General features: G+C 45.7%; 1 protein-coding gene and 1 long non-coding RNA gene across 2 annotated transcripts; both read right to left on the minus strand.

Annotated features, from left to right (window-relative positions):
* Positions 1–66923: 66923 nt before the first annotated feature.
* On the minus strand, positions 66924–204064 carry LOC138520950 (AMP deaminase 1-like). The gene is made up of 15 exons (XM_069633402.1): positions 203943–204064; positions 181094–181268; positions 177783–177945; positions 163000–163165; positions 159917–160124; positions 158936–159065; positions 135967–136161; positions 123679–123810; positions 121989–122152; positions 101174–101300; positions 99643–99806; positions 91918–92038; positions 75707–75880; positions 72134–72244; positions 66924–67812 (listed from the first exon to the last, which is right to left on the minus strand). Exons 1-15 carry the CDS (start codon positions 203962–203964, stop codon positions 67654–67656), a joined length of 2211 nt encoding a protein of 736 aa, XP_069489503.1. The 5' UTR covers positions 203965–204064; the 3' UTR covers positions 66924–67653.
* Positions 204065–236858: 32794 nt separating this feature from the next.
* Positions 236859–237543, minus strand: LOC138520951 (uncharacterized). Its single transcript, XR_011282894.1, has 2 exons — positions 237256–237543; positions 236859–237168 (listed from the first exon to the last, which is right to left on the minus strand). It is a non-coding gene; the product is annotated as an uncharacterized lncRNA (long non-coding RNA).
* Between the last annotated feature and the right edge of the window lie 50815 nt (positions 237544–288358).

Raw genomic sequence — 288358 nt, forward strand, 5'->3', positions numbered from 1 at the left:
CTAAACCACAGAGGGACACCACACCTTCTGCCCCTCCTGAGGAAGAACAGGAAGAGGGGTCTATGGGGACACTTTCCCCATACCAACCGACATATGCTGATTTGAGGAAGGTGGTGAGCGTGATGCTAGAGGCAGAGTCAGGTTACACTCATTCAAAATTTGACTAGGGTTATGGCCAAGCTCCGGCAGCGTCTACTCGCATAAAAGTGGATAGGCGGACCCATGTTAATGTTAAGATTTTTTGGGGACCAGGAAATACGCAAGGGGTGCGAGCATCGATAGACACCGGGGCGGAGGCCTCTCTGATTCACAGAAATCCGACACGATTCAAAGGCAGACACTTAACTATTACAGGTCTAGGGGCGAAGGAGACCCGCGCAGTACAAACTGAAGTGGAAATGAAAATAGGCAGTTTGGCTAGGCAGAAATACCAAGTGTTGATTGTCCCGATACCCGAGAACATAATTGGCTTTGACATTCTGGAAGGGTTGACTTTGGGACTTGGAGGTAAAACATACCAGTTTGGGGTGAGTGCATTGACCTGTACACCCATTACAGTAGGCAAATTGAAGATGCCCCCAGTACATGTGCCTGTGGCGACCAAGTGGGTAGCAATGAAGCAATACCGCATTCCTGGGGGGCACAAGGAAATTTCAGACACCATCAAAGAGTATGTAGAGGCGGGTGTGTTACGACCTATCACTACCGCATGGAACAACCCCCTCTGGCCTGTCAAAAAAGGGGATGGGTCTTGGAGGATGACGGTGGATTACCACGAGTTGAATAAACACACTCTTCCCTTGGTGCCCGCAGTCCCAGATGCCATTACCTTGATTGAAAATGTCCAAAAGTTTGAGGGGACTTGGTATGCAGTGGTAGATTTAGCCAATGCATTTTTCTCTGTGCCAATTGCTGAAGAGTGTCAGGAGCAGTTTGCATTTTCTTGGAGCGGGCGTCAGTACACCTTCACAAGATTACCTATGGGGTACATACATAGCCCGACTATCTGTCACCGGCTGGTGGCAGAGCACTTAGACAAGATACCGTGTAAACCTGACATACAAATCTCTCACTACATTGATGATATTTTGATTCAGGGCAAGGATGAGCGCAGTGTGCAAAACCAGTTAGAAGTCATTATGGAGGGATTGAAGAAGGAAGGGTGGGAGATTAACCCGAACAAGATTCAAGGCCCAGCTGAGACAGTGATATTCCTAGGGATTCAGTGGCATAATGGGCATCGAGAAATGGTGCCGAAGGCCTGACAGAAAATACTTGAGTTTACCACTCCAATGAACAAAAAGCAAGCTCAGCAGTTCATAGGGCTGTTTGGGATCTGGAGACAGCACATTCCCCATTTAGGGCAGATACTGGCCCCCCTTTACAAAGTGACAGGAAAGAAATATGAGTTTCAGTGGGGGGAAGAGCAACAGAAAGCATTTGAGTTGGCGAAAGACACCGTGCAGCAGGTGCTCGATCTATGGCCATTAAAGGAAGGTGAAGTGGAATTGAATGTGTCTGTACAAGACAATTATGCTAACTGGAGTGTGTGGCAGAAACAGGACAGGAAACGTGTGCCATTGGGGTTTTGGAGTCGTAAGTTGCCCGATGCTGGTAACTCATACACTCCATTTGAAAAGCAGTTGCTGGCATGTTACTGGGCCCTGGTTGATACTGAGCAAATGACGGTGGGCCATGATGTATTGATGAGGCCAGAAATACCGATTATGCAATGGGTGTTGAGTTCTACAAACACACAGAATAGGACATGCCCAGGAAGCCAGCATAATGAAATGGAAATGGTACATTCAAGACAGAGCCAAATCAGGAAAGGGTGGGGTTGCAAAATTACATGAGCAAGTAGCCAACATACCGCCCTCAGATTACATACCACCGGAAGTGTCTGAGAAACGCAAGTCTCCCGTGAAATGGGGAGCACCATATGGCGATTTGACCGTAGAGCAGACAGAGCATGCCTGGTTTACCGATGCCTCAGCCCGATATGTGGGAACATAGCGATACTGGAAAGCGGTGTCATATAATCCCAAGACAAAAAAGATTTTGACAACGTCAGGGAAAGGGAAGAGCAGTCAGTTTGCAGAGCTTTACGCAGTTTACCAAGCATTGAAACAAGAGACCCCTGGTCGATGTCATTTGTACACAGATTCATGGTCAGTGGCGAATGGGTTGGCGGTGTGGCTGCCAACCTGGCAAGAGAATGGGTGGAAGATTCATTCGAAAGAGTTGTGGGGAAAAGAATTGTGGCAAGATATTGCGGAAATGTTATCACAAAGTGAAGTCACGGTGTATCATATGGATGCGCATTGTGCTACAGATTCATTGGAAGTTTGGTTTAATTCTGTTGCAGATGAACACACCAAGATTTCATCTGTGGATGCAGAGGCACAGGAAGACGATTTGGAGGGTTTGGCCAAGTGGGCTCACCAGAAATGTGGGCACCTTGGAGAAAAGGCTACTATCAGGTGGGCACAAGCTCGAGGAATTAGTATTCCTTTAGAGGTAGTGAAAACAGTCATCTTGCAATGTCCGGTGTGCCAACACCAACAGCATAGGCCTATCCCTCAGATTGTTCATGGCACGTTGCGAAGAGGAAAGTTACCAGGTCAAATTTGGCAGATCGATTATATCGGTCCTCTGCCAATCAGCAAAGGTTGTCAGTATGCATGCATCATTGTAGATACCTACTCTGGATACATGATGGTTTTGCCATGCAAGCGTGCCACACAACTGAATACCATTAAGTTGCTAGATCAGATCACGTTGCATTACGGAGTGCCTTTGCAAATTCAAAGTGACAACGGGTCACACTTCAAAGGCAAATTAATTCAGGACTATTGCCAGGAGAAGAGTATAGAGTGGCTTTACCACGTGCCTTATCACCCGGAAGCGTCAGGGTTAATTGAAAGAATGAATGAGTTGTTGAAGGAACAGCTACGCAAATCTGGAGATGGCAGTTTGGCAGGTTGGCGTGATCGTGTGTTTGATGCGGTGCAAGTGTTGAATAATAGACCGGTGAACAATCATGAGACTCCATTGTTGCGACTAATGACTCCTGCTTTACAGATTCAACCTAACCTAGTTAGAGAGACTCTATTGTACTGGGAAATTACCCCGGGCTCTTTAGCTCCCTATCGGGCGACTCCCGAATCAGCAGGGGTAGACTTGTATTCTCATGAAGAAATCAGATTAGACCCGAAAGGGATTGTTGTGATTGAAACAGGGATTGGGGTACACATTCCTCCAGAGCATATGGGATGGATTGCCCCTAGATCTGGACTAGCATTGAAGGGAGTTCAAGTGCTGGGAGGGGTCATTGATGCTGATTACCAAGGCGAGATCAAAGTCATTTTGATGAATAGTGGGGACCAAGTGTTACCGATTCATAAGGGTGATAGAGTGGCTCAGCTAATTATCATCCCTGTTAAGCTGTCCATGATTAAAAAGGGGGAGCCTCCCACAGTGTTAACTACCCGTGGGGGTCGTGGTTTTGGCTCTTCAGACAGCATGATACCGGGTGCAAAGGTGTGGGTCGAAAGGCCAAGTGGTCCACCAGTGCCCGCAGATGTTATTGCATCAGGCAAAGACCAGATAGTCTTAGCAATGGAACCTGGTAAAGACAGATGGCAGTATGTGCCCGCAGACAAATGTTACCTAAGGGAGTGATTTTCAACACTGATATCTCTTTTCTGGGTTTGCCTTGTAGATCCTGTGTCTGGCTGGTGTGATTGTGGAACTAAATGGACTCCATTTGGGAGAGTGAAACGGCATGATGCCCCGGATAAAAAATGTCATATCTGTGCCAACGATCCATGGGAGACCGATGATGAGGAGCAATGATGTCCGAAAGCAGCTCGATACCGATGCCGAAAAGCCAGCCAGACCAACGACATGGATTCATGGAAGGCGACGAACACGTCAGGTGCAAGTGCAAACAACATCGATGCCAGCTATGGAAGAGGCGTCTTTAGGACGGCGAAAATATTCCCTGATGATTACCCAAACGGAGAATATGTGGACATACCTGGCACAACAAGTACTCAACATTACGCACTTTTGCTTAACCGATGTGCCCAATGCTGAAGCTTTACTGACTATGTGTTTAGTTGCAGTGCCGACGCCAGTTCTGGTTCTAAACCATATTTTTGGCGTCACACACAATGATTCGTTAGTTCAAGATTCCGATATCAGACAATCCTTTTCCGTCTATGAGTACTGCAGGTTTTGCCAGGAAACGGATCGCAAATGGAGAAATTTGACACGTATTATAACCTACAATATAACTCAAGGCGATGTGTGCTACTTTATGACCTGCAAGGCTAAAGAAATTGGCAAATGCCAACAGCTAAATTTAACCAAACAGAAAAATCAAACTGTGTTCGAGAAACGATTGTGTTCACGAGTTCCAAGCACATGTACCAGTGTGAATAATACTATGTCTTGCAATCATACCATGATAGCTGCCAGTCATCTGAATCATGTGAAACTCCCAACAGGATGGCTCTTTTCATGTGGTAACATCACGTACACTTACATTCCAGCTAACATTTCTGGAGGTCCATGTGCCTTAACTCGATTAGGACTAATGATGTTTCCTTTACACCCAGCAATATCTCGAAGCAAAAGATCAACTTTCGAATCTGTGGGTCTATCCCCCGATTGTGATTCACATGTGCATTTGCTATCAGAAGCTGAAGTTCTAGCATTAACCCTTTCATTAGTGGGAGTTTGGGGTTTAGCTGCTGGGGGGTACAAGTCTTTGATCAAATTAGCATGTTTAGTAGTAAAAGGACTCAATCATACTTCTCAAGCTTTAGAAGAGTTACTCCTTGACAGCAAAGTTATTAGAAAAGCTACTTTGCAAAACAGAGCTGCTGTTGATTACTTATTGCTGAAGCATAATTTAGGTTGTAACGCAGTTGAAGGTATGTGTTGTTTCAATCTAAGTGACCATTCATGATCCATTGAAAGTCATATTCGAGGTTTGAGGGATCTCATTTCTCAAGTGTCCCAAGAGCATACTGGGAATTGGTGGGATTGGTTATTTTCATGGGTTCCTGATATTGGAGGTATACTGCGTTATGCTTTTGCTTGCATTTGTATTATATTAGCTATCATAATAGCTTGTTGTTGTTGTATTCAATGTATTCCCAACTTGGTTCTAATATTTCGGCGGTTTCAAAGACCGCCTCCTTTGCCACTGGGCTATGGAAGGTAAATATCCAAGGGTGGATTGTGGTGTTCGAGCTAAAAAACATGGCACTGGTGCGCAGTGTATTCTGGGGGAACTCAGAGCCATAATGGATATTTATCCATGCCTCAGTGGAAAGCTGCACTTGCTTTGTGAAACAACATGTTTTCAGCGTTATTCGCTGATGGGTTTGGAATGCAGGCCTTCTCAGCCAAGGACACGGCGCTGGGAAAGCTAAGATCCGCAGGTGCCGGCTGGTACCTGATAACTAGGTTTGTTTTGGTTTGCTATGCTTGCGCCAAGGTTTTGAGATGAGTTATGGAATTGTTTTCCGGGGCGTTTAGGAGAGGGAAGTGCTTTGCTCCTTGAGGTTACTGTCGGTTGACCCAGCTGGTAACCAACGGTCACCCATCAATGCGCAAGCGCATTGCCAGAAGGTTCGAGAAGTTGCCACCCCTTGTTGAGGAGGGCATATATGCGGAAACCCTCAACGGTCAGACGGGATAAGCACAAAGACCTCAGTCGGAGGGGGGACGCCCTGGTCCGATATACCTGTGGGCTGTTGTGCTCTTGGCCTGGCTGTTATCTGGGTCTTTCAGCCGCTTCTGGCGAGATGAGGTTTCGTCAAGTTACGCCCATGGTGATGTATTCTTGCTAATTTACTGTCTTTCCTATGATTTATCTGATCTATGCTTGTGTTGTATATATGCCTAACTATGAATAAATAGCCGTATAAGTGCTACTTACTCTCTAAGCGTGCGTGTGGTTGTAAGTCATTGCGATGTCTACCTGCGTTCAAAGTATTGGCTCTGCGGCTGTACTGGTGATAAATTACTGTCCGTGCACTATTGGCGAGCAATACATTTATTGGCTCTGCGGCTGTACTGGTGATAAATTACTGTCCGTGCACTATTGGTGAGCAATACACCTGCCTCTGGGTGGACTATTTCCTGGGGGCCTGCACCTCTGTTAAGACCTTGAGTAAGGGCTATGATTGGATCTTGTTTTTGGTCACACGGGGGTTACACACCTCCAATGTTTACTAAGTGTTTTTGGTCACACAGGGGTTACACACCTCCAATGTTTACTAAGTTGTAGAGGGTCTAGTCAGGTCTGAAGGTGCGAGGTTGGATGAGAGTTTTCATGAACAGGCTTCCTGTCTGGCTTCATTCGTGTGAGCTGTTATTTACAGCTCTATTGTCAGAGATTGTGGGTTCCTGCCACTTTCAAGGTCAATAGTGGTACTGTCTTCACCCTCCAGCCGGGGGGGCGCCTTCCTTCCTTCTTGACAAGGTTTGTGTACTGGTCTTGTCACAGCCATCCAGTCGAAATTTAGTGCTTTCTTTCTATTTTAAGCAATCCAAAATATTAGGGTGAGAGATCACACACAAATTATCTGATGTACTCTGACACAGAGACAACCTGCAAATTTGAATTTCTTCAAGGTCAACAAAGTCTTTGACCCTGAGTTATTTATTAAACACAAAAAAAAATTCGAATGAGACAAAAAAACACCCAAGGACACTTGGCTATTTACAATGTTACATATAGTACAGGTGAGTACAATCCAGTCAAATAAAATGGATTTTGCTAAGCAAAAAACATGTTTATCTTTTGTTGATCAACATGGTTTTACAAATGACATGTGAGACACAGAACAATGCATATTCTGGTGAACGGAAAACAGTGTGACAGGTGGACACTGAGTTTTATGGAAAAGTCGTTGCAACTATTGTGTTACGGCCAAGTAAGGCTACTTATTGGAGCTTGTATGTGGTTGGCCTTCATCAGGATGTGGAATAGATGGTGAAACCGTGCCCAAAGGGTCTTGTAAGCAATTCTCTGCTCACTCAGCGTCCTTCCTGCTCTGAAGCAACCCTCATTGATCCGGGCTCTGCAGACGACATCTGATCACGTGTAGAAGCTATCAATTTGAATACATTTCTGCCTGGCATAAAACCGCTGCTTAGGACGCCGCCTACCTGCCAGCACCATGATTAAGCACATGGGACTAGGGTCCGAAGCCCCTTAAAACAGTCAGGATTCTTTGTGATCATCAAGTCTCCGGTGATTATAGATTACAGATGTCTTCCTACGACTCGAGAGAGGCCCCAACATGAGAATTAACTGTGGCAGAGAATTGCTTACGAGACCCTTTTGACATGGTTTCACCATCTATTCCACGTCCTGATGAAGGCCAATCGCATACAAGCACCAATATATAGCCTTACATGGCCGAAACACAAGTGTCGACAATTTTTTCCATAAAACTCAGTGTCCACCTGTCACACTGTTTTCCGTTCACCGGAATATGGATTGTTCTGTGTCTCACATGTCATTTGTAAAACCAATTATGTTGATCAACAAAAGATAAACATGTTTTTTTGCTTATCAAAATCCATTTTGACTGGATTGTACTTACCTGTATTATATGTAACATTGTAAATAGCCAAGTGTCCTTGGGTGTTTTTTGTCTCATTTGAAAAATAATGTGTGTTTAATAAATAACTCAGGGTCAAAGACTTTGTTGACCTTGAAGAAATTCAAATTTGCATGTGGTCTCTGTGTAGGAGTACATCAGAGAATGTGTGTGTGATCTCTCACCCTGATTATTTTGGATTACTTACAAGCATATGCCTACCTGGGTTTATCAGGGCCTAGCCAGGTGCCCTTTCTTTTGAATCTAGTGCTTTCTTTCTATTCTGGGACCTATAGTTGTGGCCTTATAGGGAACAAACATAATTTATGGATACAATAATGCAAAGAAACAAACAAGTAATGGACACAGTGCAGGGGATTATACATCTCTGATTCAAAACCACCATATAGCTTAAGTAAAGCGAGGTTGGAAATTAACTACAAATCCAAGAATGCAAACTGCTTGTGTCTGAACAACCAGTCTGGGTGGAGGTGTCAGACATGTCATGGGGCCACTTAGCAATACTTAAAGCTTTGTTGCAATGCAGCCCCCCTCTGTAGATCTCATATCTCTCAACTTATTGAGATTCCACATTTGGTAAACAAAAAACACTGTGACAGCTCATTTACATATATGGAAGAGTACAGGGCTTGCTGTGAGTGTGAACTGAGTCCGAAGTGGGTGATTACCCACAAAATGCAGGTAAGAGGTATGATATATACAAGACTGTCTAATGTCAAGCATTAAGTTACTCCGCCAATCATGGCCTCCAGTCCTGCTTCACCCTATATTTTTGCTACTTCTTTGATCAGGGTTTATATTGGGAAAATTAAACTTCACTAATGCGTATGAGAGCAAAATGGCATGCACTAAGAAAACATAAAATAGAAGCGGAAAATCGTGTATCTTCCATTGGAAAACAGAGTAGCTCTGGTTGTGCATGTTTTTTTAGACATTTGAGTGAATGAAGTTAGATACCAAAAGTGTCCATTAGTTTGTCAATATTACTGGCCTTCCAAATTTTCTTAATTAGATTTTACTTTTCTTGTAGACTATTATTATGCATCTGAACACTGCAGGTTATACCACTTTCCACAATGCTAATGAGAAATCTCACAATTACACCCCTAAAGTGTCTTCCTTAAAGTAAATCACTGGCTGTATAATCCAGTAGATGGGGATCAGTCCTTGTTTCCCCATGAACAAATGGGAATGGATCCTTTAGATGGCAGTTTGTGCTAAGTAAATCTTTCACAGGCGTATAGCGGCAGAATGTATGCCCATTCCAACCAGACCACAGATTTTATTCTCTCTGCATGTCACTAATATATATGTTCCTTGTTTTACTGACCTGAGAAGCAATATGCATCACGTCCTTTCTACCAAGATATGTATCTGTGATTTAAACATTACAAACACACACATCTCTGCAAAAGGGCCTCAACCCACTGATCTAGGCATGTTAAGGTTTATGCTGTTTCGTGTAGCTGTATGTGCCACACTAATATTAGCTAAATATGTAGACGTGCATGTTTTTCCAAGTCTGTCAACTTATCAACACATTACTCATGTTAAATGAGTGGAGGTATCTTATTTGAGTACATATGCACTTGTTTCCCTTCCTTGAACTGTAGTGTTGCGACCGACAGATACATTTTTAATCCAGCATCCTTGCTGGATTACTGTGTAATCATGTTGAACATAAGCATTTTCAGTTGTGCTCTTTTTAACTTTCTGAGGGAATCATACTTTATTATTGCCAAGTTGATTTACAATGTGGTTTGGAGCATTACAAGTCAGCTTTATTGAACTTAGAGTACTACAACTATATAGAAAGCATTGAACATTTGTGTAAAACTAAAGATAGGTTGGGGAGATATACACAATCATTACGAGTATGGCAATATTTTATTTCACAGAAATACTTCCACTGCCACTCATATCAGCAGTACATTTGCCTAATTATGAGTGGTAGTAAAGTGGAACTAGACTACAATGATGTAGCCCACAAGATCCAATTGGCACCTGCAGCAGTGTGGTAAAAATGGCACCAAATCTGTTCCCACCACATTTTAATTGCAACACCATATCCATAATTGCCCCATTGTCTACTTCCTGAATTACAAATTATAAAACCAGAATAGCTGTCTTAAAATCTCAGCTTCTCCAATCGATCAAAATGGAGTCCTGGCTAAATCACATTACATCACTGTGCTTTACTTTCCTTATCATGCTTAATTGTAGCACACCAAGATGTACAACAGGGGCAGGGATATGGGTCACAATCGATCAAAACAGAGGGTGAAAGATAGGGTACTGCCACTAAACAACCCTACAAAAAAAACTCATCCTTCTGCATACACCTCAACTCTGGACCAAACAACAACCATACCTCTACACCACAACAAACCGCACGCACTTCACTATACCAGAACTAAACAAACCACACATAGATTCACCAAACAGCACATGGCAGCTACCAACCGAAAAACCTATGCTCCGTGAGCAGTGTAAACCGAACTGAAGCTGCCAACAGCACATCACAGCTCTCTTGCTATTTCTCCCGCTCAGTCCTACTAACTTACCCTCCCTACACACTATTGCTTTACAGATCCGCTAGAGAGCCAAGAAACCATGCAGGTGGCAACAGTGCGCAGTATAAGAACTTTTAACAAAACATAGTCCATGAGGACAGAACCATGGCTCAAAATTGATATCACTATGAGCGACACTTCACCCTGTGGAATGTACTATATAAATGGTTAATATTATTCTATATATAGTAACAATGCAATTTGTTAAGCCGTGTAAAAAAAATGGTACTCTGTCTAGTGCATGCCCAAAAGGATCATGTCAAGAAAATAACAATGACCACTCCTATTTTGTGTGTAGAAGTGTGGGTCAAAAAACGAATACTTCAACTTACATGCCAACCCTCCCGATTAAGGCAAAAAACACTGGACTTTTTAACACTAAAATATTGCTATTTGTTAGTTTTTCCTTCATAAATAATTCCAACCCCAATGCAAACAAATTGGAAAAATGTATGTTCCCACTTTTCGTGAGAAAATCTCCCTCCCAGGTGCTGCAAAAAGTTGGCATGTATGTTCCAATGTTAATGTAGGATTGCTAGGATGGTCATTTGAGAAGGCAAATTAAAAAGTGTGTGTAGGAGACATGATAGGATGTGGTTAAGACTTTGATACTGAAAATCTAGGGCAATACAACAAAAGATCCGGAAAAAAACACAGCAGTCACAGTTATATATATTGCTATTGTGTCTATAAAAACGCTATAATGAAGTGGCGGTTACCAACACTCCTGACTCCCCTTTTTATATTGGTGCATAGCTTGCTGGGAAGAGCCTAGACCCACCCACCCCCTACTTTTAATTACTAAACTATGCCCCTGCCCCAAGTTCTATTTGTTGCTCCGCTATAATATTAATTTTTAGAGATGCAATTTACTCTACAACTCATCTGAAATAATTCGGCGAGGGCTCGCCACATTGTTCAATACCAGGTCGAGCAGGCCAGTACTGCATGCTTGTCGTACTCCTAGCTCTCGATGACATTGCCCCGGTTAACAAATGCCACTGTTCGGGGTCGGTGTCCCAATCCGGACGTTCTTTCGTCGGTGGCTTCCCCCCTTCTCCTGCACATTGGCCCTGTTCGGGAAAGGTGTCCCAGTCCGGCTCTTCTTCGGCCTTTGGCTGCTCCTCTTCAGCAGCACATTGGGACGGGGATGGGGATGGGCACGTGGATGGGGAGGGGCACGGGGACGGGCACGGGGACGCAGCCATGGCTGCAGATTTAAACTTTCTGACACGAGAGGCCTAAGCAGCCCCGAGGTTTCCTGAGGAGGACAGGACAGGCGCTGATGGCGTGAAACCGTCAACTATTAACTGCGCATGCGCCAGGGCTCACGTGGTCTTTCAGCACTGACAAGTGAGCGCCCCAACCACGTGCTCCAAGAGAGAGAGAAAGAGAGAGAGAAAGAGCGAGAAAGAGGAAAAGAGAGAAAGAGAAAGAGAAAGCAGGAGAGAGAAAGAGAGGAAGAAAAGAGAGAAAGAGAAGAGAGAGATAGAAAAGAGAAAAAGAAAGTAAGAGAAACACAGCGAAAGAGAAGAGAGAGAAAGAAAGAGAGATAAAGATAGAGAGAGAAAGAGAAGAAGAGAGAGAGAAAGACAGAGAGAGAGGAACATTGTCTTGTTGCAGTCCAACCGGTACTGGTGAAATGTTGCATGTATTCATTCTTAGGCTGAATACTCATTGGTTTTACATAGTTGCCCGTTGTAGCTCTGTAAGAATATTCCACATTAAATTAATTTTCTATACAGGAACATCAACAAAACGTTAACTTTTCTTAACCTTGGTTTATAATCCCCTGCTCATACCTTCTTCAATTGCATATCTCCCTGCCTGTGGGGTTTGTGAGCTGATGCTGTGGGCACATTTTATGCGTCTGTGTACTGGCTGCCAGGGTTGGACTGGTTCATAAAATTATCTCTGCTCCAATGCAAAAGTGGCCCACAGTTGCACACGGCCATTCATTCCTTTTATGCCAGAATGTTTGATATTGCCGTTTTAAGCTATTATTTTGGACATTTCCTCGGACACCGCCCCCAAATCCCCACCCCCCACCCCGGCCCTTGTGGGATCCCCCACCAACTTTTTTCCATTTCCACCACTGTTCCTACCATCGAAAGTTCAGTGTTGTTTATAATATACGATATTTAAATTGTCCCAACTGGGCCTTGGTATAAAAATAAGATATCAAAATATTAACTTTTCCTATGGCGTTCAATGACAGCTTCCTCCTTCTAAGTACTGCAAATAATAGCAATTATCACTAAGTTTAATGTTACTTAACCTCGGTGTAGCATCGCACAACGTCACCATGTTGGGACGCGCCGATGCGTGAGCCAGGTAAAGTAGAATATGTTTAACCTACATGGTGTCCGGTCATCTCTAAGCCACGTGGCTGATGTTCCTTCCCAGCGCTCTCCTCCCAGCTTCCCTGAAGCCTCATTCTGGCAACGAGATTACAGACTCTACTCGCTCTGAAGAGGCGGAGCATCCGCTGCACCCGCTGCATGCTAATTATCGCGGGGAAAGAGCGATAAGCAAAGGGAAGGAGGAAACGACCGGCAAGGCCTGTGGGCCCACGGGTGAGTGCACAGTTCACCCAAATCATCCCAACCATGGCCCAAAGCCCCATAAGACACCTCCATAGTGCCTGGGGGGGAGCACTGGAAAGAGGGGCACCACTGGGGGCAACAAAATAAAAATACAAAGAAATAGTACAGGAGCGCTGCAAGAACCCACCAAAACAGCAAAGGGTGGCCACAGCAATTCACAGCGCCAAAGGATCATGTCAGAACAGGGAGAGGATCCAGCTGCGCCAGCCCACGCACAGTGTCAGAAAGCGAGAGATCTGTTCCCTGTACCCTCGATAATAACGTTTGATACAACTGACACCACCAGCCTGGGTCCATGGTGGACCAGGTGGATGAAGGAGTTTGATGCCTACCTCGATGCGGTGGGCCTAGAAAGAGGGCAAGCGTATCATTGGCCTACTCACAGTCACTGCCGGCCCAGCGGTACAAGATATCATTTTTGAATTGCCCGAGGATGTGGAGTATAAATATGATATGTTAAAAAAGATACTGAAGGAACATTTCGCCACACACACCGAAACATTGACTATGAAAGGCATATATTTCATACCACTACACAGCTAAAAGGGGAGAGCATGGACACATTTATCACATGCCTAAGAGCAAGGGTAAAGCACTGCGAATTCCACCTGTATAACAACAGAGGCCATAAAATCACAAGTGATTGCAGGGTGCAAGTCGCTGATACTAAAAAAGAAACTGCTGCAGGTGCCACACTCACTAGCAAAGATAATCGTGTTGGCAAGAACATCTTCAGCTCTGGACCTACAGATATCGACATTGAGCAAGACACCCATAACGGCTCCAGTCATCAAAGAGGAGTGTATAAACAAGATGACGTCACAATCGCTTACGCCACACGACACCAAGCAGGAAAAACTTCAGTGTTTCCGATGCAGATACGACCTTCCCGATGATGGACCATGCCCCGCCATCGGTCCGATATGCTCAGCATGCAGGGGCGAGGATCACTATCAAGTGCTGTGCCGAAATCCAAAATCAACGAGGGTCACCTCAACGGATCAAGGACTACACTGTCAAAGGACCCCACCAAGGTCCAAAAGGAAGATAGGGCGAAAGGAACAGAGAGTAGGTACTAAAAGAAGAGACGCTACACCAGAGGGAAGCACTCGCAGTCCCCAGAAGGACGGTGGAAGGGGCAAAGAAGGATACACAGACTGTACACATCAACGCCATCCACCAGCGAATCAGAATCACACTCCAGCACGGACAGATGGAAAAAGGGTTACCTATACACTCTGGGTAACCCAACCGCCTCACAGCACAGTCCCACACTAATCTTGACCATGTAAAATCAGGAATTTGAAGTTCTAGTAGACTCTGGAGCAGCAATCAACGCTATGCCCGAGTCGGAATTCCTGAAGCTCAAGTGCAAGCCAAGACTGTGCAAGGCACAAGTGGACATCTACGCATATGGATCCCTTAACAGTGCACATCCTGGCAACAGAGGACGCAAGCGGCTGTATCCTAAGGTTCAAATCGGTGGTCCAAATGGGACTAATCCACATTTTATACCAAATAATGGCAGGAAAATACATGTCCCCGGTGGCCAAAGTGACAGCAAACCTTCCACGCCTTTTCAAGGTTATAGGGAAACTTAAGGTATCCAAGATAAAACTACATATTGACCCAACGGTGAAACCCATTGCACAACATTTTAGAGGGACCCCGTTTAACATTCAGCAACAGGTTTAAAAGGAACTACTATCACTGATGGAAGGAGACATCACAGAGCATGCCTCAGGGCCCACATCATGGGTCTCACCCGTCGTCCTGGTGCCAAAGAAGACTGCAAATGGCCAAATCAGGTTATGCGTTGACATGACGGCCCCAAATCAAGCAATGCTGCGGGACCACCATCAATCATGCTGGATCACAGGTATGATGCACGTTCTCAACAGAGCGACAGTGTTTTCCCACCTTGATCTAAACAAGGGATACCACCAAATGGAGCCCAGGGAGGAGCCGCGCTACATAACACCTTCACTACGCACCTAGGGCTGTTTAGATATAAACGCCTACGTTTTGGGATCTCATCAGCGGCCAAAATCTTTCAAGAGAAGATACGGAAGATCATTCGTCACATACCGCATTGCATCAACTATAGTGATGGCATTCTAATATTTTGACACTCTCAGGAAAATCACGATGCCACGTTGATGAAAGTATGTGCAGAACTAAATGATGCAAATCTCACACTAAACAGAGACAAGTGTGACTTCAACAAAAGTACCCTTACATTTTTTGGCCACGTTTTCTCTCAGAAGGGAAGTCAACCCGACCCCGGCAAGATAAAAGTGCTGACAGAAACGCCCCGACCTGTAAACGTGGCCCAAGTATGGTCATTCCTGGGTCTGGTGAGGTATTGCACCAGATACCTCCCAAATTTCGCCACCACAAGCGCAACCTTACATGCACTCACGAAGCAAGATGCCAAATTCCAATGGGGACCATTGCAACAAGAGAGTTTTGACGCGATCAGGAGAGACATGGCTGCGGCAGTGTGCATGCCCTATTTTGACCACAACCTACAAACAGAACTCACAGTGGACGCCAGTCTCGTAGGACAGGGGGCAATCCTTGCACAACATTTGGGAAGTGAACACACCCAATGCTTCGTATACCAGCAGAAGTCTCAGAGACAGAGCCGAGATACTTGCAGGCCGCAAAGGAGGCCCTGGTAGTCGTTAGGGCCTGTCAGCATTTCCATCTGTTCTTGTTTGGTAATCCCTTCACAATAATTACAGACCACCAAGCCCTCATCACAATCTATGGAAAACTGACGGCACAAATGCCGCTGAGAATCGGAGGGTGGGGACTACGTCTCCAGGAATACAAATTCACCATACTTCACTAAGCAGGATAAGATGAAAACCCAGCAGACTTCTTCTCATGACATCTGCTCGCGGAGGGACGACCTCAAGAGACAGAGCGGATGGATACATAAACTACATAATTCACCAGGCAATTCCACCTGGCGTTCCCATGACAGACATCGCAAAACACACATGTGAAGATGCCACACTCGCCCTTGTAGCATCCTGCATTAGAAATGGAAGATGGAGGTCGGCGGGAGAGGCGATTCAGGGAAATCAAGCAATGGATGAACATCTATTCAAAATGCTTGCAAAGTCAAAGGATGAACTATCAATTTCACTGTCATCCCTGTTAGTAAAAGGGGACAGAATAATCATGCCAGCAGCACTCCATCAACAAATCAATCGACATAGCACATGAAAGTCATCGCGAAATTGTGTCAACAAAAAGCATGCTGCGAAGCAAGTTATGGTCCCCAGGTATGGACAAGCTAATAGAAAAAATGCTGAAATCCTGCCACATCTGCCTGAGCCTACAAAGTACAGTGTTCCCGGAACCTTTACAAATGTGAGGGCTCCCAAAAGGAATATGGGAGGAAGTGGCAATAGACTTTTCTAGGCCTCTCAGTTCAGGGGAATACGTGCAGGTAGCACTAGACGAACATTCCCGCTGCCGGGAAGTAGAAATTGTAGCCTTCACAGCTGCCACTGCACTGATACCAGCATTAGTTAGGAGTACCGAAGGTGGTCAAATCAGACAACAGCCTACCGTTCACCAGCAAAGACTTTTGAGATTTTGCAAACTACTTTGGCTTCCAACAGCGAAAAGTCACACTTCTCTGGCCACAGGCGAACAGAGTCGTGGAACGCTTCATGGCCAACATCAAGAGGGCCGTCCGCTACGCGACAACCACACACATGCCCATTGAACAGGCTCTTTGCCAACTCCTAAGGGACTAACGCAACACACTGCATGACTCCACAGGCACATTTCCACCACAACTCATGAGAGTTCCCCAGGAGGGCCAGGAAGTGGAAGAGAGCGAAGCAATGGCAGAAGCAAGGGAAAAGGAGAAGCAAGCAAAAAGAAAAAATGAAAGAATATGCATAGAAAAGAAGAAGAACACAAGCAGCAGAGCTAGCAGTAGGGGAACAAGTACTGGTACTGCAAATGCAAGTCCACAAGGACATGTCACCTTTTCGAGCCCACAGCCCATGAAGCTCTCCCATGTCAAGGGATCCATGGTCACGGCAGAAAGAGATGGATAGGTCATAACAAGAAACAGGTCTTTCTTCAGAAAAGCAGGAGAGGACACAATTCGAATAAATGAACAATGGAGCGAAGATGAAGAAGATGAGATACGAGGAGGATCAGGATACTCGGCGGATGAAGATGAACCAGAAAGAGACGAGCACAGCAGCGTGGGGGAATGTCCGGACGAAAATGTCGTTGTCCCGACAAGGAAGACCATAATGCATGGTCAGGAGACCTCAACGATGGATTGAGGAAATGGGATAGGACTGCATTGATTTTGGGGGGAGAGGTAGCATTGCGCGATGTCACCATGTTGGGATGCGCCGATGCGTGAGCCAGGTCAGGTGACCGTGGCAGGGTGCTGTCAGGAAGTGCCATAACACCCTGACTCATGATACAGCCCATCCACCTCGTTGGTGGGAGGCCCGCCGTTGCGGCCCTAGGAGCAAGGAAGTGACGTTGGGTTAGGGAGGGGTTTGGGGGAGTTCAGTTCATTTGGTAATCGTATTAAAGCAAGACGTGCATATTGGCTCCCGTGTCCGCCTGTTCATTTAATTACGCGGCTGGTGTAGTGGAAGGCCTGCATGAGCCTTCACAATGGCGACGAGCACGAACCCAGCACTCTAGGGGGGCTGTCATCGGACAGCGTGAGCGCATCGGCACCCCTCTGGTAAGCGGCCGCCCCAAAAATTCAAGGCCCGCTGTGCACATGTGACGTGACACAGCATCACAGAGGCCCTGACGCCCGGTGGCCCGCCTCACGGAGCCGGAGCAAGAACGCTCCATAACACGCAGAGACACACGTGCGCTCAAGGAGGACGTGCCCAATGGCCCATCACCGGCAATTCCAATGCACGGATGCCCACACGGAGAGAGCCGTGAAGCAGGAACGAGCAGCCTGCCGCCGCCCACGTGGAGCCCACGTCCAGTATCCTCAACTGAAGGAGCAGACTGACGGCGCCGGAGAGTGTGAGACAACCCACAGAACAGGTGCAGCCTGCAACTCGCAAAGATGTATTTATTTATTTATTTATTCTGATTTATTTAAAGCGCACGTCAGCCCGGGGGCATCGTGGCGCTGTTACATGAATACATACATAGTCTGGTTACAATGGAAGGAAGATGGTTACAAAGCAATTTTCATTACAGGAAGCATTTTGTGTCGAACACTTTTCGTATCAGATGTGTGCGAGCTGAAGTGGGTGAAGGGAAGGTGGAGTTAGTTGAATAGCGTGGTTTTGAGGGATTTGCGAAAGAGATACGGAGATGGTTCTGCTCTGAGCGAGTTGGGGAGGGCATTCCAGAGCTTAGGCGCTATGTGAGGGAAGCCAATGCCGCCGGCTTTGGCTCTTTTTACAGACAACCCCAGCCCCCAAATGTATGACAAAAAAAAGGGGTAGCCCACTCAGAGAAAGCCCACAGAAACTGGTACAAAAAATCAAAAAGTGCAATTCAAGCCCACTCCGGCCCAGCCAACCTCGCTTGTGTGCAACCCACCACTACCACATTTCGCACTACTGTTTGAGGCATCACCATGTCTAGTCCAGTGGCATCCTCTGCGTCTACAGCCACCACAGCGTCATCATCTCGCTCAGATGGAGACACAAATGCAAATGCCAACATAAATCAGGCTGCGGCGGCGGGAGGGACTACCCAAACACTGAACATACCCCCGCCGTTCGACCTCAGTGACACCACCAACCTAGGACCCCGCTGGGCCATATGGCTGAGGGATTTCAAGTTCCACGCAGGGGCCATAGGTCTCACGGATGATGACAGATTAAAGAACACTCTGTCTGTAGCAGTAGGGCCGGCAGTCAGGGACATAGCAGGCGGGCTACTAATCCTGGACAATGCCACTTATGGAGAGCTACATGGCAAGTCTGCATACTAACATCGATTATGAGCGACACATATTCCACACCACCAGACAAGAAAAGGGCGAGTCCCTCGACAACTTCATGATGCGCCTCCACATCAAACTCAAATACTGCGAGTTTTATCGATACTCCAATGAAGAGGCGTTACGCTCGCAAGTTATCGCAGGATGCCTGTCCCAACCGTTTCGGAAACAACTACTACAGAAACAGAGAACCCTCGCGGAAATTCTGGCCCTAGCCAGGATGGAAGCTGCAGTAGAGACCCAATTAGACAGCCTTGGTAAGATAGCACTTCAACAACACCCACCGGACCAAGTCAACAAACTGGCCGCGTATACAAAGGCCAACAACAAACGACCAGAAGCCACGTGCTACAGGTGCGGATATGAATACCCGCATACAGGAGAGTGCCCAGCGGTAGGACAACAATGCGCCGCCTGTGGCGAGATGGACCACTTCAGAGCAGTATGCAAAAACGTACCCGCCCCCACATCAAGTAGGCAAAGACTGTCTGAACGCAGAAGAAACACCCGCCACAGCCCGACGGACACGAGACAGGAGGACGAGTACAGGGCACAACGCAGAGAAGGTAGAGAATGCCGAAACGCCCCCGCCAGAGAAGACAGACGGTCGATGGAAGCTCCAAGACGCACTCAAAGGAGAAGATATGTCAGGTACATAGAAATGAGGTCCTCTACGTCCAGCAACACTCCTTCCTCAGAGGATGACCAAAAGAAAAAGGGGTACATCCGGGCTTTGAATGACAACAAAACGGCCACCCAGTACAGCCCCATACTCACCTTACAAGTCAACAACACGCCTCTCGAATTTCTTATAGACACGCTCTCCAATCCCCCAAAAATACGTAAGGCCACCGTGGACATATACCCATACGTAGCAACCACGCCCCTGCCGTGCAAGGGCACCATCACGGCATGGTGCGCACATAAATCTCATGGTGCAAAAATACCGCTACACATACTTAAGACGGAGACCAACAGCGGGTGCATCTTGAGTTTCAAGACAGTGGTCGACATGGGACTGGTGCACATTCTATACCAGCTCATGGCGCATAAATATTTTGCGAAGTCTGAAACCATTGAACACACATTCCCAAAGCTGTTCAAAGGTTTGGGAAAACTCAGAAACAGGAAAGTCCACCTTCACATCAACCCAAACATACCACCAGTAGCACAACACTACAGGGGAATACTAGTGAACATTCAGAAACAGGTAGAGGACGAACTGGAAAAACTCATCAAGGCTCAAGTCATCGAGTCCGTCACCGGACCGACCCCATGGGTATCATCCATAGTCCCTGTCCCAAAAAAATCCCCTGACTCCTCAATCCGTCTGTGTGTAGATATGCAAGGGCAAATGTAGCCATCAAAAGAGAAAGGCCCCAGGCGCCAAGGATCACGGACATGATTCACCTACTCCACAGGGCCACTACCTACTCCAAATTAGACTTGACAAAGGGGTATCATCAAATTGAAATAAGTCCTGAATCTCGCTACATAACTACCTTTGTGACCCACATGGGTTTGTTCCAATACAAGCGGCTTAGTTTTGGCATCTCGTCGGCTGCGGATATCTTTCAAGAAGAAATTCACTGAGTCATACGCCACGTGCCCAACTGTCTCAATTACTGAGACGATGTGTTTGTATTTGGGAAAACCAAAGATGAACATGACGTGGCCCTACATCGAGTGTGCGCAGCACTAGAATCGGCAGGTCTCACACTCAACAAAGAAAAATGTGAATTCAACAAAAAGTCCCTGCGATTCTTTGGACACATTTTCTCAGAGAAAGGTATGCGCCCAGATCCAGACAAAGTGGTCACCCTCAACACAGCCACACCCCCACAAACACAATGGAACTACGCTCTTTTCTCGGACTCGCCAGCTATTGCGCAAGATACTTAAAGGACTACGCCACAATAAGCAACCCCCTACGGCTACTCACCCGCAAGGACCAACCATTCGAGTGGTCCAAAGACTGCCAGCATGCATTTGAAGACATCCGCAATGCCATCGCCAGTGCAGAGGATATGGCATACTTCGATGCCCACCGCCATACAGAACTTATCGTCGACGCCAGCCCAGTCGGGCTGGGAGCCATCGTCACACAAAAGGACCCCTCCAAACCAACCAAGGTGTTTGTAGTGGCATATGCCAGCAGGAGCCTGACCACCACCGAGCAAGCGTACTCCCAGGCGGAGAAGGAGAGCCTGGCTGTAGTATGGGCGTGCAAATACTTCCATCTATTTGTATACGGAAAACAATTCAACATCGTAACCGACCACCAAGCTCCTCTTCACAATCTACGGGGACCCCAAGGCAAGAATGCCCCCCAGAATAGCGAGGTGGGGATTGCGTTTACAAGACTACAAGTTTAACATCATACATCGGCCTGGCAAGGATGACAACCCCGCAGATTACTTGTCCCGCCACCCTACAGGACCAGCCTCCGCCCGCCCGTCCATAGCGGATGCATATATCAATTATGTCGTACATCATCTGCAACCATTCCCAGTTGAATGGCCCGAACTGGTCGCTCAATCGGAACAGGACCCGGCCTTGAGAATAGTCAAACGCTGTATACAACTCGATAAAAGGGCACACATGAGACAACAGGCCAGAGGTGAACCAGAACCAATCAAGGATGATGTCAAGTGGCTGGACCTAGTTAGAGACAAGCTTTCCATTGTAGAGGACCACATCATTTTAAAAGGGTGCAAAGTCGACATACCGGAATCACTCCGGGAAAAGATAGTTCAGGTGGCTCATGAAGGACACAGGGGGGTCACAGCAACCAAGAAGTTACTCAGTCAGAAAGTGTGGTTTCCCAAATTGGATGCACTGGTTGAATGACTGGTGGGGGGCTGCACGATATGTGCACAAGTAGCCCCACCGCCGCACCCCAACCCATTACAATCTTCCCCGCTCCCAGAATGGGTCTGGGTCGAGCTGGCGGTGGACATGTTCGGACCACTCCGAGACGGCACGTATGTGCTAGTACTGATTGATGAACATTCAGGGTTCCCTGAAGCACAACTCACTGAGAGCACATCAGCCACCTGCGTCATCCCGGCGCTGGATCGGATGCTATCAGCATAAGGGGTCCCGAGGATAATTAAATCAGACAATGGCCCACCGTTTATCAGAGCGGACTTCCAAAACTTTGCCAAATACATGGGTTTCCGGCACAGAAGGATCACTCCCCGATGGCTAATGGCCAGCATCAAGAGGACACTGCAAATAGACAACATACTGAATAAACCGTTCGAACAAGCCCTATACCAATTCCTGAGGGAATACAGACACACGCCTCAAAGCACCACGGGGGTGTGTCCCGCGGACCGAATGTTCAGGAGGCCCGTCAAAACAAGGCTTCCAGAGGATCCTCGGCCAGACCTTGGAACGCCACTGGAACAGCAGGCCAGGGAAAATGATTCAGAAGGAAAGAAAAAAATGAAGGAGACGGCAGACGTGAGAAGAAGAGCACAAGAGTCAACCATAGCGCCGGGGGACATCATAATCATGAAACAACAAAAAGGGTGAAAGGAGGATGCCACCTTCGCGCCTGAACTACTCACGGTGACTCAAAAGAAAGGCAGCATGATCACGGCAGAAGGAGACAGCAACCACTCCATGACACGTAATGTGTCCCACTTCAGGAGAGTGGTGACTCCTCTAGAAATAGGCTCGGAGAAGAACAGAAGATGAAAGGGAAGAACGATGGCGAGATGAGCCATATCTGGGAGACAGTGAGACATCTGAAGCCGAACAAGAAGAGACGCCACCAAGGTCAACACCTGCCACTCCCCGCGGACAAAGAAGATCTCAGAGGAGTAGAATAAAGCCTCAAAGACTCATTGAAGAAATGGGGTAAAGGACAAAGCCTGAGTTGCAACCTAAAAAGGGGGAAGATGTCAGGAAGTGCCGTAACACCCTGACTCATGATACAGCCCATCCACCTCCTTGGTGGGAGGTCCGCCGTTGCGGCCCTAGGAGCAAGGAAGTGACGTTGGCTTAGGGAGGGGAGTTCAGTTCCTTTGATAATCGTAATAAAGCGGAACTAATTCAGAATCCCATGAGAATAAAATCTAAAATGGAATGGCTGGATTGGATAAAAACAAACGACAACTCAACTACGAACAAGTTACTAACCCACCTGCCACCAATTTACAACAAATTAAAGCAACCAATGGAGTATTGTCTGAAATATCCGACTAAGCGCCTCATGAGAACTCTACTCAAAGCCCGTTTAAATCTTCTACCGACTCAAGAAGTCCTGGCAATTCGGGCCACATCAAAAGAAAAATCCTGCAGACTCTGTGGAGATCCTCAATCCACAGAAACAATCAAACATCTTTTGATGGCTTGCCCTTCAATTGATCACGAAAGAGAGGCCTTTCTCGGCCCTATGTTCAAATCATCATATGTCATCGACAACAGTGTCTGGTGGAATCGTATGATCACGGGAGCCAAAACTAGATGGCTAATAGCGGCTTCCAAGCTAATAGACATTGCTTTGGAGAAAATTCTGCAAAAAAATTCAGCATTCGAAACCCTCAATCAACCAGTGGTATGAGCGCACCAGTGTACACAGGAAACGGTAGACTTTTTTTTTCTTTCTCTTCAGTTGATAACAAAGAAAGTGTTCTTCTCTTGTAAAAATCTAATTTTTGATTAAATACAAAAAAAAATAAAAAAAATAATCGTAATAAAGCAAGACGTGCATATTGGCTCCCGTGTCCGCCTGTTCATTTAATTACGCGGCTGCTGTAGTGGAAGGCCTGCATGAGCCTTCACAGGTGCGTGCGCATTGCGCGCCAATAAAGTAGATTATGTTTAACCTACATGGTGTCCAGTCGTCTCTATGCCTCGCTGCTGATGTGCCTTCCCAGCGCACTTCTGATGGCTTCCCTGAAACCTCACACTCGGAAGGATGAAAGGCAGATTAGACCCTTTTTGGATTGAAATTAAAATGTGAAGGCTGGTCAGAGGCCAGTGCTTAATTTAGCACACAGATTCAATATTTGTTGGGCACTTTGAGGATTTCACAGTCCACTTTCTACCTTGCCAGCTGCTCATCTTGCTGACCTATCCACAGAGATTCCCCCACCCATGCAGGGTTTCATCATCAATCTGAAAGAGGTTATGCAGGTGCCCAGCGCTCGAGTCCTAAAAAAACAAAGTGGGGGGACTCTGACGTATGCAGTGGGGCGTGATATCACAGGAAGTGAAAGAAATGTGCATATTTAATTTTAGGGTGTCTTTCCAAACTCCAAGACATATAACCATTTTGTCAAGATAACATGTTTTCATAAAACATTGTTTGCTAAATAGAAATCTGTCTTAAAATGTGTTCGAAAACGTATCCTGTACAGCAAAGAGTCAACAGGAGTGTTGTACACCCTTCTCCTTAGAGATTGATGTGGTCTCACTGCTAAGTTTCTTGTCTCTGAACTGTGTGATCCGGGTTCAAATTCTAATGCAGATGTATGTTGGTCAACATTTCTGGATACATATTGGCTTGGAATACTTGAAACTATTGATTCGGTTAGGGATTAAAACAAAAATGTACATGGAAAAATGGCAAACATAAGTCCAGAATTGACTAGATTTTTATAACTGTTGGTCTAAGGAACTTTTTATCTAACTATACTCCAGAGATTACTAAAGTCAGTGATCATGTGGTCTTAAAATGTCAGATAAACATTTATAACGAGGTAATCAAGCAAAAAGCTTTGGGATTGTAACCTTTCAGGCAATCGGCTACATTAGACAGTAAGATATGTGGAAGTCTTTAAAAGGTTACAGCAAGACACTTTTCCATTGGGGAGGAATCTTGGTAAGTCAATGAAGTGATTGGTGAGAAAGAATTTGAGGAGTTTCTTGGAGTTACCAATCAATTGATACCGCATATTGGAAATACTAAGACTAGATCAGCGTATAGTGAGATTCAGCTGGGCTTGGTGCATGATGCTGCTCTTTCAGAAAGGAAAAGGGTTTTTGGAGCAGAAGTGAGGCATATTAAAAGGTGGATGTTTGATCCTGTTTTGAGAAAACAATTTATGAACCATGCATGCACAAAATATAAAAACTGGGTCAGTTCACACAAAATGTCAATGCATAATGCTAATTGGAAATAGATTTTTGCTGCCCTCTGACATCGAGATACCCGTAAATTCTGGCACTTCGTTGATAAATACATCAAGGGTGGTAAGAACCAAGAATTTAACATTGTATCCAAGAAGGTCTAGATGGCACATGTTCTATCCGGTTCACTGTGATTTTACAGAAAACTTTTTTTCCGATGGATTTTTTACAGAAAAGAAATCACTGCATTTAAAAAAAAGTATTTGGGGGAATTACCCCCCCAAAACCTCTGTTTCCCTATGTTGTCAACCCTGCCCCAATCCACTTCCCACCCGTTTTAAACCCTTACTCCCATATATATTTTTTAAATACTCAGGGTCTCATCACGAGTTGGGTGGCATCCCGGCAGTATTATAACTGGGATACCGTCCACGCTAATAGCGTTACTGCCACCCGGTCCGGCCCTATTAGCGCCGAATCAAGGGTTGGGCGATAATGGGTATACCCCATTCCCCATTGCACCTGAAAATTGACATTTATCGGACGCATGTTTTGGCGGACCCTTAAATGCGGCGGTAATAGCGTTACCGCTGCATTTAAGGGCTACCGCCCAACTCGTGGTGAGGCACTCAGTGTTTTTTCGATGGATTTGTTTTGGCAAAAAAAATCCATCAAAAAACATTTTCACTAAAATCACGGGACCGTTAAATCCATTTATTATAAGGAGCAGCCTTTTGCTGCACCAGATAACCCTGCAGACTTTGCTGTAATTCAGTTAACGAGTCGCATTCATTTGCTGTTGAAGATTTATTGGACATTTCTCTTTATCTTAAAACATCTAGAGCACCGGGGCCCGATGGCCTACCTAATATAATGTTTTAAACTTCTGCACTTTTCTGGGCTCATTTTCTACAGGATGTTTTTATTAATGGGGCTGATACAGGTACTGCCCGGGAGAGTTGGAAGAGAGGGTTTGTTGTTCCAGTGTTTAAAAAAGGGGACAGAGGGAACCGGAGATATTGTTGGCAGCTGGCCTTAGCCGACTCAATGTCCAAGATATTTGCTACCTGTGTTCTTCACAAATTAAATGAGTGGGTCGCTGATTGGGGTTTATGATCCTACCAACAAACAGGGTTTTGAAAAGGATATGGAGCAGTTTATAATCTTTGGTGTCTACTGTATTTGATTACAACTACCCTGGCTATGAAAACTAGTCTAAACTATGCATATATTTTGTAGATTATACCGCTGCCTTTGAAGGACTCATTTATGGAATAAATTAGAACGTGGGGCTGCGCAATATCTATACTTAATATTATCAAGCAGTTGTATGAAGGGACTTCTGTAAAAGTTAGGCTTGACCTAGATGGCTGTCTGTCGGCAAATATAAAAAACAATCAAGGGGTTAAGCAGGGATACATGCTTGCACCATTAGTCTATAATTTTTACGTGGCTGACATGTGTGATTGTTTAATTGCATGTAGGAATTTTCTTCCTCGAATCGGTTCCCGCACAGTGTCCTGGTTTTCTCAGCTGATGACACCATGTTTCTTGACAAAACGCCCATTGGGTTTCAACGTGGTCTTGATGCACTCGTTCGTTACTCTCAGGAAAATGGTTTGGCACTTAATTCTTTAAAAAGAAAAGTTATGGTGACCGGGGAAAGTAGGCATAAACCCAATAAATTTGTGTGGAAAATTGGGGATGTCCCAGTGAAAATTGTTGATCAATATATTTGCCTGGGTGTGCTCATTAATCTTTGATTGACACATCTGGATTTATCTAGATCAATTATTCCTGAAATTGTTTAAAAAAGGTAAATTTAATTAAGTCCTTTATTTCTACTAGAGGAGGGTATTTGTTAGAAGGTCTTTTAAACTTGTATAAAACTAATATTGTACTGTCTATACTGTATGGACTAGACATTTATTCGCAATGGGGGGTGTTATGGCTCCAGAAATTGTAGTGAAACACTTGGAAATGCTCTTTAGGTTTGCCTCAAAGCATTCCTAATGAAGCTGTTTGCTGTGAATTAGGGATCACTTCCACCTTGACCCAATGGAGAATAATGCGTAGTTCTTTATATATATTTTTTTAAAATTTGTTTTTATTAGAGTTTGTTTCAAACAAGGTCACAGCAGTTCACAGGAAATTAACCAATAATTAAACTTATATTATTGTCGAGCATATTCAAAGCAATTGTAATTCAGATTTGCATCTCAACATTAATCTTATGAGCTTTCCATTCTTAGTTTATACCCATTTAGAGTGGCAATATACATTTGCAATTCTTCTACCCCTCCCTCCCTCCCTCCTCCCCCCCTCCCTCCTCCCCCCAAGACTCTATTTACATCTGCTGAGGGTTGTGTTGTCTAGTGTTTGGTGGATTGCTTGATAGGTTTTGGAAACCACCTTGTTGGGGGGCTTATCGTGGTACATCTTTTTATTGAGTTGCGTGTTCTGTTAGTACGTGTTCTTTTACAGCATAGGGTTGTGAGGTTGGTTAGTCGCCTTATGTTAGTGTGCTGTTCCTGGCATGTACTTATTAAGGAACTCCAGCCACAGGGTGTCACATTGTGTGGATTTCCCATGTAGGGATGATGTAATCTTTTCCATGGTGCATATATTGGATACTACGTTGACCCATTCTTTCTCGGTTGGGACTGTGGTGGATTTCCATTTCATGGCTAACAGAGCCCTTGCAGCTAATAGCAGCTGCACAGCTAGGTCTTTGACCCTCCTCCAGTCATCCTCAATTTTTTCGAATCCAGACAAAACAAGATAGGGGTCTGCTGTACTCTGAATCCCATCTAGGTCCCTAATCCACCCCAGTACTTCGTCCCAATATACTTTCATTCGGGGGCAACTCCGCCACATGTGCCAATAGTCTGCCGTGGATCCACATCCTCGCCAACACATTGGACTGGATGATTGATACATTTTAGAGAGCCTGTGCGGATCATATTGCCACCTGTTTAATAGTTTGATCGCGTGTAATTTGTATTGGGATGAGATCGAGGCTCTGGGTGCTGCTCGACATATCTTTTCCCATGTCTCTGGGTCAATATTTTCCCCCTATTTCTCTCTCCCATTTTAGTCTGAGGGGTTCTGTTGTACCTTTTCCTGCCCCTATTAGTGTTTTATACAGGACCGAGATCAGTCCCTTCGTTTCTGTCCTAGAGTTTAATAGGGTTTCGAACAGAGTGAGTTCTCTGCCCAGCTTGTCTTTCCATTCAGGTTTCGTCAGGACACCTTTGATCTGCAGGAAGTGGAATGCGGACAGTACGCCTATTCCCAGTGCTTCCTCCAGTTCAGGGAGCATGATAAATGAGTCCTTTTTCAGGAGCTGTCCTACCCTTTCCAAGCCCGCTTCATACCAGGATTGGAATCTTTCTACATTGGGAATCTGGTCATTGATGCCGGGGGACCATAGATGACTCAGTGGTGATGGCCATGTAGTGATATTCTTCATTTCTGTGCCTTCTCGCCATATCTCCCATATGGTTTCGAACATCGGGTGTGCTTTTGATCTCCCCAATACCCTCCTCCTAGGGGACCAAAGCCACTCAGAGACCGTCGTTGGGGATAGATAGTGGTTGTCCATGGAAATCCACTGGGGCGTTTTTTGATTGCGGAGATGAGGAATGAGGACTCGTAATTGGACAGCTTCATAGTATTTTTGGATGTCTGGGAGGTCCACCCCGCCTTTGTCTTTGGGTAGCGTCAAGTTGCTATATGCAATTCTAGTTCTGCCATAAGAACTTAAGAATCGCCTTCTTGACTTCCACAAAGAATTGTTGTGGCATCTTAATGGGGAGCATTTGAAAGGGGTATAGAAATCTCGGGAGACAGGTCATTTTTATTGCATTGAGGCATCCCAGCCAGGATATGGTCAATTTGTCCCACCGGGCAAGGTCCGTGTGGAAGTTTTGGAGGAGCGTTGGGAAATTGGCTTTATATAGATCTCCTAATGTTCTTGTGACTTGTATACCTAGATACTTCAATTTATTGTGTTCTATCGTAAGGCTTAGGGGGGAGTATCTGTCGTTGTTCATTTCCACCGATCCCTGTAGGGGGAAGAGCATTGACTTGGATTTATTAACTTTGAACCCCGATATGTGGCCATATTCCTCCAGGAGGTGCAGTGCCCTGGGGATGGATGTGTTTGGGTTTGTCACATGGAGGAGCAAGTCATCGGCGTACAGTGCTACCTTGTACTCCGTCTGCCCTAATGGCATTCCCTCTACTTGGGTGTCTTCTCTCATTTTTTGGGCCAGGGGCTCTACCGAAAGAGCGAAGAGGATGGCTGAAAGGGGGCATCCCTGGCGGGTGCCGCGTTTTAATTCAAACCACCTCGAATATTCCCCGTTAACAGATACTGAGGCCTTGGGTGCTGTATAGACTGCTCTTATTCCGCTTCTGAATTTCGGTCCTATTCCTACTGTACGGAGGACTGCCGCTAGGAAGCCCCATTCCACTCTGTCAAAAGCTTTTTCAGCGTCAATAGAGAGTAGAGCGGGCTCATCGTTCATAGTTTGGGAGGCTGCAACCAAATGGAGGGTCTTCCTCATCGTGTCTGTCCCTTGTCTCCCAATTATGAATCTGACTTGGTCGGAGTGGATGAGGTGGGGCATGTGGGATTCTAATCTGGCTGCTAGTACCCTTGTATAGATTTTGGCGTCCACATTGAGTAGGGATATGGGGCGATACGACCCGCATTGTTTGGGGTCTCTTCCCTCCTTGGGAATGACCCTTATGAGTGCTCGGACAAAGGAGTCGGGAGCTAATCCTGATTCAAGGATTTCGTTGAATAGTTCAACCAGGAATGGGGTGAGGTGGGCACTGAAGGTTTTATAGAAGCCGGCTGTGTATCCGTCTTCTCCTGGGGATTTGCCCAGTGACAGTCTTTTAATTGCCTCCTGTATTTCTTCTTCTATTATGGGGGACTCGAGGTTGGCTGAGTCCATAGCCACTTTAAGGAGGTTGATGCCAGCAAAGTAATTATCTATCTCCTTTGCGTCTGGGTCTATCTCTGCGGTGTATAAAGATTCATAAAAATTAGCAAACGCTTCGGGGATAGAGGGTTTACTTGGCTCCTGGTCGGGCTTGTCATTTGTTATCACTATTACCCTGTGCTCCGCTCGTTGCATTCTAAGTCTAGCTGCCAGTAGTGAGTCTGCTTTATCACCTTTTTCATAACATTTTTGTTTTAGTAGATGCAGCCTACGCACTATCTGGTCATGCTCTAAGTTCTTCCCATTTTTTTTTCCGCCTCTTGGATCTTATTGGGATCTGTGGTGTCTCCCTCCCTGGCTTCTTTATCTAGTTGACATATTTCGCCCCTAAGCCTGTTTTCAATTAGCGTTCTTTCCCTTTTCTTCCGGGCCCCCTCCCGTATGAGCATTCCCCTCTAGGTTGCCTTGGCCGCTTCCCACACCCCCTGTTTGGAGACCTCCCCGGTGTTGTTGGCTTTAAAGTATTCTTTGATTCTATTGCGTTTTTAAAGACCGAGTCTTTCCACAGGGCCTCATTACATCTCCATTTCCCACCTCGGGTCAGTAAATGTTCCCACTGTATGTCGGCTATGACCATGTCATGATCAGACCATGTTATTGGGGCAATCTCTGAGTGTGATGTGACATTGTGTAACTCTTGTGAAAGGTAAATATAGTCAATTCGGGTGAAAGTGCTGTGTGGGGCTGAATGAAACCTGTGTCCTCTCACATCCGAGTGCATTTCCCTCCATACATCAACCAACGCATATACTTGCATCATTTTTACATAATCATTACGGTCCCCTCTCATTTCATTATCAGATGTTGGGTTGCCCGCCTTCCGATCTAAGTCGTGGTCTGCCCACAGGTTAAAGTCCCCACCCAGAACAATATGGCCAGCCTCCTCCAACATTATTTTGGGGATGGTTCTAGAGAGGAATCTGAGTTGTCCCACGTTAGGGGAGTAGATTGTGGCTATTGTTACCTCAACGTTTCCAATGGTTCCTACTACTAGTAGGGCTCGCCCCTCTGCGTCTGAACAGGTTTTAGTGGCATGGAACTCGATTCCCTTTCTTTTTTTTAAAAACATCTTTTTATTGATTTCAGCATGTAGAACCAAACAAATTCGAAAAACAACATCAACCCCCCGTTTCTCACTCCCTCCTCCTCCTCTAACTCCGGTTGTAGCGCAAATAACACCTTTAGTCCTGAAAACTCCCTGCCAACTCCTCAACAATGGATATCCAGCAGCTTTAGTCTTTGGGGGCACCATTGCTCCCTAAACTCCCCCTTTAGGCAATCCAGTGTCTCACCCCAACCCACAGCAACACTTTACAATTTCCCCTCCGCCGCGTATGTGGCCCATTCCAATGAGACAATGGACCATACATTCCTAAGCCAGTCCTACTCCGTGGGAATCATTGGGCTCTTCCATTTTTGAGCAATTAGCCCCATCGCTGCCAAGGTACAGACCACTTTCACCTTGGAACTCCCCCGTCTCCCCTCTTCCCCTCCCGTTACTCTCTTCCCCAAAAGAATCTCACGAGGGTCCTGGCTACCCCTCAGCCCCAGAGCTGAAGATTGGGCACATGCAATGTTGTGCCAAAAAGATCTAATACGCTGGCAGTCCCACCATATATGAGTAGCTGTGCCCACCTCCCCGCAGCCCCTCCAGCAGAGACCTAAAATCGTTGGGTAGATTGCATGCAGCCGAGCCGGGGTGTAGTGCCCTCCATAGATATACTTCCACCATGCTTCCTGTAGTTGGGACACCTTAGCCACTTTTGGGATTAACCTCCATAGCCCCTCCCAGTCCTCCCTTTCCATTTCCACCCTCACGTGCTGCTCCCATCCCCTCATGTACGGCCAGGTGACCTTCGGGCCCATGCTCTCTAAGAGTTTATATAGATCCGAAATCAGACCTCTAGAACCATCATGGGTAAGGAGGAACTGTTTGAATTGTGTTAGGTTGCGCATAGCAGCCCTCTTGACCTCCGCTGACATAACCCAGTGTCTAATTTGAAAGTATCTGTGCCTTTCCCCCTCACCAACTCCAAATTGCAGCTTACATTCCTCGAAGGTCTTCACTGTTTGGTTGTGAAACATATCCCTCAGTGTCCTGCATCCTCCTCCCTCCCATATTCGAAACGCTCCCCTCTCCAGCCCCGGCGAGAAGTCCTCATTATTGAAGATATGCGTGAACGGGGATGGAAAGGATGAGATCCCTCGTCTCTCCACTGCCCTGTCCCAGGTGGCTACCATCCCCTTGGTAATATCACTCAAGTAGATATGAGGCGGTCTCAGCCTCCGGGGAAGCTATAATACTTCACCCAGGTGATGTCGTGTGACTGCTCTGTCCATTTTTACCCAATGCTTCTCATAGCCCGCTGCAAACCATTCCCTAATCACCCGGAGAAGTGCAGCCTCATGATATCGCCTAAAGTCCGGTAGACCCATACCCCCACGCCCTTTGGACGCCATGAGAAGATTCCAGGACACAAATGGCCTCTTGCCCTCCCAGACAAACTCTTTGACCACACGGTCCAGTTCCTTAAAGAAGCCCGCGGGAATGGACAACAGGATCGCCTGAAACAGATATAGTATGTGGGGAAGGATCACCATTTTAAGTACTGCCCCCCTCCTTAGCCACGTAATCCTAAGAGCGCTCCACTTCCTCAAGTCCTTTTTAATTGTCTTTAGCATGAGGGGGTAATTCGCACCATACCAGCCGCCCAGGGAAGGGGTTATCCGGACCCCCAAGTATCATACCCTGCCCGGGCTCCATTTGAACGGGGAGAGTGCCTTCAATTCTTTGGCCTCGTTCTCCCCAAGGGATAGAGTCATCAGTTTGGACTTCTGCCGATTGACCCGCAAACCCGATACCTCCCCAAATTTAGTCAGCACTTCTATGCTTGCCCTGATGGACTCCTTCGGTTGCGTCAACATGAGCAACATATCATCCGCGAATGCCGCAACCGTGTGCTGGTATCCCCCAAATGATATGCCCTGAATCCTGTCCGTCTCCCTTATGGCTAATAACAGGGGTTATAAATATATAGCATAGAGCAGGGGGGACAAGGGGCACCCCTGTTTCGTTCCCCACCAAAGCCTAAATGGGTGTGATACTTCCCCATTAACTAGGATCCGTGAGCTGGGGTTTTTATAGTTTGGCACGACCATTTTGATGCATTCCGACCCGAGACTCATTGTTTCCATGACCTGGAACAGGAATGACCACTCCACCCGATCAAACTCTTTTTCAGCGTTGAGCGCTAAGAGGATCGCCGGAGTGGTCGTCTTCTGTTTTTTCTCGACAATGTGGGCCACCCGTCTGATATTGTCAGCTGTCTGTCTCCCAGCCACAAACCCTGTCTGGTCCAGGTGGATCAGCGAAGGTAAGTACTTTTCCAACCGCTTAGCCAACATATTAGTGTATATTTCCGCCTCTGTGTTTATGAGGGCAATGGGCCAGTACGATGTACACTCTTCTGGGCCCTTGCCTGCCTTGTGTATGAGTGTTATTTTTGCCTCCTCCTTAGAGGGGGTTATAATACCTCTGGACCCAAATGAATTAAATAGTTGTGTTAGATGTGGAACTAACAGATGGGAGTCGAGTTTATAAAACTACGCTGGGTAGCCATCTGGGCCCGGGGCTTTACCTCGGGGGAGAGCCACTATAACTGCTCTCACATCATCTTACGTGATATCTCGGCTTAACTCTCTCCTCTCGTCCCTGGACAGCCGCAGAAGGGGAAGGGCCCCAAGGAAATCCCTCTGTGGTCCCAGTAACGGATTCTGCGAAGAGTATAGTTCTTCATAAATCTCTGCTAACCTCCCCTTGATCTCTTCTGTCCGAGTGAGTCTTTCACCCCTCTTATCCCTCATGGCCACAATAACATTCCGTTCCCTGTTCCCCCTCAGTAGACGCGCCAGGAGTGAGTCCGCCTTATTGGCCTTCTCATAGAATCTTTGTCTAACCCTGAGCATAGCCGCTTTGGCCTTTTTGGTCCTTAGGATTCTTAACTGGCCCTCTGCTGCCCTATATTCCTTGTACACTTTTCTAGTGGGGTTCTCCTCCATTCGTACTCTGGCAGCCACGACTTCGCCTTCCAACTGTGCCTCTAGCCCCCTGAGTAGTCTGTTTCTCTCCGCTTGCAGAGCGATTAGTTCCCCCCTCAGGGTAGCTTTGAAAGCATCCCACCTGATCTCTAAACTCGTATCAACGCTGTTGTTCCGCTCAAAGAAATCTTGAATCTTACTTTCTATCTCCTCTCGCATCACCTGGTCTCTCAAGAGCATCTTTGGGAATTTCCAGCACCACACCCCCGGCCTACGCCCCCCCAGTCGGAGTTTCATCTGGACAACTTTATGGTCTGCTATCCCCATGGGGCCTACCTCTACTGAATCCACCACTCCAATCAGGCTTGCCGATGCCCAGATATAGTCTCCCGGCACTCCGTTCGACGGCCTCCGCTCTCCGTTATGGCACGGCCCCCGAGCCCGGTCACCCGCAGCCAGACGGCACCAGCAAGGCAATGCCTGCCGCCCGGGGCCCGACAGGCACCTCCCCACGAGCTCCGCGCGCCGAGAGTCGGACTCCTTGCCAACTGCGCAAGCCGTTCCGGCCCGAGGCAAACACACCGCCGGGAGGCGACCTTCTTCTGTGCTACACCCAGTTGTCTCCTCCTGCAGGTGCCGGGAGTTCTTCTCAGCTTTGCGGGTGTTTCCCACAAATAGCGGGGCGGTGGACCGCTTTATTTTCGCCCGGGGAACAGGAGCGCACGGCTGGTACGTCTACTCCCTACCAGCCACCACTCCCCCTCTACGCAATGCTCAGAGCCCCAGAATTCTATGCCGAAACATTTTCCCAGGATAGGTCTCTCCTCCCCTTTCATGTATTTAGTTTCTTGTAGGAGGAGGATGTCAATTTTGGAACTCCTGCAATACTAACGACATCTTGGTTGGTGAGTTAAGCCCTTTAACATTAAGCGTCCCCACCTTCAAGGGGCCCCGTGTGCTAACTTCAACGGTGGCCATCTAAATGTTGCATTGAGATATTTAAGACAATAAACTGCACCCCCTGTGTTCGGTGTCTTCAGCAAGCCTTAATATTTTACCCTCCTCAGCAGTGATAGATAATTCTGTTTTCGTCTTTACCCCTACCTTGTCCTGTGACCATTCCCCCCCCTCCCTCCGCCCCCTCCCTCCACCCATGTGGCAGCATCCAAGCAGATCCAGTTAAATACACTGAACCAGCAGCGAACCACCAGCGGGAACCGTTACCTCACGGTCCTGTTGCTAAAATAACTACCACATAACTTTGAGCCCCCACTTCGCCCCCCCCGTTCAAACCTCATCTTACAACAATCAAACGTGGTTATTTTGTATAGGGCCAAAAACATCCCACATTTTGGTCACTAATAGAACATGAAGCCGTTGTTGCTAATTCGGTTCACTTGCCGCCCTCCGGGGAAATGTTGCCTCTTCAATATTCTCTCGATCCCTTAACTCTCTGTCTCTTGGGGCCTTGAAGTCGCAATTCTCTCCCTTCGCCCTTTGATGCATCTCCATCGTTCCTTCGCTCACGTGTCTCCACAAGCTCAGATATGCATGCCTTTATTTCTCTCCCTGATTGCAGTCTGATCTTCGTGCCGTTATGTTCAAAAGAAAGGGAGAAGGGGTATCCCCACCTGTATCGGGTGTCTCGTTCCTTCAACCATTTCATCAGGGGGCCACACATCCTCCTTAGAGCTAGTGTCATGGCAGATAGATCCTGGTATATGGTTTATTTGTGCTCCATTAGAGTGATCACACCCCTGTGCCTTGCTTTTTCCAAGAATCTTAGCCTTGTCCTGATATCTATGGAAGCGGGCGAGGACCGATCTTGGGCCTCCTGCTCTGTGTATTTGTTCGGTCCTTGGTTCGTCAATTGCGTCATCCGCCGCCAGGAGCTTAATAATTTCATGAAGTGTTGTTTTTAAGCCCTCTTGTGTTTCCCCCTCTTGTTCCGGAATTCCAAAGAAACGCAGGTTGTTGCGTCTCTCTCGATTTTCCAAATCGTCCATTTTTAATCTGTACTCTCTGCTCGAGGTCTGTTATTCTGTGTTCTAGCTGCGTTTCCAAAGTGTCTATCGAGGCTTGGTTGTTTTCCACCCCATCTAGCCTATCCTCAATCTTGTCCATGCGTTGGGTAATCTTATCGATTTTGCCCCCTATATTGGCCCCCATATTTTTTAGCTCCACCAACAGAGCCGCTATGTCGCCTTTGGGGGCCGCTGTCTCGCCATGCGCTGCTGTTTCGGCTGCCATCATGGGGGTAGCGACGTTGTGAGAAGGGGGAGCGTAAGTGGCTAGCTTTTCTTTTGCCTGCATATATTCTAGAGACTTCTCCGCTGTCTCAGTTGTAGGTTCTGCGCAGGTGGGGCGCAGGGGCTTTTACACCCGGGCTGCGCCGTGTGCTCTCAGCTTTCTGTCCGTTCTAGTCCCAGGCTTCCCCTTCAGCTTCCGTGCAGTGGGCTTATTGCGTTTTTCCAGTTGTGGATGGCCTTTGCAGTCTGCAATATCCTCAGAACAGAGGGGAGATTGTGAAATGTCCCTGTGGTGTCGGCTCTAATATATGTGGTGGGTCAACTGAGGAGGCACATGGCCCTGTTACGGGGGCCCAACCCTCAGTCTTGGTGGCCTTTTGTTGACTTGATGGGTTTGGTGTGGGGTTCTCTCACTTTCGCTGGGTGGTTGTGCCCTATGTGGGGCGTTCTCTGGTGGGAATTATATCAACTCCTTAAGGTGACTGTGCACTTTCTCAGCACCTGACCAGTGGAAGGGAAGGCAGTGGTCCGAAATGTGGAGGGTGTGTCCAGTACACTATGGTGCTGACTGGGGGAAGGAATGCTTCACCAAGAAAGCCGGTTCCTGGTGACATCCCTGGGCACCCTGTGGTGTGCCTGGAGTTGTGGCCGGGCGATTCAGAGGCTCATGCTCTCACAGTTGTTGGCCTTGATGCACAGTAGTAAGTAGGTATAGCCTTTATTCAATTGTGAGCATTGAGGGCCTCTTACGTTAGGGCATATGTCTTCAGGTGTCTTTATTCCTTCTCCCTCCTTCCCTCTCCTCATTCCTCTTTGTTCCCTTGTTTTATTAGGCAATTCTTTGTGTTGGGCTGTATTAATGCCTTTGGAGGCACTTGGAGGGGGGCAACAACTCCCTTGAGCGTGTGCGCTCCTCCTCTGTCCCTGCGCGTTCTATGACAGGCGCGGGCCGCCGGCTCCGTGCCGGCAGGGTCTGCCCGCGTATCACACGGCCCCCGACAGAGGTGGGGGGACGAGGGGGGAAGGCGTGCTGGTGTGGGATCCGCAGGTCCCCGGGGGTCAAGCGACAGCGCGGGGTGGTTGCGTCCCGAGAGTGACCCTGTGGGCGGTGGGAGGGGGGCAGCCGCCTACTTTTTCTCCGTTGGGAAGCTTGTTCTGTGGCCCCGCCGGCGCTTCCCTCAGTGCGGAGACAGCGTGGATTCCGGCTGGGCGGGCCAGGCGTGCCTGGGCGGACGAGGTCTCCGGCCACCTCCTACTGCTTCGATGATCAGGGGACAGAGTCAGGTGTCTCTCCCCAATACAGGGCCGTTCTGCGCGGAGGCCCACTGAGTCAAACCGGCACTTCTCAGGCTTGGTCACGTGCCGCAAGTGGTTTCACTTTCGTTGCTTCGTCGGTTTCAATGGAGCTGAGTTCACACAACGTTTTCTTCGATTTCTTCACGAAAACGGGTCCGATTTTCTTCGGATTGTTTCCTGGCTGGGGGGGCCACGTTCACGGTTCCCACGTTTTTCTTTCAGCCCTGTGGGGGGTCATGAAGTGGGGGCTCAAGACCACTAGACGGACCTCGGCTTCAGAGAGAGCTCATCCGTGCGCCCCCTGGTGGCCCCGTACTTCTTTTTATATGACAATATTGGACCAAGAAGAATCAAACTCATTGCTTAGTTTGTTTTCTCCAATGTTGAAAGGAACTCTAAAGGCTAATAGAATAACTCTTGATTTATTGAGGAGGTACATGCATTCCACAATGAGATTGATTTTAAAATTAAGTTGCCTTTCAATTGGGGGTTTCTTTAAAGCAAATGAATAGAAAAGCACTGTTTCCGGATAGAGGGTGATTGGTGGAGAAATTATCTACCAAACCAAAGTTTTGTATTTATCCCAAACAAAGTTTCCCTTTTCTGCACCCCTTTTTTTATATTTGAAAAGCTCAGTATGTTGCCCCCAGGAGATTCCTTATGGGTTTGAGATGTAATATGCTCCATACTCTTGAAAATGTAGGAGTATGATCCAAAATTCCTTACGATCTTCGGAAGTGTAGATTGTGTAATGCAGAAGTAGAAACTGTAAGGCATGTCTTGACGGGCTGTCCGCTGGTTAATAAGTAATTATGGGGCCATCAGTACAGACCAGTTTTGGAGTAATATTTACTAAGGAGAGTCTTTAGTTAGGACATCTGCTGCTTTTTCATCTGGAAAGAATTTGAACTAATAGGAGGATTTATTATTTGTTTTTTAATGGGGTTTGTTGGTATGTTGTTAATGTTATTTTATGACTTGTATGAAATATGTATTTATTGTATTATGGTATGTTTGTTTTTATGCCTGTGTAAAAGGTTTGTGACATAACACTAATAATATATTTTTTTAAAGTAGTCCCTACTTACTCTGTTTGGGAACTATTGTCACACACTGTCTACCATGTACCCACTATTGCATGCTCCCAATTCCTTCCACTCCTCCCTGTGTTCACCCCCTCTCACCCAGTACCAGTCACTGTGCACTGTCTAATGCCAGAGATACCAGCCCACTCCAGAATTTCTCAGGTCATCACCTCACAACTAACTCACCAAAGAGCACCACTACTGAACCAAGAGACACCCCTACCAAGATGTGGCCATGGCCACACTGGATGGAAACTCCAAGTTGCCCACTGGGCCCTCCACTAGCCTCACGACATTAGCATTCTCTACCTCATCACTTAAACACACTGTACGCCTACCAAGTAAACCCCTCACACGCAGCAATTGTATAACTCATCAAAACGACAGAATGCTACACACCCCTATAATGAACTTACATATAACAGATCGGGCCAATGGACTAGCACCACAGCACACAAGGCTCCCTTTGACGACAAATGCCAATGCTGCCAATACAGGAGACCAAGAAACAGAGCCTCACGCAGAGCTCAAGGAGCTTCCTTCTGTATACATCAACCTAACAGCAAAGCCATCTTGCAATTTCCCTCTGTCCCTTCTAACCTAACCCAGGCCCAGTCTTTCAAATCCCCCAGAGCAGCTGAAGACCATGCAAATAACATGAATATGCAGTATACATCCTAGTAACAGAATTTAACTATAATAGGGGAAACAAGCATTGGCATAGCCAATATGTATTGGCTGTCGTATGTCAAGTGTAACCTCAAAATGCTCCATTAATGTCTTCATACTCCTAGTAACATGTGTAATGTATCTCTTTGTAGGTCTACATGCCAAGTGCACCCTTAAATGCCATTACATTTAAGGGTTAGCTTGACATGACCATGCACTACCAACCTATGCCACATGCACCCTCAAATACCTTCGTAACCCTGGTATAGGGACTTCATTTAAGCAGAGTTTTTAATTACATTTTTTGTTTATATTGAGTGATTTCTGTTCCATAATACAAGGTACACTAATAACATCCTTCCAACAACCACAAGCATTAGACTTTGCACCACGGTAACTGGTAAAATTAGAAGAACCTACCCTGCTTTACTTTCAATGCTGCATCACAAGGGCCTCATCCTCAGATAATCAGTTAAACAAAAAAAAAATTCATGCTATGGATAATGGACATCAATAAAGTTCAACCATGTGAAGAGATAACAATCATTAGTGTACTTAACAAAAAGACAAGCACATAAATAATGTTCGGTCAAACCTGGCCCATCTGGGACTCTTCCCATTAAAGTGACAGCAGAGAAAACCAGTTGAATATAAGGGACCCATGGAATGCTTAACTTCCAGCACATCACAATGGCAGTCTCAGACAAAAGGTGTAAATGATTAAAGGTAATTTAAAGTTGTGTACATGGAATTTTCTGCAAATTTGGTCACCTGTCGGCGCTTCGTCCTGTAAAATAAGGTGATGGGGAGCTATTTGGGAGGGTGGAGAGGCACCTTTTCTTTTAAACCTGAAGAGTGCAGACCTGAAGGGCCTGTTTTCTGTGTGCTGATAGAGTTGTGTTGAGTGCTTCTGGCAACTGTGTTTCCAGAATGCAACCCTAGGTGAAGGTATCCTGCTTGGTTTTCTACTAAGAAGGTTATCCATGAGGAGGGGGCTTCGGGTTCCTGGGGATCTGTGTGTGACAAGCAGATGGAGCGGTGTAGAGTTCAAATTTTGCTTGTTTTTACATCGGAGGGTGGTACTAGAGCAGGTATTCACATGCATTGTGTGAATGGTTGGTATATATGTGTAATATAAAGTGGAAAGTTAAATGGTAAGCAGGTTAATGACGCCGTAAACAATTAAGAAGCCAACTAAAGCATTTATAAGATGGCATAAAAAAGGAATGACAAGGAATTAAATGACATAAGATACAATATTATCTCCTCCCCATACTCCCACCACTGGTCTCTGCAAACCAGTCCCATAATTACTTTCCTGCAGTCGTCCTTCATCATAGTCTTCTTTGTCACAGTACATATTTGTTGCAGTCGTCCTTCCTCACAGTCCTTTGGTGACAATCCTACTTCATCAGAATCTTCACCACATTCCGTCATCACAGTCCTTCTCTGCCATCATAGTCCTTGACCAGAGTACCTTGTCATAGTCCTCTACCTTTATCACAACCTTTTTTTTTGCCATGTTGTTCTTCGTCAGAGCCCTTAATGAGAGTCCTTCTTCATCACCGTCCTTTGCTGTCATACTCCTGCTTTGACACAGTACTTCATAACAGTGCTTTCTCCTTTGTCATAGTCCTTCGTCATAGTTATTTTCATTTCAACACAGTCCTTCAACACTCTGCTTCTTGTTTGTCACAGACCGTCTACTTTGTCAAGCCATTCAACTTCATCACAGTCTTTCATCGTTGTCCTTTTCTTTCATCACAGTTCTTCTCCCTCACTGCCCTCCACAGTTCTTTCCCACATTCCTTTGGCACAGTCCTTCATCACAGAACTTCTCCTTCCTCACAGTCCTTCTCCTTTGTCATTCGTTCTCCTTCACACAGTGCTATTTTGCTACAGTACTTCACCATGATCTTTCTCCTTCACCACAGCTCTTCTTCAGCGGTCTGTTCAGGCTTGACTATGGGAATGCAATCCTCGCTGGATCCCCCAACAACACCTTCACCCCCAAGCCCACAAGGCATACAGAACAAAGCCGCAAGACCCATCCTGGACTTACCCAAAAACTTGTACATTCTCCTCTCACAGCCCCAATGGATCCTGTACCAACAGAGAAATGCTTTCAAAGGGCTCTGCATCATATATAAAGCCAATAACCTCCAAACCCTATCTTAACTTCACAACAAAGTGAAACCCATCACCCCAACCCGGAGTAAAAATGTCAAGTTGCAAGCTACAAGCCAGCCATAAACAGTCACTCAGCACGTGAATTATATACATACAGAGAACCATTTCTTACGTCAATTATCACTAGCCAATGGCCAGTGGGTAGTGTGAATTCTGCACCTCAACCCACACAAATAGCAGCAACACAAAAGCTCTTGCACATTCCACTCTGCAAACTTACCTGCACACCTTTGCACACAACTATTGATCCAATGGGCACCAGGAGCCTGGAACGCCTTGCCACTCCAAATCCATGATGCACCTTCCATCATCACTTTCCGAAAAACATACCTCTTACCTGGCACCTAACCCAGTCAGAACACATCCCTTCCCATCCTCTGTCTATTCTGATATTCCTATCCTGTTCTGAAAATATTATAACTTCTCTTTCAACCCCTACTTTTTGAACTTTGTAAGGCGCTAAAATACCATCTCGGTAGTGTCTGCACTGGATAAAATGTAAATAAAATGAATCAAATCACAGCTCTTCTCCTACAGTTGTTCTCCTTCGCCACAGCCCTTTTTATTTGTCACAGTCCTTCTTTGTCACTGTCCTTTGTCACAGTTTTTATTCTTCATTTTTCTTCACCACGTTCCTTTGTCACAGTCCTCCATCATCACATCCTTCTCCTTTGTCACAGCTCTTCATTACAAGTCCTTCTTCGTCACAGTTTTTCAGCATAATTCTTCTTCATCACAGTCAAGCTCCTTTGTCACAGTATATCTTCAATACATTCCTTCATCACAGTTTTTCTCTTACATCACAGTGCTTTAACACAGTCCTGCACCTTCAACAATGTCTCCTCCCTTTGTCAGAGACCTTCTCGTTCGTAACAGTCCTTTTCCTTCGTCATTCGTTCTCCATCATAACCACAAAATGGAAAGATTATGGCAGACACTTTGTGATATGGAGTGGTTTGTATGTCGGTGTGTTATGAATCGAGAAAACAACAATGAATAAAGTTATGGACATAGATTGACACTAGAATGAAGATCAGATATAAAGTTCAAAAATAGATATAGGGAACAAACATGCAGAAGAATGAAACATGGTTGGATGATTTTGGGATTTATTTATTTATTCCTGTGCAATGCAAATGCATGTGTATTTATTGCTTAAAAATTGGCAAAATTAAAATCTTTTGATCTTTTTATTCATACAAATCATTAATATTCATGAAGACTCAGACATGCAAAGAGGAAGCCGTAGAACAATGTAATCCTGTAATAAATCTAGGGGTGCTTAAAGATGAAAAGTGGACCAATTGTATATAGGCTGTCTAGTCTACTTTTGAAGAATATGTTGTTGGTAGAGTGTTTCAAAATAAAAGCTATCATAATATAAGCATTTCTCTATACTTCATACAGAAAGACAATTTAAGAAATATTTTGTACAATTTAAGTATTCATGAAATAGGCAGATCTGTTTTTGTGAAAAGAACGGGTACATTTCTCTTTTTCTGTGATGAAAAATTATATGGTATGTAAGGCCTCCATTTAGGAGTTGAATGAGTTACCACCACCAGCCCGGGCAGAATCTAAAATACCTCCACTAAACCAGCAGGGCAGCAGGCCTGGGGCATATATTCAGCAGGTCAACCGGACACGTTTCTGATAAGGTGAATAGCCATGATGGCTGCTGAGGTTTATTGGCTTTTTGGCCTATCACTGTATTTCTCGGTCTTTCCGATGACCTTTGCACCAGACATACATATTAAAGCCTTCTGTTACTAATTTGTCTTTAGCCACTAGAAATGAGTAACTGTCATCCTTTTATGAAACACTCCACATTCCTGAGACATGCCGCGCCACATCAAATTCCCTGTGGCTTGATTCAGAGGTTATCAATCTTTTAACTTTGGAGCTGGCACCTCTAAAATCGGAGAACTCAATTCAAGAGGTTACAATCACAATGTACAACACCTTCACTTATAGGAGTTACATAAATCCCTTTCAGGCACATAAGAAATGTTTCAAAACCTATAGGATGTAATCATCCACAGGAGCGTTGTTAAGGGTTTCTGGAGGCATCGGGGCTGTCACTTGTCATGGGGAGAGCCTCTTCTAAAGTTCTGAGGTAAAGGCTAAGGAACAGGGAAGAGTAATAGTGTCCTACGTGTGGCCTTTATCGTCAAATTGAAGAGACGCATTCTTCAAGAGGAATATATCCTTTCTGCACATGCACAGCTAACCCCTTCATATGCAGACAGTCATTCTGACCCTTGACTGTAAGAAGCCATTCCATAGGCTAATGACAGTAATTAGATTTTAGCATTTGGTGAAGGAGGGATGTCTGCCTAATGTGCTGAAGCTAGATATCATTTCTGGACCTGCTGTTCTCAACATCTATGTAAGTGTTTAAAGATTGGGTTCTGCTAAAGATGACTGACATCTTGGAATGTACTAGTTACTTCTTTAATTAAAGGGATGGTCTAGTAAAAATTTTTATTTAAAAAATAGATAGGCCACATAAAAAAAAATACTAGCATCCTCCGTTTTAAAACTTCCTATGTAAAATTTTGAGCTATTCACGCTCAAAATTCGAAAAAGCAAGCACAGGGGCGCCGCCATTTTGTGAAATGGAGGCCCTCCTGTGCTGGCTTTTGCTTTTGCGGCACTAATGAAGGAAAAGCCAGCCAGCTGTAGTAAACAAAGTCTACCGCTGGGTGGCTTTCCCTTCATTAGTGCCGGGACTCGGAGGACGCGGACCGGAGACCAGAGCAGGAAAGCTGCAGCTGAATCTCGGTAAGTGCTATTTATTTTTTTCACAAAAAATAAGCACTAGCTGCGTTTTTTTTCTAAGTTTTTTTCTAAGGCCTCCTCTCTCTCAGGAGTCTACATCTCCAACTGACTCTCACAGAACACATTCATACATCCACAGTCTCTCAAGCTGCATTCTCTGTCACTCACTCCAACATTCCAAGCATTCAGCCCAGGATCCAGGGGAAGCTGAGTCACTACAAAGTGCTAATTGGTGATTTATCGCTAAGAAAAGATAGCGGTTGGGATGAACAGTAAGACATTGTCAGCCACAGACCTCAGGCTTGAACCAGAGTGGCTAGTTTGCTCACATAGTACGAAGAAAGGGCTTAGAAAAAGATAATAGCAAATGTTTTGTGTCCTCAGGAAAACCTGATGTGTCAGATTATACCTCAAATATATTTCTCTGTGCACCACCTTAAACTCAGCGGACAATAAACATCAGCAAAAAGATACCAATTTAGGTTGCTCAAAAAAGATTCCTTTTATACAGCCAGGATACACTTGAGATATTGTTTTCCAGATTCATGTCTGATCCCCAAGGCAAGAACATAGGAATTGCCAGTTAACAGAGGGGCTTCCTTAAGGAGGTCATCTGATGTGGCGACAGGAACTTCAGCATTAAGAATGTTTTTAGGTTTCTTATACCATCCATTGATGAGCAGGAGTGCTGGCAAATTGGGGAGTAGACCCTGAGATAGAGAGCCCAGCACACCAGTATCCTTGTGTTGAGCCTTTTGAATTGAAGTACATTGAGTGATAGCATGAAGGGTCAAGGGTCCCTATGTGTGCTGATGTGATTCTTGTACTTGTCTTAAAGTTGCAGTAGGGACATTGGTTGCATATGAACTTTAGAGGGTTAATAATCTAGCATAATGTTGTAGATTATAAGCATATCCCTTGTGGATAACATACGTTTGTAAGATACCTCAAAGTATCCAAGTGTGTGTGAAAGGACCCCCAGATGACGGTGAACGGGTCCTTCTTCACAAAGTTGCACAAGCCCATACAATATATTAGTAAGAGACTCTTGTCATAACACATACGTTACATAACCTTTTTTCGTAAAGGGAGAATTTTACAATTTTGCAGGATAAATCGTGCTCACATATCTGACAGTCACTTTTGAGGTGGTCAAGAAGAGAGAATGGGGAACTATGGTGGCAAAGGGAAGCTGTCTGCTACTAGACTCAGCCCAAGAAGATAGTATTTGGGGTATCTGCCCTTCCAGTCTCCCATTGCAACTGCAAGCCTCACTGCCCCCCGCCCCCCATCAAGCAGGATTGTCTGCTCTAGCCCAGCGGCAGCTATGTGTTGTAAGAACCAAGGAGGGATCCCCTTTAGTGGAACCTCCAGCATAAAGCGAGTTTAAGGACCAGAAATCGATGATGCCAGGACCGACAGCCGAGAGAGACTAGGAGAGACACTGTACATGAGGTGATTAGGTTGCTCATGCTGGGTGTTTACTATACACCATTTGTGGAGCTGTCAAGGAGTTCCCCCCCTTCTCACCTGAGTTCGATCTTTGCTGGATTTCTTGGTCGATGCCTTCTTGCGAACTGATGGAGTCTTGAATAAAGCTGCACGAGTCTCTTCCGACTCCAGCGTGCGTTCAAGGTTCCGGGATGCAGGGATCCAGGAGTCCGGGAAGAATACAAGCCCCGTCGCGATAAGGACCAGGAAGTCCAGAAGGGGCGCGTTCTGTGGGTCATGACAGCATGCCTCCTCCGAAAACCTGTTCCACCAGGTTTGCCCGGTTGTATAAGGTGAAATCTTCTGAGTAGTCGAGGGGCCTTGAGATTAGAAAGTGGCTCCCAGGTTCTTTCACTAGGAGGATATCCTTTCCATTCAACCAGGTATTGAAGCTGACCCCGTTTATACCTGGAATCACATATTCGGGATACTTCATACTCCAATTGGTTGTCGACCAGTAGAGGAGGAGGTCGGCAGGATTTTCGGGAGGATTGGTTGTAGGGTTTTAATAAGGATGTGTGGAATACTGGGTGAATTCTCTTCCAAGAGTCTAGTAGTCTAATCCGGTATGAAACTGGATTGATAATTTCCTTGATGGGAAATGGACCATAGTACCGAGGGGCCAACTTGTTTGGCCATAGATGCCGGGGTAGTAAGACAACCAGACTTGATCACCGATAGCATAAGAAGGACCTGGTCTCCTTTTCAAATCCGCATACCTCTTAGTCTGTGTTCTGGCCCTGTCTAAGTTTTCTTTGGCCTCCTGGTGAACGTTGATGAGGGTTTCTATCCAGGAGTTGACAGTAGGTACTGGTGTAGGATGAGGGAGAACAGAGGGTAGAACCGATGGATGGAAACCTTGGCTACAAAAAAAAGGACTGGTCTTAAGTGCTGAATGGTCAGAATTGTTGTAGGCGAATTCAGCCACGGGTATCAGGAGCGACCAGTCATCTTGAACCTTGGTGGCGAAACATCGAAGATACTGTTCCAGGGTCTGATTAGCACGTTCTGTGGCCCCATTGGTTTGGGGATGATAACCAGATGAAAGGGCGCGTTGGATTCCCAAAATGTACAGAGATGTTTCCAGAATTGGGAGACGTATTGAGGTCCTCGATCAGATATGATCTTGGATTGAAGTCCATGTAAACGAAATATGTGTTCCAGGAAGATTCCAGCAAGCTCGGACGAGCATGGCAGCTTACACAGGGGTGTAAAATGAGCCATATGAGTGAACAAGTCTATGGTTACCATGATGGTCATGTGTCCTCGGGAAGGTGGTAATTCCACAATGAAGTCTGTAGCAATGAATTCCCATGGTCTTGTTGGCAGCGATGGTTGCAGTAGAAGACCCGCCGGTCTCTTGTTATCATGTTTGTTTTGATTGCAGACAGCACACGCTTTGATGTACTGTTGTACGTTGGTCTTCATTCCAGGCCACCAAACCTTTCTTTGTATAAGATGGAGGGTGTTATTTATGCCACGATGTCTGGAGTGAAGGGTATCATGGCAGAGGTTTATCATTCTTTGTTGTAATTTCTGTGTAGGAATGGCCAGTGCATTGTCCTTGAATAAATATCCTTCCTTAACTCTTAGGTTCCATGGATTCTTCCTTGAAATATCCTTCCAGAGGTCAGAGGACTGGGTTTGCACTCGGATTTCTTCCAGGAGGTTGACTGCTTGAGCTACAAAGATTGTGTGGGGAAACATCTTAGGATAGGCCTTGTCTTCAGTGGTTACATAGTCAGGACGTCGAGATAAGGCGTCAGCAATCATGTTTTGTGATCCGGGAACATGAGTGATTTGGAATTGGTACTGGGCAAAGAAGTAGGCCCAACGCGCCTGACGACTGTTCCTGCACTCCAACGACTGTAGAATTTGAAGATTCCGATGGTCCGTGCGGACCTGAACTGGATATCTAGCACCCAGAAGTAGATGTCGCCATTCAGTGAAGGCTTGGCGGATGGCTAACAGTTCCTTTTCCAGGACTGAATAGTGTGTCTCACTGGGAGTCATGGTTCGTGAGAGGTAAGCAATGGGGTGTTCCAGTTTATCCTCAAGTTCCTGTTTCAAGACCGCTGCTATGGCGTAGTTAGAGGCATCCGTTTCCACTAGGAATGAGCGATTTATGTCGGGTTGGGCCAGGATGTGGGGCATGCGTGAACTCTTGTCTTCAATCGTTGGAATGCTTTATCTTGCGGTGTAGACCAGATAAAGGGGGTGTCTTTCTTCAAGAGAGCAACGATCGGCTGAACAATCTCGGAAAAGGTAGAAATGAACTTCCGGTAGAAGTTGGCAAGCCCCAGGAAGGATTGAACTTGTTTCACAGATGTGGGAGCGGGCCAAGCCAGTATGGCTTTTACCTTTGAAGGGTCCATACCAATTCCTTCTGGGTCAAGGATGAAACCTAGGTAGTGAACAGAAGTAACGTGAAACAAGCATTTTTCGGGTTTCGCTAAAAGTTTGTGTTCACAGAGTCATTGCAATACTGCCTTTACATGTTCTTCGTGCTTAAGAGGATCCTTGGAAAAGATCAATATGTCATCCAGATAGACAATGACGAAGAGGAAAAACATGTCAGAAAACACCCTATCCATAAAATGCTGAATAACTGCGGGGGCATTAGCTAGTCCAAAGGGCATGACTAGATATTCATAGTGACCAAAGGGTGTTCTAAAGGCTGTTTTCCATTTGTCTCCTTCCCGGACACGGAATAAATGGTAGGCACCCCGGAGATCCAACTTTGTGAATATTACAGCACCTCTCACAGCTTCCAGGATATCCGAGATCAGGGGCAGTGGGTACCGATCTTTGAGGGTGCATTGATTTAAGCCACGATAGTCGAGGCAAGGTCTGAGTTCTTTGGTGTCCTTCTTGGGAACGAAGAACAACGAAGCACCCGCTGGAGATTTTGAGGGTCTTAAGGTGCCGTTTTCAAGATTGGTGTCCAGGTATTCTCGGAGGGCCTTTTTCTCAGGTTCAGAAAGAATTAACATTCTGCCGAAGGGAATCACTGCTGAGGGATCTGTATCTATTGCACAGTCTTCAGGTCTGTGAGGGGGTAAGGCCTGGACTATGGCAGTTGAAAATACATCAGCATATCCCTCATAGGCCTCTGGGACTTGTATGATATTGGAAACCATGAGTGGTGTTTTCTGGTCTCTTAGTGGTTCTTTAGGAGGTGTCGAGGAGGGATCCAGGGATAGACAGTGGGGCATACAAAACTCTGAGCCCAGGAATAGTGATCCTGCTGTCCAATTGATATATGGATTGTGCTTTTGTAACCACGGCATACCCAATACCATGGGGTAATGGGCTGACTTAATGATGTTGAATGTAATCCACTCTTGGTGATGGTTTATGGACAGTTGGATCTTTTTGGTCTGCAGGCTTATGGGTCCTGAAGAGAGGGGTCTTCCATCGATTGCTTCCACCGGCTGCATGGTGCTTCGTGTCTCATACGGAATATGATGACTAACAACCCAGTCTTGATCAATGAAGATTCCCATAGCTCCGCAGTCCACCAAGGCCAGAATGGGATAGGTCTTATTCTTGGAGGGCGACAGGAAGGCCTGTAGTATCACCAAATTGTTTTGTCCAGGAGAGTTCAAGGATGGAATTGATGTGGAGCAAACATCTCTCTCCAGAAGCTCTGCTCCATCTAGGATCGGGAGCTGGTGTTTCCCGAACACCGAGGAGGGGCTTAAAGACACTCCCTAACCAAGTGCTTTTCTGAGGCACAATATATGCACAAGCCCGTATGAATCCTTCTCATTCTTTCTTGCGGGGATATAGGTCCACGGAAGGCTCCTATCTGCATGGGTTCAGGTTCAGAGACTGAGCCTGGGTTTGTGTCCGTCTTGGTGGTATTCTCGAAAGACAGCTTTGGAGGATTAGCTCTGGATTTCTTCTTCTCTGCCTTCCTTTCCTGGATACGGAAATCTACTTGCAAGGCAAGGTCCATTAGTGCCTGAAATGAGTTTGGGCGACCCACTCTGGCCAACTCATCCTTAATCTCCTCATTCAGTCCTCTCCTGAAAAGGGTAAAACTAGCCTCCGGGGACCAATCAGCTTCCTTGACTAATTGCTTGAATCGGGTAACATAGGTGAGCATATCCTGGGATCCTTGCTGGAAGTCTAACAGGCATTCCTGGGCACTATAGACCTGCTCTGGACGGTCAAACATGGTCTTAAGGGCTTGTATGAAGCCATCATAGTCATCCAGAAGAGTATCGCCGGAATTAACGAGGGGCGTAGCCCAGGTCAATGCATTTCCTGAAAGGTGGGAAATTATGAAACCCACCTTAGCCCTGGGAGTTGAAAAGTAATAGGGCTTAAAAGTAAAGTGGACCAAATATGAATCCAGGAATCCACAAAGGGTTTTTGCTGAGCCATCGTATTTGTCCACTATGCCGCCCAGCAATACACTTTCTTTTGTGGCAGAATCACGGGATGGAACGAATTGTTTGAGAGCGGCGTTTTCCGCCTTTAGATTCTGCACCTCGGTTGATAGCTCTTGTATGCCACGCATCAAATCCTGGACAGCCGCTTCCATGTCCATATCGAGTTCGGTCGGGTGGCGTCTCAAACTATCAAGGAGTTCCCCCTTTCTCACCTGAGTTCGATCTTTGCTGGATTTCTTGGTCGATGCCTTCTTGCAAACTGATCGAGTCTTGAATAAAGCTGCACGAGTCTCTTCTGACTCCAGCGTGCGTTCAAGGTTCCGGGATGCAGGGATCCAGGAGTCCCGGAAAGTAACAGGGTGCGCAACAAGCACACGAGTCCAGGAACCAAGAAAGGAAGGAAAGGGACTAGGATGGGGTAAGCTGGAAGAAGCAAAGGATACAATACCGCGAGCTACGGAGCACACTTCTGGTCGCTACTTCGCAATAGCATTGAGACACGTGGGGCTGCGGGGGTGTGGCACATTTATGGGACGTACAATGTCCGCCGTGAAGGCTGGTGCGAGGCGTGTCATGTGATACGGCCATGTTGGAAGAAACAATGAATACAAGCCCCGTCGCGATAAGGACCAGGAAGTTCAGAAGGGGCGCGTTCTGTGGGTCATGACAGGAGCAGGCACACCCTGCACTGTGTTGCTAGGGCTTTAGGAAACTCTGGAGGTGAAGCTGGCATTTGCAAGCAGTGAGAAGCAAACCATTCATACATGCCCAGCCGGATGCTGTTGCTGGAAAGAGAATGCGTGCACCAGCAGTGCTGGGAGTCGCAGATGGCGGTCCATTCTTTGAAGTCCTTGAACCGTGGAGCTTGTTTATCAAACATGGAACCCATTCTGACAATCAGGGAAAGAGGGGAAACACATGCAAGAGAGGTGGGACCAAGGAACGCTAACCAATACCCTGAACCCAAGTTAAGAATGGCTATCCCCAGCCAATCATTGTTATTAGTGAGACAATTAAACCTTATTCCACAGTATAAAAGAAGTCATAATGAGGCCAGTAACGAGGCAGTGGAAACAACATTCTATATATCGGATGTGTTGGTGGGGGAGAGGATAGAACATGAGGTGGCTAAACCGAATAGCCCAGGCTTTTATCTAGTTTAGAAAATTAGGTAAACAGAGCCAGCTAGACACTGCAACCCAGTGGCTGGCAGAAACCAGGCATTACTGATAAGGTACATGTGTATTAGTCTTCTGGGTGCTATGTTTCACATCCTAATAAACAGAAGACTATCAGTGTATACAAAAAAAAAAGAAGAATAAAAGAAAGGAGATTAACAGTTAGATACCGATATATATATATTTAAAAAAATGCAAAATGTGATAGCTCCCATTCAGTTTTTGGCGCAGCCAGGGAATCCGACATATACATGGAAGCAATGGCAGGACAGCTTCCAAGTTTATCTAAGAGCCATTGGAGGAGCCAAGTTTAATGATGATTTGAAGGAGGCCACTCTACTAAATTGTGTGGGTGCAGAAGCATTGCACATTTTTAGGACCTTGCCTGATATAATAGATGGCGTGGAAGGTTCTGGTGACTCAACTGCTGCAACGAGTGGGGGCAGAAAATATGAATCTGCACTGATAAAACTAACAAGACATTTTGGTAACAAGACTAACATTGTCCTGGAACGGTACCGATTTTTCACCAGAAGACAGAATAAGGGAGAAAGTGTAGACAATTTTATGGCAGCGTTAAGAGGTTTGATATCGACCTGTAATTTCACTGGTATAGCTGATGAGTACCTAAGAGACCAACGGGTCCTGCAAGTTGCAGATCCTCGTATATAACAGCGATTGTGGCAAGCAAAGGATCCAACTTTGGAACAAGCTATGGAAATAGCTAGATCAATAGTGTTAGGTGAAAAATGCATGAAAGAACTAAAGAGCAAGACAGAGAATCTTTAAGTGAGACGCATTCAAAATGTTCAAGATGGGAATCGTGATATAGATGAAGAGACATTGATTGCTTTGGTGAAAAGAATGACCGGAATAGAAGTTTGTTTGTTTGTTTATTTTATTTATATAGCGCTCCAGACCCAGAGGTAAGAGGGCGCTTTTTAACAGGTTACAGAAACAATATACATATATTATACAGTTGTACATTTGTGCAATTTTAGCCACGTTACAAAAACAATATATATAATTAGCAGTTATATATTTGTGCCATGTGTACAGTATATACAGTTTACATTGTTATAGTTAGAATGGGGCAGTGTCGTCAGGTGTAAGAGAAGGAAATGGTAGAGTTAATTTTTCTCGAGTAACCAGCCAATGACTTGTTTCCTGAAGGGTTCAAATGATTTGGTTGATTTAATGTTAAGTGGTAGGGTATTCCACAGTTGGGAGGCCAAGAAGCTAGAACCTCCCGCTCTTTTTAAAGTAAATCTGGGCACTGTGAGGCATAGCGTGTTGGCTGATCTGGTTACCCTAGTAGCTGATTTTAAGGTGAATTTGTTGGTGAGGTAAGGTGGGGCTAGGTGGTTTAAGGCTTTGTAGGTGAGGCATAAAGTTTTTAGGTCAATTTTTTGTTGTATAGAGAGCCATTTACAGGACATTCTAGAGGTGGAGATGTGGTCTCGCCTGGGGATGTTTGGTGCTGCTCGTAGCGCGTTATTTTGGAGTACCTGTAATTTGTTGATTACGGATTGGTTGGCACCTAGGTGGAGGCTGTTGCAGTAGTCCCGTTTGGACTGTATGGGAGCCCTAGCCAGCGTGAGACAGCTGTTGGTGGAAAGAAAAGGCCTGCAGGCCCTGATCAATTTCCCATTGTACGCAGTGGCTGAGGCAGTCATATTGACTTGTTTGGCCAGGTTAGTATTATCAGTGAGATAAAAGCTAAGGTTTTTCACATTTTTGACAATGGGAATTGTGTTTCCGTCAGTGATGATGTTGTTGTAGTTAGGGCTGAGTTTCTGCAGATTGTTGGGTGATCCGACAAGGAGAAGCTCGGTCTTCTCATCATTTAGGCAGAGGCCATGTGTGGCCGTCCATGCCTGAATGATTGAGATGATTTCATTTATCCTGAGGACATCAGCACTGTAGTTCCCTGAGATAGTGAGGAGTATCTGGGTGTCATCTGCGTAGTTGGTGTAGGTGACACCCAGATGGTCCAATATGTCAAAGAGGGGCTTTGTAAAGATGTTGTACAGCATGGGGGAAACACAAGAGCCTTGTGGGACCCCACAGGTAATAGGGATGGGGTCTGCTGCTGCCATTGCTGAAAAAACACGCATAGTTCTGTTCGCCAGGAATGATTGAATACACATGACAGCAGAGGAGGAGAAGTGCGATGCAGATGAGAGGTGGTTACAGAGTATTTTATGGTCGACCAGGTCGAAGGCTGCTGAGAGGTCTAGGAGGAGTAGGATGGCGGCCTTACCTTTATCTTTGATATCATCAATCTGACTTTTGAAGTCAACAAGGGCAGGTTTTGTTCCGTGTTGAGGTCGAAAGCCAGATTGACGTATTCCTAGTAGTTGGTTGGTCTCTAGATAATCCTGAATTTGCAGATAGGCAATTTGCTCAAGGATTTTTAGCAGAAAAGGAACCGTGGTGATGGGTCTGTAATTGGTGGGAATTGCCGGGTCGAGTGATTGTTTTTTTTAGCAGTGGGAGAACCCATGATTTTTTTAGGTTACTAGGTACTGAATTAGTGGAGAAGGATAGATTTATAAGTTTAGAGATGAAGGGGGAAAGATCTCTAGCTGCATCTTTAATGACCTGGGCAGGGCAGCTGCCCCCTTTGCAGTTTGATGGTTTTAAGGAAGTTATGATTTTCTGGACTTCTAGTGTGGTTACCTTTTCGAACATGAAGCCAGTGTTAGTGGGAGGTGGTGTATTTGGATTGGAGGGATTTCTACTAGAGAGTTGTTGTCGTTTGTCCTCAATTTTAGTTTGGAGCCCTGTGATTTTGTTGGCAAGGGCATTCTGGATACTGGTGCACCAGGGTTTGTCTTTTACGCAAGTATCCGTAGGTGGGTTGGGATTTTCTAATTCCTTTAGAATAGTGAAGAGTTCTTTAGCACAGGAACTTGCCTGGCTTATTCTAACATTATAGGCATCCTTCTTGGTCCGGATTATCTCCTTTTTGTAAAGGGAGGAGGCCGTCATGAGATTAGTTTTATTTTCAGTTGATGGGGACGTTTTCCAGAGGGTTTCCAACTTGAAATTTTCTTTTTTCTCAGTATTTTGAGTTCAGGTGTGTACCAAGAATTCAGGTGAGCTCTGGGTTTACTTTTTGCAAATTTACAGGGGCAATGGTGTCAATGGCCTTGGTCATGGTGTCATTATACGTGTTGACCAGTAAGTCAAGGTCGGCCGTGGCTGGGAGTGTATTTAGAGTAGGGAGGACTAGGGGTATTAGGGTTTCCGCAGTAATGTTTCGCTTATTTCTGGTCGGACAGGCTGGTGCGTGGGGGCATTGTTTAAGATTAGGGTTGTTAATGTTAATATCAAGTGATATGAGGTAGTGATCGGTCCAGGCGAGAGGTTGGGGGTATTGCAAGTGATATTGCAATTGAGGGCTGCAACCCAATCAATGATTCTACCTTTCTGATGAATAGGTAGAGAGCTGAGTTGGGTGAAGTCGTGCTCCGCTAGAGCATTGGGCGGATGCTGGGGTGTTGTTAGGGTCATTATATCCTAAGTTAAAGTCACCAATAATTATAATTTGTGCTGAAGGTTTAGAGCTTTCAGCTATTAAAGAGGTGATGTCGTCCTCAAAGGTACCAGGAGGACCTGGGGGTCTGTATATTAAATGAATGGTAATCGTACTCTTGGGAGTGGTTTGGAGTTTGACAGTGAGGTGCTCGCATGATTTAAGTCAGGGGCAGGTAACTGATCTGAGGTCTAATGAGGATTTAAATATGATTGCTACACCTCCTCCGCGAGCATTGGGTCTGTCAGCTCTGAGGATGGAGTAATTGTCGGGGACAGCTAGGGTTAGGTAGGGTTAACACCAATGTCACAAATGCAGGAGATATAAACACACACATGTAGAAAAGGAATGCCCAGCGTTTTCAGCAGAGTGTTATAAATGTGGATATGTTGGTCATTTTGGTAAGGTGGGTAGGAGTATTAGAGGCAGAAGAAGATCTGCATCACAGAGAGAAGTAAGTCGAAATTCCAGGAGCAATGTGGCGGGCATAAGAACATGGGAAGAGATCAATAATACGAGTGACATGCTGTCTGTCGCTGATGAGTTTGATGAAGAAATACACATTTCAGCGTTCACACCATCTGAAAAGTGTATGGGCCCATGGGTACCAATGACAATAAATGGAGTTTCTTTACAAGTTATGGTTCACACAGGTTCTTTATATACCATGGTTGACACAGGTTCTCCATATACCATGGTTGACACAGGCACATTTGCAAAAGACCTAGGAGGAAAAATGGAAGAGTTGCAACCGACAAGGGTAAGAGCGACAGGGTATGGTAAAACGCCCATCAATATAATTGGCTACACCTGGGTACATTTGGTTTTCAAACAAAGGAAAACTTACTGCAAGTTATACGTATCAGAAAATGGGTTCTCTATCGTCGGTTGGTGGGAGCAAGCATCGTTGCAGATCAGGATACATCCTATATTGAGTATCACTGAAAATAGTTGTGAAACAAATGAGAATTTAGCGAAAAGCTTTCCAAGAGTTTTCAACAAAACTATTGGCATGTTGAAAGGGTTTAAACATCAGATTATATTGAAGAGAGGTGCCAAGCCAATAGTTCACAGAGTGAGGAACATTCCAATAGGCACAAAGGAGGATTTGCACAAAGAACTAGTAAGACTGTATGAACAAGACATCATAGAGCCGATAGAGAGCTCGGAATGGCTCTCTCCAATAGTTATTGTACGAAAACCTGATGGCTCTATCCGGATGTGTGTGGACTTGAGAGATCTGAACACAAATAAATGGGTAGATCGCCATCCACTGCCCAACATAAGTGAAATGGTCACCACAATGAGACCAGCGAAGTTTTTCACTACATTAGATCTGTCTGCTGCCTATCATCAGGTTGTGTTGGATGAAGAATCGAGACACCTTACATCCTTCATCACTCCCTTGGGGGCATTTAGATATAAATGGATGCCTTTCGGTTTAGCGTCAGCAGCAGCTGTGTTCCAGAGTGTAATGCACCAATTATTCAGTGGCCTTTAAGGTGTTTATTTCTTTCAGGACGATATACTTGTCTCTGCAATGACAGAAGATGAACACAATGCAAAGTTACTAGGGGTACTACAGGTCATCCAGGAGAAAGGGCTCACACTTAAAATTGACAAGTGTAAAATCAGGAGGAGCGAGGTGACATACTTAGAACACTGCATAAATGCGGAAGGAATTAAACCAAAAAGGACCCTGGTGGATACCATCTTACATATTCCAGAGCCAGCGAACAAGGAGCAACTATGGAGTTTCCTAGGATTAGCAGACTATTATTCGAAGTTTATTGACCACTATGCGGATAGAACTAAGTACATGAGAGAAGTGATGGGCAAAGGTGAAACATTTTTGTGGTCGGATAACTGCAAGGAAGAATTTGATAAAATAAAATGTCTAATTAATAAGGCTCCAAAACTTAAAATGTTTAATTTTAAGTTTAAGACCATGATATCTGTTGATGCCAGCAACATTGGTCTGGGTGGCGTGCTTGAACAATTACAGGAAGGCACAATTGTCCCTATCGCTTTTGCTTCCAGGGTCCTTAAGGGTGCGCAGAGAAACTACTCCACTATTGAGAGAGAAGCCTTGGGAGTTAGATGGATTCTTGAACATTTTAAAAGCCTTATTTGGGGCATTCCAGTCGAATTGAGAACTGACCACAAGCCATTAATTCATGTGTTGAATTCTAAAAACTCACATTTAACGTCACCAAGAATAAGGAGATGGACCTTAGACATCATGCAATATAATATACAAGTCAAGAAAAATACCTGGGAAGTCCAATTCCATAGCAGATTGTTTTTCCAGACTTCAGTGGGATGACGAGAGTGGTGAAAATGGTGAGAATGAAACAACACTAGAACAAGACTCTGAATGCATAGTAGCACATGTGCATTCAAGTTTCTCGAAGGAAGAATGGATCCGGGCGACCAAAGATGATGTTGAACAAGAACAGTTAAGGACAGCTATCAGAAGTAATTTGAAAGAAGTTGATACGAGCATCAAGTTATGGGAAAAACTAAAAGATGAGATCTCCAGTGATGGTATGTGCGTTTATAGAGGTGACCGAATAATTCCGCCCACGTCGTTGAGAGAAAGAATAATGCTTATTGCCCATGAAGGTCATGTGGGACGATGTTTGACCAAGAGAAGCGTACTGGTGGCCGAACATTTGGAATCGAATGGAGAATCTAGTCAAGGATTGCACTGCTTGTGCAGTGAGTGATGAAGGAAAAATTACACAAACTATACCCCTTCAACCAGTGGAAATTCCTAAATCCGTGTGGACACAATTGGCCATTGACATAACAGGGCCGTTTGAGACATTAGGTCCTCAGAAAGTGTATTGTATCGTCTTAGTATTATACTTCCAAGTGGGTGGAATATGGAGTAGCAGAGGGTACTGTCACTTCCATGAAGGTAGTAAAGTTCCTGGAGGAAATATTCATCAGGGAAGGAGACCCTCGAGAAATGATTTCAGATAATGGCGCTCAATTTATGTCGGTAGAGGTTCAAAGTTTCATCAAGGGTAGGCCATTGAGCACAAAACCACTACACTGTACCGCCCAATTGCAAATGGATTAGTTGAAAGGATGAATGGTTTTATCAAGGGAACCATTCAATTAGCGATAGCTAATAATTTACTGTGGAAAGAAACTTAGAAAGAAGCACTTAACACGTATAGAGTCACTCCACATTCCGTCACTGCTGAAGAACCTTTTACCTTAATGAGAGGTAGGACTGCCACAAATAGACTGAGACCTGTCAGCCAGCCCACATCTTTGTGTGGGGTGAACCGCCGTTTGCAGTCTGCGCGTACAGGACGCTACGCTACGCTGGGGCGTGGGAAGGGGCGGGATCCAGGGTTTGGCAGTTGCCGCCTAATGTTGAATAAAGAAGGTTCTGTTGCACATCCCGGCTCCCGCGTATCATTGGGAGTGGGCCCTCCGGAAACGGCGCACAAGAGGTGCCGATCCAACAAGACCTGCTTGGCTTACTTCTGGAAAGAATAAGGTGGTCAACATGGATGAAATTGTCAGTAGCGTGAAGAAGAGACAAGATGAGTACAAGAAATACTATGATAGTAGAAAGCATGTGACAGAAAGTGAAATTGTGAGAGGCAACTGGGTTAGGGTAAAAGAACGTAGGAGAGTGTCAAAAGGCGAATTTAGATATAGGGCTACGCAAAGAGTGGTGGACTGTTCAAAGAAATCTGTGATTCTGGAAGATGGAAAGAAATGGTCATGTAATAATGTTATACTAGCAAAAGGTGGTGAATCAACGAAAGAGAGTGGCATATGAAGATCTCAAGAATGAGAGAGTACGAGAGTCTGAAGAGTGTTATAAGTGTTATATTGGTGAAAATGTAGTGTCATCCAGAAACAGGAAAATCACACAAAACTTCAAGAAGGACTATGTATATTATTGAAACTGGTGGTCGTTATTATAGGAGTTTTGGAGTGTTCTACGTTCAAGCTGTATCCTTTACTTGATGTGTTACTGCGACTTCTTTAGTGCACACTGTTGAATTTCATTATATTTAGCATTTCTGGTTACTAATGTTTTCTTTGTTTCATTTGTTTTTTCTTTGCATATTTATCCTTTGGTTTCTGTAAAAGGGGTACAGGGGGAGATGTTATATCGTGCTGATTTCCTTTTGTATCTAAGTTATTGGGATGATGCACTGTATGATTCTGGAATGCACCTGTGTTCCAGAATCATACAGAGGCGTCGTTCTGCTGTGGAGGATGTACCCACCCGGGGACCTCCAAGATTAATAAACACCTGTAAACACACAACATCTATGTGTGTTTATCACGGATGAAACTTATAACAACCGGCACCTTTTTCCGGACCGGCCTAGTCTGAGTAGCGATGCCGGTAACACTAGCACCACAAGTGACCCACCAGATCCGGCAAAACCTATCTGCGGAGTGATGCAGCCGTGCATGCCATTCCGCCATGGCGTTAGTAAGTGCACATTACGTGCAGCACGGATATGCTATGAACGTGAAATCGATGCTGGAAACACCGGCATCGCGGAGCAGGCGTTAAGTAGATTCATGTCTGTAGAAACATGCCACTGGTGCAACAAATCAGCACAGGTGCTACAAAGCAACATTGCTCCTGCACAAAAGGACCACTCCCACATCCCACACCCCACACCCCTTACAACACCACAATGCTATCAGTAGCAGTAGCAGTACTGGAGCTGGAGGCCCTGCCTGCAGGCCTACTACTTGAAGAGGCTGGGAGGCAGAGGATGCAGCGGATGCGCTTGAGGCAAAGGAGGGCCATCATGGCCCAGCAAAATCCCATTGTCCAGCCGGTTGCACCACACAGACAGCCACCAATCCCCTAGTTAAGGGTCACACCATTAAACCTGAGCGAAAGGCAGATCCACACCATGTACCGGCTAGACAGGGACACCATCATTTATATAGTGGACTTGGTCCATGATGACCTGGTCAGCCTCATAAATATACGCACAGCCACCCCCCCCCCCCTTGCTCAAGGTAGTGTCTGTTCTACACTTCCTTGCCACAGGCACATACCAGCACACAGTTGGAGAGCTGCATGGGATATCGCAACCCTGTTTTTCACATGTCCTGATCCAGGTCATTGATACACTCCTGCGCCACGTTCGAGACCACATCAGTTTACCTAGAACAGCAGACCAGGTAAATGTCACGAAAATAGACTTCCATGCCCTTGCAGGCATGCCGAACGTCATTGGTGCCTTGGACTGCACACATATGGAACTGGTGGCCAGGCTGTGGAGGCTGTCAACCACAACCGAAAACATTATAATTCACTGAACATGTAGATGGTGTGTGATGCCTGCGTCATCATCACCCATTGCTGTGCCAGATTTCCCGGTTCCACCAATGACTCCATGGTGCTGCGCAATTCCACGCTGCCTCAGTACATGGCCCGTCACAGTGGCCAGCATGCCTGGCTGCTGAGTGAGCCCAACTACAAGGCCATGAGCAAATTTGAATTAGGGGCGGGAGGGCGGGGATTAAACAGCATAGTGTACCTGGCTGCTGGGTTAGTCCAACTACAAGGCCATGAGCAAATTTGAATTGGGGCCATGTCTAACAACCATCACCAGTGGTTGTGCACATTGAATGCTTCATTACATCTTACATCCCACTTACCTTTGCTCCTTAAATAACATAAACACCATGAAATGGAACATGTGCAGGATAGGGAGCGTAAAGGGGAATACTTGCCATGAATAAGACTAATCGTCAGGATTCAAGCCCCGAGTACTACACATAGTCACTAAATGAAAGTTGATTTGTATCTACTTTGTGTTGTGCGTGCATCAAACATGAAAGTGTACAGGTGTGACTGAAGCTGTTACACAGTGATTGCATTCCTGACTAAAAGGCCTTGACAGGCGTGCCTCAATTTTAGAAATCGATCCAGTGCATGCATGCAGAGCAGCTATTCTGTACAATTATAAACAAGAAAACAACATGTACTACAATGCACCACAACAGATTGAAAACATGAAACAATAACACAGTCAAGCAAACTCACAACACCTGATGGACAGACAGAGAACAATACTGCACCCACACACATAAAAGTGTATGTCAACACCCCAATTGTCCATGTCCTCTACCTGTTGAAACCACACAATCACACATGCTTCTCATTTCTAATCTAAAAGTACACTAGTAGATGGACTTCTTGTTCACTTTTCCTTCATAACACAAGAATGATAGATGCAGCTTTTCAATTTCTGTCTTTGGTAATGCAAAGGTTGGAGATCATGTTGCCTGTAAATGGCTCAAGTGAATGCCACTGCAGACTACACACTCCACACGCATTTTGACATAGTGGATTTCAGGTACCTGATACAGGACATATGTTAGCTCAACTGAACATTGCATGTGCATGTCTGTCCACTCAAATGAACACTATAAAGCCTGTGCCAACATGACATGGACAGAGGAATGACATTGTGCACTTTCTGTTGCCCCGTGAAGGTGATGCTGGTTACCCCCTGTCGCCATGGTTGATGACACCCGTGAGGCAACCACACAGCATCCACGAGCAGGAATACAAACATGCCCATGTACGTACTCGGGGCACAACTGAACAGACATTTGGCCTGTTGAATGCAAGGTTCTGCTGCCTGAGCAAATCGGGGGGGGGACACTGATGTACAGTCTGGAAAAGGTTTGAAAGAAAGTGCTTGCCTGGGCCATGTTGCACAACATGTGCATCAGACGCAACGCCCCCCTGCCCCCCGACATGGACATGCACCCACTTGAGGCAGAGGATGACAGTGATGATGATCAGGAAATTGGCCAGCGCCGTGACGGAATGGACGGATGTGTTGCTCGGGATGAACGTATACAGCACTACTTCTAATCACCTGTCACAGGCCACTTTGCGCACTGGGCACTGGGCACTTCACGTAAATAAATACAGTCAAACGGAATGATGAATGTCCAATCATTATTTCAGTTTGCCACACCAACTATAATTTGTGATTAGAAACTATGTACAATGTTACCTTATGGCTTCCTCCAGCGAAAATGCGTCAAATTGGCAATTTGCGCCTTTTACTCTTAGGCGGGTTATGAATTCGTCAACTGTCTCCTGTGGCATTTGGGTGCACTTGTTGAAAAGGTAGCGTTCATAGTCGCGATTAACTTCTATGATGAGGAGTTTGTCTAGAGCATTTATAAGTCCTTGAAGGTGATCTGTTCAGCTGCAGGGATGGTCTTGACCGTAGTCTTTATTTCGCCTCCTACTAGATTGAGGAAGATGTCCCTGATATTGGGGGAGTTTCCATCACCAGACCCCCTGACGTAATGTTGGAAATCTTCCATCCAATCAGTCCATCTGGGCCCCTTCGTGGCTTGTGGGGTCATGGTGAAAGGTGGTGGTAGTCGCAGTTGAATCGGCTGTACGACATGAGCTGTGGTAGGCGACCCTGGGTTGGAACCTGAAGCGGAGGCCGGCGTGCTCATGATGCCGGAAAGCGTGTGTCCCTTGTGCCTGTTATGGGCAGGCTAGCGGATCTTGGCCTGCCTGGGAGGTCGAGTGTTATTGGGGGGGGGGGGGCCCACTCCAACCCTGTCACGTGTCTTTTTTTTGGCTTTTCCTTTGGAGACCTCGCCGGCACGCGACGTGGGAGGGGTCGCAGCAGATGGCCAATGTTGCACTGCGCGGTACCTGAGGCGCTTATCACAGCGTGGTGTCAGGCAGACTGCCAGCAATCAACGACGACACTCTTGAAGTGCTGCAGGACGAGTGAAGAAGGAGGGGGGGGCTGCCGCCCGTGTCGGAGGTGCAGAGGCCGGAGGAGGAGGCCTGGACGCTCCCAGAGCAAGGAATTGGCAGATTGCCAAGCAGGGATACTTTCGAACGCGCTTGTGGCGCAGAGGGTGGCGGAGAGCCACGGAGGAGCGGCGGACTGCCAAAAGGAAGGCTCCGTGAGCGCACGGGAACGACCTCGTCGCCAGTGTTGGCCCGTATGGGCCACGGAAAGGAGGACGCGCACACGGAGATTACTGGATGCTTCTTTATTCATTCACTGCTTAACACGAACTGGCGCTTCTCGCGCCTTACCCAGCAAGCCCCGCTCTCCCTGTCCTCCCGCCGTAGCATGGCTCCGCCCCCACAACGGTGGGGGCAGCACTCCTTAACCCCTGAGTGCTTGGCAACACATTGCTATACTAGTGATACTGGGCACCACAACTATCCCCCCCACACCTCCTCACCAACTATCCCTCCCCACACCCCCTCAACAACTATCCCTCCCCATAACCCCGCCGCAACTATCCCTCCCCACACCCCCTCACCAGCTAACCCTCCCTACACCCCCTCACCTACTATCCCCCCACACCCCGCCCAAACTATCCCTCCCCACACCGCCTCACCAAACTGTCTATGGCCAAATCCTGTCATGTATAACTATGTACGTTAGCAAAATTGAAGACAGGGAACCCATGGATCCATGGCCTATTTGCGGCATCTTTTATGCTCCGGGGTGCTGCTTAGTACAGGCCGAGACAGCCACGCCAAGCAATGCCTCGGGCTGCTCTGTACTGAACTCCCTGGTGTGGTGCTAAGGGAGGGTGCCGGTGGTGTTGACAGGGGCCTTCAGTCCAGGAAAGCCTAGTGCAAAATGGCCATTTTTTCTGCTATTGAGAACATGACACTGTTGCCCTCCCTCACCCTGTGTGACATTTGTACGATGGCATGTGTGCATCGCCCCAGTGCCCCTGCATTCCGTCTATAACTGGCCTGCACACTCTCCCGCATCAGTTGTGCCTCATTAAGGTGCTGTTGCAGAAGTGATGTCAGAGCATCCTGGCATTGCTCCATATGTGTTAGGCGCCCTTCTAAGTCCCGCACACTGCGGAAGGGTAGAGGTTTGGGGCTCATTGGGTCCATGGGACTGAAGGGCATGGGCTCTTCATAGTTGTGGTCTGTGTAAACGGTATCAGCTCCAGTGCCGTCACCAGTGTTTTCAGCAGGACACCCTTGTGCCCGTCCTTGCGGCTGGGGTGCAGGTGCCACTGTATTGGGGGCGGCTGGGTTGCAGGTGCCACCTGGATTGGGGGTGGCTGGGTTGCAGGTGCCACCAGGATTGGGGGCAGCTTTGTTGCAGGTGCCACTGGGATCGGGGGTGGCTGGGTTGCAGGTGCCATCGGGATTGGGGGTGGAAGGGTTGCAGGTGCCACCGGGATCGGAGGTGGCTGGAGGGAAGCGGATGGGGGCGCACCTTCACGTCGGCCTGTGGAGGCCGTGGAGTCCTGTGTCGGGCTGGTGACCCTCGATGTACTTGGCTGGTCAGCCTCATTGCCAGATGATGTGCCTGAGGAAGTCAGAAAGGCAGGCCATCAGTGATGGGTGTGGATTGATGAGACAGACATGAATGCTAGTACTTTTTGATGACAGTGCTGTGTCAGGGACATGGTGGGGGACATGGCATGGTGCACACATGCTTGTTACAGGGATAGTGTGCAGGTGGATGTGTGGTGTGCCTACATGGTGTGTGCAGTGGCACATACGTGGTGTACTTGTGTTTTCTGGGTAGGGTGTTATGGGTGTGGCTCACAAGCTGTATGATATTGTGTTGTGGCTGGTTGTGCCATGGATGTGTTACACATGTGCCTGCTGCCTGTGACACTTACTGCGTCAGTGATGATTTGGCGACATGGGCCGTGCCTGAGGGGACAAGAGGATCACATGTTTCCTTGGTGTGTGCGGCTGGTCATTTGCTGCTGGTGTAGGTTCTTGGCACTGACGTGAAGTTAGGCTGTGGCAGTGGGATGTGTGCCTGAGTGCCTGCAGGAGCATCTTGTGAGGGTGATACAGGGGGCCTGTGTTATGTTCACTGTGTGAGTGGAGTATGAATGAGGTTTGGGGGCAAGGTGTATGTGGATGTGTGTAACCAGGTTGCAGGGGGGGTGTCTGGCAGGGCTGCACTGGTGTTGTGCACAATGTACTTGACGTGTTTGGCAACTCTAGTGTATGCAGGGTGGACAAGGAGGTTGATGTGACATTGGCGTTACAGGTACTCACCAGCCTCCTCGGATGTCACGCCTCCGGCCTCCACTGCACCAACTCCCCCAATTGATTCGAGGTGTAGCACGCCACTGCAGGTCTCTTCTCAGGGCTGCAGGTGGATGGGGGTGCTGCGCCGCCTCCTGTGGCCATGCCCTCGGTGCGCTGGGCCAACAGGAGGTTTCGCACCATCAGATGCAGGTTGCCCCACCTTTTACGTCAGTCATGCACAGTGCGGTGTGTTGATCCAACTGTGGTGACCTTCTGGGTCACCTCCTCCCAGGTTGCCTTTTTCCGTAGCAAGGCCTGCCTTCTGAGGTTGGTGCTGAAGAGTTGGTAAGCATGCTCCACTATTGTGTCAGCAAGCATGTTCAAGTCGGCCTCGCTGAAACGCGGCTTGCATCTCCAGTTTGCAGGTACCCTTGATGTCATGTCTCTTGCTGTGCTTCTGTGCTCTTGATGTGGGTATCACTCCTGTGCTCAGAGGATTGCAATGGATTGTGTTTTAAAAATGGCCGCCGGTCATTTTCCTGTTCCGGCAAACACTGTATTTCCAGTGACGGTCATACCGGAACCATTTTTGCCGGTGGGACCGGGACCGTTTTGCCAGAATCTGCGTCACTGGCATCGAAGGTAGCAGAGTTTGGCTTTTGGGGGGGGGCTTGGTGGCATTACCGGCATGCCAGTGCTACCGTTTCTGGCATGCCGGAATGCACGTGCATGCCAACACGGAATCAACCGTTGATTCCGGCAGCAGTGCTTCACGGACACGGTATCACTGGCATGCCGGTAATTACGTTTTTTTTTCGCCAGACCCGTAATGACGCCCAATGTGTTAGCTCAAGAAACAATAGAAGCAATTTGGTGAATAATGAGAGTAGATATCATTGATCTACATATTTTTGGATTCTCCTATTTACAGCTGAAGCATTCATGATCTACCATCTGCATATTTAATGAAAGGGGACCTTTCCTTTAGAGTCTCAGACTTCTTTTTGAACCGAATCAATTATTTCTCCTGACCCGCTCAACAGATATTGCACCTCAAGATGGCGTCCGTACAGAGGGCACAATCTGCACAAGAAGTCCTATGTTGAGATGATATGAGGACTATGTATGGTCTGTTGTTGAGTAGGGGCGAGGCATGGGGCAGGAGGTGACAGGCGCGTGTTCAGGACAACAAGGAACACAGTGATACCAATAGAGTAGAAAAAAATAGGTACCTCCAAAACATGGCACTGAATCTTGTGATACTTACATCTTTTATATAAAGCAATTCTACACAGAATTAGTGATGGTGGTATATGCATTGTCCTACCTCGCCGAAGAGGTGGTAGGGAGAAATACGAATTGGAATAACAAAATAAGTCATAGAAACAAAGGGTAATGTTAATAAAATTAGAGAAATGGGCAGATTAAACCCTTGCTAGTGCATGCCAGCCTTCAGTTCCACGTAGCATTGCAGAATGGAAATTCTTTTTTAAATGTCCATTATCAATTGGCTGCTCATCACCACAATATGACCTTGATTCCCATCACACTTCATGAGGTAGATTAGAATGATCGCAAAATGCGTGCTCACAGAAGGATGGTAGTGTTATTGGCGTGTCTTGCTGCAATGCTTTGAATGGGTAAATCATATATTATATTTTATCTGAAGGATTTGCATGCAAACTTAGAACTTAATAGTCTCAAGACCTGCAGGCTCAGCAGCGGGGCAGGCCCTTGTCAGCATGTAGGTAGTCATTGGAGAGTAAAGCCATGAGGTTTGTTGAGCTGTTTATGGACAAAGGCATGAAAGACAGAAACTTCATTCATGTGTCCTAGAGTCCATTTTTAGGCTGCCAGTCTCCCGAAACGTGGAGGCAATAGGAAAGGGGTCAGAGTGTTCCTGTAGGTGATCACGGTATATAGAGCCTGGAGAACAAGGAGTGGGAAGTTTGTGGACAGTGATTCGTTTGTTTCCTCTACCTGTATGCTTAGAGGAGATGGTTGTTAAGTGTTGGTAGTTGGTGGACTAGACTTGGCTGAAGGTGGGATAAAGGCAGGAGTCACTTAAAAATTAGGTAGACATTTTTTAGATTTTATTTTATAATTCTTTAGCGTGACATTGAATTTTAAAGAACACCAACATAATCGTCCAGAAAAAGTCCAAGGTAATCTCTTCCCTTAAGAATGTGGTGCGTCTTGTAGCTGTGTACTGTGCGCTTTAAAGTCTTCTCACCTGATATAAGAGTAGGCTGGCTTTGGAACCTTTGCATAGTTGAGTTTGTCGTTGCTCACGATGCCCACTACCATCACAAGAAGCTTAGGGTCCTTGAAAGCGAGGGTTTAGTGTGTTTGCTACATTGATGGAAGGCCCTGTTAACTGTGTTGCCATATTGCGAGATAATGGTTTCATCTAGGCGGAATTCTAGGTTCGTGTGGGCGAAGGCTGTAGAGTCAATGAAGAAGGCAGCTGTGGGGGCTATGGGAAAAGGGCGAGCAGGAGAGTGGGCCCAGTAGGATTGCCTGCTCTTGGAGCCATTAGCTTCTAAGTCACTACCAATGAACATTTTAGTATGTGGTGCATGGAAAGATAAGGCAACATTCCAGTGATATGCAGGGAGTGGGCCTCACAACTTTTGGTACAATTCTTTGTGCTATCTATGTGACCAAGAGAGGCTGAACTGTACATAATAATTTAAAAAGTAACGTTTCTAATTTGGAACATTTTTACTAAGCTTTGCATTACATTTATTTTTTTAGCCCTTTTACTACTACTCCAGTAATGGATTATGAGTATATTGTCCTTATTCTGCTGATTTCAGAGCCTGAAGGATTAAGTTCAGTTCGTAACACCATGTCTCATAACGGTATGCCATTCTTATCTGGGCAACGTTTGTCTTCCGAATGTCGTTTCCAAGTGGTCCTTCCTTGTGATAATCGTTTCCAAGGAAACGTGCCTTTTCCTACAACAAAATATTAAATCGGTCATTCCAGCTCTCTTCTTCCAGCAAACAATTTGAAAATCAAAGAGTGGCAAGGAAAATATCTAATGCAGTGTCAATGGAAAAGGACATATTTAAAGCAACTATAGAAAAAATATTCTATAAGCATATTTGAGAAAGTGCTCATAGATATACGATGGATCCAATATATTAATTTTCAGAAATAATCCATGTTGCAATATTAAACACCATATACACTTTGATGAACACAAGGAGGGTAGGACTGATCTTGCTGATTCACCATTAGTTAAATTCATTTCTGTTTTCAGGATAATTACAATCAATATATCTATGAGAAAGATCTATACATAATGCATTTCAATCAATATTTTAACATTCTGAAAACCCGAGAAGACTGTTCTAAGTGGTGGATGGACAGGTCCAGCCTAGCAAGTTACTCAATCACACAAGCTCAAAGACAAATGTTATTGAGACCATAATAATGATCATTTATGCTTTTCAATAAAACATAATCCCTGGAATAACCCAGCTTCAGGATCTTAATAATGCCTACTCTGTTTTTCATCTATATCATATTCTTACATAATTTAGAGACACATTACAAAAGGATTGACTGCAAAATACTGTCATTCTTACATTACATCCCTAACCTGGTTATATTTATTTAAAAAAATATCATTTGAATATAATAAAAACTGAAAATATAAAATCAGTAAACTAGTTCAAAAGAGCTCTGCTACAGAAACAGGGGATTGATAGCATGCTGAAAGTTAGGTCTGTGCACCAAAAGCAAGGCAGAAAATTAGTGGATCAAGTAGGCCTGATGGCTTTACCGGTCATCAAGTTCTGTTTGCAAACTGTCATCACAAACATTGTTGCATCACAAAGTTGCATGAGGCCTGGTAAGAAACATTCCCAAGGGAACCACTCATCTAAAAGAGCTTGAACATCTAACAAGTCTCAAACTACATACAGCAGGCAATTCCAGATTTTAAAACAATTCACAATCAATGTGTATTAGCACCCCGGCTGGTGCGGCATCCAATCAGGAAACCCGGAACGCGGGCTGAACCTCATGGTATAAGCCTGCGTTTTGAGCAAGCTAATGGCTGCTCGCGCCCGCCCCACCATCTTCCCTCCCTATCGCTGGCGGCTCTGCTTCTTTCTTCAATACGCCTCCTGCCCATACCTGTAGGTTTTACGGCTCCACTGCGCCTACTCCTCTCAAGTCCGCTGAGTTGCCATGGAAATGGAAAAGGGGCTCTGCCGTGCCTTGCTTCTACTTCGATAGCAACCATGAGTGTTTCATTCAAACAATGGGTTGTGCGCTGGCTGCACACCATTTTTCCAAGAAATACTTTTCTATTAGCATGAAGAGATGTTAATCCAGGGTGCTAATGGCCATAGTCACATGTTCTGAGAGCTGTACCTGAAGGTAACATCCCAGGGCTTAACTTGGGCCTATTAATTCAGGCCCCAAGTCGTTACTACTTTTTACGGCCCTCAAAATGCTTGATTATGACTAAATTCCCACTGCAAAGTAAACATTCAAGCAAAGGAAAAAAATCAGTGCCTCGGAAGAAGTATTCTGCCAGCTAAAAATAACCAAAGAATGCATTTGTGGATCAGGGGACATGTTGCTGCCACTCAGCACGCTCCCCAACAGGTTCCAATGAGCAAATGTGCCCAATTCTCCCTGAAAGTCAATCTCTGGCTTATCCAGATCTGCAAGAGACACAGAAGAGAACATCATAACGTTTGTTAAAATAACTAAAAAAGTATATTTCACTAAATAAATTAAGGAGAGGTGTAAATCAATCTCTGGAAAGGTTCAATACCTTAAAAGCGATATCCAATGGAGACACCATCAAAAGCACATCTAAAGCAAGCAGTCGACTATATGAAGATCTGCTTTTATTTTCTATCCAAGCTTGTCACTTTCACAGAGAACATTTTATAGAAACAAGAAGAATTACCATTCTCTCCCAGCCCTCTGCCTCAGCTAAATTCTTCCTTCATCGCACTTAAACCGATGGATGTAGAAGAGGATACTAAACAGGCTCTATAAATGAAAGTGTCCAGCATGCCAATGGATCCATGACCATTATCAAACTTGAAGACATTTCTAATAATAATCATTTTTGACATCACTTGTGTAATTAACATGTCCTTTGCATTGTGCATCTTTCCCAATCCACTCAACCAGGCTACTATCACCCACCTGCAAAGGAACCGAAAACGGACCAGAAATGTTGGCAAATTACCAACTTCCACCAAACATTTTCTATCCCAGCAAAATCCATGAAATGGGAAGCTTCTAGACAACTGCAAAATTACTTGGAGCAAAAATTCCTTCTTGATGACAGGCAATCGGATTCCGAGAGGCTGTGAGTCCACCATATCCCTCATCAGAGAAAATACCTGATCCTCTTGATGAAGACTAGCAAGTCAAGTCACCCAAATAATCCTAGAGCTCTTTGTGGCCCACGACAGAGTAGACTACCCAATCCTCCTCAACAGGCTGAAAGAGTGGGCAGGGATATCCGGCATAGCCCTGCAATACACCAGATCCTTTCTCTCCAATCACAGCCCAGGTCAAAAGATTTACTCAGAAACATTTGCTGCTCAGGTTGAAGCGTTTCCGCTGGTGTTGCAGCCCTCGAGATATACATTTGTGCCAATTCAACCTTTATAATATCTTGTCTAATGCCCGGAAAATGCATTTCAGATTTATAGCTTCAAAATGAAAAACTGGTATCAATTAAAAAAACATATTGAATCTTCTCCATTAGCACTCAGAGAAGCACAACATTTGTGACGCTATCCTCTACCACAAGGCCTCTGCGGCAAAAGAATGGATCCATTCAGAAACTGGCACCCTATTGTATGTCCCTTAGGAAACACAAAGGAACAAATCTCTTTATTTTGGATCAATCTAGACCTCCCTAAAGAGAAAAAACCGAGACGTCCATAAAGAGAACTTAACTGAATTACCCCCACTTCAGGAAGTATCGGAAAACTGCCCTTTTCAAGCAAGTCTTCAGAATCTACTAAAATACACAGTGAAAACAGCCCTCCCCCCACGTCGGGACCTATGCCTGTTAACTTGCAGTAGCTCTCATTTAGAGCAAGTATTTAAATCCCACTGGTGGGATTATGGAAATCCCCTCCAGCAACTTAGTCTAGCGACTATGTTTGTTTAACATCTCTATAGAGCAACACGGCTTTAAAGTGCTTGTGGGGGGTGTCGACATAAACAAACTAATTATATGAATGCTGCTCTGCAGTGAACCCGAGTTCAGAATGTGCACCCCATGTAAGGGGCTAAATTGAACAGTGGCAAGACCAAACTCCTGATCTTCAATTACCATATTGACCTTTATAGCACCTCTTTCTGGCCACCCTCCTTAGGCTATGCTGCTCCATCTGAATCTTCCCCTTCATCCTGAAGACAAACCTCGGCAACAGCTTTAACCTTACATTCCCTATTTCCACATACACAAGCTTCCGAGAATCCCAAAAACTCTGCAGCCATGACCACATCGCCTGTGTGCTCTCTGAATGTATTCTTAACCAAGTTTGACTTCTCAAACAAGACTCTCCTGAACACCCCCATCAACGTCCACATCATGGCTTTTGAAGGTTTGCAGTGATATATCTGCCTATTAGTTATTAAAGATTGACACATGCCCAGGTCTGAACAAATCGGGGTGATCAGAGAGCCCTCCACTTATTTCCGTGGGCAGGAAGTCCTGAGTCAGCCCTATATCATCACAGTAGGCCAATTTTTAGCATGAAGATTTCAGCATATGACTCCAGCACCTTAAAGAATTCAGCACTAGGGCAAGGGAAATGACTCCATATTTATTGCCAAGAGACTGAAACCCTCATCTACCCAGGTATCTGATTATTTTCCCTGTTCAATAAAAGAGATTATATTTGTTGTCAAAGACGACTCTGAACTAGATGGACTCCTTTACAGTTTCCAACACTAGATTCTTTACATAAAGACAATAATAATCCTCACTGAAAGGAGTATTTGTTCTTGTTTCTAGCAAAGGCATGCTTTGTGGTGGAAAATAGACAGGTTTTCCAACCATTTACTAAAACAATATTTTCTCTATGATAGCAGCGGCCAGCCTGCACTAGAATAATGCTGCTGAAAGCATGGCATTGTCACCTATATGGGAATGCTGCAGAAGGAGGCAATATAAGAAGGGAGTTTGGGATAAAGGCGTACGTTTAATGCACTGAACACGCTTCACATTTTGTTCTTCTGTTCCCATAAACTCCCCTTACTGCCGTCTTAGCTTAAGCCTACCTCACGTGATAATCCACACTGAAGGACACTGTTTCTTGCTATTTCACACATGTCACAAGTGCTGAGTTTGAAAACCTGTGCAGCGATTGCATATTCTTCCATCAGAGGTTCCTGTGGAAGGGAAAACAGTATTAAATGGAGACCTGATGACATGGAAAAAGAACTAATAAGCACAAACAACTCATGACTTAACTTTTGTGTTTTTTCTAAAATGTGTGTATGTATTGTAAGGGATCAAGAGTAAGACTCGGACACAGATGATTTTCAAATGTGGATTACAGACTTTTATTTGGCATAAAAGAAAACTGTTTGGAGAAATCCTATCTGTCCCTAATTCTCGAGTGGTTTCCCTGCCTCAACAAAACTAAGTAACGTCTTTGTCAGGATGGTTAAATAGTGTCTTGTGTCGTGTGTCAAAAATCCTAAACTGACCCATACACGCTAAACTTAATATAATATGCATACAGGATGTCTGTGAGCTATTTACTTGTAGCTTTTCAAAGTTCAAAACATAAAGCTCTAAAGTGCAACAAAGAAAAGTGGTATGAAGTTTTGCTAGGAAAAGGGTCTTCTCTTCCACTATGTTTCCTCTGGTCTTCCAAAACTTCCAGAAGGTAAACGTCAATACTATTCCATTGTTGTCATAAGGAGACCACTCTCTCCCTAAGTCCTCCTTCTGGTCTACTGTTTTGTTTCACAGTTCCAAGAAAAAGGGGAAAGGAGACAACTCCACCTTTGGACAGGTTTCCCTTTTCTCACACTCCGAAGATAGAAGTTTAGACCTCCTTTGCCTTCTCTTCAATTTCTCAGTTCTTCGGGGTTTGCTCGTTCTCTGGATGTTGTCATTCTTTTAAAAGGATTATCACCTCCCTTTTTCTCGTTATCTAACTCGATTTCAAAGGGGAGTGCTCTTAGCCCTTTATTTGTTCACAATCCTTTTCCTACTTACGTCTATTGACTTAATTGTTATTTTATTAAAGTTCCAGTTTTGTTCAAGGCGGAAGTGCTCTGCCCTTGAATTTCCTCAAAGTGCACAATTCACTTGAAAGCACATAATTGTCTTGAATACACACAGTTCTTTTGAATGATTTTTTTCAAGGGGAATGCTATTCCTTTGAACCTCCTCGATGCACATACAACTTTCTTTTTACTGTTTTCACAACTTCAATGAGGGGTATTGACCCCTGGACTTTCTCGGTCTTATCCCTTTCCCTGGTGTATTCTCCTGCTAGCGTATTGCAACTTTATAACTTTGCTTTAGAAAGGGGCATGGGTCCTCCTTTTTCCAATGTTCGACAATTTCAGATTGGGATTTCAATACCTTGTTTCTCTTACTCTTCTTCTTACCTTGTTTACTCGCCTGCCAGTGTGTTACAACTTTCTTACTTGGGTGCAGGTCCCAGACTTGCACATTGCCTGGTTCACTATACTGCCAGAGCTCTTCCACATTGCCTGGTTCGCTATCCTGCCAGGGCTGTTCCACCTTCCATTCACTGTCTGTTGTGTACAGAAAAAAATCCTTTTCATATGCTGGGTCAGCGTTCCTTTCTTAACAATGTCTACTTCAGTTTTACTTCTCTTGCTTTGGCTCTTAATAATGTTCATATCAGTTTCACTGTCCTTGCTTGGACTCTTATAATTATAATTGGTTATTTATAACACGCTTAATACCCAGAGGTTTCTAAGCGCGGACCCAGGGATCGAACTTGTGTTGCTCCGCGTCATCTTGCTTCCAAGACGAGCATGTTGCCCCTGAGCTATCCTCCTGAGCCAATATTAACAATATTCGTATTGGTATCAGCTATACCGTCTTTACTTAGACCCGTAACAATGCTTGCAATGCTATTAACTGTTTCACTACCTTCTTTTGGGTTCTCACGCACTGTGTATCATACGTGGAATTCACCCTGAAGCACTGCGGTAACCCGTTCCCTATCCCCGGGTTTACCGGTTTTCTGTGGCTGCTTCGGTGTTCCTCGCATTTCACCCACAGCTTTGCTTTCGACCCACTAGTTAACGGTGAGTTCTGCCAGCTGTTCTGCTTCCGCCTTTCCTACGTCAGCTGCCGTTGACAGAGACAAACTTCTCCCAGTTTGGCTTCTTTGCACACTGTGTCTCTCCTCTGCACTGTGTTCTGCATTCTGCTCCTCCCCGGCCTTTCGAACAGTGTCAGAACAAGTTAGCTGCAGCTTCTGACAGTCTTGCTGCTTCTCTGCCTGCTTCTCTCTCTGGCTGTTCACCTGTGTCCATTTAAAATGTCCCAGTCTTATTTTGCATTCTCCAATGACTATAACCCGGCGCTGGTTTACTGCGTCTCTTCATCCACATCACTCCATCCCTATTCGTCGTCTCAGTACGTGAAAAGGGGGGGAAGAGGCAAATAGTGTTGTTGGTTAGTCAGGACGCTTCTGCCTTTCCCTGGACATGCAGGAGAAGCTCACCTCCTGGTAATCAGTGACAATGCTGTAAGGTAAGTCACAGTGTCTTTAGTTGTTTCAGGGAACTTTGTTTCAGCTTTAATTTAAAAAAGGTAATAATTAATAATTCCGACTTTGGATTCCCCTTACTATGATTTCTTGGTATTTCAAATTTAAAGAGTTATGTTTTTGATTAAAAATTAACCATTTCGTACTCTGATCTCCATCAAGCCACTGTTCTACCTCAGTGTGTTTCTCTTGTACTCCATCTAATTATTATTTTTCAATGTATGGAGTGACTTGACCTTTCTGTAGAGACTCCCCTAGTGGGTCCCTCATGATCAGACCTTTATCAACCACTTATGTATGACATTAGGGATTCTATCAATTTAAACAAACATGTGTTCATTCGTTTCAGTTTGCAGTGCACACAATGTACAATGAGCTGTGGGCATACCCTCATTATAACTGAAGGCTAACTTAATCTACTCCTTGCTGTTCCCAAATGCTCATGATCCAACAGAGCCTTGTGTAGTTATGTACAGTTCTCTACAGTCTGATGCAACTTCCTTATCAACACTTGGTTGACCCTACCACCATCTTAAGGCAGAGACTGCAATGGAAACACTGGAAGTGAGGGAGGAAATGGCTGGAAAATGCATATGATTCCTAGAGAAGCCCAGCACTGGCCTAGGATGGGTACAGGCGTTGTAGTATTTCTATCAAGCCATGTCATGATCCTTATTTCAAATTAGGAGGATCAGCAGATAGCCTCTCCTGATTTTAGAGCATCCTTAGTATCGTCCAACTGTTGCACCTGTGGTTACTTGGCATTCAGGAGCTTTGTGCGCCAGTGAAAGAGCAAAATGGATTCTACAGAGTAAGGTGCTTACACTGATGTAGGCAGTCAGTGTGGGGAGCTTTGGTACTATCAGCAGGCATTACACTCCACAACCCTACCGCTGAAACCTTTTACCAGCCCGTTACCTCAAGTGATCCAGGGCAAGTCAGCTCCCTATCAGTGTGTCATAGAAAAGGTACACTTTCAAGCTGATACCACTCATTTGTAATAGTGAGATGTGAGCTTTAGTGATCATCATTAATATAAAATCTGCATTTTGGGATAGATTGTACAGTTTATAACCTAGTACATCACCTTAGTGTAGTGGAATTGCATTGGGTCGTCTGTGGAAAGAGACACCATCAGGCCTTTTTCATGGAAATCCAGCAGCGGGTTCTTAGCATACTCAAGGAAGAGGCTGTTGTTACTCAGTGGTGACATAGCAATAGGTATTTTGCAGAGAACGTACAGGTACTGCAGGACAGGACTCTGTAAGAGAAAGACAAATTTAAATAGCACCAAAGGAAAAATACACCACCTCTCACGTGGCACGGCTTTTTCTTAATGCCTTTTGCCTTTTGCTTAAGAACGCATGCTACTATTTCAGGAAAACCTTTTGGACATATCCAATAACAAGCATCTGTTAAAACCCGTTGAACAGAGAGGGCACACCAATAGTTTGGAAAATGTCAATGAAAATATTTCTTAAATCGGAACATAATGTTCATCGACACAATGCTTCTGCTCATACAGCCCTTTTCAAAACTGACTTACCGTTGCATCTCGCATGGTTTAGCTGGTGTAAGTGTACTGAAGCGTATTCAACTCAATTACAGTCTTAAAGGCTCTTACCTAATGAATTATTAAATCTCGTGGATAGGGTCCGCTTCGGGTTCCTATAATTTGGAACTCTTCCTAGCTGAAGAGGACCCATCATTTTATGCTTCATACACGTATACATAATTTGTAGGCTCTCCTTCTCCAAATAAGTGCTGCTTATACTTCCCCCAACTTCCTCTTTTCCCTACAGATGTGCGGTGTGTCCTATCTTTTGGTTGATCTGGTTCATGCGCTTGCTTGCAGAAGAGTGTGATGCTCTAAGACAGGCACTTCCTTTTCCTAGAGGCAGAAAGGTAAACGCTTGACCAACCTGACAGTGGGCCTCATTACGACCCAGGCGGATTTCGCGGTGCTAAATGCACCGCGAAGCATGGCGGAAAGCCGCCGATAGCGCCATGGGGGTTGGCGGATTTACCGCCCCATTCCGACCTCGGCGGAGCGGTAAATCCCCAATCCCCATTCTGCCCTTCCCCATTCCCATTTTTGCCCCATAGGGTATAATGGGAGTGGGGAAGGAGTTAATTACGCCACCGTAAAATACGGTGGCGTAATTAACAACGAGGTCCCGTAGCGCCATGGTTTTCTCCGGCTGGTAAAACCAGGCGGAGAAAACCTCCATGGCGCTACGGGAACTCGTAGTATGGCGGAGAGGTACGCCATGCACTACGCTGGCGTAATACCCTCTCCGCCAGGGTCCTAATGAGGCCCAGTGTCTTTTTTGAGTCCTGATTTATTTGGCTATTCAATGATTTTAGTGATTTTCTTGCATTGCCTCAGCTCAGCAGAAAAAAGATTGCAAAACTCCAAAATGCAAAGTAAACAGATTAAAGAAAAGTCTCGGATAATTATGGAAACTGATGGGCAAGGCTCACTAGGTGTGGGAGTAGAGTACAAGATAGATTGCACTCCTATAGAGCGGTTGCCTGAACGCTATGTATTGTACACACCTTCCTAGACACCAATTCAAGACAAAACAGCATTAGCAGTAGGGATTTAGCCAGAGGAACTCAGGGGACTGACATTACCAATAAAAAAATGGGTCATTATGGGAAATTAAACCTTTGCTTGGAAATTGTTGAAATTGTCTAGAAAAGAAAGCAGACACAGAACAAGATTACAGAACCGGGGTGATTTTGCCTCAACAGACTGTTCCATGGATAATATTCATCCTTTTACTCAATTATTCCAGCCAAAATGTTTTTTTGAGGGAGGCAAATAATCATTGGGCAATGGTATAGCAGAGTCATACCATGGCATTGTATGACACCTTTTCCAGATCGGAAGGCGACAAAGGCATAGGAATAAACCTCTTATCACCTGTAACTTTAAAAATGTGTCCACAAATGGGAATAATAACAAAATATTCCCACCTCCTAGGCTATGACTGATCTACATAGCGTAAGTACTAAAAAGCAAGTACAGAACCTATGACCTTCAGCTGTGGAGAGAGGAGCATGTGCAGCACAAACCCCCCTACTAACTGTGACAAATCAGTGGATGTTGTCCCTTCTCCTAGGGGGAGGCCTTTCCTATGGGGCCAGAGCTGTGCGTCCACAGTACAATAGTCCCACCTGGGGGTGGTGCACCGGGGGAGAATCACATGGGGGAGGAACCTCCTTATGGGATTAAGGACAACCCTTCCCAGAGAACGCAGGATACCTCTGCTTCGTTTGACCCTCCCTCCCCCTTTCCCCAAGCCAAACTCTCCTTCCCTGTTCCCAACCAGTGCCAACATCCTTTGTTGTTAGGTCAACCAACCTAGTATGTTAGACCTGACTAGCGCCCTGAAAATACAAACTGCTTTACATTTAATTTCAATATGAGTACAGTGAAGAAGATGACCAGGAGTATGAAAATCACTTCAGAGAACCGGAGTGAACAGTCTAGTCTCTCACAGCATTTGATTGATCAAAGGAAATACAAAATATCAGATGGAAACCAACATGGACACAGCCATCCTCCGATGAGGAAACCCGGGAGACGCTGACTTGGCGAACAGGGTGCCGCAGCAGGAGACAGCCTGCATGGAGGCGATTGGGAGTATGAAGGTAGTCCAGGAAGAAGGAGCTACTTCTCAGGCTGCCCAAACAAACCTCTGTGCGTCCCAAACTCTGGCAAGCCGCTGGAAGGACAAAGCGTGGCCAGAGAAGGAAGAAGAGGAACCTGAAGGAGGCTGGAGACAGAAGGTCCAGCCCGAGGAAGAAGAATTGACAGGCGGAGACGCCGCCGACCGTAGAGAATTACCAAATTGTACCGGAGCCTCAGAGGGAAGCACCGGTGCTTGGAAGACGTGAACCACACAGGCAGGTACGCATGCAGTCCAAGAGGTGCTAGAGGTCCGGGAGGAATCGGGGAACAACTGCAGAACACGAGATAAGAGGGTCTTGGACCTGCACTCTTATGAAAGCCAGAGAACAAGAGGGTCTTGGACCCTGAGAGAAACAGAGACAGTCCAAAAAAGCACATGCTTGGCATGGGAGTAAAGAAGATAGTCTGGGACCCTGAAAGCAAAAACAGAGCAGAAAAAAATATACGCTTGGCAGGAGTGTACACCAAGCTGGTATAATACAGTATTGTGCATCTGGGACTCGCGCCCATATGAGCATCTAATAATAGTGAAGTTCATTCAAGAAGGTAAAGGGTCTGGGACCCAAGGAGATAAGAAAAGGAAAATAAACAACATAATAACCGGACAAGCACCTAAAGTGGAACCAGAAGGCATGCAGGGGAAAGGAGCTAACGCCTAATCCTTGGAGTAATACAGTTTTGATCATTCTTTTTGTCATTTTGACCACGCGAGACATTGGGAACTTTTCTGTTGGCAAGAACTGCGCCCTCGTTTGGAAAAGAACACCCTTGCACATTAGATTTATGTTATAAGTGTTATTAGTGTTAGGGTCAGAAGTAGGGTTTTCGGGACGCAATGGTGACTATTTGTTTGACATCCTGACGCTTTCCTTATATTTCTTTGAGGCTGGGAAACCCCTCTTAGCTTTAGGGAGAGAGAGGCCGTTTTCCCAACCCTTTTACTGGTTAATAAAAGTTTATAACCAAAACTACGTCACCTTTTTGTTCAAGCCTTACTTCTGCACCCTTACATAACATAAAGCAGAAAGGCACACAATGCATTAAGTTTACTGCAACTAGTGCCATGTTCATAAAATTAACATTGGAAGTTATGTGTGTTATGAGAAACCAGAAGTTGCCTCACCCACTAGTCCCCGGGAATCTGTCATTCAGGTGGCCAGGACACGGCCATCGCTTTTGGATCCAGTTAGTGGTGGTGGACCAGTGTAGGAGGATCACCTGAGTGAGGGGTCTTTGGGGAGTGGGACAATGAATGGTGAGACGTGGTACCCCCTTCACTGTAACATCTTTACCTCATCCTACCAGGTAGGACATTTAGGAACTCAACCCCCTTACCCTCCTTTGACAACACAAACACTTTCTCACAGGCAGCCCGCTATGAGAGAAAACGGACTAACACTCAAGTCACATACCTGACGTGTCCTAATACAATGGTCAGGCAAGGTCAGGCAATTACTGACATCACACACACCTGACTTTCATTAAGCTCCACCACACGGATAAAAGGTGGATCATGAGAGCACACACTGAACGTGGCAAATCACACAAGGAAATAGCAGTTCCAAGATGTCTGTTTAACAAGAGAAGAAAAAGGCAAGACAGAAGGGGGTCGACCTTTTTTCGACAAGGAACCGTTACTTTCATGAAACCTCGAGAACAGAAAGCCTAAGACCAGGAAACCGGCTGAAGAATCCTGCACTGTGTGTCAGAGGTACACAGGGCCCTCCTGCGTTGATAATCAAGGCGGGAGAATTGCCAGCTGCCGTGGTACTGTCCTTGGCTCCAAGAACAAAGGAACGCCACAGTGAAATCAACAAAGCCAGTGAGTTGGGGAGACCGATATAAGACCGGTCTGTGTTGAAGCCAAGGTTGCAGGTGCAACATTGTATGGCGAGTGCTGGAACAAACATTGTTTGAAACGCTTGTGATAACCAACGCGAGTAATGTTGAACTGCAGATGAGTGATTGAACTTTGAAACCAAGATACGATACCTTTGACAGAGTTGTCTGGCACCGCGTGTGTGCTCAATCGAAGGGCTCTGTAAGGTATCCAGCTGAGAGTTGACAAAAGTGAAAGAGTGGCAAAAGATTGTGAATCAAAGTGGTACTGCGACGGGTCAAGTAAAATAATGCGCTCAATCGAAAGTCTTTGATGTTGATACACTAAAGAAAGTTTATGGCAATGTGGGTAAGGTTGGTCCGAGCCTGGCAGAGGGAGATCAATTGAAAGAAGAGACTTTGAATGGCAAAGAGACTATGGCATAGAAGGCTATGATGTTGAAGTTTTGAACTGCACCCTCATGCTAGAGAAGCCTGAGACTGTGCTAAGCTCAAGTGTGCCGCCTTGTCCCGTGCTGAAAACGTGGGGAAGGGAAGCCTATGGCTTGAATATCCTGACATATGATTTCTTGAAAACGTTTCTTTTGCACAACATTGTTTCCCACACTATTTGTATTTAGAGGTAAGGATTGGCAATAGGTTTATTACTATAGGCCCTTTTATTTTGACAAGATACCACTAAGACTGCGTTATCATTATTTGATGGTTGTAGCTTGCTCCCATCTTTAGATTTCGGTTTACATAGGCGTTTTTCAAACCCAATTGAAGTTCAATAAACACCCTTGAACTGTGGTCACTTGTGTCTGTCTTATTTTTCTTCACAATAAAAATCACTTTCCTTCTTAGTTGCAAATTTCTGTTTGCTCATAGCTTTATAGACTTTGGAAGGGGTCCAATTATTGCTTGGAATAAGGGCCATTCCTCAATATGTAGCCCTCAACTTATCCTTTGGCAATAGCTTGATGTGGGTCATTATCCCCTGATAATGACCTCTCCCTCAGTCAGTAGGACTAAATTAGCAGTCTGGGTGATATTGCATACATGCTCCTTCAGGGTGGAAAGGCTCAATATGCCTTAATTTACTGGAGAAATAACAAGGGGGTCCCAGCACTTATTAAGCTAAACAATCGTTCAGTACTGTGATTGTCGGGCACTGGAATGGCAGCCTACAGCCCGTCGATAGACTTTTTTGATTGGGAGATCAAACGTTATACCCTACCTAATTTAGAATTACAAATGAGCAGAGTTCATGGATGCACATTGCTGTATGGATCACACTGTAATTGCTTGGTTTGTATGACGGTATGGCTATACATAAGATTTAAGAGCATGCTTTTGTGTAGGCAACCAATAAGGGTGGCGGTGTTGGCCTTTCCACCTGTCGGGCATATAATCTCTTGGTTTTCCCCATTAAAAGTGCAAGTTCCATGAGCTCTCTCACTGTTCGTTGATTTACCTCAAGGCCTTGTTGAAAACCTGTTTTAAGTACTTCTATTGGATAGCAAGAAATCAATCCTGTCACTAAAGGGATTGCACACACAAAGTAGCATTCATTTGATCTCCCAGATGTCAGAAAATAACTTGAGAGCCATCTTTTATAGCAAGTGAGCAGGAATATTTTTGAACAACATGAAGAGACTCATTGGATAAATAGTCAGCAAAATACATTAAAACACTATTGTTAAAATCTATATTGCGCTCACCCAAAAGCATATCAGCACTTTGCAGCCTGGGGAGTCTATGAATAAAAAGGACATGTTCTCTAAAAAATGACAGCTGCCTGGAGTAAACCTGTCAGGACATACGACACGAAACTCTCAAAAGACTTGTGGATTGCAGCATGCATAATGAGTGACTCGTATTTTATGGACCTATCCCCATGGGTGCAAAAATGTACTTCTTAGTTTGCCTTGAAATGTAGGACTTTCTAATCCTATACATTGCAATCACTAATTACATAGAGTTTCTAGCAAATAAAACAACATCAATCACCTCTTACTATCAACTCTCTGAAAGGAAAATGGGCAAATTCGGAGCATCGTCAAATATTACACTTGATAAACCAATCCAATGTGGATATACTTGATCAATGTCACATGGACTGGTGCACGTAATTGAACTCTGAGATCACAGAGAACCTACCAGCAGATAATTTGGCAATGGATATCAACCCGAATAAATGCTTCAAGCATCAAACAAGTAATGCATTTGCGGCAAAGGGATAGTTTTGCACTGTTGAAAATAACCAAGGAAACCATTGTGGAAAAGCAATCAAAATTGGCATATATGGAGCAGGTCACATTTCAATGTACAGATTACATTTGTTCCGAATTACTTGAAAGGGTTACAGTGAACTATGCATTTGAGCCCGCAAAAACAACTCTGAAAAGTTCAATTACAAAAAGAAATAATGAAAATAATGAAATAAAGCATTTTAATTTATGAAGGATAACAATGATGCAGGATGAGTGTTAAAAAAAGAATTTCTTTTTTATCAGGTCCAATGCACTTTCTAAGATTAACCAACTAGCTTTCTAGTGTCAAACTAGACATGTGACCACATAGCAGCATTCTGTACTTGCTATGTGAAGCAAAGTGCAAGGTGCAGTCATACACAGTGCGCTTAGAGCCAAAGGGTGTCATTGGACATGTTAAGAGTGTGTTACTGCAGGCATGATTTGCCAGGACGAATTAGCTCTATGACCCTGTTCGTCTAGATGCCATGTGTAAGTAGGGGTAAGAGTCGAGCAAGGAAGGTTCCTCTTTTTTATAACAGGGGGCTGTTGTGGATGAGGAGAATAATGCAGAAGACAACGAGTCCCACAACTAGCTACACTACTTCCACACACACAAGGTGGTCAGTGACTAAAAACCACATATTTTAATCAGTATACACTTTTAACAGAAAGTTTAAAATCAATAAAAAAAACAAGCCTGACATATATAAAGGATGGATTCTTCACAACGCGTCTTGGGTAAGGCATTTGGAATACAACTCAAGGACCAAACACAAGATGTTAAATGATATCCAGATGCTTTTGTGATGTTAGTAACAAAAGTGAAAATTAATATCAGTCTCCATGTATTGGTCTTCTCCTAGAGAAGACCAATACATGGAGACTGATATTAATTTTCATCACAAAAGCATCATCATCAATATATGTCAGGCTTGTTTTTTATTGATTTTAAACTTTCTGTTAAAAGTGTATATGGATTAAAATATGTTGTTTTTCTAACTTGACCTGGTTTGTGGCTGCATAAATAATTGTTGACAGCCTTTGTGTGCCTCATGGGCTCTAGTCACTGACCAGCTTGTGTGTGTGGAAGTAGGGCAGCTAGTTGCGGGACTCGTTGTCTTCCGCCATGTGTAAGTAGCCGGGAATGAGACGAAGACACAGTGGACGCATGTTTTGGGTTAAAGGTTTTCATTTAATCAAAAAGGGTTGGGAAAATGCCTCACTATCCCTAGTCTAAGAGCTGTTTCCCTACCACAACCAATTCTAATGTGTCTGTCCTTTGTCAAGATGACCAAAATTATATGCCCTGTGTCCGTAATGCTATTCTGTCCCTCACACTCTAAAAACAAATCTAAGGTGCAAAGGGTATTGTCTCTGGATCTTGAAGGATAAAGGAGAGAATGAGCGAGGTCATGGGGTACCTGGCTGATTAACGAAAAGTGCACACACTCCTACGGGGGTACAATTGACTCCTAACACAAATGTATCAGGACGCTTTAAAGTACCACAGTCAGATTTTAATGGAACTGTAGTTTTTGTGTTAGTAGATACACTTGACTGAGGTTTTACACAAGATACAGCAGTATTTACACATAAATGGTTTAGTAACCAAATAGTACATGGCAAATGCAGAATATTTGCAGCGTCTTTTCAATGCTTGCACATCCACTGAGGGGTCCTTGGGAAGGAGACCAGTGGATTTAGTGATGTGATAGCATGTAGCAATCAGCAAATATACATCTGAACAATGTAAAGTTGGACAAAGACAACATGGGACAATATAACAGTCAACAAGACAGTGTTTCAGCCAGAAAATGAGCTGAATTAAGCTCTGATGGTGTGGCCTTCATCAGGACGGGATATTCCAAAGCGTGGAGTATCTTGTGGGGTTTGTAGACGGGAAGTATTTAGGAGTGGGCACAAACGTAGGTATCTAGCACAGGTGTAGGTTTAAGTACAAGAAGGACCGGTGCTTACCGGAACTTAGGTGCGCTGTGACTTCAGCGGGTAGCAGTGTCAGAAGTACACTGGAGGATTTTTGAGGTCCTAGAAGTGGCCATTCCTGTAGCAGTAGGATTGACAGAAAGGTTGTGATTAGCCAAACGGAGTAGGAATGCACCTAGGTTTAAAACCGGTAAGTGCCAAGCTTACCTTAGGGAAGCCTGTTGACGCCTATGGTAGGGTGGAGCAGGCTGGCGTGATGGGTACGCGAGGAAACCGCAAGCTGGGAGGCTGCGGAGAAAGAGACACAACAAGGGGCTTAAGGAAGCGCACCTTGGGACGAGATACACTGTGCGGTTTACAAAAATCGGTGTGCGTGGGTGGTGGTCCATGATTAAAAATGGTGAAAATGCCGGGAGTGACCCGCATCTGGGAACACACAGACACCCGTGCGCAGTGTGTTCTGCACACTTATTAAAACAAAGGAAGGAGAGACATGCGGTGGAATGGCGAGGAGCCCAAGGTAGGGTGACGTGGTATGAGTCTAGTTGTGGGTGAAAGTGCCTCAAAAGGGAATATGGGGAGTGACCCCTGTTTAAAAAGCACACTAGCACCCGTATGTAGTGTAATCCGCACCCCTTTTATTTAGTTAAAAAAAGGGGCAAAAGAAGTAAAACACGCAGTAAAATGGCGTGTAGTCCACAGAGGGACGGCGTGGTATAAGTCGAGTAAACTCACCGGCAATGGCAGGAAGGAAGCGCTGCAGGGCAAAATGTCAGCGGTCGCGGTCACAGGATGTGTACGGCGTTCGCTCGGGAGCCGACTGGAGTGAAATAGGGATGGGCGGCCATGTTGGGGTGCGCGATGCAGAGGTGTCCAAAGGGGTGCCTGTACGTATGTGGCTCCGGGCTTCCGTTTGAAACACAGAGGTAAGGGTTGCTGGAAGCCGAATGAGCCCAGGGATTGGATGCGTTCATCCGAGGTGCTGTGTAGTAGTAATTAGGGTACTCATATGTCAGCGGGCGCGCAGAGGATGCCTCAGGATACAATGATGGTACTGATTGGATGATGCCACGGGTGGTAGTCTAATTGCAGGTATGAGGAGGCAAACTTCTAATGGTGTGTTGGCACATGGGAAACAGAGGTGCTGTAAGTGACAGCGAGAGTTTGATTCAGTTGGTGGTGATGTAATACAGGTCAGTAATTGCAAAGCAGGTCAAAGATTGTCAAAACATGGTTGCGAGCATCATGATGTGTGTTTACACAGAATAAACATCAGGTGCTGCAAAAAACCAACAACATATGTGCATTCAGGAGTAGTCACAGTTATAAGCACACTCCGTGGTTGAGCGTTGTGATATACAAATAAAGCAACCATGGATCAGTTAGCAGTGACACAAATAGAGTCCAAAATTGACATGACAAAATGGCAACACAGGCTATGAAGGAGAGCCGGGGTTATAGGAAGTGTTTCCATTCTACACAAATGTTTAGTCCTGATCGGCCAGAATTTAATCTGTGCACCCATTTTTGTTCCAGACGGGTTAGAATTCTGTCGACATCTCCTCCTCTGACAGTGGCTGTGACCTTCTGTATCACCAGCCATTTGAAGTCCATGTTTGTGTGGTTTTTCTTTACAAAGTGGTCAACAAGGGGTTTGTCAGGGACTTTGTTTTTAATGCATGAGCGATGCTTGCAGATCCTGGTCTTTACTGGTCTCATGGTTTTGCCTACGTAAATTAGTCCGCAGGGACAGGTAATGACATAGATGACCTGCTTAGTGTTACAGTTGGTATGGTATTGCAGGGTCCAATTGAGGTCATTGTGGTGAAATATTTTGGTGGTTTCCGTAAATTGGCAGACAGTATATTTGCCGCGCCTGTAGTGACCTTGGACAGGTGGTAGATTCCATAGAGTATTTGTGGGCTTGGTAGGTTCAATGAAGGTGTGTACCAGGGATTCCCTGATGTTCCGGTTTTTCTTAAAGGCAAACAAAGGTACTTTTTGTAGTGATCCCTCGTTTTTGATGATAGGCCAGTGTAGTTTGATGGTTTTCTTGATGAGGTCGCTGAGTGGGCTGAAGGTGGTAACACATACCAATCTATCAAGTACCTTTTTGGGTGTTTTGGTGAGACATATGGTGCGGTCGGTGACGGCTGCAGAAATTAATCTTTTGGAAAAAGGACTCATTTGTTCCGGCTGCGAAGGCCCAGGCTTTCGACACAGAGGTTGAACTCAAACGCTTTTTCCGCAACATTCGTCTCAAATATTTTTTTGAGGTATATTAACCGGAACACTCCACCAACCCGCAAAATGAAAAAGAAAACACCACAGGTTTAAAAATCAAATCCACCTTCATGCCACCGCCGCATACCATCCCCTGTGAATTTGACACCTACGAGAAGATGGTGACCAGTGCAATCCGGAAAGGACTATCACAAAGGAATTACTACCCGGATAATCTCTCACCAGACAAAAGGAAGGCACTTTCCTCACTCAAAGACAATCAAACCATTACGATCAAACCGGCGGACAAAGGCGGAGGGATTGTCATTTCCAACACCACCGACTATGACACGTAATGCCTACGTCTACTAAGTGACGCTAACGCATATTCACGCCTGCAAAGAGATCCGAGCAAGGAACTGCAGGAGGAAATTTTGAGCCTGACGAACCACGCACTTCAAGAGTCCTGGATTTGCGGAGAGGAACATCGATTTCTGAAAAAGAACCACCCCCGCATCCCAGCATTCTATATACTACCCAAGGTGCATAAAAACCTCACCAACCTTCCCGGAAGACCCATTGTCTCCGCTTGTGACTCAATACTTGAACCCCTATCGGTCTATACCGATTTGTTTCTCAAACCATTCGTCCTCAAAATGGAGTCATACCTCAAGGACAGTACTGACACCATCCTCATGCTAAATGAGATTTACATGCAACCTGATTACATCCTAGCGACCTTAGATGTGGAATCTTTATACACATCGATACCCCAGCAAGAAAGCCTGGAAGTACTGCGACTTTTCCTCGATACCAAAACCAACATCACGGCTGTACCCACTGAATTCATTCTCGAATGTGTCAGATTGGCCATGACCAAAAACTTCTTTCTGTTCAAGGACCAACTATATATACAGATTAAAGGTGTCAGTATCTGCGCCACATTCGCTCCTGACATAGCGAACCTATATATGGCCAACTATGAAACAGAACACATCCTGTCTGCCCACAACCCCTACCAACAGAATGTCATGTTATGGAAGAGATACATAGATGACGTCCTACTAATCTGGAAATGCGACTCTGAAGACCTCATCGCCTTCCATGGATGGCTTAACCAATGTAATCAGTACATTAGATTTACCATCCACTGGGATTTTCATGCCATTGATTTTTTAGATCTACACATCTATAGGTCAGGTAATCGTCTCCTCACGGAACTGTTCCGCAAAGTTACGGACAGGAACACCTTGCTCCATTTTGACAGCTACCACCCCGTAAGTATGAAATACATTTTACCTTACGGGCAATTCCTCCGAAGTCAGAAAAAAGTGCACCGAATGCACCACTTTTGATAAACACGCAACAGATCTCCAAACAAGGTTGGCAGACAGAGGATACCCAAAAAAAGCCAACAAAAACGCAAAAAAGAGGGCTACCAACAACGACCGCACCATATGTCTCACCAAAACACCCAAAAAGGTACTTGATAGATTGGTATGTGTTACCACCTTCAGCCCACTCAGCGACCTCATCAAGAAAACCATCAAACTACACTGGCCTATCATCAAAAACGAGGGATCACTACAAAAAGTACCTTTGTTTGCCTTTAAGAAAAACCGGAACATCAGGGAATCCCTGGTACACACCTTCATTGAACCTACCAAGCCACAAATACTCTATGGAATCTACCACCTGTCCAATGTCACTACAGGTGCGGCAAATATACTGTCTGCCAATTTACGGAAACCACCAAAATATTTCACCACAATGACCTCAATTGGACCCTGCAAGACCATACCAACTGTAACACTAAGTAAGGTCATCTGTGTCATTACCTGTCTCTGCGGACTAATTTACGTAGGCAAAACCATGAGACCATTAAAGACCAGGATCTGCGAGCATCGCTCATGCATTAAAAACAAAGTCCCTGACCAACCCCTTGTTGACCACTTTGTAAAGAAAAACCACACAAACATGGACCTCAAATGGCTGGTGATACAGAAGGTACAGCCACTGTCGGAGGAGGAGATGTCGACAGAATTCTAACCCGTCTGGAACAAAAATGGGTGCACAGATTAAATTCTGTCCGATCAGGACTAAACATTTGTGTAGAATGGAAACACTTCCTATAACGGCGGCTCTCCTTCATAGCCTGTGTTGCCATTTTGTCATGTCAATTTTGGACTCTATTTGTGTCACTGCTAACTGATCCATGGTTGCTATATTTGTATATCACAACGCTCAACCACGGAGTGTGCTTATAACTGTGACTACTCCTGAATGCACATATGTTGTTGGTTTTTTGCAGCACCTGATGTTTATTCTGTGTAAACACACATCATGATGCTCGCAACCATGTTTTGACAATCTTTGACCTGCTTTGCAATTACTGACCTGTATTACATCACCACCAACTGAATCAAACTCTCGCTGTCACTTACAGCACCTCTGTTTCCCATGTGCCAACACACCATTAGAAATTTGCCTCCTCATACCTGCAATTAGACTACCACACGTGGCATCATCCAATCAGTACCATCATTGTATCCTAAGGCGTCCTCCACGCCCCCGCTGACATATGAGTACCCTAATTACTACTACACAGCACCTCGGATGAACGCATCCACTCCCTGGGCTCATTCGGCTTCCAGCAACCCTTACCTCTGTGTTTCACACGGAAGCCCGGCGCCACATGCGTACAGGCACCCCTTTGGACACCTCTGCATCGCGCACCCCAACATGGCCGCCCATTCCTATTTCACTCCAGTCGGCTCCCGAGCGAACGCCGTACACATCCTGTGACCGCGACCGCTGACATTTTGCCCTGCAGCGCTTCCTTCCTGCCATTGGCGGCGAGTGTGTGCACTTTTCGTTAATCAGCCAGGTACCCCATGACCTCGCTCATTCTCTCCTTTATACGCAACTACCCACCTGGGCAGAGCGAGGCATCAACCAGGTGCCCTTTTTGATAAACATTCTGGATCTTGAAGGGGCACAAACGTTTAAATCCAAATGTAAGTTCATCCAAAGTGTTCCAAATGTAAAACTGTTCAAAGTTCCTGGGGATGACTTCGATCCCCAGGTTCAACTTCACCAATATGAAAGTTCACAAACAAAAGAATGACCAAGTTCCTGATAAGCCAAGATGGTAGTTCTTTCCTCTTGAAGGGTCCACAATTCTCTGGGAAATTATTCCCAAGCTCCTCTTCACACACAAGACAGTTCAGAATCCCAAGGGCATGGGTCTTCCTTGGAGGTCTCTTTCAAGTTACAACTTAAGTGCGAGACTCAGACTCATGGGTCACCTGGTATACTGCTCTGCCAGGTTCTTTTCCACTTTTTCAAATAACTCGCAACCTCCATAGTCTTCCTCAAGGTTATCTTCTTTTAATGATATAAGGTTCACACTTGGCTGTGCCGGGTGTACTCCCTTACCAGGACTTTTTATACACAATCTTAGTGTTTAACTTGCAGTCCTTCTCAAATACGTAGACCTGCCTTGTTATACTCTCCTGCCATGACTTTTATGTGTTCTTGAAACCACTTAGCTTGTAGTCTTTGTCATATACTTAGCTTTACCTGGTATTCTCTCCTGCCAGGACTTTTACTCGCTCTTGAAAATGCTTGGCTTGCAATCTTTCTCATACATTTGACTTTGCCTGGTATACTCTCCTGCCAGGACTTATATGTGATGGTTTTCCCTTTTGTCCATGAAACAATGTTGACCCAAAATTGGCTTGTTAGATTTTGTTCAAAAGAATTCTCTTTAATATTCACTGTTGCCTTCCCTTTGCTTTCCTCTTGTAAATATGGGTTCAGCAACCCGTTCCTGTTACAGTTCACAAGTACTTCAGGTTCCTCATACACTTCATTCTGAGACTCTTGTGCCCCTTGCTCAATGCGGCATACACATTTAAGCACCCTGGTAACCTGTTTGTCTTCCCCGGGCGCTGGAAATGCTCTCCACGTGTCTTTGTTCTAGTTTCCTTCACACCGCTGGCTCGGCGTGTGTCCCGTTAACCGATATGCTTTCTCTGTGCCTCTTCCACCTGTGCTCACTCCTGCTGCTTCACGCCCGCCAGTGGCGGTTTCTCTGCACTCCAGCTTCGTCCAGCGGTCTTGGGTCTCACCTGCTACCCGTGGCATGCTCCTTCCCGGTGTTCTGATCGGTGACGTGTTTTGCAGTCAGCGTCTGCTCCTCCTGCTCACACACCTCATTATCAGCTTTGTCGAATTTAAAGTTCCCGGTCTGTTGAAGCAATCTCCAAAGAATAGACTGAGGTGTAGGTTTGCCAGTCCTAGTCATCTTTATTGCTCTGGCGTTTGTCCTTGTCCCAGTTGTGGATATATTGTTTCCTATGACATGTGGGGAATATTGGAAGTGGAGTTGGCAAGGGGTTGATGGAGAGTATTACAATAGGCCATCAGAGCCTGGAGAAGGGAAGGGACAACCCTAGATGGGAGTGGGGGGTGTGTGGATTTCCCCAAAAATGCCATATTGTTCCCCTGGGAATAACCAAACAAACAAACAAACAAACAAACAAACAATCACCTCCCCCCCATGTGATCCTCCCACACATAGCCACCCCCAGGGTAAGGATCACGTAGTGGCTGCCATCCCCTGGTCACATGGGAAGAGGCTATCCTAGGAAAAGGAGTGATGACATTGTCAGATTCATCACACATGCCTTATTTAAACTATAGTTGTAATCCATATATTCTTGTATTCCACTGCGCCTTGTATGTTCCCCAGTCATAGACCTCTTCCTTCTTAATGTTGTTTCTTCTTTGTATGCTTAGTGATGTCTTCTACACAGAATGCAAATCTACAGTTTCATTTGCCAAAGAAACTGCATGGCCGCCTTCAAAATCGCAAACACTTCTGCATCTCCAGGCCTTATGACCATTCTCATTCTGTCGAGCGTCCTCTCACCTTTACCTTGCTGTTGACAATGTAAAGACAGAAATAGCGTCAATTGCACTAACTCAGGTCAGATGAGGGGCATAAATGATGCTCCATGATCAAAGGTACAGAAGTACCATGGGTCAACAGTGACACCTTGATCTCATCATCAAAAAGATGCTGGCACAGTGAACTGTCAACAAAACAGTGAGTGATGTCGGTGAGTAGTCTTGAATGATATCTTATTCCACTGTACATGATGTACAAAGCTTGAATTCCTTGCATTCCTGGATGATGTCTGGTTGTGCAGGTGGTAAAATCAGCTGCTCACACTGGGAGCCTCATTTGAGGTCTTCAGAACAGCATCATCCCTCTAAATATGCAATGGAATGCATGCACAACTTCATGGCTACCAGCTGGTCTACGAAAAGTGAACAATCCCGACTCACCTTTTTTAAGTTAAGACCATGAGATATGTTATCTGCAGTCATGAATGCTGTTAGCAGGTGAGTGATAGCACCAGCTTCACCACAATGCGGACGAAAGAGAAAGGTGTTCATCCCACGCTCCCTGAAAACAAAAGTATAAGTTTAGAGAAGCTCACACAGCACCATCACAGTGTACATAATCAGAATACAATATATCTGACGGGCACTCAATATGCTGTCCCTCTGGAAGAGCTCGGTAGCATTTCATTCAATAACACGCACTGGTTCTAACTTTTCGTTATCTGTTTCTTATTTCTAGCTAGCCACTTTGCTTATGTTCTTTCACTACTTATTATTGAATTTTCTTACTTGTCAGACTTGTAAAGCCCCTGTTTATGACGTCTGCACTGCACAAATACAAAATATATGTGAATATTTAAAACTCCAACAAATGGAGGTGTATAGAAATAAGGGACTGGTGGAAGGGCTCAAGAATGCCCCCAAAACATAAACCTGGAGCCAACTTAAAGTGATTGCAACTACTCGTTTAAGGATTATAACAAATTTCTGAAGTTTACTCTGACACATGTAGGAACTAGGTGTTTTTTCAGAGCTTCACACTTGGGCCAAATGGAAGGTCTTAATTTTCCACACAAAACTATCATGGATACTTGATGTTCAAAACAATGGTTTAAGCCTATGAATATCTCATGTTTGTGGGCTATATTCATAAGTAACAACATAAAGAACACAAAGTAATATTGAAGTCTCAGAAACATAACTCTATAGGCAAAGTGTAGGTTCTTTAGGTAGTCTTGTGCAGGTTTACAGGCTAGGCCACCAAGTCACAGTAGGATGCTGTTGAGCAAGCTAGGAGATGCCTGGAGCACTTCAGATTTACACTTCAACCCTTATGATATTCACAAAGCTCAGCACTAAACACGCTTTGAGGTGATGGTCAACACATAGAATTAAAGAAAGTGTCATTAAGAAGGTACCAGTGGGGGCATTGCCTGGACAGTGATGGAAATCCTTTTAAATCAGGTCTTTCATGTATCCCACTACTGGAGCTCTGGTGTTATGGTTCTATCTTTTCCTTCCATCCCTGCACCACACACAAATGTTCAGTTCTTGATGCTTCTCACGTCTTAGTCTGGGGTTTAATAAAAGTGTTGCATCTTTCTAGTTAAGAACTGGAAATTACCTGAAACTGATTTTTATAAATGAGAGTTTGCCTGAAAGATGTTGTACTGGATCAGAGGGGGAAAAATGGCGTCTTGCTTTTTGACCTAAAAACCTATGCTATCACAGGTATATAGTTTTTCATATAATTCAAAACTTATGCAGAGTGGAATCATTTCACTAGGAAAGCATATGAAGATATAGGAAATAAAATCAATACATCAACGTTCATTACAACATAGAGACAAGAAACAGGAAGTAGACTTGATTTAACAGCAAATAGAACATGTAAAATCAATAATATAATTTTGAAGTCTTCAGGATAGATATTCTACCTTATTTGAAAACTGCTCTGAAACGCTGTCGACCACCAGTATAATTATATAGATGTTATGTGATGTTTGTGTTACTTGTGATTGCAGACATTGGCCCTGTGGTACCACCTAGTTATAAAATATTTAGGGCTCTGTTGTAGAATTTGCAGTTACCACATTTGAAATGAATTATTCGATTCCATAATAAACAACACCAGTAAATACGATGGTACATGCTTCACTACCGATCAGGAGCTTCCTCTTGGCCTGATGCTATTTGACTTGAACCTGATTTGATTCCGGCAGACCTCTTCAAAGATGAGGCTTGTATTTGGGCGCCGATCCTATATAAACCTTTCAATGCTATTCTACTTCCGGAAAGGTTTCCAGAATCCTGGGAAGAAGAGATTATAGTTCCTATCTATAAGAAAGGAGGAAGAGACTGTCCCGCCAACTACAGACCGATTTCCCTCCTAGACAACTGCGGAAAACAGTTTACTAAAATTATGTTTAACCATTTACAATATGGGTGGATAATAATTGTTTGATTAGCGATTAACAGCCTGTCTATAGGAGGGGAAGAGGCACGGTGGACCTATGTTTTATGTTCTTCTTGTTAATTCAAAAGTACACTTTTTTAATGAAAATGAATGTGTATGTTTTATTTTTGGCCTTAAGAGCAGCATTCGACTCTGTCTCAAGGTCAACTCTGTGGCAGGAGTTAGTATCCCATAATGTCCCCCACTACTTGATTTCCATTGTCTCCAAATTATATTTTAATAACAGAGCCCGAGTTTGTTATGAGCTGGGTGGCGAACAGACAAGATCTTTAAAGGTAGAATCGGGAGTCAGACAGGGCTGTGCCCTGGCCCCCTTTCTAGTTAACATTTACATATAAGAAATAATTGATGCTTTAGTAAGTGGCTGTCAGGACTGTCCCAAGATGGCCTCAGCAAAATTTTCAGTACTGTGCTATGCAGACGACGTATGGTCTGCAGAACTCTTTAACTATTTTTCTGATTAAATGTTAGGGACTACGCCTCAAAGTGAACTCTGATAAGACAAAATCAATGGTGTTCAGACACCAATTTGCAAAACCTGTGATTATCCAACTGGAGATTGAGGGTGCTCCAATTGAACAGGTCGACCGCTTTAACTACCTGGGAGTAATGCTTCGGGAACGCCCTGGATGGACTCCCTGGATGGACTTCCCAGGTTGATAAAGATGCTCTTAATTTAGAAAAGTTTAGTGGAGCCACCCTACTCTTTTTTTACTCACCACGGGAGTGACGCTATGTCTCCCACTCTGGATCTGTACAAAAAGCAAGTTTTACCAGCAGCCCTGTACAGCTCGGAACAATGGGGATATATGAACATCGTGAGGATGACTGTAAGGGAAAATACGTTTTTGAAGAAATTATCACTACTCCCATTGAGCCCTCCAACAGCGCTGGTTCACATGGAATATGGTGTCATCCCTGTGAGCTTCATGGTCATGTCTAGAGGTGCCCTTTTTGGGCAAAATTGTGGGATCAACCAGGGTTGCTGCATTGCAGGGAGGCATTGTTTATGTGTATGTTTATGTTTGTGTTTATTATTTATATAGCGCACAAGACCCAGGAGTATTCGGGCGCAAAGGCAGCAAGGGGGTTGTTCAGCTTAGGTTACAGGTTGAAGATTGGTACAGCTTCATATTGGTCATATTGGTACAGCTATGGTTACAATGCTGTAGACATTTGATGTCAGGGAATCACAGAAATATTTACAGTACGTTTACAAGAATACAGGTGTAACATATAAATAAAGCAGGTCAAATATACAAAATATACATGAGATCCCAGATGACATTAGGGTGAAGTTAGGCATCATGTTCTTTTAGCCGTTGAATCAGCTTGGATCTGAATTGCCGGTAGGGGAGATCTTCCCTTAGAGCAGGGGGAAGGGAGTTCCAATATTGTGCTGCTTTAACAGCGAAGCTGCTCCCACCAGATTTAGTGAGTTTGAATCTGGGTACTAGTAAAAGGTTGGAGTTGGCTTTTCTTAAGGGGCGAGAGGCTGTTTGTCTGGTGAATCTGTCTATAGGGTATTGTGGGGCTGCTTGGTTAAGGCATTTGTGTGTGAGGGATGCTGTTTTAAGGAGGATTTTGTCTTTAGTGGAGAGCCAGTTGGTAGATCTCCTGAGGTCTGATATATGGGCATTTTTAGGGAAGTTTAGGCCGGCTCTAAGGGCATTACTTTGAAGAGTCTGTATTTTGGCGGTGATGTATTTATTGCTACCTACGTAGAGGGCGTTGCAGTAGTCGAGTTTCGACAGGATTAATGCTCTTGCTAGTGTGACACAGTTATTGGGAGAGAGGAAGGGCTTGGCTGCTCTGATTAACTTGCAGGTGTAGGAGGTGGCTGAGGCCATGGAACTCACTTGTTTACCAAAGGTGAGCGTGGAGTCTATGTAGAAGCCAAGGGTTTTAACTACTTTGGCCACCGTAATGATGTTGTTGTCAATTATGAAGGAGTCATAGTTGGGACCTAGTTTTTTGATGTTAGAGGAGGTGCCTAGAATTAGGAGTTCAGTTTTGTCATCATTCAGGCATAGACCGTGGGATGCCATCCATGCCTGGATGATGAGGTAGATTCTATTCACAAAGGCCAAATCCTTGTCATAATCTCCCGTCAACGGGACGAGGATCTGTGTATCATCTGCATAGTTAGTGTAGGTGATACCTAGATCGTCTAGATCATCGAAAAGGGGCTTTGTGAAGATATTGCAGAGGGTATGGGATACACATGATCCTTGGGGTACGCCGCATTAAATAGGTGCGGGGTCTGCAGCTGCTAGAGGAGAGAAGACTTGCATTGTCCTGTTGTCTAAGAAGGACTGGATCCATGCAACTGCTTCATGGGAGAAGCGGGCTGCCGTGACCAGGTGATTGCAGAGTATTGCATGGTCTACCAGGTCAAATGCGGCAGAAAGGTCGAGGAGTAGTAGGAGTGAGGTCGTACCTTTATATCTTAGTGTGTCTATTTGGGCCTTGAGGTCTAGGAGTGCAGTCTCAGTCCCATGCTGTGGTCTGAAGCCGGACTGTCGAACTCCTAGGAGATGGTTTAGTTCCAGATGGTGCTGAATTTGTAAGTAAGCTACTTCGTCTAGTATTTTCAGTAGGAACGGCACAGTGGTTATGGGGCGGAAGTTAGTAGGGATGGAGGGGTCCAAGGTTTGCTTTTTGAGGAGAGGGAGGACCCAGGATTGTTTCAGGTTGCTAGGTATGGTACCTGATGTGAAAGAAGCGTTTATAAGTTTGGTAATGAAAGGTGAGAGTTCACAGGCGGCGTCTTTTATGATTTGGGCTGGACATGGGTCGCCCTGGCAGTTGGAGGGTTTGAGAGTGAGGATGACTTTCTTGACTTCTGAAGTGGATACTTTGCGAAAGTAGAAGGGAGGGATGTCTAGTGTAGGTGGAGAAGTGGTGGATTTCAGAGTTGGTAATGGGTTCGTGGTAACCTTGGAGTGGGTGCCAGTGTTGACAATATTTGGGCCAATTATAGATGCTTTTTTGTTGTTGATCTTTGCCTGAAGCATTGTTATCTTATTGGCAAGGGCATTCTGTATGCCTGTGCACCAGTTCTTATCCTTGAGGCAGGAGTCGGGCGCTTGGATAGGGGATTCTACTTCCTTTAGAATGGCGAACAATTCTTTAGTGTTGGATTTGGCTTGGGTGATACGGGTGTTGTAGGAGGTTTGTTTCGCAAGGAGGATTTCTTTTTTGTAGAGGGTAGCTAGTTTCTTCAGGTTGTTTTTATTGATGTCTGAGGGGTCTGATCTCCAAGTTTTTTCACTAAGGCGTTTCTTTTGTCTGAGGTCTTTCAATAGGGGTGTGAACCAGGTATTTAGGTGTTGGCGAGGTTTGCTCTTCCTAATTTTCAGTGGTGCGATAGAGTCCAGAGAGGCAAGCATCACTTCATTGTGCTTTTCTACCATAGAGGCTGGGTCGGACTGATCTGAGATGGAGTTTAAGGTGGGGAGAATTAGGGGGATAAGATTTTCAGGGGTGATGTTTTTTTTATTTCTGGTCGGTGCGGTAGGAGCTAGGATACTATTGATCATGGGTGTGGTGGCTTCTAGGGTGAAGGATAACAAGTGGTGGTCGGTCCATAGCTGAGGCATTATAGAAGTGATAGTGATTGGGCAGTTATGTTCAGCAATCCAATCGAGGGTCCTGCCTTTGATGTGGGTAGGATCTGTGATCTTTTGGGTGAATCCTAATTCCACAAGAGTGCTGTTGATTTGTAGGGCGTTAGGGTCACGTGAGTCATTGAATCCAAGGTTGAAGTCGCCTAGGATGAGACATTGAGTACAGTTTTTTAGGTTGCTAGATAGTAGGTTCATGAGGCCTTCCTCGAAAGAGCCTATGGGGCCTGGTGGTCGGCATATCAGGTGGATAGTGATAGTTTGATTGTTGGCAATGGTAAGTTTAGCTGTGAGGGCTTCATAGGAGTTGGTATTATGGGGTGAGGAGAGTCTTAGGGCTAGATTGTTCTTGACAATTATAGCAAGGCCGCCACCTCTAGACGTGGTGCGATCCATGCATAAAAGGGTGTATTTGTCAGGGATGGCTAGCATAATGGCTGGTCCTGCTGCAGGGTGAAGCCAGGATTCTGTGATGGCCAGATCTAAGTTCTCATTTTGGATTATGTCAGCTATTTCAGTTGCATGGGCTACCATAGAGCGGGCGTTTATCAAGGCGCCTTTTATACCAGGTAGGGTGGGTGGGGCAGAGGGCGGCTGGACTTTGTGTTGGTTTTGGGGGCGAGGTGGATTCTCTAAAGGTTTGACTGTTGAGTTGTAGTCTGTGTTGCCCTGTGTTGTGTGTGAGTGGTGGAGTGTTGATGGTATGCGAAATGCGCCTATTGCATTGGTGAATTTGTTGTCCTTGGACGGGGGAGGAATTTGAAATGGTTTGGCCATGTTAAAGATTCACTATATATACGTGATGTAGCTGAGCTATGGGAAATTCTGCAGTCAATCTCCTCCTCAAGTATTGTTATTTAAAAGCAGCGATTAAGTCCTATGAGCAGAATCAACTCTTGTTGACTGCAATGAAAGTTAAGTTGGGCACTATGCATCTTATACAAGAGTCGGAGATAGGACTTAAGCCCTACTTAGACATCACCCCCCACAGGTTTGAAAAAACTCTGTATACGCAGCTTAGGCTGGGTATTTATACAGTTGCTGCTTTTACACATGCATGGAGAGGTTATGATTCTGAATGTTGTCCAATGTGAGGGGCTGCTAAAGAAACTGTTCTTCACTTTTTGCTATTCTGTGAAGCGACCCTATGGTTAAGAAAAATGTATTTTAGACCAATCTTGCGGGAAGTTGGCCTTCGCTCGTCAAATTCTGCAATGTTATTTTTGATCCAAAGCCTGCGACCTGCGGTTGTTTTTGCTACTACCTGCTTTACCCATAGAGGTTTGTTGCAGAGGACGAGGGTCTTGAAATAATGGTGCATGTGTTTTGTATAAAGTTAATAAAAGGCTGCGAGCATTGCTCTCCTTAGGTGTTACATTGTTTTTAGAATTTGTACCTGTGATTATGGTCTTATTTAAGCCTTATTATTATTTCTGTAGTTCTTATGTTCTAACCTAAATGTTTTATACTGTGTTATTTTAGTCTTCTTATTGTTTCTGAAGTTCTTATGTGTTAACTTAAAGGTTTTATACCGAATAAAAGTTGAACGAACAAGCTACTTGACTCAAGGAAAATCATGATTTATTTTTAAAACATGATTCAATTATTTTGCAGTCATAGAAGGCAAGTAGTCTAAAAGTATAACATGTCTTCACACAAATGATAGTTCTTCAATCTTGGCTGTGATCTGCAAGGCCTGAGCAAGCACCTATTTGGTGTCAAAGACCTGCAGCTTACTTCTATTTGAAAGAGTGAACTGAATACAGATTTGTAATGGAAGACAATATTATATCTGATTCTGGATAGATGGCACAGAATGAAGAGTAGGACATCACAGGCAAACTCTGCCATTATTGATATTTGTCCTCAAGAAAGGTCATGCATATAGATTTCAGGAATGCTAATTATAACTTTCTAGTATGATGCTGCTACTGGACCTTTCTTGTTTACCAAACCAAGATAAGTGTAAGAATGCAAGATAAGTGTTGGAATGCATCCAGACCAACCATTTACAATGTTCAGCAAGTAAAATCCATATAAAGCAGAATATAATTCATAACTTACTTCCGGAGGTTATTGAGAACCATAATGTTGGCGTACATGTAGTAAATATAATAACTATAGGATGGGTTTTTTTCAATGCTCCACTCCTGCGGTTTTGGACTCTTGTAGGAAAACATATGGCCACTATGCTTTGATTCATCGTCCACGCTGTCAAAAGCTGTGATCTGTAAAAATACAAAGGAATGTACTAGTAAGAAGCTGGAAACGTGCAGAGCGGACGCAAAAATAAAGCCTACATTAGGTTACCATTGTAAATACCCAGCATGAAAAACCTTCTAAAATAACTATCTGGAATTGATGACTGGTGTGAATTTCTGTTAGGGAAGCAACATTGAAAGTTTACTAAAGATACAAAAAAGTTAAAATTGCTTAAAAAAGAGAATGGTGCACATTTAAAAAAAAAAGAGCTCAGTAGGCACTGTTTACATCAATGGCATGCCTTGACGTGGTAAATTCACTGGTGTTTAGGCCAGCAAAATTAAGTTGGGGAGCAGGCGTGGAAGTGACCTGGATAATGTAAGAAGCAAGGAGTAGTCTGGCATGGTTCTAGGTCATTTGGTCGAATATAAATGGTCGACAGGACAAATGGTCGACACCAAAAGGTCGATAGGTCAAATGGTCGAATTTTTTTGTTTTTGTTTTTTCACATATTTTTTTGGGGGGGTCCCTCCAACCCCCTTTATTTTTGCTAAAAACCCCTTTTTTCCCTAAACGAAAACCTAAAAAATATATATATAAATAAATAAAAATTCGACCATTTTTTCTGTCGACCATTTGACTAGACACCGTCTGGCATCAGATAGGGAAGGAGAGGTAGCAGTGGGACTGAAGGGTGCCACGCAGGTTTCATCCTCCCACCTGCAGTTAAGGGGGAGCAAAGACTAATTATTTTCATGATTTAACAGTGTATTTGATGTGAAGTTATGATTTTTGTGGTAGTATTTTTCTGTTCCTGTTTTTGTGAATGTTGTCACTGAACATTCTTTATAATTGATTAAGGGTTCATTTCCTGCTTTACTTGTACATAGATCCAATACAATGATCCCAATTCAAAGTTAGGCTAAATCAATGAGGGCATCAATAATCCAAGCATGGCACAGATTTGAGCGCTAGGAGAGCTTACTCTCTGTTCGTTGTCATTGGCACACTTTTCATTAAAAATAGTAATTTCAACATAGGTAATACAGTAAGACAAACAGGGAAGAAATAATAACAGGGTTTGGCAATACTTCTCTTGTAGCAATCTTTTGATTGATTTGGTCTTGAAGATGTCTTCCCTACGGCAACTAACAGCAGGATTAACACTATTTTGTATTGAAAACATGCATTATTTAAATCGACCAATAATAAATAAGCAACATTTGTTAGAATTGTTAGACTTCTGCTCTGGCTTGTTTTCATCAATTGTCATAACCATTTCATAAGTCTACCCCCCAATACCTGTATGTTGATGTACCATGCTCGTAAACTAGCAATACCATTATCACAACTATTGTGCATTTATTGTAACTTTCGTTCAGGGAGCACTCACATGTCGCAGAAACACACTGAGCTCCTTGTTTGCCTGAGGGTTGATGGTTGCTTCAAACACAGGCTGGAAAATGTTTTCTAGCATTTTTCCAAAATGCGGCACAAAATTCTTTGCCCTGAAAATATCACTATAAGCAGAAAAAGTGGAGAGGTTAATTGTTTTGTTTTCAAGTCATTCCTCTCCACAGTATCACCCTCATGAAATACAAAGAAAATCCAACAAGGCGCAAAAGGCATAATTTGCCAGAAATATTTTCTGGTGGACTTTAACAAGAGGGACATGTTTAGTGTGCTAATGTTACTTCCAACAGCTGAATACTTGGTCAGACATCACTATAACTGTTGGTGAAGTTTCGCAGCTCAGCAAAGGACAATTGCACAGACAGAATGAAAAGCCCTGAACCCAATGAGATGTATTCATGCCCTTGAATCAAGCAGGGTCAATGTATGATTCAAATCTAAACAAAGTAGACTAAGTGCTAATTGATTCCATTGATGATATTGTCAAAGTCTGCATGAATTTAATGGTGTTGTTCAGAAGACACATTTTTTAGGTTTGGCGAGAGAGAGAGATGGTATGGTAAGCAATGTTCACAATTACAATTAAACCCTGTCCAACATGGGAGCATGTCGGCAGCACTTCATTGCGAGCATGGCAGGCAGCATTTACAATGGATCCCTATGGCGTCTGCCTGCTTTGTGCTGGTACATAATGCGGGTGGACCCCATAGCGATTGCCAGTATTTGCGCCGGCATGAAAATCCATGGCGGTACAAATGTACGAGCATTTGTATGGCGGAGAGGAAGAAAGGCACGACAACGCAAGTTGCGTTTCGCCCCTCGTCTGTGACATACACATGAATGAAAATGGGAGGGTACGTTACGGAAGGCTTATGTAAGGCTTTTACGCCTTCCATTAATGTTACACCCCCACTGAAAATGAGCTCGCATGTGTTAAAGGTTTAAGGGCCTAATTTACAGAAGTGTTTTATAATGGCAAACCCCCATTGTAAAAAGCTCTGTGAATTAGGCCCTTAGTGTGGCTGTATGCTCGATTTAGTACTCCAGAAGATTGTAAAGTTATTGGGAGCAGGCCCAGGTTTGCTTGTAATTGTATATGCATTTCTCCTGGCGTAAGTGACTTTCTTTTTGTCAGTGTAGCATATAGTGAGGCAGGAACCTTACTTTCATTCTGTGTCCCCCAGCTCCACCTGTCAAAAACTTTTAAATCCTCCAGAGTGTCAATTGTAAAAACATTTGTAAACCTTTTACACATGTTTTGAACATGTAATTTGCGAATCCAGGGAATTAAAAACAAGGGCCTAGGTGTTGGCATTGCTCTTTTCATGTGACGGCTGTGCTCTTATATTGTTTCTTGAAATATGGTCAACTGAGAGATTACAACTTGGATGGCTTCCAAACCTGGTTTAGATTCATGGGGTATTTTTGGAAAGGATTCTGTTGCGCAGCCCTGAAGAAGGCAATGAGAGCTATGCAACTTCAGCGATAATTTTAGATGCCATCTAGGCATACGAGGGACCCATACTTGTCTGCATGAAGTTTCATTATGCCTTTGCCCAGACTTTAGAAATGTTTGACCTCACATTTTGTCACTTTACTCTACGAATAGATGGCAATGTGATTTTGCAAATGTAAGGAAGCAGTCTAGATCCTCACCACTGTCCTCTTCGAAGATTTGAGAGTGATATGGTGTCTCACAGCAAATCTGTTACATAGCACACCAAGCACATGCACTTTTTGTCATTTGCACGCTGTAGTGCAAATGTGCAGGGCAAACAGCAGCATACAAAATGAGAGAAACGCTGGGAGGCTGCATTTACAAAGGATCCATAGGGATCCAAAGCATTTGAGTTGGCATTAAAATGTGTGCCGGCACACATGCTGGAGCAATGGTACGGCGGAGAGGAAGCGAGGCAGCGGAAACACAAGTTGCAGTCCGCCCCTCCTCGCTGTCACACAAATGGACACAAATGGGTTGTAAAGTTAATTGAAAGGCTTACGCAAGGCTTTTATGCTTTCATTAGCCTTGCGCCCGTCAAGAAAATGAGATGGCGAGTATACAGCTACTGAATGTGTGAGGTTAACAGTGTCCGTGCAGTGTGGAACAATCTAGTATTAAGATCACGAGTGTGGCAGTAACCCTTAAATGCGGCGGTAACGCTTTTACTGCCGCATTTAAGGGTCTGCCAAATCACAGGCTTGGCGGATTTACCCTAACCACTGAGCTGGGGGCAAATCTGCAGCGATTTTGTCGATTTTCGGCACTATTACCGCCGGTGGTAATAGCGCCAAACCATCCCCATTGGGCCCAATGAGGAATGGGAAATTCCCGAATGGGCCCAATGGGGAATTACCGTTCTGCCAAACCCGTGATCCAGCGCTAATAGCACCAGGGGGTTTGGCGGTAGGGCTAATAGCCCTGGCCGTAATACCGCCAGGTTTAGCGCCCAACTCGTGATGAGGCCCTAATTTGCTTTAGAATGAGTATTTTACATCAGAAGCAGGCATCGATATTTCCAACTCATTCTTGTGCCATTATCTATTGTTTGATGCCATGTTAATATTCAATCAGAGTTGAGTTGACGCGAGCTTTCAGCGTAGCACACATTTTGCCGAATGGTGTATTGGAAGGAAACACTTGTTGTGAATTGCCTGGTGTGAAATGTGTCCCGTGGGAATGGGAGATATAATCCACTGGGATAAATGGTGGCTGTAACAATGCCCCCGGTTCGGTCCTTAAGGGTCGTGTGTGGGCGCGACCTCAACCCACTACCTTGTGTGGGGTCTGTGGGTTTTGTTGGCGCTTTAGTACCCCCTGTTATTGCTTCAGAGCGCTGTTGGGGTGAATGGCCCTTGGGCAGACAGTAGTCTGAACATACATTAAATAAAAAGAGTCTTATGTTGCATACACATGGTATTTCTGATTTAAAGTGACTTTTCAATTATTAGTGGAGGTGATTAGTGTAGTGGCATTATAATAGCTGTAGTATTTGGTAGTGTGGATAGTGTTCAGGCGCAGCGTGGATGGCTATGTCGATGACTTTGTGACATCGGAACAGAATGTATTGTGGGACATGTTCGATGAGGCACAGAGCAGAATGGGAAATGGGGGCTAGTATAAATTACTCTTTCAATCCCAGGGGCAACTGTCTAAAGCTGACGGCTTTGCTATACTTTGCATACATAACACATGCACAATGAATGACATGCAAATGGCATGCACGTTGGTCAGTTATGTAAAAAATACATTCAACGAATGTCCACCTGTCAGGCTGTATTGGAGGATAGCCAGAACTATGCAACATTCAGAAGCCAGAGAAGTGGCATTGGCTATATGTGCGTCCATTATGGAATATGCATATCAATGCAAAGAAAACATGGTTTAGCGTGGTGCTTCACAGTAGGGGCTTTCTAGTTTCTTATACAAATAATTATTAAAAGAAAATTTCAAATTATTTTTATTGAGAATTTATATTGAGAAACAAGCCAAACACTGAAACAATGGGACTGAACCTCAGTCCTTAACTCTTTACCTCCCTTCCCTCCCCACCTCCTCCCCCCACCGGATTGCGACTATTGTCCCTGATCCAGAGATCGAGACCTCTAAAGTTTTAGTTTATTTAAACAAGTCCAAGATGCAGATTTTGTGGGGGCAACATTGTAGCATGTAGTCACTCTGTAGATGTTTGAGTGCTGTACCCCAGTCTGTGAGGATTTTTTGGGTTTCTCCCTGGATGTTGTACATAATTCTTTCCATGGCAATATGGGACCAGATTCTTCTGAGCCATTCCAGAATGGTCGGTGGAGATTGCTATTTCCATTTTTGTGCTATTTCTAGCCAGGCCGCTGTTAGGAATCCCATAAAGTTCTTCTTTTGGGTGTTCGTCAGTGTTTTATCTCTGGGGTTCCACATACCACACAGACATACCTCTTCTTGTAGGTTTTCCGCCCCGATAAACATGGCTTGCATGTGGGTTTTTACGTCTGACCAGAATTGTAGTAATTTTGGGCAGTCCCACCAGATATGTCTCCAGTTCCCTGCGGAATTGCATCCCCTCCAGCATTTGTTCTGGGTGGTATGATACATTTTATGTAGTATTTCGGGGGTGTAGTGCCATTGGATCAAGATTTTTATCCACGCTTCCCTTACCTGAATTGCGCTAGACCATTTTGGGATGATGCGCCACACATAGCCCCATTACTCTTTTGTTGCTGATTTCTCCAGCGTTGTTTCCCATCGCTTCATGTATTGCCACTTGACATTTTCTGTTGGTGTATTGAGAAATCTGTATGTGATGGATACACATTTTTTGGTTCCGGTATGTGTCAATATGTATTTTTCAAATGGAGTCAGGTTTCTGTTCACTGCTTGTTTTATCCATGGGGAGGATAGCCAATGATATAGTTGGTAATATTTAAATTTGTCATTTTGCGATAGACCCAATAGGTTTGTTTGTTTGTTTAGTATTTATTATGTGCACCGGACCCGAGGGTATAAGGGCGCAAGGCATAAGAAAACGTACAGCTTGGTGCAGGTTACAATTTACATAGTGTTAGTAGTGAGCAAGGATTAAGCAGTATGACAGTATAAATTAGCAGTATAGGAGTAACAAGTTCAGCAGTATATACATCCAAAACAGATTTGTGCATTAATTTATCATTTGGTTCTATTAAACCAGCTGATCACGTTATGCCTGAATTTGGAAAAGGATTGTTCCATTCTCAGTGGCGTGGGCAGCTCGTTCCATAGCGAGCTGGGCTGCTTTGACAAGGAAACTGGAGCCTCCAATAGTGGAGAGTTTGAATCGCGGTACCTGGAGGCGATTAGTATTAGCTAGTCTGGTTATTCTGGAAGATGCTGTTCTAGAGAATCTGTTTGCTAGGTATTGTGGGGCTTTGTTATTTAGACTTTTGTATGTGAGGGAAGCGGTTTTAAGTCTAATTTTCTCATAGGTGAAGAGCCATTTGTGCTTCCTTCTTGTTTCAGAGATATGTTCTCTCTTAGGGATATTCAGTGCAGCTCGAAGAGCATTGTTTTGCTGAATCTGTATTTTGTTGATGGTGAATTTGGTCGCTCCAATGTAGAGGGCATTGCAATAGTCTAGTTTTGAAATAATCAAAGCTCTGGCTAAGGTCATGCAACTGTTCGGGGATAAGAATTGTTTACCTGCTCTAATAAGTTTACATGTATAAGCTGTTGATGAGGCTAGAGTATTTACCTGTTTGGTGAATGATAGGGTGGAGTCTAAGTAGATGCCCAATGTTTTTACTTCCTTGGCTACTTGGATAAGGTTCTCATCAATGATGAAAGAAGAGTAGCTCGCTCCTAGTTTGTTGAGAAGTGGAGTAGTGCCCAAGATGAGCAGCTCAGTTTTATCATCGGTCAGGCAGAGACCATGGGTGGCCATCCATGCCTGAACGATGCTGTAGATTCTGTTCACCATAGCTAAGTCCTCAATGTAGTCCCTGGTGAGTGGGAGGAGGATCTGGGTATCATCTGCATAATTGTTGTAGGTGATACCCAGATGGTCCAAGTCATCAAACAAGGGTTTAGTGAAAATATTATATAATGTTGGAGAAACACATGAGCCCTGTGGCACTCCACAAGTGATGGGAATGGAGTCAGCAGCTGCAGAAGGTGAGAAGATCCTCATGGTACGGTCGCTGAGAAATGATTGAATCCACGCTATAGCCTCTTTGGAGAAGTGGGCTGCTGAGTCCAAGTGGTTACATAAGACTTTGTGATCCACTAGGTCAAATGCCGCAGATAGGTCTAGGAGGAGAAGTAGTGCAGGTTTTCCATTGTCTCTTAGTTTATCTATTTGGGCTTTAAGAACAATAAGTGCGGTTTCAGTGCCATGTAGGGGACGGAAGCCGGATTGGCGAGAGCCTAATAGTTGGTTGGATTCTAGGAAGTTCTGGATTTGGATGCATGCCACCTTGTCCAGAATTTTCAGCAAGAATGGCACAGTAGTAATCGGTCTATACTTGGTAGGTATAGCTGGGTCTAAAGTTTGCTTTTTAAGGAGTGGGAGTATCCAGGATTCCTTAAGGTTGCTGGGAATAGTGCCAGTGGTGAAGGAGGCCTTGATCAGCTTAGTGATAAAAGGTGCTAGGTCCCTAGCGGCATCTTTAATCAGTTGTGCTGGACATAAATCACCTTTGCAATTGGAAGGTTTGAGTCCCAGTATTACTTTCTCAACCTCAATTATGGAGACTTTAGAGAAGTGAAATTGGGTATGGGGTTTAGTTTTGGACGGTGCCATAATTTTAGGCAATGAGGTAGTGGCTAGTGACTCTTTCTTTACTTCTATTTTCTTTTGGAGGTTTAGGACTTTATTTGCTAGCACATGCTGAATTTCAGAGCACCATGTTTTGTCTTTGACACAATTATCTTGATCTGTGCATTCTGTGAATGATCTAATTTGTTGCCCATTAAACATATCTCCGACTTTAGTGCAATCATCTTCTTCCCATTTCTGATATGCGCCCTTCTCCATGCCAGGTTGGAATTACGGGTTGTCTTGCATGGGCATAAAGGGGGCTCGGTCGATTGTCAGGATTTATTTTCTGGTTGATTTGTTCCATATGTCTAGTGGTGTTCTCATCACTTCACTGATGCAGACATTCTGGTGTCTAAGCTATGGCTTGTTCCATAGGAGTTTGCGAAGTCAGTTCCCTGCCACCGCTCTGTCTTGTGCCTCCCATATCTTTTGGGAATTGTCAGGGATCCATTCTTTAAGGACCCACAATTGGGCCGCTTCATAGTACCTTCAGAAATGTGGAAGTGCCACCCCCCCATCTCTTGGCGCTGTAATTGTCTGGTTCGATAGTCTCAGAGTTTTTTTCTGCCAAATGTACGCCGTTATTGCCTTTGTAAGGACTTTAATAAAGGAAGGGGGAATTCGGATGGGGAGCGCCTGGAAGGTGTATAACAGTCTTGGCAGGACCGTCATTTTTATCACTGTCATCCTGCCCCACCATGAGATCGAGAGTGGGTTCCACTTTACCAGATCCCTTTTGGTCTTTTCTAATAGGTCCGGGAGGTTTTCTGTGTAGAGGTTTGTTATTTTATTCATTAGTGTTATTCCCAGGTATTTGATCCCTTTCTTTGCTATTTTTAGTTGTAGTTCCGTTGCTTGGTTATGGATTTCTTCGTTGTTGCCTGCTAAGATTAGTATTTCGGATTTTTGCCTGTTGATTTTTAGCCATAAGTCTCTATTTCTCTCATTAGGGCCAGAAGGGATTCATTTGAATTCGACAATGCCAGCAGTATATCGTCCCCATAGGCCATCGATTTGTGTGTTGTCCCTCCCATGTCGATCCCTTGTATTTCTGGGGATTCTCTGATCTTCTGCAGGAGTGGTTCCAAGAAGATAGTGTATAGCAGTGGGGAGAGTGGGCACCCCTGTTTGGTGCCTCTTTGTATTTCGATCATGTCTGAGAGTTCCCCATTTACTGCTACCCGGTCTGATGGTGTATTGTAGTTTGCCCGTATCATCTTTATATATTCTTCTCCCATTCCCATTTTCTCTAGGATGCGGAATAGCAGTGACCATTCTACTCGGTCAAACGCTTTTTCTGCGTCAAGCGCTGATCTTGTGTGCTCTGTCTTTTCTATCAGATGTGTGATCCGTCTGATGTTATCATGGGTCATTCTGTTGGGGATGAATCCCGCTTGGTCTTGATGGATCAATTTGGGGAGCACTTCCGAGAGTCTCTTAGCCAGGATTTTGGTTTACAGCTTCGCATCCAAATTTATTAACGCAATGGGGTGGCATGAGCTTGGGATTTCTGGGTTTTTCCCTTGCTTATGGAAGACTAGGATCTTCGCTTCATTCATGGATTAGGAGATATCCGTGTGGTTTTTAAAGGTATTGAATAATTCTGTTAAGGTCGGGGCCAGTTCTCAATTGTATGTTTTATAGAATTGTGCTGTAAACCCATCCGGCCCTGGTGCTTTATTGTATGGCAGGTCCCGTATCGCTTCCTCCACCTCTTCTTCTGTGATGGGTTTGTCTAGTCTTTGCTTTTCCTCTTGAGTCACTGTCTGCAACGTCACGTTTTTCAGATAGGCGGTCTGATCTTCTTCTCTTGGGTTCTCTGTGGCATATAGTTTTTGGTAGTATTGTTTGAAGCTCTTTCCTATCTCGGTTGTTAATGTGCATTTCTGGCCGTGATCGTCCGTCAGGGCTTTTATCGATTGGGTTTGTTGTCCGTCTGGCCAGTAGTTTGTCAGCCTTGTTCGATTTCATGTAGTACCATTGCTTCAGGTATAGGAAATATTTTCCTGCTCGCTTGGTCCGTAGGGCCTCCAATTGCCCCTGAATATGTCTGTATGCTCTTTTTACTTTTGATGAGTTGTTGTGTGCCATTTCTTCCCTCAGTTCCGTAATTTTTGCTTCTAATTCGGCCTCCCACTTGTTGATTAAATTGTCTCTGTGTTTTAAGCGCTATAATGTGTCCGCGTATCACCGCCTTGAAGGCCTCCCATAAGGTTGACTTGGATATGTCCGGCGTAGTGTTCTCTTTGAACTATTCTTCCGTTCGTTCCCTAACAGTCTCTCTCATGACTGGGTCTTGTAGAATTTCCCCCGGTAGCGTCCATCTCCATAGGTGTGTTCGTTTGCGAAGGGCGGGGAGCCAGATCCAGAGGGGGGGCATGGTCCGATAGAGAGATGTCACTCACCTCTATTTCACAGATCTTTCCCAGCAGGCTTGAGGACATCCAGATATAGTCTATCCTGGCGCTTGTGCCGTGTACATGCGAGAAGTGAGAATATCCCAGGGTTGAACCTCTAAGTTTCTTCCACGTGTCTTCTAGAGCTAATTTTGTCATAGCCCTCTGGAGAGTCTTTGAAGGCGTACCCTGCCCCGTGTGCCTAGGGGTTGATCGATCTGTACATGGGTCCCATGCAATGTTGAAGTCTCCCGTTAGGATGATTTCTGCCTTCGCGAATTATTCTAGTTTATCTATGCTATCCCTTATGAACCCGTGATGGCCCGCGTTGGGGGCGTATATCGTTGCTATGGTCAATGGGAAGCCTTCGATTGGTACATTCGCGAACCAGTATCTACCTTGTTTGTCCATTAGCGTTTCTTGAATGCGTACATTTAGGGAGTTAGCGAATGCTATTCGCACCCCTCTTTTCTTCTCTGAGTCATTTGCTTGGAGGATTTGTGTGTATCCCTTGATTCGGGTTTTCCCTTTGTCTTGTTTTTTAATATGTGTTTCCTGTAGTGTCAGGATGTCAAATCTCTCCTTGTGCAGGAAGTGTTCCACCTTCTTCCTTTTTACAGGGGAGTTTAACCCTCAGATGTTATAAGTGAGGATTTTCAGCCCCATCTTTTATGTGTGTTTTCTTGTCTTATATGTCTCACAGGGATCTGATGGCTTGGGCCTTTTTCCTTCCGGTGTATTTCCCCTCCCCTTCCCAACTTTCCCCTTAACTAGTCTCTTAACTCCCCCCCTCCCATAACATCCCTGAGGATGGCTCTGGGCCCTATGATCGCTGGGGCGTGTTGCCACTCGCGCCATGCCCTCACTAACTCAGGTGAAACTAGGTTGTGGGGGGTCCTAAACCCCACTTAAGGTTTTTCACGGTTCTTCTGTTCTTCCCGGCTCTGGCCGACCGTATATGGTTGCCGGCAGTCACGTCCTTTCCTGCATGAACATATTGGTTTCAATGGTGGTTCTGACCGTTTTCTCCTTGTTTTGATGGAGATGATGGCTTCTTGTATTCCTGGTTCTTGGAAGCGCGCTTTCCTTTGGATACTATGGTTTTCCAGCCTCTCGGGGCTCTCCGCCCTATTGTGGGCTCTCTGGCTTGCACCTTCCCCTCCGGGTCTTCTTGGATATTCATGATTCTCAGGCCTTCCTCGCACGTGGTTATCCTCTGTTGGGCGCCCTCCCATGTGAACAAGAGGCCAAATGGGAAAGTTCATTTGTAGCGGATTTGTCTTGTTGTGAGTTCTTTTGTGATTGGTGCCATTTCTCTGCGCTTTTGGAGAGTTGATTGTGCCAAGTCTTGGTATAGTTGAATATTAACTCCATTCATTCTCATCTGATCCAGGGACCTTGCTTTCCATAGGATTTGCTCCTTCTGTGTGTAAGAGACCATTGCGACTAGTACGTCTCTGGGGCGGTTTCCTGGTTCCCCCTCCTGTCGCGGGCCCACTCTATGGACTCTCTCTATGTGGATCGCTGATTCTTCTTCTTCATCTATTATGTCTTTAAATACTTGTTGCACTGCGGTTTTTAGGTCTTTATCTTCGACCGACTCTACCATGTTCTTAATTCGTATTTTTGATCTCCGAGACCTGTTTACTAAGTCTTCGCATTGTATCTCCAGGTTGTGCGAAATTCTAGCCAGGTGCTCTTGCGTTACTGCATATTGTTGGGTTTCGTCGTCCAGGTTCTGTACTGCTCTCTCTAATATATTGGTTCTCTCTTTCAGTTTGCCCATGACTAGTTTCAACTCTTGCACTGTTTGCTTCAGTTCGCCCTTCATGGTCTTGAATTGTGTATGCATTGAGGTCATGAATTGGTCCTAGAATTCTTTGAACCAGTCTCTCATGTCTTCCTTAGTGGCCATGTCGGTTCTTTCCTTTTCAACGCTTGTGGACTCTACTTTGTCCTTCTGAGCGGTCGTTTTCGGGTGCCCTCGTGTTTCCATCCCCCAGAATAGTGCCAGGTTCTGGTCCTGCTTCCCTTTAGATGTTGTTGCGCATGATTGCCGGTCCCTGGATTTGGACATGTGTGCTGCCTCTGCTCTGCACGTGAGCTGAACCGCGATCTTCGTGTCCTCTCTTGCCAGGACTATTTTAGGTATATCGTAATGGCAATGCGCCCCAGCTGCTCTTAGTAGCGCCTCTGTTTTCCCTTGTTATGTTTTCCCTTGTCTGTGAGCTCATTGGTGGTTCTCTTGAGGGGGGGGGAATGAGGCAGCGTTTCCCTCCTGTGCCGTTAAGGTAATGTGTCCAATTTGGGGTGAGTCCTGGATCCTTTCTAGGCCACCTTATGTTTGTGCGGGTGAGATGCCGGCTTTAAAGAGTCTGTCTATATGCATAGCTGGGTGATTGGGGGGGGGGTTCAGAGGTCTGTTCTTTTCCCTGTCTTGTCCCCCCACCACTGTTGTTAGCAGTCGGTAAATGTGGGCTCCTGGATATGGCCCACTCTTTTGGAGTATCCTGATGTTAGTGCTGCTTGCCCGTGCCTCTTGCCCGTGCCTCCTGGTGTGTTCCCTCTAAGTACCACCTCACCTCCTGTCTTGTGGGTGTTGCCTCCTGTGTGTCTCTGCCGCCAGCTCTATTTTAGACTGTGAGGGAGAGGGGGGGCGGTTCCACTCGAGTTTCTTCAACTCTCTCGGGGCTCCGTGGCCCCGTCATTTCCATGGCCCCGTTAATATTCTTTCCGTGCGTAGGGCCCAGGACAGGTGGTTCTGCTATCGGAATCCCTGGGGCATCTGACACACCCTGCTGGGAGAGTTCTTTCACGGTTCCGCTGTTCCGGCTCCTCTCTGGCTTCCGCTGCTCCCTTGCAGACGCGGCAGGGGCCCACTCCGCTGAATGCAGTCGGGGGAGGGGTCGCACGACTCCAGGCCTCACCTCGCTTCTTCCACCCCTCCTCGTTTTTTTCCTCATGTCGAGGCCAGCCATTGTTGGTTGGGGCCGCCCGGCATCCCGCTCTGCTTTTTCAGGCGGCTCTCTCTGGGGCTGTTCTGGCATGTCTCTCCTCTACTGCTCCCCGTTGGTCGTGATGAGAGCACGCTCTTCTGGGTGTGGGGGGAGCCCCGACCTCGCGTCCGCGGGTTTGTTCCACGCTCGCCTCTTGATAGGCTCTCCGATACGCTCCTTGTTCCAGCTTCTGCCAGCGTCCGGAGTCCGGGTGCAGGGGTGTCGAGTGCCAGCCTTGTGCGTAAGCGCCAGCTTGAGGTGTAGGCAGTTCAAATATGTACGCTCGCCTCTTCTTTCCTTTCTCCTCTCGTCCGAGTTCTACTCCACCAGTGATTTATGTTTTCCCAGTGGCCGCGGGTGCGTAGATTATCTAGCTTTGTTGTGTCGGCCCCGAGCCGGGAGACGGAGCACCGCTCACGCACGTCTTCCCTGCTCGGCGGCCATCTTGGAACTCCAGGAGCTTTCTAGTTTCTAAGTCGCTGTGAAAGTGTGTATTCAATGTGCCATTCTCAGAAGATATTACCCCTCGCAGTGAGAACTGTGAAAATGGCCTCAGTTTAGTGATCATTGGGATAAATATGTAGTTTTTAGTGTTTGGACCAGAACAAAAAGTAATCCACAGAAGGGACGTATTTGTCAGCAGAACATTCATGAATGCAGTATAGGAGAATTGCATTAGAGGTAATGTTGTAAAATAATGCCCAAGGGAACCACATGGTCCCCACTCTTCCTCGTACTCCTTAGGCTCTGAACAGTCCAATAGACAGGAACGCTGGGAATAACTTCGGGAACTCTTAAATGAACGTGACTTTTGGTCTGTGGATCGACTGGGAGCAGGGCCCTGGGCTAGGATGTCTGGAAGTACTTGAGGCCTTCTAGGAGCTTTATGGGGATGTTAATAGTGGTGTGGGAGGTCTGATTCCTCTTGGCTCGAGTCTGGGCCCTTCTGGGAGATGATTTGCATAACCCCGCCCTGCGCAGCAGTTGCCTCATCTTGCTAATAGAGGGCAGCAGAGAAATCTTAGGTTCAGAAGGGTGGAAGAGTCTGCTTTTGAAAGTCTACAAAGGGCAACGTGGTCCTTTTCCTCAAATGAGTACCACTAACATGTTTTCTGTAATTTTTGAGGAGCCTGGAAATGTTTCCCCCATGTTACCTCCAAACCCATAGTTCGGCAGTGCAGTAATGCAGCGGTAATGCAGAGGTAACTCTGTTACCGCTGCATTACCACCACGTGCGGCCACACCACTGAACGCGTAATGAGGCTGCGATTGTATAACTAAACTGCTGTTAAGTTCAAAGACTAGAGCGAGGGAGGCAGAATAATTAAATACATACTGGGCCTCATTCTGACTCTGGCGGTAGCCGTGCCGGTAAATACCGGCACGGCTGTCCCCGGAGTCATGAATTTTCCAGCAACCAGGAATGGACAATTACCAGGGGCATTACGGCCCCGCCGGACATGGTAATTGGCCATTCCTGGGCACCGGAAAATAAAACTCCCCATTCCCATTGAGTCCCATTGGACTCAATGGGAATGGGGAGGACGGATGCACCGGCACCATTCATGAATGGTGCTGGTGCATCCGTCGAGTTCTGCGAGCGGGTGCCGTTCTGCCCGCCAGATCAGATCTGGCGGGCTGAAAGGCTCCCGCTCGCAGAACTCGTAGTTTGCCGGTCCGTAAACAACAGTACCAGCAAGTTTACCGGTACCGTTGTTTCCGGACCGGCAAACTAGTAATGAGGCCCACTGTAAAGAATCAAGAGTAAGACTCAGACACAATAACAGGTGTTGTGTTAACTTTTTACTTTTATTGCTCATAAAAGAAAAAAGGTGTTGGAGACGTCCTATCTGTCCCTCACCCTAAGAGGAGTTTTCCTGACTCAATACAACTAAGGAGCGCCCATGTCAGGAAGTTAACAAATAAAGCGTCCCGTCCCCTGTCCTGTGTCCAGAAACCCTAAACTGACCCTTACATGCTGAACTAAATTAAAGGTGAAGATGGGGATCTCTCAGCTATGGACGTATAGCTTCCTCTTGCAGTTTCAAGCATAAAGTTCTACGGTGCATACAAGAAAAGAAATATAGCTCCACCGGAAAGAAGTGGTTTTTCCCTTGCCCTATGTTTCGCCTGGTTTTTCCCACAGATTATTTCAGTTACTCTTCAAAATAAGGTCACAATCTTTAAGGAGAATGGCCCTCCCCTTTTCCACTCCTTCAGTTTGTCCTCCACTGATGGGTTTCTTACTATTCACAAAAAGGTGGGGTAGGGAAGTTTCGTTTTCCTCTTGCCTCCTGATTCACATTTAATGTTCTCTTTTCTCTCTATTTCGATATGATTCTGTCACAGTTTCAATTTGCTCAAGGGGGAAAGCTCTTCCATTTATGCCCCCTCAAAAGTGATCAAAATACAGTTTTCTTGAATCGCAACATAGTACACAACATAGGTCTCTTGAACCTTTACTTGTCCATTATCTCCTTACAGCTGGTTTACTCGCCTGCCAGGGTATCAGCACTTTCTTGCTTGGGTGTGAGTCCCAGACTCATTGTTTGCCTGGTTCACTAACATGCCAGGGCTTCTACGCTCTCTGTTCAGTTTCTCTTTTTTCCAGCTCACAACACTTCTCCAATATTCGGTCAGCGACCTTTTCTAATGAACTCCACTGCCATTCTTTAGGCTCTTGTTTTCGAGAATGTTTGTGTCTGCAAAAGTTCCACTGCCTTTCCTTAGGCTCTTTCTCTCAACAGTGTTCGTATTTGTAGTAGTTCCACTGCCTTTAGTTAGGCTCATTTCTTCAACAATGTTCACATCGGTAATAATTGCACTGCCTTTACTTAGGCTCTCTCGCATAGTAGCAGTGCACAGCATTCACCCAGAAGCGCCCCGGTAACTCTCTCACTCGCACTGGGCTTACCAGCTCTGTACAGCATCTTCAGTGTACCTCGTTTTTCACCAGCTTCTGCGCTCCCAGTCCATTGACTGCCTGGGCTCCTTGTGAGTCTGTCGCTTCTCGCTTTGCCTTCGTCTTGTTTCTGCAGCTCTGGTTGCCGAAACAGAAAAGCAAGGAATCTCTCCTGAACTGGCTCCTCTGCACACCATGTCCGTTGGCCTCTGCCATGCTTTCTGCAGTCTGCTCGCCTTCAGCGTCCTCCACAGTGTCAGCCTCCATCAGGTGCCTCTCCAGTCCCTGGCTCTCTCGTTCTCCACGATTCGGTTCACCTGTGTCCTTTTAAAATGTCCCAGTCTTTCTCTGCAGTTTCCAATGACGTGAACGCTCTTCGTCGTCTCAGTAACAAAAAGGTGGGGGGAGGGCAGGTAAATGATGTTCTGGGCTACAAAGACCTGGGAAGTCAGTATCTGTATTACAATAAGCCATGTAGGAGTGTTGCACTGGCACATGATTGTCTAAACATAACATAACATAACACTAAATGTTATGAATGAAGGATTGTCTTGACTCGTTTTCTGTCTCCCTGGAGCTTGTCCTCTCCTACGTGGTCCTCCCACAGATAAGCCCTTAAGGGTCAGAATCAGGTAGTTTTTTGCCTTTCCCTTTCCACGTAAGAGAGGCTTTCTTCCAAAGAATCAGTGACGAGGCTTTCAGATTGGTCACAATACTTAGATGAAACAAAAATGAGCGAAACTTCTTCAAATGTGAAAAATTACCTCAGGTAACAAAATCGGAATTTGAGAGGACTAAATAAAATAAAACACAAGGATGCTGAGAAGTGGAGGAGTGCATGTGTGTACGGGAGGGGGTAAACCCTGTCATGGTGTACATAAAAATGAACATGGGTAAAAATATTATTAGGGTCCTCAATCGGTTTTTAAATTCATGAAAGCAAACCAGTGGAATTGCATTAAAACCCATCAAAACAGGAATTAATTTGAATTCATTTCCTCCAAAGCAGACTGTCGGATGCGAGTACGTTGCAGCAGCAACAGCGTAAATGGGGAGTTGGGCAGTAACCTTGTAAGGCAAATCCTTCACAAACCCATTCTAAGCCCATTAGTTCACACATTTGAACCAACACTAGTCTCAGAAAAGGCATTTTGCAAGCAGCTTATTCAGTCAATATATTTATAAATAGCTCTTTCTGGGCAAGCTTGCAGCCTTCTGTGTGTTTTCTGGAGACAGAAAAAAAAACCCCCTGTACTCTCCCACAGCACTGGGAGCCTAGAGCAGAGGGGTGCCACATTATTCCTTTTACTGCTACTACATTTTACGAAAACAGAGCCTGGATATTGGGTTGAAATGCACGGGTCTTGTGAGCCCAGATTCACAGTTTTGGCTTGTTTTGATATCATTCCAAAACAGAATGAATCAGGCTTACCGCTATCACAGAGAAAGGGTAGCAGACCTCGTACGACATGCAAGCCCTGCCTGCTCTGCACCTGGAGCCTGGCTTTTGTGTCCCAGTGCAAATCCAAGATGAAGGACCAGCCTTTTAGAGGCTCTGTCCACACCAAGATAAAAGCACAGAAATCCTCAGGGCGGCTCAACCAAAAAAAGAAGATTATGACACCCAGCTGCAAGTCCTGATCAAATGCTCGGCCCAATGGGATGTAAGCAGCCTCTAAAAAAAAACATACACGAAAAAAGTAGTGTGGGGGTTTGGAATAGCCATACTGTGAGGGGAGGTTCGGGAGTTGTAGAAACATATCAAGAAGCACCTAGAACTGCAACAAGAATACCTAAGACATTTCACTGATGCTATTCACTCAGTATCAGCCCTGTAAAGGCAACCTCCCACCAAGATTTCATTCAAATGAGTGACTCTGTGCTAGAGACTGTGACAGTGGGGAGAGACCTGGGCAAAAACTGTTTGAACCAGAGTTATTTCCTTGTGAGAAAGAGTTATAATCAGTTGGGGGAGTGCCGGGAAGATACTGCTTTGAACCAGAGACATTGGGCCTCAGTACAAGGTTGGCGGTCAGGTAATAATGATACTGGTAAGGCATTACCGGTATCTTTTACCAGACCGGCCCATCACGACCTGCAATGCCGGGCCTACCGGTATTGACAGGAACCCGCTGTGGCCGTGCACCACTATACCTCCATGCGCGTCGGCGCGCAGGCGCCGTGCCAGTAATACCGGCATGCTGCAAGGAAGAGGACATTACGAGTCACACGGACATGCACATACCGGCATCCAGATGCCAGTAAGAAGGGCCACCATGATGCTGGCAATACCGGCATCGTGGATCTCCCGTTAATAGTAAACTGCTGTGTTGCCAACTACCACAGGGGCACACAATCCGCACAGGTGGAGGCAATGGAGCCAGGCCCTGCACAAAAGGAGCACACCCACACACCATACCCCTTCCAAGACCAAAATGATTCCACTTGCAGTTGCGATACTGGAGCTGGAGGACATGCCTGCACTGCTACTCCTTGAGCAGGCAGTACACCAGGGATTACAGAGGAGACGCAGGAGGAGAAGGAGGGTGAGACTGCCCCAGCAAATTCCACCAGTGCAGGCAGTGGTTCCCCACAGACAGCCACCAATCCCTCACATAATGGCCAGTCCATTCAACTTAACCCCAGCAAAGATCCACACCCTGTACCGCCTGGACAGGGACACCATCACCAGCATAGTGGATCTAATACATGAAGACTTGGTCAGCCTGATCAACATCTGCACCGCCACCCCTCCAGCCCCCCCAAAACCCCGACAGCCCCTCCGCTACCCCCCCAACATCCCCACACAGCCCCACCCTCCACCCCGCTACACCCCCACATATCAAGAGCACAACATGTGCCAGATGCACTGACAGTCAACACGTGCAGGGTACCCCTGCTACTGCGGCCCCCTTTTCGAAGGAGGGGGTTGCATGTCTGAGAACCGCATGCTGCGCAGGGACCTGCGCACTGGGCTTGTCTGTGTTGAGCTGGCAGGCGTGGTAGTTGAGAAAGTGGATGGATGTGGCTCGGATGCCGCTGCTCCATGGTGTTGGCCATTATCTCCAGTATCTGGGCCACAGTTGTAAAGCCCTCATGGACCCGCTTTGAATTTCGATTCACAGCCTTGATGATGGCCACAGTGTTCTCTCTCATCGCCCGACGTGTTGCCTCCCCATCGGCAACATATTGCTTCACAGGTGCATGCATGTACTCTTGATGACCCTCCATCCACGTCAAATGTCCCTCAAGGTCCCGTATTGCGGTGGAAGTGGATGTTTGCATGGCTGGTGTGGACGTGCGCAGAACAGGGCTGTCCTCTGGTGGAGACCACTCCTCCTGGCTGCCCTGGCCTTCAGGCTCATGCTGAGGGGTGCCCTGCGGCCTGGACGTTTGCCCACCATCCCCCATCATGCTGCCTCCTTCATAGGTGTCCTCCTCATGTCCCTCGTCCTCATCTGCACTATGTTGGGCGGATGCAGCAACCTCCCCAACCCGAACTTGTGGCTGCCGACTGCGTGCTATCATGGTCGCTTGCCACAGATGTGGGCTCATCCAGTGAAATGTGCGTCTCCAGGGGGGCAGGGGCTGGTGTTTGATGGACCTGTTTTGGGGGTTGTGCAGCCGTTTGGGCACTGGTGTGTGCCTTGTGAGCCCCTTGGCTCAGCCTTGTGCCCCTGCACGTGGATGGCCTGGTGCCATCGTCCTGACCCCTGGACCTCTTGCCAGGTGTCCTGGGCTGTGCCGCTGCATCATTCTCGTTGCTGTCTGCATCCGTGCCTGTCGGGGACAGAGAGGCAGGGCATCAGTGATGGGAGTACTTGCATCATGCATGCACTGGTGTTTTCGTAGTTTGGGCTTTGTGGTTCGTTGCATGCTTGTTGGCATGGAGGACAGGGTGCTTGCAAGATTGGAGGGGGGGGAGTATTGGCATCCCTTAGGTGTAGACATGTTTTCCATGGTGTCTGCTGTGAGGCCAACAGGTGTGTTGTGGCTTGCGTGCTGTGTGACATGTGATTTTTGTTTGTGTATCGGGTGTGCATTGGGTATAGGAGCCGCATACAGCATGCATTTTGATGTGACAGTGGTGGGTCCAGCATCTCGACAGGGATGTGTGTATGTGTGTATGATGGGCCATGTATTTGCTCTCATCAAAATCACATTTGTTGGCCTACATTGTACTTTGGATGTCAGGTGTTTGTGGGGACTTGTCTGGTGCGCAAAGGGTCATTCACCTTCATCAGCCGATGAAGAGACTCCATACTCTGCTCCAACAACTCCTTCAATGGCCTCCATGTCGATGGTGGAGCTACAGGTTTCCTCCCACCTCGACACTTTATGGGTGAGTTTGGACCGCCACCTGTTGCCTGCCCCTGGCTCCGGTTGGCCGATAAGATGTTACAGACTTGCAGGCGCAGGTCGCCCCACCGCTTCCTGCAGTCCTTTATGGAGCGTGCAGTGGTTCCAAACGCACTAACCTTTCTGGCAACCTCCTCCCATATTCTTTTTTTCAGTAGCTGTGCTGGATGGCGCAGGTCTGCACTAAAATCTACATCTGCCTGCTCCACTAGCGTATCAGCATAGCGAGCATATTCAGCTCATCATCACTGAAACGCGTTTTTCACAAACGTGCTGCGCCTTTCTTGGTGACTTTTGACATTGTCCACCAGTAGGGATTGGAAAGTTGGGTGCTAAGGTCCTGTCTGCGGAGGATTGCAATGGATTGTGTTTTTTAGGATGGCCACCGGTACATTTCCTGTTACGGCGCTATGCCGTTACTTCCGGTGCCGGTAATGACGGTACTGTTATTAGCTGTACCGTTATTTAGGGTTCCAACGGTGGCGGGGGAGGCTTCAGCGCATTCCTTGATGCAGCTATTGGGGGGTTGTGGGGACTTTACCGGCAAGGCAGTGCATCCGTTACCGGCATGCAGGGACGCGTGTGCACGCAGACTCGTAATCGTACATTGTTTGCAGAGTGGGGACTGCACGGACACGTTCATACAGGCATGCAGGTAATGACAGATTTTTACCGCCTTCTTCGTAATGAGGCCCATTGCCTCCTGAGAAGTGGCTGTAAGTGACACAGGGTTGAGACTCAGACTGGCACTGTTTGCACCAGGGACTGTGCTTTGTGAAGAGGGATAGATATTATTTCTGAATTTTGTATCTTGTATCTGGATCCCTTTTCACCAGATCAGGGAGGCGGGGAGAAGGGGAAACCTCAAGAGGCATCTCAGGGAGCTCTATTGCCACCTCGAAGAGTCATTAGGGGTCCTGATTTAACTAATGATCTAGGAAATTAATCCAGGGAAAATTGGTAGCGCGATTGACATCCTGACTAGAACCTTTCTACTCCTTCACAAGTGTTAGGGGGTGAATGAGTAATGAACTTTGGATGAAACTGGGGTAGGGGGGATATCCATGATGGATCTCTCCTGTCTGTTTATGAGTCTACGAGTAACTTCAGTCGAGGATCCCTTTCTTTTAATCACTGCCCCAAGTGCCTTTAATTTCCTCATAAGGGACCCATGTCTCTGGTGCTGCTTACCAGTATCTTTGTAACATGGTATATATGCTTGGTCTGTTACTCAAAGTGGGTGTAGGTGTGCCAGTTTCTCTATGGGTCTCACATTATCTGGTAAAGTAATTTTAGTAAAATATCTAGTAGGAATGAGAATGTTGTCAAACAAAGTCAAAACAAAGATGTCAGGAATGGCATGTGGGGAGTTTCTTCTGGTAGCCTGAGAACTTGATAAGGCCTGTCCACAGTTTCTGTTGTGCTGACCACGTGGTATATCAAACATGAATGTTTCGGCATTCAAAGCAGATTTATTTCCTCTTTTAGTTTAAATTCTCTCTGAAGAATCCATACAAGACATTTGGGAATGCCCTGCCTCAAAGACACTAGTTCTCACGGCGGCCAAGCCAGCTTCTGACAAGTAACTAGACTATTAAAAACATATATCTATTCATTTAGGTCAAAGGATGAGGCACAGTAATTTCAGTTTCTTGTAATATTGACATCCATCACTTTGTGGCCCTTCTTGTGATCAAGCATTTCTCTTATGTCTATGAACGTAAAAGAAAATTTGAGTCTTTAAAAGGAAGCATTTGTTTTCACATGGTACGGTCATGCAAATGGGTGGTCTGCGCCAGGAATCGTATTACACTAACTTGTGGCTTTGGATACTAGTAAAACATCATTCGGTACGTACTAAATTCTAGGAACCTGGATCATCCATCTCATGTTGGGAGAATAGACCCTGTGTTTGTTGAACCAGCTCGAAAGCTTCGTCCATTCTTCAGGCGAGCGTCCATAGATGGAGAGGCGAGGTTCAGCGTATTGATACTTGGCATCTTCCAGATCAGACCCAACTTCCTACAACAAAGACAATTCTCATCGTACAATCTACTATGAAAAAGGTTCATGCAAACAAGAATTGACTTGTATGTCTGCTGTATTGACTTGATAGATGAAACGACATTCTGAGTCAAAGCAAACGCTGCACTTATGGATTGGAAGAAGGACTTTCCTGGCTGAATATGCAGCGAATACATCTTATACATACACCCTGGTAATACTTTACTTGGATAATATATCCATGGGGTGTGTGCTTACGGTAAGGAACCAATCTGCACTATCTGCACTGCAATCTGCAATGGAACACAATCATAGCACACAGGTTGCATACATGGGGACTCATCACGTCTTGGGTGGTAGCCCTTAAATGCGGCGGTAACACCGTTACTGCCGCATTTAAGGGTCTGCCCAATCTCGAATCTGGCCTGTTTACCCCAGCTGAGGATTACCGCTGGCGGTATTACTCAGTAGAGTGTGGCCTCCTGTTAAGCAGTCAGCCATTGCCAGCATTTCCCAGTTAACAGTGCTTTATCTATATAGTCCTTATAAAGTCCATAGTGACCACAATCCCACAGGATTCTCAACACTATTACTGTTACAGATCTGGAGCAGTAAGTAGGTGATAGTCAGCTAGGGATAGAGAGTTTGGTGGAAAGATAAGCGAGACTCAAACTCACATTAAAAAAAGCAAAGTCTCACACACAACCACACACCACGAATACTCTTGCAAGAGGATGCAAACTGAGCCTACATCAGTTTTGATTTTGACTGGTTCAAATCTGTTCAAACCATAGACAAAATCTGCTTTGAATAGGGTTGACTTGGCTCAAGCCTGAAAACCCCCATTATAATAATACAATCATATAAAGCCAAAATCAAATCAAAAGAAATGAGCTGGAAAGAGCAAAGGCCGCACATTGATCGAGCAATAATGAGCCAACAAGGACTATGCGTAAACTGCTCAAATCAGGGCTCAAATCTTTTAAACCAGTTTGACCTTCTGCCCTAAGTGGCTTCAATCACCCTCATATCTCTAGTTTAGTGGTAAGATTTCAGAGAAGCTAAAAATACACCACAAGAGATACAATTCTGCCCTAAAATAAACCAATTAATTAAAAAACTAATTTGGTACGATACATTGCAATAAATACATTTTCAAGAGTCAGCAGTGTTAGCGGCACACATTGATGCTGGCACCCAATCTATTTGCTTTACAAGATTTTGCAGAATACTTCACGCTCTGCAAATCTTTTGTTTTGGACAAGCAACTGTAAATCTATCAAAGCAAACTGCAGCTAGACGAACTGGAAACGGGAGACATTTTCAGTCAAGGCATATGTGCATACATAATGCAACAGATTTCAAACCATAAATGTCACTCGTCTTAAGCATTTAGCCAGATTTTGCACATAGCTCAGGGGCAACGCGTCTGTCTTGGAAATAAGGCAACACAGGTTTGAATCCCGATTCCGCACTTAGAAACCATAAACGAACAATTATAAATAAATGTAGTATGTGAAATAGAGAACATTTAATTTTCCTACCTTGATAATTGTAGCAAAGTATTCACCATCAATATAATTGTCTGTTTTCATGTAAAGATCCCGGAGTTCACTTGCACCAACTGGGTTGTATTTGGCATTAAACTTATCAAAGCGCTGAAAGGTTTGGCGCCCCTGAAACAGGAAGAGGTTACAGTGCAGTTGTAGTAGTTGTTTGCACAACGGATGAACCAAGTTACAAGAGACATGTTATCCTGACCAATGAATCTCAACCTTTGAGGAGAGAGCCATCTACTGCTCACTTATTATGATAGTCCAGAGTTTGGGTCTAGATTTCTTTTAGCTAATCCCAACTCACCTAACCCAAACTCAGCTGATGCATTACATCTTGCAATCGTAATAGCATACATACATCCTCCTAAACCAAGTATACAATAACCTTATAACAGCACACATATATTAAACATAATAAGGTCTCACAATGTGCACTCAACACTAGCTTTGGTGAGTGATAATTGACTTTTGATGATTAGGAAAAGATGAGCTGTTTGCATTCGATTAATTGAGGAGATTAGGGAATGTATTATGTCTGGTTATTAATTTGCAAGTTGACATTTTTTTCCCCAGACATAATAATTCTAAACTACCTCCCCATTACTAATTATTCTAAAATTATAAATAGTAAACTTTACTGAAATTGAATATTCAGGGGAAATGTATCTGGTACAAATCTACAAATATTCTAGGATTAGATTCTCCATTCCTTGCTAGAGTGCTAAAATATTTTGAGAAGAAAGCATTAAATATGTATGGGCAATATAATTTACCATTCCCACCTCTAGTCCTAGAATATTTAGGGATGGTGTTTAATGTGACAAATACCTGGCTGCTGTCACTTCCTACCTAGGGGGAGCCCTTCCCATTGGGTCTGGGAGGGGAGGCCACTACCCAATAGTCTCCCTGGGGGGGTGGTACTGTGAGACAGACATTGTACCAAGAGCGATGACACAAACAACAGAACTGTAATTCAACAACTTTATTTATATTCAGGTCGGTATAACGCCTAACTAACCCCATGCTATGGCAGGATTTCCCTGCCTAACTTAAACTAAGGAAAGTCTGTGTCAGGAAGTCCAAATGCAAAACCTCTGTCTGTGTCATAAAACCCTATGCTGTCCTCACAACTTCAACAAAACTAGTGGGGGAATGTTCTCAACCAAAATCTGTGTTCCAAAGCAAACATTTTCAAAGAGTGTTAATTCAAATCTCCATGAAGTCAAAGTTATCAAATCAAAGCAAAACACAGTTCCGATATAGCTTCTTCTCAGCCAGGACTGCTCCAACTTTTTAGTAGGCTCCCAAATATCACAGTTCACCAGAAAACAGCACGTTAGGAGTCTCCCTCCCCAAGTTCAAATGCAATACAAGAGTTCACACAACACTATTGTCTCGGGAATCCCTTCCCCAAGGCAAAACGTCTCCAAACTTGACCTCTCAGGGTTCCCTTCCCCAAGAGCCACTCTTTCAATAGTTGCTCCAGCAGTTCTTAGAAAAACATAGGGTCTACGTGATCATCACACCTCTTGCCACTTGTCAGCAGCTTTATGACTGCTGGTCTAGGCGCAGTTGTCAGAGCGCACAGTCCACCCATCACAGGTCATGCAACCAGAAGCCTGTGAACAAATACGTGTACCCTTCAAAACTATGATCAAGAAGACAAATTCTGATGGACAGATACTGAAACTTAGATCTATCCTAGTGGTTTAAGATTAGGTCTCCTAAGTTGGAGATCCTAGGTATGAATCAGAAATGATAACCACTCACTGTATCAACATACTGACAATTACGTGTCCCAGAGGAACATCATAGAGGAAAAGGAGACAGTGGTAATCAATTGTCCCTCTTTTTCTCAGTGCTGACAAGCATTTCTTTTATTCTATTCAGTAAAAGAATCATCAATTATGTCAAAACAATTTGTGACAATTTACAAATTATATCAAGACAAACAGTTGTGACAATTCACAATAACGTCATAGAAAAGCAACAAGCCATTGCCTAGCAAGAGCAATTGTGTGCATGTGTCAATTATGCTTCATTGACAAGAATAAGACGCAATTTCAAGAAAAAAAGAAGGAACGTGATATTTGAACAACACTAATAATAGTCCAGATGTAGGCTAATTATTCAACAGGTCCAGTGCACTCTGGAAATAGAAGGGTTTCAAAGTTACCCTTAGGGTAAGAGTTTGATTTAAGACAAACAATGAATATTCCAGGGTCAGGGAAAAAGATACAAAAAAGGTAGCAGGCGCCACTCTCTCAAAAGAACATGGCATGATAACCTGTTTAGTGGTTATTAACCACTTTGAGAGTTTGCACCCATCTGCTTTTTGCTCACTGTACCTTTCACAGATGGGAAATATCCATTTGCATATCAGTCTTTGTCCCACCCACATGGGCAGTCCAGCACCGAAATGCTATGGCAATTCCTCTCTGAACAAGAGTACCAACAGCAACCCCATACACGTGTTTCAGCCTTGTTGGGCCTTATCAGTGAGGTGAAGCTGTGCCTCTCTGAGGGAAAAAGATATCTTTGCCAACTTGGCAGAAGATTATTAAACAAAATATGTAGAGAGGGAAACAAACTAATTTAGGTGTTCCCTGTGCTCTTCACGTTTCGGCGGTAGTGGAGTGTACCAAGTCTGCCTTCATCAGGGCTCCTAATCAGGGACCCTGTGGGGGGTACAGAAATGTCTAGTGAGTGAAATTATAATTGCAGTGCCAATAATTACTGGGCGCTAATAGTCTAATTGTATTCTCACAGTGCCGGTCAAATTGCAAATTGCTTACCTGCCGGTAATTTAAATCCCAAATACTCTGTTTCGGTCACATATGGACTCTGTGTCAGGCGGCTGAGTGGTCACTTGGCTGGTGGTCACTTGGATGCCAACGAGGTATTGTGTCCCAGTGGGGACCTGTAATCAGGTCTTTCTATGTGAGTAAAATAAGGGGAGACTGCTTAACCTTGTGTGGTATCCTGTGTGTAAGGATAAAAAATTAAATGAGCTTAACTGTTAATAAAGTCTAGTCACGTGAAGGTAATAACTGCAGGGTACCTGGTAACTGTGTTTAATTTGTGTGCCGTATCTGAGGGTAATTCACTCTGGCCAGTAGTGGTAGATACCGATTTATTCTCCGTGGGGTTGGCTCCTGAAAGAGGTCAAAACAGATGCCATTAAAGACGTAATGTCCCTAAAACAACAATAGCTGTATACCTTGGTTGGCGAAAACTCTGACTACCGCGGCACCACGTACATAGTAGTTCGTCAAGACAAGGGCAGAAATATACCCATAATGAGAGGTGCTAAGGGTGTGCCTGTAGAACTACTATCCCGAGTGTATATGTGTCCAATTCCGTATACACACTCGTGTTTTATACAACGGCTTAGCCAGAAACACCAAATAATGGACGTGGTTGAATTGAGTGAAATTCAACGTTTGCAGTTGCGCCCTGTAAAGTGGAGGCATCCATCTGGATGCTGTGTAGTGGACGTTACTCACCGTGCTCCTGGGGTCGTCTGTAACAAGTGAGCTGCCTGGCTCAGCGTCCGCGTCAGGGATTATGCTTTTGCATGCGCGACCAAACCATTTGTTGTTATATGGTTGTCATGGAGTTTGCGCGTGCAGAGTGCTGCTGTATGCAGGCGGCGTGAGCGAGCTCATGTGGGCGGGGCGAGGAGCCACTGGCGAGCCACTAATGAATAGGTGACAGTTCAAGGCAGGGACTCCTGGATGGCATCGGTCAATCCTGTCAGGAATACTAAACATGTGTATATAAAGTCCTGCATGTAGATGCATGTCCATGTCAACGTGATGTCAAGGCATAACAGTATACGCGCGCGTAGGTATAGGTAAGGTGAACCTTGTGCTCAGATTGTAGTATTAACGTCAGCAGGGTGATGCTGAATTGTATTATTGAGGACAGACGCCTGATCCTTCCATAGGGTGAGTGCTGTAAAGTCATTTTCCATTGGTAATGGCTGCACGGCACTGGTGTTGGTCACTGGTTGCTGTGTCAGAAATCATAGCGTGCTCTGTAGGTGGTGGTCGTCACCGGCTCGTTATTGCATCACGGGCTGAAAAATCTTGTTTAAACCATGGTGGTACGTGTCTAGGCGGTGTATCCACCTGGATTCCTTTTTAAGAAGGCTATGTTGGCTATCCGGACCTCCCTTGATTATTTCAACCAACTACCAGAGGATGTCATTTGGGGTGTGGCCAGTGGCAAAAAACATTTCCACTAGATGTGCTATTAAGTTTTTGCATCTGATTTTGGATCTGTGTTCCGAAATTCTAATGTTGACTACCCGAGTGGTCTGACCGATGTATCGTAGGCCACATGGGCATTGTATGCAATAAATGACGTTTTGGCTTTTGTAATTGGTCAGGTCCCTGAGGGTCCATTGTCGTCTGCCAATTTGGAAGGTTTTAATTTTTTTCGTGAACTGGCAGGCGACAAAGTTGCCACATGGGTGGTGGCCCTGTAGGGGGCGTAAAGTACCTGCCCTGCTGCTGGATGTGTCTGGTTGATAAAGTGAGTGTACCAGATATTCTTTGATATTCTTTGATCTCTTATATGCAAACCTTGGATGTGGTTCATCCGGTAGGTTCAGACATGCTATGTGCCAGTATTTATTGATTTTCTTTATTTGTGCTGTGTGGGTGCCAAATGTGACTACACACGTCAGGCGATCTTCTGTGGTGTCTGGGTTTTCCTGTTGTGATTGGAGCAAAGTCTCTCTGTTTGTGTTCCAAGCTCTTTTTTTGGCCTGTTCCAGTTGTCTCTTTGGATATCCTCTTGTTCTTAGCCGGGTGGATAATGCTTCGGAGTGTCTCGTGTAGTCTTCAATGGAGATGCAATTTCTGCGTATTAGAAGAAATTGCCCATAGGGCTTTGTCTTTGGTGTGTGCAAGGTGGTTACTGGAATAGTGCAGTAGTGTGTTTCTGTCCATAGGTTTACGGCAGAGGTCGCATTCTAATTTGCCACCTTTGTGTCGTATAGTCAAATACAGGAACTTTATTTCGGAGTTGCTACTGTCCTTAGTGAATTGTATATCAGCATTACAGGTGTTTATCCAAGTCCAGAATTCTTCCAATTGTGCCAGGGTACCGGTCAAGATGAAAATGACATCGCCAATGTAATGATACCATTGGCTAATCTGTGCCTTCCATTGGTTACGATCTAAGAAGACATACTCATTTTCATATTTGGCCATGTACGAAATTGCCAGACTAGGAGCGAAGGCTGCGCCCGTCGCTGTACCTTGGTCTACAGGTATATTGAGTTGTTAAATGTAAAAAAGTTCTTGCGTGACACTATGGTCATCAGCTCCAAAATGAAATTGATGGAGGCCCTGCGCGGCGTGGGGTCTGTAGTTAACCATTCCCAAACACATTCTATGGCTTCTTCCTGGGGAATACTGGTATATAGGGACTTGATGTCCATACTCACCAGTAATTGCTCAGTTGGATTGAATTCCAAATCCTCAAATACGTTAATTGTGTGAGTTGTGTCCCGTAAGTAGGTTGGTGTTTGGGTACTAATCGGTTGTAGAAAAAAGTCAACAAATTTGCATAGAGGTTCAAGAATGGACCCACACCCTGACACGATCGGGCGACCTGGCGAATTGACGGTGTCTTTGTGCATCTTCGGCAGTGCATAGAAACACAGAGTTCTGCCGGGTGGTCTACTCAGGAACTCTGCTTCTTTTTTAGAGATCCAGTCCCGTTGTAGTGCATAGTTAACCTTTTCCATGATTTCTTGGCACAGTTCTTTAGTGGGGTCTTTACGGAGTATGCTGTAACTCTCTTGATCATTAGGTAACATCAATACCATGGGCCTCATTACGAGGTAGAAGGTAGCCATGGTGCTACTAGCACCATGGCTACCCCCATACCACATACCGGGTCCGGGTTCCCGGTATGGGGATTTACCGGGTCATTCCAACCTTGGAGGACCCGGTAAGTCCCCATTCTGAAAACCATTCCCCATTCGAGCCCCCATACGGCTCACTGGGAATGGGGAAGGAGCTAATAACGGGCCTGCAAATAGCAGGCCCGTTATTAGCCCCCTGGTCTCTTAGCGGCTCCCGCTAAGGGCGTCGGGTAAAACCAAGCGCCTAAAACCACCTCGTAATAGGGCGGTAAGGGGCTAACGGCAGCGGCACCCTTACCGTTGACATTAACATTTTACCGCCGACCTCGTAATGAGGCCCCATGTCTTTGTATTGTGCAACTGTCATAATAACCAGTCCACCCCCTTTATCAGATGGTTTGATGACTATTCTCTTGCTGTTTTGGAGCGATGTAAGGGCTTGTTTTTCAGCTATAGTGAAGTTGTGCTTTGTTTTCTTTGTTTTGGTTTGTAGTTTGTCAAGATCTCAGGGTTCCCATCCCCAAGAGCCACTCTTTCAATAGTTGCTCCAACAGTTCTTAGAAAAACATAGGGTCTACGTGACCCCTCCTTTGGTTATCATCACACCTCTTGCCACTTGTCGGCTGCTTTATGACTGCTGGTCTAGGCGCAGTTGTCGGACCGCATAGTCCATCCATCACACATCATGCAACCAGAAGCCAACAGTCTTACCTGTAAATTAGCTCTTGATAGTAGAGGTGTAATGATACAATGGTATACCATTATAGATACCGTGAACAGCTTAATTGAACTATAATAACCGTCACATTGTTTATACCGGTATACCGTTTTAGGGCCTGCAGCTATTAAGTGAGCTTTTCAATCTGATTTGGAAAGGCTGCAGTAAGCAAGTGCTGCGCATTCTGGATCTTGCACTGTGGGATGTGGCGTTTGGCAGACAAGAGCATAGGGAAAGTGAGCCCACATTAGTAAATGCAGCTTTCATGTTGTGACCGCTCTTTCTCTGTGATCAGTAGAGTCGGGTTAAAGATCAGCCGATTTGTAGTTTTCCCACCAATTTGAAAGATGGGGAACTTCACATGCCAGAATTCAAAGGGGGGAATGAACTGGATGCCCTTCTGATGCATGTCCACAAATAAAACGTTAGCTCTGTAGACTGTATGAACACTAGGCCTATCAGTGCTTTGTGCTAGTATATAAACTTCCCCCTCCCCCACTGTCCTCCGTGTAGATTTACACATTGGCACTAGAGTTGTTGCTTTGCCTGATCCTTCACCTGCCTTCTGCATATGGCACTGGACTCAAGCAGGCAGGACAAATTCTGGACTCAAGCAGGCAGGACAGATTCTACATTCAATTTGAAGTATCCAGAGCAATGGGGGTGAGATAGTTCTCAGGTCTATACTCGATGTGTGACACCACCCATGAAAGCATTCCTCCGTCTCAACTCACATGACAAGGGTCCTAATGCACTCAGACCTGGGGAAAATGGTAATGATGGGGCTGTGGTGATGATGTGATCTAGGCCATATTTGTGCGGATATGTATTTTAACTTTGTCATTTTCAAAACGTTTTTGTGCTAATATCTTTAAGAAGGTAAATGAACATGTATTGCAAGAATCAAGAAAGAAATCAACAGCACCCACTGAACGCTGTCCTGTTAGGATTACATGGTCAGTAGTGACTCCAACATCAGACCTTTATAACATCAGCCAGATGGTAAACAAGCTATATTGATTTGATCAATATGCAACCTTTCGGTGAGTGTGTGTTGGTTATGACATTTTGACAAAAGAAATACAATGACATGGGCTTTCAGACCTCACATGAGTGACTTTTCTCCCTTTAATGGGATAAAGCGTTATCAAAACAAACTTTTATGACTGATCGCAGCGAGGGGTCATGATGCCCATTCCATGTGGTTCCAAAATAATGCAGGTCGAGGCCGATTTTCAAAGCGGTGACCTGTGACTGAGCAGCAAGCTCATTGCTCAAAATGTGCATTTTAACACTTCCACTAGTCACTCGTTCATTCAAGGCGATCAACGAGTGAGCGCCATGAAAGACCAAATCTGCAGTCGCCTTAGATTCCTGGAGGATCAGCTAAAAATGTGAAGAGACAAGTTTCAAAATGCTGACAATTTAGGACCTTTAAGAAAATATTTGTTAAGATTAGTTAACTCCACCTGCTATACCGCAATAACCATGATATACCATCATTTGGCAAGAAGGTTATCATACCGCCATAAAACCAATACCGTGACACCCCTACGATATTAGCAAATGGTTTAGGTGTAGTTGTCAGACCACACGGTCCACCCATCACAGGCCACGCAACCACAGGTTTTCCCCAGCTGATATTCAATGGCTTACAAATTCAAAGGTTTCTTGCAGTGTTCTTTTGGCCAGAAAATAGCGGGATACAATTTTAGTTTAATGGGTCACGCCAGCCCTTCTTGCCAAAGCTCATTAAAGTTTCACTGGATGGACTCACTGGATGGACCCACCAGCCCTGATACAACATTCAAGCTTAAAGTCACCTTCAGGCTCCTTTCCTCTTTTCTTTCAGGCTTTCAAGTAGTGGCTCGCTGTTCAAGACTTGTCATAACGAGTTAAATGTATTGCTTCTGCTTATTTCAGTATTCAATAAATGTTCAATTGCAGATATTACATTACATTCAGTGATTCTTCTACTTAGTTCGGTATTCAATACATTCTCAATTGCAGTTATTCCATTCCATACAGGGATTTTCTTCACTTTGGTATTTGCTGTATACTTTCTCAATATTTAGTTTCAGTTCATTAACTTGGAGCGTTGCTCTGACATTCCTGTTACCTTTCAGTGCACTCCTGTGGCTCTCCCGGCTTCCTCCTCTCTTTCTCTGGAAGAGGACGCTCACAGCCATGAGCTTGACATGCTTGCACCTTCTCCTTCGGCATCTGTGAGTCCTGCAGTTTCCCTCTCTCTCTCTGGGGAAGCGGGACGTTCACAGTGATGAGCCTTTCTTGCTTGCCACACATTTTCCATGCTGGTTCTGGCTTTCCCCAGCACTGCGAGCCTCCCGGGACCGAGGACTATATAATTCCCAGCTCCTCCGGGTTAGCTGAGTCCTCCGGGTAACTTGCCGATGCCTGGGCTCCTTCTAGACCACCACTGCTGCCTCCATCTGCGAGTCTCCTGTTGAAACGTCTCCTGCTGTTGCTTACAGCGTCGCTTCTGCTCATGCTTTTTATACACTGATTATTAAGGGTCTGCAAGTAGTGCAAATTACTCATTGCCTGACCTTGCCTGTCCTTGTTAAAGGGACCTACCTGATTCGGATAGCTAGAGTCTTCTAATCCTCTCTTCCTCATCCCAGTACCAAAATGGGTTTTACATTGGATAATCTGCATTACTCCTAGTTGTCTCTTCTTTTCCCAGTACCAAAGTGGGTATTGCAGGGATCAAAGGAATAAGACTGATAATAGCTCATAAAGGTCGGGGGAGGGTTATTCTGATGGTCACAAGGATAAGGGGGATACCTTATATTGTCCCAAGGGACTTTATTCCCAATCCTTCTTCACCCCTTTCTAGTATGGCTGGGTTGATAATATCTCCTGTTTTTCTCAGGGTCAAGGGGAAATGGGGAACAATATCCCATCACTGCCTCCTAGGCAGGATTTCCTTCCTCAAAGGAATGTGTGGAATACCGTGTCTCACCTCAAGACATCCCACATCCAATCCCCAAAGACCCTGCACCCAGGCGATCCTCCCTCGCTTGTTCACCCCCCCCCCAGTCGCCCATGGTTGGGAGCAAATCTGAGGACGCCCTCAGGTTTTTCACAGTACTCTGCAGGAGGATCCCATGGGAGGGGAAACCCCCTCTGTGGAGAAAGGGAAGACAATCCAGGGGGAACGTGGTATAACAATTACCACTCTCCCCCCAAAACCACATCCCCACACACTGTTAGGGCTAAAACACTCCCATCCTCTGTGCCTCCTCTTTCTGCTCATAGTTACTTTCTGCAGAGTAGACCTGTCTATGAGTATGAGGCAAACCACATTGTGATGAGGAAAACTTGGAAAGCTATGGTTCTGTAGATACTGACATGAAGAAAAAGAACAGAGGTGTGAAGGGCCCGTTCGTGGAACCAAATCGAACATAATCGCTCTCACATAAACCGAACAAAGATAAAAACAGAGGGAGGTCTTTTCTCGAGGCCTGAACCTCCCTGGTAGAACTTCTGCATGAGTGTCAGGGGCGAGAGAAGCCCAGAGAAGCTGAGAGACGGAGAGAGAAGCAACCCACTGAGCAGGGGTAACAAGCAAGCGCCTGGCATTGAAAGAATCTATAAAGAGAACTGTGTTTATGAATAGAGAATTGCTCTACGAAACAAGGAGAAGCGCAAAGACCCTGTTGAGACCCTGAGGGGTAGAGTTGAATGAAGTCAGGGCAAAAGAGTGATCCTCGGGGTAAACCTAATTGTTGAGGGCAATCAATCTGTGTACAAGAGTCATCATTTTCCTGGTATCAGTACTTGGAGGAATGCCAGAGAACTTTATGTGTCAAACAGTGCCTGGCAGGTTAGTGAACCAGGCCTGATTGAGAGACATTATAAACCTGAGAAAGGGGTCTGGGACCCGAATGTTGAAAGTATTGAAGAGTTGTATGTTCGAAAACAGTGTGTTCTAATGGGCATCTGTGTGTGGGTGCAGAATGGTGTGATGTCACATGGAGTCTGGAGTGTTGGTGAATGGCTGGGCTCTATGTGTTCTTACAGTGACAGAGTTGCTGTGCTGGCTGTTCCAGTACTCTGCCCATCTATCTCACATGTGATCACAGTCCGGGAATAAACTCACCAGTAAACTTACCTTCTGACTCCAGTCTGGTGTGTGAGCCTGAGAACCCCATTACTTCACAGTGCCTGGCAGGCTAGTGAACCGTGCCTGATTGAGAGACATTATAAACCCGATAAAAGGGGTCTGGGACCCACATAACTGGAAGAGAAGACCAAGGGTAGAGAGAGACCCATTGACAAAAGTCAAGAACAGGCCAGGGGAAGAGAGAGCTTTCCTCTGGCAAAAACATGGGCATCATTGGGAATATTAAAAGAGATCCTGGGAAAGGCTTGGGGAAGGGAGATATTTCCCCCAATCTTTGTGGAACTAGAAATAGTTGCCTAATAAGGTCTGGGGGAGGAAGACCTCCCCCGCCATTTGTGTGAAAATACATTGGCAGACCTAGTGACGGCCACGGGAAGAAGGAGATTTCCCCAAAAGTCACCAACTGCCAAGAAAAGTCCAAAAGGAAGGAACCACCTTTCCTGAGTCAGGGTGGAACAAGCTATATAGTTTTCTTTTGAAGTGTGGGGCACGAAAATAGATTTGGGACATAGGACGGTGGAATATTTTTATTTGGCCAGACATTCTGACACTATCCCCAGTTTTGTTTGAAGCAAGGAAACCCCTCTTAGTTATAGGGACAGACAGGTTTCTTCCTTACTTTCTGTGAAATAAAGGTTTATGCCCACAAGCATATCACCTCTGTGTCCTGTGTCTACTCCTGCAGCCTTACAATAAGCACATGTCCTCAAATATTTGAGGACAAGATAATTTCATATTCCGAAATGTAACTCTGGATTACTTTGGGAAGATGGCTAAATCTTTGAGGGACAGGAGACAACTGAATTACTTAACTATTCTTAGCTCCATCCAAAATATCCGGAGGAATGGAAACTCGAGATGATATAATATACTCTTCTGAACTTAGTTTAATTGGCAAAACAGATGCAAGTAGATTTGTCCAAATATTTGCGAATTATATACTTTATTTGTCCTGAATGCAGTGCTAGCATCTTTTTGGAGGGTAGCATGTTGATTTTACTAAACACTTATGGACAAAATAATGTACTATTCCTTACTCCAGTTGTAGACAATTTGAGGAATGGCTTTGGCTTAGCTGAGTTTCGTTTTGCTATATTGATGTTACACCAAGCGTTTACAATAAAACATTTTATGAAGCTTCTGACATTTAAGAGACTGGTTCTCTACTTCCTCTGACACACTGCCTGAATACAGACACAAGAGGCAACTGGGAGAATTTAAAGCCATTGTTTTTGCTTAATATTATTTTACTGAATGAAGCTCTCTTCCCTCCACCCCACTTAATTAGAGTTGTGCAACAAGATAACTTAGTTACATATTTACAGTTGCAATATTTGTGTACAGTAACTGAACCCTCGATAGGATTACTAAAGCAATATTAACTCTCATTTTAAGTTCATAGGCTTTTCATTATAGAAACCAACTATTCTAGTTTCCTTAATCCCTGCATGGTTGTTGGTTTTGCTACCAAGGAGAAGTGCCTATAAGTTGCTTGGTCTGCCTATGGCACTATACAAGTAATTCACTCACTGCATGAACATCCAGGGAGTCCACAGTCAGGTCATAAGGATGGAGATTCAATTGAGCAAAGACTTCTTTGAGTGTTGCAGTCTTCCCCTTGGAGCTGCACACAACTCTTTCAGAATCTGTCCGATATGTCTTCTTAATAAAGCGCAAGAGGTGCTTTTGGTTCATGCAGGCGGCAGCATGGATGTGAGTATCTACCTGGGAAAAAATGAAAACAGAGAAGACATTCATACATTTAATTAAGATCTATATTGAAAAAGCAAACCGAAGAGCACATTATCACTATTAGAACAATCACTTTGCATATTGATTTTGAAATGTAAAAGCACTTACTGCCATTTAATCAGTCAATTCCTAGATTGTAAGGAACAGATAGTGTGTAGCTATATACTTAGTGTTTAAAACTCCAATGCATTTTGTGTGTCAAGCAGCATTGATGTGGAAAGCATTCGCTGAATATCTATGTGGTTCCATCACTTCCCTTACGTGCACCTGAAGATAAAGTGGCCTTATCTCCCTAAAAGCACTTTTCTGGAGGTGAACAACTCTGTCCTAGGCCTTGGCCACTTTTGACTGACACATCTCCCTTCCTGCAAAACCTTTAGCTGATCAATAATCCTAAAACATGAATTGTGGTGATTGCTGTTTCACATTTTCTTTTAAAATCATATTTACTAACCATGGAACTTGTTACTCTGTTAAACTGTGAAATCATAGATCTATTAAATAAACTTGGACACCAATGTTTGTGAGTTCGTCTTGCGCAGAGCTTGACGGAAGTGCCTATATGTGGAGCCTTTTGTTGATCAAGACTCACTGACCATGGTTTTTGTTCCTTAGCTAAATTGGAGCATGTATCTTGCCTTGCCAAAGCAAGAGGCATTTGAGTTTGCCGAGCAGCACATTACAAATCCTCAAATCAAATCATATAATATTTATAACAATGACGTCCAACAAAATGTGGACTCAAAGGTATTATGATAAGACAATAGCTGCTCTACTGAAGACGGAGCAACCATGCCAAAATAGGCAGGGGGTGACCACCTGGTGATACTGGGTAACATTAAGATGGACATTACTAGACATTTCTATAAATGGTGCTAGGTAGGTGGATTCAGAGCTTGCATGTGTGGGTATCCATCCCATAATGACCACAATCAGGCACCAAAATATATTTCTTAACTTTTATGGTTGCTAATAGACTCTATTCCCCGAGTAGCCTGACTCGGTCATATTTGACAACTCTGCTTTTACATTCTTATCTGTGTGGAAAAGAACAATCATTGATTATTTTGTGAAAACTCCCAATGGGAGCTCTCTTAAGGATATCAAAGCAAACAAAGGTGTGACTAAAAAACTAAAATGCATAATGATGTTGAATGTCTCGCTTTTGGGTATGTTTGTTAATTCTGTGCCTTTATTTGTACAGAATAAACGGCTGACAGAATAACATTGGACATGGAGACACTGTCTTGCACATTACATGAAAATGCATTACAATGATTTTGGAGGGAAGTACACTATCGACTGTTATTCTCATAGTTTAACGGAACGGAAACAGTCAAAGCATTTGGAAATTGGTGGTATAGGGTCCATGTAAGTTGTCCCTTCAGCAGCTTATTTCCCCAATTTTCGCAATCTTTGTATGGATCCTGGAGGATCCTCTTTAATTTGCAGTGATCTGGAGACTTTTACTTTGTAAGAAAGAGACAAACGGACCACAGCGAAAACATCCTGACACCATGGTCGTCCCTCCGGTAGTCGAGGATGTCTCTCTGACTGTGCCCATCATGTTTATTGTAGTTATATTGGGCAAAGGCTTGAGGCGCTGCCTGGACAATGTCATCCCCCACAGCACCACTTCCTGACTTTGGAGGTCACCTTCACATGCAATCTTTGTTTACAGATGCATGAATCGTGGGTTGCTTCTGGCGTGGGTGAGCCCGGATTGCCTGTGATGCTACCCCTGATCTGTGCAAGATTGTGACGCACTGCTGGCCTGCCACCTATGCCCTGTGCAATCCCATCACAGCCATACAGCATATCCAGACCAGCCGGACCTCCACAAGCAGGGCATCAGAGACGATCTGCTTCCGGCTATTAGGCGGCTATCTGACCTGGGTGGCCAGCATGCAGCTCCATAAGCTGGTGCTCACCAAGCTGCACAGCACGGCTGGGCCAGATGTACCAGCCACCTACACACCAGCATTGAGGAGGGCCTAGCCGTGGAGCTGGCATGCTCCCTTGTCTACTACTCTGCCCTGTACTTGGTGCACCAGATAGACTCTCGCTATCGAGTGCACATCGTTGGTGTGATAGTTGCCATACTGGTGGAAGCAGCTGGACATCTAACTGGGCTATGTCCAATCCAGCTGTGGCTTTCACATTAAATCTATTCTGCCAAGGAAGCAGCGTCTCTCGACAACATGGTTGAATATTGGGTAGGACCTATTGCAGGAATGTTTCTAGCCGTGGGACTATTTGATCGTCTCATTCCCGCTGTATAAAGGTTATGAATGGACCTGTAGAACCTGAAAAGACTGAGTAATAACGAAGTACGGCATTTGAATCTGATGGGACCGCAACTTGAAAAAACAACAACTTCTGCCATATTGGCTGAAGATCCCTTTCATATGTGTGGTATTGTTTCTGCTCATATCCCTGCAATAAAATTACATTCATTTTAACTATACTGATTCTAAAGAAAATATAAGGTGATTAAACATAAGATTGCAAACCTTTATTAAAGTAATTGGCCCATAAATACAAATAAAACAAATCTTGACAAACATGCTTCGATGAAACACAAAGATTTGTCCAAGAAAGAAGTCAAACTACGTGTGCCATTTAGTTAATGCCAACTTGACATGAAGTAAATATTGAAGGTATTGTTATCTTTGAGCTCTGCTGAAGGGGTTCCAGGTTGTAGGAAGGCAAGTGCAAACTTTTGTGTTTCTTCCCATCTACCCTTCGGATGCTCCAAACCAATAGTTTGATAAGTAACTACAGAGGCACCTTTCTATACAGTATGCTGAAACAAGGTCAAGTGGACTTCAAGTGTGGGAAGCACAACAGTGTGCCAATATTTCGGCTTCTCCTGCTTGTTATGCAGTCTGTTACTCTATAAAAAGGATTCCTATTCATGGCCATCATTGATCTATGAGACACTTTTCATACATTATACTAATTTACTTTACGGAACACCTTGTGGGAAATGAAGTTTGCTGCCGATATAAGGCTTCCATTTTAATAATGTGGCCTCCATCTAGGATTTGGTTCATCAAGTGAAGCAATCATTATTTCACAAAGTATCCTGCTGGCATGTGTGTGTTGGCAGCCGCACTATGTTTCCTTTTCGCCAGCTATTTGGCAGATATATTAATCAAGAGCGAAAGTGCCATCTTGCAGATGAAGAGATGTTCTAAGAATGCAGAAAGGTCTTCCATTGGTTTTGCCTATAGTGAATAGGATGAGACCTTGTCATAAATATTTCTGAAACCAAAGTCAGTTTAATTAGAGGATTTGAAACATCTTCATAAAAATGTATTTCTTTAATCATGGGGAGATGATTGAAAGTGCTGTGACTACTAGCTCACTGTAGATTAACATTCGAGACAATGCTAAAATAGTCACTCTTTCAAGTTATTTGGCCTGGAGGTTACTTAACCAGGTCTTTGGTTGTCATTCTTTGAATGCATTGAAGGTCTGCAACCTTTGGTGGCTCGCCAAACATTTTGGACTAGATCTCCCATTGGCCCTTGGAAGCATAATCAATGGTGAGGGGTCATGAGGGTCCTAGCTGAAAACATCAGGAGAGTTGCAGGTTGCAGACACCTAATCTAAGATGAATGCCCTTTTCGCAGCACTTTGGGGTGTGGAAATCATGGGGTAATCTACGGTTTACTTCTACTATCTGCTGTGAATTACTAGATACAATCCATTTCAGCAGGAAGCACTACCACCTGACTTGCCCTTTTCACGCTTAATTGGGAAAATAGAGAATTGAGGAAGTGGTGGCCCTCTAGTTGTTAGTTAGACAGATTGGTGTCTAGAGGAAAGGAGTGGCAAATGTTTTCAAACACGCCTTAAAGTTGACAGGTTTCGTTTGGTTGAGACTTTCTGTACCTTTGTCTTGTCATGCATGATTAGGAGAAAAATGTCCCCTCCCGTACGTTTGGTAGGGGTACCTTGTTCCATCTATATTTGACAACAATGTCTGTGATGAAAGAGCTGCATGCTTCAATCATTAAGTACATAATGCATACTGGGCTTGGTGCGCATTTCATTTTTCACAAAACGCGCCCTAACATTACTATATTTGTAACCAAGAATCATATTTACTGATTCATGCAGCTTTGCTGTTTAGCTGTGAGGATAATGACTGGGACATTTGGAGTCATTACGAGTTTGGAGGTAGCCATGGTGCTATTAGCGCCATGGTTGCCTCCAAAGTCGTGTCCGGGTTCCCCGAATGGGGACTAATCGGGTCATTCCAACCTTGGAGGATCCGGTAAGTCCCCATTCAAAATACCCTTCCCCATTCCCATTCGAGCCCCCACAGGGATCAATGGGAATGGGGAGAGACCTAATAACTGGCCCGTTAATAACGTGCCTGTTATTAGCTCCCTGGTCCCTTAGCCGTCCCTTAGCGGCTCCCGCTAAGGACAGCTGGTTTTACCAGCCGGCCTTAGTGGGACCCGCTAACGGACCTCGCAATGCGGCAGTAAGGGGTTAACGCACCGGCATCCTTACCGGCACTGTTAACCCCTTACCCCTGCGCTCGTAATGACCCCCATTCTCTCTCTATTTGGACCCAAGGTCTATCCTGCTTCTCCTTTCTAGACAAAATGTTTCCTTTCCCTCCACAGAATTTTAGCAGTGGAGGTACCGATAGGGGAAGCCAGGTTGCTAATGCCCAGCAATGCTTAATTAATTGTATATACGGCATACATTACTTATTTCGTATTTCTGATGCTTGTATCTGCTTGGATTCACATACTTTGCATAGGTCAACATCTACTGGTGCTGTGGAGTATTTATTACACACAAAGTTTTCTAACTGGGCGTGTTTGTAATTCTATCCTTAGTGTGACATCGACTGTGCCCATGATCCCTCACGCGTCGAGGTCCCTCCGTTTATTTCCGACAAGAGGGAGTGTAAAGTGTAAGCGTGCAGTGCAGGTAGAGATTATGAGGTGGAAAATAATCTATGTTTTACCAAGAACCTTTAACTCCAAGAGGGGATGAAGGGTGGGCGCATGTGAATCTAACCATATACAAGCTTCAGAAATACGATTACATTAAGTAAGGTATGCCTCCTGAGGCTTGTGGATATGCTTGGAATCACATGCTTTGCATGGATTACTGAGCAGTACTTGGAGAAGGAGGTGGGTTGTTTGAAGGTATCGCTGCACATAGATATTTTAACACTGCTTGTCCCACCTGTGTATCACCCTTGGAATGTGTGTCTAGACAGTAATGTTGGGTGAAAGTGTGCACAGAACTCCAAGTGGCAGCTTTGCAAATGGCATCTAAGGGCACATTTGTTATGAAAGCTAGAGTTGTCCCTGTTGAGTGTGCTCTATGCTTGAATGGCAATGTTCTCTTAGCAGGAGAATAGCAAAGCTGGATGCAGTTGACAATCCATTTTGAAACTGCTAATTTAGAGAAAGGATCACCTTCTCTTCCTGTGGTTTCTGATAGTTTTAGTTTTTTGTAGGTAGTAGGTGACAGTCCTTCGTACATCTAGTGCATGAATGCTTCTTTCTGCTGTGTTTGTGGGGTGATGGAAAAACACAGGAAGCTCTATGGATTGGTTTACATGAATTTTAGATATACATTTCAGTGAAAATTGTGAGTGAGTGCGTAGTACTAACTTGTCTTTGTGGATAACAACAAAGGTGTCCTGTACTGATAGTGCTTTCCATTCACTGACCCTTCTGACAGATGTAATAGCTATAAGAAAAGACGTTTTATACGTTAGGTGTTTAAGACTAGTTTTGTGTATAGGCTGGAAGGGGCACCCATGAGCTTTGTAAGTATAATAATTACATCCCAGCTGGGAGTAGGATTAGAAATTGGAGGGTATAATTTCTTACCACCTTCCATGAAAGATTTAACTACTGGTATTTTCCAACACAAAACCATACTTTGGTGTATGCTGAGATAGCAGCTAGGTGTACTTTAAGTGAGTTAAATACTAAGCCTGAGTCTAGTAGATATAGAAGATATTGAACTATATTTGATGGCGTGCATTCAATTGGATTGACTGAACGTGTTTTACACCATGACACACAACGCTTCCATTTGTTTAAATAGCAATGACGTGTGTTGGGTTTACGTGCCTCTTTAAGGATTTCCATGCATCTTTGGTCTAGATTTAAGTGACCAAATTCTATGATCTCAGGAGCCAGGCTGCCAAGTTCAATGTCTAAGGGCACGGGTGGAGTGTTGCCCCTTGATCTTGTGTCAACATATTGGTTGGACATGGTAGTTACATAGGAGGACACAGGGACATCATCTGAAGGTGCGAGAACCATGTTTGCCGTGCCCAAATGGAAGCTATGAGGATAAGTGTTACTTGTTCCTGGTGTAGCTTGTTGAGAAGAGGTGTTGGGGGAAGAGCATATGCAAATTTCCCTGACCAATTGATTAGTAGTGCATTCCCTTTGGAACCTTTCTGGGGAAACATTGGATGCGTAAAATAGGCATTGTGCGTTCTCCTGAGTAGCAAAGAGGTCTATTTCTGGGACTCCCCAGTCTGCAAAGACGTTGTGTAGTACGTCTGTGTTTAGTTGCCACTCGTGTTCTGAGGGTAGGACCACACTTCTGCTTAGTACGTCTGCCAGTGAATTGAGTTCCCCTGGGACATCTTGTACCAGGAAAAACAAGTTTTTTAGTTCCCACAACCAAATGCTCTGGGTTAGTTTGGACAACCCTGGAGAATGTGCCACCCCCCTCGAACCACCTGTTTGTTTATGTGAAACATGGCTGTGGTGCTGTCTGTTAGGATGAGGTCTGTCTTGTGTATGAACTGAGTCCTGAATGCTTGGAGTGCTTTGAAGACTGCAAGCAGTTCCAGAAGGTTTATATGCTTGTTGGTCAATGCCTGAGTCCACACCCCATGTGCAATGTGATGGAGAAAGTGAGCTCCCCACCCTGTCAGGGATGCGTCTGTTGTAAGAGTGGCTTAGATTGCTGGCGAGCTGAAAATCTTTCCCTTGGACAGGTTGTCTTCGAACCACCACTGTAGCGATTGAACTAGAGTTTGTGACACCACCTCTAGATCGTCGCCTATACCGCTTGCCTGTGACCATTGTTTAGCTAACCACTCTTGCATTGGACGTATACACAGTTCGGCGTGTGGCACTAGATAGATGCAGGAAGCCATCATTCCTAGAAGGCGCATTGCCTTTTGCACTTTTACTTGGCGACCAGCTACATACTGAGATGTTTGAAACCACATGTTTTAGACCCTCTCAATGGAGGGGAAGACTAGTCCGTTGTTTGTTTTGATTAGTGCCCCTAGAAATTGACACTAGACTTGACTATTTCTCATGTATTGAGAATACTAATTGGAACAGTAAGCCGACTGTTTGCTGAGTGTTTAGTAGGCACCTTTGAGGTGTGCCTCCTGTTATTAGCCAGTCATCTAAGTAAGGGTAAACTGGAATGGACTGCCTTCGCAAGTGTGCTGCCACTACTGCTAGGACATTTGTGAATACCATGGGGGCTGAGGCTATGCCGAATGGTAGCAGCTTGAATTGTTAGTGCTGGTCCCCCACTTTGAATCCCAGGTATTTCTTGTGCCCTGACAACATTGGAATATGAAAGTATGCATCTTTAATGTCCAATGTTTCCATGTAATATCCTTGTTTTAGCAGAGGGATTACCTCCTGTAACATAGTCATCTGGAATTTTTGAGGCTTGGCATACGTGTTTACAGGGCGCAGGTCCTGAACCGGGCGCATTGAAAAATATTTCTTGGGAACAAATAAATATACTGAATAAATACCTTGATCTTCCTCTAGCGGTGGTACCAGCTTGACTGCGCCTTTTTCTAGTAGTGTTGGATTTCCTCTTGTAGGATTAGAAAATGTTCTGCTGAAATCTTTCTTGCACAAGGAGGGTGGTGGCAAGGTTTACGGATGAACTCTGTGGAGTGTCCTTTTGCCACTATCGTGAGCACCCAGCAATCATACGTTATTCCCTCCCATTGCTGGGTGGAAAGCCTTATGCGACCCGCGACTGGGCATGCATGGGAGGGAACGTGGACTGGTCTGTCATTTGTTGACCGGTGTTGCTGTGCCTCTAGAGGCTGCAACAATGCCTGGCCATTTTCCTCAGCAAAACCCCCTCTGCTGATGGGATTGGTAAGAGGTAAATTCAGACTGGGGACTGTAAAAGGAGGAGCTGGATGCCCCAGATCCCGTTTGGTTTAATGATTGAAACTGTGGTCACGAAAAGTGCATTGTGTGTTAGACGCCTCTCTGGACATATGGCTTGTTTGTAATTTGTACCAAAGTCATTATGGTTTCATGCTCCTTTTTGCCTGTCTCGAGTTGTTCATTGAGGCCTTTCCAAAGAGGACTGCCTCTTCAATAGGCAGGTTGTTTGGTGTGGCTTGAGTCTCGGGTTTAAACCCAGAACCACAGAGCCACGACTGTCTCTTTAGAAGTGTACCTTGAGCGATGACTCTTATTGAGGTATCGGCTGAGTCGAGTCCATTTTTTAGGATGTTCTGCGCCACTTGCTTCCCCCTCTGTAGAGATTTTATGCAGGTGAGGCCTAGCAGGTTCTGGCACAGACACTAGGGTCTTGAGCACTTCATCCCATTGGGTGGTGTTGTAGCTCGCCAGCAGTGTTGTGTTTGCAATCCTGGTCATATAGGTGCCTGAGGTGGTAATGCGCTTGCCTTAAGTGTATAGGCGCTTGCACTCTTTGCTAGGATGGGCTTCTTTTTTATTTTTGGCCAGATACCGACATCGCATTTCCCAAAGAAGATAGCGCAACACTATCTGCTTCAAAATAATCCGCATTGCTTGGCGCAATGTTATCGTGGCTGCAGAAAAACCTACCAGCTCGTGGCATGAATGCACGCATGCCGCGTTTGGTGATACACCTCCCAATACTTTGATCTGGACAGAAAACAGAATTGTTGTCCCATTTTACTCTAGGGAGTAAAGCAGAAAAAAATGACTTTCGTTGTTGGGAAGATGGTCATGAGTGCTTCAATCAACTGTGCCAAATCTGCCAACAAAGTACGTGAACTCACGTATCCCAAATGGAAAGCACCGTAGTGCAAAATTACCACATGAGGAGTGGTCATTGTACGCATGTCTCTGCAAACTTGCAGAATTGCCGCAACATTGGCATCAGTGTCAGAGCTCCACACGACCTCCACTCCTCTTACATCGAAATGGTGTGCCACATGCCTACTCTCGGCATAGTGTTGAAAGCCATGCACAAAAATGTCTCCAAGCACCAAAACCCTGACCCTCTCCACCTCTGCCATCTTCAGTGTGCGCACCGTCTTTCGACACGAAAGAGTAATATGAACATCTGATTGGCTGATGCCTACAGTCCCCTTTCCATGCAGGATTTGCTGTAGAAACCTGTATGTGACATGTCCTACATGCGGACAAGCGTTGCCTACGTGCGGCATGTAACTCTTACCTAGTCCTTCCACAGCGGTAACAAATCGAGTCCCTTATTGGACACAACTAAGCAGTTACACAACCATCCACCAATCACATTAAACATCGCTAATTCTAACTCCGTCATCAACATTGCGCACTTCAAAATTACTGTCGACGATTCTGAATGGAAGTCGCATATCATTGCAAAGCACCTACTTCACAAGCTACTGTGCAAGTACTGCAAATTTCTACGTACAGCTCCATGCATGCGCACATGCATGAGTATAGAGTACATGTATGTATATTTTAATCAGAGAACATGTGCAATCCTTATGATTTAATTTAGACAAAATAATGCCGCTAAATGTGCATAGAAATACATACGAACGCTCCCCGTTTTAAGTGCAGGATGTCCGATTTGTCATTGACAAACCGCACAACTGCTTACTGTCTTCCGCATAACCTGTACATACGTTGCAAGCATGCCTATTTAGGGCGGAACATAATTGTGTATGTGGAAATGTCGGAGTTGTGTACTGTGTACGGCCTACAGTAATGCTACTTGCAATGTAATCGTATGAGAAAAGTAAGCGCTCCCGATTGCTGTGGTGACTTCTCCCTCTGAGCGTCTCCCAATGTGTCGGCATTGTGTTTAGTTTGCAAGTAGAACATTGTTCCCCATCTACTACTGTGCCCTATCGCTTACAAACCTCTCTCCTATGCATAGTGCACCTTGTAAAAAACAAGGCATTTCCATAACCTTAAAATTGTTAGCTATTTTGAAGGACTTTCAAGTACCATATTGCAAAGACTGCACAGAGTGAAGTGAAGTGCACACAAGCACTGGTTTGAAATATGAAAGTAAAATGCTCTGACAAAAGAAGCACAATTAATGTGTGCAGTATCATCACTGCTGTAAACACACAAAGTAATTGATTTTGTTTTTTTCAATCGCAGTGAAGACTACTCTCCTGAGAATCAACAGCATCTACACTGCAGACGACATATCCGAAGAAACCTGGTCATTTTGCAAAAAAAAGTAAGCACAGTACTATCTTTATATTTTAACTACTCCTCAAAGAGGCTGTGTGGGTTATTTGGTTATTTTGGGCACCAAAGCAAACATTGATTTCTAAACCATTCTACCTACAAATATCCATTATTGAACAAAGAATAACAGGCAGAATGGCTGACAAATCCCTGTGTGTTTGGAACTCAAATAACATACGTAATCCTTAGAAGGTTAGATTTAGAAAAGAAGTTGCTGTTGCAAGTTTATGGCATTTTGTTTATTAATAATGGTTCTCGTCACAAGTAGCCCACTTTGTGCTCTCATCTGAAGCACATTGTAGTATTATACAAACAGTAAAGTAGCCTTACCAAATCATTGCAAGAGTTCAATGCACAATGACACACCATGACAAAGAGCTTCCCCATCAGACTCATGCACACATGCACATAGCACACATACATTGGACAACGGACCAAAGTATACCTTTTTTTTTCAACAGACATCAAAGAATGCCTACCAAAAAGCAACTCCGTAGAAAGGAACGCAGAAGTAGGGCAAATAAAAATAAAAGTGCCCAATGTAAGCATCCACCTGTTGTACAGTTTGTAGAGAATCTTGGAACAAACCAGCTAATGCAGTTGGTTAGCAAAACAAAGGAAGTCTCAACTACCGAAACTTTATCTCCTCCATCAAAATGGGTCACAAAACACAAAAATGTTGTCAAAAAAACGGCTACCAGTACAGCTAACAATGCTCCTAATAATCCTGATAGTGTAACAAGAACCCATAGTAAAAAAGGTATTTTTATCAAAAATGTTTCGTCACAGAGTCCTTCAGAATCAACTAAGAAGAGGACCGAAATCATCCTCACCCCTTAAAAACTACCGTAGAAAGTTAATCCTACAAGCTCTCGTGGACAGTGTAATCCTTCTCAAAAAGAAGTTGTCTATATGAGTGTTAAATAGGATGAAAGCACTAACAAAACTAAGTACCAAACTACTAAAGAAACTCGGCAATAAACAGAATGTGAACAAAAATAATTTCTTACATGTTTGTAGTGGTGAATGGAGTCACACAACAACCACAGAACCATATTTTAATGGAGAAGCATACAAACAAAATCAAACAAACACAATTGCCCTCCATAGCAGTGGATGAGGGTATGAGAAAATCAATACTACCATCATGGAACAAGAAACACTGCTTACAAAAGTATCCCCTGAAAACTCAGAATTACCTCTCGATTCAGCAGAACCACACGGTCCAGTATACAAATGGCCGTGCACATCAATCTGTGGCATTTCAAACAAAGCTTTCAAATCTTTACGTCAGTTCCTCAATCAATATGTAAAAGGTAAAGACAAAAGTAAAATGAAAGTGCTGCAAAATATGGATATTTGTCCAGTGCGGGAATACACAGGACTAAAAGAACATTCATTAGCCTGCATTTCTGGGCCTATTTGCAAAAGCACCTTCCATGATATCAAAAGAATATCAATACATCATTCCAATGTAAGAAATCTAGTGTATAAAATATACTATGCAAAATGTTCAGCTTTAGAATCAGGCAATTTAAATACCACTCTTCTGCATGGTACACCCAAATACTTACAAGAAGAAATTGACCGTATTCAGAAAAAGTATTTTGGAAGTGAGAGCCACTTACAAAATGCAACAGTTTTAGAACATACTAGCAACAATTCTGCACATAGCAACCTTCTATTACACACATCCAGAAAAGAAATAGTAAAATTTAAAAGGTCATCGGCTGAAGTACCAAACCGTGTGTGTGTGTTTTGCTGCAGAACATTTTACAAAAGGAACACAAAAAATGTGGACATACCATACAAAATAGAAGACAATGAAGACTCTAAACGGTTTGAATTAGCTCTGTACCTTTTAGCTGAAAACAAATATGAACTAACTGAACGCCTAATATGTTGCAGTTACTGTACTACAAAATTAGACAACAACCACACTCCTTCACGTGCTATTGCAAATTATTTGGAATTGTTTCCTTACCAAAAATCCTGCAACAGCTCAATTTGTATGAGAGCATAATAATTCAAACAGTTCACCCATTTCAAGCAATTATACGCCTTCATCCAAAAACAGCAAAATTACCTGCCTCTAAATTGGTCAAAGGCATTCGTGGCAAAGTAGTTTATTTGCCATTAGATCTAACGGAAAATGTACACACTCTAGGAGTGGATTGTTCAATAGAGCATTCTTTGATAGTCTTGGTAAATGGAGTACCAACAAAGGACAAAAATTTTTGGCAACAATTAGTGGACTTACACAAAGTTAGACAAGCATTGCAATATCTAAAAGACAATAATCAGTACTACAAGGAAATAAATATTGATGAAAGTTTAAGGGAAACAACTGAAATAATTCAAGAGCCATCAGAAACTGGACAATTTGAACTTCTGGATCCTACTACAGTATCCACTCTTTTGGACCATTACACAATTCATCCATTGCATTCCAATGAAAGCATAGATGATGCACTAGAAAATTACCAAATGCGATAAACCAAAGGGTCACCAATGAGTATTTGGGAAAAAAGTATAGAAGCACGTGCTTTTCCACTGCTATTTCCTACTGGCAAAGGTGGAAGATACGATGATAGATCCACTCAGATCGGGGCATCAGAATACCGCTCATTGCAAATGTATTCGCAAGATCCCAGATTTAGACAAAATGTGGAATACATATTCCACCTACTCTATGAAAGTGAATTAGCAACACTATGTTACGGAGTTGCACACATTCTTAAATCTGGAACCCACTTTCAAAATATGGCAGCTACGCAGTCAATACAAAAAGTACAGCAAAAAGATGAGGTTTTACAATCAAGTATAACAAATTTGTTTGCAAACATGCGCGGTACAAAGGAATACTGGTTCAGTCGGCACAGAGACGTGCGCTGCAAGATCGGAAACCTTGGACCACCGACTTGGTTTATTACGCTAAATTGTGCAGAATATGCATGGGAAGATTTACATGAGCTCCTACGCATAGCAAACAGCAACAAAAACAACATAGATATATTAACACCTGGAGAACTTTGCTCTCTAGATACAGTTAATGTCTCAAGATATTTCCATCATCGTTTCATTGCCATGCTACACTTTATTTGAAATAAAACTGTTCCTCCCCTTGGAGAAGTGCAGCACTTCCTTTGGAGAAAAGAATATCAAGCGAGAGGAGCACCACATATTCACATGCTGTTATGGATCAAAGGTGTACCGACATTTGGGCATGACAGTGATAGCACTGTTTGGCAGTTTATCCAAAAATATGTCACTTGTGAAATCCCTTCACAACAGACACATAGAGAGCTGCATGGGCAGATTTTACAATTTCAAAGACACAAATGTGGCAAATATTGTCGCTGCAAATACAAAAACAAAGGTAAATACTACACCAAATGCCGCTTTGGTTTCCCTAGACCAGTTACAGAAACAAGTGAAGTAAACAACTTTATGTCTTCAGTTTTACATAGTGTTAAAGGTAAATCACCTAAGAACATGTATTACATAAAAAGAAGGGAAGAATCAAAATATATCAATGATTACAATGCAATCATTGCCCTCTTATGGAATGCAAACATAGATGTGCAGTACATTGCAGACAATTCAACTGCTGTTGCACGATATGTTACAGCCTACTTAACAAAAGCAGAAAAAACAAAGCTTTAAGACCTCTGGGATGACCTAGCATCAGACAAAACATTATCACAGAAATTGTACAGCCTAGGCATAAAAATGCTCTCTCATAGAGAATGTGGCGCCTCTGAAGCAACAGATCGTTTAACCGCCACTGCTTTGTATGGAAAATCAGACAACATAGTATGGCTCAGTCTTGGTCCTGCAAAATCTAGAAAAAGAGCGCTAAAATCATGTGCGGACATAGAAACAATTGCCAGAAATTATCCCAACAGCCAAGACATTCTAAAAACAATTTACTGGACACATACTATCCGAACAGGAGTAGCACTCGGGAAAGCATGTGTCTATACCACATATCTCAAAACTTTGCATACAAAAATAATGTAAAACCAGATGAAAGGAAACGTAGATATAGAGTGACCAATTGTGAAGGGAGCTTAGTGAAACTTACCAAACAAAGCTTAATTAATCATGTAAAATTGTCATTAAAAACTCCTCAACAGAAAGAACTATATTACATGTCTCTGTTACAACTTTTCAAACCATGGAGAAAATAGGAAGACATACTAGATAACTATGACTGCTATGAAGATGCTTTCAAATCAAATGAAAGCACTATCACCGATGTGAACTTTACGCAGTACAAAACAATGTTACACGATGAGCAGCAACAGGAAGAAGAACTTCAGGCCCAACTAGATAAGGACTCTTTCGACAGTAGTCAACCTTCTGTAACAGGAAGTCAAGAACCATTAGGACAACCACTAATAGCAAATGAGGCTGAAGTAGCTATGGCAGAAGTAGAAAACACCATGTATCAGTATCAAGAAGATACAGAACACTTAACTGTACAACAAGCAAAACTTAACAACGATCAGCGCACCATTTTTGAAGACGTAACAAAACAAATTGTACATGGTGTACAACACGAAAATAAAGAATGTACCTGCCAAAATTACAAACCTATACTGCTGTACGTGAGTGGTGAAGCTGGATCAGGGAAAACATTCTTAATCAAAATCATCAGCAAGTTCTTTCAACAATTGACAAACAATAAACTGTCAGCTGTTGTAACAGCCCCCACAGGTTTAGCTGCCTACAACATAGGCGGTGTCACTTTACACCGATTACTACTGCTTCCAGTAGAGGATCAAAATAAATTAGACTATTACAAACTTTCTGCAGAAGCTGCAATGGAATTACGCAGAGCATTGAAACAAATGAAAATGCTACTAATAGATGAAGTGAGCATGGTCTCCAACCTAATGTTGGCTTTGATTCATCTCAGATTGCAAGAAGTACTTAAAAATAACAACGAAGAACTCTTTGCAGGGAAACACATTATCGTTTTCGGAGATCTTCTACAATTGACACCAGTGAAAGTTGAATCGATTTTAAAACCTTAGGCCACAAACTCTGCCGGAAAACTGTTGGTAGCATAGGTAATGTTAACCTTTGGCAACATTTCCAATAGAGAGAATTAACTGAGAACATGCGGCAATCTGCAGATCTCACTTATGCCAACATCTTAAAAAGTATTAGAGTTGGTGTATTATCGCAAGAAGCATAAATTGTATTGAAAAACCGGCATATACATGAAGTTTATGGCGATAATGCATGTGCAACTGATGTTATGGAACAAATTGCACACAAAAATGTCAATTGTATGGCCTTAATGCCAACTCTTGCAAGCTGTTTCAAATTCAATGAAACAATTTTAAATAAAGAAATGCAACCAATAATAGAAATTAGCACCACAGACAAACTAGACGTACATGGTATGACAATACCCATGTGTGAGCAAGCCACAACAAGACTAAATAGTTTAGAAAATTCAATCTCCAACAAAGCTAGGTTGGAAAAAATATTGAAATTATCCTTAAATTGTAGAGTAATGCTTAAACGTAACCTTGACGTAGAGCAAGCGCTAGTTAATGGAACTCTGGGCACAGTTGTTGGCTTTCAATCATACCCACGTGATAGCAACTTTCAGTTTGTAAATATTCGCTTTGATAAAGTTTCAGAAGTGAAAAGGATAGGGTGCTCAATTGCTCGATTCCTTCTCTTCAAAGACATGTATGTACGTAGAGAGCAATTTTCTCTAACTCTTGCATATGCAGTTACCATTCATAAATCCCAAGGTCTTACCCTAGACAAAGCGTTGCTAGATATAGGAAACACAGTCTTTAAGGAAGGCATGAGCTACGTAGCATTATCACGCTTACGTACACTTGACGGTCTATTGCTAATGAACTTTGATTCAAGTAAAGTCAAAGCTGATATTCCTTGCATCCTAGAATACAATAGATTGCGTTCACTGTACACCCCTCATCTGAAACATTACCCTGTTCCAGATAAAGTAAAACGGTGGTAAAAGAAAAGTAAATGAAACAGAAATGCAACAGAATTCAACAGCAAATTCCGCAAAGAAAAGAAAAGAAGCTAAAGTTTCATCAATTACCACAAATATAGAAGAACCTATTAGGGAATGTAAACCAGGGACGTCGGCAAAGAAGCAACAGAAAAACCGAAAAATGCACTCAGATACAGAACTTGCTGGTCCATTCAAATTTGCAAATGAAAGTGGAGTAGGTTGCTATGCAAATGTAGCAATGAATATTCTATTTCAAATGCCACCAATTGTTAACAATATTTACCTGCACAGTACAGACCAATTGTGTTTGCAAATGTTAGTGCTGCATAGAAATGCAACAAGCAATCCTGACAACACATACAGTGTTCATGGAGTAAGGCAACAATTGGACGACTGTGCTGGAATGGTGAGATTCACTATGAACTCACAAGAAGATCCACAAGAATTTCTAATGTACACACTATTAGTATTGGAAAACAAAAGCATACCTGTAAATGAAATCTTCCAAATTTCATACATGTGGAAACATAAATGCGCTCTCTGTAGCAAAGTGATACAGGAAGAAATCCCAAATGAGCGAATTGTGTATGTTTCCATACCAAATTGTGAGAGCATTCCATTTCAGCAACTTGTACAAAATGCAAACCATGGCAGGTTATCTACTATTTGCAATTCAGACAATCGCTCCACCTTACTGATACAATCACATAGTGCCTACATAATACTTATGCTTCTACGTTATAATGCAGATGGCACCAAAAACAACTGCAAACTGACTGGATTCACGCACGGTAAAGTGTCACTTGGAAAGAAAACCTTTACAACAGTAGGTATAATCTACCATGCAGGAGCTACAACCAATGCAGGTTATTACACTGCATACATTAAAAAGAATTGTGGATGGTTCGAATGTAATGATAGCACCATTACTCTAAAGCAGAGATGTCCAGCTAATCTAACAAATGCGTATTTAATGTTCTTAAAGCCAAAATTTACGAAACAATGTGTACTTCAAGATTGTCAACAAATTATGTGAAAGACTACAAACAGTTAGAATACGCCCACAGGTATCCAACTACCCAAGAGGATTTAAGAATGATACAAACAAATGATTATCACAGATCGTTGGAAACAAATGCACAGGTAGAATACGCCTACAGGTATCTAACTGTTAAAAATCGGCAGGAAGGCAACAAAGAAAACATTAATGGGAAAGATGAAGGAAACAGGATATAACAACGACACAAATGAATGAGTATCACAAATCTGTAGGAACAAATGCAGTTAGAATACGCCTACAGTTATCTAACTGTTAAAAATCGGCAGAAAGGCAACAAACATAACATTGATCAGAAAGATGAAGGAAACACTCAAAGGAAACAAGGAAGTAGTTAGTACCATAGTAAATGAAGTTTTTTTTTAATCCGACAAGGATTTCTTTTCGCCAGGCCCCAGGATTAGAAAAGCAAACACAGAAACTGAGCGCAATGCACAGTACACTGGTTTGTAAACTAAATATGAGGGCCAAAAAAAAAAAAGGTAAACTGTCTATTATGCAATGAAGTACATTTTCAAAAAATGCAAACACTAACATACTTTTTTCTTTTATCACAGAAATGGAAAAAGGGATACTTCCGCCAAGTACGATAGCCACTTAAAAATTGTATGTGGATTCTGAACAAAGGAAGGAGTAAGTATATTGGCAGTCATTTTCTACACATGCAAATCTACACGTCTAATCTATGGTACTAATATACTGCAGTGCCTGTAGGCTGGCCCTTGCATCTTCGGTGTGTAACCTACCACCTACGCTTTACGACCAAGGTACAAGGAGTATAGTTCCTATCCACAACCATCGCTGCATATCAAAAACATGGTCCTTGTAAATTAGCTACTTATAAATTTACTTTTCGGACCATCATCTACAGCCATGAAGCTAAGACACTAGGGTGTCAACACAACTAGCGCATTACACCACACCCATATTGACTTGTAACTCCACTGCTTATGACTTCAGTCTTTAGTGCATGGCCTTTGGGCATGCAGTCAAGAGTCTGGGTCCTGGCCAGAAACACCACAGCATATCGGAACCATGGTGCCTTGTCATTTTACTATGTACACACTTGGTTTTGGGAGCATGGCCTTTGGCCATGCTCCCAAAACGCTATACCCTCCCCACAACCATCTTAATGAGGTTGCATAGTACAAGTGTACCAATAGCTCTGATATGGTGCAGTAGTTTGTAGCCACTGGCTACAAAGGTGAGTTTGAGGCCATAGCATTATGAATGTATGGGTATACAGTATTTCAAATGCATAGTTACTTACAATTGCAGTGCTTATTACTTAGTTCAAGTACTCTGCATCCTGGCCACTACTACCACACCATATGACATCCATTGTGGCATATAACTACACTACGAACAAATGTACTTTTGGGGGCATGGCCTTCGGCCAAGCACCCATGATTGCAGCCCCTCCCCACAGCCACCAGAGTGATGCACTACCACACCATATTGTACCCATTGTACCTTGTAAGTACACTACATATAACTGTGCTGTTGGGTGCATGGCCTGCGGCCATGCACTCATAACTGCAGACTCTCCCCCACAGCCACCTGACTGATGTTCAATACTAGGGGTGTCTCTGTAGGTCTGAAATGCTGCACTGTTTGTGGGCAGGGCCTAAAATTTTAGGTGTATTGCCATACATTTCAATATATGGTTGTAAAGTGGCTTATAACTCCAGTGCTTACCAGTTTCCTGTTGGGTGCATGTTTGGGTGTATGGCATACAGCCTGTAACCATGCACCCAAAAGTACACATCTTGTCCACAACCACCGCACTACATGAAACCCATGTGGGCTTATAAGTGAAAAGGTTATAGCTTTGTTGTTGGGGGCATGGCCTTCAGCCTTGCACCCAAGAGTGCACACACTCCCCACAACCAGGCAATCGATACACATTAGTAAGAGGGTGTCCATGGGTGTCACATGCTGAAGTATTTGTGGCTGGGCCTAGAGTTTTGGAAGTAAGGCCTTCGGCCGACGGCCATGCATCCAAGACTCTAGGCCCTGGCCACAACCACCGTAGCATGCGACACCCATGGCGGCGTACTAATGAATATAATAATAGCCATAGGAAAAAGTAATGCAATCACAGCATGTTGTCAATTTTAATGTTCGCTGCCACTACGCGGATCCTTACAACAGTTACAAGTTCCCTGTGCACTGGACGGACTGAAATACTGCCCTTATTGGACCCCTCATTTTCTGTGCCTACAAGGTGGCCATAGGAAACACATCATAAAGAGATTATAACTGTGTTATTGGGTGCATGGCCTTCGGCCTTGCACCCAAGAGTGCAGGGTCTCTCCACAACCACCTCAGTGATGTGTGGTAGTGGGGTTTTTTCTATAGGTGTGGTATCCTTCAGTGCTTCTGGCCAGAGGCTTCACTCCTAGCTGTATGGCCATAGATCTTACATGGGATGGGTGTGCAGTGGCTTCCACGTCTAGTACTTATAACTTTGGTCTAGGGTGACATGCTGCAGTGGTTGTGGCCAGGGCCTACAGTCTTGGAAGGAAGGCCTTCAGCCGACGGCCATTCATCCAAGACTCTAGGTCCTGGCCACAACCACTGTAGCATGTGACACCCATGGCGGCGTACTAATGAATATAATAATAGACATCAGAAAAAGTAATGCAATCACGGCAGGTTGTCAATTTCAATGTTGGCTACCACTACGCGTGTGCTTTCAACAGTTCGAAGCTTCCTGTCCACTGCATGGACCGAAGTGCTATCATTATTACACCCCACATTTTCTGTGCATACAAGGTGTCCATAGAAAGTACATCATGAAGACCGAACCCCAGAACAAATGCATTGATCACCCAGGTCTTACTGTCTGAACCTTTCCCAACACTCTGTGACACAGCAAAAGAGTTTTATAAATAGAGCATGTGTACGCTGGTTGTTGCTCTGCTTTCGGCGGATCCAAGATGTCGGGCGCATCCAAACAATCTGACGCAGAACACATTTCGCAGCAGACAATGGGCAGAGACGTCGCATGTCTGCGGTCATGACGCCAACCCCTTAGCCAATCGGTATCTTGTCCGTGGACCGAACAGGTAAGTGTGACCGTGAAGCAGACATAGATATCACTAATTTTTTCAGACCTACTTTTTGGTAATGTTTATGAACAGTACTACACGGAAGGTCACCAAATTAACAAAAGCATGCTTTCGGGACCAAGCCCCTGCCGCAAATTTGGTGAAAATCCGTCCAGCGGTTTGGCCTGTAGCCGTGCGCAAGGTTTTTCCCCCATTCAGTCTATGGGAAAAACAGAAGTTTTGGGACCCCCTATAACTTTGCACCCCCGCACCAAACCTCACCAAACTTGGCAACAAATTCAGAGTGGCCCATATACTTTTTTTGCAACGTTTGGTGAGGATTCGTCCAGGGGAAGCGAAGTTATAATCCACCCAAAAAGTGCTATTCCTATGGAAACAGCAACTTAACCATAACTACCGTGGCCATGTAATATATATATATATATAGGATCAGTATATACAATTGATAGCAATGTTTTCTTTGGAATATGTGTGTGTAGACATGGCAAAAAGGATCATTTTAACACATATAGGGAGCCTCATCACGAGTTGGGCCTTAGTCTTATATGCAGCGGTAACAATATAACTGCTGCATTTAGGGGTGTCCCAATCATGAGTTGGGCGGTAAGTGTGCATTTTACCTCCGGTTTTTTGCTGGAGGTAAACATTTCCAGTCACTGCACGATTTGGGCGCTATTAGTGCAGCAGACCCAATGGGGAATTACAGCTATGCAACTACTTGTGATCCGGTGCAAATTGCGCCGGACCGAGTAACGGTAACGCTATTTGCATTGGCGGTATCCCCGCCGTGATCCTGCCAACCTCCTGATGAGGCCCATCATCTCTTACAGCCACAACAGCACTATCAACAATACAAGCATTTAACCAGCCATGTGGCAGTAAGGTACATTTTTGACGTTAACAGAATTATCACCTACTTCACTGCATGCCGAAGTTGGACTTAAATTGGTGAAGCTATCTCTAGACCATTGATGGAGGAAAATTGTCCTCTTTTAATCCAGTATTTGAAGGTATTACCATGGGCAGAATGAGCACCCTTGTTAATTCTTCCAAGCCTCCCATGGAGTCCTATCTACTGCATTAATGGAGACTAACATAGCCTTCCCACCAATTGTAATCTAAAGGATTTATCAGTAGACCCAGTGGCAGTAACAGTAATCTAGTTTGATGGTAAGTTCAAGGCCCGATGACTGTGCCAGGTCAAAGGGAAATGGGGATGTTCATGCATATTATAAAATGCCTCAGGTTGGAATACGCCGCAGATTGTTCAAGCGATTTCTCAACAACTCTTGTTTGTGCTCACAAGAGACAAGTAATAGGAAGGATATGTTTTAGAGCTTCAATGTGACTGTCTCTGAAGAGAACATTAGATCATTCTAAGGCTGAACTGTAACATACTGAACTTCATGCCCAGCTGGGTATTTCTGTAGAGCAACATGTCCATTGTTCTCCCTGAATTCCAAAAACAATCTTACAGACTGAGAACATTGATTTTAAGGCCTATGGGCACATTCCAAAAGACGATGCCAGGTGTCACTGCGAGTTACCCCTGTAGACAGATATTTGATTCACATAGAATTTACCAGTAGTAACAATGATTTACAGGGTCATTTTCAGGTGTTAATTGTATATAGTGGGCCTCCAGGATTAAGACCTACGTACTGCAGGATCCCCTTGCATGCAATTCTCCGCAGTTAGAAAAAACAGTGGAAAAGGAAAGATTAAAAACGGACAAAATGTCCTTTCCTCTTTCATTTTATTTTTTGTTATATAGACAAAGGTAATGTCACTTGCAAGTTACTCTTTGCGGATGGCATACATAATTGATTTCTGTGGAATCCATTGGGTTTACTGCTGCATGCAAATCTCATGCAGGCGTTCAACCACATTGCGAATTCCGTATAGTCCTCCTTCTCTGCCTCCAGATGTCTCTGCAATTCCCTGGAGAGCAAAGGTGAGGAGTAAATGGCTAATGCCTTGCTTTTACACCTTACCTTTGCACTTTGAGGCTCTTACTCTTGGATTGTCAGAAGTACCACCAGCCGTCTTTGTATTCTGACCAGATACAGAGATAAGTGTCGGCACATAACCGTCATGTATTATTTTGCCTCTCTTTCCTTCACAAGAATCCAAACATATTTACCTTTCTACAGTTATAGAAATCTCGATGAGGGTTCATTTTCAGTTCTTTCAGTTCGTCCATTTCATTCAGCATCTCGTGGACCTTGTACTTGGAAGAGAGGAACTTCAACCGGCGATGGCAGTAGGTTTTTCTAGAAATAAGTTTTAAGCAGTTTACATCTTTTAAATTACCGTGTTTAGTAAAATAACTTTGCTTATATTTAAACTATAGATACTTTAATGAAAAATTAAATGTCTAAAAACGTTATGATAGGGAGCAGTCGGTATTGTGGCACAGCGTACAGTCTAAATTTATACATTTAAATGTCTTGGTGGAAAGTTTGGCTATTTGCACTTGCATATCAGATCACACCTGATCAGATTGTCTGAGGGTAGCATTTTATTTAAGAAAAGGTGGTATTAATAAACTAGGTTTCCAGATGATGCCATAATGTCAGTGATAAATTGTTGATGACAGGACATGCCATTTATGCCGGCGACCCAGGACAGGAAAACTGTCCGATTTGCTTAAATCTGCAAATATCACTGCATCTGATGAGTGAGGGACAAAAATGTCTAGATTCATTTTTGTTGCAGTTAATGCAGCCATTAAACTCGACCCCCCCCTCAATGCTCATTTCAATTAACAATGAATTTGTGTTGTAAACATAATGATCACATTGTTTAACATCTTACGATAGAAGGTATAGCGTATCTGCACCGATATGCAGTGTTTTTACCGCTGATTACTCACATCACATATTTCTCAGGGCAGAATATTCTGCGGAAAAAATCACTGACTATTAAAAAAATATATATTAGTTCATTATTATTAATGAAGAAGTATTTAAAAATGGGTGGTTTGGGGAAGGGCATTCTGTAAAATCATGTGACACATCTACAGCAGCGTATTTAACCCCACACAACCCTTTACAAACACATGGTGGTAAGAAGGGAAGGAATCACAGTGCATAGTCACGAAGAGTGTGCGCTAAATACTTACACAGGGCCCTGAGCAATTAAGGCAATTAAAAAATTCATGTCATCTATAAAACGATCTAAGGATGGGTACGGTAGGTCTTTCGGCTCATCCTTGCCAGCAGCATAAACGTGAATGACTCCGTTCTTCATTTTTGTGGTGTATCCAAGGTCTTCCGGGAGGTTATCCACTCTGAACGGATCTTCTCCTTTCGCAATTGGAGCTGTGAATTCTAGTTAAAATGAGAATTGTGAAAAAACATGAAACCATTTAGATGGCCAACTAGAACTCAACGTCATGCTAGAGTTTGCTCGGTGTTGAATTCATTTCTGGCAACAGCGACATAAATGTAAGATCTTGAGCACTCTACAAACTTGTTTTGTAGTTATGCTACATGTATCTCTAATGAATGCACAGAGTTGTTAAATCACCTGTAAACATTGAGGATTTGATTGAGCAGTGCGCTTCATGATCAAAGAGTTTTCTTTGTTCAATATTCAAAAGAAAAGCAGAAAGGGAGGAAATAATACAAGTTGAAAAAGAGAAACATCTAGTGGCCCTTTATAATAAGGTGCAGTCGTTGTATATTCATGAGCTGTGGCAATGTAGCCTTTGAAACTCCCGTTGAGAAGAGTAGGGTACCTGGCGCGTAAGGGGCAGCCAGCAGATATGCGATGTAACCCAAGGATGCAGTAAATAGGGGACCTCCATAGAGTTTCACCGGGCTCCACTTGAAGGCCCCATTTCGTGCCAGACAGTCACCACTTCAAAACCAGGTCCCTAGGATGGCCCAACGAGACATAGCCCACATGAAAGGGGTCAGTACTATTTTTATGTCATGGAGACAAAATGAGAGCGATGAAACGAAAATCTCCCTCACCAAAGGTTTGACATTATTAGAACACAAGGAGAATATATGCAGAGTGCTTCGGGCCCTGTTCGCGATACCACACTCACTGCGGGACTCTGACAAGCGGATTGGGCACGTAAAACTGAGCTGGTTGACGAGTAACATGTGGCTACAAGGAAAACCGCACACATCCAGCATACAGGCTGTATCAATAGGCGAGGGAACAAACTTGCAGCCTTGGCAACCAGAAGGATTGACTACCCACCCACCATGAGACTGGTGCATAATTCCAACATGGCTGACAGACAATTGGTGCCCACGTTCCTTGTGGGTTGGGGCACAGTTATTAGGAAAAACCACACACCAATCACATAATCTTAAAATCATTTGGAAAAGGACCACCAAATCTCAGTGGAACAATCCATGCTCAAGCCAAACTATAAAAATGGATAGCAGCCTCCAGGCTTCTAGGGTGTTCGGAACCCCGCTCCAGACTGGGCATGTTGTCGCTTCAAGAGGAGGGTTGGGAGAGACTGAGAGGAAGAGCCTCAGGGGGCCAAGCCAGACATGCCACATTATAGGAAAGCTTAAGAACAGGAGGTGGCTATGTCAAGTGAGTCACGCTGTAGAAAGTGAAACACTTATAGGAAAGACTAGAATAAGGAGCTGTCAGGTCCGAGCTTGCAGATCTCCACAGGAACCAGTGTTAGCCCCATAGACCCCTCTATAGAGAATATTCACAAATGCTAATATTTACTATGGCAAACCTGGCCCTCACCGGGGACGGGGGAGTGGGAGTGGGACAAAATAATACATCTACAAATGCTTCTTTAAAACATACAGGAATCTGCAGAAAGACAAAAGGGAGAGGGCGACATTAACACTAGCTCATTAAATCCCAACAGCACTAAAATCTCCCTCTACCATTATTAACTGGCATGCCTGGAAACATCCTCTAAGCGCACAGAGGTTCTGTTTTTTCTCTTATAAATATGGGGAGACAATAACCTTAAGAAATTACATTTGAGAGGATCTTGAACATGTGTTGCATTCTCACTTAAAGAAAATGTTCTCCAAGAAAAAATGATATTGAAGCCAATGTTCAAGGAATTTTACTTCCTTGTTAGCTTCAAAATCAGTGGCTAGATCTTGTGCTGGCAGAAGCTGCGGCACAAAAACAACTTTACTGCACAACCCTAATTAGCTAGGCTGCCACTCTTCCATGACTTTCCTTTCCCTAATTCTACCTTATTAACCTAAATCTAAATACCGAACATGCCTATGTATTATCTGCAATTAAATTGGAGAGATGTATGTTTTATTGCCCTTTTACTTATAGGGCTCTGTCACGAGTTGGGTGGCATCCTGCCGATAAATGCACCGGATACCACCCAATGCTGTTAGCATTAGCGCAACTTGGCCGGGCGCAATTTGCGCTGGATCCCGTGTTGCTATAGCGCTGTTAATCCCCATTTATTTTGAGTCTGTAGGACTCTATGGAGCTTTTTGGTACCATTACCGCCAGTGGTAATAGCGCTGAACATGGGCAGAAAGGGGAGGTTTTTCCATCCAGCACAAAGCTCGAGTTAAACCTCCCACTTTCCACCCAAACTCAGGATTGGGTGGAGCAGTAATGCAGAGGTAATAGCATTACCGCAGCATTTTTACCTCTCCGCCCAACTCCTGATGACCCCCATAGTCTCTTCCCATAAATCTCCTCTTAGGATTCCTGTTTCTGGGTCTACTCTGTAGACCCTCTTCTGCTGTGCTTGTGTACACGTGAAGAAGTGTTCTAGGGCACCTTAAACATCCCTGAGACTGTGAGTGGTTTGAAAGACCCATTTTCAGGTGCAAATGCCCTAGAAATGTGTGGTGTAAACTAGTGACTGGGCATTGCATTCTGGATATTAGGTCCTCTAAACATAGGCCTTTCGCTTGATTGGATGTATTCCTCCCTCCTGACACTATTATCTTAGAATCCCTCATTTGGTTTGGTTCCTTGTTGAATAGGTTTCCCTTTAACACCTCCCTGTGTACTCCAGGGCAAAATATATCACTAATATGTAGCAAATGATTAACAACAGTTTAATAATGCATAACCTGGTACTAATTGTTGTGTAACATACTCATAATACTATAGCTACTAAATGGTCCACCAGTTTTAAAGAAGATACCTCGGTTGGTTTTGTCTACTAAAAACTAGTAGGAACCCCATGGTGCCCCCCTTACACCTTGTCTCTTACGCTGCATGACATACCTGGGTGAACCTCATCATCCTCCTTCCAGGTCTTTCCTTCAATCTTGCGAAGGTACTGGGAGGTGGTCCTCGGAAACCTCTGGAAGGACATGCGCATATATCTCTCACGAATAGTCAGGGCCCGGAAAAGGTCCTGGGAGATGACTTCAAAGTCATCTACCGTCACCTGTAATTAAAAAGAGCTCTGTAAATGGACGATTGTTGTTGTCTCAAACATGGTAAACAAAGAAAGGTGCTTTACTAGACAACCTTTAAATGAGAGCTTCTGTGTCCATGTTAGTTTTCTGGACAAGTCCTCTTGAAATGGTTTAAAAGAAACACATTTTAGCTGATTGTGGGGATCAGGAAGCATCTTATGGAGGTAAGCGCAGTACTAGTTGCTTCCATTTCAGAGCACAGTAAAACAAATGAATTAGCACTTCAGACCATATGTAAATTATTACTTCCTTTGCTAACGGGGAAAGAGAGATCAGTCATATTTTAAGGAAACCAGCGGCACACGCTTTCAGTTCACGGAACACATATGATTCCTACTCTTTTGAAAACTGACACCAGGTCGTTCAGGTGCCCATGTTACTACTGATTTTGATGGCTTAAGGGACAGCTTAGAATGGGGCTCATTACGAGTTGGGTGGGAATATGGCAGCAACTCCACCTCGGCTGACTTATCGTTGCCGCAATGGTGTCGGGCGGAATCACAGTCATATTACAACTTAGCAGGAGTGCTCACTCACCATTGGCGGTAACAGTAATTCTGTCTGGTGGAATTACTGTCGAAACTGGCTCCAGGATGGTAATTCCGCCCGTTATTCAGTGGAATTACCATTAACACCATACATTCGACAGCAATTCCACCGACGGAATTACCATCAGCGAAAATAGCATAATCGTCAGAATGGGAAGTACGGAAGCAACCATTTTGAAAAACGAATTCCTGTCTGAATCCAACATTTCCTGTAGCCATCAAGACCCACACAAGAGTGAAAATATGTCTCAGGACAAATCAAAGGGGAAGGTTCCTGATCACAGGCTCAGGAAGCAAAGGTTCAGCAAAGTGGGGCTGAAGATCCTCGTTGATGAGGTGGTGGCCCATGCAGAGGATCTGTATGGCAACTCCCAGCACTGCAAACCATTGGGCCACTGGAAGGCTGCCATCTAGGCAGCCATCAGTGACGAGGTCACAGCTGTGGGCAGAGTCCCACGGGATGGTGAGGCCTGCAGGAAGAGGTTGAAGGAGCTCCCCGTGGCCAGACATTGGCAGGAGTTATTGACCACAGGAGGCGGCACCGTGGACCACACAGTCTCGGCACCGGGGGAGGAGACGGCCAGCTCCAGCCTCCAAATCGAGGGGATAGAGGGGATAGAGGGAGTTGGGAGTGAGGAGGCTGGAGCCCGCAGTCAAGTTGGATCTGGTGAGTTTGAATGCCCCCTTTCCCTGACAATGCATTGGCCAAATGACCATCCCAAGCATGTGGCCCCTTAGCATAGATGGGCCAAATGGACAGGGGAAGATGCCACCACATACCAATGGGTTGTACACCCTCAGCAGGCACTGCCCCCACCTTGCAGTGGCCATATGTATAGGCCTGCAATCGACAATACCCATCAGTGCACATGGGTAGGATAACCCTCCACCATTTTGCATGTGTGACTAGCAAGCCCACGTACAAGTATGCATGATGACTAACAGCATGTCATTGTTCACCCAACAGGTTCAAAGGCGATGCAGAAGGAAGAGGATGCAGGCCCATCCACACCCCATGGTCGGGACTCCATGGCAACACCAACAGCCACCACCCCTGCCACCGCCCAGCGATGGGAAGGCAATGAGGAAGGGCAGGATCATGACACCAGGGCCCAGCAGTACCACACAACAGCACTGGCATGCACCAGATGACACACCTGCAGGTATTGCACCCTTGGCACCTGCAACCGCCCCTCCTAAGAGCCGGCCACTCTGGTCGTGAGAGTTGAACCAGATGCTGGCAGGTGCACAGAAGACACTGTGCATGCACCCACCCGGCCCATGATACCCCCTTATCACTTGAGCGGGACACCCAGCCACTTGGTCAGCGTGGCCAGGAATCAGAGGGTGACAACGATGGCAGGTCATATGGCTCACCCTGCTTAAACCCCAGCTCTCCCCAACCTATAATCCATGCATCATAGGATGCCATATGGAGGAGGCTGGATGATGTGGAAGAATGGCAGGAGCACTTGGAGACACTTGCGGATGCACAGGTCCAACATCTTCAAGGAATCCATGTAAAGGTCAGAAGTGTCAGTCGCAGAGCATTGTGGATGTGTTGCCTTTTGCAATGGTATGTTGATTGACTTTCTGTGCATGCATTCTATGAGTATTGTCACACGACATGTCTTACAACCACAGTACTTGCATGTGGAATCATTCAGTATTTGCATTGTCGTGTAACACCATGCACCCGGCTCACGGCCAGCAGATTTTGCTTTCAGGGTCTGTAATTATCATGGCAGCATGCCATGGTGCGTGTTTTGGGCCTGTGTGGTGCTCTCATGCAGATTTGTGTTGTTTGCATAGATTCCATGATGACTTCATATACCGGAGTACATGGGGTTACTACTGCCAGTATTCAGTTCCATTGGTGCAGTGTTGTACATTATGGTCCAATGAATAGGGATGGGTAATGATGCGTTGCAGTACCTGTAGCCATGTGTGTGTGGTGGTAGACTTTTGGGGCAATGTTCATTGGCGACTTCATGCAGCATTGTCCATCATGTCCAAGTCCTCTGAGTTGTAGGCTGTAATGTGTGTAGTGAGAGGGCAGATACTGCATGTACAGGGCTTTGGTGGCTATGCACCCTCCTTCACACTACATTGCTGAAGTGCTGCAAGATAAATTCATGTGATGGGACTTGTAGTCACTCAATATCCGCGTCTGTTGCCCTCTGTGCCTCTCTGTGTATCCAGGCAGTGTGTTCCGCAGGACCATGGCATTGTGGATGGAACCAGGGAAGCGGGCACAGCAGTGTGTGATGAAGAGGTCAGGATCGCAGGTGACCTGGACATTGAGAGTGTGATACCTCTTCCAATGGCTGGGGAGCCACCAACGCCACATGGGTGCAGTCCAGGGCAGCAATGACGTTGGGCATGTGGGCTACTGCATAAAAACGTGCCTTCATGGCATGCTCCTGTGATGGGGTGGTGGGCAGGGAGATATACTCGGACACATGCTGCAAGAGGACTTCCAGCACCTGCACAAGTACATTGGAAAATGTGGGCTGTGACATTCAGTGCAGCATGTCCACGGAATGCTGGAAGGTGCCAGTTGCCAGGAATTGCAGAATGGACACAAGCTTCAGCAGTGGGGGTACAGCTGTTCTCATGTAGATCCTGCTCGCTATGTCATCCTTCATTAGGGTGAGTAGCTCAGCTGTGGTCTCCCTGTTCAGCCAATACAGTTGTCAGTCAAGGTCTAGGGTGAGGCCGTGACTGGGATATGGGCGCTCGCCTTAACACAGCGTCTCCTCCTCCTCCTCTTCTCTGCATCCTGTGCCCTGTGCCGTTCTTCCTGCCTCTGTAGGTCAATTTGGATCGGGAGCAGCTGCAAGTCCCGAGTCACAATGGCTAATGGCAGTATGGTGTTGGAAAGTGTGGTTGGGGAACGTGTATGCTTTATGTACCCTTCTTGAGTTGATTGGGTGCACTTGTGGCTTCATTTCCGGCACCTGTATGCATTTACCTCCACCTAAAAGTGGAGGTAACTGCACTGTGTTTTTGGTGGAATTACTGCACATTTTCTGTGCTATTTCAACAGTATTTCTATTTATAATACAGCGGAAATACTGTTTTGGGTCTGCAGTAATTCCGCTGGCAGAATAAGCACTGGTGTTGGATCCGCTATGTATGGCGGTAATTCCGCCAGGGCTAATTCTGCCAGCGGAATTACTGCCAACTAATAAATTGACAGTACGGTAATAGTGGTGCTAATTCTGTTAGCACCACTTTTACCATATACCGCCCAACTCGCAATGAGCACCAATGTCTGGTTCACCTCGGACCATCATTCTTTTTCCTTACGGCCTTCCCCTGTGGGGGCTCCAGTTTGGAAATAGAGTCTTAAACATAGAGCCAGATGTTCCTCTAAACTACATTGTTATGTCGATCATGCCAAAAATGCACTAACTGTGAGGAACAACCTCTACTCAGCACTAATCTGACTGACCTTCAGACAGGTGCATTGAGAGTTTAGTCTGCCTCTGTCCCCAACATTCCATCCCTGCACACTTCCTGGTTGTTCACTTTACAACAAGCCCAGTCCCCATTACATGTAGTAAATACGTGTTGCCCTATGTGTAGCTCTTGCCAGCATGCACCTCTGTGCACACTAGATCCCTCTCTGTGAAAATCCTGAGGGTCTAGAGATCTTCTTCCCTAACATGATCCATGAGTGCAGCACTTCTGCTGAAAGAACCAAAGGACAAGGTGCTGCGGTTATCCTTTATCAGCCCTCCAGACAGTGCAGGGAGACCTGTGAGAATGTACAGATTACCGCTGCAGCTGTGATGTAAAGCTACTTACTGAGGTTTCGCGTGTCTTACGCACACACTCACCTCCCTGCGCTTCCACTGCTTGCTCCTACACCTCTTCATATGTTGTTTCCCCTTCTTAAATAAAATGGCCTAACCTCTTGTGCACTGCCCCTCTCCCGTGTCCCACTGGAATGCCTCTGCCACAATTTATACAGAACACGGGCATCTTTCTTGAGCGCCCTTCGCTCTTTTCATGGTTGCCATCTTTCGTCAGTTTTTGTTTTCTTTGATAGAAATAAAGATTCATTAGCACCCTTGATATCCAACTAATGGTAATACTGAATAGGAGGCTGTGATATACTACTTAATAATTGCAGCGAGCACTGCCCTCACTAATCAACTTTAGTGTTGCCCCCCACAATGATCCGTGAAAAACAGAAGGAAAAAGAACTTGCGGAAAGAAGAGTGGTAGCCATCTTAGAATGTTGGTTTCAGTCAGTGTTTTGTACAGCGTATGCCAAAGTATTTACTATATCTATTGTATTAATTCCCTGACTTTATGAGCCTTAATAACTATTTTTATATTTAAGTGGTTTTGGATATTTCAAAAAAATAGGTAGCGCCTGATTTTTCAAGTATCTGCATCATGGAAATGTTAGAAGGTGCTACTATACATATCTTGTTAGTTAAACTGAGACTGCACCTTGATCGCATACACAAGATGTCACGTTTGTGAATGAATGCAAACATGCAGGATTGTGCCTTCTGGAATGGAGGGGCTTTTGTGTTCTTTTCCGATAGCTCTGTGCACTGAATCTGCACAGCTGCGTCTTGATGAGTGCACTGCAGATCTGCAGTTTAGTGCCTGATCAAGACCCCTATTTATTTACGGATTTATTATGCTCACGTTTCTCCCTGAAACGAGCATTTCCAAACACAGTGTACAAATGTCACTCTCAGGTCCGTTATATGCATAACGTCAGACACAAACTGGAGCCCAGGGGAACCTGTCATTCCATGGGTTGCTGCTGGGCTGGAGCGTCACTCCAAGTTCAGAGCTGAAAAGCACAGTGAATCGCTTGAGGGGCCGGCATTAGGGAACAATCCAACCTGAGCCCATCAATGTTTAAGATTTAGGTACTGGAGTTCCATATAAAAACATTGCAAATAAATACATTTTAAAATAGATCTAGTTTAAGTACTTTAATTTTATATATACAAAGGTCTGGGAGCCCCTGTACTGAGAACAAACACGGGAAAACAACCTCTTCTCTGGGTAGTTTCCCACTCGGGAGGGTCTACAACGACGTTTTAGCTCACTGTACCACACTCTTGTGAAATTTGTAATGGTTGGGGCTCACCCTCAGCTTCACCTCACTCAGGAGGGCCAACAAGGCTGAAACACGTGTCTGGGGTTGCTGATGGTATTCTTGCTCAGAGGAGAATTGCCTAGTATTTCGGTGCTGGACGTTCCTTGTGCGTGGGGCCAGGCTGATGTGCAAATGGATATTTCTCCTCTGTGAAGGGTATAGTGAGCTAAAACATGGCTATAGACCTTCCTGAGGGGGAAGCTTCCCAGAGAACAGGTTATTTGAACTCTGTTCGTTCTCAGTAGATTGGCTCCCACACTCTTGTGGCACACCAATGTTATGGCATCAAGCAAAAATGTATTTAAAGATTCATGCAGTATTAAAACATGGCTAGTGTGGTGCTGCCCGCTTAAGGGACGCACACGCGGCGGCGTAACGTTGCACACTGCCGCGCGCATGATAAATAAAGGGGGCGTTCCCGGCCGCAGTAGTGCGACCGGGGAGCCCGAGCTGAGCAGACATGTGTGCCTGAGTCTGTGGGGTTGGGGACTCAGGGGAACTGCCTAATGGGTCACAGAGAGACCCCCAACAGTGGCGACAAGTTTTTGCATCCGACCATTGAATTCTTTGGATTTGTATTCAAGGAAGGGGGTGTGTCGCCAGATCCGAGGAAAGTGCAAGACATCAAGAAGGCCTGGTGACATACTGCGGTTGGTTCATCCAGAACCTAGCGTCCAGGTCAGAGCCCCTGAGGGCCCTGACAAAGAAAGAAACAATGTGGCATTGGGGCCCTCTCGAACAGGCGGTGTTCGAAGACATCAAGAGCGCTCTCACAGCCGAGGATACCATGGCGTTCTTCGTCCCCACTCTCCCGTCGGAGATCATCGTTGATGCCAGCTCGTTCGGTCTGGGGGCTGTACTGACACAAATTAGTCACAATGGTGGTGTTCGCTCTGTACCCTACGCCAGCAAGGCGCTGTCTGACACCGAGCAGCGCTACTCCCAGATAGAGAGGGAAGCCCTTGTGGTGCTGTGGGGGTGCAGTCACTTCAGGGTCTACGTCCTGGGCCGGCCGGTGACGGTCATGACGGACCACAAATCCCTGCTGCCCATACTGGCGGGTTCCTCGTCCAAACCACCGGCGAGGATTGAACGGTGGATGCTCACTCTCCTCGAGTATGGTGTCACCCTCGTATACATGCCTTGGGTGACCAATGGGGCGGACTACCTGTCCAGGCATCCTGGTGAGGGCAGTAGGGAGGAGCAAGACACTTGTGCCAAGGAAGCAGATGATCACGTCCGGATGGTGGTTGAGGCGGCCACCCCCAACGTGATGCCCCTCGAGGACCTGGAGACAGCCGCAGCCCAGGACGAGTGTTTTCAAATCCTGAAGCACGCAATGCAACCGGGGTCATGGAAGACCATGCTGGAGTCCCTGGCCAGGCGTACGTAAGAAGCCAAGGTGGGGCTAGAACAATTGTGGAAGGTGAGGGAGGAACTGTCATTCTCGGCGATGGGCCTTCTACTGAGGGGTGACCGGATCGTCGTCCCCCAAGCCAAGATCAACGAGGTGATCAGTTTGGCCCACCATGGACACCAAGGAGCCGCCAAGACCAAGGCTCGACTATGCCTCAAAGTATGGTCCCATGAGCTGGAGCGGAAGGTCGATGACTTTGTTGCCGCATGTGTCTGGCGCCACGCGGCATCCCTCGCTGCAACGAGAACCAGTGATTGAAGCCATGCCCAGGGGGACGTGGTCATTGGAAGTGGTGCATGCAGACTTTGGGTCCACCACACTGGGCACACACTTCCTGGTGGTGGTGGACGAGTACTCCCACTATCCGGAGGTAGAGTTTGTTGACTCAGTGGCTTTCGAGCACGTAGTGGTTGCCATTTAGAAAGTATTTGCCTCCCATGGTTTTCCCCAGCTACTGTCACAATGCCTATCCAAAATGGAAGTCAAGTAGATTTCTCTGAATTGTATCAGGGATTTAAACTTGTTTTAACTCTTCAGTAGCGCTGGGGTATGGTGAAATAATCCTGCCATAAGATTTGCCAGGGTTATAGGACTTTGAAGGTCTGGTTAAAGAGCACCAGTGTATGCCTTTGCAATGTTGGGCTTTACTATACGCAAATGAAGCCACAGGCAATACATTCTATAAGCAATGTAATGATGCAAAAGGCAAGATGTTATCCCAGAGCAGAGAGGACATGCTATAACATCCCTTTGCCACAAAATAGAAAATCAGACAAACAGGAAGTCTGAGACAGAAGTTGAAGGCTCGGCATGTCTTAGACGTTATTAGAAGTGTTCCTTAAAGTCTCATGTCAGAGCATTTGCCTTTTTAAATATTTCCGACTCGGTCTATAGCCATCTGGGATATTTTTGGACCTGTATATTTACAGAATGATTGACTTTCAATCCACATTCCATCCTAAATTAACTGGAGAACAGTGTTTTATGGTTTACTTTTCTCATATGTGCGGTCATCCCTTCAGATTCATTGACTACCCCATATTTTCTCTCCCACTTTCTGCCAGAATCTATTTCTCAACCTTTCATCAACCCATATCAAACCTGACATATCTCTTCATTACCAGTTGTAGAGTGCAATGTCCAATGAAGGGAAGGAGTCCCAAGCCATTTTCTAAATGCCACATTTGGTAAACTAGAAGGGACATTTGGTAATCTAGAAGGGACATTTGGTAAACTAGAAGGGACATTTGGTAATCTAGAAGGGACATTGGTAATCTAGACCCTACATCCAACAGAGACTCTAGGGAAGAATCAACTAAAATTACTATCTTGGAACACCAGAGGGTATAATTTCTTCTCTCAAGAACCAAGGAAAACGCAAATCTTTAAATCAGCAGATTTAATTCTATTCCAAGAGACTTGGTTAACTTGCTCAGTGGGGTTCGAAGGTTTTTCTATTTTTCAGCAGTTGGCTCGGGGTTCAGAGGGGGGAAGGCCAAGGGGGGGTTTGATGGTGGCATGTAGTAATGAGATTTTTGACTCATCAAAGAGTCTATTAGATATTAGTGAAGGTATTCTAATGGTGCAAGCAACAAAAAGAGGGGCCAGTAGGGGTAAAGGCTGGATTATTATAAATGTTTACTGGAACCCTAAAATCATTTCTTTATACAATTTTCTGCTTAGTCTGTCTAATGGTTTAGAGGCATGTTCTCAGCAGTTCCCGCAAGATGGCTTTATCCTTGCAGGTGATCTGAACTCTCAATGTATCACGACGGTTGACCCGAGTTCGGGAAGATGTCGCCAAAAGACAAGTAATGGTGAAACATGGGTAGATTTCCTGACAGAATGGGGCTTGCAAATGTTTAATGGTAACATCAGGAGAGATACCCCAAATGCTCCCTCTTGGAGGAGAGGGGAGGCTTTCTCAACAATTGATTATCTTTTCGCCTTGAAAGGCATTTTTGAGATGTGTCTTGACTGTCATTTGGGGAGGGCAACATTAATGATCATGTAATGTTAATTGCAAGTCTACGGTTAGAGGGGGATCCCGATGCAGTGTTCTATGATCAAGAGCTGTCTATGAATGGAGCTGGTAATGCTGTAAGAAGATTTAAAAGGGGGGTGTAGCAGATCAGCGGATATATCACATGAATAAAACTCTGAGCCACTGAGTAAGTTGTTTGGATTACGAAGAGAATCCAATTCTTTTATTAATATAACTATTTTTCCCTTTCAGGAACCTTGGCAAAGGATACGTCTTCTCTCGAGTTCTCCTCAGTTTCAATAACCGGAAGCCAGTGTAGGTAAGTTCTGGTAAGAGTCAATATAGTTCCTTAAATGTCCTTTCACTGTTGTGATTCTTTTACATCTTTTCTGTGGCGATGTTTTCATCAGTCTCTAAGGATATCTCTATCCTTTCTTGTTATTACTTTCTGTTCCTCTCTTTGCCTCTTTTCCATTCTTTAGGTTTTGACTTTTATGGTCCGTTCTCCCTCTTTCTTCTTGTTACTTTATAAACAGATATAATAACTGAAGGTCAAGAAAGACTGTAGCTTTTAGGATATCTCTTCTCTTAGCCTTCCTCTTGCTCTTGTACGAGTCATGTTTGTGGTCGCCGTCTTGTTAAGACTATCCTATGTTAACCAGCCTTCTCTCCTTTGGTTTAGGTTAGGACCCCCTTTCTGCTCTCTTCAATCTTCTAGGAGCCTGAACTCATCATTTTTCAAAGTGCGCATCGGCGCTTCATGCCCAGTTCATAGCGAAACGGTGCTTCACAAATAATTCGTAGCACAACGGTGCTTCATAAATAACTCGTAGCGCAACGGCGCTTCATAAATAACTCATAGCGCGACAGCGCTTCATAAATAATGTGTAGCGCAAAGGCGCTTACCTCTCAACTTCAGAAATCGGTTACGTTTGCCTTGTCTTGTAGCCTTTCAATTGGTAGTGCAACGGTGCTGTTTCTTTCACATAAACGCCATACTGCTAGTCACCTGGGTCACATCATACAGGTCTTCCGTCCGAACTTGCAGCGCTATTCCCCTCTTTGCTCTCTCGTAATCAGCAGCGTTGGTTTACACCGCTCCTGAGGGTTGTTTTCCGATGACAGCGGCTCTCTCTATCACTCTCCGTCTACGACGATAGCGATCGCCTTATCAGCTTGAAACGACTCTCTCTCACCTTGAGGCAGCTTTGTGGAATCAGCCACGATCACGTTCACCGCCTTTCCAGGACGACAGCGATCATTTAATTTCTTCATAAACAAATTACGTCCCCTTTTCTCAGCAGTGACACACGATCAGCTGTGGGTGTTCGGCTGTTCTCTCCTCGTATTTCATTAGAACGCCCAGCTGAGACCGTTGGTTTCCAACCTCTCCTCGTCACCCCCGGTTTCCTAGGATACCAAGATACATGTCAGCTTATTAGAGGAAAGTCCCTCCAGGAATCATTTCCTGCTTCCATCTTTAAGATTTAATAGGGCTTAACAGTGCTCAATAGGGCTCCCAGTTGCTTAAAAAAGTGAAGAGACTCCACACCATGTCACCTTGTCACAGGGGGGTAAAGTGTTAAATTGTGAACTGAGGATTTTGGCTCACCAACTTTCTGACCAACAACTATCAAACTTCTGTAACCCATGTAACTTCTCTCTTTCCTTATTTAATGTTGCCCCAAAAGAATCAAACATCCAGAAATTACATGGAATTTTCAAACATTCTTTTAATGTTGATATAATGGTCAAAAAGAAGCAACTCAGAACTCAAAGAGGTTGGTTAAAGAGACACTGTCAAGATATTGAAGAGCTGAAGGAGGGTCTGAGATTGCTTAACAACTCTTATAGAAACTGGGTTTCATAGGGGTCTTATGTTCCAGCAAGACGGGGAGAAAATGTTAGCTGCCCTCTCCCAGTGAAACTCAAGAAATTTCTGGGCTTTGGTTGGAACAAATGGAATAAGTCGCTCGCAAAAACAGGATGTGGTCATCCAAGAACAGGTGTGGTGTGCTCATTTTGCAGGGGTCTATGATTGCCCGAATACTAGTCTTGGGGAGAGATTAAAACTAGGTAATTGGTTCCTGGACTTTTCGGCCGCAGATCTAGAAATGCTGATATGGAAATCTTCAGCATCTAGAGATGTGGGGCCGAATGGCCTGAGCAACTCAATTTTAAAAATTGATCCACCTGTCATGACCCATAGAACGCGCCCCTTCTGGACTTCCTGGTCCTTATCACGGCGGGGCTTGTATTAATTGTTTCTTCCAACATGGCCGTATCACGTGACACGTCTCGCACCAGTCTTCATGGCGGACGTTGTACGTCCCATAAATGTGCCACGTCCTTGCGGCCCCGCGCGTCTCAATGCTATTGCGAAGTAGCGACCAGACGTGTGCTCCGTAGCTTGCGGTATTGTTTCCCTTGCTTCTTCCAGCTTACCCCATTCTAGTCCCTTTCCTTCCTTTCTTGGTTCCTGGACTCGTGTGCTATTGCACACCCTCTTAATTTCCCGGATTCCTGGATCTCTGCATTCCGGAACCTTGAACGCACGCTGGAGTCGGAAGAGACTCGTGCAGCCTTATTCAAAACTCGATCAGTTCGCAAGAAGGCAACGACCAAGAAATCCAGCAAAAATCGAACCCAGGTGAGAAGGGGGGAACTCCTTGACAGTTTGAGACGCCAACTGACCGAACTCGATATGGACATGGAAGCGGCTGTCCAGGATTTGATGCGTGGCATGCAAGAGCTATCAACCAAGGTGCAGAATCTAAAGGCGGAAAATGCTGCTCTCAAACAATTAGTTCTATCCCGTGATTCTGCCACAAAAGAAAGTGTATTGCTAGGCGGCATAGTGGACAAATACGATGGCTCAGCAAAAACCCTTCGTGGATTCCTGGATTAGGTTTGGTCCACTTTACTTTTAAGCCCTACTACTTTTCAACTCCCAGGGCTAAGGTGGGGTTCATAATTTCCCACCTTTCAGGAAACGCCTCGACCTGGGCTACGCCCCTCGTTAATTCCGGCAATGCTCTTCTGGATGACTATGATGGTTTCATACAAGCCCTTAAGACCATGTTTGACCGTCCAGAGCAGGTCTATAGTGCTCAGGAACGCCTGTTAGACTTTCAGCAAAGATCTCAGGGTATGCTCACCTATGTCACCCGATTCAAGCCGTTAGTCAAGGAAGCTGATTGGTCCCCGGAGGCGAGTTTTACGCTTTTTATGAGAGGACTGAATGAGGAGATTAAGGATGAATTGGCCAGAGCCAACACTGCATTCAACTTTCTCATCCAAAATACCTTCCTTCTCGAGCCCGTCACTCAGCTACCTCAAACTCTCTGTGGGTCAGACGCTTCTACAGGCAGAGAGTGGGTGGTAGATCTCTCTCTTCGGCAGGTGCCTCCCTCTGGAATGGCCTCCCTGCCCATCTCAAACTTGAGCCGGACCACCTAAAGTTACGGAAGCAGCTTAAGACCTACCTTTTTTCCTCTGCTTTTTCTCTCTCTCTCCCTCTCCCCCCTGCTGACCTACCCATCTCCTGCGCCAACTGGTTGCTTGGCTACCCTCAGTGTCTACTGGGTGCCAGGCTCCTCCATGATCAGACTCCTCAGCACTGCCTCCGTGCTGTGAGAAACCTGAAGGTGTCTCACCCACTGGTCCCCGAAGATCTGTCGACCCGGTGGTCAGGACACGGCCATCGCTATTGGATCCAGTTCCTGGGGGTGGACCAGTGGGGGAGGATCACCTGGATGAGGGGTCTTCGGGGAGCGGAAGTTGGACACCGAGAGTTGAGATGCAGTATCCCCTTCCTTGTAACACCTTCCCCCTTCCTACCCAGTCAAGATATTTAGAAGCTCTACCCCTCCCCTTACTTTTCCGACATGAACACTTTTTTACACTGTAACAGACAACAGACTTACACCAGAACAGTTTACCTGACATGTCCCAACACACAGTTCAGGCAGAGTCAGGCAATTGATAATAACCACACACACCTGACGGCCCTTTACCTTCCCCACAGGGATAAAAGGCGGAGCACGGAAGCACACTTTGAGCAAGGTCGAACACACGAGGAGACAGCTACACCAAACCGGCAGTTTGAACAGCCGGTGAGTCGCAGGAGGAAGCTGATAGCAGACCAAACTGTGTTGAACCCACGGTTGCAAGTAGCAACATTATGAACACAAGGAACTTGAAGAGAAATAACTTATATGTGTGTTTGAACTGTTAAGAAAGCCAAGACAAGGGCCAGCTGCAGAGTGGTCAGGCGCCATAGGAGTGCTCATTTGGAGGACTCTCGCTGGGCCCTTTGGTTTTGTGTTGCAACTGCAAAGACCAGAAGGCTCTATAAAAAGGCAGCGTGAAGCGTCAGAGTGCTCCTACAATGGTCACGTCAAATCCCTTGTACAATCGAAAGTCTCTGACCCATTGCCAGGAGAAAGCTAGGGCAAGGGAACCCCTCTTTCCGACAAGGTTGTGAACTGTGGAATAAGGTAAGTGTGCTGAAAATGAGCAATACACAAACTGTGTTAGAAATACATGAACTGTGTTAAAGAAAGGCAGTAGTGAACCCGACGGAGGGAGGCCCAAGTTGCAATGAGGATCCAAGCCTGGTGGAGGGAGATCCTAGCTGCGAAGGGCAAACGCCCAAAGTACAAGGCTACTGAAAGAATCGTTGTTTGTTTGTCGTTGTGAATCGGCAGACCTTCTAAAACAAGAAACTTTTGCAAGAAAGAGACTTAGCCTCTGAAGGGTTTTTGATATCATTGAACTGGAACTGTGAACCACATGCTGACGAGGCCCAGGAGTGTGCATTTTTCAGAAGTCCCACCTTGTCCCGTGCTTAAAAAGTGGGGAAGGGAGACCCCTGGCAATCACATCCTGACTTATTATTTGTGAACACTTCTTTCTTTATTGAACCCTTATCCCACACTCTTTTTGTAATTAGCTGTAAGGAATTGGCAATAGGTCTTTTAGTATAGGCCCTTTTTATTTGACAAGACGCCACTAGGCCTGCCTTATTATTATTTGATGGTTGTAGCTCGCTCCCATCTTAGATTTAGATTAGGTGTTTATCTCACCCATTATAAAGTTCAATAAACACCCTTGAACTGTTCTCACTTGTGTCTTTCTTCACGGTTGCCACCATAAATTCCTTACAGTGCACTTAGGGACCGTAACTCTTACCCACTGCCTCCTTGCACTTACCCAAAGCCACGCTGCCCTGGCTGAACTTAGTCAGAGCAATGCTGCCCTGATTGCACTCCCCCCCTTCCTTCCCCTTGCACTTTATATTGTCGCACTTGCACAATCTGAATGACACAAGGCCTAGTAAGGTCGTTGGTCTTGTCATCCCTCTGTCTTCCCTCCCTTGTCTTGTTGCGCCAAGAAACATTTGGGTACAAGTGCGTTATAAATGACATATCATATCATGTAAAGCACAATCAGATCTTATGTGTAATTTAGTAAATAACTTCCAATTATAGAAGTGTTTTACCCCTGATGCATAGTCTCCTGTAATCTGGACTCTTTGGAAGTGCGGCACATTCAAGTAGGTGGGTGTGGAAATATCTTCGCTGCCGGTAGCCTTTGTCCTCTCTGTTGGTTCATTCTCTGGCACAGTAAGAATGATCGACTTTAAGAGCTCCAGGCGCTTCTTCCTGAAAAGAAAGGGAACATACTTCAATTTTGCTCAGTTTTAAATACTCTATAATAAGACAGCATTGTATAGACCACTTATGGCAGCCCAATGATTTCCACTCATCGTTTGCTACTTCCTCAGTGAGCCTCAATAAGAGTGTGAGTTTTGTCCAGATACACCTTTGGAGCTTGCTCTTCCTAGGGATTCAAGTTGTGCCTCCATGAAGGGGCACAATGAGGCCATTGACCTGCGATTGCTTGTGTTACCACCCCAAGGTATGTATCCTCGCAATTCTGACTGAGCTGGCCCCTTCAATGCGACAATGCTATTTTACTAGAACTACATGCTTTGCATCCCGCCTCTCTTACTGTCTCTTGGCGCATGGATGCCCACGGGCTTTGGCGTGCTACAAATCAAATAACATAACAACATAACATAACATTCGGATCAGGTTTGATACTGATTTGCTTATGGTCGAGCCCCTTCTGTGATGGCAGAAATGTGATCAAAACAAAGGAATGTAATGGTACACAGTGGAATTCCTAGTGGTTAAGAGGTGTATGTTCCACCTTTTCTATCCAACCCTCTACGGGTTTCTCAGCACACGTCCCTAAAGTGGCTGGGTATCCCCAGACATGGGTCTCAAACTCCCAGTGCCCAAAGGCTCAAGCTGGACCTCCCAAATGTGGTCCAACAAAGTCAAAACACCTTTTGGATTATTTGTGTCCCAAGGTAAGGAGTACATTACCTAGCATATTAAGGTGGATGACTGATTTGCTTACGCCTGCTCCATTTCTTTAAGAGGAGCTAAAATAGATTTAGTTGAAGGCCACCAAGAATTGTTCCCAGTGGATAAGAAGCCTGGGCTCAAGCATTTTCATCCATCACTTTTCGTTTTTCTTAATTATAGCAACACTTGCGACCAAGAGTTCTAGCTTTGATTTGTTCAAATATGATGGTATCTCAATGTCAAATAATAATCCTGACATTGAACATAGGTGGGGAGTGGACAAGAGTTTCTTAGGGAATTCTATGAAAATAGGATTTATTTAGCATCAGGAATATAAGTTGTACACATAAGGGCCAATTCACTACGTTTATCTCTGATATACGTTTGGCATAAGAGTATTTTATTCACACAGACGTCCCTGTGAGTAACTCTGACTTAATCCTAGTACATCCGAGTTACTCATAGTAATTTCTATGAGAAGCAGATATAACTCTCCAGGTCTAATTCTAGGCTAAAGAAGAGTTAGTCATATAAACATCTTTGTGAATTGGCTCCATTGTACATAATGGGCTCTGGTTCTCTCTAGGCTTGACTATTGCATTAGCCTCCTTCTTAATCTACCTTTGTCCACTCTGCGACCCCTCCAGCTAATCCAGAATAGGGCAGCAAGATTTATCCTAAACCTCAAGCCCAGGGACCGCATCTCTCCTGCCCTACAAAGTCTTCACTGGCTCCATGTCGCAGCACGGATTAAATTCAAATCCCTCTGCATCATCCACAAGGCTGTCTGGGGCTGGGGACCACTCTATCTGCAACTCCTTGTGTGTAAAGCAGTTTGCTAAACAGAGAACAGGTGGTTGATTGCTCTCCTTAGTGGGCTCCCTTCTTTGGAACAGCACCGCCCTCCCTTTTCGCCTTGAGCAGGACCTCCTTAAATTCCGGAAAAGCCTCAAGACCTTCCTCTTTACCTCTTCCTTGCCTCTCTCCCCTGCTAATCGCACAGTAGCTTGACTGATGTGCAGGTCCCTTATGCATCCTCTGGGCCCTGACCTCCCACCTGTTATCATCCCTGCTACTGTCTATCCTCTGCACTTGCCTAGGCTCACCCTCCACCACTGGAGGTTGCACTTACCTTTCTCCACAGCACTTCACCTGCTGCTCTCCATGAGCACCACAGCACCTATCGGATACCCCTCTCTGCACTTGCACGTTCTGAACACTCACAGGGCATAGTAGGTTTGTCTTCCCCTCTTCATTGTCTCTTCCTCTATTGTTGTATTTAATTATTTAACATTGTTGTAATTTCATTTTATTTCATCCTCTGTCCCCTGCCTGTGGGCGCTTTGAATCAGTATTTGCTTCCTGTATAAGCACCTAACATGTGAACAATAAATAAATAAAATATGCTCACATTGTTCAAAAGCAGGTTGCATGCTAGTTAATATCTATTTTTGTGCCTTCCTGTATAAGCACCTAACATGTGAACAATAAATAAATAAAATATGCTCACATTGTTCAAAAGCAGGTTGCATACGAGTTAATATCTATTTTTGTGATAATGTTTCACCTTTAAAAAATGATCGCGCAGGGTTACATACTCTGCCTGTGTGAGTCCAGGTTTATGTAACCCCACACGTTACATTTTGGATTTAAGGTAGATTCGAATTGGTGTCGGAAACGCGAAGCACTAGAGGGAGAACGTGTCAGATACCACGAAATATAGTAGTCATTGGAACAGCCGAATGGCCCTGGCTTATCACTCAAGATGCCACTGTTTATTTGGTGGTGGTTATGCTGAAAATCATGTTTTTAGACCTGGCCCCCTGGCTGAGGAAGAGCATGTTAGGGTGATTGCCGTAAATGTTTTCTAAGTGCAGACCTCTATTGACCAGGGTCAATGAAAGTAACACATTTTAACTGCCTCAATACAAGTTTAGTGGTAAGTTTGTCGAAACATCACCAAAATCTATTACCATGACTGCAGCTCGGTCCTGTGGGCTTTCCACAGGATTATGAGTGGTGGCAGGGCGGTGTAAATGACAATTTTTGGAGTCTGTACGACTCCATGGGGATTTTGGTGGAATTACCGTGATCGGTACTCGCGCTCCGATAGTTCTGATGACGTTTGGCCTTAAAGTGGGGGAGTTACCTCCAGCATGATGGTGGAATCCTACATCTTAAGGTAAATCTCAGAATTTGCCATTGCGATAACTAGCGCGGTAATTCTGTTACTGTCAAAAAGTGGCAGTAATGGAATTGCCACCACTTTAAGGCACGTAATGAGGACCTAACTAATACCTGCAAGGCAGTAGTAACTTTACAGGTTGATGCTTTTCTATATATTTATCCTAATAGTGAGCACGTGGCTGTTACCCAGTGTACACAAGCTCGTCTCAAAGGCGTGAGTAGTCAATTGTCGATCACAAGATCCTCTTACCTTTTGTCCTGCAGCTCTTTCGTTTCGTTCTGCATCAGGTGATCCTGCATTTCGTGATGGGAGATGGGGCAGCTTTCTGCCACATCGAACGGTGAAATCTCTTCGCGGCTGTCCACATCTTTCACTTCCGAGGCAAAGACCTTTTCTGCCAGGCTGCGCATCTCCTCAGTGATTACTGGCGGGAGAAAGACACATTCTGTCACGTTGAAGTCTTTGCCTTTCCCGTTCCGCTTTTCAGCCACTGAGCATGCATGCGGCAGCCAGGAACACATCAGAGAAGGCTGTTGTAAAATGTATAAACTGAACTGCCATTCTTCACTCATTCTCAACATACATAGGTTATTGCTGCCTCATTTTACTGGCATTGGACACAAGTACTTAAACTACCGCATATAGCGTATTTTCCGTTTCATGTTGATGATGACTTGAAATGCTTTCCATCTCCAAAGGTATGTGTGCCCTTGTTTGCGATAACTGCATATTTATTTGAAAGGCATGACCTGGTAAGTGTGAATGATCTTTAAATGTAATTCTGTATGTACCCCCAAAGGGAGATATTTGCACAATGTATGTTCTTTTAAGTTTAGAAAAATACAAGAGCACTATTTCAACATTTTTTAGGTTGTTGTATAAAGCGCATACTTGAGTCTAAAGATAGTTTTATCGCTTTACTGAGATCATCCTGCCCTCGATTGGCTGTGTACAGAACAGTATGGTAAATGGGGTCAGTTGAGAATGGACTACAGATACCGGGATGTGTTCAGAAGGGGAGTTGGGATAGTTAAATGCCAAGTGCTACATTTATATAGAAAAATGATGATGCCCAAATCAAATATTTTGTTCAATATGATTAAATAAGACTTTTGTGTTTGATTGCGTTTCTACTTCGCAGTCCCATAATAGTGGATTTGCTCCAAGCTCATGGCGGGGGATCAACCCAGTGATTGAGAGCGAGCAGGATCTTGGCTCAGCTAAATGAGACAATGAGCTAAAATTAAGAAATATCAAGTATAAGAACAATGATGAGTATCTTGCCATGAAGTCGATTGCTGGGGAATATATACATGTTTCCCCGTTTACCGTAACATTGGAGTGAGACCATTACATAGGTTTAATTTCCTTTCTCTCAAAAAGAGAAGAGATTGTAAGCATCCGACATTCAAACTAATGCCTGCTTTTGTAGTTCTAGGTGCACAGAATAAAAGGGTGATAGCTACCCGAAACGTATAGTTTTGCCATGATGTCAGTATTATTGACCTGCCTATGCTCATCCTTTTTGCATAGACTTGCATAATAGCTTGGCAGTTAAGGGGTTAAACAATTGTTTTAAAACGGCATCTCTTCTACAGGAGTGTAGACAATTTACACGAGATGGCACTGGCAAGAATGTTGGTGGTGAGTTAATATGGCACAGGCAATGTTGGGAGATGATAAACTAATACTCGACTGCGCTTTTTGGAACAAATACAGCTAGCTTAAGCAATGGTTAAGATACTTTGAAGTAGTGGAGTTATGGTAAATATATTTAACAACATTTATTTGTTCAGCCCGGTTGTAGCTGTTGATGAGTTATCTGCATTGATGATTTTTTTAATTCATGTTTCAGTCCAGCACTCTTGCCAGTTTAGAATCTTAACCCGTTGATGTTTTTATTTGGGATGGGTTGGATTGGTGAAGACAATGTGATGATGATTTTAAATTTTGTATAAAAGGTTTCATTAAACTAATTATGCAAATAACAATAACTATTGGTATAATACTAAGCATCTTACTGTTCTGCATTTTCTTTTTAAATATGCACATTAAAGAGCAGATATTCACAAGTTGAAGAACATCGTACTGTTTCTGTTTTCCCATTATATACGATTGTCCAAAGGAATCTTACTAAAACGGACAATATGCAGTCTAGATTCAGGACCACTGGTATACAGATGATCACTTACACATACTGGCCGAGCCTTGTTACTTTACTGAGAAGTGGAGTCCCCATGGGCAGAAATGCCACTTCATCTAGCATACTACTTCTGCACCCATGCACTCCATCTCCCTCTATTACATCTTTTATAATCTTAAAAAACGTCTGCACCGAAATGAATGCATACAAAAATAGAAATCCTAGAAATGCAACTAATTAAGAGAAAAGCAGATTAGGCAGCTATTATGCTCATCTACAAGGAGGCCGCAGGGACCTTAGTCTCCATCTGTGGAGGAAGCGAGTCTTGCTATTCTTTCAACATACCTCACATGATCAAGCGCTTTTCGTGTTCTCGTCTCTTAATAATAGATTTCTGCGTCCACATACATTTACACCCAGTAAAACAAAGGGTAGTAGCGCGCATCTGAATCACAACTCGATTTCTTTTTAAAGTATTCAGCTTAACATTTTGAGGCACTCACTATGGAGTCCCAATCTGTTTTGAATAAATGTTGAATCGAATTGCAGTAAAAATGGAACATAACAAAACAGACTGCCTTAAGGTAAGTAGAAGAGTACTGAGAGGTTTGCTTGCAAAGCACCAAAAATCTGGAGTTGTACAGTTTAGATGCTGACAGAGGGAGTGAGCGTGTGGATGGTAGGCGGGCCACCCCCATACCATCGGCTTGAGATGAAAATTAGAGAAAACCTTTGGCAGGAAGCAAGGGCGTATTCTTTAAGAAACATTGCCTAAGGCTCTGAACCCGCAAACGCTTGCTGCTCGCTGATTCTACAAGGCAATGTAACAGTAACCACAGTTTTCTATAAAAAATGGAAAGGCTAAAATGGCCTGTCTGCCATGGGCCAGCGCTGAAAGACCAACATTCAGATCACATGGGGGGCGGGGGGCCCTCAATGCTGAGAACAAATGTTGTGTTATTAGGATTTATACTGCACACAAACGCTGCCATTTGTAAAGTCTCCATGCGCTCTGGTGGGTCTGAAAGTGAATGGATGAGTTTGGCTTGTGGGAGGATAGAGAAAATGCAAGATTGCTTTGCTCTTGTATTGATGCATGCAGACTGGGGTTACCTTGAGCTCAGAGTGCATTTGAGTTTCTAGATGATTTGTGTCACGAGCAATGGGGTGTTTGTGTCCAGAAAAGATAGCTCTTGGGTCTTGTCGAACATACATTGGTTTAGGCTGGTTGTAGAGGTTTCAAAGTCGGTTTGCCTTCTCTGGTAGGAGCAATTTACGAGGCTGTGTGCTAGAGACTTTGTCGGTTTTCATGTACTGTGTTTGAGCGTACAACTTGTACTTAGCAGGTCGGCTTAGCAAATGTGAAAAATGAAATACTCTAGCTGCCACAATCAATCTAGTGGTTGTGACAAGGCCAGTCTCTTGGCCTTGTTCTAGCCCCCCATCCCCCATGTTTCTGTGCAGTCCAACTTTTTCTCATGCCATGACTTCTGACACAATGCTTGCCAGTCTTTTCCAGAGAACAAACATCAACGCAAGAAACTGATGAAACGCATCAAAGAGAGAGCCTGTGCCAAGCGCCCCACCATCAGCAGCAGAGAATCTGCCACCGGACCACCAAATATCAGCTCCTTTATTCAGGGAGCAACCAGCGGAGAGAGTGAGAAATGAAACCACAATGAGAACAGCCACGCAGTGCAGCCGAGTGATAGCGGCAGGCAGGAATAGCCGTCACCTTCTACCTTAAACCAGCAGGGTATTGTGAGGGAGCCATAACCACTCACAGACTTCGTTCTTACCGTATGGGCACCTAGAATGGGTCGATCTAAGACGAAAAGAGACCTTGGCCTCCCCAAGCCACTATTGCCTTTCAGCCGCAGGCTCGCACCATGGAACTGGGCAGGGTTCAACACAATATTTCTAACTGCACATGGCATATCATCACCCCAGGTGTGGGAAGCCAAGACCAGATTTGCAAGGGGAAAAAAAGACCAATCCCAGGTGACAAGGGGGATATGAAGGCTAGTTTCAGTGCGGCTTCACGGTTTACGGCACGGCACATCAGGTGTGGAAGGTCCTTTCCTCGAAACAGCAGAAACGGCGAGAGAGTGGAGCAGTGCTGTTTGCTTTCTATTGAGAGCCTTTTTTTTTGTCTACGGTCTGCGGTTGAGCTCAGAGGCTGCCGTGTTTGGCAGTCGGTGGCCAGTGAGAGTCTGTGGCCAGTGAGAGCGGTGGTCTGAAGCTGTGACCGAGAGAGTTCGGGGGCAAAGTGAGGTCAGAGGTATCTGATCTGAAGTGTGACCTGCGGACCAGGTATTGTACTGGAAGAGCTGTGAGCAGCGGTCATGTGCCGTGTACCTGAACGAAGCGGGAGACTGTGGAGCGGTGTCTCTTTGATCCTGCCGATCAGGCATTGTTCCTGAAGAGCTGTGGGCGGCCCTGTGCTGGGTGCCTGAACAAAGCGGGAGACTGCAGAGCTGCATCTCTTTGATCCCGCTGATCAGGCTTTGCATTTGAAGAGCTGTGAGCGGCCGTGTGCTGTGTGATTGAAAAAAGTGGGTTCTATCTGTTAGATTCTTTAAACTTTGTGTCGCAAGCAAAAAAAGGGGATAACAGTTAAACACAAATAAATGCGGATTGGTGCTCAAACCAGCTCAAATCAGCAGCTGGAAATATTCAGTGCAACCCCAATCTAAGGAAAAGTGGGCAGGGGCGTATGGTCTGGGGGTTTAGTTTAGTTTTGTTTTTGCGCCCACACCCTCCTCATAGCTTACACCCTAAACCAGCAGCCAGCTACTAGGTAGTGGTTAAGCTCGGAGTCAGGGATTGCTGATTGGGGGTTAGTCAGTTATTTGAGGTGTGGCGAGCTACACAGCTTTTACAAATGACCTCAATCGTAGTCAAATTGAATTCTTGAAAGTACGTTATCTTGCCCTATATAGCGGAGTGTGCAGTGGTTAACCTACAACAGTGATGAAACTTCGTAGTAACCCATTGATAGATGACCTTTGAGCCCCAGAACAGGATGGAATTACACCGGCAAATGGAGCAGTTAACTCTGAAGCCTTAAATAGTGAACCTGAAAAGGGCCTGGTGAAAAATAGTGGTGATCCAATATCTGTTGGAACACGTGGGGTCCTAATACATTCACATAGCCAAAAATGAGGGAGTTCCTATTTAACCTGGGGGACATTGCAATGTTACAAGAAACTTGGTTAGTGAACCCCATTGAAATTGAAGGATTTCGAGTAATCTCCCAGGCCGCCACCCAAAAAGTGAAAGGGAGACCATCGTGTGGGCAGCTTATAGCAATTAGAAACTCCATACTGAAAGAACCTGTCTCAATCTTAAAAAATGAAGGCGGGATCCAAATTTGTAAGGTTTCATTGAAATGTCAGGTTATTATGTCTGATGTGATATTTGTGAATGTTTATTGGAATCTGGGTGGATTATCTCTCTCTCCCACCTTCGGCTCATGTGAAACTCCTATTTCCGTACCATCGGAGAGTGTGAAATGGGAACTTCCACTAGATACACAGAGTTTGGAGGAAATGATTAGGAAGAGCTCGTCCTCCAAAGCAGCCAGTCCAAGTGGGCTCAAGTATTTAGTGTTAAAAGAGAATCCAACTATATGGGCCAAACTGTTAGTCTGATTATTTGGGGAAATCCTGCTCAAGAAAGCACTTCCTTCCACCTGGAAGTCAGCCATAATAATTCCACTCCAATTCCAAGGGGGGGGATCGTTTGTTACCAATCAATTATCGTTCAATCGCCCTTTTAGATATTGAGGGAAAACGTTTCATGAAGATCCTCATGAGTGAGGTGGAGAAATGGGTAAAAGATCACAAGATCCTTTCTAAGTACAAGACTGGCTCTCGAAAGGGCCTTTCAACAGCTTTAAATGGGGTTGCTCTCAATGTCATGTCAGAGAAGACGGGTAAGTCTGGAGGAAATTTGTTGTACGGGGCCTGGGTGGACTTCTCTAGAGCTTTTGATCAGGTGGACAGGTGTAGACTGTGGGCAAAGTTAAGAGCTTGGGGCATTTCTGAGGGGTTGTTCGCCATGCTGATCACGTTCCACAAAGACAATACCATAAGAATTCGACTTGATGAGGAAGGTAATTTGTCTGAGTCTATCAAAGTGGAAAAGGGGGTTTGGCAGGGTTGTTTGGGTGCCCTGCTGTTTTTCAATTTATATCTGACGGACGCGGGGGGCTGTCTGAAACCATGTGCGTTGGCCAGTCTAGTGATCAGTAGATCAAGAGTTCACTGGCTGGCTTACGCGGACGATGTGGTTCTTTTAGATTGTTCTCCTGTGGGACTGCAGAGATTACTTAATAGACTGGACAGTTACGCTAAGGAGAATGGTTTATTCCTTAACCCAAACAAATCAAAGATTCTGGTGTTTAGATAAAGCCGTAAAAAAATCTCTTACAGTCATTGGGAGATAGGAGATCAGCAAATCGAGAGAGTAGAAGAGCTGTTCTATCTAGGCTTCAAAATATATGCCTCTCTGGCGATTTGTAAAGTGGAAAAGGATCTGCAAAATAAAAGTTTGTTATTATTGGCCCAGATGAAAAAAATTCTAGTAAAATATTGTACATTCTCTATACTTCCATTGATTCGGTTTTATAAAGCAAAAGCTATACCAGTTATACATCATGGGCTTGAAACTAAACCGCTCCTATGTCATACAGATTGGCAGAAATGGAGGGATTGGTGTGGAAGAAAGTTCTCAATCTTCCCATGAGTGTTTCAATGGGTCTCCTCAGATTCGAACTAGGGTTAAGCTCCTTACAAGCCATTGCTGAATGGAAACAAATGTCTCTCTTTAGGCTTATCTCAGTTGCACAGGAGAACTCTCTATACGGGGATATTAGAGAGCATGCCGAGAGGGGTGGTTCGGAGAGATTAAGAAAATTGGAAGAATGGGCCCATGATGAACTACTGAAGGCACGTACAGATCTGGATACTCTGATACATAACCCCTGCAAGGCCAAAAAAAGCTGGTAGAAATGGACTGGATCACAACAATCGACTTGATGCAGGCTAAAGCAAGATCCAATCAATTTATAGCAGAAGAAAATAATCTGGGCTCCATTCCAAGCTATTTGGTTAAATTCCCGGACTGGAAAATAAGGAACAATTTCCTCAGAATCCGACTAAATGTAGCAAGAATTGGTGAAGTCTTGGCACAAAGAGGACAAGATGATCTAGCTTTAAAGTTATGTGATAGATGTTCGAATCCGAAAGCCCAAACTTTGAAACATCTCTTAATGGACTGCCAAGGAACCGGAGAAGCCAGATCTCGACTGTTCACTAGATTTGGTTTTAAGAGTGCTAACTTCGTACCAGAAATGTTCTGCGACCGTTTTATTGCTGGTGTTCACAATCCTCTAACAATTGCAGTCGTGCAGGTGCTTGCCACCTGCAATATTGGCAATTAACTACTTTTTCAATAAGCCTAAATGTTATGTAGGTTTCTCCTCTTCTGTTCTTCAAAAATGTGAAATGATCGTTTAGGATTGTTGCTTGAAAATGTGGAGAAATGCTACAGTGATTTATAATAGTGTTTAGGATTAAGGTACATTTTATAGGAAAAGTTTCTTTTCTTTTTAGCTTTTTATCGCCGTTTAATTTTAAATATTGCTATGTAACGAATTGTTTTATATGTGATAACTATAGGTATTTTTATAATGTGTTTGTTGATGGTAATATGTTGCTTTTTTATCTTCTGTATCATTTTCGTTTTCTTGAATTTCTTTTTTGTTTGTCTAAAGGAAGAATTTAGTTGTGAATCATTTTTGTAAAAGGTTGTTTCAACCATACACAATAAAAATAAAAAATGTAAAAAAAGGATATGAAGGAACAACAGGAAGCAGTTAGTGTGGGTTATTTGGGTGAGGTCATAGAAGGTGGAGGTGAGCGACCAAGAGACCAACAGGAAGAAGGAGCAGCAGAGGGTGGAGGTGATTTTTGCAGAAGTGGAGGTATTGGCCTGCGTGTGAAAGTGGAACTGCTGTGTGATTGTGGTGTTTGTGTGACAAGTGTGGTTAGAAAGATAAGTGCAAGGAGTGATTGTGAAGTGTATAGTATTGAGAAATCAACCACATACTATACAATGCTAACTCCCAACTCTTACTCTTTGTGATCAAACTACGCTGGCAAAATTCTGAAATTTGAATGGTCTCCTGATTATGTAAGAGCTTACCCAGGTGTAAAATGTATACTGACCCAAGGCAGATGCATTCTGTTATCACGTGCCTAGCAGTGTCTAATATCTGCCCATTTTTGCACAAATGACAAGACCATTCTCCAGGTGCTAAGTTCAATGCCGAGCCATTTACTACCAGCACCGGCAATCGGTTTATGCGTAAAAGTTATGTCAATCATTGTAAATTCGGGAAGGGACATAAGACCAGTTATGGCTGCGGTTTCCTACAGGTATACATCATCTTTGTTACATGAGTATAAGATTTTAATTTCCCCAGGTGAGAGAAGTTGTTACACCAATCCCATAGCTCCAGCCTATACTGAAATGATTTATTTAGCTCATAATAGTCCATATTCCAATCTGCAGACCAATTTATGGTACAGAATGTGTCAATAATAATTTTACATACTTCATTGCACCCCTTTGCTTCATCTACATACTCAATATTTGCAATAGATGGCACTTAGGGTCGGTCATGGTCTTAATATAAAGGGCCTCATTACGAGTCCGGCGGTGGCCGTGCCTGCCGCCGGACTTGTGATGATTTACCGCCACCTGACTTGCCGGAATAACCGGGCATTACAACCCTGGCGATCGGATAAGTCGGCGGTGGCATTCGTAAATCCCCATTCCCATTTGAGTCCCATAAGAGGACGGAAGCACCGGCACTGTGTGCAACAGTGCCGGTGGTTCTGTCAAAGTCTGCGGCAGGGCACCGTCCTGCCCGCCTGGTATGACCTGGCGAGCAGAATGGCACCCACCAGCAGAACTCGGAATGTGCTGGTCCGGTAACAATGGTGCTGGTAGGCGTACCGGCACCGTTGTTACCGGACCGGCACACTTGTAATGAGGCCCAAAGTAATCCTCATTTCTTAACCACCATTGCCTCCATGGAGATAATACCCAATTCGAGTCGCAGAACTGCCATGAGGACACAGGTGGGGAGGGTAAGTAATTTCCGCCAGAACCGACCCTCGAGCTTTCACAACCATACGAAGTCTATAGTGGATGAACATTCCAGACCATATAAGACAGCAGGGCAAAAGGACTGCTTCTATAGATGGATTGTTCCATCAAGAGCAAGACGACCCATCCGACCGGAGAATCTTGCTATGAGTGAGGTAAATTGGGATGCCTTTTGAATTCTAGAATGTATACATTCAGAGTTGCCTAAACCCTGTTCAACCTCTACTCCCAGATAGCCATAGTTATCAACGTATACCAACTCATATAGTCTCTCACAACTAATCTGGGTCTACTTACTTTCACGTTATTAAACAAGATCTCCTGATATTTTGTTCTTGTTTATTACCAGATGATTGACTTCAGCGCATCTCCACAGCACATTTATGGATTTACTCAGGGCTGAATAACTATGATCTAGAATAACCAGATCACCGGCATGCACTAAGCAAGCCAGGTGTCTAGTTGCACCTTTCAGAGGGCAGCCAGATACTTTAATAAACTCTGGGGAAGGTCAAACAAATATAGATTAAAGAGCAGGGGGGCAAGGACACGTCCCCGTTTAATCTCACGTTTATATGAAATGGGTTTGTCAGTGCCCCCCTGCCGTCCAATCTCACCTGAACCGAATTATCTTTGTGGAAGAGCGATAAATAGTGCAGAATATGCTTTGGACACTGCAAGACTTCGGGTTTCTGCCATAATGTAGGTCTACAAACGGTATCAAATGGCGATTGAAAATCCACAAAGAGCGCATATAGTCCAGGATTCTTTTTTGTTCTTGCACTCGCCGTTAGCAAGTCCATAAGTCTTAAATTGTGTAGGGTTGATGCGTCTGGTCTAAATCCTGTTTGGAAGCTGTCTGATATACCCGTCGACTCGACTCATTTCTGCAGTTCGTCAAGCAGCAAGCTATCACATCCAGCATAGACAAAAGTCTATAATTGCCGGGTGCGACACAATCACCTTTCTTGAAGACCGGTATTAAGATCGCTCTCTTACAAGACGATGGTATATTGCCAGTCTCCAATACCTTGTCAAACAGAATTCCTAAAATTGGGGTCCAGGTCTCAGGATCATATTTCAGGACTGAGTTAGCCAGACCGTTCGGGCCCGGTGACTTAGAAACCTTCAGGTTACCGATCTTATTCAATATGTCCGATTGCTCAATAACCATGGGCACTTTATAATTCATACTCAAAAGAGGATTAGCATGAGTCTCATTAGTGTCGTTCACACTTAAGTACTCTTTGCATTGTACTTCATTCACTGGATTTATGATCCTTTTATTTTTCTTACCCTTGACCTCACCCAGTATAGACCATATATTTCTGGTATTTCAGGAGTTCAAGGCTGTTCAGCACTTCTGGAAGATGACCGTCACCAGTGCACCCAGTTTCTGTACTTATTTTTAATTTTGTTGGCAAGTACAGAGAATGCATAAAAGTCACCACCGTTTTTCAAAGTACGTAAGACCTCCCAATGCATATGTCTCTTCCTATCTCTTATAACCTTGTCAAATACCAGATCTGTCCTATGCTCGCACATAATATCAGTAGATCAATGCACAGCAATCTCTGAGGTCAATTGTTGCAGCCATGTCTCAATGCCGTGCAGACTCATTGATTTTATTGTCGGTATTAAATGAATCCCTTCTTCCACAATTCGTCTGCAGCAGGGATGTTGCTAGGTCTGGAAAAGACCTGGGGCTATGGTGATGTCGGAACTGTTGGGACTGGGGGCTAGCAAGCCTTTTGGTTGTAGCTCCTGAGATTCTATCCGGGGCTACAACCAAAAGATCACGGGCTTTAGCCCCCTTAGCCCCCCCCTAGCAACGCCTCTGGTCTGCAGGCTCTGTCTATGTTGCAGCCGCATTCCATTGTACCATCAAGTGAACCTAGAATGGGTCATCTCCAGTCCAGCTATGGGCATTGTTGGTACACATGCCCAATATAAGACCCAGGAGCCCCTGGAACCAGGGCTGGCAGCCCCTGCTCTGTCACAAGATGACACAAATCTGATTTGATATTTCTGATCCGTTCTGGGGTGGGGAACCCATGCTCAGTCAACAGCCTTTAGCTTCAAAAACTGGAGTCAAGCAATATTTATTTTATCTGACCCTTGGTCTCACCTGCAAGAGAAGTTAGAGCAAAACGAGCTGCTGTCTGATTTTTCTTTGCTTGTAAAATCAATCCAGCCTTGTGTCTTTCTCTACACAGGTGGCGAAACGGCCTGCTTGACCACACACCATGCAGTCTTTAATGCCTGCTGTGCAATCATTGGTTACATAACTACCGCATCTGTAACATTCTTGGAAGCCGGATGCGGTACAGCTGTTCCTGTCGCCTCTCCTGGTAGTGCCGTGTTGCTTACGGTCATTCCTTTTCTTGCCACCATCATCATGGCGTCTTTCCACTGAGATTCCCAACTTTTTAACATCTAGCTTCGGGATTCCACACAATTACTTTTAATTTTTTTTTTTTTAAATGTTTAAACTCTTTATTTAGGTTATTCAAAAATAAGTACAATTCAGAGCAGACAATCAAAAAGGGAACAAATAGAGCATAACAAAATATCAAATGTGATAACTAAATCAAGGCAAATACAGTGAGGGGGGAAAAAAAACTCCACAAACCTAAATTGCCAATTCACCACTAACCAATTATCCTAAACCGCACTTCTACACAATTACTGAATGGACTGTTCCACACTTTCCAGTGTTTACTGCTTTATTTAGTGAGGTGTCACTATTTAGCCATGGGCATTCTTTCATTTTCTAGCAGTGGCAAAGGACACCAGTTCTCTTAAAGATGCCATGAAGTTGACTTGGGTGCCGAACCAAACCCTTGGTAGAGAGGATCAGCACTTCTTGAAACCCATCAACATATTCTGATACTACCAGATGCTTAGCAGTTTGCTCTAGTGCAAATAGTCTGTGCCCTTCTCTCCCCAGTGCGTTCACTAGGAGTGAGCTATTGCTGTGGCATGTGAAGTCCATGCCATCCATCAGTTCAATGTAGTTGTGCAAAGTGAGGCTCTATTGTGCCCACGGAATGGGCAGAACGCCTGGGACCTGATGAAGAAATAGAGTGTCTGTAACATGTATGAGGATGATCTCGGCAGTAGGACAGCCATGAAAGCCCTCAGCATGAGTCACGGGGTGGAGGCATGAGGTTTTAGCAGAGGTGGGTGCTGAATAAATAGCATGCATATGTCCTGGTGCTGCATATGATGCAGTGCTCAGCCCTGGTCGCTATTGAGGCTCGAAGGAAGATTTCTGTTCTTATAGTTTGCTTACTGTATTTACAGCTAGGTACAAGCGTTGGCAAAGCCAAACGTTTGGGTTTTTCCCTAGGCATTTGCCGGGCACTGATATAATGGTACTACCTGGACATAAAATAGCACAGCTGAAAAATGTAGCACTTACCTAAACATAGATGTCAGTACCGGACAAATTCTTATTGGATGCCTCAAGGTAAAACTGTTGACTTTGTTGTTGCATGTTTTTTTTTACAGGGTTTAAGTGTATGTGAGATATATAAATGAAGTGGCTGAAGACACACTTGGTGAAGACATGTTTATTACACTCGTGGCCAGTTACAGCTGCAATGAAGCCATTGGGGGTCATTATAAATTTTTCCGGTACCCCACTGGAAATTCTAGCGGGATTCAAGCAAACTGATCTACTGTTTCCGCCACCTGATATATTGGCATTACCAGGATATTCCAGGTGGCGAAAAGGGCGGTAAATCCCCACGAGGACTCCATGGAGGGAATTGCTGGTAATACTGGCACCAGTATTACCAGTGCTGGATTTGCCGGCAGTTTTTGCTGGAGAGGGCCTGATTATTCTCCCGCCAATAGCTGGAGATAAATCAGTGACCCCCACCGGCAAACCTGTAGTTTGGCAGTGCAGTAAAAGGGCCAGTAGAGGAATTACCACCACTTTAACCGCCACTTTTTCTGCATCGCCAAACTTTTAATGACCCCCCATTACTTCTCAGCAGATGGCTTAGAGAAACCACCGGCAGGCTAAAGTTTGATACTGTTGCTCGATTGAGCGAGATGGAAGAGTTCCGATGAGAATGTGCTTTATTATTGGGTAGGAATGGCCGTTGGGATTAGCATGGCCATGTGCAGTCAACAGGTGGGTAAATAACCAAACACCACACTTAGGCTGTGCGTCCCTCCTCACATATCATCTCCCCCCCTATCCGTACTCAGATGTAATAGTTCTGGCTTATAGGTGGTACTTAAGCACTACCTAATAAATACAATTAATATTTAAAGCAGTGTCTGTCTGGAGACCGTGCACACTGCTCTGTGTTTCTCATGCCTTGTCAGGCCTCTGCGCTTGAAGGGGAGCTGGAGCTGTGCTCTAGGATGAGGTATGTTCCTTTGTTTTTTTTGTGAGAAATACAAAGAAATGCACAAGTAGATCATTTAAACATAGGGTGAACTATAAAGGCGGGCTTGTATAACCTTATACACTGTTCTTGACTAGTTCGATAGGTAACCAACCTGCCCTGTAGACAAGACGGAGACAGTGGCGATGTGGACATGCCATGGGACAGTGGCGATGTGGACATGACATGAGACAGTGGCGATGTGGACATGCCATGAGATAGTGGTGATGTGGACATGACATGAGACAGTGGCGATGTGGACATGACATGAGACAGTGGTGATGTGGACGTGGCACGAGACAGTGGTGATGTGGACGTGGCACGAGACAGTGGTGATGTGGATGTGGCACGAGACAGTGGTGATGTGGACATGCCATGAGACAGTGGCGATGTGGACATGGCATGAGACAGTGGCGATGTGGACATGCCATGAGATAGTGGTGATGTGGACATGACATGAGACAGTGGCGATGTGGACATGACATGAGACAGTGGTGATGTGGACGTGGCACAAGACAGTGGTGATGTGGACGTGGCACGAGACAGTAGCGATGTGGACATGCCATGAGACAGTGGCAATGTGGACATGGCATGAGACAGTGGTGATGTGGACATGGCATGAGACAGTGGTGATGTGGACATGCCATGAGACAGTGGCGATGTGGACATGGCATGAGACAGTGGTGAGGTGGACATGACATGAGACAGTGGCGAGGTGGACATGGCATGAGACAGTGGCGATGCGGACATGACATGAGACAGTGGTGATGTGGACGTGGCACGAGACAGTGGTGATGTGGACATGCCATGAGACAGTGGCGATGTGGACATGGCATCAGACAGTGGTGATGTGGACATGCCATGAGACAGTGGCGATGTGGACATGGCATGAGACAGTGGTGAGGTGGACATGACATGAGACAGTGGCGATGTGGACATGACATGAGACAGTGGTGATGTGGACGTGGCACAAGACAGTGGTGATGTGGACGTGGCACGAGACAGTAGCGATGTGGACATGCCATGAGACAGTGGCAATGTGGACATGGCATGAGACAGTGGTGATGTGGACATGGCATGAGACAGTGGTGATGTGGGCATGCCATGAGACAGTGGCGATGTGGACATGGCATGAGACAGTGGTGAGGTGGACATGACATGAGACAGTGGCGATGTGGACATGGCATCAGACAGTGGTGATGTGGACATGCCATGAGACAGTGGCGATGTGGACATGGCATGAGACAGTGGTGATGTGGACATGGCATGAGACAGTGGTGAGGTGGACATGGCATGAGACAGTGGCGGTGTGGACATGGCATGAGACAGTGGTGATGTGGACATGGCATGAGACAGTGGTGAGGTGGACATGGCATGAGACAGTGGCGATGTGGACATGGCATCAGACAGTGGTGATGTGGACATGCCATGAGACAGTGGCGATGTGGACATGGCATGAGACAGTGGTGAGGTGGACATGACATGAGACAGTGGTGATGTGGACATGGCATGAGACAGTGGTGAGGTGGACATGGCATGAGACAGTGGCGGTGTGGACATGGCATGAGACAGTGGTGAGGTGGACATGACATGAGACAGTGGTGATGTGGACATGGCATGAGACAGTGGTGAGGTGGACATGGCATGAGACAGTGGCGGTGTGGACATGGCATGAGACAGTGGTGAGGTGGACATGACATGAGACAGTGGCGATGTGGACATGGCATGAGACAGTGGCGATGCGGACATGACATGAGACAGTGGTGATGTGGACGTGGCACGAGACAGTGGTGATGTGGACATGCCATGAGACAGTGGCGATGTGGACATGACATGAGACAGTGGTGATGTGGACATGCCATGAGACAGTGGCGATGTGGACATGGCATGAGACAGTGGTGAGGTGGACATGACATGAGACAGTGGCGGTGTGGACATGGCACGAGACAGTGGTGAGGTGGACATGACATGAGACAGTGGCGATGTGGACATGGCATGAGACAGTGGTGAGGTGGACATGGCATGAGACAGTGGCGAGGTGGACATGACATGAGACAGTGGTGAGGTGGACATGACATGAGACAGTGGCGGTGTGGACATGGCATGGCGCGGTCTTGTTAATTTTCATGCTTTAATGTAATGTTCATTCAAATGTTTGAATAGACTTTCTTCCAGTTCTCATTGAAAAAATTGTATTATTATGTCAATTCGGATTTCTTTGTTTTAAAAAGAAGAGGGTAAAACTATGAATATTGGAGGTTGAGACCCAGGAGTGGAGAATGCCAGTGACCGCAGAGCCACTAGAACAGTGGTCTTCATTTTGTGGGGTTGGTCCACCAGAGAGGCCCTAGAGGATGTCCAGGTGGGTGTGAGGCTCTTCAGAAAGAAAGTTTGGGATTCTACAAGAGGGATCGATAAACAGGATAGGAATTGTCGGATATGTGGCAAGATGAAGACACCTGAAACACTAAAAAATAGGTGAATATACTGGCCAGGAACTATTGATTTAAGAAAGTCTTTATTTAGGACATTTGTGGTAATGGAAGAAGTCTTGGAAAGTGAACACGTTTGGGCTGCACTGGTGAGTGGACACTAAGGGCCTGATTCACAGAAATATTTTATAATGGCACAATCCCATAGGAAAATGAATCAGGCCCTCAGTATCGATAATCATTGCATCAATTAAGATTTTAATAACGATACTTTGCACTGAGGAAAATTGGATATCTTAATTAGTATTTTATATAATTTATGGTTGAGAGAGATTTTAGCAATTACATTTTGTATAGATATAATTGTTGTAATGTTTGATGTATTATAATATGTGTTCAAGTTTTAATTAACTAAACAAAAAAAACGGAGCACAGTGGATGCTTTTAATCGAAAATATAAGCGCTTGGGGGTCTGGCAACAATATTATTTACTCAAGTCAGAGGGACTCATCATAGAAACGCTTGGATAGCACTGCAATAGAAGGATGCCCTCCCAAGTAGACGTACAGTCTTAAAGAACGTATGGTCCAGAATCCAGACTGCCACGGCACGCTCCACCGCAGGCCGAGCCCACTCCCCGCAACTGGCCCACTTACCAGTCAGGAAACTTTCAATAAGTGAAGCCAGGTTCAGAGGGGGGTCAGGCCATAACAGCCTGCGTGTCAGCACAACTCAGGGCACGCAACTGTTACGCTTAGCAGATACCAGTGCGGGGGAAGATCTTACATGCACCTGTTGCGGTTTAAATTCTCAAGTTCACTGACACTGGATGAGGAACCCAAACGAGAGAGAGAGACTCACAGAATGTATCTATACGCATATCTTATAGGGTGGTGATTGCCGCCCTACACTTAAGGTGATAGATAACCTTGAGTCATAGGAAATCCAAAAATTCGATTGCTAATAACTTTTGACTTGCAGGACACATGTCTGATATTTTCCAAACAAAACGTTTGTTACAAAGGCCGTGACTAATGGCACTTGAATAAACTATGGTAGAGCAAAACTCTTGAAATTCACTAAAAACTTTAGTTAAGGGACAGTTGGTGTTTGGGGTTAGTGCTCCAGATTAGATTTGGAAGTGGGAGTATTTTACTCACTATTTTTTAAAAGTTGGGAGCAAAATTATTTTTTCAGGGGTAAAAATGTAAGTCCGCTTCCTAATAGGAGTATTTTATAAGTGAGTAAAGGTGTTTTTGTTGTAATAATTTCTTTGCAGCTACTTATTCATGCACATTAATAGATACAGGTTTACTTCTTCCGGTCAGGCAGTATTAATAGTAGCTTCTTCCTGTGGTATTACGTGCACTACTGGTCCAAACAGATGGGTGAAAGCAATGGTGCAAGGTTCTATGTGTGTTTCCTATTATTTGTTGGGAGTATTGTTAGTCTCCATTTTTATTTTTGGGGAGTATTTGCCTATTTTTAGGGAGTAAAAGTGGCCGATACACCCCTTATCTGTAGGGCTGGTTGGGGCGATCAGATTTACCCAACATAACCCTTGAAATTCAGTGGATGTGGAAGTGATGCTCATCTTAACACGGCGCCCCACTGTTGCAAGGCCCATGAGAACATACACAACAGATGGGATTCACAATGGCATACAAAAGTAGAGGCTGGCAAGACAGTTCAGTGGGTTAGGCACCCTCTGCTGCCATCTGTGTATGATCTACAGGTCACAGGTGTTTGAATCCCGGAAAGGCCAACTCAGCCTTTCATCCTTCGGAGGTCGATAAGTGAGTACCAACTCTGGGTGGGTGATAGTGTATGTATAGGTGTTCTATGTAAAGCACGCAGGCGCTGTATAAATAACACCTCATTAGATTGCATGGGTCAGCAACGGGGGACGCCGAGTTAAGATGATGAGCGCATTTTTCAAGGGTTTTGTTGCTGCGTTAAATCTGATCACCTTAACTCTGTCTCTTAACAAATGTTTTTTCAGTGAGAGGTTGTGTGTGTGTATATATATATATATATAACATACACATGCCCACACACTTAAAATAATTGTTGCCCCACATTAACATATACAGTACACATTTGTAAACACATTTCAAGTACAAGCTAGCCTGCATGTAGCAAAGTTTTAATAAAAAAATGAACAATGTAAATAAAGACCCCCTGCACACAGACCTTAGAATGGGTGTTTGGAGTAAATGTAGTGGTTTTGACACAGCTCTCATTGGCTTCTCTCTGACATCAATGCCCAATTGTAGCCATCCTTGCTTTCTCCTTGAAAAAATACATTTAATAGTTTTCTCTACACAGTGCACCAGGTGCCCTAATACAGGCGCTTTGCAGGGGTGCAGGGGCAATTAGCACTAGGGTGAACATTGCCCTTGGTCCCACGCATTGTTTCAATGCATTTTTACACCAGGGCTAGGACAAGTATTGCCCTGTTGAGAAAATGCATTCAAGGCTTGGAGATCATTTTGTAAGTCCAACAGTGGGGGGGGGGGGGGTGGGGAGGCATAAAGATGGGGCCAATATTTACACCTGTGCGTCGTTGTGCAGGTGAAGTGGGCGGAGGGGGGATATACTGATCTGCCTCCCAATCCCGCTACACCAGCTAAGCCTCCTGGTTTTACGTCTGCATGAGATTTTCAAATCGATTTGAAAGGACTCCATTGTGAATGTCACCTTCCATACATAAATGGCAGGCAGCAATTCTACTTTTGGCACATGCAAGCCTATGCAAGAAGGACGAGCATACTCTTGCTTGGCACGTAAGCAAGGCATAAAGGAGATTTTGCCTGTTTTTTACACTTTGCTTTTTCACGCCGTTTTGCAAATTTGAAAACTGTCATGTGACAGGACCCAACAGCACAAAGGTTCACTTATTTATTAGTTTGGGCTATTAGGTGCCGATTGCAACACCTATAAACTGAAACTATTGCATTGGAGTACACATAGGGAGGAATTGCATATGAAGAGGGCCACAGAATCTTTAGGCGTTGCTTGCTTATGTGCCAGCCCATTCCCATCCATTCCTGCCTCTGCCCGCCCCAAATCAGCTCCTCATGCAAACTCTTTCAGCTCGCTTTAATCAAGTCTTACCATCAGGCTTTGCACCCAAAGTGCCTGCCAGTGTTTGTTCAAAGCACTCTGCTGAGAGTTAATGGCTTAATTGGAGCTGTAAGCACGCTATTGGTGTAATAGAAATGTCTTACCAAGCCTGCCTTCAGCCACTTGATTTATAAGCACTCTGTTTGTCCTTCACTGAAGTCCTGTTTAAAACAGGCATTGACAAAGCCAACATTTTTGGCTTGTGCATACATTTTAAGCTTTTGCCTGAAACGGCAAGATGTCCAGGTAGTCGCACCATTTTGCACCCGCTACCAACAATGGGTAGTTAATACCACTATGGCTGTGCCTGGCAGGGGCCTTTCCCATGCCTACACAAAAGCCCAAACTATTGGCATTGCCAATGCTAGTTATAAAAATGTCTCCATGCATGGGTCTTAAACTAGGACTTGTTAAGCCCTAGAGTTAATTGCACCTGCACTGGTGCAAGGTTTCTGCAACACCACCTCAGAACTATAATGGTGCACACTAAGTAGGCATAGTATCATTGAGGTTTATAGAATTATGTGATCATTTGTAAATCATATGATTATTATTAGTATTTCATCACGATTAACCAGAAGATTGCAATATGGTTTTGAGACTTTATGATTTGGGCCAAAGTAGAACACTGGGAAAAAATGTGGGTCCCTCTTTTGTTGCACAGTCCCCTTTTAAGCAGTTTGTGTCATTTCCTGCGATTGGAGAAAGAACGTCCCCAACGCTCAGTTATAACACATAGAGCCTCATTACGAGTTTGGTGGTATCTCAGTGGCATTACCGTTACCACCACTTGGTCCAGTCGTATTACCACCAGATTACAAGTGGGGGTAGGCGGAGCTAGTCCCTTTTAATTGGAGTCATGGGGTCCTCAGCAGCATTACCACCACCAACAATACCGCAGAGTTGGCTTTTTTTGATCAGTAAGGCAGAGGAATTATCTTCAGCATTCTGCCGGATGTGTTTCCCGTAGTTGGGAGGTGTGGTAATGTGGTGGTATGTCCGTTGCCACTGCATTCCCACTGTTGTTTACCACACCGCCAAACTCGCAATTAGGCCCTACAGTTGGTAAACCCTTTCACATATTTTAATGTAATTTAGATTCTCTTGTGTTGGCCGATTGCTCATCTGCCTGTCATTCTTCAGGGGGAAACTGCCCTAAATGAACAATGATAAAATAGAAATCACGGGAACAGCTAAATAGATGGAGAAATGTAAAATATGTAATCCTCTTAAATGCGCTATATTTCTGAGAAAAAATAAAATGCACGCTATTTAAGCATGATCAAGCGACTTCCAACGGTCAAAAAAAAAAAAAATCACAATTCGCTACACCCCATAAACTGAAAAGATTTTGGCAATAGTTTCAAAGATAAAGGGCCTCATTACGAGTTTGGAGGCAGCCATGCCCTTAATAAGGGCATGGCTGCCTCCAAACTCTGGTCTGGGTCCGGGTGCCCTGAATGGGGAAGTACCGGGCCATTCCGACTTTGGAGGGCCCGGTATTTCCCTATTCAGGGAATCGGGACCCGGACCATCCCCATTCCCATTGAGGCCCATAGGGCTCAATGGGAATGGGGAGCATGCTAACAACGGGCCCGTTGTTAGCGTGCTGGGCCGCTTGCAGGACCCGCAAAGGATGTCTGGTAAAACCAGACGTCCAGAGCAGGTCCCGCGAGCGGACCTCGTAATAGGGCGGTAAGGGGTTAACGGCTCTGGCAACTTTACTGGCACTGTAAACCCCTTACTGCCCACCTTGTAATGAGGCCCAAAGTGTGGTCACACAGTTTTTACTGTAATTATGTACCATTGGTTTTAGATACTATAGATTTTTACAAGGCATTAGGCCTCATTACGAGTCCAGCGGTAGCCGTGCCGATAAAACTGGCAGGCTGCCGCCGGACCTGTAATGAAAAACCGGCACCGGACTTGCTGGATTTATGGGGTATTACAACCCCGGTGGTCCGGTAAATCCGGCGCCGGTAATTCTGTTAATCCCCATTCCCGTGGAGTCCCATAGGACTCAATGGGAGTGGGGCCGCAGAAACACCGGCACCATGTCGTAATGGTGCCGGTGTTTCCGTGCATCTCTGCAGCCAGGTGCCGTTCTGCCCACCAGGTCAGACCTGGCGGGCGGTACGGCACCCGCCCGCAGAACTCGGAGTTTGCTGGTCTACAAAACGGTGCCGGTACGGTTTTACCGGCGCCGTTAATTCCGGACTGGCAAACTTGTATTGAGGGCCATTAACATTGAATGTAGTTAGTCAACTTCTTTAAGTTAATTGAAGTAATATAGATCAACGAGTCTTCTTCACTGTATTGCAAGATAAATAAGTAATCATGTTTAATGTATGTATCTTAAATGTGTTTTATGCATTTTGATATTCTCGGTCTGCTTGTTGAAAGGTTGTGAATTCAACCAATCAAAAAATCTAAATAAAGATGTTGGCAACAATACAGAATTACAGATGGGTCGCGGTCAACTATGGACATAAATCCCACGAGGTGTTTCGAGTGACATCTGAGACAAAATCCGCATAAAGCTCGAGCTGTCCATGGAGTCGATTGGAACCCTGAGCTGAAATGCAGCCCTTAGTTGAAAGCTACCCATCTTTAATCCAATGTTGGGTAGGGCTCCTCTGGGCCCCCCTCCAGCCGATGGGCTATCCCTTATGGACCACCATTGCACGATGTCTAGAGTGATGGCATTAGGTACTATTATAGAAGATTTAAAAAAAATACAAAAGGCTGTATTATGAGCTTGGCAGTACTAGGAAAAGAATGGTGATAAGATTGCAGTAATTTCATAAACACCACCCTACCATCGATTTCCTGCACGCCAATTTCTGAGTTTAGGGGGAAATTATAGGAAATACTTTCAGCGTCACAGCAGGAGGATATATGTTATGTTATGTTATAACGCGGACCCGGGGATCGGTGATGCTCCGTGGTGTCTTGCTTCCAAGGCCAGCACGTTGCCCCTGAGCTATCCCACCGAGACCAGCAGATACAACTTTTAGAAATGGGAATAGTTAACAATGGCTCCAAGCCATGCTAAACAAGAAAACAAGCGCATTTTTTTTGGGCCTAGATATAACTTGAATATGGCCATTTTTATACCACAGCAACCATCGGGCGTTTCCCTGCGCGTGTCAACATGGTAGCGACCTGCAGCTATGACATCATGACGTTAGAAATAAAACAAACGGGTGGGGTCTAGCCAGGCCTAATTTTTGGGGATTGGAGTAACAGTAAAACGTGTGGCATTTTAAATAGCTCCCATTTCAAAAATACCACCGATTTCCGAGTTGGTATTGTTAAATAGAAAAGTGCTGTAACAGGTAAGTATCCTAGATTTAGCTCATGGAGTAGCTTCTACGCGCCCCGTGTAAATAGTAAACGGGAATCCCAACTCCTAAGTATGCCGCACTTGGAAAAATAGGAGCCATTTCAGATACCACGTTTTTACCGTTAGCAGCATACATGGAAGGCAGCCGGCTGCTGTCTACCACGGAGAAGGCGAAACCAGCGACCAACGTGTTAATAAGCCCCCCCCACCCCCGTGCCTGGGCCTTCTGTAGCAAACAGCAGTAACCCCGCCAAGTCATGCCCCATGGTTGCCTTTTCCGGCTTTCACACACGACACCCTGCGGCGCTTTAGCCACTACAAAGCCTGCTGTGTCACAGCCAGTGCCCTTCCTAATCTGCTCTTATTATAGCAGAATGCGTGTCAGGGATTGGAGAACTCCAGCACACCTCCCAAGGCGCGGGAAAATGACACGGATTTATGCGATACCGTGCTGCAAGGGGGCACCTACCTGGAGCTTTCGACGTGTCCATCTTGGCCTGTGGAAGCTCCCAGTGAAGCGGAGGTGGTGACAGGGGGTTCCCAGCAGCGACTGGACGCGATGCAGACTGACACTAACCCTGCTGCCTGCCTGCCTGCTTGCTCCCTCCTGTAATAGGATCTGCCATCTCTAAAAGGGTATGAGGCATTCAGACATGAAACTATTTACAGGGGAGGCAGCCGCAGGATGAGGGGAGATTTGAGGAAGCCACGGAACCGTGGTGGAAGCAGCACCTCTGCCTGCACTGGAGTGAGGCGGAGGAGAAGGCCTGGTTTTCACAATGTTATCCCCGTCTCTAGAGGCAAACCGAGTAAGAACAAAGCAGAGCTGATAGGGACATGGCGGGGTAATAAATACATTGGAAATGTGGTTCGGTAGCAAGGGGCCGTAGAAAAAGGGCTGTGTGCTGGTGGTTTGGTTCTAAAGCAAGAGGCCGTGGAATAGGAGCTACGTGTTGTTGGTCAGTCTGGTTGTCAAGCAAAGAGACCATGAATAAAGGCTGTGTGTTGTTAGTCTGGTTTCTTTCTTAAGCAAGAAGCCATGAAATATTCACTACGTGTTGGTGGCCTGGTTTTGTCCTTAAGCAATATGCCATGGAATAAGAGCTATGCATTAGTGGTCTGGTTTGGGTCTTAAGCAAAGAGGCCTTGGAATAAGGGTTGTGTTGGGAGTCTGGTTTGGGTCTTAAGCGAAGAGGCCATGGAATAGAAGCTATGTGTTGGTGGTCTGGTTTGGTTCTTAAGCAAAGAGGCCTTGGAATAAGGGTTGTGTTGGGAGTCTGGTTTGGTTCTTAAGCAAGAAGCCATGGAATAGGAGCTATGTGTTGGTGGTCTGATTGGGTTCTTAAGCAAAGGAGCTATGAATAAGGGCTATGTGTTGGTGGTCTGGTTTGGTTTGTAAGCAAGTGGCCTTGAAAGAAGGGCTATGTTTCGCTAGTCTGGTCTGATTCTTAAACAAGAGGCCATAAAATATGGGCTATGTGTTGGAAGTCTGGTTTGGTTCGTAAGCAAGAAGCCATGGAATAGTGGCTGCATTGAGAGTATGGTTTGGTTTTTAAGCAAAGAGATAATGCAATAAGGGCTGTGTGTTGCTGGTCTGGTTTGGTTCTTAAGCAAAAAGGCCTTGGAATAAGGGCTGTGTTGGGAGTCTGGTTTGGTCCTTAAGCAGGAGGCCATGGAATAAGAGCTATATGTTGGTGTTCTGGTTTGGTTCTTAAGCAAGAAGCCATGAAATAATTGCTATGCGTTGGTGGTCTGGTTTGGTGTGGGTCTTAAGTAAAGACAGCATGAATAAGGGCTATGTGTTGGTTGTCTGGTTTGGTTCTTAAGGGAAGAAGGGTTGTGTTGGGAGTTTGGTTTGGTTCTTAAGCAAGAAGCCATGGAATAGATGCCATGTGTTTGTGGTCTGGTTTGGTTCATAAGCAAGAGGCCTTCAAAGAAGGGCTTTTTTTGCTGGTCTGGTTCTTAAGCAAGAGGCCATACAATAAGGGCTATGTGTTGGAAGTCTGGTTTGGGTCGTAAGCAAGAAGCAACAGAATAATGGCTGCATTGAGAGTATGGTTTGGTTTTTAAGCAAAGAGATCATGGAATAAGGGCTATGTGTTGGTGGTCTGGTCCTTAAACAAGAGGCCTTGGATTAAGGGCCATGTGTTGGTGGTCTGGTTTGGTTCTTAAGCAAAAAGGCCTTGGAATACGGGCTGTGTTGGCAGTCCGGTTTGGTTCTTAAGCAAGAGGCCATGGAATAAGAGCTATATGTTGGTGGTGTAGTTTAGTTCCTAAGCAGAGGCCTTGGAATAAGGGATATGTGTTGGGGGTCTGGTTTGCTTCTCAAACAAGAAGCCATGAAATAAGGGCTATGTGTTGCGGGTTTGGTTCATACCCAAGAGGCCTTGGGAAAAGGGCTATGGGTTGGGAGTCTGGTTGGGTTCGTAAGAAAGTTGCCTTAGAATAAGGGCTATCTGTTGCTGGTTTGGTCCTTAAGCAGGAGACCATACCATGGAATAGGGGCTATGCGTTGGGAGTCTGCTTTGGTTTTTATGCAAAGAGACCATGGAATGTGGTCTGTTTTGGTTCTTAAGCACGAGACCTTGGATTAAGGGCTATGTGTTGGTGGTCTGCTTTGGCTGTAAATTAAGGATAAACTTTGTTATAGAATGGGTGGTAAAATATATGGACCCCCCCCCACCCCGTCCCTTCGAATTGCACTGGTGGCTCAGAATCAGAACCAATTCGAAATGGTGTGGGCCAGATAAAGAGAGCTATCCTAAAATTAAGTCAAATTAGACCCGGAACTGAGCATTTTATAACATGCCTGGCAGTTTATTCTTTGGATTACCACTGGCTAACGCCGATGGGAATCTCAAGGTTATCCCATCATTAAAGGTTTACGGTATGTATGGAGGGAATGGTGACCAATTTACTGTAATACTCTCTCATCCAATTAAAAAGGAGGACAGAACTGGCTTGTGGTCCGTAGCAGATTTTACCACTACACATACTACTTTTTTTGAATGCGCCAGAGAATCCAGGCTGCCCCTTTTATGCATTACGAGCTTGGTGGGCATCAGAGATGTCCACTTTTCCATCACCCTACTGTGTCCCCACTGGAAACGTTGTTTTCTCTATTGCAGGCAATCACTTGTGCTTACCTCTGTACAGGGAAAAAAAAACCTTGATGGTAGAAAGAGGGAATTCCGCTACCGCCACATTACTGTGACTTTGCCATACCGACAAATACGTTTGGGTATAAAGCAGAGGAACTACATCCAGGACTAGGCTAGCGGTACCTCCTCTACTTTATCTTATGAAAGGAGTGTTTACGAGGGGGAAAATTACCACCAACAGTAATTCCTCCCAACCCCCCATGTAAGCCTTATGGACTCCAAGAATGGGCATCAACACCGTCCCCTTCTGCCACGCATCAGGCAGACTTAGCTTGATTACGGGTGGCGGTAACGGTATCCAAGTTTGCTAGTAATTCCTCAGGAATTGCTGGCAAACTTGTAATGAGGTGCAATGATCTGTGCAGAGAAGTCTTAGATGTGCATTGGTTCTCATTGTGCATTTAACACTGTAGACACATCCGCTTAATGTTGCGCTGAGACCTCTACATCATAATCACTGGCTCCAGAAAATAGCTCTGTCTCTTGAGATCCCAATGTTTTTTAGAGCAAAATGGGCCTCATTCGGAGTTTGGAGGTATAGTAACAAATGGCAGCAAAGTAATTCCTTTAGCGTCACATTACAAATTCCTCCAAATCCCCCATGCAATCCTATGGACTCCAGGAATATGGACTACCATTGTCATTACCACGTCTCTACCCGGCCCCCTTGTAATCAGGTGTCAAATCCAACAGATCGAGTGGCGGTAACAGTAAACAAGTTTGGCGGTATTTCATTAGAAATACCATCAAACTGGAATTGAATCCCAGCGTTTGCATTGGTTCTGAGCACTTCCGCCTATAGGAGTATCCTGACTCAAGCAGGAGTCTGTTTCAGATGGGGTTCGTTGGACGTCACCTGTGATGTAGGAGCTGGCTTGGCGGATTCTACCCCAGTGGAGTTGGGCGCAGGATCACAGCAAAGCACTATGGGAGTAGTATATTGCGAGCATTTTTTATCCTGAAAACGCAGGGGATCTCTACTCTCTGGAGTGGAGAATCAAAAAGTATCAGTTTACTGAAATGAAAATCCAGAGGAAATTATTCACAAAAGGTATCAAAAATATTTATTTATATTGATACAACATAATTAGACCCAAAGTTGTCAATTAATCTAAAAATCAGCAATTAAATGCAGGTGAACTCACAACTGTGACCAAAGAGAAAGAACGAAAAAAAGAAATGACGACTCATTCACACTCACCCAGGGAAGGGTCTTTCGAAACTCAGCTGGAACATGCACGGTGTTAGCCTGGTCCAAGTCAATCCACCACACTACCAGGTGGAATAATAGGTAGTTCTTGCATCTTAAAAAGGTCTTTAGCAGCAAGACAGAACAAAGCTTTAATTAGCCTGCCCAGTTTATTTTAAAGGCAACAAAAATAACGCTCAAGCCTCCATACTGAATACAAATGTCTGATGTTCACACAAAATACAGGATCTAGAGCTAGGTCTGAATATGGCTTTCACGCCCCAGCAGGGGGCCGACAGGGCCGGTAACGGCCCGCCAGCCGGAGCCATTGTAGGCCCTGGCTGTAGGCCGTTCCCAGCCATGTCCTTCCCCCGCCAGGGCATGAAAGCCATTTACACCCCGGGGATCATTAGGGGCACGCATGGCTTTCTTTTTGTTTAGCTTCAGGAGTTTTTTGCTGCTTGCGCAGCCAATATCCCGAGAGAGGGAAAAATAAAAATGGCTATCATCATAAGGAAAAGGGACTTAGTCCATTTCTATGTCGGCAGCCGGAGCGGGAGGTGTGCCAGACCAGAGTTCAAAGCTCCGGTCCAGCAGGTAAGTGTGAAGGGGCGGGAGGGGGTCAGGGAAGGGGTAGGGTTTTTCTTGGTTTAGGGAGATTGGGGAGGATGTGAACAGGGAGAGGTTTGCTGATGCCTCCCCCACATAAAAAGAAATGGTGTCACCTGGGGAATGGCCTCTGGTGGTTGGAACAGCGGGCGAAGAATGCCTATTCTTGAATAATAATTTTAATTAAACGTTTATCAGTGTGTAGATTAAAAACAGATTGCTCCATTATGTTCAAGAATATATGTCCCTAAAAGGAAAATCTTTTCGATGTGATAAATAAAAAACAGAGTCAGAAGGCCAGTGGTGCGATGGCAACCTCTTGGCCTTTTAGGACTTAAGAAGTCAGGTGAGGCCATATGTTCTGCAGTCATCGCGCCCTCAATGGTTTCCATATTGGAAGCAATCACTGGCATCTTCCTGGATGCTGGAAAGACCTGTGGTTCGTTCACATCATGTAGAATCTGTAGTGGAAACGTGGACACATTCTTGGAGTCACAGCCACAAGTAGACTCCAGTAGTTCTAGGCCTAGGCTGAATAAGCTTGACTAAGACTATAAAACATTCCATATTGCTGATCATGATATCATCACAAAAGATAGGATAAAAACCTTAGGAGTCACATTCGACCAGACTAAGTATGACAGTACAGGTGAATAATCCAGTCTCGTCGTCAGCTTATTACATTAGTTTACTCTCTAATATTCACCCATTTCTGTCTCAAAAGGGTTGTGAAACGGTTGCTCGGGCCATTATCTCATCTAAAATTGACTACTGCAGTAGTCTCTTGGTTGGACTTTGTAAAGGAGATCTGGCCAAACTCCAAGTAGTACAGAATAGTACCATGAGAGCCATTATGGGGATGCGGAAATGTGAGCGTGTGTCAGAGGTAGGGAGGAGTCTGCACTGGCTCCCTGTAGAGGCCAGGATAAACTTAGGCTGTTTGTTTATTCATATAGCGCTCCTCACCCAAAGATATCTGGGCGCAAGTTTACAAGTTACAGTTAAAGTACAATATTAACAGTTACAATTTGGTAGGTGCAAAATTTGCCAATACAGGTAAGCAATAGCATCCATAGGAAAGCGAGTAAATCATAGTTGCCTGTACATTTAGCAGGTAGTGTGCAGAAAAGCAAATAGAGAACGGAAGTGGCCTGTTACAGTGTTACCATCATTAGCTAGGCAGCCTGCCGTAGCGAGTGAGGTGCAAAGAAAGATAAAAAAAGGTAGTCACCAATGCATAAGCAGTGAGTAATGCATAGATATGGAGCAGAAAGCAGTGCTGAGTTACAATAGGTACATTCTACAGGCAAAGATCAGACTCATAGCTTTATTCTTGAGACACTAGCCATATTTTTAGTTTTTTTTGGAAGGACCAATATGCTGGCTCAGTTCTGAGGCCAGAAGGCAGAGCATTCCACAATTTAAAAGCTTGTACCGGAAAGCTCCTGCCCCCCGATTTTTCCAATGTATATCTAGGTATTAAAAGCTGGTTTATGTGGGCGGATCTGGTAGGTCTGTCAGATGAGTTTTTCATGAACCTGCAGTTTAGGTAACTCAGAACTTTATTCGCAAGGCACTTAGGGGGAAGAGATAATGTTTTGTAGATGATTCTGCTCCTCACTGGGAGCCACTGGACCTCTTGTCTTGCGGCGGTGATGTGATTGGCCTTTGGTATATTGAGGGCTGCTCTCAGAGCATTTTCCTGTAATACCTGAAGTTTATTTTGGTTGCATAGACTAGTACCCATTGTAGAAGGCATTACAGTAATACAATTTTGATAGAATAAGTGCTCTGGCTAATGTGATACAGCTGTCCGGGGACAGGAATGGCCTGCAGGCAGTTATGGGTTTAGCTGTATAGGCCACTGAGGATGCTGTGGCATTGATTTGTTTGGTTAGGGCCAGGTTGGAGTCCAGGTAGATCTCTAGGTGTTTTAACTTATTTTGCTACTTGGATGGTGTTGTTGTCTATGATGACGGACTGGTATTGATTGGACAGTTTATTTAATTGGTTCTGAGAGCCAATCAGTAACAACTCTGTTTTGTCGTCATTCAGGCAGAGACCATGTATGGCCATCCAAGCCTGGATGACTTGATGGATGTCGTTCAAGAGTTTAGAATCTGTGTTGTACGAACCTGAGAGAGGGACGAGTATATGGGTGACATCTGCATAGTTAGTGTAGGTGACACTGAAACGGTCTAAGTGATCAAATAGTGGCTCTGTAAAGATATTGTACAACGTGGGAGAGGCGCACGAACCTTGGGGCACTCTGCATACTATTATTGACGATTATTTATAAATCCTTGCCAGGATCATTTCCAGATTACATAGCCTGCAGACTGAAAAACAAAGTGGAAACTACAACTTTGCGCTCTAATAGAAACTTCTTCAAATACCAAAGACTAGGTTAGCATTGGTAATAAAGAACGCTTTCTGGGTAGCAAGACCCATTTTGTGGAATTCCCTGGCTTTGGAATTCAGAAGCTGCCAGTCCCTAGATGTTTTTAAGAAACAACTGAAAACATATCTGTTTAGATAATTAGGGTCTAGGTCTCCTCGCCCATGGTGGGTGCTTCCTTTTAGCTCAGTCTTTACACCTCTTCGACGCCTGTATGCTTCCGGGCCACTTTGGCTGCGCCTTACAAATAAAGCATGTAATGTAATGTAGAATGAGCAGTGTTTTCCCATATATCACACTAGGACCAATGTTTCAGTATCACCCTTTTGGGTTCATCACTTCTGGATGTTAATCTACATCTCCAGTACTCCTGTATGATGCATTACCAAGCCAGCAGTTAAGCCCAAGCCATTAATGGTTCCCTTCCTTTCGACTGGGGATGCCTGCACTTTTGGAACATTATTTTCATGGAATAGTTCAGCTTCAGAGTCAACAAACACTTGGACCATTTTGAGAAAACTGCATATTTGTAATTCAATTTCTCTGTCCTCCAAGAGGCTGCTCGATCTGGCACTCAATGAGGGAGAGACACAGGACTGTTGGCCCGCTTGCTCATATAGATTGTTTTGCGGTGTGGGCTGCACGGTCTTGGTCAGCAGAATCCAAGTGGTGTGCAAATGACCCCCTGCATGCGTTAAAGTACACAGTACAAGCTATTCTAGCTTGTGTGCTTTCTCAGTGGTAACAGGAGGGACAGCACAGTCTCGAGCAGGACAAGTGGGCTGAGAATCAACATAAACGAGGGGGCATCCTACCCTCAGAAAAGTAAATGCACTTATTTCTTGCACAAAATTATTCAAACTTTTGTGAGAATCTCAGTTGATCAAAAAAAAGTTTGTATCACTAAGAGAAATCCATTAACACACATCACATAGTCACATCCGCCTATTTTATTTGGCTGTAGATGTAGGTTTAAAGGTTTTAAAGTTTAAAGTGACAAACAATACATATACACAATTAAGGTAATGTGAACAGTACAAAACCTGTAATAGATTGATAGGCCGATTCATGGAATTAATGTGCGCTGAAAATATCGGCGCAAGCGTGCAAAAACGTGCGATTCGCAGTGAAAGAGTGAAAATCGCAGTGCAAGTGTGAATATCGCAGGGAAACCAGCGCACATCTATTCATGGAAGTCCGTGCGCGAGTAAAATCTGGGATGTGCGCTGAAAAAGTGTGCGGCGCACGCCGGCGCACAGGTCATCTAACGGCGTGCGCTAAGGCCACAGCGAAAGCACACATAGCGCGGCGCACATAATAAAAGTAGGCGGAACACGGGGCGTGACACGCGGAATGGGGAACAACTCGTGAAAATGTGGGGGCGTCACGGGGGAAGTACAGGACGCAAGTGCGCGGAACGCCCACACGCTCGCCTACAACACGTATTCATGGAATCGAATAGGGCAAAACAGCGCACTGGCAAAGACGCGCACAGGCCTAAACAAGTCCGCCACACGAAGGCAGGCGGTCGCGTCCCTGTGCATGAAAAAAATATGCGCCAAAATGTGCGCCCACAAAAAGCAGGTATATACAGCTATGTAGAATGTCCCATACAGTGGGCCTCTAGGACAAATGACATGCAAAGGGGTACGTGACAAACACAGACATCCGTTGTGTGAAAAATAGCGTGTGTGTGTATATCGGGGGTGCACGGGAAGTTCTACACGCTATTTGCCCTGGGGGAGCGGGGTACGTGTATTTCAGGGCTGCGCGTGAAGTTTCACACGCGATTGGCCTGGGTACGTGCATTTCAGGGGTGCGCGTGAAGTTTCACACGCGATTGCCCTGGGTACTTGTATTCCAGGGGTGCGCGGGAAGTTTTACACGCGATTGGCCTGGGAACGTGTATAACAGTGGTGCGCGGGAAGTTTTACACGCGAATGGGCTGGGTACGTGTATTTCCGGGGTGCGCGGGAAGTTTCCCATGCGAATGGGCTGGGTACGTGTATTTCAGGGGTGCGCGGGAAGTTCAACACGTGAATTGGCACTGTGGGTCCTCCCAGGTGTCCCCTCTACCCCCTCCACGTCCCCTGCAGGCAGCCCACACCACAGGGGACTACCCTTCACCCCTGGTCATGTCCCGCAGGTAGCCCATCCACCATGCGCATGCCCCCTAGCCAAGCCACATGTCACGTTGCAATATGATAACCAACTCATGTCTCCCAGCACACCCACCCCCCAGCAGTGAGGGGCACCTGCCAGCAGGCCCCCACTCATGTCCCCCTGCACCCCCATCCCCCCAGCAGTGAGGGGCACCTGCCAGCAGGCCCCCACTCATGTGCCCCGGCACCCCCACCCCCCAGCAGTGAGGGGCACCTTCCAGCAGGCCCCCACACATGTCCCCCTGCACCCCCAGCAGTGAGGGGCACCTGCCAGCAGGCCCCCACTCATTTCCCACTCATGTCCCCCTGCACCCCCACCCCCCAGCAGTGAGGGTCACCTGCCAGCAGGCCCCACTCATGTGCCCCTGCACCCCCACCCCACAGCAGTGAGGGGCACCTGCCAGCAGGCCCCACTCATGTGCCCCTGCACCCCCAGCCCCCAGCAGTGAGGGGCACCTGCCAGCAGGCCCCCACACATGTCCCCCTGTACCCCCAGCCCCCAGCAGTGAGGGGCACCTGCCAGTAGGCCCCCACTCATGTCCCCCAGCACCCCCGCCCCCCAGCAGTGAGGGGCACCTGCCAGCAGGCCCCACTCATGTGCCCCTGCACCCCCACCCACCACTCCCAGCAGTGAGGGGCACCTGCCAGCAGGTCCCACTCATGTCCCACTCATGTGCCCCTGCACCCCCACCCCCAGCAGTGAGGGGCACCTGCCAGCAGGCCTTCACACATGTCCCCCTGCACCCCCACCCCCCAGCAGTGAGGGGCACCTGCCAGCAGGCCCCCACACGTCCCCCTGCCCCCCCAGCAGTGAGGGGCACCTGCCAGCAGGCCCCACTCGTGTGCCCCTGCACCCCCACCCCCCAGCAGTGAGGGGCACCTGCCAGCATGCCTCCACACATGTCCCCCTGCACCCCCAGCCCCCAGCAGTGAGGGGCACCCGCCATCAGGCCCCACTCAACATCCCCCTGCCCCCCCACCCCCCAGCAGTGAGGGGCACCTGCCAACAGGCCCCACTCATGTGCCCCTGCACCCCCACCCCCCAGCAGTGAATGGCACCTGCCAGCAGGCCCCCACACGTCCCCCTGCCCCCCAGCAGTGAGGGGCACCCGCCAGCAGGCCCCACTCGTGTGCCCCTGCACCCCCACCCCCCAGCAGTGAGGGGCACCTGCCAGCATGCCTCCACACATGTCCCCCTGCACCCCCAGCAGTGAGGGGCACCTGCCAGCAGGCCCTCACACATGTCCCCCTGCACCCCCACCCCCCAGCAGTGAGGGGCACCTGCCAGCAGGCCCCCACACGTCCCCCTGCCCCCCCAGCAGTGAGGGGCACCTGCCAGCAGGCCCCACTCGTGTGCCCCTGCACCCCCACCCCCCAGCAGTGAGGGGCACCTGCCAGCATGCCTCCACACATGTCCCCCTGCACCCCCAGCCCCCAGCAGTGAGGGGCACCCGCCAGCAGGCCCCACTCAACATCCCCCTGCCCCCCCACCCCCCAGCAGTGAGGGGCAGTCACGATGTCCGTCCAGATCCCGGTCCGTCCTTCCTTGTCGGCGCGCAAACTTCCGTAGAGGGCATCATACTGCCCCAGGACTTGCTCCACCAGGACACCAACTTCGGTGGCACTGAAGCTGGTGGCCCTCTGCCTCTCTGGTTGGGGGTTGCCAGTGCTGCCAGATGGTATGGTGCCCGACATGGCAACCCCAGAGGCAGGAGTGGGTGGGCAACTGGGTCCTGTGGCTGGGCTGTGGAGCGATGTAATCCCAGTCGGGAGTCTTCGGTCCCAGCAGGGGTGGTCACAGCAACTGCACCCCTGGCTGATGTGCAGGCAGCAAATAGCAGGGCACGTGGGCGGCAGGCAGTTAGGCAGCAGCAGATGGCAGGTGGGAGCGTGCTCGAGGCTCTGGGGGGCAGTAATTCGGCCTTCTGGGCAGGAGCGTGGTCTTCCGTGTGCTTACGCGTGGCCAGCTTGATACGGAGTGATTTGGCACTTGAAAATCTTGCATGTCAGCGTGTAATTCGAGGAAAGGCCTTTAGCGCGTAAGCACACGTACGCGATTTCATTGGACCAAAGGCCCTTAGCGCGTAAGCGCATCTGTGACGTTAGCGGGTGTTCCCCTGAACCCGGGTGCATGTTACACGTACAAGAACTGCACGTCCGGGTGTCAGCTTGTGTGATTGGAGGATAGGGCCTTAGCGCGTATACGCGGAAGTAACGTTGGATGTGTGGGCCGGTTCAAAAGGTACGTGTAGGACGTGATTTCCTTGTACGTGCTTTTCGTGGAGAGCAAGTGGGTGAATTCTGTACTTCTTGTCGGTTCATACGCGATTTACTTCACAGCGTTTCTAGTTCGTACTCCGTTACCTCTGACAGCTTTTTTCTGATTTTCTGTTGGGCCTGTTTCCTCAAACAGTGTTCACTTCTTCTTTTGTCCTGTCTCCTCAGAGAGCGTACAATTCTTCTTTTGGCAGGGGTGTTGCCAACGCGCACACACGCGTATTTTTCACGCTCTGTTCCCAGGCAGACGGTGAGTCGCGCACGTATTTAACAACTGTGCTTGCCCCGTGTGTCGCGTACCCCTTCAGAGGTCATTGTAGGCTGCGTGTAACACACGTACATTCATTTTTGTGTTTCTGGGTGCCACAGCGTAGTGCGGGTTCATTTTTCCACGCACGTGGTCCTCGAGGGGTTGCGTGCACGTTATTTTCTGTTTTTGGGTGCCTGTGCCTTGCGTGACCCGTCATCTTTCCCCAGGGGTCACATACAGCCTTGCTAGAGCACTAGGGTACGAATTCCATCTAGTACCCTACCCTTTTGACCCCCAATTGCCTAGGACAATAGTTTACTGCAACTCCCATACGCATAACAACATCAGTGCCATGGTTGGGAGGCGACCAAGCGGTAAGGGTGGAAAAGGTGTCCGAGCCTCAAGAGGTGGGCGTGGTGGGCGTGGTAAGGGACGTGGCCGGGATTTGCAGGGTAACCCTAGCCCCCCATGTGTGGAGGACCAGTCAGGGACATCCATGTCCCCCCCCATGGTTGAGGGAAACATGGCTGACACCATCTCTGCTTAGCCCTTGCTGGACCGGCCCATTGTGGCACCTGACCTGGCACAGGGTGACTCCCAGGCTGACTTCCAGGTCGCCAAGTCTAGGCCACGTGTGGCAGTGCAAGTTGGTGTCACCAGGCCACGTGGATCAGGGGCAGCTATGTCATCTGCTGCCCCGAGTAGGCAGGGTGGGGAGGCTGCAGGGGCAGCTGCAGCTCCATCCACCCCAGCTCTGACTCTCCCAGCCAGGACAGTGTTGGTCCCAGTCCATCTTGCTAACGTTCCCCCTGATTACATCACACTTCAGCCAATGCATGCACCAAATCCCATGCTCAGGGTGCATTCCCACACTCCAACTACCCAGTCCACCGGTGCTCCTGCCCCTAGTGGCCAGAGCGGCGTAGGCCCCTCAGGATCCCCACCACCTTCCAAAAGAAAGAGGAAGAGTGCTCGTCCACTAAAGGCTGATACCCCAGACACGGCTATACAGTCCGGCACGCCAAGGAAGCCTAGCTTCAATGATGCCGAACGTCATGCACTTGTGCAGTATGTGTCCGCACATGACAGCGAAATGTTGATTACTTCAGGGTGCAAGACCACACCTGCTCGACGTCAGGCACACTGGCAGACCGTCGCGGACATCATAAGTGCCCTTGGATTTGTGAGGCGCACAGCTGGTGAGTGCTACAAGCGCTGGAATGACCTTAAGCGCAGGGCAAAGAAAAAGCTGGCCTCAAGTCATGCCGCTACTCTGGTGACTGGAGGTGGGTCTCCACAAGAGGACATTGAACTTACTGTACATGAGTCTGTTGCTGGGACCTACGTCACAGAGGAACAGATCCAAGGTGAGGGAGAACTGCCAGATTACGAGGCATTGTCCGGTGAGTGCACATGCATGTGTGTGTGATACATATGTATGTTGTGTGTGTGAGGGGTTCTGATTGAGTGCCAGGTGAGGGTGTGTGTGCCTGAGTGGTTTGGATCACCCATGTGCTTCATCCAAAACATTCTGCGGCCCTGGATTTGGGTATTACAGTATCCCTTCTGCCCACAGTAGACATTTTGTGCAACATCACGCCAGTTGCCAACAAAGAAAAAGTTGTCCCCTTTCCCATTGTACAGATTATCAATTGACCTCCTTACATTGGTGGGGGCATCAACTGGTTCCTACCTTGTCCCTGTTTGAATCTACACTAAGTCTTGGACAAGGGGACTACTGAGAAACTTACAACATTCCTCTGCGTTGGTCTCGGTCCATGTCTGTATCTGCAGTTAGTACTACGCCCCTATTGATTCAGGCCCTGTACGTACCAAACTAGAAGACAAATGACCATATGTAACCAAGTGTATTGAAAAAATAATAATTTATATGGAACAAGTGTGTGGTAAAATACTGACACATTCACAGTGACACAAATACAGTGTTCAAAACAAAAATCAAATATAACCATGTTACACTTTACATATTCAATGCCAAGGATTTGGTGTACAACATAGAGAGAAGCATACATTTAGCTTTAGTGGTGCTTAAAAACAAACAAAACCTATTCCTCATGACATACAATTGCACTTAACAATTAAAGCATATCCGGGATCACGCCAGTTGACCTTTAAGTGGCATCTTGCAACAACATTGTTCCGTATTTTTCAGTGTTCAATTCCCCCACTTTCAGTACTCATTTCTCAGCCCTATTGTCACATATGTGACATGCCTATGGTACATGCCATCTGTGTGATGGCATGTGTCATGTATGTGGATTGGACATGCCACTCACAGGCCAATGTGTGATGGCACTGCTAGCCAGCATGCAGCTAATGTGTTGCTCTTCCATCTTGGCGTCATCAGTGTCTGACATTTTCCTCCCCTTCAAACTCAGTGACGGTACATGCATGGGAGGGTTATAGTCATGTGGGACATGTGTCAATCAAGTACTGGTTCTGTAGCTTGTCAGGCCTAATTGTGTGCCATGGTGCTAATGCCTGTTTCCATTTTTTGTCTTTCATGTTTTTGCAGGGGATGATGCACTTGATGATGTTGAGGGTGAGGAGATGGTGCAGACCCAGGAGGGATCTCAGGCACGACCGGGCACCAGTGGGGGACGGGGTGTGGTGGTGGTGGGTGAGAACCCACTCTTGCTGCAGACCATTCTCTCAAGGGGTGTCTCTGGGTGCACGTCCCCAGACCTCTATTCAGGTGTTGATTTGGATGATGAGACCTATGTGGCTTCGCAGGTAGGTGTTTCTGGAAGGGATTCTGTTCTGTCCGACGCACCTGCACCAGGGGTACAGCCCACTATGGGGATGTCAGTGTTGGTAGGTCCGCCTTTGGTGGTTACGGATGCAGGGCCACACTCCGCAACATCTGATCCTGTTCCTGGGCCAGCAGATCAGAGGGGGAATGCAGTCCTGCAGCCTCAGGCAGTGCCGACACAGCAAGGCGCAGTTCGCCTTGCCCCAGACAGGTGTGGTGTCCGCCAACGCGGTAGTCATACACCACCAGGCAATACCGCATGGGAACAATCCATATACGGTATGGCAAACCAACAGGCAGCATCATCTGAGATGATGGCTCAGGCAATGGAGAGGGTGGCCACTTCCATTGTCCCCCCAGAAAGGCAGATGGAGCAACTACAGCAGGCAACAGACTCCATTTGCCAATCACTCAGGGAGGACATGTTGGCGTCCAACAGGGACAGACGGACGGCACTGGGGACTCTACGTCAATCGATATCATTAGAGTCCCAGGGCCACAGGGAAGCCCCGAGGGTAGAAGTCCATCACCTCAGGGAGACTCTTGTTGACCTTGAGGCTTCCACTAACAGGAGGACAGAACAGCTGCTGGAGCGGGTCACACTGACGCTCTCAGCAGAGATGCAGGCAACTCGGGAGGAGGTCCGGGCATCACGGCAGGTGGTGCATGGGGATCTCCGCACCATATTCCTCCAGAACGAGGCCTTCCACACTTGCATGCTTGCTGCCATGGAGGACCAGACTAGGGCTTTGCGTGGGCTGCCTCCCATAGTACCACCACCTCCTGTGGCGGCAGCAGCACAGGGTGATGAGAGCGACCACAGCGATTCTGAATCTCTCACGATAGCGTAGCCATGGAGGCCATGAGCCCATGGAGGTGTTTTTTTTTCATCCACACAGGTGGCTGCTGGTGTGCACCCTGTCCTCGGACCTCCTGGGTGGCCTCCCCGACACCCCCTGGCCCTCACATGGCCATTTTTGATTTTTTGGTACAGTGTGTTGCCTTGTGTGGCTCCCGTGGGCATCCACTGTATTCCGGCTGGGCACATGCAGGCTTGTCCTGAGTTTGGGTTAGATGCTTGGGTTCGTGAGACACACACCCCTCCTGCTTCCTGTTTCCATGGGCTTGCAAAGGGTGTGCCCAAGTGACAGTGACTTACACAGTGACGTTGGACTCCCATGACATGTGTGGGCAGTCCGTAGTCAATACTGTGTATACATTCCTAGTGCATATTGTTGTTGTATTATACACTGCATGGTGTATTGATGTGTGCTTGTGCATCCATGTCTCCCTCCTAATTTGCAGGTTCATTCCTCATGTCTTCACAAGGCCGTCTACTTTGGAGATGGAGTTCATGTTGTAAGCAGTGCACTTCCAGATTTGCGTGGCGCCAACACTGTACAGTTAGGAGTGGTCGATGTGCTGGCATCACCAGGTTGTAAAACTATGTATCCTTTAACTTAGTACTGTCATGTTAATGCTATGTTTGGGGTTGGCTAGCTGCATTTTATTGTGGTAAGTATTTGGTAATGTGTGTTGTTAGTGATACATTGATGGGAGCATATTGTGTGTGGCCAATTTCCATTAGGGACACTGTACTTTGTGACACTTGTGTCATGTTTTGGGGATTACTTTGTTTGCTCTCACATAGCATGACATGCCATGGTGTGTTGGGCGGCGGTGCTGGGGAGGGGTTGGGTGATATGGCACTGTTGCCATGTTGTATCTTGCAAGGGGGTAATTATTTTAGCAGCATAGAAGTGTGTCTTTTGATGACACAGCATTGGTGGTGTTTGTGTAGGTAGGGATGCACACAATGGAACACTGCCAGGTGAACAATCTCAGGCTGGTATGGTTGTGACAGTTGACTGTCACTTGACTCATCATCATTGATTGTCAGCTGGCATGTGCCAGGGCTGTGTGCACTCCACAGGGGTGTGATTTTAAGTAAAGTAATTAGCCACCAGCTGCTTACGGGCTGCCTCACCCCGTGCCCTTTCCCCTACCATGCGTAGCGGGCGTGCATGTGGTTGGGGATGTGGGGGCACCACCATGTCCACGGCCAGGCCCCGGCATCTTGCAACATTGTGCAGGACACATGCTGCCACTATGATCCTGCACACTACTGGGGGAGCGTATAACAGCTGCCCGCCAGAACGGTCAAGGGAGCGAAAGCGTGACTTGAGCACACCGAATGTGCGCTCCACTATGCCCCGGGTTGCAATTTGGGCTGTGTTGTATCTTACCTGGGGTGGCGTGGTGAGGTTCCGAATTGGTATCATCATGTGGGTGCTCAGAGGGTAGGCACTGTCCCCTGGGGAGGTGGTGATGGGTATCATAAGTGGGGTTGTGACATTACTCAGTATCTGACATGCATGCATGTGCAGTGGCATTTATAATCACCAAGCAGCCATGTATCGCCATGCCGCCCAGCTTCTAGGTCCCGGTTTAGGGTTGACATTCTGTAAATGAAACTGTCATGGGTGGACCCTGGATAGTTGGCATATATAGAGGTGATGATTCCCTTGACATCACATACTACCTGGACGTTGATGGAATGCCAGTGCTTGCGGTTTCTATAGATGTGCTCAGATGCCCTGGGGGGACGTAGAGCCACATGGGTGCAATCAATGGCACCTAGCATTTTGGGGAATTGTGCCACCCCGTAGAAGTCCTGGGCGGCAGCCTGCCTTTCTGCAGGTGTTCTGGGCAGGTATATGTGCCTGCGGACTGATGGGCGTGTAGTGATGATGGCCAAGACCTGGTGTAGGCAGCATGACTGCGTGGCCTGTGACACCCCCCCCACTATGGCACTTGTTCGCTGAAATGATCCAGTGGCCAAGAAGTGCAGTACATTAAAGACCTTCTCCAGGGGGCTGAGTGCTTGGGAGCAGAGAGTGGGTGATTTGAGGTCATCCTCCCACTCACTCACCAGGTCGAGTATTATGTGAGGTGGAAACCTGTACCTCCCATACACGTGGTCATCAGGCATCCCAAAAAGGCTGGTTTTGGGTGCAAAAATTCTGGCCCTGACTATCCTCCTCCTCCTCCTCCTGCGGTATCCCAAGGCCACTGCTGCTAGGAACGGTACATTCATCCTGGCGCCTGAGCTTGTTTGTTGTTTGCGTGCACTTTTATGCTGCGCGGGTCGACGTACGCCTGCTTCCTGCTGGCGTACGTGTTTCTGGATTGGCCCGTCTTTTTTGGCGCATGCCTTAGCCACGTTCGATTCCATGATAACGTGTTGTAGGCGAGCGTGTGAAACTTCCAGCGCACCCCTGAAATACACGTACCCAGGCCAATCGCGTGTGAAACTTCCCACGCACCCCAGTAATACACGTACCCAGGCCAATTGCGTGTGAAACTTCCCGCCCACCCCTGAAATACACGTACACAGGCCAATCGCGTGTGAAACTTCCCGCGCACCCCTGAAATACACATACCCAAGCCAATCGCGTGTGAAACTACCCACGAGCCCCTGAAATACACGTACCCCACTCCCCCAGGCCCAATCGCGTGTGAAACTACCCACGAGCCCCTGAAATACACGTACCCCACTCCCCCAGGCCCAATCACGTGTGAAACTTCCCGCGCACCCCTGAAATACACGTACCCAGGCAATTCGCGTGTGAAACTACCCGCGAGCCCCTGAAATACACGTACCCCGCTCCCCCAGGCCCAATCGTGTGTGAAACTTCCCGCGCACCCCTGAAATACACGTACCCAGGCCTATCGCGTGTGAAACTTCCCGCACACCCCTGAAATACACGTACCCAGGCCAATTGCGTGTGAAACTACCCGCGAGCCCCTGAAATACACGTACCCCGCTCCCCCAGGCCCAATCGTGTGTGAAACTTCCCGCGCACCCCTGAAATACACATACCCATGGCAATCGTGTGTGAAACTTCCCACACACCCCAGAAATACACGTACCCAGGCCAATCGCGCGTGAAACTACCCGCGAGCCCCTGAAATACACATACCCCGCTCCCCCAGGCCCAATCGCATGTGAAACTTCCCGCGCAACCCTGAAATGCACATACCCAGGCCAATCGCGTGTGAAACTTCCCGCGCACCCCTGAAATACACATACCCAGGCCAATCGCGTGTGAAACTTCCCACGCACCCCTGAAATACACGTACCAAGGCCAATTGCGTGTGAAACTACCCGCGAGCCCCTGAAATACATGTACCTCGCTCCCCCAGGCCCAATCGCGTGTGAAACTTCCCGTGCACCCCTGAAATACACGTACCCAGGCCAATTGCGTGTGAAACTACCCGCGAGCCCCTGAAAGACATGTACCCCGCTCCCCCAATCCCAATCGCATGTGAAACTTCCCGTGCACCCCTGAAATACACGTACCCAGGCCAATCGCGTTGGAAACTTCCCGCGCACCACTGAAATGCACGTACCCAGGCCAATCGCGTGTGAAACTTCCCGCGCACCCCTGAAATACACGTACCCAGGCCAATCGCGTGTGAAACTACCCGCTGAAAAAGACACGTACCCCGCTCCCCCAGGCCCAATCGCGTGTGAAACTTCCCGTGCACCCCTGAAATACACGTACACAGGCCAATCGCGTGTGAAACTTCCCGCGCACCCCTGAAATACACATACCCAAGCCAATCGCGTGTGAAACTACCCACGAGCCCCTGAAATACACGTACCCCACTCCCCCAGGCCCAATCGCGTGTGAAACTACCCACGAGCCCCTGAAATACACGTACCCCACTCCCCCAGGCCCAATCACGTGTGAAACTTCCCGCGCACCCCTGAAATACACGTACCCAGGCAATTCGCGTGTGAAACTACCCGCGAGCCCCTGAAATACACGTACCCCGCTCCCCCAGGCCCAATCGTGTGTGAAACTTCCCGCGCACCCCTGAAATACACGTACCCAGGCCTATCGCGTGTGAAACTTCCCGCACACCCCTGAAATACACGTACCCAGGCCAATTGCGTGTGAAACTACCTGCGAGCCCCTGAAATACACGTACCCCGCTCCCCCAGGCCCAATCGTGTGTGAAACTTCCCGCGCACCCCTGAAATACACATACCCATGGCAATCGTGTGTGAAACTTCCCACACACCCCAGAAATACACGTACCCAGGCCAATCGCGCGTGAAACTACCCGCGAGCCCCTGAAATACACATACCCCGCTCCCCCAGGCCCAATCGCATGTGAAACTTCCCGCGCAACCCTGAAATGCACATACCCAGGCCAATCGCGTGTGAAACTTCCCGCGCACCCCTGAAATACACATACCCAGGCCAATCGCGTGTGAAACTTCCCACGCACCCCTGAAATACACGTACCAAGGCCAATTGCGTGTGAAACTACCCGCGAGCCCCTGAAATACATGTACCTCGCTCCCCCAGGCCCAATCGCGTGTGAAACTTCCCGTGCACCCCTGAAATACACGTACCCAGGCCAATTGCGTGTGAAACTACCCGCGAGCCCCTGAAAGACATGTACCCCGCTCCCCCAAGCCCAATCGCATGTGAAACTTCCCGTGCACCCCTGAAATACACGTACCCAGGCCAATCGCGTTGGAAACTTCCCGCGCACCACTGAAATGCACGTACCCAGGCCAATCGCGTGTGAAACTTCCCGCGCACCCCTGAAATACACGTACCCAGGCCAATCGCGTGTGAAACTACCCGCTGAAAAAGACACGTACCCCGCTCCCCCAGGCCCAATCGCGTGTGAAACTTCCCGTGCACCCCTGAAATACACGTACCCAGGCCAATTGCGTGTGAAACTACCCACGAGCCCCTGAAAGACACATACCCTGCTCCCCCCGGCCCAATCACGTGTGAAACTTCCCACGCACCCCTGAAATACACATACCCACGGCAATCATGTGTGAAACTTCCCACACACCCCTGAAATACACGTACCCAGGCCAATCGCGTGTGAAACTACCCGCGAGCCCCTGAAATACACGTACCCCGCTCCCCTAGGCCCAATCGCATGTGAAACTTCCCGCACACCCCTGAAATGCATGTACCCAGGCCAATCGCGTGTAAAACTTCCCACACACCCCTGAAATACACATACCCAGGCCAATCGCATGTGAAACTTCCCACGCACCCCTGAAATACACGTACCCAGGCCATTCACGTGTGAAACTTCCCGCGCACCCCTGAAATACACGTACCCCGGCCAATCACGTGTGAAACTTCCCGCGCACCCCTGAAATACACGTACCCAGGCCAATCGCATGTGAAACTACCCGCGAGCCCCTGAAATACACATACCTCGCTCCCCCGGGCCCAATCGCGTGTGAAACTTCCCGTGCACCCCTGAAATACACGTACCCAGGCCAATTGCGTGTGAAACTACCCGCGAGCCCCTGAAAGACACGTACCCCGCTCCCCCAAGCCCAATCGCGTGTGAAACTTCCCGTGCACCCCTGAAATACACGTACCCAGGCCAATCGCGTGTGAAACTTCCCGCACACCTCTGGAGTACACGTACCCAGGCCAATCGCGTGTAAAAATTCACACGAACAACAGTTATACACGTACCCCACTCGCACAGGCCCTTTCGCGTGTGGAAGTTACCGCGAAACCCGTAATACACGTTCCCCGCTTGGCGTATGCTGTTTGGCAGTCCGGTAAACTGGTCCAGGGTTGGCGCAGCCCTTTGCGCTGGTTTGGGGATTTTGATGGCTTTTCCTTGCGCGAGGGCATTCTTGGGGGCGTAACTGGCACTGCTGCAGGGTCGCTGCGCCACTCTGCGCCACGGCTGCTTTTGGAGGCTAAAATCCATGAATACGCTGTGCGCGAAAATCGATTTTAGCGTACGCGGCTGGCGCAGGCATTCGCACGGGCACACTGTGCGCCAGCCGCGTGCGACACTTTTGTGCGAAATTCTATGAATTACCCTGTGAGTTTCTACAATTTAATAAGATATCAACAAACCTGTATGGTTATTTTGAATTTGCTGGTACATTCAACAGGACATGAATATACAATGCATCAAATCGGTTACAGAAACAGTGAGATATTAATGTGTCCACTTGATCCATATATCGTCCTAAATCAGTTGTTATCACAATATAGGTAGTTATATTGTGTACATCATTCAAAACATAATGCATTGGAAACATGAGTTTGAGATACATATGCTCCAAAGGGTATACCGTTCTTTTGCCGCAGGATTTTTCGTGGCAGGACTTTTCATCACCGTTTTCTTATCGAAAAGAAAATCATCGTTTTTTTTTTTGGAGGGGTTTAAAAATTAAATAAATATTTGTGGGTGAAAGGGTATAATTGAAAAACAATGAGTTTTTTTCGATAAAAAAACATCGATGAAAAGTCCTGCGACGAAAAATCCCACGGCAAAATAACGTAGAACCCCCCAAAGTTCTTCACACTTGTGTTCTGGTGTGCTCATCACTCAGTAACAGAGAAGACAAAAAGTGTCCAGGGGGGCTGCCTATTAAAGTTTCAATTCATGCAGAGTCCCAAGGTTCTAGTGTGAAGACACTATAAAGGTGATATGGAGACCTATAGGCAAGGTCTACCAGATCCTGGCAAAGGGGTGACCAAAGGACTGGTCAACGTTTGGATTTAAGGTTAGCAGTTCATGTGGTCCAGAATCAGGGCAACCCCTACGGGGGTAGCGGTCACCACTGATGTTTCGGCTCAGCTGGATGAGAGCCTTCGTCTAGGACCAAGAATTGGTAGGTCTCCCTGGAGGGGGGACATATAAGTGCAGGGTGTTAGGCATGTAACATGGGGGTGCATTAATAGATACAACAGAAAAAGTTGTTTGTTATCATTAAAGGGATGGTCTAGTAAAAAATGTTATTTCAAAAATAGATAGGCCACATAAAAAAAAAATACTAGCATCCTCCGTTTTAAAACTTCCTATGTAAAATTTTGAGCTATTCAAGCTCAAAATTCGAAAAAGCAGGCACAGGGGCGCAGCCATTTTGTGAAATGGAGGCCCTCCTGTGCTGGCTTTTGCGGCACTAATGAAGGAAAAGCCAGCCAGCTGTAGTAAACAAAGTCTACCGCTGGGTGGCTTTCCCTTCATTAGTGCCGGGACTCGGAGGACGCGGACCGGAGACCAGAGCAGGAAAGCTGCAGCTGAATCTCGGTAAGTGCTATTTATTTTTTTTACAAAAAATAAGCACTAGCTGCGTTTTTTTTTCTAAGTTTTCCGGGCTGGAGGAGCCCGGAAAACTTAGAAATAAAACCGCAGCTTTAAAAACGTTGTATTTATGTTTGCAGTCGCTTTTGAAGCGACCGCAAACATAAATACAACGTTATTGTGTTGGAAAACGCTGCGGTTTTAAAACCGCAGCGTTTTCCAACATAACCGCGTGTGTTTCTGCCTGCTGTGGCTATCACTTTGGGTCTCCGGTGAGCACCGGAGACCCAAAGTGAAAGCCACAGCAGGCAGAAACACACGCGGTTATGTTTACATGCCGCATAGTGTTTCTACCTGCAGCTGATTTCCCATTTGGGGCTCTCGGGCTCCCCATGGGGAGCCCGAGAGCCCCAAATGGGAAATGCTAAATGCTGCGTTGTCTGCCTAAACCTGCTTTCCCATTTGGGGCTCTCGGGCTCCCCGTGGGGAGCCCGAGAGCCCCAAATGGGAAAGCAGATTCAGGCAGACACAACGCGGTTGTTTTCCGCAATGCCGCGTTGTGTCTGCCTGAATCTGCTTTTCCATTTGGGGCTCTCGGGCTCCCATGGGAAATGGGAAATGCTAAATGCTGCGTTGTCTGCCTAAACCTGCTTTCCCATTTGGGGCTCTCGGGCTCCCCATGGGAGCCCGAGAGCCCCTAATGGAAAAGCAGATTCAGGCAGACACAACGCGGTTGTGTTGGAAAACGCTGCGGTTTTAAAACTGCAGCGTTTTCCAACACAATAACGTTGTATTTCTGTTTGCGGTCGCTTCAAAAGCGACCGCAAACATAAATACGTTTTTAAAGCTGCGGTTTTATTTCTAAGTTTTCCGGGCTCCTCCAGCCCGGAAAACTTAGAAAAAAAACGCAGCTAGTGCTTATTTTTTATAAAAAAAATAAATAGCACTTACCGAGATTCAGCTGCAGCTTTCCTGCTCTGGTCTCCGGTCCGCGTCCTCCGAGTCCCGGCACTAATGAAGGGAAAGCCACCCAGCGGTAGACTTTGTTTGCTACAGCTGGCTGGCTTTTCCTTCCTTAGTGCCGCAAAAGCCAGCACAGGAGGGCCTCCATTTCACAAAATGGCTGCGCCCCTGTGCTTGCTTTTTCGAATTTTGAGCTTGAATAGCTCAAAATTTTACATAGGAAGTTTTAAAACGGAGGATGCTAGTATTTTTTTTTTTTATGTGGCCTATCTATTTTTGAAATAAAAAATTTTACTAGACCATCCCTTTAAAGAATGTTTCATACCGTTGGCTAACGTAGCTTCTGATGTACTTTAAATGTCCACTGTGTCATAGATGCAAAAACACTGCTTTCCTAGAGGATCTGCAGGTGTAATGTAAATCACCACCCATGACAATCAATCAATTCTTAAATGGATGCTCTGGCCTAAGACGATATCTACAAAGAACCGGGACCCTTTCGTTGAAGAAGCAAGTGCCTGGAAGCTGAAGCAGGGAAATACTCAATATATGTTTAAAAGGCAATACCATCAGAAAAGACCCGGCAAAGTTTGTGCAGTGAAGAAGGCTTTGGGTGCGCCCTCAAGCAAGAGGCACAGGTGCGCGATCCACATATTTATGGAATCTTACCCACAAAGTAACCCTGAGCGCAAGTCGTGGCTGGAACGTCCCCCAACACATTCCCCGCAAAGCAAATTTAGCCATTAATACCTACATATCCACTGTCCTCATGCGCAAACTCATGCACAGCGGTAAACTTGCGTGCGGGCCCTCCGCTAACAAGCCTATAACCCGAGCGACACTGCGTAGGGTCCCCTGTAACTGTCACAGCACTCGGACATGCACACCAGGTTCCGTAACTCGAGTAATTTCACGGTCAATCTGCGTGCGATCCTCCATAAACCGTGCCTGCTTACACCACGCCCCCTCCCCCCAAGTCTGATCATAAACCTGACTGCATGCACGCACCCCTAAATGCGATCTTACCTCTGCATGGTGATTCCAATGTGCACGTGTCTGTACACCTGCCTTTGGGTGGTGGTTAGATCAGGAGCTTTGCATGGTCATTTCCCTGATGTGAGGTTGCGCGGTCTGATCCATGAATACAAGTTTTGGGTGTGCAATCTCATCACAGCAGGTCGTCCTCGGCACGGCCACATTTTCTCTTGTTTTTCCTCATTTTGCATGTACTGCCCCCTATTTTGGACTCTGCGTAGGCGCAAGGTGCTCGACTGCTTGCAGAGGCTGCCAGACCTGCGCGAAGTCCACGCAAGTCCCGAAAGAGTCCCGAGTAGTCAATTCCATAAATCGACTAACAGGGTTTTTGCACGCAGAATGGTACACAAAGCCCTGATTTTCTGCGAAGATAATTCCATTAATCAGGAAGTCAACTAAAATCAGCCAAGACAGATCTCTGGGCTGGCTAAGCTTAGACTTCAGTTTCCACTTTACTTTCTGCAAGAATATATTGGGTGCCATTTAAAGATTGCCGAGATCACGGTTGCCAACCGTATGCTCTGTAAGTAGGCATGTGTAAATCCAATCCTTGCAGGCCCAAAAACAAAGCAAGATTTTAGGATGCATTAATGTGCAAATCCAATAAGTCATAAAGGCATTAATGTTATTTAAATACATATTATGTGAATGCACTGAAAGCATAGTGGATTTGGGTCTTACACCAAGGAACTGAAGTATCATGACAGATTTCACTTGAAAAAGAATCACTAGCCGCACAGCAGACAAATGTTTGCATCTGGTACACAATTTTCATATGTTAAATGTTAAAGGTATTTGTACCGCGCACCGTCACCAACGGAATTGGTCCCGAGGCGCTCAGGGGGATCTGTAAATGATTAAGGTGGGATGGGTTAGTAAGGTGAAGGAGGGAGTAGGATAGTGAGAGGAGTGGTGTTCTGTTGGCAGCTTCAGCTCAGTATACACCGAGTGCTGAGCTTTGGTGCGGGTATCGAATCGGAGTCAGTCCGCGTGTGCTGTTGTTCCGGCTTATGTGTTGTTGCAGTGTTGTGAAGTGCGTGCAGCTTGTTGTGCGAGAGATGGTTGTGCAAGTTTTTTGAGTGAGATAAGTAAGCAGAGTTTGAGCTTATATGGGTTAGTGGGTTACCTGACCTTTACCATGCTAACATTCGCAGTTCTGTCTGAGTGTGGCACTTGTTGGCCCTTACATTCCCATCTAGACGCGGCACGGGCCTATGTTTAGGACTTCATCCAGGTGTGGTCATGCCAACATTCACACTTCTATCTAGATGCGGCGCAGGCTAGAGTTTAGAGATCCGTCCAGGTGTGGGTCTGCTAACATTCACAACTCCAGGTGTGGCACACGCTAGCATTCACGTTTTTCCTAGGCGCAGGCATGTTGTCCTTCAATCAATCCTATCCAGATGTGACCCCGGCCAACATCTATCTAGGTGCGTCTGCCGGTCTGGATATGTTCGTCTGGTACGTACAAGTGGGAGAGTCACTTGAGGGCTTTCGTCAGGGTCTTGGTGTGTGGTCAGTCTCTGCAGCCTTCCTTTGTGGCTATTTCCATGATGTCTTATGCTCTGTTGAATGGTTGGTTCTTTGGTTTGAGTGTTTGTCCAATTTGAGAGTGGCCGAAGTTGGAGTTATTTCCATCATTGTTTTAATGTCTGGGCATTCTAGTGCGTCTCCGCTGTGGTTACGCTTGGAAGAGCCATGATTTCAGGAGTTTCCTGAATGCTAGGTGGTTTGTTGTATTCCGTATATTCTTAGGTAGGTCATTCCAGGTTTTGGGTGCCTGGTGAGAGAAAGACGATCCTCCGAGTTTTTTTCTGTTGTAGGGTTTTGGTTCCAGGCGTATGTCGGTGCTTGATCTTAGTGTTCTTGTCGCTTGATGTAGGCGTAGTTTGTCGCTTAGGAATTCTGCGCCTTGTTTGTGTATTGCTCTGTGCGTGATGCACATGGCCTTGAACATTATTCGTTGTTTCAGTGGTAGCCAGTGAAGTATTTTTAGTGCGGGTGTGATGTGTTCTCTGGAACACATCAGAGCTGGAGGAGGAGTCTGGCTGCTGCATTTTGTATGCGTTGCAGTTTTTTTTAAGTCGTTCTGGCATGCCCAGGTATAGGCTATTGGCATAGTCTACTCTGGACATGATCAGAGCAATGATGGTAAGTGTTTTGTTGGCGAATGACAGGAACGGAAGGATCCTTTTTGCTGCTCGCAGGAGGAAGAAACATTTCTTGATTACCGAGTTTACTTGTGGCTCCAGAGTGAGATTGTTATCCATTAGGACCCCTAGGTTTTTTACAGTTGATGATGGTTCTGGTGTGGTGCCAAGCTCTCTTGGCCAGGGGATGTGGGTGATGTCTCCTCCCTTTTTTGAGAAAATCATTATCTCTGTTTTTCCTGGGTTGATTTTGAGATGGTTGAGGTTCATCCAGTTGAATATGTCGCGAAGGCAATTCTCTAGTGTGGTGTTTTCTTCTCGGGTGTCTTGTATGTTGAAGATTATTTCAGTATCGTCGGCGTAGTTGTAGCATGTGAGGCCGTGTTTTTTGATGAGTTTGATTAATAGGTACATGTAGATGTTGAATGGGAGCGGGGAGAAGGATGATCCTTGTGGTACTCCGCACGCGGAGACTCTGGGTTTGGATTTACAAGGTTTCATCCATATTGTTTCTGTTCCGTTTGTTAGGAAGGATTTGATCCAAAGTAGGGCAGTGTCTGTTATCCCTAGTCCTTCTAGTCTCTTTATGAGGATGGCGTGGTTGACAGTGTCGAAGGCTGCAGACAGATCAAGGAGAATCAGGGTGGTGCTGGTGTCTGGGTCTGCGTTTGTTTTTAGGTCATCCCATATTGAGAGGAGAGCCGATTCTGTTCCTCTCATAGGTCTGAAGCCAACTTGTGCCTGGTCTGGTAGGCAATGCTCTTCTATGAATTCCTGGGTTATTTGGTAGATGCACGTTTCTAGCAGTTTGGCTATGTAGGGTATGTTGGAGATGGGTCTGCAGTTAGATAAGTCCTCAACGTTTCCTGTTGTGTCTTTGAGTAGCGGCTTGATGTAAGCCGATTTGAAGGCCTGCGGTACTTTACCTGTTGAGATTGAGAAGGTTCCTGTGGTATTCCATGGGGGGTTCCTTGTTTGAGAATTGATTTGTATATGTCCGGGGGGCAAGGGTCTTCAGGAGAGCCCGATTTGTTGCTTTGGTTTACCAGTTTGACGAAAGCCTTAACTGATATTTCTGGGAAGTTTTGTAGCTTGTTTGCCTGTTCCTCGTCTGTGTCGGTGGGGTTTGAGCTGTGAACACTTGGTCTGTTTTGTATGGTGTGTTGGATGGAGGTTATTTTGTTTTTTAACTGGTCCCGAGGTCCTCGCAATGTTTCGTCGATGGGATTGGCGTGTTGTTGCAGGCCGGTGGGTTTTTTATTTCGTTTATGATTTTGAATAGTTCTTTTTGAGCGTTTGGTGCTCTGAAGATTCGGTTGTCGTAATGTTTCCTCTTCACTTTTTGTATTTCCTTTTCATATGCGCAGATCTGTTGTAGAAATTTCAGTTTGTTTACGGTGGTGTTGTTGGTCCTCCATTCAGATTCTAGTTTTCGGTTTTTCCTTTTCATGGCTTTGAGTAGTGGGGTGAACCATTTTGCTGTAATTTTCTTGCGTGATGGGGTGAAGGGCTTTTCTTTGGCGATGTCATCAAGGGTTGTTGCGATCCAGGTGTGAAGTAGGGCAACTTTTTTGTCTAGGTCACTATGCACACAAATATATGTCTTGCTCCAGAAGAGAAATCTTTCATTCTGAGGTAGCCCTGAAAAATGTAGGATCATGACAACCACCTACCCCCCCTTCTTTCATAAAATTCTCTCAAACTTGTGCTAGAGTTGAAATGAATGAAAAACGGGCTTCGAAATTCATTGTTTTAATCTTACCCATTTTGTGTTTTGCTTTTATTGGAGACCCTCGTACTCAAAGCTCCCCATGAAAACATGTAGCTCACTCAATAGCTAGATTGCCTCATAGCTTGAGGGCTGTCAGAAACTTTGGGGAAATGACAAGTTAACCGTATAGCCATGCAAGCTTTTCCAATTCAGCTGCTTCCCAAAGTTGCATATACTTTTCTAAATTCTCCAATTCATCATTTCTTAATGTTGAACTGAGCTGAAGGGGATAATGTTATTCAGCCCATCATCTGTCCTGTTTAATAATCGTGACATTGAAAAAGGACTGTTATTAAACAATAATCCCCGAGCAGGGGGGGGCATTACCACTTCAGGAAATGCCCGGGGCCCATAGTTGCAAGGCCCCAGGGCATTACCTGAAGTCGTAATGCCCCTCCTGCAAGGGGCTTATTGCTTTTAGTACCCCAGCCCGTAAGACCGGGGTACTAAAAGCATTTTTTCCTGTTCGAAAATGCTCGAGCGTTTAAAAAAAACAAAAAAACAAATGGCTGCTGTGGAAGGGCAAACAAAGTCTGTTTTCCCTTTCCATGGCAGCCATTGAAGAAAACAAAAATGGCCACACGTAGTCCATTCTCTCTTTCCATGGCGCTCATTAAAAAAAATATACCAAAAAATGGCCACCATGGAATGGAGAGAACGGACTACATGTAGTCCCTTCTTCCTTTCCATGACAGCCTGTCACAGACTTGGAGCGGACGTGTTGGAGACAGAAGTGTTCGCAGCACCTTTGCTCCGGAAATGGGCTGAAAAGAAGGTAAGTGGGTTTCGGTGGGGGGAGTCGGTGTGATGCTGGAAATGAATTGGAGGGACAGGGCCTCCCTGTCCTTGTCCTGTAGTCATTTTTTACTTATGTTCTGTATTTTTTTTTTCTGCCCAGGAGTCCATGTGGGACTCCTGGCAGTGCAGCTCTTCCTGTTTTTGGTTTGGTGTACAGACCCATTGGATACCCTTATGGCACCCATGGGTGGGGGTGCAACCCGTGCCCCTAGTGTATGTTTTTGGGCACCTGTGTGTGGCCCACAGAGCAGGGTACGGGCTGGTGGCAGCTCCATGCTGAATTTGACAGGTGCTCTGAGTATCCTCCATTTTGTGATACCCAGGCCCTGCCATTGCAATCAGTGGATTCCTGATAGGAAACAAGGTGCCCCTGTGGCCTCTTGCCTTCTATTACCTGTTACCTTGTTTTCCCAAAGTCCTGGAAAGCCCCGACTCTGTCCCTTCCCCCTGACTGGCTGTTGGGTGGAAGTTCCAAATATGGTGTTGTTGTGAAGTTCAGGCCAGACTGGCTGGAGCCATCCCAGTGACTGTATGTTGTGGGTACACCCTGTAGGTGGGACCTGGGTGAATGGAGTGTGTGACCAATATGCACTTCTTGTTGTGGCTGTCTGTTTTCTGGTATGAGAGACAAAGACTGAGACAGCCCTGCCCGAAACTGGTATGAATGCAGTGTGTAGTGTTGAATGGCTGGGTACTTGTCCCAATACACATTCCTTGTTGTGAGTGTCTGAGAGGGAAGAGTATGGCCTGAACGCACTGTATGCCTGATTGGCTGACTGACTGCATGAATGCCCTTCTGTATGATTGGCTGCTGAGTGTGACCCAGCAGTGTGGATGAGAGGCAGAATAGTATATCTGGGGACCTCTCACCACTGAAAATTGTTCAGAAGCTGTGTCTACACTTGAAGAGTAACTGGAACTGCTGATCCTCGACAGCCACCTGGAAGAAGAAGAACTGCTGCTGCTGCATTTGTTTCGACCCAATCCGAAAGCTGTCGAGTTCATCGAGGACTGATCCGAGAGAGGACCTGGCTAGGCGCCCTCTTCCCGTGCTCCGAGGGACCATCGAGCACCGCTAACCTTCGCCAAAGCTCCCTGGAAGACAGACCCTCGAAAGGCTGCCGACCAGAGACGGGGACCGCCGAGGAGAACGAAGTGAAGCACCCGGACATCGATGCCGTCGAAGTCCATTGCCGTCAACCAGGGATCGGAGTATCGCACTAACCGCTGGAGGCCATCAAAGCCGTGTTGCCCAGAAGAGGGGACCGCTTCACGCCATGCCACCTACGACCGGAGCCGTCCGCTCCTTTGCCTAAGACTGTTGAATCGAAGGACTCCCTTGTCCGCACCGACGACCGCTTTATCCCACCGGAGAAAGTAGAGGATGGCGACACACCAAGGAGAATCTGCCGGTGGGTTTCCACAAAGACTTCGACGACTCGACACCCTTGTCGGGCCACAGTTCTTCTGAAACCATTTGCGGTCCAGAACTATCAAACGCTGAGGTGCCCCGCACACCTCATCCTCGCAGGACATCACCGACGAGCACCGCCTGGATCGACACCATGGTCTCAGCACCTTCAAACTTTTCATCGACGCCAAGTTAACCTTCTTCGATGCCTCTCGACGATCCATCGCTCCTGCTTTAAAGGGAGTCACTCAAGAAGGATCTCTCGACGCCTCTTCAAAGAACTCTGCTCCACCAGGTACATTGGGAGGGGTAGAAACCTTAAAGAAGAAAATAAGACTTATAGAACAATATATGGACTGGGCTTGTGTTATATCTTTATTTACAGGTTGCCCAGAGGGGGGGGGTCTCCACACAGAATTGTGCCTAGTTGGTAGGGGGTCGATATTCTGTCAATTGTTCTAACCAACTGCTTTCCTCCTATATCTATTGTTGGTTACTTTTATTCCTTGATCTGTGTGACATTTAACCAGAGTATAGTTGATGCACTTTAATGAGATCGGATAATAATTGTGGTACCACTTTAGACTGTATATATTTGCCATTGTAGATTTTCTGAGCACAAAGTGAGTGATTGTGATAGTGTACATAACCTTGAATATTAATTATATAAAGACTGTTTTCAGTAATACAGTGTGTGGACATTCCTTTGTGGGGGCTTGGGGACTACACTGTACTTAAGAACCAGCCTGCATCACCTCCTGAGAAGCTAGGCCTTGATTGATCGTCCATTGCTACCGTAATAGAGAATCTTGGCTGGGGTCCTCCGTGCTTCTCCTCTACCATATAGAGAGCAGAAGTACAGCCACCCCCCTCCAGTCTTTACAGCCGGGAAGGGAGTTCTGTGGAAGGGGATGAGGGAGGAGAGAGGGGGAAGACCACACTTACCTCGTTCCTCGTGGGTGAAGATGGCAGCATCCAGCTGCAAGGCGGCGTGGAGTGGAGGGATTACCACGGGATTACCACTGGGAATGCCCCCGTTCCGAGACTCCTCATTACTCCTCTAACTGAGAGGATGCCACACCCCCAATCCCCCAATGGGTATTAATAGACAATATCACCTGAAACATCCTGGATAATCAATCTCCACAGGGGCGGTGTTAGGTAGATTTACATTTTTATGCACAATGTCCTCCATATATGAGCCCCCCCCATCACTTTTTGCTGGACTACTGTATTTTTGGTCTGTTCCCCTGAGCGAGTGGGAGCCTTTTTCTACACTTGCTCATTCTTGGACCCTTTCCGTGGGATCCTTTTATATTTATTTTAGTACATTTTACTTGGAGTTATGTTTTCCGCCAAGGTCATGGCATCCGTCTTTGACTTTTCCAGCACACATCACTCTCTGTGCAGTGTTGCTGGAGCCCTTTGGGCTTCCCTTTTTATTTTCTGTTACAGGGGGATATTTATTATCTTTATTACCTTTTCTATTGCGAGATCAGCACACCCCACCTCATGTGAAGTGCGGAGGGGCTACACAGTATACCCTTTCTCACTGTTGCTGTAACTTTTTGGTTACAGTTACAAGCTAAACTGAATGGCTGGTGTCGGTGGTTTTATCCTACCTACTTTTGTGCAATTTCTACTCTCAGGCTGTACTCACAGCTGCGCTAATGCACAGAAGCGTCACCATTGACCCAAAATGGTGACCGTGTTCTTCTTATGCCAATTCAAGATGGCTTGTCCTTTCTTGGTCCTTCTGCTGTGCAGGGTGTGGGAGATCCTGGTTTGACTTTTGTCTTCAGCTGGATCCCTTTGTGAAGACAACCAAGGCTCCAGTGTGTTTTTGAGGACAGGAAGTGGGGGAGGACTGCGAAACTCAGCTGTTTTTGGTCTTCCGATGTGCCTTCCTGGAACCATTTCCAAAAGAGGGGCTGGCTGTTCTGAAAAGACAGCTACAACCCAGAGTTTGAATGGTGCATAAAAAGGCATGGATCTGGAGGCTGAAGACAAGCTGACCACTGAAATTAAAGAAACAATGAGGAAGAAGAGGAGAGGCGCCTGCAGTCACTTCCAGGAGACCGGAGATGCCTTATGTGGAATGCTGCTGTGCTACCCCTCCTTCCATGCCGAAGAGGACAACTCTCTCCCTTAGACTGGTGGGACCAATCAGGCTTAAGTAAATCCAACAGATTGTCCACAAGATTGTGGAACTCTCCCGTCCCCTGCACACCCTTTATACTGTAGAAACAGTCAATATTTCTATACAATGGTAATATTCAGTTTCTTTCAGAAAAAAGAAGAAATTAATGAGAGAAGCTAATTCATGACACTATTATAATAAAACAGAATGATGGGGACCATCGGTTTTAATTGAATTTTAAATTAATTGTTATAGATATGAATTTCAATTCATTCATCATCCAGTCTTTGTAAACATAATAACATAAATGTGTTCATTTTGAGGTTACATTCAATATTATAATACAAGGGCATACAAGGTACTCATCACACTTTCTATACAATAGGCTTTTCACATGGTATATCCACAGAAAGTAATGATGAATATTTTCTCGACGCGTTTCGGGGTGTCCCCTTCTTCAGGAATTGATAGCCCTCTTCATTGCCGTTAATCTTTGTTTCGTCTATAATGTATGGTACAATGATCAAATTTTAGATTCTCACTGATAACTGTCATTTAACTCTTGGGAGAAATTTTTAATAATAATCACCTGGATGTTCAATGTGGAATATCCTAACTGGATTTATTATCAATAGCAATATCAGCCCAATAATGGTTATTCAACCTGTAGATGTGATAAAAAGACAATAGGGAAAGCTCAATTAAAAACGGGATCTTAATTCATGAAGGAAAATCTAGTCATGTAATATCTAAGAAAAAATATTACCTTTCGGTATTTCTGTAAAAAGCTACTACATCCATGGAATGGGTCGCTGTGGTATGTAGAGAGTCCTCAGGTACGGAGGTAGTGCAGTAATGGGCGATTCCTCCACTCGTGTCTGTAAAAACACGTTTATATACTATATTAGATACACGAAAACAATGGGGTGGGATCATTCTGTGGAGAGTATTCTGTGAAGGCCTCTAGGCTCATGATATGCAATTGGGGAGCTGTTTACAAAGGATTCTCTTACCTCCTTCCTGAGAAGATGGCCGGTGCTGTAGCTCGAACCGTTCTACACGGTTTTCGCTAAAGATGGCCACTATTTACATTATGACGTCATCACGTCGAAGCGTGACGACGTCACTATGTTTAGAACGTCAGCGTGTGACGGGAAAACAGACGTCATACGGACATATTTTAGAAAACAATGTGTAATTAACCAATAGTATATAGGTGTATATCTATACTGGTGCAGGGAGTTTGAGTCAAATGAAATAAAGGTGAAAAGAGTCGAAAGATAAATGTGAGGAGTGTCTCATGTAACTTCTGGGAAATCTATTGTTTACCACGGACAAAAGTTAATCGAATATTGGACATCCGTGTGTTTACTATTTCAAGAGAAGCATGCTCACATTCTATGGTCTGTAACTTAATACATCCTATGTCAGTAAAAAATCATCCTAAGTGAACTGAACAAATTCAAAAATGTATTTAACAGCAATTGATATTGTATCCACACTGGGTTTCTGATTGGGTCAGGGGAAACAGTATTTAGTTACAAAAATGAGGCTAAACTGTAATCTTCGTTCATCCCATTGGGAGCTAGACTGTTTAGTCTCTCTATCCAGAAGATTTCCCTCTGGTTCATACGTCTGGCATGATTGCCACCTCTTGGGGCTCTGTTCACAATTTCCAAAATCACAACCTTTAGTTGAGAAATATTATGTTTCTTTATGGAAAAATGTCTTGCTACAGGTGAGTTAACACTGTTGGTACGTATGTTACTTTTGTGTTCATTCCAGCGCTCCTTGGCTTTCCTTTGTGTCTGTCCAACATAGTAAATGCCGCATGGGCAGCTTAAACCATAAATGATTGATTTCGTGTCACAAGTGGCAAAATCCTTTAGTGGGATTTTTTGGCCATTTGATGGGTGTCTTACATAGCTTCCCTTCATTATGTTGTTACAATTGCCACAACTGAGACAGGCAAACGTACCTATTTTCCTCTTGGTGAGGGTTCTTTGATTGTCCACTCTCGGTCTTTCTGCTTTAACTAGGCTATCCCTGAAGTTCCGACCCCTCTTGTAGGCGATTATGGGTGGTTCAGGAAATAGTCTCTTTAGTTGTGGATCCAATTTGATTATACCCCAGTTCTTCTTGATCATCCTTGTTATGTGATGACTCTGTGCTGAATATCTTAAAGCGTAGAGAAATGGGATCTCCTTAGATCTATTTCTTGATATACGGAGGTCTTTCCTCTCCAATGTGAGTGTTTTTTCTTCTGCTTTCTTGATGATAGACTCTGGATAGCCTCTTTCCTTGTATCTTTGTGTCATCAATAGGTTTTCATTCCTCAGGGTGTCAGTTGTTGAGATAATTCTCTTTAGTCTAAGGAATTGACTGTAGGGCAAATTATTCTTTAAATGCGTCGGATGATGGCTCCTGAAGTGTAACGTGTTGTTAACATCGGTGGGTTTGTGATAAATATTGGTGATTATCCCATCTTCCCCAATCTCTAGTTCAACGTCCAAAAAATGTAGTTTAGGGGTTCCAATTTCCATCGTGAATTTGATTCTGTCGTGGCCTGAATTGATGTATTTTAGGAATTCCTCTAGTTCGTGATGTTGTCCTCTCCAAATGACGAAAACATCGTCAATGTATCTTTTCCAGGTGATGATTTTTTTGCTAAATTTTGTTGGTATCAAAATCCATTTCATCTCCAAATGGTACATGAATAGATTAGCATAGGCTGGGGCCATTGCTGACCCCATTGAAGTTCCTGATGCTTGTAAATAGTACTGCGTCCTGTATCTGAAATAGTTGTTAATGAGTATAATTTTGCTTAATTTCATTAGGAAGGTTTTGTTTGCTTCACATTCATTTCTTAGTAGACACCATTCGAGTGCTTCCAAACCGTCTTGATGTGGGATGCATGTATATAGACTCTGCACATCAAACGAAACCAGTAGATCATTTCTGTTAATATCTGTTAAGGTGTCTAGGTGATTGAGAAAATCTGTGGTATCTTTAAGATATGTTGTGGTTGTTTGGACTATGGGTTGTAATGCCTTGTCCACATAAACTGCTAGTGGGTTGAAGATACTATCAGTTCCCGCAACAATCGGTCTGAGGGGGGGTTTTGTCAAGTTCTTATGTATTTTTGGCAGTCCATAGAAGATTGGAGTAATAGGATGTTCATTAATCAAAAACAATTTAGTCTTGTTGGAAATCCATCCTTGGTCCTCAGCTTCCTCAAGCGTAGTTTCAATAATGCTTGATATTTCTCTGACCGGATCTTGTTCAATTTTTATGTACGTGTTCTCATCTGTTAGGAGCTCTAAAATCTTCTCCTCATAGTATGTAGTGTCCATAATAACTATGGCCCCTCCTTTGTCTGCCGGTTTTAGGGTCAGGCTTCTGTCATCCGCAAGGTTCTTGATGATTTCATTCTGCCTTCTCCTGGTATTGTAGTTCCTTGTTCTGGTGAAATTAACCCTTTTGAGATCTTTTATCATCTGTTCTTCAAACATTCTGATGGTTATGTTATTGACTTGAGGGTCGAAATGACTCTTGGGTTTCATTTCTAAGTATTGATGTGGCTCTTGTGTAGTGTTGATTCCCATTTGTGAATCAAAAAAGACTTTGAGTCTCATTTTCCGTGCCAGTCTGTGAAGATTGATTTTTTCTTCCAGCAAATTGGAATTCTGGGTTGGTATAAATGTTAAACCTAGGTTCAATGTGTCCGTTTGGTCTTTGGATAGTGGTTTTGATGAAATATTAACAACTAGTTGTTTGGTTTGTTCCGCGATCTTAGATTTCTTATTGCCTCTTCGCGTAGTCTTTTGTCTAAAAAAACCGAGGGAGTGGTTTGTGCGTTAGAGGTAGTCGCTTCTTGTGATGTATGTATAATCGGTCCACTTTCCGCGTTCTCCCTATTGATAACTTCGTCCCCACTTGTAGGTATTTCGCTACTGGATCCACTTGGTTCTTGTCCCGGTATTGGTGTTTTGTGGTTTTGTGGTCTTCTACCTGGTGCGGTTTTGTTTTGTGCGTAGTATTCTTACCAGGAGTATACTATATCCTGAAGATAATCCAACGTATCTCTTCTGAATTTTCGGACTTTGCGTTGTTCTATGTCCTTTTTGTAGTTGTCCAATGTTCTGTTCACTTCCTCTATGATGGTTGTTAATTCCTCTTTGTTTTTAAATTTCGACAGTTGTTCTGTCAGGTCTTCGATTTCACTGTCGAGTTTGCTGACAGATTTTGCTAATTCCTCGATTGTCAATAATATAAGATCCAAAGAGCATTTATTTAAGATCTGCTCCCATTTCTTCACAAAATCTGGGTTGTCCTTGCACAGTGTGGGTCTTAAATATACCCTTAGTCCTCTTGGGATTCTTTGTGCTCGGTAGTATTGTGCTAATGTAGTAGCGTGTAGTTTTTGCGATATCTCCCTTCTGATGACCCTCTCCAATTGTGTAATAAGTTTCTCTGGACTAGTCGTTGTTGGTGTGGTTGTTTCGATTTCCTTCAAAAGCCCTAAAATTCGTGTGGCTTCCTCTTCGTTAAATGCCAAAGTTGTGGCGTGTTTTTCTGTAATTGCATTGATCTTTGAAAAAGACATCCCTTAGGGAGGCGGAGGTGATTGTTAGTATTTCTATTGGGTGCTGCTATGGCTGTTGTGTCACTCCCTAAGCATTTTTAGGGGGGCAGAGAGCAAGAATCCAATATTTGTGTTGCCTAGCGCACACCTAGGTTTAAGGTTTTTTTACAGGATTTGTTGAAAATTTACGGGGTGCCGGGGAGAATAACAACCTTGACACTGGGTTGTTGCGCTAGGCAACACAAATATTGGATTCTTACCAATCAGGCTTAAGACAACCTGCATTTCAAGCCATCCCACGATGAGCTGTGACCTTCACTGGCTGCAAACAGCCAATGCCCTTGGCCCCTGTTCAGCCTCCGCCACCCGCTCTGGCCCCTCAACTGATTGTGCAGGTGGTTCCATAACAGCCCCCACTGCAGTCTCTGGCTCCAGTCTCCACGCCCCAGCGCTCGGCTCCCAGCACCCATCCACTGGTGCCGGACCACCCCGACCCTCAGGTGGACACAGATGAGGAGGAGGACCCTGACACACCGTGATCAGCCAAAGCCTTCCATGAACGTCTTGCGGGCTGGCAGAGTATTTGAGCCTTCCTCAACCTGAGGTAGAGCAACCATCAGTGGGGGTCCTCGCCAAAGTCCTCACATTACGTCCCGCAGCAAGGACAGAGATCCTGATGCAGAAGGACAGTCACCTTGGCCAAAAAGGGCTGGCTCAAGCCCCACTCGGTCCAGCCGGTCAATCGACGCCTGGTACAGGCAGATGGAAGGGGATACACTCTTGTTATCGGCCCACCCTCAGCCGCACTGTTCAGTGATCGCTGCAGCATCACTATACTCCAATCCTCAGTCATCCTCGGCCTCCTCCTCCGCGGCGCTGCTAGGCAAGAAGGAGAAGATTTTGGAGGCGTACGGGAAGAAGTTGTATTCCAACACGTCGCTGCATCTTCGTCAAGCCAACGCAGTTGCCATGCTGGCCGTCGTTAACCAGAGGCTTCGGTGGGAAATTGCCAATTTCCTCCCAGAGCCAATCACAGTTCACGGAGGGACTGGCAGAAGCAAAGATGGTGGCGCAAGACATCATGGAGACCACCGTGGCCCACATTGACACCTCTGGCCGAGCCATCTGCATTGCCATGGACATGAGAAGAGCAGCCTGGCTCTGTGCTACTAAATTCAACCCGGATGTGCTCCGTGGATCTGAAGAACGCGTACTTACACGTCCCGATTTGGCAGCCTCATCGTTCTTTTCTACGATTCAGGTTCATGGGCTACCATTTCCAATACAAGGTGCTTCCATTTGGCCTCATCTTGGCCCCCAGGGTCTTTACCAAGCTGATGAATGCAGTGGCGGCCCTCCTCAGGGCTCAGGGCCACCACATCTATCCGTACCTGGCTCGTCAGGGCTTCATCTATGGAAGCGGTGCACCGCACCTCTCATGCCCTCATGAACACACTGCATGATCTGGGCTTTTTGCTCAATCTCAAGAAGTCGCAGCTGCAGCCTACGCAGACTCTGACTGTCTTGGGGCTCATCTGGAACAAAGGCTCTTAAAAAATGTTTTCCTTCGGAGGACAAGATTCAGACAGACAACTCGACTAGCATGATCTATGTGAACAAGCAGGGAGGTACAAGGTCCCCTCACCTGTGCAGACTGGCAGTCAGGATGTGGCAATGGGCCTTGGAGAACAACATCTACCTCACGGGCCATCCACCTTTTGAGGGAGTCCAACCTTGAGGTGGACAGGCTCACCAGACTGGGAGTGGACAATTACGAGTGGCAGCTAAATGACCTCGTACCTCAAGAGATCTTCAGCCGATGGGAACAACCCCAGGTGGACCTCTTTACCTCTTGGCACAACAGGAAGTGCCAACAGTCCGCCTCCTGGCAGGGGCAGGGCCCCAGCTCCCTGGACGACGCATTTCAGAGTCAGTAGAATGGCATGGCAGCATACGCCTTCCCTCCCACAAGGCTGATACACAGGGTGATATACAAGATCAAGGAGTTTCACCAACTCAGCGTCATTCTGATAGTTTCTTGGTGGTCAGCCAGGCCATGGTTCTCGGAACTGCTCAGCCTCTTGGAGAGACCTTGCATTCGCATTCCGACGGCCCAGCACATCTTCTGGCGCAGCAGGAGGGCAGGGTCATTCACCCCGCACCACAGAAACTAGCCCTCACAGCGTGGTTCCTGAGCAGGTCACGCTAGGACACCTCAGCCTGTCTAAGGCTAATCTAGAGATCATACACAATGCGAGAAGCAAAGCTACCAGGGCCCAGTATAAGAGAAAGTGGACCAGGATCTGCCACTGGGCAGACTAAGGATATCAACCCCTTCGCATGTACTTTGGACGATGTGCTTTCCTTCTCGGCGCACCTCGCTCCCTCGGACGTGCAGGTGGACACTTGCCGCACTTACTTGGCAGCCATTGGGGCCGACAGGAACTCGGAGGAGGAGGTCTTCTCTTCCAATCCCATTGTCAAAAAGCATCGGACGGGTCTCGCCAGACTCTACCCGCCCATCAAGAGGCCACATCCTGTGTGGGATCTCAATATAGTGTTGGGTGCCCTGGGGCACAAACCATTTGAGCCAATTGGCATCCGGGGACATTAGGCTGGTCACCATTAAGACGGCCTTGCTAGTCGGCCTCACAAAGGCTCGCAGGATAAGTGAAATCCCGGCGCTGGTCACCTCAGAGCCCTACACTACATTTCACAGAGCTAAATTAGTCCCGAGGACACACCCAGCACTTCTACCTAAGGTGCCTTCCGCATTCCATCTAAACAAAGAAATAGTGCTGCCTATGTTTTTTGCTGAGATCAAAGACGAGGCACAGAATGTTTTGCTCTGCCTGGATGACAGGCGTGCCCTGAAATTCTTCTTGGACAGGACCAGGGGCTTCTGCAAATCGGACACATGTTTTGTTACCTTTGGCGGATCAAGACCAGGGTATCAGGCCTCCATAGCCCATTGGATGGTCTTGGCCATCAAAGAAGCCTACGAGGGACAGCATAAGCCCCTGTCGGCCAACATGCATGCCCACGCGGTCAGAGCCAAGGCAACAGCCATCGTCTTCCAGCGGCATGTCCCCTGGCAAGTCATAAGCAGGGCGGCCACATGGGCCACCCCTACGTCTTTCTGCAAGCACTACTGTTTGGATGCCGGTTCTAGATCAGATGCAGCTTTCGGACAGGCATTTCTTAGAAACCAGTTTGCTTATGGAGGGTCTACTCTCCACCCTGGGGCTACATTCAGTTGTAATCGCCCATGCAGCATGGAGCAAAGGTGACAGGACGTAAGAGTAATTATAACGTACTCACCGTAATGACTAACATACTCTTAGTCTCTTTTCCTCCATACGCCCACCATCCTCCCCCCTAATAAACTGGTGTAATTAGACAATGTTATCTATTGTCTATGCGTCTATGTGGACTGAGGTGTGGCGCCGGAGGGCAGAGTCAAGGCAGCACATGCTCCCAGGGCCGGACCCCAGCATGCCTCAAAATTTTAAGGGGGGGGGGGGTTCTGGTGAAAAAGGTTTTGTCTCCTGTCCCTTGGAAGGGATGCCCATGCAGTATGGAGGAAAGGGGACTAAGGACTATGAGTATGTTAGTCACTACGATGATTAACTTATAATTTCTTGCCATCATCATCTCCCGGATAGACTATGTCACCTCCCTCTCTCTGGGCACCCCAGCATATCAGATCCAACTGCTTCGGAGAGGAGTGTATCCTTGTCCCGGAGTGGATTTCTGCCTCAGTCATTCCTATGTAGGCCTACTCCTCTTTTGAATGCCTTGTCTTCAGTGAGTCTCTATGTCTCTGTCTGTCTGTCTGTCTGTCTCTCTCTCAGTCTCTCTCTCTACTATCCATCGGCCACCTGGTCAGATCACCTCCTTCCTCTCTGGGTGGGTGGACCTCTCCTCCTCCCTCTTGGACTTGACCACTTAACTGGATGTTTCCTGTCCCTCCTCTGGACTCTTTCGTAACATCTGCGACTCTCGCTCTTTCTATTCTCCCCTCTGGCCCGACTCACTCTGAAGGGCACACCCTGGATGTTGTGATCTCCTCAGACCTCCCCCTCTCTATGCTTCTGACCACTCCTCTCTCCTGGAGTGATCACTTTCTCCTTTCCTCCCATCTCTCCCTCTCTAACCTTCAGGCCAAGCCAATTCCAGCACTGCCACCTACTTTCTCGGTCATCCGACCCATGAAGTGTGTCAGTTGAGGCTTTCAAGGCCACTTTCTCTCCCCATCCTCCTCCTCTGGCTGACTCGCATCCTGACACAGCTCTTTCCATGCTCCACTCTTCTAGCTCTGATTCGCTTGATGTTCTTTCTGTCATGAGGATCCGCTTGAAGCCCAAAGCCAAGTGCAACTCCTAGTACGCCTTTGTCCTTGTCACCCTTAAACTCAAGTGCAGGGTGTCCAAGAGGAAATGGCTAGCTTCTTGTACATTCTCTGACAAACTGGCCTGCCCTCTTCTCCAAAGGCAATACCGGCTCTCTGCCTGCACTAAGAAGAAAGCCCACATCCAGGACTGCATCTCTGCGGCATCTAACAACTCGGCCAAACTCTTTAAAATCTGCAAGGAGCTGGCCAATCCTGCTGCAATATCTACCTCTCCTGTCCCCTCCCAGGCCCTCTGTACGGCCCTGGCTTCTCATTTCATCCTTAAAACCCAGGACATCCGGTCCACCCTCTCTTCCTCTCCTCATCCTTCTACTCTCTCCTCTACCTCCAGCCCCCCTGCAGCCACCTCTCCTCCCTCTTTCTCTGCCTTTCCTATGTCTGCCCTGACAAGGTATCTAGACAAGTCTGATCTATTAAAATCCCATCAAAACAGCTTTTTCCTGTTCTTCCAAACCCATCAAGGACCACATTGGCCCCCTCGCTCCTGCCCTGGTGGACTTCTACAACCACTCCTTCTCACCCCCCTGAAGCACTCTTTTGAGCATCATCTTCTCAAGAAACCCTCAGCTGACCCCTCCTGCCCAGCTAACTATCGCATCTCCATAACACCTTTCCTGGGCAAACCCCTGGAAAAGCTGGCCATCTCCCAGCTTAATCTTCACACTGACTATTGGTTGTCTCGAGGACCATCAGTCTGGCTTCAGAGCAGCCAGAAGTACAGAAACTGCTCTCCTGAACATCCGTGAAGAACTGCTCTCAAACCTTGATTCTAATCTCCCCTCATCTTACTCGATCTCTCTTCTGCCTTTGACACAGTCAACCATGCCATCCTGCTCAATCGTCTCCCTGATAACCTGGGTATCACCGATTAGGCCCTGGCCTGGCTGACCTCTTTCCTCTCTGATCGACCCACCCAGGACCAACTTAGGTCCTTCCTTTCTTCTATCTCACTCTCCATCTGTGGTGTTCCCCAGGGGTCTAATCTCTCTGTCTAGCTGTTCAACCAATACCTGGCACCTCTCGCCCGCCGCATTGCTGCTCTCTGATCCAACTTTCAGTGCTATGCGGATGACACTCAGCTTGTGTTGAGGCTCCCCTCTGCCATCTCTTCTCCTTCGCTCATCTCCGACTGCCTGTCTGCTATCCAGGAGTGGTGTGTCCCACCAACAATCTCTGCCTTAATGCCAGTAAGAAGGAGATTCTAGTCATTGTCACACGTGCCCCCTCCTTTCCTGTCACTCTTTGGCTGGCCTCTCTTGGCCCTCTCCCTGCTCCCACCTGTGAGACTAAGAACCTCGGGCTCATCTTCGACACTGCACTCTGCTTTTCTCCTCACATCTCTGACGTCTTTAAGAAGTCAAACTACCAACTGCACCTCCTCAGAGGTATTCTTCCTTTCCTCTCCTTCCCCCAGAAGTTCACTGTCTCTAGAGCTCTGGTTCTGTCTAGGCTGGACTACTGCAACAGCCCCTTTCTAAATCTGCCTGCTTCTACTCTCCACCCTCTGCAACTCATTCAGAACAGGACTGCGAGTCTTGTCCTTGGCCTCAAAGCCAGGGGTCGCATCTCTCTAGCACCGAAATATCTGCATTGACTCCCAGTAGCTGCGAGGATTAAGTTCAAGACCCTCTGCATTGTCCAAACGGCCATGTGGGGCCTGGGTCCACAATAACTCCAACTCTCTCTTCGTAAATACCTTCCTACTCGAGCTCTTCGCTCCTCCAGCTCCAACTCCCTCAGGGTCAGTCGCTTCTCCAAGCAACGAGTTTATGGTAGAACTCTTTCGTTGGCTGGTGCCCATCTCCGGTCCCGGAAGCACCTCAAGACCTGCTTCTGCCTTCCCTCTTCCTCTCTGCTGCTCATTTCCTGTCTGATACTGCACTGGTCACCTGGCTACCCACCGATTTCAGACCCAGGTTGCTGCCCGCCCAGTTGCACACCTGCACTGCCTCCCGGCAACCCTTGCACTTGGGTCTGTAGCTGTAACCCCACAGTCCCCCTACCTGCACTTTTGGACACCTGCTGGCTGCACCCGTTATTGTTTTGATCCCATGTACAGCACTGCCCCCTTCCCCTTTTCCTTGGCACTCCCCCCAACCCTCTCCTGCACTTGCGCGATCTCAATGTCACTTGGCCTAGTAAGATCGTCGTCTCTGGCCTCCCTCTGTTCCCTCTGTTCCCCCTCTCTTGCCTTATCAGCCTTGAAACACGTGTTTCACTCGCAACCCTCTAAGCCCACAATGCACAACAGCTACCTACAGTCTACAAACTACTGATACGCCAATGAGTATCTATGAACCTTCTGCCACCACAAACTCATGCCTGGTCTCTTCAGCACCATCTATGACATGTTGTTCACCTAGGGGCTTATTGGAGATAGGCCAGCACACCCATCTTCTTCCCAATGCTCACACTATTTTCTAATGATATATGATGTGGCTTTTATAACGCACCTGTACAAAAGTGTCTCTAGGCGCGACAAGACAATGAGGGGGGGGGGGACAAAAAGGGAGGTCAAAATATCGATCTTAGTAGGCCTTGTGTCATTCAGATTGCGCAAGTGTGGGGAAGAGGGAAGGGGAGAAGTGCCAGGAGGTAGTGGAACGGCGAGGTGCAGTTAAGTAACAAGTGCAGCCAGTGGGTGGCTCATAAGTGAAGAGAGAATGGACTGAAGGGTTGCAGATGCAGATACTTAAGTGGTGGGGAGCCCGGAGGTAGTACGAGGGCAAATGGACATGCCGGAGCTACGGGCCCAGGTTCAGAGGGTGACCAGGTGACCAGTGTGCGGAGCAGTCGGGTGCATCAGCAGGGGAGAGGAAGAGAGAAAGCGGGAGCGAAAAGGAAGATCTTGAGTTGCTTCCGGAACCAGAGGTGGTTCTGCTCAAGTTTGAGAGTGGCATGGAGGCTGTTGCAGAAGGAGGCCCCAGCCGAGGAGATAGATCTGCCCCCCAACTCTCTGCTTGGAGAAGCGTCTGACCCTCAGAGAGCTGGAGGTGGATGAGCGGAGAGCTTGAGAAAGATGATGTTTTGGAAGAGAACATTGCAGGTAGAGCAGTCCCAGTCCTCAGAAATCCTTGTTAGCGAGGCAGGAGGTCTTGAGGTTGATCCCTGCAGCTACGGGGAGCCAGTGAAGAGATTTCCGAGTTGGAGAGATATTATCCCTGCGCTTGAGTCCAAGGACAAGTCTCGCAATCCTGTTCTGGATATGTTGTAAAGATCGGAGAGTAGAGGCAGGAATATTTATAAAGAGGCTGTTATAATAGTCCAGCCTAGAGAGGACCAGAGCTCTGGCGACAGTGAGCTTCTGGGCGAAAGTGAGAAAAGGAAGAATACTTCAGAGGAGGTGCAGTTAATAGTTTGACTTCTTAGAGACGTCAGAGATGTGAGGAGAGGGTGGGGTCAAAGATGACACCAACGTTCATAGCCTCACAGGAAGGAGCAGTGTTAGGGAGAATTCTCTGTTTAGGCTGAATTTCCTAACCTAGTGAGTCCCCCAGCAGCTTTGCTGGATTTCTGGAGTTTGTTTTTTTCTCCTGCCAAGAGTGAGACTCTTTTTCTCCCACTCTTGGACATGATTTGTGGTGTTCCTTTGTACGTTCATGTGTTTTATGGGCTATGGGGTCCTTTACTCCATAGGGTCTCATGTTTTTCCTATATGTGTTACACAGCACCCTCCGTGCAGTAACACCGGGGTGTCAGTGACCCCCCACCATAGATTCCATACCCTGGGACTGACTGCTGTCTCCCAGGGCATGTAAAGTCACCATTGGCTTTACTAGTCCCAAAATACTAACAGAACCAGCACAAACCATCATATTGTGGACGTGCTGGTAGGGGCAATTCGATTGCCCCTGGGTCTGTTGTGCAAGGGGGCACTGTCCCGTCCCCCCTCATCGAGTTTTGGCTGGTGGCAGTGGATACTACTTTTTATATTCAACCGCGAATATATCCCTATGGGATTTTCCCATTGTTCGAGGCTAATACTTTTTTAACATAGCCTCTAACATACCGCCGGTTTATTTAATATTAATTCACCAGTTGGTATTTTCTGCCAAAACTCGGTTTTAAAATGGCGTTTGTGTTCGCCTCTGTAACTCCAAACCAAAGGTCGAGCCCTTAGTTCCACTTTTGGCGGGCTTCTACACAGAAGCCCTCAAGAGTGGTGCCATTCTGTCTGGGTACCACAGGGGATGTGGAAGGGGGTTTAGGCACCCTGGACTGAGTTGCCTTGGCAACTCAAGTCGCACTCTTGTGTGATTGGCCCAAGTGGTGAGCCGGCCGGCTCACCACTTAGCATGTTTGATTGACAGCTAGGCTGAATAAATGGGGGTTTCTTGCATAAAAGCAGGGCTTTTGTGACTGGAACTTCAGAAGTCGCCACAGGACCTGTAAATCCGACGAGGGAGAAGCTGAGCCGACCTGCTACGACGACACCACCGGTGGAGCCCTGCTGAACCGACTCACCACTTCCCAACGACAGAGGAGATCTCCCTGCTGGAGAGTCTTCGTCCCTTGACTGGTGGGCACAACCAGTTTACCTTCTTTTCTCGCATCCCAGGACGTCTTGTGGTCGAATTGCCCGTGCCAAGCACCCCAGCAATCGGATAGCCACTTACCACTGGACCGCGAATAAAAGGACTGCTCCTTTAAATTGAGAACTCCGCAGCTGGTTTCTTCCCTGGCAGTACAGCGGACTCCTGTTTTCCTCCCCGATGAGATCCTCTCTTCCCCCAGACGAAGCACCGACTTGCACCCGCTGCCAGGAACAACCGCCCCCGCTGGAGCGTTCTCACCATTTTAAGGTACCGTGTCCGCCAGGCCTCCCTTTCTAAAGATTGCTACAAGGTAACAATAATCCCTTAACCTTCTGGACTGGGCTGGCCGCCTTGACCATCTAACTGGTACCTTTCTGTTGGTCCAACTCTTTCTGAACCTTGTGCAAGACTTTTGGGCACTGTCAACCGTGTGACCTTGGACACATTTCGACCGGAGCCTCTTAAAGTGGGTCCGGACTCGTTAACTTTGAATTTACGGTTTTAACCTGCCTTTCTCTCCTACTGTGTTCGTCTGAAAGTGTTGGGATCTGTTTCTATCTTTGCTCTGCCTTTCTCTCCCTCTTAAACCAATTGATTAGAGTGCCATCTTTGTTAAGCGCTCACCGCTGTCTGAAAATAAGTGTTGCTTTACTCAAGACTTGTCTAATAATCGTTGAAGGGAGTGTATATCTTTTAGTGACCGCGTGTTTGAAATGCTTCATATAAGTGCCAGTGTGTTTACTAGATGTGTTTTAAAATAAATAATTATATCTCTTTTACACCAAGCTCTGGTCAGTGTTTGCTTGTTCTATTGACCTATTGTGAATACTCTGAATACTGCCTAACTCTTCTTGAGAGAAGTCTGACTGCTCAGCCACAGCTACCAGGTAAATCTGGGTGGTACAGACTGCTACCAATTGGGTTTACTGCCAAGCACCTGTAGTCTTAAATCTTTTGCAGTGGTCACAGAGGGAACTGCACAGGAAGAGGGCCCAGAGTGGGTGGTCGGAGGGAGAGAGAAAAGGAAGGAGCAGGTGTCCCAATGAGGAGGATCTCAGTCTTACTGGCTTTAAGACAGAGATTATTGACGGAACACCATTCCATTAGCACTAGAGAAGGTAGTGTAGAGAAGGGGGTAAGTCTGAAGACATCTGTCATTACCTGATCTGCGGCGTTTAAGACAGCCTGCACCTGCTTCAGGGATCTAACCTGGGAATTCAAGCCTGGGCATCTCGGCAAAGGGCAGCTCCATTCTGGACAGCTTCCTCACTGTTGGCCCATGTTCACCCATGGACGACCGACGAAGCACCCCACAGCTACAACTAAGGTAAGGTGGGACAGGCAGTGAACACAGCCATTACTGTGCTCAATTAAAACCCTGCCTCTGTTACATTACCATCTTCATACTATAACACTGTGTAGATTACCTGCTTCTCCCCTAGATAGCCGGATAGATTTATTGGGGATTTTCTGTGTGTTACACTTGGCTGTATTTTGAGGGTAGGAAATGTATTGCACTTGAAAAAGAGTGACCCTAGCTGTAGTGCTGGGTAGCAAATGTATTGCACTTAGATGGTGTGGGGGTAAGAAATGTATGACCCTACCTGTATTTTGGGGGTAAGAAGGTATTGAATTTAGATGAATTGTTGGGGGTAGGAAACAGGGACATCGTTTCAACAAAGTGCCTGGCCTAGCTGAAGTGACATCACATGACCCTTGACATCTGATGACATCACATGAAGGGATGTTATTTGACCCAACCAAAGTGACATCATGGGAAGCGATGGAACACAACCTTTCATCCCTTGACAAAACAGGAAGTGGTATCATATAGCATTGTTCCTCAGAACACAAAGAAAAATATGGTTACGATATCACTGTAATATGATATACATTTCATACAAGAATGGATCAATATATGTAGCGTTAATATCAGAGTGTATAGGCCAATATGACCAAATTGCTGTGAATGTAAGCAGACCCCCAAGGCCAAACGATGCCATGCAATGGAAATAATATACATGTGGATGTTGCATGAAATGAAAGGTTTGTCAACAAATTCAATGCTTAGAAACTGAGCCTGAATCAATCAAATCTACAGTCATCCCCTGGCGGGATTTGCAAAAATGAAATAAAACTAGATTGTAGCAGGTTATATACATTTACAGGTGTTGGATTTTTCTGAAGCATTTTCATTTGTTAGACAGTTCTCACATATTGAGTGTGGTAAGGAATGCAGAGAGAGAGAACCTCATTCGTTTCATCCCCTTAGCTCCAGGCCACACAGAGACTAAGCCAACACAATGAGCAAAGGCCTGCCACGAGCCGCCTTCCTCACTAGCAGTTGTGTGTGGTCCAGTAGATTAGGCTGCTTGAGCTACCAGGTCACACATGCCACAGTGCCACCCAGTAGCCATCCTAGGATGTTCCCCTCCTGTCAGAGCCAATGAGCAGTGTGTTTTAAATGAAATGAGGTTCATGGAACCACAAATTTAACATTTTTCATGTTTGCTTTTCATTGTAGAGTGGATATGGATTTGATGGCACTTTTAGATTTGCCTAGTTCACCTTATGTTTGGAGCAAAATGTTCACATAAGATGTGTGGCAGTATGGAGCGCACTTATTTTGCAGGTTCTATTTGAGTGTAACTGGGGGATTACACTCTGCATTGTCTCTCTTTGTCTATAACTCTTCGGTTTGTTCTTTTCCCCACTTGAGGTCACTCTAAAGCCCTGAGGAGTTCCAGGCACTTTGCAGAACTTTGATGAGGCTATCCAATTGCAGGTGGAACTGGCCAACATCTCAATGTCTTACAATACATTGTAGTTTGCAACACAGTGCTTTGAAGTGTTCACGTCACAGCTCGCTTTACTCGGTCTGTTTTATAAATCACACCAAGGCTGTGTGTTTCTCTTTTTCTTTTCAGTCCTCTTTCTTGCTAAAAGCTGGATCGTGCTTGTGAAACTCTTCTGGTGTCGTTTTTAAAGTAGTTTCAGAGACCTGGGCCTTGTTCTAACACCTTTGGTGGCTTTCACCATCTGTCAGCCTCAGCTCAGATGTGCTCCCCATGGCAGGGTTACTCTCCAACTCTGGGATGGGGGCAAGGGCCCCGCCTACAGAGGGCCACACTCTTGCTAGAGCTTGTTCAGAATACATGTGCCTTTCTGCAGCACATTTTACAGTTTTCCTGATTCCCCCAGCACCCTCTCACAACACTGCTTTCAAAACCTTTTCTAAAGAGTGTTTTCTACTTCCCGACCAGCCACTTCAGAGAGGAAGTTTGGTTCGAAGCTTCCAGGGTTGTTGTGGAACCTGATGACATTATTGCCTTCCAGCCCCAGACACAATCCTTGGTTCCCGTTGGTTATTCAGAAGTGGGTGATGTGAATGCACAAATAAACAGCCTCATTTTCATGATCTAAGCAAAAACAACCCCCTGCTGTTAAGTAACTAATTTGTTTACCTTTCAGTTGTATTTGTGCCCATATTTTCAGAGTACACCAACTGAGGACACTTAAGCGTTGCATGCAACATTAGTGGAGCAATATGGGCACATTCTGTTCTGGGGTCCAGGAGGAGCATTATTAACTATTGAAGGAGTTTCATAAACTGCTCATCAACCTCTCTGCAGGCACTCAATGGAGTCGACTGCAGCGGAGCGTCACGCTTTATATATAATGGTGGATAAGCGGCACCTCACGTCTGCCATAGTGGGTTGCATGTTTCTTCAGTTCTGGATCCTAGTTGCAAGTTTGGGCTTGCACAAAGGAGGTCCATAGAATGCCCTATGTGGAGACTTTGCTGAGTCCTCCTTTTGATTCCTCTCTGCTTAAAGCAAGCTCGGGCGGTGTGATAGCTCAGCACCCTATCACACGCACAGTCGCACGCTAGTATTTTGGTCCAGCACCCTGGGTCGAGGCTGTTCATAGTTTTGCTACTGTATGTTGAGACGTAGCATTTCCTCCCCTAGAATCGAATGCCTGTTCCCTTGCCTATTTGTGGAAAATGTGGAAGTGGTGCACACAATGGAATTTTTTTCTTCCAAATGATCTTCTTTATTTAATGTTTTATGTAGATCACTTCATTTGGCCAAGCAGCAACTTCTGATGCAGCATTTATTTAAATGTTGCTAGAGACACTCTTACATTTAAAAAATATCCTTACCTTTCAGAATGCGTTGCTGCAGCTCCTGCTCTGCAGGAATGACTCTGGCTCCCATGCTCCAGCAGGCACGAAAGGAACCAGCTCTGGAGCCATAGACATTATGCCCTGCCTGTCGGAGGGGTTGGCTCATATTTCAAAATGTTATTTCTTTTTGAAGGCACTCGCACGGACTTCAAAAATAAATTCTTTCAGTTTTGCAAAATCGAAACGGAAATTATTCTTTATGAAGTCAGTGTGATTTCAAAAAGCAATTATTAAACTCTCCTGGGGGGGGGGGGTTTAGGGGTTGCAATTGACATCCCGAGTAGGGAACATACTTAGTAAGACTATTAAGGTAACCGGTCAATTGCGTTTAGAGAATTCTATTATCCTAGTTCCTATGGTAGCCTGCCTGTCATGCCTATAAGGTGTTTTAGGACAGCCAGTCTATTGTGCTTAGACTGGAGGGTAGCCTGTCCATAGTTCCTAGAAGAGTCTACGAGAGTAGCTGGTTATTTTCCCACAGACCATTGGATGACACAGAGACACCAAAGATAAAGCGCCATCGAGCATATAAACACACCACTTTGGTGGACATCTGCCTCAGACACGGCTATCCACCATCCACACACATTAGACTGCAGCAGCTAGATACATAATGAGTCTCTTTCACTCTCACGCTTGTTCCTTCCCCCCCTTAGTCCCCCTCAGCACCCAGCCACATGCCTGATCTCTTGGGTTGCTTACTAGAGCCTAGTCAGCCCATCTAATCCCTAATCTTGGACAAACACACACACGCATTCTAAGCTTGTTGAGCTTTTTCTCATACCTGGACTTCAGTCCCCGAGGGCGTGCCCAGCACAAGCCCATTGCGACCATAACAATGGGAAAAGGCAATATATAAATGAGGACTACTACTACTGCTGCTGACAGAAGCTATGCCTTGGAGTGCACTGCTGCAACAGTCAGTGCAATTCTAGCAAACCCGCTCTTGTCATTCCACGTTGGACTGCAAAGGGTCCGTTCTAAACAATTGAAGCTGCAAGAAATGAAGAGACCCTCTGGAGTATCTCCGATTTGCACCCGTTACCTTCTTCCAGATTCTCAAATCCTAAAGCTGGTTGCAAATCACGAGAGGTTGTGAGCATCTCAGATTTCCACCGGTTACTTTCCACCAGAGTCTCAATGCCGGGAGCAGCTCAGATTTGCACCGTTACCTTCGAGCCGATTCTCAAATCCTTAAAGAGGTCTACATATGCCTGGAGCAGCAGTTGGATTCACACGCACTCTTGTGATTCCCAAAGATAAGCCCAGGTGCATCTGCATCTCAGAGATGCTGCAGGCATGGCGAGTATCTCCTGATTTTCTCCAGTGAATAGCGGACATCTAGGCCACAGATGCATCTGGAGCGTCGTGCAGGCGCAGCAAACTCTGCAGGCCAACCCAACTACTGTACATTGCTCAGAGTGCAAATAGCACCCATTTTTATTTAACTTTCTTAATAGAGACTGCGCGGATGATCAAACAGCAGAACCGTACTGCCCAAAATCAAAGCCTTTAAAACTACTTAATAAAAGTGCCCAGATCAAATTAATTATTTTACATTACCAGGTGGTGCTAGTGAAACCCTGCAGAGTACAAAAAAAGCATCTGCTTATGCAATACTAATATTTAATATGCTAAGAAGTAACAACAGCCTTCAGTCATTGTATAGCCGCCACCACATTCTTTCTAATTATATGTCAAGACAGATGGCGAGAAGTATGCGTCAACTTATTTAATACGACTCATGAGCAGTTTCAACAAAATAACAGAAAAAAGAAGAAAATGATCTCAAATAATCATTTTCTCTCTTTTAAAAACTACATTTCACCTCTGTTCTCTGCATCTCTGTAGTCCTTGCCCTGTCTACGTGTCTTCCTGTCCAACTGCTCCTCTTCTTTTCCTGCTCTTCAGCAAGATAAGTGTGCTTTCCTTACTACAGAGCAAGTTGACTTGTTTATTGTGAAGTGGTATGACACAGAACGAATTGACTTGCGTTATTGAATACTATGAACACGTTCTCAGAGTTATAAGAATAGGAGAGCGCGTACAGCTCCAACTAGATCGGAACAACAACGTTCTTTAGTGTGGTTTTGGGCAGGAAAGACTGCAGCACATTCACTGACAGCACGTGGTTGGCGCCAAAGCTCCAGAGGGATTAGAGCGGCAGAGTGAACATGCAAAGGGAAACGGGACACATGTTGTATTACCCGACACAGCTGGGAGTATGTTTCCCTTCCCGAGAGAAGGCGCGTGCATGCCCCCTCCCTCGCGGGGGCAGGGCCTAGGCAGCAACGAACTAGATGAGCACAAAGGCCCACCTCCCTCGCGGGGTGGGGCCCACATGTCACAAGAGCGTCAAGCTACAGAGACAGCGACAGGAGCGACCACACAGTCTGCGAGAGAACCCCGCCGCAGCAGTGATAAACTGTCGTAGTGCGAACAACGACTCGAGCCTGCGCGACATAACCGAAGCGTGAGGGCTCATGCACAACGGCTTAGAAGCCCTCTGCTGGTAATCCCAGGATACAAAGGCTCTAGAAGACATTGAGAGGACAGGCTCCTCACGAGGGTGCCAAATAACACCCACAAGAGGCAATGCACTGGGAAAGAGGTGCTAGTCACGAAAAAGTAAAAAAGAACATTTTTTTAAAAAAAAGGAAGAATAAACATAACCCCATCCAACACAACGCATTAGTGGGAGTGCTTTCCAGCCTGAAAGTTCAGGTATTGGCATAAAACACATTGTGAAAATGTCTGAATATGAGTTGAGCGAAGAGGAGCAGGCGCAAGACCTAGCTTACAGCTTCAAGGAGTTGCTAGGATGCAGTGGCTCAAGGGGTGAAGCCCTTGAAAGATAGATTGGCTACATTAGAATCAATGTTAAGCCAGCCTCGTAAAAGTACTGAGGCAAAGCAATGCACGTCCACCAAGACCTCGGAAAGAGGCTTTAAGGGTTATACAGAGACCCACAATAGGAAACCCTCTACTGACCACCCGGGTCATACCTACGGGCGAATAAAGAGGCCACAGTGGCTACTGATGCTTTCGGGAATCTACAAAACGCTTTCCTGCAAAAATCAGTGGTGCCAAACCTCATGACCCCCCCCCCCACCCCCCCCACCTCTCCGCAGGGGATGATAATATGGGAGATGCAGACACCGACTCAGAAGAAGAGTCACTGGAGGCCACAATATCCTCACAGGAGGAAGGTGACAAACCGGAGGAGGATTGGCCGAAGCCTTCGGGGGTAAAAGGGCCTAGAAAGGGAAACACCTAGAGAGTGAAGGTGAAGAACTATCAGACATGAGAGAACATCAGGAGCCGCAAGTCATCAGACTGGCAACCATCACCCAGAGTGTCAAAATACATGGCCCATAGGCTCAGAAAGGCACTACACGAGACAGTTTATGAGGACAGACCCGCGCAAGGGGATGGACAAGTCTTGGAGACGTTGACAGGAGAAGGTGCTGAACCTCACAGATCCGCTGGCAAAAATCATGGACCTGGTGGAGCGCGCCAAGGACACCGGAGAAGAAGTGGGCATGGACATGCTAGCAAACTGGGCACAAAGAGCAGTTTGTTTGCTCGGAAACATGATCTGCGCAATATCATAAGAAAGAAGGGGCCTCCACCTGAAGATAGAGGTAAAGCTAGGCGACCTAGCCACGTACGAGGTAGGAGAAACAGCACAAGGCTTACTATTCAGAGAGACTTTTGGCAAGGAAATGGGCAGGTTTGTAGGGACCTACACCTCCCTTGAGAAAGCCCAGGCCTCGATCAGAAAGATCTTCCCAGGCTGAGTTGATTTCAAGGTGCGATGAGGCATGAGAACAACAGAGCCCACTACTAGGAAAACAGGCAACAGGACTCCTTACCAGCCAGAGGACGGTTCCCCAGAGGTCATAGATAGAGGTTCAGGAAGAGGTCAAGGCCCCGCCACAGGTGAGAACCTCCCACCCGTAGGGGGGAGGACACAGTCATTTTGGCTGAATTGGCACACGCCTTCCAGCGATGCATGGGTTCTGCAAACAGCAATTGCATTTAGACTTAGTGCAAGAGGTCACCCTGAAAGCGATACACATGGCGCAGGCAGAAAGAGAGCCTACACTACGAGCTTGGCCAGCTCGAGCAGAAACGGGCAATCGAGTGATGCACACCACCACCAAAGTTTATAAGCAATATGTTACTGGTTCATAGGAAGGAAAAAGTGAGGCCAGTCATAAATGTGAAGGCGTTGAATAGCTGGGTGCTATACTGGCACTGAAAGATGGAAGGTATACACTAGTTGCAAGACACCCTAAAGGAAGTAGACTGGTTGACTAGAATAGACATGAAAGACACCCATCTCACTGTACCAGTCCAAGCAGAATTCCGACCATTCCTGGTATTTGACTGGCACGGACAGTTCTGGCAGTTCACGACAATGCCATTTGGACTAGCATCGGCACCATGGGCTTTCAGCAAGCTCATGAAACTAGTAGCAGCAGCGATCAGGGAGAAAGGGATCCATATGATCATATACCTAGATGACATACAGCTACTGGCGGACAACAGGGAAGCTCGGATATATCAGACGATATGGGTGAAAGAGCTCCTAGCCTTGCTAGGATTTCTAGTGAATCAGGCAAAAATCAGGCATGACCCCAGCAAGATTAGACTTCCTGGGATTTGTGCTGGACACCAAGTCAGCAACACTGAAGTTGTCAGCCAGGAAGATCTGAGACATCAAGAAGGAGATCAAGGCATGCCTAAGCAAGCAGGTGATATGTCCAAGCGTTCTAGCAAGAATAGCAGGGTTATTAACGTTATCTATTCAAGCCATTTTCACAGGGCCCTTACATTGTCAAGCCCTACAAAGACTAAAAATAAAACATTTCCAAAAGGGGCTGAAATATCAATCATCTGACAGTCCCGCTAGATCGCAAGTCTATCACAGAGCTAGAGTGGTAATTGAAGAATGTGGATGCTTGGAATGGGAGAGCCATCTTCGGAGACCGCCCCAATCTAGTTATAGTGACAGATGCCAGCAGAACAGACTGGGGAGCATGATGCAGCTCGCTAGAGACAGGGGGGAAATGGAGCACAGAGGAGATGCAGCTCTTCATAAATTGCGAACTACTAGCTGGTTATTTTGCAATCAAAGCATTTATGAAGGGAAAAGTGAATTCATGCATCCTGCTAAGATGGACAACATCTCAGCAGTCACATACATCAACCACGTAGGAGGAACGAGCTCAGTCACATCAGAGTATCTGCCAGGTACACTCAACATAGTGGCAGACTGGAACTCCCAGTACCTGACAGACTCCAGCGACTGGAAGTTGAACACAGAGATATTCCAACAGCTGGAGCAGTTATGGGGGCCAGTACACACAGACCTATTTGCGTCACAGCTGAACGCACAGGGCAGCTACTTCAGCTGGAGTCTAGACCCACGGCCTAAGGAGCAGATGCATTCCTGCAGAATTGGAGAGGGGAGCTGCACTACGCCTTTCCCCCTTTCGTGATGCTGAGCAGAGACCTAGCAAAAACGAAGCGAGAAAGAGCAGAGCTGATACTAGTAGCCCCGATGTGGAAGCCTCAAATATGGTTTCCAAACCTGATGGAACGGTCCATGGATCCTTCGGGCTGGAGAACACCTGCTCACAGACCCAGCTGGGTCATTTCATCCTCCGAGAGTGATAGGGACTCTGCTGCTAATAGCGTGCAGGATATCAGGAGATGTTGAGCATTGCAAGGCATTTCAAAACAGGCAGTAGAGCTCATCGCAGAGTCATGGGCAGCATTCACACGGAGGGGCTACCCAAAGAAACTTCTCAAAAATGCCAAAAAAAGAGCCATGTGCACTCCGAGAGAAACGCTACTCATTCCGAAGACCCAAGCCGAGAAGGATGAAATCATCACATGTTTATTAACGTTTGGTCCAGACACAGGAAAAACTAGAGCCATAATAACGAAATTCTGGCCCCTTGTGCAACTTAATATGCCGGGAGAACCGCTACCCAGGAAGGCTCTTAAAAGAGACAAGAACTTAAGAGAATCTGGCGCATGCACGCTTTGGTAAAAAAGCAACAAGAAGTAGACTCTTGAATCTAAGAGAAATCATAGGCCACCACCCATGTGGTAACCGTAAGGTATGTCGACTCACTAAAAAAGTGAAAGCCTTTGACATTCAAGGCAAAGAATGGACACAGACATTTTTTCAATTGCAAGACAAGCAAGTCATACGTCATTGAACGCCTGTGTGGCTTACGCTATGTGGGTCAGACCACACACCCCATTAACACAAGAATTGGAGAACACTGCTCGAGGATCAGGTGCAAGCTACAAACTGTTCCACTGGTCCCACACTTCACTGAATTCCAACACAGCACAGATGGCTTTGTATGGGGGGGGGTGGAAATAGTACACTATAGTACCAACTTTAAAAACGCTCTTGAATACAAGGAGGCCTGGTGGATATACAAACTACAGTACAACAAGCAAGGACTAAACGAGATGACACCTTCTGCCTTTGAGAGATAATGATCCTCCACATGATTGCCAAAAACACTTCTCCGCGAGGCACAACCAGACGCTAGGCTACCTGTGCTTCGCTAGATAGCCCTGTCATTTAACGCTACCTGTTCCACACACACCAATGCAACAACATGTGGGTGAGCTCACAGTAGCTCACAACAACCGGTGCATCACGCCTCACACTATACACCTCCCTGCAACAGGAGCCCCCAGCTTACCTCTGAGGTACGTTCCTAGATATGTATATGTATACAATTTGTCAGATTGGCCTGATCAGTGGCCAACCAACAGCCCTGTATGACTTGGCACCCAAAACACAACATTGCCTATTCAAGTGATAGATCCATGCTATGCTACCACAGCATAGACATATATGGCCTCCATCTGTGGTACCCACTGGATCACCAACCTTAGTCGCACAGTGACCCCTACTCCTTCACACAGATACATCCATGGTAGCACTGCATATACCCACACTGATACGTACACGCGCACCTCGATAGTTTTACAAATACGTAATCCAGGTGCAACCATGGGCCGTGTTTTACTATTTAGACACACGGCCAATTAAATCCATTGGAGCAATACACAGGGCACACAAAACCAAGCATCTAGTCAAGCACACCAACCATGTACTACACCTTTAATCATGGCCGCCGGGCATTACAGGCCTCCATCTAACTCTGATACGAACAGATGTGCACACGCACTATGTTAACATGGGATACCTTATCATCCTGCCGCACGGATTTGGGACATAGTTACGACCATTTTACCCTAAACGGCTCTCGCTTGACAGCAACAGCCAGAGACCTGGCAAAGCTGATATGCCTTTCTCCCTATGAATCGAGTATGTTGAGAGTGGACAACAGAATTGGAAGCCTTAAATGTTCCTGCTACCCTAAATCTCGACAGGTAAAAATCCCTCACTTTACCAAGCTGGCACAATTGGTTTACTCACAGTTTGGTCTTTCACCCTGGTTTGTCAAGGAACTTTTCTTTGGCCTCCTTGGCTTTTATCCTGTTTCCTCACCATTCCGTGAGGCACACACCTGAATGTGATCCCCCAGAACTCCCAAGACACACGTGGAACACGCGCCTTATCCTACTTCACACCGAACACTAGGGGGTCAGTCAAGATCAGCGTTTTACAGGCCAGCAAGGAGTTTGATCTTTGACATTTTTAAACTACTTTTCCTTTTTATTAGCTTGTTAATGCACAAGAACAAGTTACTTACCAACTGGTAATGTTCTTTCGACTGGATGTTCCTCCAACGTATTCCACATCTTTGACATGTAATGTCCACAGCTGTGCACTTCGGAAACTTTTTCAACAGAGGGCGTCCTGGATCGATGACATCGGGTTGATGTCCCACGAGGTCCTCTGTCGAGGGCAATGTCACTGGATGTTATAAATAGGACGCACGGCCCCCATAGCCTTTAGGTTTTTTCCCCCCAGAACGTGTGGCACCAGTCTCATGCCTGCTTGACTGCACAAAGCCTTGCGGAAACGTAAACTGCAATCGCATAGGAAATTCTCCAGAGGGGCAGGCTGGGAGGGTGATGTGGAATACGTTGGAGGAGCATCCAATCAAAAGAACGTTACCAGTTGGTAAGTAACTTGTTCTTCGAATGGATTGTGTCCTCCAACGTATGCCACATCTTTGACAGACTCCCAAAGCAGTACCAGTTAAAGGAATGGTGCGGTCAGAAATATTATTGTCCCTATGGTTCGGGCATGTGTTTTTAACCATACTTTGATCAATCGTACAAACATTTCCTATGCACCTTACCGGAGTTTTCGTCTTTTGAACACTAGTGAAATCAGACAGCAGGGCGTGGCCATCTTGTGATAATCTTATCAGTTGACACATCGCCCTGGGTGAACTGCCTTTGCGGCACTAAATCATATCCCCCACCCCTGAGCCTGACATCACCAAATCATTGATATTCTCTGCCTCTCTCTGTGACGTTACTGAGCAGCGTAACCAAACGCACCCAGTCGTCACCTACGCGACTTGACGCAGAACCCGGAAAACACCACATCTCACAACAGAGCGCGTCACAATTCAGAATATGAAACTGTACTTTAAAAGGAAACAGCAAGACTGTACACTTGGTTAAGTACATTTATTTCACATTAAATGCTTCGAGAACATTCGGCGATGGACATATTCAATCAAAATGTAACTTTTTTTCTTTGCTCTCGATCCGCAAATGTTTATCGAGAGTCACGGGCTATTCCTTTTGGGTACACAGGGTGTTTGTTTTGGGTAAATGAAGCACTTTGGTTGCACGGTGAATTGCAAGGCTGGTGCATCAACTTGGCACTAGACCACCGTAAAGGTTATGTTGCCCCGAATCGCTGGTACAGCGTAAGGACATATCGGCCCTTGGCGATCGGCCCAAAAAAGAGTCAAATAAATCCAGTGATTAACATGTAGCTCCAGCTGGCGGTTGAAGAATCCATCGGTTGGGGTCTGGAATAGATGACAATCGCAGAATGGCACGGTGTACCTGTTTGCAAAACATAAAAATAGAAATGTGTCTCAGTAGGTGATCTTTATTACAATTAATCATTTTACTTATTAGCACAGATGTGACACAATGTGAACCAAGAGAACACAACATGGAAAGTACTCTGCTATTTGCTTCCGAGGGTAGTGCAATGGAGTATGTTCAGCTCTAAACGTATTGTGTAAACTGAGGCAACAATTCGAGGTGCACACGTAATGATTTATTAGCATTGAACCAGGGGGAAACGAGAGGTGGTGTACTTGCGCTTCATTGCAATATGCCATACAGAACGAACGAGTACAATGTAATCCAGCAATAACGGTCAGCTATTGATATTTGGACTAGTTCTGGTATAAAATCATCTAAAGAGAAACTTACATTATATTCAGCATTTCCATTCTCTTGGCGTAATGCAGACCGTAAAGCTGACTGTTCGTGTCAACGATTTTTCATGAACTGAAATTACATGTAACTAAGTCCAGTTTTGGAATAAACAACCTTATCATATGTTATGTTATTACACCCCTCCTTCAATTCAATCTCTTTCGGAATGGTCCCCGTCTCCCAAGGTCAAAAAACAATAGAACCTTATACTGTGTGTGCGACGCATGGTCCTCCCTAGCACCCAAGCGAAAATTCAAAGCTGGTGACCTTCACTCACAATGAACATACATTCTTAGTTTGCAACATCTCGTGTGAACGCATCCATGAGAACTGGAATTTAGAAGCACGGGCTCTGGAGGAAAAAATTGGGATCGGTCACTGCTCGACGTTCGTGGCGCTGCTGAGGGGTAGGGGAAACTTGCCAATGACAGAATGCACCCTACTCCAAAATTGTAGTCGAGGAAACACTAAAACGGAGTCAAAGTGTGTCTAGTAATAGCCCCACCTCTGCTTATCTCACGGCCTCCTACCCCATGGCATGTTTTCACAGTCAGTACTTCTTCCGTGCCTAGTCTCTTATATAGTCTAGGTCTCATCCCTTTTGTGAGACAATCAGATATTCAGCTGTTTGGGGAACTGTATGGCAATGCAGCTACCGAAACCCAAAGATTCTTACACACCGTTATCTTGTATCCTGGCTTGCAACATTGTGTTACTACTGACTTCTGCAATTGTATTCGCTCTCCACTCTTGCTTCTCCACTCTTTTTGACTGCTTACTCTCTTTTCTCTCATCCTTTCCCTTCTCCCTTTTCCTATCTCCTCCCCCTACTTTCTTCTATGCACTTACTCTATCAGAATTGTCCCTGGACCTAATATGATAGCAACCTCGTCAGTTTCCTCCACCCTCCCATTACTGTTTTTTTCCTCCCCACCACCCCTCCAGCACTATCTGAAATGTCGTCAGGCCTAGTATGATAGTCGCCTGTCTGTTTCCATTTCCTTCCCACTCTCCCCCTCCCTTCCTTATCTATGTCTTAGAACTTGCACTATCTGAAATGTCGTCAGGCAGAGTACGATAGATAATTTCACATCCTTACTCTTCATGGCCTGTAAGAATGTGGTTGTATTTTCCCTTGTTCCCCCCCCCTTGCCTTGAAGCGCTTTGAAACACATTGTTTATATGCGCTATATAAATAAACGATCGTATCATATCATATCCATCGGGCACTAACACGATAAATGAAGGTCCCACAGTAGCTCGACGAAACTGAAATGTGAAAGCAGTGTTACATTGTATGTCAATCGTAACAATTGTACTATTTTTTTTAAAAAAAAAGGACAAAGAGGATAGATTTCAAAAGAGAAATTGCATACTTTGTTTGGACACTTTATAAAAACATTTTTGGCAAAAACAAAAACAGATGGTAATCATTTGTACCGGGATTTGAACTGTTCAACAAGCTCTGCTTTGGGTGGACATGGCACGTTGGCAATGTTATGTGGCAATGTATGCGTGCTCTGAACAGATTTGCATGCAATTCCATGAGTATGTATCTCTAAGACATTAATAAGATATTTAACAAAATTGAATTCCATTTTTTCATATACTGGTTTGACCACCCATTTATTGCTTCTTTTCGTAAAAGGCCATAGTGTAGCGAAGTATACCTAAGTTTCCTGTAGTCCTAGATTGTTCACGGCCTACATTCTCGTTTTGCGCTAATATCGCTATTAATGTCCTATATTTCATCCCTCCGATGCTGAAATGCAATCACTTTGGCCTGTACTTTAGGCACATATTGTGGAACACCTCCAAATCTCCTGTGTGACGACAGAATTATGTGAGTCCCTTCAGTTCTCTTGATAGAGTTTTTATCAAACACAATCTTGTCAAGGGCTTTGTGTGGACGTGAAGATGGAATCAACCACTTCTTCTGTGCCAGCTCCGTGGACAAAGGGCCATGTTCACATTGGTGGAATTGTTGGTTTTCTGTCCAGTGAACGTTGGAACAGTGGTGCATTAGTGAGAGACATTTTCCAGTAGAATTTCCACAGACCCATCACATGTTTTGGAGCTCCACCAAAGAGGGTTGCTGAAAGACTGGGACCACTGTGAAATACTTTCCAAACCTTTTTTTTTCTCCATGCAGCCGAGATTTTTTTTATTGATTTGGCAACATGCCATACATCAAATTGATGTTTAATATTTGGAAACTGCTCTCTCATTGTCTTGGCTATTGAAACGTGTCTGTCCGTGGCTATGAGGTCGATTTGCATTCCCCCTGATTGTAGATCTTCCAGTGATTTTATAAAACCAAGTTTCTCCATGGCCACTGAGGATGTACATTCAGACACATGCACGACCACCAAACTCACAATTTTCTTACTTTCCATGTCCTGAAAGTGGTATGTGCAGTACTTAGCAGAAAATCCGGGGCTGTCACACTGTCCATCGCCGGCTAGCCTGAACCGTTTGTCGGAGAATGTACTTTGAATAGACAATTTTTCAATTTTCCAAGCTTCACTAATGGCAGGGAATAGATAATCACGTTGATATTTGTAGTGCTGCGTTTTAGAAATGAAATGGAGTCCTACAAACTTAATAACTGCCTGAAATTAGAACTACTGAAAAGTAAAGCTGCTGCTGCACACATATTGCCAGCTGGCAGTTTTCCCAGCATCGGTTGAGCGGACCATGAAAAACTTTTGTAGCATTTCACAGGTTCCATGTATTTTGAGGTTACTGCCTTGTGTTACATAAGTCACATTCACCAATGGCTTCCCACATACTTCCCCTCTCACTGAATGCACACATTTCAGCATCTTTATAATCTCCATCAAGCTGCTGTCGAATACTATGTATTTGGCCTCCTTTATTAGACCGTCATCCTGCATTAATGTTGTTTCGGCTGAACCGTTGTGGACATATCAGCCGAACTGGACATACTATGGTTGAGCTCTTTGTCTAGTTCGTCGGTCAATTGTGTTGTTGCTTCAGTCTCTGTCATTTCAACATCTGTTACTTGACCGTGAATAGGAGACAGCATCAATGTCGACTGCTTTTTGGGCGGCTTTTTTTTGGCGGGTGTCGATTGTGACAAGTGCTCTGTGACTAATGTAAAAGTATCTTCTATACATGGTTTCATCTTCATCTAGTGGAGCAGTCGCATTGTAGCAATGGTGAAAAAACACTTTGCTTGTTTCGCCGGTCACATTAAATTCATTTTCTGGCCATTGGACAAAGGAATCTAGAGTCTGAACACGCTGCACCTCAATTAATAGTTCCTCCATGGTGAAAACAGTTTGAAAAGCAGTGTCTCTCATTTGTGTCGCTGTCTGTCTGCATAATCCGTACTCCATCGGGCAACTACAGGACAGATAGGAAAAAGGATGTTCAATGTAAATCCAACATACAGTATCGTACAATTTACATTAAAAAAGCATATAATGAAGGCCTCAGCACAAAACAAATGTTAAAAATAGAAACTGTTTATAAATAACCTTATTTCTTTCTTTTCGTTGAAACCTTCTTTACTCTAACATCACCAACAGCAAGCTGGTGCACAGACTCTGATCCACGTGCCTCCCGTTAAATATACGGATCTTGTATACATCCCTAGAAAAAAGTATCCATTTAAAATAAGTCATTTATAGTACAAATAAAATTAGACCGACTTTCTTTCATTAGAGGGTACTGTCAGTACGTATACCTCTGGCTCCGGATCGACTACAAGGGATGCTGTAATTGTAGAGACAGCTCCAGCAACTCCCTGAAACACAGCACTTGCATTAGTATGGATGAAAATATTGGAAACTGAACACACACATTGGGACGACAACAAAGGTACATATCAATAGCAACCCATGAATGAAACATTGTGTAAACGAATGACACGATCTGTAAATATGATCGGATTATCTCATTCGATGGAACTGTCAGTACCCATACATCTGGATTAACTAAAAGGGATGTTGTAATTGTAGAGGACGCTCCAGCATCTCCTTAAAACACAGTACTTGCATTAGTATGGATGGAAATATTGTAAATTGAACACACATTGGGACGACGATAAAGGTACATATAAAAATAGCAAACCACGAATGAAACATTGTATAAACGAATGACACGGTACATAAATATGATCAGATAATCTCAAATTCCATGCTTAAAACAATTCCGGAACTGAATAGCTAAGTAAGACTACTTGATACGCGCTCTAAGTGGTTGTTGACTCCAGGCAAGACATCGATGCTGAATCTTGTTCCTTCATATTCAGTGGATAGTGATGGAGTTGTAAAGGGAAAATATTTGATTTAGAAATGCTAATCTTAAAATTTGGCATGTAAGTAGACAGATTACGAAAACATTATGCTTATTTCAAAGGACACTATAGCATAGTTATTAGCGACATTTACATCTAAAATACCAATCAATCCATTTGGTTACTTGCACACTACCGCATGGCCTAAAGCTAAATCCGGAAGCGTGACTCACCTGTGGCTGCATGTGAACAAATAAAGTCGGAATAGCGTTTGGGAGCAATTTTCGAGTCGTTCTCAGTGGATTCTTCTTTCTGTACAAGGATGTGTTGTACATATTCGGGGTAAAGTGCAGGCTGCAGATGCGGTATCGATCACCCCTCTTGTCCTGCAAGACTTTTTTTTACTCTACTTTCGAGCTCTGCCGGTACATATCTGCAATATCTGACCCATTCTCTAATTCAATCTACAGTGTTAGGGAATACATGCACTGTAGTGCCTTCATATTTGTCATTGGTCTTCGAAGGGCAACCGAAAATCGAACAAGCAGGCATTGTTGTAAATTCTGCAAAAAAAAAGGTCAACATTATTCGAAATTTACTTTGCATAACAATGTAAGAAAGAAGGAATTAGACCATACATTCTTCAATGCAAGCTTTGTTTTGGTCACCACAGCAAAACCAGTGCAGCGTGGGCGGCTGTATTACAGGATAGCTTTCATAAACAATTCATTGATGTGACAAAAATCAGAAAATGTTACTCGTCCCTTGAATGTACTATCGTGCATGAAAAGGAAACATGCTTATATTATAGACACAGTCCGCGAAGGATGCAATTCGATGCCAATTGACACTGATGAAAATTGATAACATAACAAATGAAACTCAAGTCAATAGCAATGAGAAGAATGAACATTACTGAGTATGTTCGTTCGAAATAGATAGAAATTTACAGATGAAGGAGATAAGATTAGGATACATGCCCTTACGTTGACCAACAAACAGATTCAGCAAGCAGAGTAGTTAGTGGCAGGAGAACGGGGAGATGTTCACAGGTAGCACACTGATGAGTTGACTCGGAGCGGTCACAGAAGTTCACAGATAGCACGACGAAGAGCAGATTAGCATCGGTCACCAGGGTTCTCAGGTAGCATGTTCACGAGTTGACTTGCAGTGTTCAAAGATGTTCTCATGATAAATATCCAGTGGTTTATAAAGAATTACAAAAAGGGGTGTGCATGTAAATGAATGACGTGTATATGTCGTGGTATTACTTGGATTGCGGGGGCGTGGCCTGCTTCAATGGGAGCCTGCCTGGAGACATGGGGTCTGAGGAGGGCATGTTAACAATGACCCCTTCGCGAAAGATAGCTTTGAAGTGTATATGGTGTTTGGCACCTTGGCCGTTCGCGCCCCTGACAGCATCCCTTGGCAGCGCACATCCACTGGTGCCAACTGCCTTTGATAGTGAAGGGGGGATGGATGGGCCTGGGGCGTGCAGACAAGGCACCGGAACACTGCTGAATGGAGACACTTGATTCACTGAAAAACTGAAACAACCATTGATAAAAAAATATGTTGCGTTTTATTTTGTTTCTTATTTTGATGGCACAAAACTACTAAACATTGTAAAGGTCTGGTTGCAGTACAGTGAGGGAAAATCCCCTGTGCTGACCGCTGTCACTGGGGAAAGTTTCTCTGGTGGCACCAACGACACAGGCGGGTATTATTCGTCGAACGCGGTGTCCAAGCCTCCCATGAAGCCACCATGTAAAAGAACGACAGGCTACCAGCCGGTACCACCTGTGAAAGAGAAGGAACAAGTTACTTACCTGTAAATGTTGTTCTCCAGCATGGGTCTGGCATGGATTCACAGGCTCATGAATATTCCCCATCGTCAGGCCGGGAATCCTCAGTAAAGAAAAAATCAGTATCAGTTTTGTTTCTGATCTGTCTTTCTCAGTAGTAACCAATCACTGGTCTCTGGGTCATACTGCCCCAGCCAATGACTGCCCTCTCCCTAAGCCCCGCCTCCGGCAGCCATCTTCAGATTTTTACCGCACGCTCAAGTGTTGGGAGTCCTCGTGTTTAGCTCTCGAGCTTTTGCTGCGTTTTCGTGCTTTTTCAAATAGAATTTCTCATTTTTCGGTCAAATATAGAGCCTCAAGCTCCACCGTCTCCACATCCGATTAACGGGTATCCATGTAGGATTTTTTTCTACGCCCCTCAAGGGTGAAGATTTCATCGAGTTACGCTTCTTGGGGGATTCCAGAAGTTTCTGCGGCCTACCCGAACATGGCCCAGGAGAAAGGAAGCTCGACGCCCGGAAAGCTGTTCAGGGTTTGCCCTGGATGCCAGCTACAAAATGTGTTCAAGGAGAACGAGCATTCGAAATGTCTCTACTGCCTTCATGAGGACAAAAAGCACGTGGAGAAGGACTGTGCGTTTTGCAGGAACATGTCGGAACGGACCATCAGGGACCGACACCTTCGTCTCTCCAACTGGCTGGAAGGAAGGAGTCTGTCGGGTGAGAAGAAGAAGAAGTCAGAGCGGTCTACATCCTGTGAGGAGAAAGCAAAGCACCGCGAGTCCGGGGCAGTATGACCCAGAGACCAGTGATTGGTTACTACTGAGAAAGAGATCAGAAACGAAACAGATACCGATTTTTTCTTTACAGAGGATTCCCGGCCTGACGGGGAATATTCATGACCATGTGAATCCATGCCAGACCCCATGCTGGCGAAAGATACAAACTGTTTTTAAATGACCAAGATAAGTGTATTAAACCTTAGTTGTCAATGACAATTCTTGTATCCAATGGCATTTTTGCCAGGGCAAATGCTACCTAGACACTGCACAATATTGAACGACTTTTATACGGCTATTACTAGAGAATTGCAAGACTAAATTGATATGACAATGATATATTGAAGTTACGGGAATATAGGAGACAACCGTGAAATAGTAGTGGCCTAACTGACATCACAACCAGAGTATACTTAAAACCAGAGTATACTTATGCGTTACTTGGATTACGAGGGCGAACTGTTTCGAAGTCTGTGCATAAGCACCATCAAAATCCTCAACACGGACCGTGTGAAGCAGGCTGCCCTGAAGTCTGGCAGCTCGGTAACGCATTGCGGCCGAGGCTCGCCTTGCGATATGTAGGACAAGCATCCAGAGTTTTCTCTGCAGCAGCAGTTCTCCAACTCTGTTGGCATTAGCGCGCAACGATTGCAGGTACAACAGGTGGAGACGCCATCCATGTGACTAGGCTCAGGCTCTTGATCTGTTGAATCATCCTCCCAACTGTCATCCAAAGCCCCACCGTTTCTGCATCTTTCTCTTTCCAGTAATTCCTCCTCAGAATACTCGGGCTCGTACTGGTAGGGCATTGTTGCCATTGTGTGGTAAACAAACAAAAATAATTGATAGCAATGGTACTGGTATCTGTTCACACGGGCTACAAGCAACGAAGGTAGCTGACCAGAGCACAGAAACGAGTCACAGAATACTCAAAGAAATACAGTGAGAGGAATGGAATAGAAAATCTGCTGTTGAGTGTTGTGATCGGTCTGTTTATACTTATTGAGGAAAGAGGCGTCCTGCCATTTCCATGGTGACACGTCATTAGCTGAAGCACAGAGCATGTTGACACGAGATGTGCTTTGGCGTTGTGAAATGGCCGGGACGCGTATAGTGATGGCTGGCTCAGGGGCAGGGGAAATGATTTAGTGCCGCAAAGGCAGTTCACCCAGGGCGATGTGTCAACTGATAAGATTATCACAAGATGGCCGCTCCCTGCTGCCCGATTTCACTTGTGTTCAAAAGGCGAAAACTCCGGCAAGGTGCACAGGAAATGTTTGTATGATCGATCAACGTATGTTTAAAAACACATGGCCGAACCAAAGGGACAATAATATTTCTGACCGCACCATTCCTTTAATGGAAGAGGGAAAGAATTTAGAGTACCCAATCAGATTGCGGAATAAAGAACCGCCTTTCCAAAGGCCAAATTCTGACGATGGATTGTATCCAGGGAGTAATGTTTAACAAAGGTGTGGATTGAAGCCCATGTGGCTGCATCACAAATATTCCTAATAGGAACCCCCCCCGCGCTGGAGGGCGGTGGAAGTAACCACGTACCTAGTGGAATGAGCTTGCAACCCTTCAGGAGGGTCCTTACCCGCCAATCGGTAACACACTGTAATGGTGAGGATAATCCACCTGGACAAGGTCTCTTTGGTAACAGGCTGGCCCAATCAGTGTCCAGCATATCCTACAGAGTCGATCATCAACTCTGACCCTGGACATCCTAGAAATGTAAAAGCTCAGCGCTCTCCTAGGATTCAACCGATGGAGTCGCTCCTCTTCCTTACCAGGATGAGGAGGATAGAACCACTTTCTGACTCAAATGAAATTCAGATACTACCTTAGGCAGAAAGGAAGGACGTACCCTCAGTACAACCCTGTCCTTATGGAACACAGTAAAGGGTGGCTTAGAGGGTAATGCCTGCAATTCACTCACTCTGCGAGCGGAAGTAACCGCAACCAAGAACACAGTCTTGAAGGACAACCTGAAAGGACAAGAGTGCAAAGGTTCAAACGGAGCACCCATGAGAAATTTCAAAACCAGATGTAAATCCCAAACCGGCACCTGGAAAGGAACACATTAGTCAGTCCTTTAAGAAACTGAGAAATCAAGAATCTTAAAGTAAGAACATTCTTCAGACGAGCGCTTAAAGATAGACAGCACCGCCAGGTAACCCTTAATGGTACCAATTTGAAGGCCTCTGTGGGCCAAAGAAAGCAAAAATGACAACCATAGGAATGGACCACTGAAAAGGATCCACATTGTGACCTCTGCACCGGTCGCAGAACTTACAGCAATGATACAGGGATTTTCTTGCAGGCCGCCTCGCCGAAAGCAACACATCCATCACATCATCCGGGAGGTCCCAATCCTTATACCTCAACCTTTCAGATACCAAGCGTCAAGGTTGAGAGTCTTGACCGCTGGATGGAGAACCTGACCCCACCCTACCTCCCTTCCTCCCTACTTCCCCCCCCTCCCTCCGTCCCGCAAATGAGAGCAGATCCTCTCGGTAGGGAAGACAGCGTGGAGGGCAGATGGACATTTCTAGAAGGTTCGGGTACCACGCTCTCCTGGCCCAGCCCGGAGCAATGAAGATCATGTGGGAACCAAACCTCCGTAATCTCTGCAACACTTGAGGAATGACGGAGACTGAAGGAAACGCATACAGCAGTGGGAATGACCAATCCACTACGAACGCGTCTTCTAAAGACTCCTTTTGGGGGAAATTCCCTTGAGCAGAATCTCTCGCACTTCCAGTTGACACTGGTGGCAAAGAGATCCACTTGCGGGATTCCCCAAAGGGCGAAGATCTCTTGAAGGACTTCCTGAACCAACTCCCACTTGTGAGAGATCGTGCTCTGCCTGCTCAGAGCGTCCACCACCGCATTTTCGTCTCCGGCCAGATGAACTGCCGAGATCGAAATTTCCTGCTGGATGGCCCAGAACCAGAGCTGTATTGCCCCTCTGCACAACGGGAGTGACCCTAACCCCCCCTTTTTTGTTGAGGTAATGCATGGCCACTGTGTTGTCCATCATGATCAGGACACTCTTCGCCCGTACAGACGTCAGAAAAGTCTTCAGGGCTAGCATGATGGCCCTCATCTAACAGATTGATGTGTAGTTTGGACTCCGACGGAGACCAATGACCGCTGGCGGTCAAGTTGTTGCCATGAGTGCCCCATCCTGTGAGGGAAGCATCCGTCACTACCGTCACCTCCGGCCACGGTTGCCGAAACAGTTCCCCCTTCATCAGGTTCCCTTTGTTGGCCGACCACAGAAGATCCTGGGAGACAGAGTGTGGAATCTGAACGGGATCCGACATCTTGCCTGAACTGCGACCACTGCATCTTGAGGACCCATTGCAGGGATCTCATCCACAGCCTGGCCTCTGGCACCAAATAAATGCAGGATGCCATGAGGCCGAGCAACCTTAAGAATTTGAAAGCTGAGACACTCTGGGCATGTTGAAACTTGTTCAATCATCTGCACAATGTGATGAGCCCTCACCTTGGGAGGTGAGCACTTCCCCAAGGACGTGTCTAACACAGCCCTGATGTACTGCAGCTGTTGGGAAGGTGTCAGATGCGACTTCTTGAAATTCAGGGAGAAGCCCAGCCTGTCGAGGGTGCGCCAGGTGAAACCGAGGTGATCCAACGCTTGCTCAGGAGAGCGTACCCGGATCAGCCAGTCGTCTAGGTAGGGGTAGACGTGAACCTGAGGTACGCTGCCACCACCACCATTAGCTTGGTGAAGATCCTCGGGTGAAGGTCAATCCGAACGGCAAGACCCGACACTGAAAGTGCGAGTCGCCAGCCGCAAACCTCAGGTACTTTGTGCTTGGGATGAAGTGGTGGCAGGTTGCAGCCCTTCCTGAACTTCAATCACCCCCTTCAGGCCTCTCTCTCAGTAGAAAAGCTGTGAGCAGTGGTACGTGGTGATACTGCTCCTGCGTGGAGATAAAAGTGTGTGAGTGTGTCAATCTGCGATTGTTGTACCTCTCTAACCCTTCACCCCAAAGTATGGTTTCTGTGAGCATATGCCGGCCCATAAAGCTCACCTGTGAATTATGGAAGATAAGCTCTCCGTCATGCTACTTCTGGCAGGGACTCCTTGAATGGGATCTAGTTCCTTCACTGATCCCCGAAAAGGATGAATCCAGTCCAGCTGCGACTATGCTTCTCCTTATGATAAGTCTTTCTTGCGCTCTTGTGATGCTGTTCGTTCTGTTTAATGTCTTTATATGTTGCTCCGATTTATGTCCGCAATAATGTCTCTTCCGTTTTCTTCCCTTAGATGGAAATGCGGCCTCAATGCAGCTGTGAGACGCGAGACGCAGCCGGATGGAAGATGGAGGCTACCGCAATGTTCATCAGCAGGTAAGTGATGGTTTAAGTAAAGCACGAAGTATGGCGAAGTGCAACCTCAAACTGTTTTTACGATGTCTAACCTCGTCTTGTGTTTTTCCTTGCAGTAGCTGCTGTCGACGATAGTTCGTGTCGTGTAGCAGTGTCAAGATGAGGAATTCGGCATTCCGGAAAGTGTAAAGATGAATACTTGGTTCGCCGTAGAGATGTACAGGTAAAAACAGCTTCCCCCAGTTGGTAAGTATGCTGGCAGGAAGCAGGATGTCCAGGAAGCACAATCTTCAAAGGTAAGTCTGACCTCAAATGATGGTGAGCATTACGCTGCTTGCAAGTGCAGAATAACGCGAAGCGTCTGTCTTGAGGATCGGGCAGCTTATATAGCTGAGATTGTGGGCACGCCCATTAGGGCCGGCTTACCAGCCACACCCTGCCACCCCTAGAGAGTGAGCATGTGCAAAGGCAATCCCATCAGCAGCCACACCCAAGAATACACTTGAGGCTGCTTAATGGATGGAACGTTCAAGGTTAATGCATCTGAAGTGTAATGTCCATAATAAAAGTTTTTGGTGTTAAATGGATGTTCTTGTTTACTTTTGTTCATGAGCATGGTGCCAAAGGCGCCAGGACAGTGTCCACCCAGGTCTCCTGTGCATGCGACCCCTGCATGCCTGTGCACCTGCCTTCTTGACTATGACAGCCTACCAAATTCCACTTCCGGAGAAATGTCCAGCCCAATGGCATCATGGAGGGTTTGCCTCAACTCCAATTGATTGTCACCAGAAAAAACTGGAGCCACATCAGGTTCACCAGGGTCCTCAAAATCAGACCTTTCCTCCTCTTCATAAATGTTGTCCAGAGGGAGTTGAAACCCTGGCCTGGGGACAGAAGAGGGCCTGCAGTCCAATACTGGCCTCACAGACTTCATAGTAGTCTTCCTAGGATGATCCACGATATCCGGGTACTCCAATGGCAAATTGCGGGCAAAAATACCTGAAGGCGTTGAGGGCGCCGAAGGCTTCGGCATCGACACTGGTGCCGACGACGCGGTGGGCTGATACGACGGCAAAGCGTTGACATCCGAGTCGAACGGACACGGCGCCAACCTAGTCGACGCCGACTTCGAGCCCATAACAGGCTGCCACCGTCTCGCTGGAGACGAGGACTGAGACCTGGACCTGGACCTGGAGGCACGTCTCTTGCGACTGTTCTGAGCCTTGTGGTACGAGACCGTTCCTTGCCGGCTTCGTTAGAAGGCACAATCGGAGCGTGCCCTGTGGTTGAAATATCATTAACATTTGCTCCTTAAAGGCAGCCCATTCCTCAGGAGTGGAGGACTTCGTTGGGCATGCCAATTTCCTCGAGGCACCCTCCTCCGAGGAGGACAGGGAAGGTGACTGCGCTTCCTAGAGTGCCGGGACGAGGAAGAGGCATGGCGGGAACCACTCCGGGACCAAGATCCCCGGGCCACCTCCCGACGCAGAGCGTCACCCCTAGAGTCGTCGGTGAAAACCTTGGACAATTTAGATTTTCGGGACTTACTAGGCTTAGAGCCCCTACCTACCTGGAGCTTCCCCTTCCGCAAGGCCTTGGCAGTCAGCAACTGGCATTTCGAACAGTCGTAGGTGTTGTTTGACTCGCCCAAGCACCACAAACAAATGAGATGCTGGTCAGTGATCGATATTTTCGACTTGCAGTCCTGGCAGGTCTTGATGCCAGACAGCGGAGTTGGATGGGTCAAAGAAAAAGACATATCAACGATGACAACACACAAGGCGCGCCGACTTTCACGAAGTAACACGTTCGTGGAAATAATAGAACTGAGGCTACGGGAGCTGTGTGTCCTATTTATAACATCCGGTGACGTCGCCCTCAACAGAGGCCCTCGAGGGACATCGACCCGACATCAACGCAGGAAGCCCTGTGCTGAAAAAGTTTCCGAAGTGCACAGCTGTGGACATTACATGTCAAAGATGTGGAATACGTTGGAGGACACAATCCATTCGAAATACATATACTGCACACAAGCTCCACAATTAACGTAGACTGCACATCGGTTTACTGCAGGTGCACCCAATCCAGTCCGGAAGAAAGCAGTAGAAATGGATGTTCCCTGCCGAAATGTCTAAAGCGGGGATCAAGCAACCAGTCACTTGGCCAACGCTTCCCTCACTTTTTGCTAAACATTAGTGACGTCGACTACAGGATTGGTCTTTGGATTTGATGAGATAGAAACTACACTGTAAGTTGGCCAGTGAACAAGTACCTATCCGTAAAGCAACTGTCAGGCAAACTAGCCATGCTATTATGTGTAGTGCCGTGCAGATGAGTTTCAGACGTCAGGGCCCTAGAGGTGAACAGGAAAATATTCGGTCCAGAAGGAGTGACTTTTAAACTAGCTAAGAGAACGAAGACGAATTCCACGTCTATCTCTTACCCCTACTTACCAGGTCACCCAAAATGGTGTGTAACAGCATGTTTTAAAGAGTACGAGCATAGAACAGCTGAGGCAAGGCTAGCTGGCATCACTCAACTCTTAATAGCACGTCGAAGACTTACCAAGCAATAGCGAAAATCACCAGATGGTGCGAGAAGTTATGCAATTAGCAGGTGTTGACTTGAAGAGATTTGGGGTGCATTTAGCAAAAGGAGCTATGACCTCAATAGCTTTTGCAGCAGAGGTGACATTACAAGATATTATGCAAGCAGCGGACTGGGCTTGCGATAGTGCATTTGAGACTTTTTACTTTAAGCCGATTCAAGGGATGGCGACAGTAATGAAAGCTTTAAACAAGCATAATGCCCACCTCTTGTCTTGATATAGAATGAAGATTATGCCTTCATACTGTGCAGGGAGCCTTGATTCTATTAAAGACTAGCTGAGGTACCCGGCGCTGCCTGTGTCCTGATCGAGTGGTGTCTCATGTGCCTTGTCCTCACGTCAGCAAGTCTTGCTTCAGTTTCCTCTTTTTAGGCAGAATCCTGTGCAGTGCCCTTAGGGACCACTACACACAATTAAGACTACAGGTGGCAATACAAGTTTTACCTTTGGTACAAGCCTGTACTACTATGTTAAAGTGGTAGCAGTAGCGGAGCAGCCAGGCTTATCTCAAGAGTATATGAGCAGTAGCAGAGATTACACAAAGGTACCACAATTACTGTGACTCAAGCAAACACTGACTCAAGGTTTCAGGTAAAAAAAAAAAATTAAAAAAAAATATCACACGTAAAATACACTACAACCAACCAATTCACTTTGGTACAATCTAACTCAAGGTAAGTACCCTATGTTTTAACGGACCAGTGTTGTGAAACAAAAGACGTTACCAGGAATAAGTATGCAATCACTTCTTGACAGTAATGACAGTTCAGTCTTACTAAAGAAACGCGTATCCGCGGCAAGAAATGTTACCGGGGCAAAAACACACTTAGCACCCGAGTTAACCAGAGAGAGAGTTGGGGGCAAAAATCATAGACAATACTTTTGTCAAGGCAGACAGAATCAGAGAACACTAGTTGACAGGAATTCAAGAGTCAATAGGCCAGAGCCAGTGTCAAGTGGAACCGGGTTCCTGTTGTCGAGGATCACACAGTCAGACAGTTCAAGATTCAACGTTGCCAGGAGTACTTAGATATTGTCAACAGAGGAAGCAAACGTTATAAGAAGGAGCGAAGACAAGGGCAAGCCTTGGAGGCGAAGAAAAGGGGTTCACCCTGATTCTTCAATGAGAACACAGTACCTTATTCAATGAAGAGGCTGGTGCCACGGCAGTTGTTCCTGGTAGTTCCTGCAGACCCATGGTTCCTGGAGCTTCGGTGCGTAGGAGGACATCTGGGGGGGTCTGCACCACACAGGGATGAGGCCGGCAGCAGCGTTGGTGAATAAAGGTGCGCTCCTTAAAAACAGGAGAGGCTCTTCAGATGGCTATCCGGACCACTACAACTGTGTGCAGCAATTTCGACCAAGAAGAGGATCCTCTGGCTGTGGAAGATGAGCTGGTTATCCCCCCCCAGGCTCAAGGGAAGACGACTCTGGACTGGATCTTCTCTGGTCGTCGAAGGGTAGATAGCTCAGGACTGCAGCAGGGCTTCACCGGGACAGGGTAGTTGCAGCAGCCGTCTTCTTCTCCGCTTCTCTTCGGTTCTTTGTAGTTCCAGTGGCGACTGACTTCTAGCCCAAGAGACCTGCCTTTTATGTGAAAATCCCCCATTCACAGAGCATGGCTGTCGATCACGCAGCAGGGGGGGGGGGTTGTCCAGCCCGGACAACCACCTCAGCCAATCATGGCAAAGTGCGACTTGGGTTTCCTAGGATACCCTCTGCAGGGGGTGACTACACCTCTCCCACACATTGAGCCCATCTAGACACCCAGGTGCCTGGAGGAGGGCTTCTTGGCAGAAGCCCTCAAAAGACAGTGAACAAAGAAGGCAAACCTGGTTTGCCGCGCAAAGTAAAACACAAGAAAGACTTTAACAAAAAGAAATGGTGAATAAACCTGACCGGAGCCAAAAGAAAAAGTATTTGGTCAAGCGGGTTTAAGTTCGAGGCTAATAAATAGACTAAAACAATACCAGGTTTGTATAGTATATAGTATAATTGCGGTAGAAAAGTTAGGGTAGATACCACTGTCACCAGCCAAGTCTATATGTTAAAAGAGCGAAACAATGCTCTAGGAGGTACAGATACAAAGGGCTAAGGATTAACCCTTTCCAGTACTCCATGTAAGATGGTGAGTACTGGATCTGTGGTTAAATGACTAAGTAAAGTTAACGGCAACTTTACCCTTTTCTGGGGGGCAGTAGTCAGCCTCAGAAATGGAGTCGGTGGGAAGTCTAAAAGACAACCTTGTGTCACTGCACCTGAAGGTGCTGTTTAACACACAAAAATAAGGGGGCTACTGAAGTGGTGTAGTCCACAATCACAAAAGTAGATGAAATACACACAGCAAAAACACAGGTAAGACTGGGAAAAAGAGGCACACTCTTACCAAGTGAAAAAAATAACTCCAGAAATTCAACAAAGCTACAGGGGGACTCACTAGGTGAGGAAAATTAGCCATAAAATGAGAATTCTCCGTAACACTTCTAGCATCTCATTTGCCCTGGTCAGCAAGGCATGCTGCTGTTTGTTATTGTGTTTCAGAACCTCTTGATATATATTTTCGCTTTGCATCCGATGGAGCTTTTCCAAGTGATGTTCGTTTTTGGAGCGGCATGTTTCAGTCACTCAACGGCTTCAGCACATTTGAGAAAATGTCCAAGAAAGATTGAACGATGGTGCACTCTTCTCTTGAATGAACTTAAGTAAACTGCAAACTTGCCATTTCCCATACTTGGAGTGGCGCGATAATAAAAACAAAAGTTTAATTTTTTTATTCCCTTTAAAAATGCTTTAATAAACAATTTCGAACTGTAAACAGTAGTAATACATTTCAATACATTTTGCTTCAGACACTTCCAAATGTTGCCTCCATCTAGTGCCTACTGTAGTGAATCGGGGTGAGCATCAGTAAATGAAGGCGTCTACAGAGTGAATTTTTTGCATCCATCTTGCCCCAGACAAATGAGGAATCCATGCAAAATATGGTAGCAGTGGGTTCAACGGTGTGGATTTGTATGGTAAAACATACACACATACATACATTTAGCTTTATATACAAGGACAAGGAGAGCATTAATTTCCCACCCAGTGCATGCACTTTATGAAGCATAAATGCAGAATGTTATTTAGGATTTGAAAGACAGTGCATGGCCTCCACCCATGATCATAAGGCTAACTGAGCGAGAGGGAGTGGGAGGCGACACAGCTCAGTGGGCGCGATAGGACTCAGCAGATAAGCAACGAGTTGGAAGCTAGAATTTTGTTGGACCTTTCGTTTAGTTAAAGCACCACTCGACACTGGCTGACACAATTTAGAGCCTCGTGTCTGCTAATAGTAGTGGAAGCCATCTAAATACAGAGCCTGTCCTAAGGCTGCCTTCGCGTGCCACGAGATCCGTTTTTGCAAGGAGCTACCATTTGGCTCCACGAGGCCCGAGGCTGCTCCAAAATGGCCGCTTCCGATTTCGTTTTGCCTTCATTGCCTTTGTTTACTATGAGTGAGCCGTGATTGGTTGCCTGCACATGCTCATAACCAATCAGCATCGCTGACAGGCGGATGCCGGCACACCTCCTAAGGCCACCTAACAAGGCTGACTCCTGTCTTCAGCCTGTCCGCAGCCTTTCTCGCCACTCGCCCAGTGACTATGCCCAACACTGCGCCCATTAACACATGGTCCATACTTGCAGACCCTGTTGAAAATCGCAGCTGCCGTGGACGAACCGCCATAATCATGCTACATTAAGACTCTGGACTAACTGTGTGAACATCCCTGCTTACCACCTGTCCAACGCTATGTGTGTTCCCCACACGTCTCGAGCCCTGCTCCTATCAATCTGCCTCTTATGCATGCCCTAGTACTCTGAAACCGCATCCCGCTTTCTTAGGCCCAGTCTTCCCCCACCCGCTTCGATCCCAGTCCTGTTATCATCCTATCCCTCTATCCACGTCGACTGATGCCCCGCAATCGTTGATGACCCCTCATACTCCTGCCACTCAACTGTTTGCCATGCTCCGCTCGCCAACATGTCCTCTTTCGCCCATTGTAACACCATCATACGCATGCACCTACCCAATGTGATGCCATTGTACTTGTGATGCCACTGTACTGGTAAACAGCTAATGCCCACACTGCCTTGCCACCATATTGTGCATGTGTTGTGCTCCTGTGAATAGCTATTGCCCTATCCTGTGAATAGCTATTGCCCTATAGTGCCTTGCCACCATATTGTGCTTTTGTTGTGCTCCTGTGAATAGCTATTGCCCTATACTGCCTTGCCACCATTGTGCATTTGTTGTGCTCCTGTGAACAGCTATTGCCCTATACTGCCTTGCCACCATATTGTGCATTTGTTGTGCTCCTGTGAATAGCTATTGCCCTATACTGCCTTGCCACTATATTGTGCATTTGTTGTGCTCCTGTGAATAGCTATTGCCCTATACTGCCTGCCACCTTTATTGTGCACTAGCGCATAGCCTCTGCCCTATTCCGCTTTGCCACCATTGCTGCGCCTGTTCCGTATCTGCCATTTACCGCCCGGGCTATCTTGCCTACTTGCACATTGTTACTATGGTCAACCAGCAGGTGTACATCCTCCGCTTCTACCGCACTCTGTACTGCACCCTCCTCCTATTAGCACCACCAGGACCTATCCTCACCAGCTTTAACACTCTATTCGCAAACCTGACACTGACCCACTTACACACACACCCCCTCTCCTGCGCCCCCCAACGCCTAACCACCATGTCTATTGCCCCTCATACTCCATGCCTCAGTGGCACCTTGTGCTACACACAACAGCGAGATCCGGCCCCAGCTAATGCCACGGCTGCTTGCCCTTGCAACCCTTACCTTAACTCGCCATCCCTTTGGCTTGAACACTTTGCATCCAAACCTACCCCTAACCAACCATGCATTGGTCCCCTGAGGAACCTCGGACTAGGCTCTAGATTACCTCATGCCTACTATTATTAACCAGCGGACTAACTTGCCCCACCCAAAACTAACAGCACCTGCCACCTTCCCACACGGGGCGACAACCCCACTACCAGCAACCAACCTCACACTCCCACAGCACCTCTCAAGGCGGCCTTGATCAACACCAGGTCGCTCACAGCACACGCACTCGATGTGGCTGACATCATCACCACGCATGACCTCGATCTCCTACCTGTCACCGAAACTTGGCTCCATGCAGCCTCAGGTCCCCTCCTATCCCTAGCGATCCCTGATGGCTATACTATCATAAGAGGTGACCGCAACTCTGGGCAGTCCAAAGGAGGCGGTATTGCCTTCATACATAAAAACACCATTAGTCTTCTCCCTTCCCCCGCGCCCCTATCAACTCTGCTAAATTGCTCACAGTGAAGCTAGCAATTTCCCCTAACCAGACTACCACTCTACACCTCATCTACAGACCACCAGGTCCTCCATCTACATTTGCTGAAGATCTCTCCCACATCCTTGCTGATAACACATAAGTCCCAAATCATCGTACTTGGCGACTTTAACCTAGGTTACCAAGACCCTCACGATACCCCTGCACAAGACATCAACAACCTGCTACTTAACCTAGGCCTCACACATATCAACACACTCCAAGGGCAGGATCCTCGACTGGATTGCTACTTTAAACTGTGACACCACCATCGCATCCAACCAACCATGCGCTTGGACTGACCACCACCTGATCTCCTTCAGTATCCCCACCAAAATAATCCACACCACCATTGATATCGCACCTGCCACCGCCACATGAAACAAGCGCAACATAACCTGCGCCAAATTACTCCCACTTATCCTCCCTGCTCTCAACGATCTCTCCCATTCATGCTCTGACCCTACTGCCCTGGTTGACTCTTACAACCAGACCATGCTGAAAGCCCTCGACCTCATTGCTCCCACCAAACTTCGTAAATCTAAACCTCGAGCCCACCTCAACTCCTGGTTCACACCACAGCTGAGAACCTTTCGCAAAGAAAAAAGGAGCCTCGAATCACATTGGAAAAGTAACCCAACTGCAACTAACAAAGCTAGCGTTACGCTAGCCACTCTAAACTATAAAGAGGCCATACTTCAAGCCAAAAAAGATGAGTATAACAAACGCATCGAACAAGCTCAGTCAAACACCAAGGAGTTATTCAGAATCTTAAAGGAACTGGAGTCTCCTGCCACTCCTCCTGACACATGCTCCAAAGACAGTGCCTGGTGCACAAATATTCAAAAGGCTCTCCTTGGCAAAATCCCCACTCTCCAAAACAAAATCAGCGACAACAAAAAACAGCCTGCAGGCTAGCATGCAGCACAAAATCCATCTGACCAGTGCTAGCACTAGCCACGATACTTTAAAACCATTCCCCTTCTCTCCCTTATCTATTACTGAAGTCGAGCACATCATTAATAGCCTCAAAACGTCCAACTGTCAGGGTGACTTATGCCCTCCCGCCATCATCAAGGAAGCCTCCCACAGTCTAGCTCCTTTCATTACCACAAACGCATCATTCAGTTCTGGGTCTGTCCCCGACAACCTCAAGGATGCATGGGTCATTCCCCTCCTCAAAAAACCCACCTTGGATGCTAACATACCCACCAACTTCAGACCCATTACCACAGTTCCCTTCCTCTTAATTATTCTTGATCGCGCAGCATACCTGCAGATCCAAGCTTATCTGGAAACCAACAATCTCCTGGGGCCAAGACAATCAGGCTTCCGCCCTCGGTATGGCACGGAAACCGCCCTCTTACATCTAAAAACTCAGATTGAAGACCTAAAAGACAAGGGCAAGCTCGCCCCATTACTCCTTTTAGATCTCTCTGCTGCCTTCGATTTAGTAAAACACCAAATCCTCTGCCGTCACCTTAAAACTGCCGCCAACTTCTCGGACAAAGCCACGACTTGGATCACCTCCTTTCTGGAAAATAGATCCATGAGAGTCTTTTCCCCTTCTGCTGCTGCTTGTCCCGCACCAGTCACCTGCGGGGTCCCTCAAGGTTTGTGCGTTTCCCCTACACTTAACAATGTGTTCACGAAACCACTCTGATATTTTGGACTATCTGGGTGTCACATATACCAATTACGCCGACGACACCCAGATACTCATCCCCATCACAGGTGACCACAAAACTGACACTCTTGCCATCAATTCCATCCATCAAGTCATCAAGGCCTGGATGGCTCAGCATGAATTGTGCTTGAATGATGAAGACGGAGATTCTCATTCTAGGATCTCACCAAAGACTTAGCAAGCTAGACCTGTCCTACAAATCCTTCACAATTGATGGCAACACCATCAAAGTGGCCAAAGATACTAAAACACTTGGTATCTACCTCGATGCTTCCTTATCACTCACGAGACAAGTCAAGGCTGTCTCCTCTGCTGCATCATATACATGTAAACTCATCACATCATGTCGCCCATTCCTATCGCCAGCCAACTGCACCACATTAGCCAGGACCCTGGTCCTGTCTAAGATCGACTATTGTAATGCCCTCTACCTTGGCATCGACCAATTCAACTTCAGCAAACTACAGATCGTTCAAAATAATGCCATCAGAGCGGCACTAAACATACCTAGAAACCTCCACATCTCAGACACCAGAAGGAACCTCCATTGGCTATCAGTCTCCCAAAGAGTTTCTCTCAAAGCACTTTCGCTAACACACAAAAGCATCTCTCATCAAGCACCTAGCTACCTGGCTAGCAGGTTTTCCCTACACACCTCCTCTAGACCACTCAGAAGTGCTCAAACCAACTGCCTTTCCATCCCCCCCTTCAACCTCCAGAGATCAGGCGGGAGTAGCTTCCCAGTCATGGCTGCGAAGCTATGGAACTCCCTACCCAACCCACTCAGAGCAGAACCATCCTTCCCGGCCTTCAAAAGCAAAACTAAAGCTTGGCTGGTAGCCCAAGACCAGCCTGATTACTAGCACTCACTGTACTCTGCTACACTTGTGCAAACCTGCTAGTTGCTCTGCTTGATTGTTAATATGTATATTACTTGTATATTTTTCTACCTGCATTTTTATTGTAAATTGCCTTTGCTCCCCTCCTTTTGCTCTCTTATAGTATATTCTCTGTAACATGTCTGTAACCTAAATATTGTGCCCGGATGCCCTTGGGCCTGGTGCGCTTTACAAATAAAATAAATACAAAATACAAATACAAATGCAAAATACAAATACAACTACAGATCAGTTCAGAGCATCCAAAGAAGGAGGAGGAGTTGATGGCGAGAAAGTGACATGTGGACAGGGCAAGGACTGCAGAGAACAGAGGGAAATGTAGTTTTTATAAGAAAGAAAAAAGGAAATTAGCAGTTGAGATTTTATATGTGTTTTCTGTTATTTTGTTGAAACTGCTGAAGAGTGGTATTAAAGAAGTTGAAGCATAATGCTTGCCTCCTTGTCTTTAATAGAATTAAGATTCCCTGCGCAGTATGCAGGGGTAATCTTCATTGTCATTTGTCAGGAGCTCGTGTCAATCGTATGAGTATTTATCAATGTTTGCATACAAACAGATATTTCTTCCAAAAGTAGATTATAATTCATACGTAGAATGTCCCATAAAAGGTGGTGGCATTTACATATAGAACATAAGGTTAATTAATAGGTGCAAAACTGGACCGATTTTAATAAAAGTAAAAAAAAAAAAAAATCAACTCAAACTTGCCACCAAGGCATATTGAGCAGGCATATCCAAAAGCTCTGGACAGCAGAGCATGTGGCAAGGTTCTAGCGGTGGTATTTTGTGAGGGAGTAGGACCTAGCAGATGCCTCCAGGTTCCATTTTCCCATCATCCACCCTTGCCTTGGAGCACGTGAGGCCGGCCTGCGGCAGGGCCAGGCAGCTCGCTGTGCACGGTCACTATGCCTCTGTCTTCCACCTGTATAGCGGGTGGTAGAATAGATCACGACTAGGGCCCCGATTCTGAATGTGTCCCCTAAATGTCGATTGGAGGAGCATTCGCCCCCATCTTCACGGGTAAAAAGTATAAATTGGACCTACGCAGCTGCGATCACATAAGGGCTCGAGTAAGAAATACAAGACATTACAATGTATTAATTAATGAGCGTGAGCCCAAGTGTTAACTAAAAAAAAAACTCCCCTCTACTTAAAAATACCACGCTGAAAAGTGAGGCCACATAAAAAGAAACCCTGCAGAGCGCGGACGTGTCAACTTCGCAGCCTCTAGTAAATGAGGCCCCGCGTCCCCCAAGAAGCACATACTTACATTCTGCGAGCAGTAAGCCCGAGGCTGCGCCAACATCTGCCTTTCTACTTGTGGAGGCGCGGCCCCGGGCAAGTGCGAGCGAGGTAGAAGGCATGGCAATATTTCTGCTTTCATGCTCGCGCAACTATTTCTGGCTGTATCGAATAACCCATGCAATGATCCCTCGGGCGGGCCGAGGGCCAGGTTATAAGAAGAAATACACTCACAGCAAAGACACGTTTAATCTAGCATTTAGCCAGGGGCAAGGGGGCGGCGCGAGCATAGCAGCATGCCCCAGGGAGCAATCCAATACAGGGATTTTCCTGGTCTCATAGCACTTACCCTAGAAGATTTGCATTCAAATGAGAAATTCTGGAGCAATATAGGATGACAATACCCTTTATCCGGCACCCATGGCTTTATTTAGTGGCCTAAAAAGGTATTACAGAGCATAACCTATTGGGAGCAGGAATGGTACATGGGTTTTGAACGCAGGTACCAGGTGCAGAGGTTAGATGAAGGCACAGTATTGGGAAACGGATGCACTAGTAGTGCACGAGTCTGCAGGCTTTGGCTCTCCAAATGTTTGCGACTACAACCCCCCCCATCAACTCTAGCCACATTAGTCAATGGTGAGGGATCACGCACGTTGTAGTCAAACATATGGAGAAGCCCGTAGCAGCGATTGCTGAGGAGCCCGACCAGTGGTCCCCAGAGACGCTGGCACAGACCCATAACAGCAGGCTGAGCAGACCGATTCTGCAACTTTAAATGGTGCCATTCCATGGAGGAAAGCTGGGGTGCACTGGTAGCTACAGAAGAAATGCAATAGGTATAAAAATGGTGCGGTTACGACGGTAATAGTCCTCTGTAGAGGCCCGGGAAAGTAGGTGTGGAGATTGGGATCAACTGTCTCGTGGTAAGGATTGTACTAGATCTTACACAGATGGCTCATAAGAAAAAACTGATCGGCAATTAGAGGGGTGTCGGGGATAATGTATGATAAGTTACCACTTTCCATCAAGAGGTCTCATCTTGATGGAAAAAGGTGGTTTGGGGGGGGGGGGTGTTATTTGGTTTTCATGACAAGAGGGGCGTATACCTAGCCATTGATATGGCCGTACCACGCTGCATAGGTATGTGGGCTGCCAGCAGATCATAGTATAGCCTGTCTGTAGTCCCCACTTTTCAGTGCCCCCCCCGACTATTATGTTTTGTCCACTATGTTGCATTTAGGTTTCACTCCCTCACTGCCTTACAGCATTCCCCTCTACTTCTGCTCCATTGCCAAAGAACAGTCTTTGCTTACAAAGTTTCCACATTCAGGATCTACTACTTATTAAGTTTACTTTCAAAAACCTGAAGTCTATGAAGTGAGCTTCCTTCTAAAACTCTACACCTTTGTTGCAGGGCCTATGTGTGCTCTTTGCATTAAAGCAATTGCATCCAAGTTTAATTTCGTGCAGGAATGTGGTTTGCAAAGCACTTGCATTTCACTAATAAAAAGCAAACATGTCCAC

This window comes from Ambystoma mexicanum, chromosome 13 (genome assembly GCF_040938575.1).
Source record: "Ambystoma mexicanum isolate Mex_15411 chromosome 13, UKY_AmexF1_1, whole genome shotgun sequence".
In the NCBI taxonomy this organism is placed as follows: domain Eukaryota; kingdom Metazoa; phylum Chordata; class Amphibia; order Caudata; family Ambystomatidae; genus Ambystoma; species Ambystoma mexicanum.

What these genes read in the sequence shown, in the direction of transcription:
- LOC138520950 (XM_069633402.1), bottom strand. Translation starts at nt 203,964, where the DNA reads ATGGACACGTCGAAAGCTCCAG. An exon ending in GGATGATGAGGTTCACCCAG is followed by an intron (nt 160,125 to 162,999) that starts GTATGTCATGCA and finishes CATTTTAACTAG; the next exon opens with AATTCACAGCTCCAATTGCG. An exon ending in TTAATTGCTCAGGGCCCTGT is followed by an intron (nt 159,066 to 159,916) that starts GTAAGTATTTAG and finishes ACTTATTTCTAG; the next exon opens with AAAAACCTACTGCCATCGCC.